General features: G+C 50.6%; 7 protein-coding genes and 1 long non-coding RNA gene across 12 annotated transcripts; 7 read left to right on the top strand and 1 right to left on the bottom strand.

Annotated features, from left to right (window-relative positions):
* Window positions 1-272: 272 nt before the first annotated feature.
* LOC133357153 (glutaminase liver isoform, mitochondrial-like) lies at window positions 273-25,891 on the top strand. 2 transcript variants are annotated; one of them, XM_061574962.1, is made up of 19 exons: window positions 273-639; window positions 2,820-3,168; window positions 4,282-4,322; window positions 5,778-5,844; window positions 7,080-7,192; window positions 7,823-7,961; window positions 8,341-8,399; window positions 10,135-10,298; window positions 11,555-11,613; window positions 13,178-13,222; window positions 15,797-15,855; window positions 16,743-16,803; window positions 18,220-18,270; window positions 18,355-18,537; window positions 19,738-19,869; window positions 20,507-20,593; window positions 21,699-21,760; window positions 23,298-23,438; window positions 23,948-25,891. In XM_061574962.1, the coding sequence occupies exons 1-19, from the start codon at window positions 608-610 to the stop codon at window positions 24,045-24,047; spliced, it is 1,944 nt and encodes a 647-aa protein (XP_061430946.1). In that variant the 5' UTR covers window positions 273-607; the 3' UTR covers window positions 24,048-25,891. The 2 variants fall into 2 exon arrangements, with proteins under 2 accessions (XP_061430946.1, XP_061430947.1); XM_061574963.1 differs by lacking the exon at window positions 13,178-13,222 and having other exon boundaries at window positions 23,948-24,093.
* A 3,136-nt stretch (window positions 25,892-29,027) lies between these two features.
* LOC133357154 (DNA dC->dU-editing enzyme APOBEC-3G-like) lies at window positions 29,028-34,722 on the top strand. The gene is made up of 3 exons (XM_061574964.1): window positions 29,028-31,211; window positions 32,037-32,061; window positions 33,512-34,722. The coding sequence occupies exons 1-3, from the start codon at window positions 30,552-30,554 to the stop codon at window positions 33,721-33,723; spliced, it is 897 nt and encodes a 298-aa protein (XP_061430948.1). The 5' UTR covers window positions 29,028-30,551; the 3' UTR covers window positions 33,724-34,722.
* A 5,970-nt stretch (window positions 34,723-40,692) lies between these two features.
* On the top strand, window positions 40,693-67,505 carry LOC133357348 (high affinity choline transporter 1-like). Of its 4 annotated transcripts, none has more exons than XM_061575256.1 (10): window positions 40,693-41,073; window positions 41,717-41,826; window positions 42,054-42,352; window positions 44,271-44,384; window positions 51,168-51,323; window positions 53,540-53,688; window positions 55,911-56,054; window positions 57,199-57,352; window positions 58,953-59,170; window positions 60,042-67,505. In XM_061575256.1, the coding sequence occupies exons 3-10, from the start codon at window positions 42,169-42,171 to the stop codon at window positions 60,468-60,470; spliced, it is 1,548 nt and encodes a 515-aa protein (XP_061431240.1). In that variant the 5' UTR covers window positions 40,693-41,073; window positions 41,717-41,826; window positions 42,054-42,168; the 3' UTR covers window positions 60,471-67,505. The 4 variants fall into 4 exon arrangements, with proteins under 4 accessions (XP_061431240.1, XP_061431242.1, XP_061431239.1 ...); XM_061575255.1 differs by having other exon boundaries at window positions 40,694-41,073; window positions 41,735-41,826; window positions 59,895-67,505; XM_061575254.1 differs by having other exon boundaries at window positions 40,694-41,073; window positions 59,895-67,505.
* Window positions 67,506-70,027: 2,522 nt separating this feature from the next.
* Window positions 70,028-99,240, top strand: LOC133357195 (hephaestin-like). Its single transcript, XM_061575025.1, has 19 exons — window positions 70,028-70,238; window positions 79,284-79,528; window positions 81,146-81,358; window positions 82,098-82,277; window positions 83,654-83,911; window positions 84,073-84,241; window positions 85,604-85,743; window positions 86,560-86,700; window positions 87,398-87,609; window positions 88,153-88,303; window positions 89,337-89,549; window positions 90,745-90,958; window positions 91,558-91,697; window positions 92,220-92,348; window positions 92,960-93,066; window positions 93,443-93,665; window positions 94,381-94,520; window positions 95,043-95,205; window positions 96,399-99,240. The coding sequence occupies exons 1-19, from the start codon at window positions 70,078-70,080 to the stop codon at window positions 96,482-96,484; spliced, it is 3,285 nt and encodes a 1,094-aa protein (XP_061431009.1). The 5' UTR covers window positions 70,028-70,077; the 3' UTR covers window positions 96,485-99,240.
* A 2,266-nt stretch (window positions 99,241-101,506) lies between these two features.
* Window positions 101,507-112,418, top strand: LOC133357180 (high-affinity choline transporter 1-like). Its single transcript, XM_061574999.1, has 8 exons — window positions 101,507-101,739; window positions 102,412-102,525; window positions 105,154-105,309; window positions 106,438-106,586; window positions 107,574-107,717; window positions 108,354-108,507; window positions 109,120-109,337; window positions 110,553-112,418. Exons 1-8 carry the CDS (start codon window positions 101,556-101,558, stop codon window positions 111,108-111,110), a joined length of 1,677 nt encoding a protein of 558 aa, XP_061430983.1. The 5' UTR covers window positions 101,507-101,555; the 3' UTR covers window positions 111,111-112,418.
* A 1,998-nt stretch (window positions 112,419-114,416) lies between these two features.
* On the bottom strand, window positions 114,417-117,337 carry LOC133357197 (uncharacterized). Its single transcript, XR_009756941.1, has 2 exons — window positions 117,009-117,337; window positions 114,417-116,861 (listed from the first exon to the last, which is right to left on the bottom strand). It is a non-coding gene; the product is annotated as an uncharacterized LOC133357197 (long non-coding RNA).
* Window positions 117,338-148,548: 31,211 nt separating this feature from the next.
* Window positions 148,549-225,821, top strand: LOC133357346 (FERM, ARHGEF and pleckstrin domain-containing protein 1-like). Its single transcript, XM_061575252.1, is given in 29 exon segments — window positions 148,549-148,825; window positions 157,961-158,209; window positions 202,429-202,533; window positions 203,440-203,482; window positions 204,134-204,212; window positions 205,192-205,289; window positions 205,924-206,038; window positions 206,686-206,836; window positions 208,193-208,288; window positions 208,725-208,888; window positions 209,357-209,428; window positions 211,893-211,974; window positions 213,339-213,528; window positions 214,083-214,228; window positions 214,843-214,932; window positions 215,551-215,684; window positions 216,336-216,417; window positions 216,613-216,723; window positions 216,953-216,982; window positions 216,984-217,080; window positions 218,075-218,205; window positions 218,695-218,763; window positions 219,182-219,271; window positions 219,496-219,578; window positions 219,799-219,917; window positions 220,053-220,219; window positions 221,229-221,336; window positions 221,564-221,715; window positions 222,483-225,821. Coding segments are annotated over 28 exon segments (3,048 nt in total). The 5' UTR covers window positions 148,549-148,825; window positions 157,961-158,047; the 3' UTR covers window positions 222,565-225,821.
* Window positions 225,822-241,709: 15,888 nt separating this feature from the next.
* BOK (BCL2 family apoptosis regulator BOK) lies at window positions 241,710-266,316 on the top strand. The gene is given in 6 exon segments (XM_061574992.1): window positions 241,710-241,797; window positions 241,800-241,878; window positions 254,131-254,438; window positions 260,895-261,023; window positions 261,720-261,883; window positions 263,331-266,316. Coding segments are annotated over 6 exon segments (894 nt in total). The 3' UTR covers window positions 263,457-266,316.
* The last annotated feature ends 2,122 nt before the right edge of the window (window positions 266,317-268,438 follow it).

The raw sequence follows: 268,438 nt of genomic DNA, 5'->3' as shown, positions 1-268,438 counted from the left end.
CAACTTCTGCTTTGCTGCTGAGAATGCAACAACAAGATCGGGACGCGTGTCTTTGGCGACGTGGGTGTAGGCAGCAGCCTTTGCTCTCTGGACGTACTGCACTCGCCAGAGCAATGTGGAGTTCGGACTGTCCCGGGGGCTCTGCAGCATCAGCTGCAGCCTGGCCTTGACTGATCCTGACCATGGTTGTTGGGCAGATTTCCCTCTCAGGAGACCCCCAAGCTCCTCCTCAACTTCCAAATCCGGCGCAACCACATTCCAATCGGCACCGCGTGCACTCACCTGGTCACGGGGACGCTCTGGACACACCTGTACACTCACATGTACACACACAGGTGCACTTACCTGTACACTCACCTGTACACTCACTTGTGCACTCACCTGTACACTCACCTGTACACTCACATGTACACTGACCTGTGCACTCACTTGTACACTCACTTGTGCACTCGCATGTACACTGACCTGTGCACACACAGGTGCACTTACCTGTACGCTCACCAAGAACTCGTATGTATAGAGGCACTCGCCTGTGCACGTGTACGGGGTCACCTGTACTTCACGGGCGTGCGAGCACACAGACACCTGAACCCGGACTACGAGCGTGATGGCGGCACCGTCATTGGAGGAAACTTACAGGTAAGTCCAACAGAGACAAAGACCGCAGGCTGTTGGGGCAAGTGCTGTCAGCCAGCACCCATGGAGGCTGATGGACGAGGGGGTGGGTGGCCAGGACTACGTCTTGCCAGTGCTACCGCACTAAGTTTAAGGCTGAGTCGACCTACGGGAGGGCCAGGACCGAGCGGGAATTGGACTAGGAATGCCGGTCTCGTACCGCTGCACCACCGCTCCCCACACGGACATAAAGATAAAGATCCCCCGGATAGACTTAACTGGATCTTGGGGAAAGTGTTGTTAGCGAGCACCTATGTAAGCCGGCACGGCAACACAAGGCGGTGTGCGGCCAACACCTTTTGTCTCCCTCGTGGCGATGTTTACACACCGGACCAGGTACTCATTTGAGGCTGAGTCGACACACGCACACAGGTACACGCGTGCATGCACCATAGACCGAAGATATCATTAACCCCGAGCGGATTTCAGAGATTCGCCACAATAGCAACACGTATGCGATATTGGGACTGATTTTTTTTGTACGTGCCTATTATATCCATAATAATACTTTTGTAGAGGGGAGAAATGCGCGGTGCGTACAGTGAAGTGGTGCAACTGGGGTCGAACAGAGAAGTGCGTGTTTCAGCACGAGGTTTTCACAGACAACCCGCCAATAATTAAGGGGAGAAGCGGTGTGTAGCCGAGGTCGAACAGGTGCTGCGCTGTGACCGGTGGTTGACGCCTAGGAGACGGGAGACGGGGGGTGATGATAAGAGATTAATGGGACAATTAGATGCTCGGGATGAGCCGGGTGATATAAGCGGGAGTGGGTGGGAGGGTCGGGAGTTGTTGCCGGTGACGAAGAGTGAAGACATCTCGCCGCTGCCGCTCCAGCCGTCAACGGGACCTCAACCCTCACGCCGTCGCCGGGCGGGTGTTGGCTGATCCCCCCGCCCGGGGCAGACGGGTGAGCGGGTCTGAGGAAGCGTAGGTGAGGGCAGCGGTGCAGATGCGAAGACGCTGTGTGCAGAGTTGCTGAGTGCGAAGTTGCTGTGTGCGGAGTCGCTGAGTGCGGAGTCGCTGAGTGCGGAGTCGCTGAGTGCGAAGTTGCTGTGTGCGGAGTCGCTGAGTGCGAAGTTGCTGTGTGCGGAGTCGCTGAGTGCGGAGTCGCTGAGAGCAGAGCTGCTGAGTGCGGAGTCGCTGAGTGCGAAGTTGCTGTGTGCGGAGTCGCTGAGTGCGGAGTCGCTGAGTGCGAAGTTGCTGTGTGTGGAGTCGCTGAGTGCGGAGTCGCTGAGAGCGGAGCTGCTGAGTGCGGAGTCGCTGAGTGCAGGATAAGTGAGGTGCAGAATAGATAGGAGCGGGGAGAAGTTGAGTGTACGTGACCATACAGATAGTTTTAGGTGCGCCTAAAACTGGTGCAAGAATAGGTGAATAAAGTGTAAGCAGGTGACTTGGTACAGCGTGTCGGTGTGAGTAATTTTTGAAGACACTACATTTGGTGCCAGAAGTGCCAACGAACCTTCGCCGTCATGTCCAAATCGGCGATGAAACGGAAGAACCCACCTGTGACGACGACGACGAGCGAGACCTCGTCCCTCCAACAGCTGTGGTAGCCGGAGCTCCGAGCGCCCGCTCCGACAACGTGCTGCGGTCGGCTCCAGAATATGTGGCGGGTCCAACCCAGCCGCCTCCTAACATGTTTCCCTTTTGCATATTCATTGATGTCTAAAATAAACCTTCTAAGAAAATATGATAATTAAATGGGGGTCCCAAGACATCTGGACCACCCCCGTACATTAATTTTGTCCTGTCATTGCTGATGGCCTTCCCCACACCCATGTCAGTCATGGAGGTATTTATCTATCATACTGAGATCCACATTGTCACCAGGGTCATGTGGTCAGTGTCTGTGTTGGAGTGAAGTGTCCACGCAGTTGCTTGGATAAAGCAAGAAAGCGTCCACCCACCTACTTACCCATCCACCCACCCACTCACCCATCCACCCACTCATTCACCCACTCACCCACCCACTGACCCACACACGCATCCACCCACTCACCCACCCATCCACCCACCCACTCACCCACACACGCATCCACCCATTCACCCACCCACCCATCCACCCACACGCATCCACCCACCCATCCACCCACCCACTCACCCACCCATCCACCCACTCACCCACCCACCCCACCCACCCCCAGATTTGAGCGTTCCCCGTCGGGCCGCCAGAAGTGGCGGCGTCTCTACGGGGGCCTCTTGGGCGAGAAGCTGCTGGAGCCGCGAGGCCCCGCGGCCGCCCGCAGGGACGACGGATCGCCCGACGGCGGCGAGGACGCCGACGACGGCGGCTGTGAAGATGCGGCGGACGCCGAGGAAGAGGTGCTGCCCTCGCCGCGTCGGCCCGACCGGCGCGGCGCCGCCGCGCGCCGGGACTGGTGGCGACTACCCCCGCTGCGACCGGTCGTGGGAGCGGACGCGGACGGGCAGAGTTCGGGGGACGCCAGGCCCGAGGCGGTGGGCGACGGCTGTGGTGGTGGCGACGCGCCCCAGGTTCGGTTGTTCAGTTTCATTTGGGAGTACGCCGTGAGCCAAGGAGCTCTTCTTGAGTCGGTGTTCCACCGACAGCAACCAACACCGCCGCTTCTGCGGCAAACGGAACAAGTCGCAGTAAAATAAATGAATAATAAGCAATGACAGATAAGAGAAAAAAAAAAATTGGCAGCAAATCATAATCGAAATGTAAAACTTTTTTTTTAAAGAAAATGTCAGTTAAATATAGATTCTAATTTTAACACGTAGTAGGCTTTCGCGACCAATATCATCCATAATCGAGTTTTTGTGGGTTAGATTGCGTAAATATATAAATGTGTCGTTAAAACCCCCCACCACCCGACACAGCCAACTAGTAAGGTTTGTCACGTAAACAGAACGTGCCAATTCGTCACTAGTACAGCAACACCGGTGTGTTGGAGAGCCAAGCCACAACATCTACAATCTGAGTACGACGTTTCGCCAGTAATTACAACCAGCTTCATCAGACGACAGCCAGATTTGTGGAGAAATCATCCTCCTGTTTCGTTCCTAAAATAGAGGCGTATTTGTGATGACGTCACTTGTGAGTACCTCTTGAGCGATGTGGGGGGGGGGGGGGGTTAATGAATGAATATAAATGGCAACTGATATCCATTGCCGTTTTGGTTATTTAAATGGTAATGAATGCCAGCCCATTGTTCTTGTATCTCATGTCCATTGTGTCTACTAAGATAGCCGGAGCTAATCTTGATTTGAAGCTTTCGTGACTGCAGGAATCCATACTCTTTGGTTCTTTCGGTAAAGTCACGTAGGTATTTTATACCTATTGTTCAACGGCAATCCTATTGACGTATGCTGACCGGTATAGGCATGCATTTATACAATGTATTATTTCATCATAGTATTCGCTTCCAAGCAGCACTAAGCCTGTAGCTATCCATTATAGATGATCATCAAATACCACGCCGTATCTCAAAACAATAAAACCCTACTGATTTGAACGTGCCGTAGTGAATGCTAACGCAGACACGGCGTCAAACACGATGGGCGACCCGGTATCGTGCGGTGTCGTGCGGTGTGGTGCAAAAATCTCCGTGTCTTGCAATCGGCATTGTGTCCGTCTCCTTTCAGGCGGGGACGAAGGGCGAGCGCGCACACATCATGGCCAGCAGGTGCGAGCATCTCGCACGGGATCACTCATTTGGGCTCGCACCCCCCCACCCCCAAACCGGGACACTCCATCTAAAGAGGGAAAAGAAGATGATTATTGTTGTTATTGTTATCTCGCAACGAGCCGACGAGGGGACGACTCCGCATGCACGTGCACTGTGACCTTTGAGCCGTGCATTATTCACGCGACTGACCACAAACTAGCTGAGAGGCGGGTTAGACTTTGCAGACCTTCTCACAAGGCGGGCAGCCGCACTCTACAAAGGTCAAAGATCACAGAGCACGGACGATCCGGGGGTGGTGGGCGGGGGGGCACACGGGGGCAGGCGGCGGTGACCTCTTGCAGGGGTCACGTTTAGACAGTCCCAGCAGAAGCTCGTTGTGGTCGCCTCCCTTGCTTGATACGTTCACGATTGATTTGCTTATTCATTCTTTAGTGGAGAGGAGCGAGAGAGGTTCTTCAGCGCCCAAGACGTGACCGTCGTTCCTCGGGTCTTCCCCGTGAAGCAGCGACTGTGCTCAGACATATCCAGACATTCAGGCATATCCAGACATTCAGGCATATTCAGACATTCAGGCATATCCAGACATTCAGGCACATCCAGACATTCAGGCACATCCAGACATTGAGGCACATCCAGACATTCAGACATATCCAGACATTCAGGCATATCCAGACATTCAGGCACGTCCAGACATTCAGGCAAATCCAGACATTCAGGTATATCCAGACATTCAGACACGTCCAGACATTCAGGCATGTCCAGACATTCAGACACGTCCAGACATTCAGGCATATGAAGATGAGATCCAGGCATATCCATACACCCAGGCACGTCCAGACGTTCAGACCAATGGCAGCGCTGGACGATGTTGCGGAGGGAAGGAAGGCGTGGGGTGCGAAGCGGTGGGAGCTGGGGGTGACTGCCGCAGACGTTGAGTTGGAAGAAGATCGGCGGTGTCCTGCGTGGAGGAGCTGTAGCCAACGGGGGGGGGGGGGGGGGGTGATAGGAGGCGAGGAGGTGGTGACGAGGCCGAGGCCCTAACGGCGCCAGCCGGAATCCCTGCCACAGATTTATTTTGGCGACCTTTTAAAAAAAAATCTCACTCGGCCCCCCCCCCTCTCTCTCCCTCCCTCGGCTACAGCGTCACCGCGCCGAGTGACAGCGCGTTTAACTCTTTAAAACGTTATATTTACGTAGATATGTTGGGGATAAAACGTATATCTTGTTTAATACTAAGATTACCGAATATCAATTGGCTCCTATCAACCTGTCCATGTTAGCGTGCTGTGACTGATGCATTTGTTTTGCCTCCCCACTCCAAAGTGAGCCAAGTCGGCTGATGATGGCTCCGACAATCGCCCCCCGCTCTTGCCGCCTGCGTGCGCTGCCGATGAATTGGATGTCAGGCGCGTCGCTAATCCCGCGTGGCGCTCTTGCCCTGCGTGCGCTCAGCGCCACCGATCGCCTCTTCGACGGATTCGCCGTGGACGGGAGGGTGCACGTGGCCGAGTTCGTCAAGGTCCGTCGACGGCGAAAACTCCACGGCGCATTTTTGTTGCGCTGCCATCGGTTGGTCACAACTTGCCAACCGGTCCGAACCTCACCGCATCGAGAGAGACGAAGGACTGCCCCGGGCCAACATTTCAAAAAGTGCCTTCACGGAGACCACCGGCGCGGAGACATTGCTTCCACAAAGAAGCGACAGATTTGTTGGAACGGGGGGGGGGGGGGGGCTGAGACGATGTTGGGGGGGAGTTTTCTTAAGTGGCCGAGGCACGCGAGGCGGGCCCCACCTCTATTTGTGCGCGCGCCGTGCGTTGCCGATTGCCATGCGGCGGAGATTCATCTGCCGTGGGGGGCGACGTGGTGAAGGGTGAAGGTCGGGAGGTGTCACGTGATTCGTTTCGTGACAGCTCCCTCCCCGTTCTCCAACACGGAGTCACGCACGCTGCTTTGGGAGCATTTCCGAATGGGTTTGCTCCGGGTTCTATTTTTTTAAATCTATTTTATTTCTATATCTATTTTTTTAAACTCCACTCATACATACTCTTTGGTTCTTTCGGTAAAGTCACGTAGAAGAAGAAAAATAATAATAGATCACGACGTTTCGATCGCCACACTAGCGATCGTCCTCAGGTGTGGCGAACGAAACGTCGTGATCTTTAATTTCTTCTTCTACGTGACTTTACCGAAATAACCAATGAGTATGGATTACTGCAGTCACGAAAGCTTCAAATCAAGATTCCACTCATACAATGTAACCGCTAATGGTCAAAGCAACGCAATGCTGAGTGAGATAACACATTCCTGCGGAGGGAGCTGGTAGGAACGTTGGGTTACTCGGTCAATGGCCAGAGTCAACGGCGGCGTAGTGTATTCCGCAAATATGGCCGACTGTGAGGGTGGGCACAAGCCGGCGTGAGTAGGTTAAACGTTGCGTTTTATAAGGGCACCACGGGGTGACCAGCCCCTCCCCACTCCTCCCACCCCCACCCAGCCCCTCCCCACCCTCCCCTCTCCACCTAGCCCCACCCTTCCCATTTTTTGATGCACGACGGACGGACACAATAATCCCTTGTGGGCTGATGTAATCAGGAGGTTCCTACCAGTTATATCTTCAAATTATTCCAAGGCAGATTAGAACATCGCTCCGCACCCCCCACCCCCCTACAGAAAAAGAACTTGCCACGACTCAGCGAGGCTCGTCTGAGTTCATGAGCGTTCCAATAATCATACTAAATATAATGTGTGCAGGCCGTGTGTGACGCGGGCTTGCTCAAGTCCGACCCACGCTTGAGGCCGGGGCTGGAGGCGCTGGCACGTGACACAGACCCGGCGGGCACCGTGACTCGGGAGCACTTCTCAAGGTCAGTGTCGTCATCATCGTCATCATCATCACAACAAGCACAGACAACATCATCGTCGTCATCATCATCAAACAAACCATAGATATCATCAAAACAACCACAGACATCACCGTCGTCATCATCGTCATCATCATCAAAACAAGCACAGACAACATCATCGTCGTCATCATCATCAAAACAAGCACAGACAACATCATCGTCGTCATCATCATCAAACAAACCATAGATATCATCAAAACAACCACAGACATCACCGTCGTCATCATCGTCATCATCATCAAAACAAGCACAGACAACATCATCGTCATCATCATCAAACAAACCATAGATATCATCAAAACAACCACAGACATCGTCATCATCGTCATCATCATCATCAAAACAACCAGAGATATCATCAAAACAAGCACAGACTTAATTTTCATCAACGGTGTGGCACTTGTGTGGTTTGTAACAGGTGTGTGTGTGTGTGTGACATGTGCGTGGCATGTGACAGGGATCTGTGTGTGTGACATGTGACATGTGTGTGTGACATGTGCTTGGCATGTGACAGGTGTGTGTGATGTGACAGGGATGTGTGTGTGTGACATGTGACATGTGTGTGTGTGACATGTGCGTGGCATGTGGCAGGTGTGTGGGCTTGCAGGCTCGGCTGCTGCTCCGGGCCCTGCAGGGCTGTCTGGCCATCCCGAGATTCCGATCCTTCGCATCGACGCTCGAACGCATCTTCCTGCAGTGCCGACGCGAGACCCACGAGCAGAGCGACCAGGTACGCTGACACCCCCCGGCACACACAGCGAGGGAGATCTCCGGTACACACAACGAGGAAGACCCCCGTGTCGCCTTGACAGGCTGTTGTTAGCGAGCACCTACGAAAGCCGACACGGCGCAGGGATCAGAGCGGTGCGGGCATCATGTACTCATTTAAGGCTGAGTCAACCTAGGAGAGGCCCAAGACCGCTTCGGATATTCGTCACCGATGTTGGGCCACGAGCGGGAATCGAACTCTGGTTGCCAGATTGTGCAACGCAGTCCGCTAACCGCAGCACAAGCGCTACCCTAGGACCGTGCACACGCATTAGGCGTGGGTACGCACGCACACGGTGGCATTGACACGAGTCGCTCAACCCCTGTGGGTGTTGTTGCAGGGCGCGGCCGAGGCGGTGACAGGCTGGGGTCTGGCCGTCTGCACCGTGGACGGACAGAGGTGAGCGGGCACGTGTTCGTCTCGTTCAGGAGCATAAATCACCGTCACGCGAACTCCGGTGCAGCAGCAGCGGCAGCGGCTTTCGGCTGCCCCATCGGACACAGACGGTGGTCAACGCATCGCGTGGCGCTTTCAGATGCACTTATGCGGCCGTCTGGAACGCTCTTCTTTCCGATATTAGGAAGCCCTTGGGGCTGTGCGCTTTAAAATTTAGATTGAAAACTAATTTCTTTAGAACTGCTTCTTGTGTTTAGTTTGTTGTCCTTCCCCCGCACCTCCGATGAACACGGTTGGCTATGCACGGTGCGAAAGAAGTTCAACGTACATACAACATGTACATATGATCCAGCGCGCGGGAGGCGAGGGTTGGTGGACCACACACACGCACACATTCGTGAAGCTCGCTCGCCTTCGCCAACGCCCGTCGAACCGGTGTGGCGAAGTATGATCAAGTGACCCCCACGACCAGCACTGCGTGTCGAGGCCGTGATTCAAACCCGAACGGCGACAATGTTCTTCGGTCGCGTGGAGCTGATTTGAGACGAGGCTAAGACGATAACCGCGATGCTGCCCGCGGTGGGTCGGTGGGTGGGTAGGGTGGGTGGTTAGGGTGGGTGGTTAGAGTGGGGTGGGGTGGGTAGGGTGGGCGGTTAGGGTGGGTGGTTAGAGTGGGGTGGGTAGGGTGGGCGGTTAGGGTGGGTAGGTGGTTAGGGTGGGTAGGGTAGGTAGGGTGGGTGGTTTGGGTGGGTAGGTGGTTAAGGTGGGTGGGGTGGGGTGGTTAGGGTGGGTGGGTGGGGTGGGTAGGGTGGGTAGGGTGGGGTGGGTGGGTGGTTAGGGTGGTTTGGTAGTTAGGGTGGTTAGGGTGGGTGGGTGGCTGAGTGGTTAGGGTGGATGGTTAGGATGGGGTGGTTAGGGTGGGTTTTTGGATTTGGAGAGTTTGGCAACAGAAGCTGAATGGTTCAGTGAGTTCGAGGCGCGTGTGGGGGGACACTTCGCACGCGTCTCTGCTTCTGCCGAGCAAACGGAATCGTGACGGTGCCTCACCCGAGCCCTCTTCTCTTCCCTCTCTGACGCCGCAACTTCTGCTGCCTCTGCCGCACCGCTGCTGTTCCTGCTGTCTCTGCCGCTCCGCTGCTGTTCCTGCTGCCTCTGCCGCACCGCTGCTGTTCCTGCTGCCTCTGCCGCACCGCTGCTGTTCCTGCTGCCTCTGCCGCACCGCTGCTGTTCCTGCTGCCTCTGCCGCACCGCTGCTGTTCCTGCTGCCTCTGCCGCACCGCTGCTGTTCCTGCTGCCTCTGCCGCACCGCTGCTGTTCCTGCTGTCTCTGCCGCTCCGCTGCTGTTCCTGCTGCCTCTGCCGCACCGCTGCTGTTCCTGCTGCCTCTGCCGCACGGCTGCTGTTCCTGCTGTCTCTGCCGCTCCGCTACTGTTCCTGCTGCCTCTGCCGCACCGCTGCTGTTCCTGCTGCCTCTGCCGCACCGCTGCTGTTCCTGCTGCCTCTGCCGCTCCGCTGCTGTTCCTGCTGCCTCTGCCGCACCGCTGCTGTTCCTGCTGTCTCTGCCGCTCCGCTGCTGTTCCTGCTGCCTCTGCCGCACCGCTGCTGTTCCTGCTGCCTCTGCCGCTCCGCTGCTGTTCCTGCTGCCTCTGCCGCACCGCTGCTGTTCCTGCTGTCTCTGCCGCTCCGCTGCTGTTCCTGCTGCCTCTGCCGCACCGCTGCTGTTCCTGCTGTCACCGAAGGCTTTCGCTGGGCACGAGCACCCTGCCGTTCCGGCTGGGCCACGTCTCGCGCCTGCTGAGCCACGCGCTCGCGAGCCACGCGCTGGGAGCCGCCCGGCTGCACGCCCGGCTCGAGGCGGCCGGACACGCGGGAGCCGGCGGGGACCCCGAGTCCGAGGCACGCGGTACGACCCCCACCGGCCCCCCCACCGCCCCCCCACTGCATCCTTCGCTCGCCCCCCCATCGTGCACGCCGCGAAGTCGGACTCCGCCCGTTACCGTCGGCGTGAGGATAGCGCGTTGCCCCCCACACAGTGCCGGATGATGATCGTAGTAGCGTCGGTAGCTGCACGTGTAGTAGCTACAACACGTGTAGTAGCTACAACACGTGTAGTAGCTACAACACGTGTAGTAGGTGCACGTGTAGTAGCTACAACACGTGTAGTAGCTACAACACGTGTAGTAGCTACAACACGTGTAGTAGCTACAACACGTGTAGTAGCTGCACGTGTAGCAGCTGCACGTGTAGCAGCTGCACGTGTAGCAGCTACACGTGTAGCTGCGGGCCCCGCACTTTCAAGGGCCCCGCGCTAAATGCTTTCAAGCTCTCAATTCCGGTTCGGTGATTCTGCACTTGCTCTATTACTATAGTACTATACCGCCTTTAACTTTTACGAACCACCGGGTGTTTAAGGTTAGCGATTTGTCGTATTATCTGGCTGTATAGCGAATGAAAAAATACAATTACATTACTATGAAAGTTACAAATTTGTGTTTTAATATTTTTGTGGCGGGGTTTTTTTATCGGGTGCTCCGGTTTCACCCCCCGCGTGTAAAAAAGAAACTCACTCCATAGTTGGCGGGCAGGAGTGAGAACTCGTCTCTTGCCTTGCGTTTGTTGCCCTTCCCCCGTCGCCTCCGATTTGGCACGGTCGGCTACGTTCGGTGCCGAAGAAGTTCAGCAGCAACAACAAACACGCAGAGCAACTTCATATATAGAGGACCGCAGAGCTTTGTGGGGAAGGAGGGTGGGGATTTGGCGCCGGCTCACTGCCTGGCTGCTGTCGTTTTGCTCGTTTGTAGTTCCTCCTCATGCCTCTCGAGTCGAAACTATTATTATATTTGTGTGCGTGGTGTTGTGTGTGTGGTTAACACGCTGCACTACGAACCCGGCGACCCGAGTTCCACTCTCGCTCACGGCCATTACCGGTGACGATTATCTGAACCGGTCCTGGGCCTCCCCTAGGTCGGCTCAGCCTCAAATGAGTACCTGGTGCGGTGTGTAAAAACATCGCCACTGGGGGAGACAAAGGCGGTCGGGCGTGGTGCTGGCCACCCACCCACTCGTGTGCCGTGTCGACCTTCATAGATGCTCGCTAACAGCACTTGCCCCAATAGTTTGTTAAGGCTACGCGGGCGATGTTTGTGTTTTTGTGTGCAGGATGCTCCCTTAGCCCTTTGTCGGATTCCGGGAGTCTGCTGGTGGCTGCATTGCTGCAGGTAAACTGGTTGTGTGAAATGGCCATCGTGGTTTATCATTCGGATGAACATTATTCGTATGATTATCATGCCCATATCTTCTGCACCGTCTTCGTTCATTGAGCACCGACCTTTACCTGATCAGCTCCGTCGTCAGCTCAGCACAACACAATCGTTCAGTATATAAGTAATAAAACATTTTTTTAAACATGCTTTTATGAAATGTACTAGTAATGGCAGAACTCCACGACTCCATGAAGTGGCCGCATATCTTTTTTATTTTTCATGATAAAATATAATATTGTCATCAGTATAGCATAAGTATACCAAGTTTGCAGTCGATACCACATTGGGAAGTGGGTTAAAATTGAGTTACAAGATTTGAGGATACAACAACGACAACAACAACAGAGTGAGTTAAATGAAAGCGTGTAAAAAATGTGCATCTTCATCGGCATCGGCGGTGTGTTCGGCACGTCCATGAGTTCTTGAGGACAAGGATCTATTTTAGAAGTACCACTGTCCGAAACCTCACCTATTTATTCCCTTTTAAAGGCCACACGCTGCTTTATTATTGACCAATGTGTCGTCTTAATCGACCGGCCGTTACCTGCCCGCTACCCTCAGCCAAAGCCGGCGATCCTTAGCGTAACATTTTAAACGACTCGATAAACTATTATTTTATTTTCACCAGGTTAAGGCTCGCTGAGTTGTATAGCTTTTTTTGCATAAGCGACCTGGCCACAAATGATGGCCCAACGAAGTGGCTTATCATGTCGACATTTTATTGCAGCCAAATACTTTAAACGCATGGTGTTGTTCATTCTAAATGTGGAGGGAAATACCGGAAGACCAGGCAGACAAATCCACGCGACCACGGGGAGAGAGACACGCAAACTCCAAATATAGAGCAGCAGGCGTCAGGGTCAGGATCGGAACCCACGACCTCCTGTATACCAGGCGAGGTAATTAACATCTCCTAGCCACCGTGATGATGATGATAATGATAGAGAGACACGCAAACTCCAAATATACAGTAGCAGGCGTCAGGGTCAGGATTGAACTCACGACCTCCTGTATACCAGGCGAGGTAGTTAACATCTCCTAGCCACCTTGATGATGATAATGAGAGAGAGACACACAAACTCCAAATATACAGCAGCAGGCGTCAGGGTCAGGATCGGAACCCACGACCTCCTGTATACCAGGCGAGGTAGTTAACATCTCCTAACTACCGTGATGAAGATGATAATGAGAGAGAGACACGCAAACTCCAAATATACAGCAGCAGGCGTCAGGGTCAGGATCGGAACCCACGACCTCCTGTATACCAGGCGAGGTAGTTAACATCTCCTAGCCACCTTGATGATGATAATGAGAGAGAGACACGCAAACTCCAAATATACAGCAGCAGGCGTCAGGGTCAGGATCGGAACCCACGACCTCCTGTACACCAGGCGAGGTAGTTAACATCTCCTAGCCACCGCGGTGGCCGGGTTGATGTGGCGACAACGCCTGCTGCTGCTGCTGCGGTCGGTGAGAACCGCATCACGAGTGGTGCTTCTCTCCTTCCCGATCGTTTCAGGCGGCGCTGAGGGAGCAGTCGCCCGGGAGAGACGCGCTGCAGCTGGTGAGGTCGCTCGCCGGACCGCGTGGCGTGGCGAGGAACAGTGCCGGATTATCCGAGTAGCACAAGTAGCTACTCCATGTGTAGTAGCTACACGTGTAGCAGCTACATATGTAGTAGCTACATATGCCACGGGCCCCGCACTTTCAAGGGCCCCGGGCTAAATGCTTTCAAGCTATCAATTCCGGTTCAGTGATTCTGCACTTGCTCTATTACTATAGTACTATACCGCCTTTAACTTTTACGAACGACCGGGTGTTTAAGGTTAGTGATTTGTCGTATTATCTGGCTGTATAGCAAGTGAAAAAAATACAATTACTTTACTGTGCAAGTTAAAAATTTGTGTGTTTTAATATTTACGTGTTTTTTTTATTTAGGGCCCCTTTATAACATCGTGCTACAGGCCCCACACTAGCTTCATCCGGCACTGGCGAGGAGTGCTTGGTAGTAATATAAAGCAAAGACAAAGATCCTCCCACCCCCGTGTAGCCTTAACAGACTGTAGGGGCAAGTGCTGTTAGCGAGTAGCACCTATGAAGGCCGGCACGGCAAACGAGGGGGTGGGTGGCCAGCACCACACCCGGCTGCCTTTGTCTCCCCCAGCGGCGATATTTACCAAGTACTCATTTGAGGCGGAGTCGACTTAGGGGAGTTCCAGGACCGGTTAAGATAATCATCACTGGTGTTGGCCGTGAGCGGGAATGGAACCTGGGGAGCCAGGTTCGAAGCGAAGCACGCTAACCACGACACTACCGCTCCCCATATTAAAACACGCACAAACACAATTTCAGTTTTTTTCAGTTTCATTTATTTGGTATAGCCATGTGAGCCATTCGGCTCTTGAATCGGGTGCAACCGCAACAAACAAAAACATGAACAAGAAAACATCTTAAAGTGACTATGCGCAAACAGAAAAATCCAGGAAAAAACTGCAAAGTCTTCCAGTAACAAAAACACCTTACACCAACGCTGTGCAAAAATCCCAGTGGGATGCAAGTTAAACAACAACCACAAGACAACTTAGATTAAAGCCATCATTCTAACTCCGTACTACAACAAACAAACATGGCCAAACCAAAAAACTTTTCGAAATCACCAAAATAAAGCCATAAGCAATGTAACAGTGATCATAGGAACTGTGACCGAAATTTCACAATAAACGACAAACAACATGTACCACCAAACCCTGTAGCCATAGCTGGCTGCATGAGTCACTCCACAACAACAACACACTCGCTGTGAAATGAATGCGAAATAAGGGAAGCTCCTAAAGAACTCTTACACCAGCATTTGTGTCTGATTGCTGTGTTATAGACAAATGTGTGCCCGTTGCATACACACAGGCCTTCACGACCAATTGTCCATGATTCATAGTTTATTTTGGCTTGCATCCTCGCGTTGGTATGTTGTACATTAATTTAACCATAACCCTCCCTGTCGTAATTTAGTTTGGCGAAGAAAAAAAATAAGAAAAACAAAACATAAACGGTGCATTTGCCCACGTCGTTGTGACAGCTTGAATTGATCGGCTCCGTCGGGTGGTGGAGGGCAACAGCTACAACGACGATGTGACCCAAAATCAGCGAATCGTGAATGGAGGTTCATAATAAAGGTTTTTTCGTGAGAATTATTTTATTATGTTTTATTTTATTCTTTTTATTGTTTCCATTCTACGTGACTTTACCGAAAGAACCAAGAAGATGAATCCCTGCAGTCACGAAAGCTTTAAATCGAAATATAAATGTGTCGTAACTCACCGCTCCGTAGCCGGGCACCAAGCGCAGTTCCACCGCCTGCACACCCGGCAGGCCAACACCGCCACCGCCTTGGGGCGAGGGGTCGGTAGCCGCTGCGGGCGGAGAATCAATCACCCAAAGGCAGAGGTCGCAAACGGGTTTTGATTCCTTACCCGTACCCGGCCGCACCAGGGTCGCAAACGGGTACCCGTACCCGGCCGTACCCGTACCCTACCCGTACCCGGCCGTGTACTGGTAGGGTACGGGTATCGGGTACCTGATTGCGACCTCTGGGATGAAGCCATGTTGCAGGCTAGGGTGGGTTGATTCTAGGAACTTGAATTGTGAGAAGAGACAAGACGTTGGGAAATGAGTGACAAACGGATACTCACCAGTGACTCACGGTCTACCCGTACCCGTACCCGGCCGCACCAGGGTCGCAAACGGGTACCCGTACCCGTACCCGGCCGGGTACGGGTAGCCGGGTATCGGGTAGGGTATCAGGTACCCGGTTGCGACCTCTGCCCAAAGGGTGTTCGGCTTCCGTCCGCTTAAAAACAAAAGCCTAAGCAAAGGGAGCGCTCCGTGACGCCACTTATCAAGCACCGCCGTCTCGTATCCACGTCGCATTGCGACTCGGGCAATGTTGAGTTCGTTGAATTGTTCGACCGAATTCGATCACGAAAAAAAAAACTATTTTGGCTGCCCTTGTTATTTTGGTTGCCGGCTCCACGCTGGCCTGATGGATCGACTCATCATCTTAGCCTGCACCCAAGTTCAAGTTCATCCCCTGCCTGTCTGCCTTGCCTGCCTGTCTGTCTGCTCGCTCCTGTCACGGCAGGTGTTGGAGGCGTACGGTCAGCTGGCCGGGCCAGAGGGTGCAACACAGACCCCACGCAGGTGAGGCCACGGCGTGGCGAGTGGCGGAACCTTCCCCTCCCCTCCCTCGAGTCGGTGAGCCAGAATATACTTCGGTAACCCGCGCACACCACATCCATTCATTCCTCTCCACGCTGGCTGTAGCTACTGCTGGTCACGCAACCCGCCCCCTGCTCATTCCTCCAGTTTCCTCCTCCCGTCGCTAAATATGATGCGCGCAAATGTAACGTCACTCGGTCAAAACATCCCAGTGCTGAAAGGCGATCTGTAAATTGCTGAATTGGGTTTACATACAGAAGCAGGAGCAGCGTCAACATTACCCTCACACCCCCACTGTGAAAACATGGCAGGATCCTCCTGAAAGAGAGTCTTGAGACTCGTTGAAGCTTTCCTGGGTAAACAAGCAGCAGCAGTAATAATGATGAGTCAATCTACGTAAGGTGCCAATAGCCTGTTGCCTACTCTCACGTTGAACTTCTTTCGCACCGTACGTAGCCAACCGTGCTGATCGGAGGTGCGGGGGAAAGACAACAAACTAAACACAAGAAGCAGTTCTAAAGAAATCAGTTTTCAAATTAGATTTAAACGGGGTGGTGTGTGTGTGTGCGTTTATCACAGCTTGTGGGGAGCAGTAGTGTAGCGGTTAGCACGCTGCGCTACGAACCTGGCGACGGCCAATACCAGTGACGATTATCTGGGCCTCCCCTACGTCGACTCAGCCTCAAATGAGTACCTGGTGTCGTGTGTAAAACATCATCACTGGGGAGGCAAAGGCGACCGGGCGTGGTGTTGGCCACCCACCCCCTCGTGTGCCGTATCGGTCTTCATAGGTGCTAATCATTAACAGCACTTGCCCCAACAGTCTGTTAAGGCTATCGGGGGATCTTTGTACTTTTTTTTATCATCAGCTCACCAGGACCCATTCCCAACAGACTGCAGGCAGTGAAATACCTCATGAAGGACCGCCAGGTACACACGCCTGCCCTACCTACACGCACGCTCACACAGACACTCAATGTCACACTCGTGTCGCGACGCAGTCGCATACAATCACACATTCACATGTCTTGAGATTGTAAATAATCACAGTCTCGCGTTCACTCGGTCACATATTCGCACAATCGCACATTCACATGCCTTGAGATTGTAAATAATCACAGTCTCGCGTTCACTCGGTCACATATTCGCACAATCGCACATTCACATGCCTTGAGATTTAAATAATCACAGTCTCGCGTTTACTCGGTCACATATTCGCACAATCACACATTCACATGCCTTGAGATTTAAATTATCACAGTTTCGCGTTCACTCAGTCACATATTTGGACAATCACACTTTGACACAATCGCACGTTCACAGATACTCAGTCGCACAACTGCAGAGTCAAATGATCACCCAATCACTTGTTCACTCAGGCACAAATTAACGCAACCAATCGTAAGTACACACAGCTATACGGTCAGGCAAATCGCCTTCACTCAAACAACACGATGACGCATTCACACAATCAACAAATGTGTATTGGCATTATCACTCAGCGTGTGTCGTGTGTGCCTGCTGTGGTTGTTGTTGTTGTGTGGCTGTTGTGTTGTGGGGCATTGCGGTTGTGGCTCAGCCCGTGTCGTCTCTGTTTGTCTCTCTCTCTGTGTGGACGGCACCCTCGTGGTGTTCACCTTCTGAAGCGCTCGCTCGTCACCGTGGCGTGCGCGATGACCACAACCACCACCACCACGTGGCTTTTCTTTTGTGTTGTGCGCGGTGCTTTTAGCGCCACAGCGCGTCGATTTGTAGCGTTTATTTTCATTTATTTGCTGGTGACTTTGTGTGTTTCATATCGAAATCTCCTCCAGTGCTTTTGCTGCTGGCGGCAATAAAAGTTAATTCTAGATTTCAAGCTTTCGTGACTGCAAGGATTCATACTTTTGGTTTTTCGGTAAAGTCACGTAGCTTAAAAAATAAAACAAATAAATCAAATCACGACGTTTCGGAGGCAACATAAGCTTCCGTCTTCAGGTGAAACCGTCACAGCAAAATTGCTGTATTCACTTGATACAGCAATTTTTATTCACTTGATACAGCAATTTTGCTGTGACGGTTTCACCTGAAGACGGAAGCTTGTGTTGCCTCCGAAGCGTCGTGATTTAATTTATTTGTTTTCTTTTTTAACCTACGTGACTTTACCGAAAAAACCAAAGAGTATGGCAATAAAAGTTGTTTAAAAGTCAAAAGTCTCTCTCTCTGTGTCTCTCTCTCTGTCTGTCTCTGTGTCTCTCTGTGTCTCTCTCTCTCTCTCTGTCTCTCTCTTTCTGTCTCTGTGTCTCTCTGTGTCTCACTCTCTCTGTCTGTCTCTCTGTCTCTGTCTCTCTCTGTCTCTGTGCTCAGTGCTTCCCGGAGAGGACGGACGCCGACTCGGCGCTGGAGCTCCTCGTGCAGGTAACGCCAACGCCCTGTCCGCGCACGTGCGCCCCAACAGTCTACGGAGGCTCCACGGGGGAATTCTGTGTCTTCTGTGCGAAGCTGTCGGGCGTGCAGGTGACGTGCGAGTGGTGTGCGGGCGTGGCGGGCTGCCTGGCGGCGGGCGGCGTTCCCCCCGCGGTGGCGGGAGAGGAGAGGGCACTGGCGGCAGACGCGGTGCGCTCCGCGCTCTGCTGCGCTCACGCGGACGGGCTCGGCGGTCTGTCCGCAGATGCACATCACAAGGCGAGAGAGATACAGGGAGCGAGCGAGCGGGCATTGACCGCTCGCAAATTTTTTTTTTTACAAGGTCATGCCCACTGAGCTCTACAGCTCTTTTTTCAGAAGCTACCTGGCCACAAACGATAGCCTAACGAAGTGGCATATATTTCGATTTAAAGCTTTCGTGACTGCAGGGATTCATCTTCTTGGTTCTTTCGGTAAAGTCACGTAGAATGGAAATAATAAAATAATAAACATAAAACATAATAAAATCATTCTCACAATTATTTTATTATGTTTTATTTTTATTCTTTTGGAAATAATAAAATAATAAAAATTAAACATAATAAAATAATTATCCCAATTATTTAATTCTGTTAAATTTTTATTATTTTATTATTTCCATTCTACGTGACTTTACTGAAAGAACCAAGAAGTGGCTTATCACGTGAAATGTTTATAACAGCCAAATACTCGAAAGGCGTGTTTTGTAAATGTGTATGGAAAAACCGGAGGACCCGGAGAAAAATCCACGCGACCACGGGGAGAACACGCACATTCCAAATATACAGCAGCAGGCATCAAGGACGGGATCGAACCCACGACCTCCTGTATACCAGGCGAGGAAGTTAACATTTCGCCACCGTGGCACCCGCAAACGTTCACGCCCCGAAAAAATAAACCATGCGTCCTTAATCTCTGAAGCACGCGCGCACGCCGTTCACATCCGGAAGAACGACTGCGAGAAAGGGAATCGCGCAGCCCTGCGATGGCTTGATCGCGTCACCGCTGGCATTAGAAGGAGCTCTAGAAGAGCCCCGCTCGTCTTGAATGAGGTGGAATCGCCCACACTTTACCCCATCACACGCGACTCGATGAGCGGCTGCGGTGCACCCATTTACACCCGGAGGAAGGGGGTGGGGGCAGGAGAAAGGAGGTGTGAAGGGAACCTGCACAGACTGTTGACGAATAACGCATGGAACCTCCACAGGCGGGCGGTGCGCGAGTGTTCGAACAGATCTGTTGTAAGACGGGGATATAAAAAGACTCAAGCGACTTAAAGAGTCCAGAACATTCTGGGGAAGAGAGCGGTTCTGCGGACGATGAGGAAGAGGGAGTATGGAGGGAGGAGGTTGGAGGAGGAGGAGGAGGATGGAGGGAGGAGGATGGAGGAGGAGGATGGAGGCGATCTTGTGACTGTGGGTCTCTGTGCTCGTTTCGAAGGTGGGCCACCCCGTGGTGTCCTCGCGCACAGGAGCGCTGATCGTGATCGTGCCGCGCGTGCTGGGCCTGGCGTTCTGGTCGCCGCGCCTCGACGACGCGGACCTCCCACGCGGAGGCCTGCGGCTGTTGGAGGTGAGCGGAGGCCGCCGGCTCACGCTCGCACGTTGAGCTTCTGTCGCACCGAACGTAGCCAACCGTGCTAATCGGAGGCGTGTGGGAAGGACAACAAACTGAACACCAAAGCAGTTCTTAAATGTACGACACGAACTTGGTCAGACCATTTCGATTTAAAGCTTTCGTGACTGCAGGGATTCATCTTCTTGGTTCTTTCGGTAAAGTCACGTAGAATGGAAATAATAAAATAATAAAAATAAAACATAATAAAATAATTCTCACGACGTTTCGGCCACAACGCAAGCACCCGTCCTCAGGCAGGTGAAGACCAGGTCTGTCGGGGAGACAGCGTCTGAATGACCATTAAGTGGCGTCATCCAAAAATCAATTCTAGCTCATAATGGCTGGGAAAACATGCCGTGTGTTAGGCTAGTTAGTTAAAGTTTTATTTTAATCCGGTGAGGGCCCACGGATCCCATCGGAGGTCTGAGTTTGCCAGTTGGATTCCATTTGTGCCTTCGGTCGGGCAAACGATGGGGTGACGCGGGGGGGGGGGGGCTGTAGCGTATGCACGGCGAGTTGGAGGCTGTGGTTGGCTGTGGTTGATCGGGTCCGCTCTGCGGTGGTGACGGCATGCGGTGCGGTCTGCGCGCAGGAGTTCGTGCAAACGTTCGCGCTGCACCCATACGACAGCGCGCCCCGTCGGCCCAGACCTCTGTCGTCTTGGTCTCACGAATCGGAGGTATCCCTGGACGCGCGCGTGAGCATTGCATTCACAGTGAATGTATGAATGTACGTTGCACTTATTTCGCACCGTACGTAGCCAACCGTGCTAATCGGAGGTGCGGATGGGCTGATCTCGTCCCCTGGTTAAAGTGCAGGAGTCTGACTCACTAAAGACGCGTGGGACTTTGGAAACAAACCGTGGGATGGTGAGCAGATTACCTCACGATTTTGGGCCACCTCGTCCCAACAGAGACCCAATCTGGGTTTAAATCTATTTCGCACCGTACGTAGCCAACCGCAAACTAAAGACAAAAAGCAGTTCTAAAGAAATTCGTTTTCAAATGTGGAAGAGTCCGGCTTACGTGACTAGGCTTGCTGAAGGTCACCTGGGTTCACACTTCTAGGTTTGCCTCAGGCTCATACGAGTGAAGCCAGACCTATGGTGGAGGGACGGCAACCGACGGGAGGGAGTGACCGTGGTGCTGAGCCCGTGCTGACTCTAAACTAAATTAAAACTATGTTTTTTATTTTACCAGATAAGTCCCGCTGAGCTATGTAGCTCTTTTTCAGAAGTGACCTGGCCACAAACGAGAGCTCAGTGAAGCGGCTTATCATCATGTGGAAATTTATAGCGGCCGATTACTCGAAAAGCACATGAGTTCTAAATGTTGAGGGAAAAACCGTAGGACCGGGAGAAACATCGACACGACCACAGGGAGAGAGAAAGAGACATGCAAACTCCAAATATACAGCAGGAGTCAGGGTCAGGCTCGAACCCACGACCTCCTGTATACTAGGTGAGGTAGTTAACATCTCCTAGCCACCGTGGCAACTTGGCACTGACCTGGTACTGACTTGGTGCTCGTTCGGTGCTGACCCAGCGATGACTCGGTGATGACCCGGTGATGATTCGGTGATGACCCGGTGCTGTGTGATTACCCGGTGATGACCTTTTGCTGACCCGGTGATGACCTGTTGCTGACCCGGTGATGACCCAGTGATGACCCAGTGATGACCTGTTGCTGACCCGGTGATGACCTGTTGCTGACCCGGTGATGACCCGGTGATGACGCGGTGCTGTGTGATGACCCGGTGCTCTCTTCGTCTGGCCGTGCCGCCAGGGATACCGGATCATGAACCTGCTGCTGGCCGCCTACCGGGGTGACGTCGCTTCCCTCCGCAGGTGAAGGCGGCTCCCGCACCAGGCGGAAGCTTCGGGCCTGTGCCCTCTCGCCATCAGCGTCTTGTACACAGCACAGACTCTGTTATTCATAATCAACGTTTTTGGGTTTAGATCGCGTTATTTATAAATGTGTCGTAACCCTCCACCACCCGACACGGCCAATCAGTAAAAAAGTGTCACGTTGACAAAAGACAAATAGTTCACTGCTTTAGCCCACCGGTGTGTTGAAGCGTGAAACCATTCTGGCGAATTGCCCGATGATGCTGGTTGATGTAATTACCAGCGAAACGCCGTGGGCTGAGTTTTAAATGTTGTGGTTTCACGCTTCAACACACCGGTGGGCTAAAGCAGTGAACTATTTGTCATTTGTCAACGTGACACTTTTTTACTGATTGGCCGTGTCGGGTGGTGGAGGGTTACGACACATTTATAAATAACGCGATCTAAACCCAAAAACGTTGATTATGGACAGACTCTATTAGTGGTATATTAGTATTGTGTTAGCGTGCACATTACCATCACATTTGCGTTATATGAGCATGATGTTCGTGTGATATATATTGGTAGTATATTAGTATAATGCTCGTGTTATATTCTTTTAATATTACCGTGATATATTCGTATTTTATTGGCATTATCTATTAGCGGAATATTACAAAACATGTTTGCATTATATTAACGTTATATTTGAACATTATATTAGCATAATCGCACTACATTAGCCATATATTGGACTAATATTCGTGTTATATTCACATTTTATTACCATACTATTATTACATTCACCAAATATAAGCGTTGTATGTGCATTATATTATATTACCGTTATAAAGTATTGAACTATAAACTAAACAAATTATTTTTTTAACCAGGTAAGGCCTACTGAGCAATACAGCTCTTGTTCAAAAGCGACCTGGCCACAAACGAGAGCTCACCTTAGTGGCTTATCATGTGAAAATTTATTGCAACCAAATTCTCTAAGCGCACGTTTCCAAATGTGGAGGGAAAAACCGAAGGACCCGGAGAAAAATCCACGCGACCACGGGGAGAATGTGAAAGCTCCAAATATACAGCAGCAGCAGGCGTCAGGGTCGGGATCGAACCCACTAACTCCTGTATACCAGGCGAGGTAGTTAGCATCTCCTAGCCACCGTGATGATGATGATGAGAGAGACACGCAGACTCCAAATATACAGCAGCAGGCGTCAGGGTCTGGATCGAACCCACGACCTCCTGTATACCAGGCGAGGTAGTTAACTTCTCCGAGCCACCATGATGATGATGAGAGAGAGAGAGAGACACGCAGACTCCAAATATACAGCAGCAGGCGTCAGGGTCGGGATCGAACCCACGACCTCCTGTACACCAGGCGAGGTCGTTACATTTTGCCACCGTGGCACCGCTAGGGAGCCACGAGGTTGACAAAGGCAGCCGGGTGTGGTGCTGGCCACCCACCCCCTCGTGTGCCACGGCAGCCTTCGCCCCCCACAGTCTCCCGGGGGCTACGCGGGGAACCTCTCCGCCATCCCTTTCGCAGGATGGTGCTGGCTGGCGTGCACCCTGGCCTGGCCGACTACGACGGCCGCACGGCGCTGCACCTGGCCGCCTCGGAGGGTCACCTGCATGCCGTGCGCTTCCTGCTGGAGACGGCTCGGGCGGACTGCCACGCCCGCGACCGGTAGCTCGCGCTCACGCGACGCTCACACCCGGCCACCCGGCACGCACCGTTCACTCAGACAAAGCCACCCCCCCCCCCACACCACTGCCTATACAAGGCGCCACCACTGAACTTTGCCATGTCCGGGAATCGAACTCAGGTGGGCGGGTTCGTAGCGAAATGCGCTAGCCGCTACGCGACCGCTCGCCGTACATATGGACAAGGGGACAAGCACCATCCCCCCCACCCCTCCTTGTATAGCGGTATGGAGCAAGTGTTTATTCACTCCGTGCGTGATCAACGTGTTTATTCACTCCGTGCGTGATCAACGTGTTTATTCACTCCGTGCGTGATCAACGTGTGTTCATCCAGTGCCATGCTAACCGTGTGTTCACTCTGTGTTCACGCTGTACTGTTTTCACCGAGTGTTCACTGTGTGCTCACCGTGTGCTCACCATTGTGTTCACTGTGTGTTCACTGTATGTTCACCGTGTGTTCACCACTGTGTTCCCTGCTGTCGTTGCGCGCAGCTGGGGCAGCACTCCGCTGCACGAGGCCGTGCGCTACGCCCACGTGGCCGTGGTCGCCCTGCTGTCCGCGCACATGAACCAGGCGACGGTGCTCATGTAGACAGAATGGTGAACAGCTGCACCGACACAGCCAGCCACAATCACCGTTCACACACTAATGCAAAGCCTGCCCCAGCCATCATCCAAATACACAGCCAACGTTCATCATCACCACCAACTTGCCTTATCCATCATCACCATCATCACCATCATAGTAACATCATCTCAGCAATGTTCACCATGATCATCATCATCATCTTCAACCAGATACTTTACTCAAATTGTAAATGTTGTGGATTTACTCTCCAACACACCGGTGGGCTAAAGTAGTAACTAATTGGCTTTTGTTTACGCGACAACTCCCTTACTAATTGGCCGTGTAGGGTGGTGGAGGATTACGACACGGTTTATTATGAATAATATTCGCTGAGAAAGCCATTGCTAATATGCATAATATAGGTTTTTTGGGTTCGATCGGGTAAATATAAATTAAACCCGCCACCACCGCGATGCAGCCACGTAAACAGAACATGCCAATTCGATACTAGTACAGCAACACCGGTTTGTTGGAGATCAAATCCACAACAATCTCACCCAAAAAAAAACACTTGGGTGATATTGGTCGCGAAAGCCTACGTGTTACACTGATTGCCAATATCATCAACACGATCTTCGCTTCTGTCTCCATCTCAAGCAAATCTCTTGGCTCCATCTCCACGGCTGGCATTGCCCTGCCCACTTTAGTCTCCGTGTGCCGCGATTCCACGGGAGCAGAAAGAAGCAACCACGTTGGGTTGAATTTCAGAATCTGTCGAGTTTTAAATCGAACGGGAGGAATGAAGCCGACCCGTGATTGGAGCGCTGGGTCAGTTTGTACGGAGCACAAGCAGACAGCACCGTGTCCACTCCTGTGCACCCTGCACTTATTTATGCCACGTGATAATATATATGAAGACTGACTTCCTAGACAATATTTTCTATAGTAAATGTAAGTGGGGAGGGAATGGTATATTTTTTTACCCGCTGTAATTGTTATGTAATCTTGTTTACATGTTTAAAATATTAAATATATAACAACATAAAATATATGTATGTGTAGAGGTGATACGCGCTGGGATTAGGGATCGTATGCCAGCGCGTAATGATTGGCTGTGTAGGTGGTGACGCGCGCTGACGGTGGAGGATCAGGGGTCAGCGCGGGGTCGTGGGTTAAGGGGTACTGATTGGCTGTGGGCCCGTGACGCGCTGAGAGGGAGTGATCGGATGGCAGCGCGGTGTGATTGGTAGAGGAGTGTTAACACGCGCTGGGAAAACGGATCGTAGAGAGAGTGCGTCGTGATTGGTTCACTAGGGAACGATGCTCACGTCGACGTCCGGATCAGCTCCGTCTCTCGTGAGCAGGGGCTATAAAAGGGGATGCACACAGGCGTAAGGGCAGTATGTAACCAGCGAAGAATGAAGACGGGGATGAAGACCTAGGGCCCTGCGGTACCTAGTCCCGCTGTCCTAACGGGACCGGGACTCTGTGTAACCCAGAGGCGAGTGTAGTGTGTGTAGCCAGAGGCATAGAGTCTACACGAGCCGAATGTATTGTGTGTAGCCAGAGGCATAGGGTCTACACGAGTCAAGTGTATTGTGTGTAGCCAGAGGCATAGGGTCTACACGAGTCAAGTGTATTGTGTGTAGCCAGAGGCATAGGGTCTACACGAGTCAAGTGTATTGTGTGTAGCCAGAGGCATAGGGTCTACACGAGTCAAGTGTATTGGGTGTAGTCAGAACCATAGAGTCTACACGAGTTAAGTGGAGTGTGTAGTCGGAAGAAAGGAGACCACACGTTGTATTGTGAACGTAAAGATTTAATAAAAGTGTGTTACCCGTCAAGAAGTTCCTGCCGTCAATTCCAATACTTCAACTGGCGTCAGAAGTGAAACGGTCTTCCAAGCATGGAGACAAGGAAGACCCGTCGGACCCACGGGATTGACCGCGGGGACAACCTCGACGACTCGGGCCAGCTGGCATCGGGGGGTGAGGACGAGGAATTGCCCACGCTGCAGGATCCGCCGATGGCGCCGGACGAGCGACGGGGGACCGACGCCGTGCTTCGCGAGGCGCACTCCCGCCTGGCGGAGCTGCTGCTCGCCGCCGCGTCCATCCTGGCGGAGATCAGCTCGTCGGGAGGAGCGGGGACGGCGGCGGACGTTCTGCAGGGTCGCCCCGCAGATTCCCGCCAAAACGACTTGGCGATTCCCGCCATTTCATCTGCGCCGACTTTTGGCGGGAACGGCCATCACCACGTGGCAGCGGTTCTCCAAGCGCGCCCGCTTACGTCACCAACGCGCGCTGCGGACCGCCATCAGACACCCGCCACTGGGGCCGCCATCTTACACACCGACGGGGCGGCGGAGAGGAAGCACGAGGAGGAGGACGACTTCATCTTTCAACAGCGCCTTCCCACGTTGTCAGCCTTCAAGGCGGAAGGCGGGGATTGGAGCCAATTTCAGCGCAGGTTTTTGGCGCATCAGGAGATGTCCGCCTGGTCCGACGCTACGGCACTGCGGGCACTGCCTGCCATGCTGGACGACAACGCGCTCGCGGCCTTCACGTCCGCACGTAGGTCGGACCGCTCCACGCTCAAGGATGCGCTGGCTCTCATGGCCAAGGTCTATGGTCCTCCCTCGGCGTGCCGCCATCATTTTTATGCAAGACGGAAGGCGGACACGGAGACTGTGCTCGCCTACCGCACGGCGTTGCTTGCTCTCGCCGACGCCGCGTTCCCTCGTATGGACGAGGAGGGCCAAGATGCGATGGTTTTGGAGCAACTGCTCAAGTTGGCGCAGGACCTGGGGGTCCCCATCAACACGGCCGACGAGACCGATATTTCTTCCTTACGGGTCGCTACGAGCATACAAGCGCACGAGGTCCTTCAACGTAAACAGGGGGTCGTCTGCAACGCTGCCGTGGCCTCAGCTCCGGGCCCGGTAGTCACCGTGCCCCAAGTCGTCAGCCCACGAGAGGAGGCGTTCATCGTGGAACGACCGGGGGACTGGAGGTCGGGGGGCCGTTCGCCTCTGCGAGCGGCCCGCAAGCTGGAGCAACCGAGATCTCCGACGACTGTCATCACGTGCTATAACTGCGGCCTCCGGGGCCACGTGGCCTCCGGTTGCCGCGCCCCACGTCAGCGCGCCATGGGACCTCGGCGGGACGACGAACAAGGCCCCAAGTCATCCCTGCAAACCCCGGCAAGTCGCGGCACCTCACATGCTCGGCCCGCATACTCGACACGTATGGGTCGTCGCGTTGCGGCGGGGGAGAGCCGAGTAGAGTTCGGGGATTCGGTTCGAAGAGGGGGAAGGTTGTCTTGGCCGCACACGAACGCCTCTTGCATTTGGGAGTTAACAAAACGCTTGCCCTGCTTCAGCGTGACTATTATTGGCCGGGAATGGGGGGTGACGTGGTGAATATTCTGAAGGGTTGTGTTGAGTGCGCCAGACGGAAACCACCGCCTGTGGCAGCTAATCCACCGCTGCAATCTATTCAGGTCTCGCGCACTAACGAGCTCGTTGCACTCGATATTCTGGGGCCTTTTCCAGTCACGCCTAGGGGTAATAAGTACCTGTTGGTGGGGGTCGAATATTTTACCCGGTGGCCTATGGCGTGGCCACTCGCCAACCAGTCGTCGGCGGCTGTGACGGACGCCTTTGTCCAGGGCTACGTCCTGGACAAGGGGGCTCCCGAACGCTTGCTGACCGACCAAGGGAAAAATTTTTCGAGTAAATTGCTGCAAGAGGTGTGCGACCTGTTGGGTACTAAGAAGGTGCGTACCTCCCCGTACCACCCGCAGACGGACGGGATGGTTGAGAGGCTCAACAGGACATTGACTTCTATGCTGTGCCAGCAGGTGTGTGAGGCACATGTTGATTGGGACCTGCAGGTTCCTGGGGTCCTCGCCGCGTATAGAATGGCCCCCCATGCAGCTACGGGATTTTCCCCGTTTTATCTGATGTACGGTCGGGAAGCCGACCCGCCCATGGAAACGCAGCTGGGTCTGCCCGCACCACGGACTAATTCGAAATTGGCAGAGCATATTAAATTTAACATTTACAAGCTGACAGAGGCAAGGGAGGCCGCACGGCTTAATTCGCGGGCTCGCCAAATTGCTAACGAGCGGTTGCGTGCACGGAAGGTGTCCGTGCACAACTGGGAACCAGGTGACAGGGCCTGGCTGCATTGCCCTCAGGCACCTTTGGCTACGTCGCCTAAATTGTTGAAGCCATGGCGGGGACCCGTGGAGGTCGTGCGGGTTGCACGCCCCCAGTGCGTTCAGATAAAATGGGGAAAACACATTTTCACACGCAGTTCGCTAGGAAGACGGAGCCCGTTAAACTCTCCGACGCGCTTGCGGGTCGCAGCCACGCGCTGTTGCTCGGCACGGTGTCCAACGTTTCGCCCCACGTGCCGGGACAACCGTGCCGAACGACACGCTGCGGTGCAACCTGAAGTTCCGCCCGAGAGCCCCCGGTATGCACAGCGTTGACGCGACACTGAAAGGCGCAGTCTAAATGACTCCTCTCGGTGTTTTCTGTTCAATAAAAAAAAATAACACACGAATAACAGAAGAATTGTGGATAATATTTTTTTTCGGCCCTCATTTTAGTTTTTTTTTATTAATTTTTTTATTCAGTTTTTATTTATATATTAAAACATTTATTGTTTTATTTTCATTATTTTATTATGTCCCTTCTATGTGACTTTACCGAAAGAACCAAGAATATGAATCCCTGCGGTCACGAAAGCTTTAAATCGAAGTTTTTTAGTTTTTGTTACTGTGCCAGGAGCGTTACTACCACGTGGGTCGACACACACACATGACGTCATCCCGGCTGGAGGCTGGAATCACGTCAGGGCCGGTGCTGGACACGTGACCGGATCCCAGTGGGGGCCGGGGGTCCAGGGGGCCCTCGGGGGGGGGGGGGGGCACGTGGACAGCAGCGGGGGGGGGGGGGGGCTTCGAGAGGGTGCTCGAAGGGAGGCGTGGCCGGGGTGGGGCCGGGCACGCCGAGCCCCATATCAGCGGCCTCCTCAGGAGGTTCGGGGCTGTTCCTGCGAAGAATGAAGACGCCTCGTGAAGATGCCAAGAAGAGAAGGCCTCCAGTGAGCGGACTGCCAGCAGCCACCTGGCTGGGTCACGCTGCAGTAGCTAAGAGACACGTGTGTGTTAGCTCGGGCAGGTCGGTGGTCACCACCCTGTGTGTAGAGTAAGAGTAACTGTTGAGTGACCGTTGTGTTCATTAATAAAATGAGTGTTGCCTCCCAAGAAGTGTGTGCGGCTAAATTGAAACCGTTACACAGGCACTAGGATCTGCCTGTGGAGCCCAAGCGGTCATCGCACAGTTGACAAATAAGCATGGAGTGCTGGCACAACGTGAATGCGATTTGTGGTCGGTGTGCGCGTTTCGCGGGGAGTGGTAGCGCAGTGGATAGCGCACTGCGTTATGAACCCGGCGACCCGAGTTCAATTCCCGCTCACGACCAATATCAGTGGCGATTATTTGATCCGGTCCTGGGCCTCCCCTAGGTCGACTCAGCCTGAAATGAGTACCTGGTGCGGTGTGTAAACATCGCCACTGGGGAGACAAAGGCGGTCGGGCGTTGTGCTGGCCACCCACCCCCTCGTGTACCGTTCCGGCCTTCATAGGTGCTCGCTAACAGCACTTGCCCCTACAGTCTGTTAAGGCTATACGGGGGTCTTTGTACACATCAATCTAATGCAGTGGTTCTTAACTTTTCCTGCAGCCTTGCACCCCTTTGGTTCGCAATCATAAAAAAAAAACTTTACCGAAAGAACCAAGAAGAAGAAAAAAAAATGTCTGTTAGTAAATACATAGGATTCGATTAAACAATGTAGTTGTTCTTACGTGCCCATGCTTAATTTGTTTTTTCGATGACTTACCTTCTAAAAAAATCTGCTTATGTCTTGCACTCCCAGAAAGGGGAATTTCGCACCCCCAGGGGGTGCGTGCACCCCAGGTTAAGAACCACTGATCTAATCAATGTCCAAAACATAAGAGGGAGACTTCCTCAATGGACTGGCCAGCTTGCCAGCTCTGGGGCTTGCCTGCGCACGCCCACGGTCAGTTCCAAGTAGTGACGCAAGGCACCAGAATTTCATCATTGCCGAGAAACGCATTCGCACCGCTCACATGAGCCGTGCCAGCCACTGGGTGACGAAGAAGCCAGCGTGGGCTGGCTGCTTGCGTACATCTGTTGCATGTAGGGACCGTGTTTACCGGGACACTCCCGGTGGTTTTAAATGACCTTTGATACGTGGAAGATCTCGTAACGCGAACGCTCCGTGCGATTGGCGGTGTTATCCCCCCCGCTGGAAGGGTGACGACTGACAGCCCCTATGGATACAACACAGGCAGCTGAGAGTGCTGGAAAGGGGAATGTTTTTACGTATTCATCAAATATTCAGGCAATTGTGATGCGTTTTTACCTTCAAAAGCAATACGTTTGATTGGTTTTGGTAACTTACCGATAAGAAAGGAGGGGAAACAACAACTCGATGGACGTTTCGGCCGGCCGGCCTTCTTCAGAAAACATGTCGGTCTTCCTTTACAAGAAGCTGCCCCTCGACACGTTTCTCTTCGAGTTCGACAACCTCGAGTGGGCGTACGGAAGGAACAGCTGCTACATTTGCTTCAAGCTCAAACCCATCCTCGCCACCAGCACCACCGGCACCACAGAATCCGAGCTCTGGGGCTACGTCACTAACAAGGGGGAGGTCGCCGACGGCATCCCACGCGAGAGCCCGGAGAAGCGCGGCATGCACGCCGAGGAGCTGCTGCTGGACGAGATGACACGCCACGTCCGCGAGCACGGCGGCGTGGGCTTCTGCGTCGAGTGGTTCGCGTCGTGGAGCCCCTGCGACCGCTGCTCGGGGGTGCTGCTCCGATGGCTGCGCGACGTCGGCGGCGGCCGACACCGGCTCCGCGTCTGGTTCTCCCGAATCTACCGCGGAAACGTCGGGCCCGTGCGGGCCGGGCTGCGTCACCTATGCCGCGCGGGGGTGCAGCTCGGCGTGATGGACAGGAGGCGGCACGATAACTGCGTGCACATCCTGGTGGACGCGGCGCAGAGCGAAACAACGCCGCTGTGGCTCGTGCAGTGGCACAGTAACGTCCCCCGCGTCCAACGGGAATTCGACAAGATCATGGACGAGAAGGTGAGAGAGCCAGGATGGTGCTGGTGGTGCTGGCGGCCGTGGATGGCTGATGTGCCATCGAATGCTTCCTTCCCTCAATTACCCGTGAATGATGGGGCAATTGTGGACAGAGTAGAGAAGTTTCCGTACCTGGGCAGTTTGCTTATGACCAGCTCTGGTTTGGCAGCGGAGGTCTCAATCTGAATCAGTTGAGCGGCATTATATTTTCATCAGCTGTGTAACGCCGTTTGGAAGCTGCCTTCTCTATTGCTCCATACGAAGCTCCGGGTCTTCTCGGCCACAGTTATTCCCTCTTTATGTTGCGAAACATGGATCCCTTTAAAGGAACATCTGCACCAGTTTGAAACATGCAGGCTGGCCTACCTATGCTCCATCCTGGGTTTAACCACACTGGTTTGTTTGAGGAGCTCACAGATCCTTGAAAGATCTGGAAACAGTCCCATCAGTTGACTCCAGCAGGCAAGGCTATGTTGGCTGGGTCATGTAGCCTGCATGCCCAGCCACCGCATGCCCATGCAGCTTCTATTTGGCTGGATAAAGGAGGGATAAACGGGCACGGCATGGGCTTCAGAAGAGATTGGGCTGATGTGGTATAGGAGAATTTGGGAGTGTGTGGACTTGCGAAGGATAAGGTACTAGCGGTGTCAAGATTGGACTCTGTGAAGGAGGCTCGTGAAGGACGCTACCAGGCAGTTGGAGGCAACCGCCCTCCATCACCAGCGGACCATCGCCGCTGCATGCGCAGTGTCTCCCCGTGTTTCACTGCAATGCCACTACTGCCCAAGTACATTGCTAACAAAATCATATCTCTTTTTGTCTTTGCAGGACGACAACGGGAGTGATAACTCAGGTAAATGGATGGCCAATGTATACTTTAAATATGCAGTATTTCCATGAGAGGGATAATCCAGTCAATTGGAATGTGAACCCAGTAAACATGCATTGTCGGGCCAAATATTGGTCTGTTGTTGGAATGTTTGCACCAATGTTGGTTCAATATTGGTCCAACATTTCCTGTTGACTAGGGAGAGTCTTTAGTTTGCTTGGAGCAACATATTTAAAAAGTAAAAATGTAAATAGTAAAAATGCCCTTTATTTACCCAATAATTGCCTCACTGATCTCAAGTACTCGTTTTCGGGAGGGCCGTGCATTGGGACGTTTGACCAGTCCCATGAATGAGTGTTAAGTTTGCCCACTGTCGCCTAGCCAGTCCGCCATGAGGCGGAGAAGAAGTGCAGTACAGTAGTTTTATCGTTCCACTTTTGCAAGAACGAGAAATGACATGTGGTTTCACATCAATCCCAACAGACGCGGCACTGTTATCATTGTGTTAAGGAGAGCCGACACAAGGTTGCAGGGGGTTCGTCCTTTAATCCTTTTCTCCCATCCACACCTGTCCCCAGCCGTCCCAATCTCGTTCCTGGCAAAGGCCCCTTCTTCCCGTCCGTTCTCCCCTTGTATCTACTCGATTACCCCTCCCACTAACCCTCCTATTGGTGGGAATTCTTCCCTTGACACCCATACAATTGTATTCACCATGAAGCGATTAGCATTCAATGTGAGAGTATTACTTTTAACTTACATCCGTTTATACAGTTACGTTTGACTTTTCATTTGTAAACTTAAAACTGTGTTTGTCACCATTATTAAACACTGCCAGTTCATAGCACGTAAAATCGAAGGGTTATCACGTGACGATCTTGTTTGGTGGTGGAGGGTTAATGACAAGAATGTTGTCATGAAACTGCTCACCACGTGGTTTAGCCCCAAACAAGTAAGGCTTCATAGGAACTTGGGAAAATAGGCGATGGGAGGTAAATCCAAGGGCAGTGTAGAATTCAAAAGTCGAGGAGTGCGAGGGGAAGGAGCTGAAACAGTTCCAATTTTTAGAGATCTCATTGCCAAATGTATTCACCACTAGCGTGAGAGAGGATGATGATCGAACACAATACAGGTTTTTGGGTTAGATCGCGTAAGTATAAATGTGCCGTAACCCCACACCACCCGACACAGCCAATTAGTAAGGGATTTGTCGCGTAAACAAAACGCCAATGAGTATTGTAAATTGTAAATGTTGTGGATTTACTCTCCAGCACACCGGTGGGCTGGAATAGTAACTAATTAGCGTTTTGTTTACGTGACGAATCTTTTACTAATTGGCTGTATCGGGTGGTGGAGGGTTACGACACAACATTTATACTCATGCGATCTAACCCAAAAAACTTTATTCTGAATAATATTTGTCGCTAAAGCCTACGCGTTAAACTGATGATCGAACGCGTGTTTCCGCTCCCCCCAGACCCCGGGAAGCTGTCGGAGACCACCAGCGGCGGGCACGAGAGTTGGCATGACGATGATTGGCACCTGCCGCTTGAGGATCTGACGGGGGTCGTGGAGTGCACGCCCAGCAAGCAAGGACCTCCCGAAGCCACGGCCGCCCCCACGCTGCCCAGGAAACGACAACAAGAAGACCCCATGGATGCCTTGACGGCCAAGAGGGCCCTCTTTTAAATTTTGTACCTCGTCATGCATATACTTGATCAGGTGCGGCACCGCTACATTTGCTAAACGTATGTATGGCATCGTTTTTAATGTTGTGTATGTAAAAAGAAACCAAGTCCAATTGTTCATAATCAAGGTTTTTGGGTCAGATCGCGTTATTTATAAATGTGTCGTAACCCTCCACCACCCGACACGGCCAAACAGTAAAAAATGTGTCACGTTTTTCAAAGGACAAAATAATTCACTTCTTTAGCCCACTGGTGTGTTGAAGAGAGAATCAACAGCATTTTAAAATTTGAGTACGACGTTTCGCTGATAATTACAATCAGCTTCATCGGGCAAAAATGGTGAAGCTCTCCTATATTATGAATAATATTGGTCGCGAAAGCCTACGTGTTAAAAAGTCCAATTGTGTTATAAATGATGCTGTCGAAGTTCGTGTCGGGCGATGAAGAATTTACGTTGAGAGATACGCCGCTCGCGGTGTATCGTATTCACCGAATGGCCCCTGAAAGATGCCGTCACAGGACTACTTTTGAGGTCGCTGCAATAGACAGTTTATTGTGTTATTCACCCTTTTTATATGCACGGGAAAGATTGCTGGTCGCGTGTCTATCGGACCAACATTTTAAATCTTAGAAATAATCTAACCCATTTAAGAGATAAGAGATTGGGCTGATGTGGTACAGGAGGATTTTTTTTGGGAAGTCATTAGTTACTGGGTTAAGACCATCAACTTTCCATGCTTGAGAACCTGGTTTAATCACAGATAGCTTGCCCGGTTTCTCATCCGGGAGAAGCAATCGAATCGGCAACCTTTGGCTTGCAACGTCCAGCCTGCTAACCATTGCACCACGACAGAGGCTGCTCTGATACGCGTTTCATGTGTCCTTGTTCACCAGTTGCCAATGCAATTTTTGGTAAATTTTCTAAAAACACAGCAGCAATGAATGCATTTCATGCCTCGGATGTTAATGGACTCACATAATTAAACTGACGAGTGACTGGGCCATGCTTTTTCTCCCAAAAAGTAGAGCTGGCGATATGAGAACTAAGCACAGAGGAGCCAGTTTCGGTGTGGGATGATGTCAATGGCTATTATTGCTCAGGTTGTTTGATTGACCTCTGCAGTATTTTCGATGGAGCTGAATATGACGCGTAACCTGCATATTTTAGTTACATTCCTCTCCAGAAATTATGTTTAATTTTATTCGTTAGTCTTTCACGACCAATGTGCTTTAAGCGAGAGCTGAGCTTGCTTAACACCTGGTGATAATGGACGTAGTCTCCAGGTGAAATGTAACAAAAAAATGTAAACATTTTGCTCGCCTAATTCTAGATTTGAAGCTTTCGTGACTGCAAGGATTCATACTCTTAGGTTTTTTCGGTAAAGTCACGTAGGTAAAAAATAATAATAAAATGAAATAATAATAAATGAAAATAACTCAATTAAATCACGACGTTTCGGAGGCAACACAAGTCTCCGTCTTCAGGTGGGACCGTCACAGCCAAATTTAGTGTATCAAGTGAAGAGAAATCCAGGAGACAAAATCTTAATACTGGTTCAGGGGAGGGGGGAGGAGCTTTTCTAAATGTGGCAGTCAGGGACTGGGCGGGGCTAGAAGGGAAGGTACAGCTGATACACCTCGGCAAGCTTATCTAAATTTTGCTCGCCTTTTCAACATCCGTCCTCCGGTTTGTTGATGAGCCACATCAGTTGGCATATTTGCGCATGACGTGACAACTTTGGTATGGCTCTGTCGGGTGGTGGAGGGTTGTGGGCCGTCCATAAATGACGTCACGCACCTAGACATTTGTGACGATGTGTGACGAGGGTGGGGGGGGGGTGATAATGTGACGTCACATCAAAATGCGCAACTTTAAATAAATATAGAATTGTTATAACAACACTAATTTTGATTCATTTTGATTATTAACTATTTGATTATTTAAATTTACTAAGGTCACCTTTTATTTATTCCATGAAGGAGCATTTTGCTTCTCCATGGGAGAATGGAGAAGCATAAATTTAGATTTCTTTTTTAATGATTGTTACTAAACATTTTGATTCTAATGATTCTACAAGGGCTTTTCATTCTGTGGAACTAATACAGTATATGATTGCTATAATTGTACTCTCTATTTGGCTTCGTTCTGCTACGAAGTTTCAAGTAGTTTTTTAATAGTTATAATTACTTTTAATATTTTATAATCACAGTATAGGATAATTTCAATATAATATTATGAACATCTGCAGTTTTAGTTAGACGTTGAATATTTTCAAGTTAATTTTATGCTAAATTTAAGCTTTCCAACGCCTCCTTTTTAATGTGTTTTCTCCGACAGAGTTCAGCACCACATTAAATACGCACTACAATGACAATAGTTTAAAGCGATTTGAAGCATGTTTTTTTTGGGGGGGGGCAGAGCTTTGTGACGTCATATTTGAGGGGGGTCTGACTTTGTGACGCCATGTGTCGATGGAGGGGGGGGGGTAAAAAATCCTCCAAAATCGCATGACGTCATTTATGGACGGCCCCTTATCGTAAAAAATCAAATGACATTGTACCTGCACTATGATCTAACATATTTTTTGCTATTACGAATTATATTCCGTGTATGTTTAAAACTTTTAAGTGCAAATTCACATTCTTGGCATTGCAAAAGCCACGCTGTTTCATGCGTTTCAAAATATGTTGAACCTATCTACGTGACTTTACCGAAAGACCCAAAGAATATTTCAAAATATGTTGAACTTGTTTGGCAACGTACGTAGCCAACCGTGCGAATCGACGGCACGGATGGGCTGATCTTGTGTCCGACCCGACTGAATGGACACGTCAAGGGTCACAACTAAAACACGTGTGGGATATTGCAAACGAGCCATGGGATTTCGATTTAAAGCTTTCGTGACTGCAGGGATTCATCTTCTTGGTTCTTTCGGTAAAGTCACGTAGAAGGGAAGTAATACAATGATAAAAATAAAACATAATAAAACAATTCTCACGACGTTTCGGCCACAACGCAAGCAGCTGTCCTCAGGTGAAAACCAGGTCTGTCGAGGCGACAGCGTCTAAATGAAACAGCACACGTGCTTGGATCACATATATATAAGCTGGGTTGGAAGGGGGGAAAAGGGCGCCTTGCGTTGTGGCCGAAACGTCGTGAGAATTGTTTTATTATGTTTAATTTTTATTATTTCCCTTCTACGTGACTTTACCGAAAGAACCAAGAAGAAGAGCCATGGGATGGTGAGCAGATTTCCTCATGAGTGTGGGCCCTCTCGTCCCAACAGAGACCCCATGTAACTCCACCTTGGTTCAAATCTCTGTACACGTGCAATGCAATTTTCAATGAACGTCTATTATGCTGCCTATAGCCCATTGGACGTCATGATTTTATGCGGATTTTAAAGACTATATGCTTATTTTAGCACAATTATATATTTCCCGGTACGAAAATAATACATTGCAAATGAAAACTGTATGTATATACAGATACATAATGTATTGATTGCAGTATTGCACTGATTGCACTCTGAATTGTATTGCTGTGTTATAATCCAAATATATATTTAATAAATTTTACAATATGTGTCTCACTGCGTTGCATTCAACCGAATGCTGTAGCTTATATCTTCATAATCACCGTCAGGCATGGCCAATCCACTGCTGGATGAATGGCTCCCACTAACTATTGTGGTTGCCACTTGCAATGAAATACACAGACTCCTCTACGTATGAACGAGTTAGGTTCCAGAGGTGTGTTCGTAAGTCGATTTGTTTCGTAAGTACAACTTTATTTCCGTCGATTTCAAGCACGTTGTACGGCGTTCACACTAAACCCGGCGGAATGGCTTTAAAAGTTGTATCATCTCCTGTAGATGCCACTGGTTCTTCACGTTCTGCAGATGTAGATGCCACTGGTTCTTCACGTTCTGCAGATGTAGATGCCACTGGTTCTTCACGTTCTGTAGATGTAGATGCAACTGGTTCTTCACGTTCTGCAGATGTAGATGCCACTGGTTCTTCACGTTCTGCAGATGTAGATGCCACTGGTTCTTCACGTTCTGCAGATGTAGATGCCACTGGTTCTTCACGTTCTGCAGATGTAGATGCCACTGGTTCTTCACGTTCTGCAGATGTAGATGCCACTGGTTCTTCACGTTCTGCAGATGTAGATGCCACTGGTTCTTCACGTTCTGTAGATGTAGATGCCACTGGTTCTTCACGTTCTGCAGATGTAGATGCCACTGGTTCTTCACGTTCTGTAGATGTAGATGCCACTGGTTCTTCATGTTGTGCAGATGTAGATGCCACCACCGCCATCTATTGGCCGGCGGTTGAACTTACGACTCTCGGTCCGAACAGGCAACTCGACATACGGACAGGTTTGTTCGTATCTCTGAAAGTTCGTAAGTTGAAAGTTCGTAAGTAAAGGAGTCCTGGGTAAGCTGGACCCTGCAACCTACAGCTGACTTGATTTCATCGCTCCATCTCCTCTGGGTACGTATTTTATAGATCTTGACTTAAAGCTTATTAAAGCTTGTATTTATATTCTTCTTTCTTTCGGTAAAGTCACGTAGAAGGGAAGTAATCAAATAAAATAAAAAATAATAAAATGTATTGTTTTATATTTGTATTATTTTATTATTTCCCTTCTACGTGACTTTACCGAAATAACCAGAGTAAAGCTAAAAATATTTTTTATTATTATTTTTCTATCTACGTGACTTTACCGAAAGACCCAAATAGTACTTTATAGATGTCCACGCGAGAGAAAAAAAAACGAATTTATTGGGTTCTGGATGGTCCTAGATTTAAAAAGAAATGAATTAAATATTTAAATGGATAATATTACCTACAACGGATAGGCACCGCTCGCCCCTCTGAGCCACGCGATTGGTTGAACGGCAGCAGGCGACGTGTTTCCATTGGCTAGCACGTCGGCGTCGCTTATGTGTGGTGGGAAATATAATAAAGGGGAGGCACTACAGCTGACCAGCGTCCCGATTCAATTGCGGACGACTGCGCATGCGCAAGAGTTAACATAATTTATTCAAAAGAGAGAGCGTGCGATAACTGTATTAAAATCGTTAAAAAACGAAGCCTTTCACTTGATATAAAATATCTAAATGAACGTACATATTGTTTAATGAATGTAAAAATGTATTCCCTTTTCTTATATTTAACGCGCGGTGAAAGTCTCCCCATAGCGTATAGGTACCACCGAGTTCGTTACTATATAAACGCGGGGGGGGGGGGGTGCGCTCACGATACAGTGAGTACGAGGCGACTTCAAGGTTGCCGGGTTGAGAAGTCCCCAGTGACTGACAGTGACCTCGGTTGCAACTCCCCTCAAGATGCCTGCTATTGTTTTACATCAACTCTGTTGTTATACAATGGTAATTGCGTAAGTCCGATTTAAAAATAAATTGCTTAATTCATTTACATGCAGTGGCGCGCTTACCGTTCTCTAAAATTTGCACACTAACCCTGTGTGTGTTTTTTTATTGTTTATGTTGTAACTTGCTGAGCCGCACACCACTGGACGTCTGAGCTAAAGAGCTTTGCAGCTCATCGGATTCCTGCCCACCGCCCCCCCCCCCCGGTATGAGAAGTGTAACTTTTCAAACGATTTAATGAAGGCGTTTATGCGTACGTTTCTATATTTTTGGCTTTAAATAAGCTATCGGTCCACGTGGACATTCTAAGCCTATTTCGTCTAAAAATATTCAAGAAAATTACATTTATATCGTGGGCCCCGTGGCGTTATCGGCGTTTTCGCACCAAATACTGTCGTGTATCGGGGGTCCAGATGTCTTGTGACCCCCATTTAATTCTATAAAACAAATTTGTTTTAAAGTAAACTTTTTTTGATTAATATGCAAAGGGAGGGAGACATGTTAGGGGTTAATTGGGGAGGTCACAAGACATATAGACCGCTCCTGTACAGTAGTAACTCAATCTCTGTGGCATCTCTGATGAAGACGCCTCCATTGTCGATTTAACGACCTCGCCCAACGAGTCGCACTTTCTCGCTGGTGCCCGCACCGCACGTGGTGGTGGGGGGGTGGTGTTGTTGGTGGGGGGGTTGGTGGTGGTGGTGGGGGGTTGGTGGGGGGGTGGTGTTGGTGGTGGGGGGGTTGGTGGTGGTGGTGGGGGGTTGGTGGGGGGGTGGTGTTGGTGGTGGGGTGGGGGGTTGGTGGTGGGGGGGTTGGTGGTGGGTGGTTGGGGGGTGGTGGGTTGGTGGTGGGGGGGTTGGTGTTGGTGGTGGGGGGGGGTGGGGGGGTTGGTGGTGGGTGGGGGGGGTTGGTGGTGGGGTGGTTGGTGTTGGTGGTGGGGGGGTGGGGTGAGGGGTTGGTGGTGGGGGGGTTGGTGTTGGTGGTGGGGGGGTTGGTGGTGGGTGGTTGGGGGGTGGTGGGTTGGTGGTGGGTGGGGGGGTTGGTGGTGGGTGGGGGGGGGGTTGGTGGTGGGTGGGGGTTGGTGGTGGGTGGGGGGGGGTTAGTGGTGGGGGGTTGGTGGTGGGTGGGGGGGGGTTGGTGGTGGGGGGGGGGGTTGGTGGGGGGCGGGGTGGGGGGGTTGGTGGTGGGGGGGCGGGGTGGGGGGGTTGGTGGTGGGGGGCGGGGTGGGGGGTTGGTGGTGGGGGGCGGGGTGGGGGGTTGGTGGGGGGCGGGGTGGGGGGGCGGGGTGGGGGGTTGGTGGTGGGTGGTTGGGGGGTGGTGGGGGGGTTGGTGTTGGTGGTGGGGGGCGGGGTGGGGGGTTGGTGGTGGGGGGGTTGGTGTTGGTGGTGGGGGGCGGGGTGGGGGGTTGGTGGTGGGGGGGTTGGTGTTGTTGGTGGGGGGGCGGGGGTGGGGGGGCGGGGTGGGGGGTTGGTGGTGGGCGGGGTGGGGGGTTGGTGGTGGGCGGGGTGGGGGGTTGGTGGTGGGCGGGGTGGGGGGTTGGTGGTGGGCGGGGTGGGAACCTCCCGCGCTCGATTTCCTGTCCATGTTGCACCGCGGGCGCGTTGTGCCGTGACCCTCTCACCCCCCGTGTGCTGCGGCGTTTTCGAGCGATCCACGACTGAGACGTCCGCCCACCAGGGAGAGGGGGGAGGGGGGCAGGTAAGAGGAGGAAGAAGAGGACGAAGAGTGGGACAAGTGAGGAGCCGCATGCCAGGGCGGCGTTCTCTTTGTGTGCCAGTGTCGTCTTCGTCGTGGTTCGGGCAGCGAGGGAGGGAGGGAGGCAGGGAGTCAGTCTCGTGTCCCGTCCTGCGTGGTCCTCATTCATCGGCGGCGATTGGCCCCCAAGGCGAAGCGAGAGAGAGAAGCGAGTTCCGAAACAACCACCTCCCCCCCACTTCCATTCCTCCTGTCTAGAGGTGAGTGACTGACTAGCGGTGAGGAGTGCCATGACAATGAGACGTGTTTGACAAGAAGTTGATTCTAGTACGCGAGTGTTTCACAAGAGGGAGTGATTGACAACATGAGCATAGTGACAAGAGGGAGTGTTTTGACAGCTTAAGAGTGTCTGACAGGTGAGTGAGACGAAGGGAAAGTGACACGAGTGTTTGACACGAGTGTTTGACACGAGTGTTTGACACGAGTGTTTGACACGCGTGTTTGACACGAGTGTTTGACACGAGTGTTTGACACGAGTGTTTGACACGAGTGTTTGACACGAGTGTTTGACAGGACACGAGTGTTTTGCAGGAGCGTGTTATCGAATCGGCGTGGCCGTCAGGAGAGTGTTTTATAGGAGAGTGTTTCAGAGGAGGATATGCAGTATCAGGAGGACAAAACAGTGTTTGACAGCACGAGTGTTTGACGGTGCAGTACTCTTTGGCAGGCGGAGAGTGTTTCAGAGGGGGTGAGTGTTTTACAGCATAAGAGTGTGTGGCAGGACCAATACACCCCCCGTATAGCCCATTAAGGTTATACGGGGGCTGTATTAGTATGGCAGGAGATGGGTTTTTGAGAGGAGGAGGGAGAGTGTTTATGGAAAGTGTCTGGAGTGTTTGACAGGAGAGTTCCGTTTGACAGGACCGAGGATTTGACAAAGAGGATAGTGTTACAGAAGAAGCGACAGTCTTGACAGAAGAGAAGAATAGTACCAAGGGAGAGAGCCTTTGGAGGTGAGTATGACAGAAGAGTCACACACTGAGAATGTTTAATTCAATATAGCAGCGAGTGCCATTGTAAGCCTTGTTATAAATAGCATTTCAAAATTCTACTGTGATGAATAATGTTGTTTTGGATCGCCTACAAGATTTCCATTGCACACAGCACTGGTTGTTATACAATGTCCCCGCTTTTTGCTCTGTGCAAATCCCTTGAAACCCTCCCCTTCCCATGTAAAAAGTTCCTGCCGCTTTGGCCGGGTTCCCATTTGAAGGAGAGCTCGCTGCAGCTCACAGCGGTCCTTGCACCGCCACCGACTGAACCGACCGTCGTGCAGGAGACCTGGACGGGAGGAGATGGCGCTGAACGTGGCTGGTGTGGTGGCCGTCCTCGTCTTCTACATCATCATCCTGGTCACGGGCGTCTGGGCCGCTCGCCGGTCCAGAGCCACCGAGAGGGGTTGCCAGGCCGGGCAGAGCGAGATGGCCATGGTGGGAGACCGCAAGATGAGCGTCATCGTCGGTGTCTTCACCGCCACCGGTACGCTACCTCAAGACGGCCCCACCGGGAGGACGGGGGCCATCCGGGTAGGGTTGCCACCTTGTACTGGTTTTCTCAGGATTCGCCTCCGATTTCGTGTTGCTGTTCTGGGAAACCTGTAAACCTTCCCTGGACATCATGGGACCTGCTTTGCCAGTACCAAAATATACTAATAGGGTTTTTCCCCTTTTTTTCCTGGCAACAAAACTGATACCTTTTGCAAGGAATCATGCTTACATTAACCACAATACTTGCAGTCAAATGCAAACAAAAAACAATACTCTGATCATTTATGCATTGTCCTTGAAACCGATTGGTCCACACCAGAGACAGCTTTCTTTAGAGCCTGGTCTCATATGGTGTTCGACCAGATGACGCCAAAAGGCGCACAGTTCAAAGACAACGCACTATCAGAGTAATGAGAGCTTGGGGTGAGCAGCTACATCATGGGACCGCCTTTGCCAGTACCAAAATGTACTAATAGTAAGCATGATTCCTTGCAAAAGGTGTCAGTTTTGTTGCCAGGAAAAAAAGGGGAAAAACCCTATTAGTATACTTCCCTGGACAGTGAACGTCTCGGGTCTCGTCAGTTGCGTAATATTCCACCACTCAAAGAACGGGGTTTCTGTATGGGATAGAGTGTTGCTAGATTGCACCCGTGGGATTTCTGGTTCCCTTACACATTTAAACGCCACGGTGGTGAGATGTTAACGACCTCGCCTGGTATACAGGAGGTCGTGGGTTGGATCCCAAACCTGATGCCGGTATATTTGGAGTTGCGTGTTCTCCCCGTGGTCGCATGGATTTCTCTCCGACTCCTCCAGTTTGTCCCTCCACATTTAGAATAAAAATGCATTTGGAGTATTTGGCTGCTATTCATTTCCACATCATAAGCTTACTTCGTCGAACGATCATTTGTGGCCAGGTCACTTCTGAAACAGTGCTATATAGCTCAGTCGGCCTTACCTGGTAAAATTAAAAGTTTAGTTTAGAAAACATCTTCATATAAAGAGGACCACAGAACTTGAGCAATTGTTTGTAGCGCCGACTCACCGCCTGGTTCCTCAGTGATTGTGAGAGATGCAATTTGAATGAAGGACAGCTATAGCTCTTCCCAAATATGAACTAGCCTCAATCCTGTCATTGTATAGTCAAATCTGTTATCTGGGGGAATAAATGTATAGCCCCCCCCACCCCTTCAGATGGGGGAAATTCCCTGCCATCAAATTGAACCCTGCTTATGACAACGCACTGACTCGTTGTTCCTCTATTGTGAGATATTCTTCCCACGATGTGTCCGGGTTATCTTGTACATCAGACGTGACAACTCTAGATCAGGGCGGCAGGCCAGGGTACACAGCTGTGTGTGAGGGAGAGATGTTAACTACCTCACCTGGTATATAGGAGATCGTGGGTTTGATCCCAACCCTGACGATGCCTGCTGTATATTTGGAGTTTGTATGTTCTCCCCGTGGTCATGTGGATTTTTATCCGGGTCCTCCGGTTTCCCCTCCACGTTTAGAATCGACGTGCGTTTAGAGTATTTGGCTGCTATAATTTTCTACAGTGATAAGCCACTTCAGTGGGCTATCATTTGTGATTGCCAGGTCGCTTCTGAAAAAAGAGCTACAAAGTTCAGTGGAAGTTTACCTGGTCAAAAAAAAAAGTTTTAATTGTAGTTTTAGTTTATAAACACAGAGCACCCTTACAATGTGTCGATCAAATTGCGGTGAATATTCTCTCGGGGTGCGTTCCCTCCTTTGGCTTCCAGTCCATCATTAGTCTCGACCACTGACCATCATCCCTGACTATAACGTGTCCTGCCCTAGCGCAATAAATGAAACGTACCTTAAAGTACAGCAGCCTAGCTTAAAAGAAAACCTAATGCGGCCTTCCCTGTGTGTGTGCGTGCGTGCAGCGACGTGGGTGGGAGGCTCGTACATTAACGGCACGGCGGAGGTGGTGTACACGCCTGGACTTGGACTGGCCTGGAACCAGTTCCCCCTGGGCTGCTCCCTCAGCCTCTTCTTCGGTAAGGGGTGGAATGGCGGGGGGGAGCAGCGGTGTTTTGCAACAGCGAGCTCCGCATTGAGGCACTCATTGCGTGGCGAACGGGGCCTATCAGACAAAGACGGCGGTCACCGCATCGCGTGGCGCTTTCAGATGCACTCCTGTGGCCGTCTGGAACGCTCTTCCTTCCGATATTAGGAAGCCGCGAGAGCTATGCACTTTTAAATCATCATCTAGATTGAAAACTCGTTTCTTTAGAACTGCTTTTTGTGTTTTGTTGTCCTTCTCCCGTACCTCCGATTAGCACGGTTGGCTATGTATGGTGCGAAAGAAGTTCTACATACATACAGAGCAACTTGTGACGATGTAGCAGTGTCGTAGGTTTTATACCAGCATCAGTGTCGGCCTCTTGTCAGAATCCGAAGAATATTTTCTTTATTTAATGTGTTCTCCCTTGCATCTGAATGTCCTTATTAAGTTCAGTTTGTACACATTACAAATTGAATAATGAATGAACGCGATCGGCTGGTGCAGTGGGACCGACGACACAATCCGTAGCAGCAGCTCTTATGAGAGATTGAGAGTTGCGATCCCACTCCCGACAGACATAAGATCCGTTTTTTTTCTTTTAACATTCAGGATCGTACTACAATTGTAGCCTGGCGGACTTGCCACAATTCTTAACAGAACTTTCTGTGTTCTATCCCCCGGGTAACTGATATGTATCCCTGGCTATTGTAGCACGTGGATTGGTGGCGAGCGATGGCTTTTTTTACTTTGGGCAGTCATTGGTCGTCGGGGCTGAGAGACAGTCAATTCAATGCGCTTGACCTGGTTTAACCACGTGCGGCTGAAACGTGGATTCAAACCCAGATTCTCTGCGGCGGTGCTCATTGGTCATTTGAGAAGGGTGACGCTTGCTATGTGTTAATGGTTCTCCCTTATCCAGTGTGTCATTGAAAGCCAGTGGCTAGGTGCCACTACTGTAATGTACACACAACTGAACTGTGCAAAGTATAGGGCCTATAAGAAAACAAGGGCGTTTCTCCAGTTCAATCATTAACCATGAGGTGTATGAATTTGCGGTCACTAAGTGCTTAATCGTGTTTCAACAACGGACCTACCAATGCGTTATAGAATGGAAAAATAAAGAAACGTCCTACGTTCGTCACGTAACCAACCACTGCCCATCATTGTACGTACCAAGGCCGTGATTATAATATATATTAGGGGGGGACCCCCAATATTCAAATATGCTTAAAATGCCCCCCCCCCCCCAATATATTGCTATAAAATAGATTTCTGTTTATATGATTGTGGTTATGGTTGTACTTTATTAATCCAGAATCTCTGCCATTACATACAATGAAACAAGAAAAGGTAAAAAAGAAAAAACAGAGCAATGTAATACAATACACTATTATACATTATTGTAACAAAAAATTATAAAAAGTCCATCCTATGTGTTAGTGAACTTTTTAATATTTTAGGCAGGAATTGGTAGGAAATTAATTTTCAAATTTAGATTTTTTTTCTGGGGGGGGGGGGGGGACCCCAGACCCCCTGGAAGATTTGGTCCCCCCCAATGTTGACTCCATGGCTATGGGCTTGGTACATACACTCGCAGAGGAGGTTCGGACACTGTACACCAAATGCCTCCTGACGTAATCGAATAGTTTACCAGATTCAACACGCAGTTTACATTGTTTTGTCAGTTGCTTTTCAAAACGGTGTACAAAGAAAGAAGTGAAAAAGAGCATTTCTGGGTGTGTGGTTAGTCCTGATCATATTCCGATGGATTGTGGTGATATTTTTAGTCGCGATTCGATTCCAGAATCGATCCTGTTTTTATGCCCTTGCAGTTACTGCATAATTCTACAGAGGCTGCAGGGTTTACATAAACAAATTACGCACGACGTATATTAATTGTAAATCATCGACTCCCTTGGTTGGGTGGGGGTAAAATGGTTCTATCGGCATCATGCCATGAGACAGAATACACTGTGTAACAAAAAAAAATTCCTGGGTAAGAAGTGTTATTTTCTAATAGCTTATGCCTCAAAAGTACAGAAAATGGCTATTATTCCCCACAAACTTTGCTTTTGTTAGCAGGACAGTGATATTTTGAAATGTACCTATTTTCAATGAGAAAACGTGGTGTGCATTTGTGTCTTTCGTTCACAGAAAGTCCTGGTCACAAAAGCAAAGTTTGTGGGTGAATAATATCCATTTTCTATACTTTTTAGGCATGCGCAATAAAAAAATAACACTTAGTACCCAGGAACAAAAATTGTGGTACATAGTGTTATCCATTCTGAACTCACAGACAAGTGTGTGTATCTCTCTCTGTTTTAGAGAATGGCTCAAAGAAGGGTGATATCATCTTCAGATAACCTTCAAAGTAAATTTTCATGTAATCCACACAACTCGAGGGAACATTTTTCTAAAAGCCTTGCCACAGATATTTGTCACTTGGCAGGGCATATATACTGTACGCATATTCTCTGGGCTGTAATTCGAACAACATTTGATCTGATGGATGTCATTTACACATTCCTGCGGAGGGAACTGTAGGAACGTTGGATTGCTCGGTCAATGGCCAGGGTCAACGGCGGCGTGGTGTATTCCTCAAATATGCCCGACTGTGAGGGCGGGCACAAGCCGGCGTGAGTAGGTTAAACGTTGAGTTTTATAAGGGCACCACGGGGTGACCAGTCCCTCCCCACCCAGCCCCACCCTCCCCACCCCCTACCCAGCCCCACCCCTCCCACCCCCCACCCAGCCCCACCCTCCCTACCCAGCCCCTCCCCACCCAGCCCCTCCCCACCCTCCCAACCCAGCCCCTCCACACCCAGCCCCTCCCTCCCCACCCAGCCCCTCCCTGCAGGACGGACGGACACAATAATCCCCTGTGGGCTGGTGTAACCAGGAGGTTCCTACCAGTATCATTTATGTGAAGTAAAATGCTGCCTAGACCATTAACTCGCTGTACTTGACATCCCCGTTCAATCACGGGTGGCTGATGCCTAGGTTCAACGTACACGTTTTCAGCACTGCCCCCCCCACCCCCCCGGTCACCTACAGAAAAGAATCAGTTCTGAAACGTCACAAATGCTTTGGCAGATGAATCGACGCTCGCCCAACAATCATCGATCATTTTAACGCGTCGTTGTTGCGTGCCTTCTCAGTGGCCCGCGGTGGCTCGCAGTGGCTCGCAGTGCCGATAACGAGCTGAAGAGAAACGTGATGGTGATCGTGTGGGTGGCTCGAATCTCGTCCTTAAGAGGCGATTGTCCCACGGGTCACCTCGGCCTTAGCTTTTCCGCTTACACAATACAACTGTAAATCCTCTGCTGATAAAGTTTAACTTTGGCCTATGTACCTTAAGCTGTAGAACTCCAAATCGAAGCTGTGATTACCCTGAGCCTAAAGCTGCTGTGTGTGTGTGTGAGCATGTGCGTGTAGATGTGTTCAATTTCCAGCCTTGCAAAAATTGGGGGGGGGGGGGCTATCATACGCCCCCTCCCTACCTCCCTCCACTTGATTTAAAGCTTTCGTGACTGCAGGGATTCATCTTCTTGGTTCTTTCAGTAAAGTCACGTAGAAGGGAAATAATAAAATAATAAGAATTAAACATAATAAAATTATTCTCACGACGTTTCGGCCACAACGCAAGCAGCCGTCCTCAGGTGAAGAACAGGTCTGTCGGAAAGACAGCGTCTGAATGCTGTCTTTCGCTGTCTTTCCGACAGACCTGTTCTTCACCTGAGGACGGCTGCTTGCGTTGTGGCCGAAACGTCGTGAGAATTATTTTATTTATTTGTATTATTTATTATTTCCCTTCTGCGTGACTTTACCGAAAGAACCAAGAAGATGAATCACTGCAGTCACAAAAGCTTTAAATCGAAATTTATCCTGCATACCAGGCGAGGCAGTTAACATCTCCTAGCCACCGTGGCGCCCCTGGTCGTGCAAAAGCCGCAGGCAATAACATCTCTAACTCCGTTTCTCTTGGATCTCGGTGTAATTCCAAGATATTCCCCCTTGGACGTTGCTCTGCCGAGCACATTATAAACACACTGTAGGAATTCTAGATTTGAAGTTTTCGTGACTGCATCAAGTGAAGGGAGCTTTGTCTCTTAGAGCTCTCTTCACTTGATGCAGCAATTTTGCTGTGACGGTTCCTCCTGAAGACGGAAGCTCGTGTTGCCTCCGAAACGTCGTGATTTAATTTATTTTCCATTTTTTACCTATTGTGACTTTACCGAAAAAACTGTAGGAGCACATACACACACTGTAGCAACACATTATAAACACACTGTCGGAGTGGGGTTGTAGGGTTCGGTTAAGACTGGATGACATCATACTTGGCAATCTTAGTAAAAAAAATATGTTGTGAGAACCACTTATAACATGTCCAAACATGGACATTTCTCCCACGTAATTGACAGGCATGCCAGCCTGATGTCACGCATATGTGAATGAAAATTGGCATCCAAAGAGGATGCCATCATTTATGCTCCATTTCCTCTAAGACTCAATGCACTTTCCTTGCTGTTCATTTCGATCTAACACAAGTTATCGTTCTTGCGTTGTCTAGGTCACCCATGCAAAATTATTTGCCAATTGGCTGTTCTTCGGCTTAAATGTGTCTTTTAATCCTGGAACACTTGTAAATCTACATACGTGCACGACATTCTTTTGTCATTCCACTGCTGGATGAGGGACCTGTACTCACTCGTCTTGCGGGAGTTTATTTGACCATACTTCACCACGTCGGTCAAGGACACTAACAAGCCCCTCACGGTCTTCCCCGCTACGTGGGTGAAACACAAGGAATGTCGAATACGGTCACGGAACTGCCAAGTCATAACAGCAACATTGGGAATAACCCTTAAATGCTGACGAAGAGGCCTACTGAAGCTCGCTCTTTATCGCGCGTGTTTGCTCAGGAAAGCCGTGCTGTCTTACCTACTTTTGTTTGGAGGGTCCTGCTAAGTTTTCGCTAGCAGTGGGGAGGGGGGGGGGTGCGTGGATGATCCATTGCCGTTTTGCCATTTAAGTAGCATTCTGTAAGTGATTTATCAGCATTGGTATGTTTTGGCCAGACATCAGTTTTACAATGTACGTGGTAATTAAAAAAAAAAGTGGATTAAAGAGTACTGGCAAACCCTGTCTCGAGACCACGTGTGGGCAGGGGGGTTGGGGGGCCTTTTCTGAATTAAGCAACAATGATTAATTTATTTGGAAAATAGTTTGACGATTGATGAGTGTGCTGGTTAATGAGTGTGTAGACGTTCTGAAGAGGGGCTGGTGGTGGGGGGAGGGAGACACTGGGCAGAAAGCCCAGAAAAATGTGGGGCAAAGGGCCTTGCAATCAATGGACCGAGAAAATGTTGGCCACTGACATCGTGGGTGGGGCGGGTGCCGAGTTAACAAGAATCACAGGGGCAGTCGGTACAGTAAAAAAAAATGTGGACTCCACCTGTTCCATCGGCGTGGGATAGAGTGTTTCCCCCTCACCCTCGTGGGTTTCCTCCCGCATTTAAGCACTCCTTAATCGCCCGGTAATGCCTTAGTATATAGAGCAGCGCAGAGCTTTGGCAATTGTTGGCACCAGGCTCGCTGCTTGGCTGTTGCCTTTCCTTTCTCGTCTGTGGCTCCTCCTCAATCCGTATTCCTCTCGAGTTTTTGAGAGTGAGCAAAGATTGTGCTGCACGTTACAAGTTGAAATGATTTTAAATAAAAATAGACGATACATTATATGCCTTCACCGCGAATCTACGTTGATAAACGGTAAATATGTTGTTTTTTGCGTCAATTTATGTCTTGCATTATCTGTGTTTTTGTTTTTCAGTGCCACACCTCTCCGCATTATTACCCTAGATAATTGAGCGTCGTCCGTTTTCATTTTAAGAACTTGCGTGAAGAAATTAGAGGCTTGACTTGCGTGCAAGGGGTTTGCAGACAATTAAAAGCGTTGATGGGCTGACATTTGCCGACGGGGTGGAAGCTCTTAGAGGAGGTTATGACAAAGTTACGTATCATGGATTTAAAAACATATTTATAAACATAACAGGTGGCCACGCGGCTGAGGGTTCAGGACACTGAGCTCGATTACAGCTCTTGGCTGATTGTGTTTATTTTTTTTGTTTGGCGACGAATATCTAGACTGGGTCGTGGGCCTCCCCTCGGTCGACTCAGCCTTAAATGAGTACCTGCTGGAGTGCGTAAACATCACCAGTGGGGAGACAAAGGCAGCCAGGCATGGTGCTGACCATGCATCCCCTCGTGCGCCGTCAATCTCAAGATTTGTAGCACCCCATATTCAGCAAAAAGCTGAGGCAGTAGCGCTGACAGCGCTGTTTTTAGTCCGGTCTTAACCACACTGATTGTCACGGCTGACTGTACTTCAGATGGCAGACAGTTCCAGACCATGGGGCTGTAAATGAAACGCTCCGTTCTGCCGAGTGGATTTTACACACAGCAGAAAGCTGTAGGTCCATAGCAGACGCGCGTAGGTTTCGTGACGGGACATACGGGTGGATAGCATTGCTCAGGTTGACCTTCATAGGTGCTCACTAACAGCACTCGCCCCAACAGTGTTCCCATTTCCCAAAATACTATCTCTTCCCTCCCCTGGACTCTCCACTCGGCCCTTGCCATCGAAAAATGACTATTTTTGTTACCCTTTTTTAAACCGCGTGGAAAGTGCCTTGAGCTAAGGCGCTCTGCAAATACGAAATAATAAACGAGGTTTAAAAGCTACACGGTGGGACCTTTCGTCTTTGTGTCGCACGCTCAGGTGCCCTGTTCTTCGCCAAGCCCATGCGCATGGGCCGCTACGTCACGATGCTCGACCCCTTCCAGATACGCTACGGCAAGTGGCTGGGGTCGCTCTTCTACATCCCGACGGCCTTTGGGGACCTCTTCTGGGCCACCGCCGTCCTCACCGCCCTTGGTAAACGCCCGCGCCGTGTCGCACCAGTGGACGTATTCGTGCTATTTTTGCCCACCGGGACACCCGAGGTGAGCCATGCCGGGACTGTGCCGAGCCAATCGGGTGCGGCTCAAAGAGCCACCAGGTTTTTTTTTTCTTCCCCTTCCCACTGCGCAACCCGAGCAGAGACTTTGTATGAGGTAGCAGGACATTGCCCCCCATGAGACTGCTGGAGGTCGCACAGGGCTTACGCGTATCGTCACCGCACACTCTGCCACGTTGTTCACACGTGGTATAGCGTGGGGTGATGGTTACACGTGGGCGGCAGCTGCCCCCAGGAGTCTTGTGCGTGCAACTGTTCGTGTGCCAATGTGAGAAGGTGACACGGCCCAGCGGTAGTTGCGTTTGCCCCTCTTGTTTGCGGAGGTTCGCGGTTCGAGGCCGCGGCTGCCTTCGTTAATACTGATGGGGTGTATTGACCCGAAATGTACGCGGCGTCGCAGTGGACTTTCCAGATCTCGTGATGTTATCCAAAAGAGGTCGGGCCACGCGGCGATGGCGTCTTGGTCCAATTGTGCCAAATGGGATAAAAATGACCCCGCAAGTCACTTAATGGAAAGAGACAAAGGGCTATTGTTGCCCCCTACTGCAAAAAAAACCCAACAGGATCCAACTGAAAATACAGTAGTTTTAAGACGCAGTGCGGCTTTCCTGGATAAATAAATGTAATAAGAAGAATAATAAAGATTTAATTGAAACACATTCTTAGATAAACATTTGTATGAGAGCCCCATGGTGTATATGGTGAATGGTGCGGTCTCTGTCTTTCACTCGTTCTTGCTGTCCGCTTTCTCTCTCCTTTGAAGAAGGGCCATTTCCTGAAACGTCGCCTATCACAGGATATAATAGTTCCTTTTTTAGGGCAGTGGTATTCATAAATGGGTTGGGATTGTTGTTGTTTGTGTTGTTTTGTGATTAATACTTCCGGTAATTCGGTTTCCTGAGCATTAGAAAAGAACATCCACATGTCATGTGAGAACACTTATTGAACAGCCAAAGATAATTACATTTATGTACCATCCACAACACAGGTTTTTTTGGGTTGGATCGCGTAAATATATAAATGTGTCGTTAAACCCGCCACCACCCGACACAGCCAACTAGTTAGGGTTGTCACGTAAACAAAACGTGCCAATTCGTCACTAGTACAGCACCACCGGTGTGTTGGAGAGCCAAGCCACAACATTTACAATCTGAGTACCGTGTGATGTTTCGCCAGTAATTACAACCAGCTTCATCAGGCGGTAGCCAGATTTGTGGAGAAACCCTCCTGTTTCGGTCCTTAAATAGAGGGGTAGATGTTGATGTATTTACCATGATTGCTTTTGGTAAATTATTATTTTATTGCTGACAATGTTTATTAACGTATTACCTAAGTTATATTGCATTGTGTAATGTTTAGCGTGCTGCACTCTGACCCCGGTGACCTGTGTTTAATCATCGGGCCACAGTTAACGTCAGCGGCTAGCGATAACTGAACTGATCCTCGGAACCCCCCCCCCCCTTGCCCCCACCCACACTGATCAGCGTGGGGAAGTACGGTCAAACGACCCCCATGGCAACATGACATGGGAAGGCTGTCATGGTCCCAATTAGCCTTTTTTAAAATGACTCGCAAATAACTAATTTGTCAAAGCTATGTAACAACACCGCCCCCGACTTCAAAAACTACTTAAGACTATAATCATTTGGGAAACATAGCGTCTTCCTTCTTAATAGCCTTTGTCAAAAGAGTATTGTCAAACAAGTCCCTTGACCGACACGGCAGTGGACTGACAAAGCAATTTTAAATGAATCGTTTTATTTTCTTAAACTTGCTCGACAGCATATCATCGTTTTTCTCTGGCGGAGCCAGAAACGCCTTCCGACTTCTCCGCATATCCCAAAGGTGGCAGCGGCACTTGGTAAATGGCCGTGTCAGTCAGGCAGCGTGACATCGACACTCTGTGCGATGCGGACGTGTGTTATGGATTTTATAGATGCACTGATAGGCAGGCTTACGGCAGGCTTGTGTGGAGTGAATTACAGTCGAAGAACGTTAATAGGTCATCTTTATTTGAGAGTTACTGGAAACTGATATATCGTGATAATATCCATCGCGTGAAGATTAATATCGTATCACGGAAATTGATGTCTCGGCGACCCGAGTGAAAACGCTTCCGAGGCCTACATTGCAGGCTCAACCATCAGCGTCATACTGGACATCGACAGGTCCATCGCGGTCATCGTGTCAGCCTTCATCACCATCATCTACACGCTCCTGGGCGGTCTCTACTCTGTCGCCTACACGGACATCATCCAGCTTGTCTTCATGGTCGTGGGCCTGGTAGGTCACAGGTCTCAGCCAATCGCTGTTTTTGTTCACTCTCAATGTGATTATCCCTTCCAACTAAATTGAAACCTTCAATACATTACCTCTGCCAGCCGGCCTTTCGTATATATATATATGTTGAACTTTTTTGCACTGTACGTAGCCAACCATGCTAATTGGAGGTGCGGGGGAAGGACAACAAACTAAACACAGAAATCTGTTCTAAAGAAATGAGTTTTCAATTTAGATGATTTAAAAGTGCAATAAACACTTTTATGCACTTTTAAACAATTCATAACATGCGCATATTTCTCTAATCGAACGCAATGTTCGATCAAAAACTCGGAGGCGCAGAGCCAGAGTTCGGAGTCCCTCGTACAATGACCTGAACAGGTGAGAGCCTAAATGTGGGAGCCTGAACGGGTGAGAGCCTGAATGGGCGAGATCTTGAATGGGTGAGAGCCTGAAAGGGTGAGATCTTGAACGGGTGAGAGCCTGAAGCAGTTGAGAGCCTGAAAAGATGGCAGGCTGAATGGGTGATAGCCTGAACGGGTGTGAACCTGAACGGATGGGAACCTGAATGGATGGGAACCTGGACGGGTGAAAACCTGAACGGGCGACTGCCTGAATCAGCTGAGAGCCTGAAAATGCGAGTGCCTGAACGGGTGAGAGCCTGAACAAGTGAGAGCTTCAACAGGTGATCGCCTGATCAGGTGGGAGCCTGAGCCTTGAGCTTCTGCTTGAAGGCTGCTGTTCATTTCACCACAGGGAACTCGGGGTTGAGTTGCATTTCACGTGGATGGGAAACCCATAAATTAAACAGTCAAGAGGATATCTCTAATCTAAATAGCTTAAATGAATTAAAATTGTTCTGAATGTTAACAAGCTTAGTAAGGAATGTCTTTATACAATGGGTTTGGATTTTAATGAGCACTGCAGATTAACATTCCGCACAGAGCTCGTTAAATTTACAGCCCCCTGTGGTTGAAAGTGTACTAAATGTACTTTAAAAATGACAAATTATGGCCTTGTTTCTGTTTATTCGACTACTCTGTTGTTTTATGTTTAGATTTTTGTTATGTTTGCATGGAGTGTAATGTCATAATATTTCCAGGCCTTTGTTAGTCCACTGCTGAATGCATGCCGCTTATCGCCGTGTCGTTGTCGGGGTCGATTGACCATACTTCACCACACCGGTCAATATGGGTCGGTGAAGGGTGTGTCCAGAACCATTTTGGATATCGCTTTCCCCTGATGTTACCGTTAGCCGGGGAATTAACTCGGGTAGCCGGGCACATAATAGCACTGCGCGCTAACTGCTTGCGCCATTGTTCCACCCTTAAGTTTTTACAGTGATAAAATACATGAATTAACTTGACCGATGAATACGATGAATGCAACAAACACGTGCACAGTGCAGGTGAGGGTTAATGTCAGCAATTGAACCTTATGGCGGCACCCCGGGGTACCACAGCACCCCGGGTCTCGCATAATGTCCGTGATGCAGTCATTTTTAGTCTGTTGATGGTCGGCGATGCGGCAATCGACTCATCTCGACGAGCTGTACACGATGCACTGTTCTAAGTAGAATTTTTCGATAACGGATTTTGTTATTCCGATGTTTGTCGTTTCGACATCGCGGCGTGGCACTGATTTCGGATTGATTGGTACCCCAGTCGCGGAGTTAAGTTACACCCCTGAACAAAATAGTGTCCCAGAAATAAAATATTTAACTGCCTCGGCCAGTTTGTATTATTTGGTATCCCGGGGTACCGCCATGAGGATCAATTGCTCCGCAGTGCTCCTCCGTAGCTTAGGAGAGGGGAGATGAATGGGGGTCAAGAGTGGTGCCGCTCACACCAAACACTCGTGAGCCGAGTGGGCCCCAATCGGTGCTCGCTCATAGAACCTGCCTCCAGTAGCCTCTACAACTCTTAAGGGGATCTTTGTCCCATGTGACACGTGACAATCTCGTTGCTTTCGACATCACAAACTATTTAAAAAAAAAAAAGACTAAACTTTTTTTTATTTTACGATGTAAGTCCCATTGAGCGACGTAGCTCTATTTCAGAAGCGACCTGGCAACACATGATAGCTCAAGGAAGTGGCTCATCACGTGGACATTTATCGCAGCCATATTCTCTAAACCTTGAGATGATAACTAAAATGATGATGGTGATGATCATCGAGTGTAGTTCCGTGTCGCCTGTCTGAAGTCTTGCCTTCCCCTCCGGCAGGTGGTGTGCGTGCCGTTTGCCATGATGAACCCGGCGGTGAAGAACATTGGCACCACGCTGACGGAAACCGTCTACCAGGAGCCCTGGCGGGGCCGCCTGGAGACCAGGGACATCACGCGCTGGATCGACAACATGCTCTACATGGTGAGGAGCGCTCTTCAGCGGGAGCCCGCGTGCGTTGCCGACGCCACCCGGGAGGAGTCGCGTGTTGACCGAATAACCTTCTGACGACCTCGGACAACTCGCTCAGATTTCACCACCTCGTTACTCACAAAGTGCTTGCCGCAAATGAACCACAATACAGTAAAACCTTGGATTGCGAGCATAATTCGTTCCGGAAACGTGTTTCTAATCCAAAGCACTCGTATATCAAAGCACTCGTATATCAGTTGTGATCACGTGACGCGCGGCAGACAAAGCGTACGTACTACTCGTATTGCAAGACCTTGCTCGTTTATCAAATTAATATTTGTTTAAAAAATTTGCTCGTCTTGCAAAACACTCGCAGACCAAGTTACTCGCAATCCAAGGTTTTACTGTACCTCGCTGATCTCGTCAAGGAGCGATAAACCATCATCGCGCGAAGTCCGGTCACCCTCGCAGCAGCGGCTTTTTGGCTGGCCATCCAACAAAAACTGACACTGCATCGCGCGCTGCGGCCGTCTGGAACGCTCTTCCTTCCCGATATTAGGAAGTCACTGGAGATATGCACTTTAACATCATCTAGATAAAAACTCATTTATTGAAAACTGCTTTTTGTGTTTAATTTGTTATTCTTTGCCCGAATCTCTTATTAGCACGAAAGAAGTTTAACACGCATACGTACAGAACAACTCGTGACAATGTAGCAGTGTCTTAGGTTTCGGACCGGCATCAGTATCGGACTCTTGTTAGAATCCGAAGAATATTCTCTTTAATTTATTCTCCCATGCATCTGAATGTCCTTATTAAGTTCAGTTTGTACGCATTGCAAATTTACGGTGCTAAAGAAGTTCAACAAAGTATACATCGTAATAGGTTTTTACCCTTTTATCTGGCAACAAAACTGACACCTTTATACAAGGGATCATGTTTGCATTAACCACAACACTTGCAGGTCAAAATGCAAGCAAAAAGACAACTCTGATAATGTATGCACTGTCCTTGAAATTGATTGGTCCACACCAGAGATGGCTTTCCTTAGAGCCAAGTCTCATACGGTGTTCGACCAGATGACGCCAAAAGGCGCCTTTTTTGAGACAACAGTCCACTTTAGTTGAGGAGACCGGTGGGTTTGTGCTTCCTGCAGACGCTGGGCAACATCCCGTGGCAGGGCTACTTCCAGAGGGTGCTCGCCGCAGAGTCGGGCACGCACGCCCAGGTCATCTCCTTCATGTCGGCGTTCAACACCCTCTTGCTCGCCATCCCCTCCGTCCTCATCGGCGCGGTGGCCGTGAGCACCGGTGATCAACCCTTTCCCGTTCCGATGGCGTACGCGTACGTCGCTAGATTGAAATAACTTCATCGGTACCGAGGCTCCCACAAGGCCATACGGCAGGGCGCGTGGCACAGTTTTGTGCCAGCTATCATAGCGTGCGGTCGTGTCGCTGCGGTTCTCTGCTGTGAGGACAGTGTCATTAAAAACAACTGCGCTATGCCTCCATAAACAAATTTAACGTTGAGCCGCTTGCGCGTTCCGAGATTCAGCGGCGAATGGGAGCCACCCTCAACTTACAGTCGTCTCGGAACGGGAGAGGGTGAAGGAGCATAAACCATCACGCGAACTCCGGTCATCCTTGCAGCGGCTTTTGGCTTGCGCTCGAACACAGACGGTTACCGCATCGCGCGCTTTCAGATGCGCTTCTGCGGCCGTCCTGAACGCTCTTCCTTCCGATATTAGGAAGCCACTGGAGCGATGAACTATTAAATCGTCCAGATTGAAAACGAATTTCTTTAGAACAGTTTTTTGTGTTTAGTCTGTTGTCCTTCCCCCGGCACCTCCGATTAGCACGGTTGGCTACGTACGGTGCGGAATAATTTAAACATACGTCCATACATTAGTTTGCATTTTCAGCCCTTTGTCAATCCATTGCTGCATTCATCAAATAACATCGTAGTTGCACATTGAGCTAGGAGCCATATCTAATGCATAGGATCCTCGCCTATGAACATCTGGCAGTTCACCAGCATTGGCTCGAGCAAGCCTCACTGCTGATGAGGCAATGAGTGTTGAAACCAATCGCAAGTTTGGTTGTGTTGAAATAACGCCGCTGAACTAATGCCCTCCCAGAATGCCGTGTGGCTGCTGTGGTGTTGAGGGACATACGTGCGATGGAAGCGTCATTTCTGCTTATTTTGTTAGCAATAAAATCAAATCGTATATACAATTGGTATTACGTAAGCCTAAGCCTAAATCATGAAGAAAGTCACCGCCTCCCAAATGATTGCAGTCTTCAGTAGTTTCACAGTAGCGGGCGATGTTGTGGCTTTGGCGAATTTGTTAGTCATTTTAAAATTTGGCAAATTTGGGCCTTGTCAGCCTCCCCGTGCCATTGTGCCATGGGATTGTTTGACCATACTGCCCCAATCTTGATTTGAAGCTTTCGTGACTGCAGGAATCCATACTCTTTGGTTCTTTCGGTAAAGTCACGTAGGTAGAAATAAATTAAAATAAAATAAAACAAATCACGATGCTTCGATCGCAACACAAGCGGTCGTCATCAGGCAAAGGAGTCGGCCTCTAAAGGCAAACCGTTTATAAAGGTTTGGGGATGGGTGTAGTCCAAGTGTATCAACAGCTGTTGATACACTTGACTATACTGCCCCACTCTGGTGAGTCGGTGTGGGTTGCGGTATTTTCGGTTTCTCCTGCAACGCGGTCGTTTTTTGCCAATTTCTATTTGCTCGATTCCTGCACTTCATTTTATTCTGAGACTTTCATCTTGGTCTCTCAAGTTCTCACCTCGTTAAACAAAATCAATTTGAAACTTGAACATGATGACGATGCTCGCCTTCCTGCATAAACGGCTGTGACCGATCCCACGTGCCGCCTGTCGCACGCAGACTGGAACATGACGACCTACGGCCTCCCCTCGCCGCACGAGCGGGGCGAGGAGGGCATGATCTTGCCCATCGTGCTGCAGCACATTTGCCCAAACTACATCGCCATCATTGGCATCGGGGCGCTGGCCGCCGCGGTGATGTCGTCCGCGGACTCGGCGCTCCTGTCGGCTGGCTCGCTGTTCACGCGCAACGTCTACACGCAGATCATCCGCCCCCAGGTGCTGCGGTTAACCAAAGTATCGCCTTCATTCCTGTTTTATTCGGGTCTTGCTGTCAGCGTCGTGAGTTGAAGTGTCCGGGGTCCGGTCGGATTTCCCGCACCTCCGATCAGCGTTGTTGGCTACGTACGGTGCAGAAGAAGTTCAACATGCATGTCTCGTAGAGAAGTGCGTATCAGAGTTCCGTTATCTTTGTTTTGTCCCATGCCATCCCTTGCTCGCTAACCACCGGTCACCGCCTTAACGTGGGAAGTCACCCTAATGAACCTCAAAGAGTCTCTATGTTTATCTTAAGTCGTCACAACTGTCCCAAGACAATTTACCAAGTGTGACACATCCTGAACCGGTACAGGATCTTTAATCATTTAATTACTGTTACGTTATTGGGACAGCGCCCTCCCGCCCCTCCAACTCCTCTAAAACTCATTTTTGGAAATAAGGGATGCGTCTAATCGCGTACGTTTCCACAGCCAGTTCCAGGATTTCACGGACTTCATTCAAAAGCTTTAAGTCAAGATTGGACTTTATTCAAGTTCGCGATTTCCACGATCATCGTGACCGCTCTGCCAATCCCACAGCCTTACTCATCGTCACTCGCTCTTCCGCCGCGGCTCGGACTAGAACTCGGCGTCACCGTATTTCTGAGCGCAGCGCCGCAACCGCAAACAGCAGCTCCCTGACGCGCGCCCTAACGCCGGAACGAATGTCGTTCATCCCTCGCCAGGCTTCGGACCGGGAGTCCATGTGGGTGCTGAGGTCAACGGTGCTCATCACCGGATCCGTGGCCACGGTCCTGGCCCTGCAGACGCAGTCGACCTACAGCCTCTGGCTGTGGTGCGGAGAGCTCACCTACATCGTCCTCTTCCCGCAGCTGTGCCTCGTGCTCTTCCTCAGCGCGTCCAACGGCTACGGGCTCATCGTCGCGTTCTTCTCGGGCCTCCTCTTCAGGCTGACGGGCGGCGAGCCGCTGCTCAGCTTGCCGGCGCTCATCCGCTACCCCGGCTACCACGAGGTGGACGGCCTGGTCCACCAGGCCCTTCCCATGAAGACCATTGCCATGTTGATCTCGCTGACGGTGAACGTCGCCGTGTCCTTCTTGACGAGGCACCTGTTCGTGTCCGGAACGCTGCCCGGCTGCTGGGATTTTTTGAAAGAGTTCACCGGCCCCCCGGCGCAGCCGCGGCCCACCGAGGTTTTCGTGCCCGACGGTGACAAAGAGCAGTTGGAAATGACGTTGGTGGCCGATGAGAAAGGGCAGCTCGGCGGTGAAGCGGATATCAGGCAGACGTGCGCGGGATGACGGCGCTTGGGAAAGCGGCAAGGAATTTTGTAAATAATGTGACGTGCACGATGACCAAATTTTTACACATCTATTTATACTGATCTTTCCTGGGCACCTTACTTTGCGTGGTGTCTGTGTGCTGGTGAGACGTGGGGCCGCACTGGGGCGCAGTGAATTTTACCCAGTAGCAATAATTGACATTTCCACATTCTACATTTCTCTCTCTCTTGTGGCAAGGACTGTACTCTATTCAAGTAATCATTTGAGCAAAACTGGGGCACCGCACACTCAGATTTCGCCGATCAGAATTACTCTGTGCCATAACCGTTGGGCCAAGAGCCCAAAAACCCCCGAGCTCGGCATGTTTGGGGCGAGACGTGTTTGAGTCGTTCGTTTTCCACGGGTGATTAAAGTGGCACGGTTATTGTCTTCAGGAGGACTTTGTTTACCTTCCTTATGCGGAGAAACCAGTGCTCACATACGAGAGAGGCCTTGGAGATTCATGTTTGTCAGCAGTGTGAGAGGCAAAGGTGCACGCCCCGCGATTGCTTACACACGCCACTAGAGGGAGCGTTGAGAGAGCCTCTACAGCAGAGGTCGCAACCGGGTACCCGATACCCGGCTACCCGTACCCGGCCGGGTACGGGTACCCATTTGCGACCCTGGTGCGGCCGGGTACGGGTAAGGAATCAAAACCCGTTTGCGACCTTTGCTCTACAGCGGGTATTTTAGCCTACTCTTCCATCAGTTGAACACGTAGCAGGCTTTCGCAACCAATATTATTCATGAGAAAGGTTTTTTGGGTTAGATCGCGTTATTTATAAATGTGTTGCAACCCTCCACCACCCGACACGGCCAATCAATTAAAAACGTGTCACGTTGACAATAGACAAATAGTTCAATACTTTAGCCCACCGGTGTGTTGAAGAGTGGATTCACAACATTTACAATCTGAGTAGTACGACGTTTTGCATGAAATTACATCCAGCATATTCGGGCGATTTGCCAGGATAGTGAAGCCATCCACGTTCTTCCGGCCTTAAATAGTGCAGGATGACGTCATCATTGTTGAACCCCATCAGGATTCGAGATCAGAGGCGGGGGTCTATGCAATTATGTAATAGATCAGTAATCAGCCACTTAGCATGTGACTCACCTGTAAGGAGTTGCAATATGTGTTGTGTAATACTTAATAATACGCTGCGCTGAGTCTGTCGCTATCACAGCGGTTGAAATTATTTGAATTCTTCTGAATTTCAATTGATTCTCTAACTAGTCTTGGCCAGTAATAATTCGTTCTGCATAACACTTCAACGTGATCAAAATCAATTGAATGTCCTTGTTGGCAAGCATGCTCTGCCACTGTTGACAGCTGTGATTGAGATAATTTAATGTTCCTTTGGTGTTCTTTTAGTCTTATGCTAATGTTAAGTCCCGTCTGTCAAATATAACACTTGCCGCATAAGCAATTGATCCGATATACACCTTCTGTTGATCACTTTGGTAATTCATCTTTAGTACAAGACACTAGTTTTTGAATTTCGTGTACCGTACCAAATCTCACTTTAATGTTTTGCTTTTACAAAGCACGGGCTAATTTGTCAGTAACTCCCGAGATATATGGTATTTTAATTGTTTTGATAATATGATCACTTTCAGCAGTATTGTTCGATCTTGATTTGGCATTCAGTGCTCTGTTAATTTGAGCATTATTGTAGCCGTCCAGTCTTAGTGCTTCTTTAACTTGTTTAATATCTTTCCATAAACTTTCACCATCTGACACTGCCTTTGCCCAATGTATGGCTTTGTTTTGCACATTGAGATGATTTATAAATTAATTAAGTCTATCTTTGAAACAAGAGCACTAGCCTCAAGTACATTAAAACTATATTTTTGGTTTAGATATCTCGATGACACTTGGGTTGTCTGGCCACATGGTAAAGATACACTTAATGCATTTTTAAATAATCTCAATGTGCAAAACCCAGCCGATCAGTTCACCATGGAAATGGAGGTGACCAACATACTCCCCTTCCTGGATATTTTGCTTGGACGCGGTCAAAATGTCAAAATAACACACAACGTTTACCGAAAGGGAATGCACACGGATGCCTATCTGAATGCAGATTCGCATCATCACCCAGCACAGAAATCTTCTCTCATCAAGACGCTCATCGTAAATGTAAATTGTAAATGTTGTGAATCCACTCTTCAACACACCGGTGGGCTAAAGTAGTGAACTATTTGTCTTGGAGAGTGCAGTTGTCAACTGAACGGTAAGTGCAATCGCTGCTCGAACGAGTTTACCAGTGGCTGGCACGCCGGCTTATTCACTTCCGTTTACAATCATCCGTACGATTTTATCGAGTCCAAAACTTCGTATAATATGCAGTTTAAAATGGGGAAGTATTATCGAGGTTGTTTATTTCATTTAGCTTTTTTTCTGTAGTGGGGCCAGGGCCCACGATCCCCTAGTAACAGCGTTCACTTTTTTTCTTAAATCTTCTTTTGTTCTTGTGCGTTTCAGTTGCGTTATCGGCGCCAAGTCACGAGACGTAGACATTTCTGTTTTATACAGCTAAGGCCGAGTTGCTCGGTGATGGGAGGATGCTACTTGAAGAGGACATGACAGAACTACTTCTGAATCACGTCTGGGGGGGGAACACATTTTCTATGCCTTTGCATCGAGTGCCCATTGCTTGTTAATCAAAGCGATGTTCTTCGCTATCGCAGCTAGAATCTAGCGATCTTAAGTCAAAACCACCACTTTATTATCTCGTTTGTGGAGTTGTCGGTGACCAATGCTGAAACGTCACATCACTACACTTGAGAGCCCGGTTATAATCACGGGTGGCCAAGACCTGGGATTTGAACCCCCACTTACTTTATCCAACGTAAACCGAGTCGCCGTGGGGTCATGACGAACCAGCTCGGTTCGGCTTCGGGCACACCAGATTTGTTTTTCCACTACAGAACCTGAGCCGTGCCGTTGATGTCGCACGCGAGGCATATGCAGACAGCCCCCATGTTGTGGAAGGACCCGACTTATGGAAATCCGACCTCACGTAAATGCTCCTGTAAATGTTGTAAAAAAAAAATTAATATGCGGATTTTGTGTGTGTTAGTTATGTAAGTGCATGTCGTGCAGTGCGGTGAGGTTGTGGATGAATACCACGGAGCGAGGTGTAAGGCAGGCTTGGATCAAGGTTCAGTAAATGGAATTTTTTGTTGCGTTACGTAATGCTTTTCCTTTTGTAGCATTACGTAGTTGTTTGTTTTCTATGCTTAGAACTATATTTTCCCCATGTGTCTATTGCTTGTTTTCTTCATTTTAAGTTTATTTCATGAGTTATTCACTGTATATACTTTATTTAACACAATTACCCTTCAATTTCTCATTGTCTCAGCCAACAGCGATCAGTCAGAGAAGTCTAGGCCTAGCCTAATGCACAGTAAACAAACATTCGGAAGTGACCGCTTTCTATTAACAATTCATATAAAAATGTTTTGTGGTATTCATAAACAACTAGATACCGTATATGTTCCATTAGTTTAATTGCGGGTAGTGTTAGGGTAGATATTCGTTGAAATGAAAGAATCACAGGAAGTGCAGAGCGTATGTACAGCGATACAATATAGGTAGTGATAGAAAACGGACGATAGCGTGATGCGTTACTGAAAGAAAACAAACTATAAATCGGCTAGGGGAGGCACAACTACTTCCGGCCATGATATTTTATCGTTGATTTTGGGGGGAATTGTTCAGTTTCCGACGTACGGAAAATTCGGGTTACGGATCGTTCTCGGGAACCTAACCCTTCCATAACCCGGGGACTGCCTGTATAGAGACGCACGTCAATGACGCGGTGAGACACCGTGCCCAAGCGGTGTGCTGGCTCACCGCACACACAATGTACTTTGCAGGGGCGCCACAGTGGCGAGATGTTATCGCCTTCCCCCGCTATGCAGGTGGACGTGGGTTCAAACCCAACCATGGCGCCTGTATATTTGGAGTTTGCGTGTCTCTCTCCCCTTGGTCACGTGGATTTTTCTTCGGTTTTCCCTCCACATTTAGAATCAACATCACGCGTTTAGGGTGTTTGGCCGCTATACATTTCCATGTGATAAGCCACTTCGCTGAGCTATCATTTGTGGCCAGGTCGTTTCTGAAAAAGAGCTAAAGCTCAGTGGGCCTTACCTGGTAAAATACAAAGTTTGTTTCGTTTGATGACCATTATCCTCGCCTCTGGCTTTGTTTGGTCCCGAGCCTGCTTCAGATGTCTTGTAAGGCCAGCGTATATCCCAGTTTGGTTCCAGCTCACCATGGCAAATAGCCAGTGGAAAAAACCACCCGTACCGTGGGGGCCTGGCGCTGGCCTCAGCTTCGGTGTGCCAGTGGACAGACGGGTGTTGGCAATGCCCTAATTCCTGGGCCACCCGGTCAGCTGGTTCAAAGCGAAATTGTAATGAAAACACGCCTGGCAAACTCTGCTATTCACTAAAAATACAGCAAAAACTAACCGTGCGTGCCAGTTGCGGCAGGTGCCAATGTTTCATCGAGACCGAGGTTCTAATTTCGGGGTATAACCAGAATGATGCAACGTTTTTTTTGCCAACAAGTGCCATTGAAAGGAGTACTGAAACCCAAGATTCTTGAAGTGATTACACCACATCCACAATCGGCCAAGGGTGCCTGTCAGCTGCACACTTTGTTGGAACTTCATGACAGCAATCTGACAATTCCAGTCAAACATTACAAGTTCATTTGTTGAGCAATTGTAACCCGCTGTTATATAAACAACACTTCAAAACCTGTTGAGATTTTGGACGGTGCTCCCCCCCCTCCACCACCACCGCACCCCCTTGGCATGCCAACTATTATACTGCACAATAAGTTATACGGTGACACCGCTCTGTTTGCAGTGATGCACAAAGAATAATTCAAACAACTCACTCATTCGCCAAGCCTTGAAAGGAAAACTGTATACTGTAGGCGACGTTTCGGGGAAATGTCCCTTGTACTGTGAAGCAGGTTACTCTGGAAGCACGTGCCTTGAAACAGTGGAGCGTTCCTCTCAACACACATTGGTGTATTCGCCTTTCAAGCTCATCATCATCAGCCATTGTCTATCTACTGCCGGACGAAGGTTTTCGTCGCATGATCACACGATACGTACAGAAGAGAGAACTCTTCTTGTCCACGGTCCTGTTCCCAGTGGCTTCTATTATCCACGGGAGCTCTCCGGTAAAACGAAACAAAAGATGCCTGTTATCCGCCACCCTATTGAACCTTTTTACCCGAGGTTAAGTGGAGCAGATTCGTTCTAAATTGACAACTAATTTCTTGAGAACTGCTTCTTGTGTCGAGTTTGTTGTCCTTCCACCGTACCTCCGATCAGCACGGTTGACTACGTACGGTGCGAAAGAAGTTCAACAGATGTATCCTCCACTTTCCTTGATCCCCCACATTCCTGGTAGGTTCCCCTGTACACGGTGTGGAAGTAACTTAGGGGGCGCCGCGGTGGCTAGTAGATGTTAAATACCTCGCCTGGTTATGCAGGAAGTCGTGGGTTCGGTCCTGACCCTGACGCCTGTATATACATGGAGTTTGCACGCTCTGCCCGTGGTCACGTGGCTTTATCTCTGGGTCCTGTACACATTCAGAAACACGCGTTTAGAGTATTTGGCTGCTCTACGTTTCCGTGTGATAAGCCACTTCGTTGAGCTATTATTTGTGGGCAGGTCGCTATATAGCTCAGTGGGCCTTACCTGGTAAAATAAAACATTTTAGTTTAATGTAGAAAAAGCAGTGTGAGTGTTGCTCATGTTCATCGTATAGGAGGAACTCTAATTATTGCAGCTGACCACAATACGCAACACAATTGCATGCGGTCGACTGCACCAGCCACCCACGCTGCATGCCACGGCCTGTGAATGATAATCGTGGCGTGTTGTGATTACATGGGAACGCAGATTTTGTCCCGAGTGATGGGCTTGTAATGAGAGGGGCACACAGGGTGTGACGAAATCCACTGACCTACCCAGGCCATACCCAACGCCGCTGTGGAATCCACGCATGTGATGCCCACTAATTGACGGAATATAGCGACGCAATCCCAATGACCAAATTAGCCAGAATGTTCCATGGCAGATCTCGGCACATCCTGGACGCTCAGCAGGCGTCTGGCGTTATGTGGTGGGCAGCATGGGGCGGTGCAGCGACATCTGTTGTTGTCCGCTGTGTACTCGACTCGTGTGTGGGTTTTCCCCCATCTCCTTTGTAATTTGCTTTGTTGAATTCGCATAAATGTGAACATTTCGGGTCCCTCATATCCGAGGAACTTCGGGTTTCAATTCGAACCTACGGTTAGAATGAGTAAGATCTAAACTACTATAAGATGCGAATCGGTGTTTTTTTTTCAAAATCAACGTATTAACATGTTACAAAAGAGTCCCCTAGCGCTATACATTCATAGGAGAAGAGTGTTAAGCAAACGTGTCAACCCCTTATCAGTGCCATACCTTACTACAGACAAATTCAGACCTTATTGGTCACCCTGTGCCCCTAATACATCTCAACGTTCATCCTACAAAGTCCCATCACAAGGGAGAGACACAAACAGAGACAAAAACAATGATCTCTGCTTGTCTTCGTCCTTCCTCTGCTTGCGTGAATTGACCTTTACAAACTAAACCGAGTGTCTCTTCGTCCTTTCTCTGCTTGCGTGAATTGACCTTTACAAACTAAACCGAGTGTCTCTCTACCACGTTTCACGGCAACGCTCATCGCTGTCAAGACGAGTTCAGAGTCGCGTGGGAAAATTTGGGTGAAGTGTTTCTGTGTTGTAAATCGATCCACGGTGGCCTTATACAGACGTCATAAACGCGTGTCGCAAATCAAAACTGTCGTAATGTTTCCGAAATTTTAAAATCGGCATTTTTTAAACTGACTTTTAAAACATACATTAAAATTAACACTTACTTGAAGTGATGTTTCACAAATGTTATACGCACAAAAATGTACTTAAATAAAAAACAAATCCGGACAGACAACAGTAAGATACTCACATTTGTTCTGTTTTCGTATAAAATGATGAATGATGATGATAAGACGAGATGGAACAGCATATCGTGTACATATCATTTGGCGAATCGTGAAGTGTCCATTCCTACACATACAATTCTACTACGCGCGTGTCACCCGAGTAAAACATGGCAAGTTGGGCAAACGTTGACCAGACTTTGGCATGTTTACTGGGATCAGTATAACAATCAATTTAATCGTTGAAGCTATGCATCGATTACAATCCCTACTGATTGGGGTCGTGGGGTTCAGTTAACCAGTGCTGATAGCTACATTTGGCATCGCAATCAGGACAAATTGAGAACCGCTGTTAAATTGCGTTGAATAAATGTATTTTATTTGTTACACGTGCGATGGTGGCGGTGATGATGATGATGATCCCGTTCAGCAAGTTGCCCAACTGTTTGTCACGGGATAATTCGCGATGCTGCGTGAGCACAGCAGCAAGGACAAGACAAAAAAGCAACAACAACAAAAATCACGATTTAAAGCTTTCGTGACTGCAGGGATTCATCTTCCTGGTTCTTTCGGTAAAGTCACGTAGAAGGAAATAATAAAATAATAAAAATAAAACATTAAAAAAGTATATATAATGTTAAAAATGTTTTCTTTTATTATTTCCCTTCTACGTGACTTTACCGAAAGAACCAAGAAGAAAAAAACAAAAACCACATCAAGGAATATTACACAACTAGCAGACGAGGTGTAGAACGCTCGTAAACGGAGCGCACGGCAATTTCAAAGCGTGGTAAAGCATTCTCTCACTTCCTCGTGTGTGTTTGGGGTTGTGCCGCGGGCGTTGTCCGGCTCCCAAGATTCTCCGTTCAGTTCCACCGAAGAAGCTCCCTGTTCGTGGACGTCGTGTGTCTCCGAACGGCACGCGTAGCGGTCACAACCGGGAAAACTAATCGGAGAGCACATTCACTCACCGCTTTGGCTGCCTTACAGTCTGACTCGGCACTTTATTTATTATTCTGATGAATCGGCTGGCGTTAAATATATGAAACCTGCTGGGTCGAGGGCTTGGCACGGAACATGTTTTTTTTTGCGCGCTGGTTTTTGATCAACAGAACGTCTTGGGCTCGGCCACCACTCGGCCTCGTCGTCACAGGCATCGGGCCAAGGTGACCGCTGCCACGTGGGGCAGAGCACGTAGACTTCAGCTGGCCCACGCTGTGCCATCACAGGGTCCTCTCTGTATTGGCAGTGGACGGAGGCGCGCGCCATGAGTCACGGATTTCAAAAGAGATTCCACCAGAAGTGCGAACCACTGCTGGCGCCGTGCGTGGGACTAGACCACTCCTCCCCGCAAAACAGTTTTGGACGTATTCTTGGTTCTTTCGGTAAAGTCACATAGAAGGGAAACGATTAAATAATGAAAATAAAACATAATAAAATTCTCACAACGTTTCGGCCTGAGGACGGCTGCTTGTGTTGTGGCCGAAACGTCGTGAGAAATTTATTTTGTTTTATTTTCATTATTTTATTACTTCCCTTCTACGTGACTTTACCGAAAGAACCAATAATATGAATCCCTGCAGTCACGAAAGCTTTAAATCGAAAAGTTTTTTCACGTGGCTAAGAGACAACCACAGCACACACCCAGACACGTGGCGAACACACCAACACATTCACACGGAACACATGCACACGCTTAGCAAACACCATCAACTAACTCACTTGCCAACCTGCACTTGATTTAGGAAGTCACCGACCTACACCAAACCATCCACGCAATCACGCAATCAGTCATTTATCAACATCAACCCAAACGTTAATCCACACCAATTCATCCATCCGCCCACTCACCGACTCAAACACTCATCCACTTATTCGCTTATTTTCTTACTCACCCACCCATAGCTCCACTCATTCACTCACCCACCCACACCTCCGATTCGCACGCTTGGCTGACAGTAGGGTGCGAAAGAAGTTCTGCATACATGCGTACGCCCACTACTCTCTGCCTGGATGTGTTGGCTCGCAATGCCACCGTTCACGAGACGCGGGCTGCGTTCATTCTGAACGGCGTCCGTCACGCACACGTGGGAGGAGAAGCGCCGTCAACCTCTCTCGCTGGAGGAGTGGGGGAGGAGGAGGGGGAGGAGGAGGGGAGGGAAGAACTACGGCTGACCCCGGGTATCGCAATCAAGCGGGGGCGAGGTTTACTACCTCTCGCTGGGGTTACCTCACCATCACCCTCCCAATCATCACCACCACCATCACCCTCCTCCCAATCGTCACCACAACGTCCATTACCACCACCAACGCTCCCCCCCAATCATCACCACCACTCTTCTCCCATCATCATCACCACCACCCTTCCACCATCACCACCACCCTTCCCCATCATCACCACCACCCTTCCCCCATTATCACCACCATCAACTCTCCCCCCCAATCATCATCACCATCACCACCACAGGCGTAGTAACAAGAAGACAACAGCAGAAGCGGGATCAAGCGCAGCGCAGCACGAAGAGCAGCAGGAGCAGCACGAAGAGGAGCACGAGGAGCAGCAGCAGCAGCAGGAGGGTCGCGATGCCGCTGTGCGCGCGGGCCGCTGTGATGGTGGTGGCGGCTCTGGCCGCGCTGCTGGTGGGACGAGTTCGCGCCCGGGACCGGGAGTTCCACGTTGCTGTGCGGGAGGTGGACTGGGATTACGCGCCCGGCGGTGGCAGCGGCGTGTCGCCGGAGCAAGGGTAAGCCGGGCTCCAATTCGTTCAGCAATTCATGTGTTACCGTGTGTCTTTATGAATGACTCATCCTTTTTATTTCTAAAGTCGGGTATTTATCATTCGTGAACGCAATCATGTACAGTCAATTAGCATTCACCAATGAACACGTTCAAACATTTATAAACCATAATATAGGGGTTTTTTGGGGGTTCGATCGCGTAAATATAAATGCGTCGTTAAATCCGCCACCACCCGACACGGCCAATTAGTTGGGGTCGTCGCGTAAACAAAACGTGCCAATTCGTTACTCGTACAGCACGCCGGTTGTGTGTTCGAGTGCAAATCCACAACATTTACAATCTGAGTACCCCTATCATCCCCCGCCGCCCCACCCCGCCAGCCATTCATTCACATAAATGGAATGTGCCATCTATTCATATTTTTTGGGAGATCTGCAATCCATTGATTCGTATTGACGTGGCGTGCCATCCATCCATTCATATTGAAGAGATGCGCCACAGGTCCATTCACTTAACTGCCCTGCCTCCCACAACCTCGCTTCAGCACTAAAGGGCATCCGGTTCGTGCACTTCTTTAGAAAAGTGTGACGCACATAGAAATGCAAAAATATAAAAACGTTGCGAATGTTCATGCAAATCTTCTCGTGCGGTGATTGACGTGAGCCGAGAGGGCGGATTTAATTCGCCTCGTGCAGCGTGATACACACACACACACAGGCACGATTGTGCATTCATGCCCTGAGCATTGCATTTCATTCGCCGTGTATTCTGGCAACTCGCTTCACGTGACATTTAGCCCGCACTGGTTGTTGTTGTGGAGGTGGAATTTGCCTGGCAGGAATTAGTTTCGTGGGTTTTTATTTTATTTTGAAACCAAAGACTTAAATAAATGGGCGTAACGTGGTTGGCATGGGGACCTTGAATCTCATCTTGAGAGTTCGTAAAGTATACGTCTTGGTGGCACACCGGTGCATCATAACAAACCGGCCCTCCATAAAAAAACAGTCTGACGATATTCTTAGGTTTTTTCGGTAAAGTCACGTAGGTAAAAAATTAAAATTAATAAAAGTAAAATAAAAAAAATCACGACGTTTCGGAGGCAACACAAGCTTCCCTCTTCAGTCTGACGATGTCGCCGTTGCCCATGAGAGAGCTGCCGACTCCTCCATCGGAAGTTGCACTTCGTTTCAGCAGCTGCGTTCCCGTTCGAACACGTGGTGGCAACACGACCAGTCGCCGATCTCTTGATCCCGCCGTCCGCCAGGAAATTATCGTGGAAGAAATGAATCGAGGAACCAACCGTCCGACCCAGGCCCAGGGCACGAGGAGTCAAATCTCGCTGCCTTTTGGAACACGGAGCCAAGCCGATCGTTGTCAGGCCTGGGTGCTGCTATACGGCAACAGGCTGTGAAGCTTCTTCGTAATCGGCCGCTGAACACATTCCTGCGGAGGGAGCTGGTAGGAACGTTGGGTTGCTCGGTCAATGGCCAGGGTCAACGGCGGCGTGGTGTATTCTGCAAATATGCCCGACTGTGAGGGTGGGCACAAGCCGGCGTGAGTAGGTTAAACGTTGAGTTTTATAAGGGCACCACGGGGTGACCAGCCACTCCCCTCCCACGCCCCACCCAGCCCCACCCTCCCCACCCAGCCCCTCCCTGCACGACGGACGGACACAATAATCCCCTGTGGGCTGGTGTAACCAGGAGGTTCCTATCAGTATCAACGTTCTTCTTCCAACCACTTCGACATCACGAGAATCGATCTTGACCGCACCACCCTGCAAGATTTTATGACTGGGGGTTGCGAATCTAGGGGAAAATAAAATAAGAATAGGTTTTATTTTCCGTACTTTGATACTGGTCAAAAGGTCCCACGATATAGCTATTTACCCGAGCTACACATTTTCTGATTTCTACATTCACTTTGTAATCTGCACCTTTTTGGCGTTATTTGGTCTGACGCTGTTGAGACAAGGCCCTATCGAAAGCTGTCTCTGGTGTAGGCCAATCGGTTTCGAAACAATGCACGTGCGGTTAATGCACATGTGATGCCTTGCAAAAGGTTTTTATTTGGTGTTTGAACATCCTACCACCTCCTGTTTTATTGCCAGAAAGGGATAGACACCCATTCTTATAAATGATGAGTTGTATTTTTATTATTATTATACCACGTGGGAGGTGGAAACCCGAGCACGTGAAGAGGATTTGGCGGGGTGTTCGATCCCCATACAGATGGAAACGGATGGCGATTAGTCCACAGGGCATGGCACCTCAACGCCCACAGGATGAGGGGAGTTTCACGGCAACTGTGCGGTGAGCCACCAACCCTGGCTGCTGCCACCACCACCACCACCTCCACCACCACCACCACCTCCACCACGACCACAATGCTCGACTGGAGGCAGCCGCGTGCGTAGCCGCCACCGCCCGCCACCAAAAGTGAGGCGATTAAAGAACGCGTTCTTAAAATCAACGAGTGATGATTCATATAAATATTGATAATTACATTTCATACAGCGTCGTTCGTACGATTCCATCTCAAAACGCCTTACAATAATCGCACGGTGACGTCGTAGATGACATCATTGCATCGCTGGAGATGAGGGGTTTGTTTGACTGAACAATAATTATATGCCCAATGGTTAAACAGGAGCGCTTTGTGTGTGTTTTTTGCGTTTAAACAATGGGATTATTGTATCTATTGTGCGACTCGGTAATTTATTTATGTAAATTTTGGTAAATTTCCCCAAACTTTTTGTCTCGCCCCGAATGTGTCGTCACGGGAACAAAGTGTGATCCGTGTTAGAGAACGGTCCACGGAAGCTGATATCACAGAGCCACGTGCTGAGATCTGCTCCACACGTAGAGGGGGTTGCCCTTTTCCCCACCACCACGGGGAGCAACACGCAAACTCCAAATATACAGCAGCAGCAGGCGTCAGGATCGAACCCGCGACCTCCTGTATACCAGGCGAGGTAGTTCACATCTCCTAGCCACCGTGATGATAATGATGAGAGGCACGCCAAATCCAAATATCCAACAGGCGTCATGGTCAGGATCGAACCCGCGAGCTTCTCTATAACCAGGCGAGGTAGTTCACATCTCCTAGCCACCGTGATGATGATAATGATGAGAGAGAGACGCGCAAACTACAAATATACAGCAGCAGGCGTCAGGGTCAGGATTGAACCCGCGACCTCCTGTATACCAGGCGAGGGAGTTAACATCTCCTAGCCACCGCGGCGCCCCCTACGTTACTTCCACACCGTGTACAGGGGAACCTACCGGGAATGTGGCGGATCAAGGAAAGTGACACGGGTCACCGGATCCTATTATCCCGCGGAGTATACGACTGTTGAACTTCTTTCGCACCGTACATAGCCAGCCGTGCTGATCGGAGGTGCGGTGGAAGGACCACAAACTAGACACCAAAAAGCAGTTTTCAAGTATTTAGTTGTCAAATTAGAATGAATCTGCTCCGCTTATCCGCGGGTAAAAAGTTTCGGATAATAGGTATAGGGCAGCTGATAACGGGCTTTTTTTTCCATGCACGCGCGGGTTTCCCCCATGTGTTCTCCTTGTTTCCCTCCCGCGTGTGAATAAACGCTCATCGCGTTGGCCGAAGACGCCTCCGATGTCGAGGGGGGCACAACGGAGAGCTTGTGAACAATGGTTGACAATCACCGGCTGTGTGGTTTTATTTGTTCCTCGGCGATGGCGAGATGGAATTTGCATGAGCGGCAATGCTTGAGTAACACTAGGCCACGACGCTGGCTAAAGAGGGGGGGGGGTGGGAGAGCGACAACCGTGGAGGGAAATGTGTTGGGGCCCTATTGTTGTTCTGGAGCTATTGAAAGGAACATGATGATGATGATGCAAATTAGGCCATTGCATACCGCACATGGTTGGTAATCACGGAAATCTGTATCATGGTGAGGGTGGTGGGGGGGTCATAGAATCTGGAGTTGAGAAACATTGCCCTGTAATAATAGTTTCAAGTTGCAAGCTGATTTAATTTCACCTGGCGCATGAACCCCCCGACACCAGAATTGAGTCTCGTTCGCAAGCGTGACCTGGGTCGCCAGAAAAAAAACGTAGGAAGCAGAAAACGGCGTAAAATAAAACAAATAGACATCTGAGCAAAAAAAACGTGCATCACAAACGTGAAAGAATGTTAGTTAATTCATAACTCCCGGCTGACACGTCAGCTGGGGCAGATTTATTTCTTTGTTATACTGATCAAAGTACAACTACAAAGATACAGAAACAATAAACAGATATAAGGTGATACTTAAAAAAATAGTAACAATTTTGAGAATGTTCAACGATTTGCAAAAATACCAGAGCCTCCGGGCTCTGCAGACCACCTGGAGAAGATTCCAGGCACGTGTTGGCAATGATGGCGAACAAGTGGAGACTTTTTGAAGCTATTAACATTACATTTGTTATCATGTTATAGTGTATTATCCGTTCTTTTTCCATTAAAAACGATAGTCCCGTATGAGTGTTAAAACATTTTAAAGCATCCTGGAAATGTGTAAAGGGACGAGGATGTACGCAGTGCCGGATTAAGCTAGTGCGGGGCCTGTAGCACGATGTTATAAAGGGGCCCTAAATAAAAAAGAAAAACACGGAAATATTCAAACACAAATTTTTAACTTGCACAGTAAAGTAATTGCATTTTTTCATTCGCTATACAGCCAGATAATACGGCAAATCGCTAACTTAAAGCACCCAGTCGTTCACAAAAGTCGAAGGCGGTATAGTACTATAGTAATAGAGCAAGTGCAGAATCACTGAACCGGAATTGAGAGCTTGAAAGCATTTAGCGCGGGGCCCTTGAAAGTGCAGGGCCCGTTCTGTAGCTACTTGTGCTACTGGGATAATCGGGCACTGGGTGTACGTCCTAACACGAGGGCAGTGGACGAGCTGATGGTCCAGAATAACGACTAAGTAGCAGCCGGGGAATGCAACGAGTCTCTGAGTACGCCCGCCGTGGAGATGGAACGCGATGAGATCGACTCGTGTGTAGGTGCGTGGTTAATGATTCCACCATGGGCATGCGAGAGATGGAGAACGGCTTGAAGGGCAGCATCCGACAGCGGATTGATTGTGACCTAACTTATATGTGCTTTGAACTTCTTTCGCACCGTACGTAGCCAACCGCGCTAATCGGAGGTGCGGTGGAAGGACGGCAAACTAAACGCACACGGCAGTTCTGCAAAAAAAAAAAAACCGAGTCGAAAAGCGCATAGCTCCAGTGGCTTCCCAATATCGGAAGGAAGAGCGTTCCAGACGGCCGCAGAAGCGCATCTGAAAGCGCCGCGCTATGCGGTGAGCGTTTTGTGTTCGATGGTTAGCCGAAAGATGACGATTAATGTTAATGGCTGTGGCTAATGTCTCAACGTGTTTTTCGTGTTTGTGGTCTCTCTCTGGTAGCCGTGATGTCACGAATAACAGCACCTGGTCATGATCGGGATGCGAGGGACTTTGTCAGATCTTGGAAGCCAAGCAGCCTGATCAGAATGAGGGCACTTCTTGGGATTGCCAGGCGATGCGAGCTTGGGGTGTTCGGTAGTTATGAAATGACAGTACGGCACAGGATTTGTGAATTATGCATTCCTAATGGTGGTGGAAATTCCACATACCTATGCTGGGGACCTGACTCTTGTCACGACTCAAATGGTGACCATTCGCTGAGTGCGGGAACGTGATTGTACAGGACATCTAAGTCAGCATGGCCACCAGGTGGCAGAGCATCGCCACGTGGTGGTAGTTTGACACACGAGGGCGATACAGGATTTCCATTTAATTATGATGATCATCATGTTGTTAGTACACTAGGAAACCGTAATTTTTCATGCTCTTCTCACGATCATCCTGTACTCGGGGCACCAAAATCAACCTGCTTTTTTATGCAATGATAAAATAACAAGAGCATATGTTTTGCAATAGTTTTTTTTTACATTCTCAAGTATGTAAAGAATATTCATTTGAATGAATGACATGCTTCAAGAAGCACGCCTTGAAAAGTTATAGTAGTTGTAAATGAGCCGACGAGGTCGGGGTTACATGCCAAAGTTCCTGGGTTCGAATCCTGGTTCCGTCCGCCTGTGATCAGAGCGAGTCCTCGAGTGTAGCGAACGGCGTTTGTGATCTCGGCCCAGTCGTCGCTGATTGCACACGCACACACACAAACTACATCCTGTCATTTTAAAAATTTGGTTTTCGCAAAAGTTTCTTCAATTCCAGCTCTGGTAATTATTAATTAACCATCCTCCTAGCAGACCTTCTAGGCATAGTGCGTATGCCCCCTACCGAATGAAATATATAAAGGCAACTTAATGGATCACATTTCGATTTAAAGCTTTCGTGACTGCAGGGATTCATCTTCTTCTACGTGACTTTACCGAAAGAACCAAGAAGATTAATGGATCACATTTTGACGTCCTATGAGCGACGTCTCTTCCACAGTTCGCTGACAAACAGCCGTGGGGGGGGGGGGAGCAGACTGATCGCCAACATTTCCCGATAGATTCCTCCGCTCCGAGGCACTATGCCGACACTACAGTCCGAGTAGCTTGGGGTTGGTCGGGTGTTGTGTACACGGCAAGTCCTCGTTCACCGCCGCAGTCGCGTTGCTGAACACTGCCGCGTTGAGCGACAACACAATCTCCTCCACAAACAATGTCACGATAAAGTTTGGTCAGGCACGAGGTACGACGGTGGGACAATAACCGAGGGCACGCCACTGCATCGCTGCGTCACTCCGTGCGCTGCGTCACTCCGTGCGCTGTGTCGTACCGCTCGGCCGTGCAGCTCTGCAAATTCGTTTGTCGTCGAGTGCTCAGGAACCACGTCACAACGGGGAACTGTGCCGCGTCTATCGCTGAAACTCGTGCACGGTGTGAACGCCACGCGTAAAGCGAGGACCTGCCCTACAAGCGAGCAAAGTGACGGCAAACGCATTCGCAAACGGGTGCATGGCCACACGCACCGAGTTTTGGGCGTACCGCATTTTTAGTACCTTTATACGCGACCAGGGCACATTCTCTGGCAAGTTATCAATTGGGACTGAGAGCTTTAATTCACGCATTTTTGATGATGCAGACACACGAGCATAGGTTGTGTAATGGGAATTAAAATTTCAAATAAAGTATTTGCCGTCTGGCCAGAGGCGGATATTTCATAATTTTTTCGCGGTGTGTCACGCACGACTTTGTAATATGAAAAGTACCACTCTGCGAGCCTCTGCAAGAGCGTGGGTGCTTTTAATTATACGATGCAGAGGCTGCGGTTATGGGTCGATATGATAGGCATTGCATTATGAAAGATGGAATTGTGTACGTTCATTCAGGAGACCTGTGGCGCGTGAGAATTATGCAAGTCCTCCAGCCTTGGTTACGCTTTAAACCCGTGATACTGAACACCTTTTTAACACGTGGTAGGCTTTCGCGACCAATATCATCCGTAATAGAGTTATTTTTGGGTTGGATCGCATAAATATATAAATGTGTCGTTGAACCCGCTACCACCCGGCACAGCCAACTAGTAAGGGTTGTCACGTAAACATAACGTGGCCAATTCGTCACGAGTACAGCACGAACCGGTGTGTTGGAGAGCCAAGCCAACAACATTTACAATTCGAGTACGACGTTTCGCCAGTAATTACAACTAGCTTCATCAGGCGACGCGATCCAACCCAACCCCCCCCCCCCCCCCCCCCCCCATATTATGGATGATATTGGTCGCGAAATCTTACCACGTGTTAAACCGTTCACCCATGCTTCTTCTCTCGAGCCTTCTTTGTCGCACTCAACATCGAGGCATGCAGTTCGCCCCGCAGGGTGTGTGATCACACTTCAGCCCAGGTGGTACTTGCCTCGTGATTAGTTGGCTCTGCACAAGCCGCCGAAACTTATCATTGCAAGCAAGAAACCGTTTCCTACCCGCGCACCGCGTTTGTTTTATTTCCATCGAAGATACAGCAGTCGTACGTCCAGCCAGGTTGCCGTAGCGAGCACCTATTAAGGCCAGTGGTGCATGTGGCCAGCCAGCAACCACGTCCATCCGTGTCGGCCACGATCACCCACACTGCTCCATGAAGGGTTCCTCCAATTTTCCCTCCGAAGCAAGACTGTATGTTGGGCAGTCCTCGGGCTACGAACGTAATTCGTTCCTGATAACCGTTCGTAAGTCGGAACACAACAATTCACTCCGTTTAAATGTCCACACGGGTCAGTGTTGTGACATGTGTTTCGGTTCAACGAAAATGGAAGCATTGTTAAACTCACAATGAAGATGAAATAGTATACACTTACATGTAATACTGTAAAAAAAGATACAGCATAGAAAATAAAACATAAAATAAAGTAACAAAATTAAAAATATATATTTTATTTTCACTTACCTGGAGCCCTGATTCTGGATTGTAGTCGAAAGTTGGCAATGAGTCACCACAATTGCACACACACGGGGCACACTAAGACACACACACACACCCCAACGATCAAGACACACACACACACCCCAACGATCCCCCATGTAGCCTGAGCAGGCTGTTGGGGCAAGTGCTCTGAATGAGCAGCGCCTATGAAGGCCAGCACGGCACACGAAATTCAAGAAACCTATTATAAGATAGATAAGTGGGCGTCACGGTGGCAGTGTTAGCTCCCTCACCTGGTATACAGGAGGTCGTGGGTTTGATCCGGACCTCCTGTATATGTGGAGTTTGCGTGTCTCTCCCTGTGTCGCGTGGATTTTTTCCAGTTCCTCCGGTCTTTCCCCTCCATATTTAGGATCAACATCACAAGTGTATACTGTTTGGCTGCGATAAATTTCCACATTATGATACGTCACTTTGTTGTGCAATCATTTGTGGCCAGATCGCTTTTGTGGGCCCTTGCCTGGTTAAAGTAGCACGCCGTTTTAGTCATAACTTGAAACTGTGTTGCTTTCATTTGCATTTCACCGCCCCAAAAGTATCCTAAACTTGCCACGATAACTCTCCATCTCTCTCTCTCGCTCTCGTTTGGCCACATCCCCCGCAGGCACGCTCACATGTACCTGTCCCAGGGCCCGGCGCGGATCGGCAGCGTTTACCGCAAGGCGGTGTTCCGCGAGTACACAGACTCCTCCTTCTCGCTCGAGTCTCCCCGGCCGGCCTGGCTGGGCCTCCTGGGGCCCGTGCTCCGAGCCGAGGTGGGCGATGTGCTGCGTGTGAACCTGCGCAACTTGGCGAGCCGCCCCTACGGCCTGCACCCCCACGGCGTCTTCTACGACAAGCGCTCTGAAGGCACGGCGCTCTTCACGCGGGAGGGAGGGGGGGGGGTGCCGTTCTGTTGTGGTGGTGGCGGCTAGGGTGTTCACTCTCAACTGACAATAGGATCATTCGGAGAGAGAAATGTATTAATTACTTAGAAAATCAGCCCGGCTCTTTAAAAAATTATGTCTTATACTATCGAAAGTGCACACGTTTTTACCATGCTTGGTACAAGATAAATGAAACTATAAACTAAAGAGATTTTAATTTTGCCAGGTACGGCCCACCGAGCTGTTAACTTCTTCTTTAAAAGCGGCCTTGGTGTCACAAACGATAGCCCGGCGAATTGGCTTATCAAGGCAGCCAAATACTCGACACGCGTGTCTCTAGTCGAGGGCGGTGGGTTTAGTTGGGGAGGCCATTCGATCATGGGGGTCCATTTTACATCACGCCGCGAGGGCACGGTGTCTCACCGCGTCATTGACGTGCGGCTCTAAACAGGCAGTCCCCGGGTTATGGAAGGGTTAGGTTCCCGAGAACGATCCGAAACCCGAATTTTCCGTACGTCGGAAACTGAACAATTTTCCCCCAAAATCAACAAAATCCCATAGCCGGAAATCTCTGTGCCTCCCCTAGCCGATTTCTCGTTTGTTTTCTCCAAGTACCATATCGCGCTGTATATACGCTCTGAACTTCGTATAATTATTTCATTTCAACGAATATCTACCATAACACTACCCACAATTAAACTAATGGAACATGTACTGTATCCAGTTGTTTATGAATACCACGAAATTTTTTACATGAGTTAATAGAAAGCAGTCACTTCCGAATGTTTGTTTACCGTGCATTAGGCTATGCCTCGGCTTCTCTGATCGCTGTTGGCTGAGACCATGAGCAATTGAAGGGTAATTGTATGAAATAAAGTACATACAGTAAAAAACTCATGAAATAAACTTAAAATGAAGAAAACAAGCAATAGACACACGGAGAAAATATAGTTCTAAGCATAGAGAAAAAAATTACGTAACGCTACAAAAGGAAAAACGTTATGTAACACTACAAAATATTCCATTTACTGAATTTGAATTCTATTGAAGCTCGGGCGTGGTGAAGCTGGTGTTTTGGTGGAGCGAGGGGCAAGGCCCCGGGCCGCCTTACGCGGCATTCATCTGCAACCTCGCCACGCTGCAGTACTTGCGCTTGTGTAACTAACGTGAAAATGTCTACATATTGACGTTTTTTTTACATAATTTACGGGAGCATTTCTGCAAGGTCGGATTTTCCACAAGTCGGGTCTTCCGCAACCCGGGGACTTGCTGTATTTCCCTCGCACTAGAACCCGTGCCAGCCGCGCTCTGCTACCAGTTGACAGGGTTGCCACCCGTCCTGGTTTTTAGAGCATTGTTGATTTCTTAAGATGGTTGTCGTTGGGGAAAATCTTCCCAGAACATTATACACCGCACATTACAAGTCCCTGTCTTTGTCATCAACTCTTCTGCTTCTCCTTCTCCTCCTCCTTCCTCCCCTCCTGGCTGATGGCTTGTGTCTGCGTGTACGGTGTGGCGTGGCGTGCCTTGTGTGGCCGTGCGGTGCGGTTGCTGGGGGTGGGTGGGGGGTTCTGCCCGTGCCGGCGGTCGTGTGTCGCAGGAGCGAGGTACCCGGACGGAACGTCGGGCGACGACAAGCTGGACGACGCGGTGCCCCCCGGCGGGAGGCACACCTATGTGTGGGATGTGCGCGAGGAGTTTGGGCCCACGGCCGACGACCCGGCGTGCCTCACGTGGGCCTACCACTCCCACGTGGATGCCTCGCGCGACATCGCCTCCGGCCTTGTCGGCGCTCTGCTCACGTGCAAGAGAGGTAAATGCCCCGGCCCACAGTGCAGACAACGGGGGGAGTTCACGAGAGCACCCTGGCTGGCACCCGAGTTTCGTGCACACCAGTTTCCTCCCGCGTTGGGAGCCAGAGCGCTGGTAAATTAGAAAATGGGTCCTGAGATTTAGTGAGGCTTTCCTGACAAAAAAGAAAAAGAACCGCCATTTTAATGTAATTTGGGATTGTCGGCAGCAATCGGTTCTCTTTTAAAATAATGTAATGTATGATCTGTTCAACTAGTAACGCTCGCAGTATTCCGCTATCTCCTTGTAAAGAGAGTGAAGGATCCGCAGCCCCGAGCAGGAACCACGGACAAACGTGAAGGCAGCCAAGCGGTGAGCCTGTGCCAACGATTGCCAAAGCTTTGTGCTCCTCCATGTATTAAGGCGTTATCGGGCAATAAATGAGTGCTTACATGTGGGAGGATACCCATGTGTGCGAGGGGGAAACACTCTATCCCATACAGACGAAACAGGTGGGGTCCACATTTTTTGCTGTACTGCCTTCTGGCTGGCAAACCAGAGTATGGGCACCTCGATGCCCACGGGATGGAAGTTTCGCAACATGTGTGTGGTGATCGACCAACCCTCGCTACCACCGCCTCCGCTCCCACCACCGCCACCGCCACCACCTCCACCACGACCAGAGTTAACGCTCTCAACCTGAGTTGGCGAGCGTTCACAACTCTAATCCTTTACGTTTGGTTGGCGTGCGCGCGGTGCAGGCATCCTTGACCCCGTGACCTCCAAGCGGCGAGACGTGGACCAGGAGTTCGTGGTCATGTTTGCCATCGTGAACGAGAACCTCAGCTGGTACCTCGGGAAGAACATCCAGAGGTTCTGTGGGAGCCCTGACAGTGTGGATACAGAGGACGAGGGCTTCGTGGAGAGCAACCAGATGCACGGTACATCGTCACAGCTTCACCAAGCTAATTCGGCGGTCGGCTGCCCTGGGATATCAACGTTGTTGTCGTTGTTTCTAACAAAACCCCACGAAGTCTTAGCCCGCTTTCAGCGAGTAAGTGGGCTAGTGTAGGTTTGTGCGGTTGTTGGTGTAAGCGGCTCTACGTTTGCGTTTTTGGGATGTTGCCGCGCGCCGTTCAGCACGGCATCCGGCTGAACTCTGTTCCCAAAAGAAGCTCCCGGTGGCGCGTGGAGCGAAACGTCGGACATTGACCCTGCTATTTCCACGATGGCTAAATTTATCTCGCGCGCAGCTTGCCATGTTGTTTTATACGGGGTTTAAAAAATATTACAAAAAATAATATCTATAATAATGTCGTTATATAAAAAAATCCTTTTAGTTCAATAGCTGCAGTGCGTGACAAAAAAAATCGTTTCGTAATTCAAAACGGTTTTTTGGCCAAAGAACATCAATCACTTGTCAGGTATTTTGTTCACGTTCTTTGTAAAATTAATGATCGAGTCGCCTCCGGGGGGGAGTGTCTGTCTCTCCCGTTCAACCTCCGTCGCTCGAGCACGGCTGCTAACGCGGGGAATTTATTTTCACATTTCACAATCGTGTTAGCCGAGCACGGCGCCCGGAGGCCAAGCGGCCAGCAACATACGGCACAGTTGAGGGTAAAGTGGATAACAAAAAAGGTGTTTTTTGTCGTAATGAATAGCTTGCGACGAGGGACGGTGGGAGGTAATTCCAGAGATGAGCAGTGCGAGGCAAAAACCAGGGAGAGAAGTGCTGTGACCTGCAGTGTCATGGGTGGGTGGGGTTGGCGGGGGGGCGGAGTGTGGTGGTTGAACGCAGTGTGGATGCCATGAAGTTGTCGGCCTGGTAGAGCGGTCTACCAGGCCGACCCGTGGAGTGAAGCTCACGGCAACGGTAGCCATGGCAACTAGCGATGGCAGAGCGACGAGGAGGTGACGGACTGCCCGTGGGCTAATTTGCCGCTCGTTGCAGAATGTCGCGATTGTAGCGCGGTGCGTGGCCGCCCTCATTTTAACAGCGTGGGTGAATTGCCGTAGAAAACCCCACGCTAAAGGTCCCGCCCGCGTGTGCCGGCATCCGTGGCCCCAAATTTGCCGACGCGCATTTATAAACCAACACTAAATAATTGTGAGCATCCTTTGTGGAGAATGCACAAGCGGGAGGCGGCGTGGATATCTCCCTCGAGCATCCGTCCCTCCCACGTACGAACCAAAACAGAATGGCCCCGCGCCAAGCCGACATCCGGAGGCCTTCATCCAGCCATGGATCGATCCGTGGAGCCGCCCGGCCGATGCTGATCGCCGTCGTGCTGTTTGCCCGTCCTCCCCCCTTCCGCAGCCATCAACGGCCTCGTGTTCGGACACCTGCCGGGCCTGGAGATGTGCGTGGGCGAGCGCGTGGCGTGGCACCTGCTGGCCATCGGCGGGGAGAAGGACCTGCACACGGCGAGGTTCCACGGCCAGACGCTCTCGCTGACCGGCGGCGTGCGCGTCGACACCGTGGGCCTCTTTGCCGCCTCCTTCGCGTCCGGGGATGCCGTGCCGACGGAGGTCGGCGCGTGGCTGCTGACGTGCGGCGTCAATCACCACGTGCACGGTGAAAACTGCCGCTCGCGCCGCTGCCCCCGTACCCTCGCGGCGCACGACCGAATGTCCGGTCGCCGTTTTGCGCAGCGCGAGTGGCGTAGTGGTGGTGCGCGGAACCCCGCGGACGACGCCGACAGCGGCAGCAGCGTGGTCCCTGTGCGTGCCTTGCAGCCGGGATGCAGGCGCTGTACACCGTGAGGGACTGCGGGAGGGCGGCGCCCGCGCCGGCCTCGGGCGGCGAGACACGCCGGTACTTCGTCGCGGCGGAGGAGAGCGTGTGGGACTACGGCCCCAGCGGCGTCGACGCCTTCACCGGGAAACGCCTCGACGACCCCGAAACGTGAGCGTGACGGCGGCCTCGTCGCGGACGCAGCGAACGCGCGGCTCCGGAGCGCTGGCACCCAGCTCGCTTGCTCGCAAGCGTGGGAACTGTGGCGTTTGTGCTCAACCCGGAGCTCTCGCGACGAACTCCGTCGTCGTCTTGGCAACGTTGCCAATGGCTGCGACGCCTCGCGAGTGTGAGGCCTCCACCACGAGGCTTAATCATCTCAATGTACGCACGCGTGCGTGTGCTTGGCCTCAACGTGCACGTAGCCTGGCACAGGCGCTGTGGTGACGTCACCGCCACTTCGTGGTGAATGGCGGTTGTTGTTGAGTTTGAGTCTGTCCCGTCACCTCCTGCCGGCGAGCCTTCGACAATTTACGTGGCCTCAAAGTGCGCACCTAGCCTGGCATAAGCACTTTGTGGTGATGTCACCATGACTTCGCGGGTAACGAAGGTCGATGTTGTGCTACGTGTGCGTGCAAAAAGAAAAAATCTCCCTGTATAGCCTTAACAGACTGTGGGGGCAAGTGCTGTTACCAAGTGGCACCTACAAAGGCTGGCACGGCACATGAGTAGGTGACCAACACCACGCCCGACCGTCTTTGTCTCCCCCCTTTGGCGATGTTTACTACACACCGCACCAGGTATCTGCATTTGAGGTCGAGTCGACCACAGGGAGGCCCAAGACCGGTTTGGATAATCTTCACCGGTGTCGGTTTCGTAGCACAGCGGCACTAACCGGTGCGTGTGTGCGTGTGTGCGTGTGTGTGTGTGTGCGTGCGTGCGTGTGTGTGTGCGTGCGTGCGTGTGTGTGCGCGTGTGCGGGCGTGTGTGTGTGCGGGCGTGTGCGGGCGTGTGTGTGTGCGCGCGTGTGCGGGCGTGTGCGTGTGCGCGCGTGTGTGTGTGCGCGCGTGTGCGGGCGTGTGTGTGTGCGCGCGTGTGCGGGCGTGTGTGTGTGCGCGCGTGTGCGGGCGTGTGTGTGTGCGCGCGTGTGCGGGCGTGTGTGTGTGCGGGCGTGTGTGTGTGCGCGCGTGTGCGGGCGTGTGTGTGTGCGCGCGTGTGCGGGCGTGTGTGTGTGCGCGCGTGTGCGGGCGTGTGTGTGTGCGCGCGTGTGCGGGCGTGTGTGTGTGCGCGCGTGTGCGGGCGTGTGTGTGTGCGCGCGTGTGCGGGCGTGTGTGTGTGCGCGCGTGTGCGGGCGTGTGTGTGTGCGCGCGTGTGCGGGCGGGCGTGTGTGTGTGCGCGCGTGTGCGGGCGTGTGTGTGTGTGTGCGCGCGTGTGCGGGCGTGTGTGTGTGTGTGCGCGCGTGTGCGGGCGTGTGTGTGTGCGGGCGTGTGCGTGTGCGCGCGTGTGCGTGTGTGCGTGCGTGTGTGTGCGCAGCGAGTCTGCCACGTTCTTTGAGCGGGGGCCGACGCGGCTGGGCGGCAGGTACAAGAAGGCGCGCTTCGTGGGCTACACGGACGCCAGCTTCGCGCAGAAGACTGTGCGGCAGGCCGGGAAGCAGCACCTGGGCCTCTTGGGTGAGACTCCGGGACCTCGGCGGGGGCCACAAGGGGGTGGAACGACGCGGGCGAAGGCGGCAACCCTGGCTCCTGGAGACCCTTGTTTGTGTGTCTGTGTGTGTCTGTATGGGGAGCGGTAGTGTCGCGGTTAGCGCTACGCTGCGCTACGCTGCGCTATGAACTCGGCGACCCGGCTTCGATTCCCGCTCGCGGCCAACACCGGTGACGGTTATCAGAACCGGTCCTGGGCCTCCCCTAGTTCGACTCGGCCTCAAATGAGCACCTGGTGCGGTGTGTAGTAAACATCGCCACTGGGGAGACAAAGGTGGTCGGGCGCGGTGCTGGCCGCCCACCCCCTTGTGTACCGTTCCGACCTTGATAGGTGCTCGCTAACAGCACTTGCCCCTACAGTCTGTTAAGGCTATACGGGGGATCTTTGTCTTTGTATGGGTGTAGTGGTTGTGGTGTAAGTACGTATTGTGAACTTCTTTCGCATCGTGCGTAGCCAGCCGTGCTAATTGGAGGTGTAATGAGCGGTGGTCAGCATGACTCGGTGACGCGACTTCGATTCGCGTCCGTGACCAATAATATCAGGTAGTGCATATTTTAACTGGTCCTGGGCTTCCCCTAGGTTGACTTGGCATACAAATTGTATTACAAGGTGCACTGCGTGAACATCGTCGCTAGGGAGACAAAGGCAGCCGGGCATAGTTGCTTCCATCCAGCCCCTGGTGTGCCGTGCCAGCCTTCAACGCTGCTCGCTAACAGCACTCGCCCCAACAGCCAGTTGAAAGCTACACGGCGGAATCGTCGTCTTTGCGCGTGCACCCACAGGTCCCGTACTGCGAGCCCAGGTGGGCGACACGGTGGTGGTGACGTTTGTGAACCGGGCGACACGGCCCTACAGCATCCAGCCGCACGGCCTGCTCGTCACCAAGGACAATGAGGGCATCGCCTACACAGACGGCCGCTCCGGTGAGGCCTTATCCTCCTTCCTCCTCACCACAGCTGCTTCCACCGCATCCCCACCCCAGCAGGAAGGAGCTCCCTCGACCTGCCGCAACATTTACAACGCGATAAAATCTAACCGGGAGAAACTGCCATTTCGGGGTGTCCCCGAGACTCGACAATAAAAATCGGCATTTCGAGACGTCTTGTTAGGTCACGAGCAAATCGTAAATGCGTGTGTTAATATTACTATCATTACAAAGGTGCGCAGCCCTGCAATCGCTTGCCTGCCGCCACTGCTGGATGAGCAATCCCGGGACTTAACGACGGAATGGCGGCCAAGAAAGAGGGAATAACCACCACAGGACGAATTGGCGCCACTGAGGTTACCTACAGCGCGCTGTAAGCTGGCAGCCGTCACGCTGACGAGACCGGCGATCAACAGGGAACGGCGATCGTCGTTGCCCGCTGTTACAGGGACTCGATACGAACAAACCTGTCCGTATGTCGAGATGCCTGTTCGGACCGAGGGTCGTAAGTTCAACCGCCGCGCAATAGATGGCGGTGCTGGCATCTAAATCTGCAGGAGATGAAGAACCAGTGGCATCTGCAGGAGATGATATAACTTTTAAAGGCATTCCCCGTGTTTAGTGTACACGCTGTACAACGTGTTTGTAATCGACAGGAGTAAAGATGGACTAACTAATTATATATATTATTTTAGAGGCGCAGCGCCGGGCGTCGCACGTCCCCCCGGGCGGCAACTTCACGTACACGTGGGCGGTGCCGCGGAGCGCCGGTCCCGCGGCCTCCGACCCCGACTGCCTCGCCTGGATGTACTTCTCGGCCGTCGACTCGATCCGCGACACCAACGCGGGGCTGCTCGGGCCGCTGCTCGTGTGCCGCCCCGAGGCGCTGGAACCCTCGGGAAAGCAGGTAAAGGCGAGCGGCCCTTGCTCGTTGAATCTTGACTTAAAGCTTTGCGTGACTGCAGGAATTCATATTCTTTTGGTACGTAGATGGTTCAAATAAAATAACATCTACGTGACTTTACCGAAAAACCCAAAGATTATTACGAACCCCTGCTGGTTGTTCGGGCGCCGCCGCCACTGGCGGTCTGAAGTGCCTTCTTCGCCACTTGATCAAGCTCCAGAAAGCGCGCTCCGAGAAGGTTTTTATTTGGGACCTATTGTTTCGCGCCTGCCAGACCTCTCGGATGTGGTGGGGGAGTTCCCCCACTTTGCGCCCGCCACACAACACCCGGACAGTCGACTTTGCTGTGTGGGGTATGCCCATTGGTGTCCTGCTCGGTGGACAGAGGCTTGCGATGATTTGAGAAACATTCGCGCCATTGTTTCAACTGGCAAGCAAGAGGGCTGCCGAATTCGGCAAAATGTAAATGAATGAAGCGCACGGTAACCTTGCATCAGATCGCGACCCTGGATGGCGACGTCGCTGCTATTTATTTGCCCTCTGCAGAAAGCGTTTGACGAGGAGTTTTTCCTCCTCTACACCGTGTTCGACGAGAACGAAAGCTGGTACCTGGACAATAACATCGAGCGCTTCGCTGGGAACGCCAGCGCCGTGGACAAGGAGGACGCCGGCTTCCAAGAGTCCAACAAGATGCACGGTAGCTGGGGGGACCCCCCCCCCCCCTCCTGCTCATGACCCCCCCCTTCCCCCCCACTCCTGGCCCCCTTCCCTTTCCACTCCTGACCCCCTTCTACCCCCCCCACTCCTGACCCCCTTCCCCACTCACTCCTGACCCCCTTCCCCCAACCCACTCCTGACCCCCTTCTCCCTCCCCCCCACTCCTGACCCCCTTCTCCCTCCCCCCCACTCCTGACCCCCTTCTCCCTCCCCCCCACTCCTGACCCCCTTCTCCCTCCCCCCCACTCCTGACCCCCTTCTCCCTCCCCCCCACTCCTGACCCCCTTCTCCCTCCCCCCCACTCCTGACCCCCTTCTCCCTCCCCCCCACTCCTGACCCCCTTCCCCCCCCCCCACTCCTGACCCCCTTCTCCCTCCCCCCCACTCCTGACCCCCTTCCCCCCCCCCACTACTGCTGACCGCCCCAGTGCGTCAGAGACGTCTCCTCTTCCCCCTCCCTCTTCCCAACTCGCCCAGTGGCCGTAATGTGGCCTAGCTCGCGTCCCCGAGGCCCCTCACGATTCGCCACCCTCCTCCTCCCTCCCTCGTCGGCACGATTTAAAACGCGAATTCAATTAAGAACAAAACTTATCGTAGCGAATGGTAGCACCCCTCGTGGCAGCAGGGGTCACGCGAGCCAATGATGTTCAACGGTCTCCCTCCACGTGCCACATGTCCTTTGTCAAAGACGTTGGTGATGATTGCCTCCTCAAGAACTTTCCATCGAGCACTCCCAGTTGCGTCCACTTGTTCAATGCTTCAGTACAGTACTTGACGCAGTCTTAGTAATGTTACTTTTGTACCTCCTATCTTTAATACGTTGAAAATGATAACGTTTCAGCATCTCGATGAAAGATTGATGTAAATATTGTTGTGGATGCTTTTTCTGCTGCCGCTACTGCTGCTAATACTTCTGCTGCTGTGGCTGCTGCTGCTACTGCTGCTGCTGCTCCTGTTACCTTTGCTGCTGCTACTGCCGTGGCTGCTGCCGTACTGTGCCGTCTCCGCGTGAAGCGATCAACGGCTTCATGTACGGGAACCAGCCGGGTCTGTCGGCGTGCCAGGGCGGCCGCGTGTCCTGGAGCTTCCTGGGCGTGGGCAGCGAGGTGGACATGCACGGCGCCTTTGTGCTGGGCAACACGCTGCTGGCGGGCGGGCGGCGCATCGGATCGCTCGGCCTCTTCCCGCACGTCGCCCGCACGGCGAGCATGGTGGCACGCGTCGCCGGTCAGAGCCGCACGCATCACGCGCGCGCTCTCGCAAACGTCCCGAAGATGGGGGTCGCGCAGATGGTGCTTCTCCGCGCGCGCGCGCGCGCGCGCGCGCCTTCAAACTTTGTCACGGATTCCGAACGCGTCCCACGACTGGCCCCGTCGCAACCCGCAAATGTTTCCGCAACGCATCCAACCAAATGTCCCAAACGCATCCCACCCGATGTCCCCATGGCATCCCACCAAGTGTCCCCCGCTTGCTTATTACTTTCAATATGTTATTGGCAGGGAGCAACACCAGTTGTTTTTTTTCGTACAAGAATCAATAAAATACTAATGCATACAACAAATATAAACGTTTAACACGTGCAAAAATATTTCCCCAGGCTGTGGTAATGCATTTTTTCCAATAACATGCAGGATGAAAGGAACGCGGGATGGGGATTTGTATCTAATGCGGCGATTTTGTCTCCGCAAGCCAACGGCAGAAATATTTTTACGTCCTTAAGACCGCGGCGTGATCGCTTGACCCGACTCCCAAGCAAACAAAATAAATAAGCCGACAATGCACCTCCTTCCCATATTTGTCTCTCCACATACATTTTTTAAAATCACTTCCACACCACCCATTGGCTGCACGGTGGTGGCGAAATGTTATATCTCTAACCTGGGATGCAGGAGGTCGTGGGTTAGACCCCAATCCCGTCGCCTGTAATATTTGGAGTTTGCATGCCTCCGTAATTTAGAATCTACATGCTGTTAAAGGGTATTTGGCTGCGATACATTTACACGTGATAAACCACTTGGCTGAGCCATCATTTATGGGCCAGGTCGCTTCTGAAAAAGTGCTGTATAGCTCAGTGGGGCCTCCTTACCTGGTAAAAAAAAAAAATAGTTTGGTTAAGTTTGAGCAGCAGCACTGGTTTCACCATAAGCACACTCTGGGCCAGTTTCCATTTCTGCCTTACGGGTGGGTAACAAGTCCTGATCTGGCCCGTTGACTGTTCGAGTCAAGCACGTGGAGCGAAATGTCGTAACCGTGCCCGACGATGCCGCGGTACAACCCGAGAACACACCGAGGGCTGTGTACAGCAGCACGACCGTCACATCCGACGCAGCCCTTGCCGCTCGTTCCCATCGCCATCCACCACAGCCAGTGAAGGGAATTGTCGTTGTTGCGTGTGGCTTTATTTGTTTGTGGGAGCGCGCAGGCAAGTTCGAGGTGGGATGCCAGACCGCCGATCACTACCTGGCCGGCATGAAACAGTTTTACTCGGTGTTCCGATGCTCGCGGCCAGGCACCGCACACCCTGGCGGTGCGCGGCGCCAGCGGGTTTACTACCTGGCAGCCCGCGAGGTCGACTGGGACTACTTTCCAGACGACACCTGGGAGAAAGAGCGACACGGGGACAACCCCGAGGCCAGGTGAGGTCTTCGCTGTCGAGCGAGGCGGGCGGGCACTTCCAGGCAGCCGTGTTTCGTCGGTGGATTAATTATTCGCGGCGAATTTCTGAACGGGTTTAGAATTCTTCGGTGTTTTGCCCCGTGAAATGATTGTTGCCGCGTCGCCCGATTTTGTCGAGTGGCGAGCGAGGCGGATTTTAGTCGATGCGCTTCAGTATTCTTGCATGCGTCGATTTGAAAATCTCCGGGCCACGTATTTTAAGTCGTTGATGCTTGGCGAAAGTGTGTCGACACAGTTTTAAATTTATTTTAATTTTCTTTAACCTACGTGACTTTACCGAAAAAACCATAGAGTATGAATCTTTGCAGTCATGAAAACTTCAAGTCTAGAACGTTTAGAGTCTTTAGCTGTTATAAATGTCCACGCGATAAGCCACTTCGTTGAGCAATCATTTGTTATAGCCAGGTCGGTTCTGAAAAATGGCTATATAGCCTTACCTGGTAAGTTTAGTTTCGTTAGTTTATATATACAAAACTATTTATATATAAATCATAATAGATGTTGACCCCTCCTGACTTGTATCCGTGGCACCCGCATTTCCCCGCGGCGTTGCTCACAGCGACGCCGCCAAGTTCACTGCACGCGGGGACGAGCGGATCGGCTCCGTGTACAAGAAGGCCGTGTACCTGGAGTACGAGGACGCGACCTTCACCAAGCTCCGCGCGAGACGCCCCGACGAGGAGCACCTCGGCATCCTCGGTTCCCCTCCGCTCCCAACTCGGCACCGCGTCGCGCACAGCACCAGTGGCAATTTTTTATTTTTTACACTACCAGATTGTTTTTTTGTTTAAACTGCCAGATACGGCCTACAGAGCTCGATTTAGCACGGTTGGCCACGTACGGCGTGACAGAAGTTCAACGTACATATGTACGTATGAAGTTGAGCTATCATTTGTAATCAAAATATATTGCAGTACTTGCTCCATATTAATTGATTTAATATTAATTTATTACGTCAAGGGATGATGATGAATATGATGGGTGGCAGTGCAGTGGTAACATTTGTAACTCGCAGCAAGAAGGGGCCCGGATACGATTTCCTGACTCCGGGCCACCTTTTCTACGCAGAGTTTATATTCTCTCCCGGCTGCGTCTGCGTGGGTTTCCCCCGGCCCTACTCGGTAAAATAAAAAGTTAATAGTTTAGGTGATGGAGCGACAAAGTGTCCCTGCACTGACATTGACACCCCGCCGCCCCGGTGCTGTGCCCCGTCCACCGCAGGGCCCGTGCTGCGGGCCGAGGTCGGGGACGAGCTCATCGTGGTTTTCCGGAACGGGGCGAGTCGCCCGTACAGCGTGCACGCCCACGGGGTGGACGCGGCGGGGAACGACACAACCGCCACCGATCCCGGTGAGTGTGGACCGTGAGAGGTGGGAGGGGGGGGGGGTTCACCAGTTATCGTGAAGCAAGTTGGAAGACTTTCATTCAGACGCTGTCTTCTCGACAAACCTGTTCTTCACCTAGGACGGCTGCTTGCGTAGTGGCCGAAACGTCGTGAGAATTATTTTATGATGTTTTATTTTTATTATTTTATTATTTCCATTCTACGTGACTTTACCGAAAGAACCAAGAAGATGGTTGGAAGACCTTAACACCTTCCCACCCTCCCACTTGAGAACCCAGAATATTGGTATTTTGTTGATATTTTTCGATTATTAATGTTTGGCCCTAATTCGGTACGCAGGCTTTCACGTGCTACACGGCGGGGACGCACATCATACACGGCACGCGCACGGTTCAAGAGACGCACGCGCTACGCGGGACACGCACGCAACACGAGGCATACGCGAAGCATAAGAAACACGTGGGACACATCGATTGCCACTGTAGTTGTGCTGGGAGGCGCCGCATGCTGCAGGACAAGATGCAGGCAGCAGCACAGCAGGGGGAGTAAGGAGACGAAAGCGCCGCGCGGGCCGTTTTGTCAAGGTCGCGTGTTGGGCCCCCCACCCTCCCCGCAGGAAAGACCCACACCTACCGCTGGGAGGTCACGGAGGCCTCTGGGCCTGGACCGAGTGACCCCAACTGTGTCACGTGGACCTACTACTCCAGAGTGGACCCCGTGAAGGTGAGCGCCGGGGGGAATCCTGCTGATTTGCACACGCCCGGGGCTCTGGTGCCCGCGGTGGCGGACGCGGGGGTGGCATTTGTGGCCCGTGGCTTAACCTCGTGCGGTCCCCAGCCACACACGTGGTCCCCGCACGTTCCCAGCGGGGTTCCGTTTAGCGGCGAGGGGGACACCCTCCATAGCAGACGTCGAGCGCCGTCGTTGCGGGGAGGGGGACTAGTCGAGGGGGGCCACGCGATCTCTCCGAGCAAACGACGAGGAGCGATGCAGCACCTCGCCGTCCCGCGCGGGTGCCTGTGACGGTGCCCGTGACGGCGCCTGTGACGGTGCCCGTGATGGTGCCCGTGACTGTGCATGTGCTTCGCGTCTCTGCCAGGATGTCTACAGCGGGCTGTTCGGGCCGCTCGTGGTCTGCGAGGCGGGCGTGCTGGGCACGGAGGGCCGCAGGGCGGACGTCGACCGCGAGTTTGCGCTCCTCTTCCTCATCTTCGACGAGAACCTCTCGTGGTACCTGCAGGACAACGTGCGCGCGTTCTGCGTTCACCCCGAGCGGGTCGACACCTCCGACGAGGGCTTCAAGGAGAGCAACCGCATGCACGGTGGGGGGACGCACGGGGGAGCAGCGTCGAGTGCCATCGGGCAAAGCTCCGCACGGATGGGTCCAAGAATCTGATGTCTTGTAGTGCTTTTTTTTTGCTCCTTGCAACTTTTAAACGAAGTATTGAGGCTTCGTTGTGTAATGTCTCGGCACTCGTTCAACAAAAGTGTCTCTGTGCTTAAGTGATGAGACTTGGCATTGCCTATATTCTTATCCAAGTACATGTTGTTATCTGTTACACTTTTCACGAGTGCTGCTCGTTGCTGGCTCCTTGGCGCTTCGGAAACTCAGCGACTGAGTAAAGAAAACTGTTTTGAAAATGTCTCATTCCTATGGCAGAGAGAGCAGTCTCTCCATTTGCCAAGAGCAGCTGACTTCCCACAAAGTGGTACCTAATTTTATCGACCTCTCTGATGCACGACGATGGGTTGGGTTGTCGACTGTTGACCCCCGAGCCGTTACTGAATACCTCCGATTAGCCGATTAGCACGGTTGGCTACGTACAATGCAAACGAAGTTCAACATACATGTATGCACGTTGAACTTCTTTCGCACTGTACATACATACATGTTGAAAATATTTCGCACCGTACGTAGCCAACCGCACTAATCGCAAGGTTGCGGGGATAAGGATAGCATTAGGATGATTAGAATCACACCATTACGCATGAGCGGGAGCTAGCGAACTCCACTAAACACACCGATGCCTTTGGCAGCGATCAACGGGTGGCTGTACGGAAACGCGCGCGGCCTCCGCATGTGCCGAGGGGAGAAGGTGGCCTGGTACCTCCTGGGCATGGGCAACGAGGTTGACATCCACACGGTGCACTTCCACGGGGAGACCTTCCTCTACAAGGTGAGAGACGACGCCGGGCATCTTCACGGGGATGGGAGGGGGGTCACACGTGGGGAGCGTCGGTAGCAGCATCTTCATCTTCGTCATCATCATCCTAACACCTGGGTTGGTTTGCGCAGCTGAGATAATGATTCGTAATAGATTTTTTTTTTGGGGGTTGGGCCACGTAATAGCATAATCGTCATAATAATCTGGCCGGATATGCATCGTAAGAGCGTCCGCCACCAACCGACCCGTCACCAAACCGACACGCCACCGATTTATAAATTGTTTTGTAAATAGTTGTTTTATAAATAGTTTCATAAATAATTCTGGCTCGCTGGTTAAGTTGAAGAGGCAACTTTTTCCAACCAAAGTTTAGCGACCTGTACCAATAAAGAGATTACAGTCGCTCATGCGTCAATGCGTCCATGCTTTCAACCTCTTAGTTGGGGTAAGCGCTAATATGCGAAACAAAAAGTGAATGAAAACGGGAGCGGAGAGGCAGTGACCTGTGTGTGTGTGTGGGCTGCCGTCGCGCAGAAGCGCCACGATCACCGGGGAGATGTTCACGAACTCTTCCCCGGCACCTCCGACTCCGTCGAGATGAGGCCCCGAAATTTAGGCACGTGGCTCCTGCATTGTCACCTGACGGAGCACATCTACGCCGGCATGGAGACCACCTACCACATCCTCGAGGGCAAAGGTGAGACCGATGACATTCTCCATCACAGACACAGGTGATAACATTCTCCATCGCAGACACAGGACCAGATGGATGTGCTCCATAATGACACACTCGTCAACAACACGTTATCGTTGTTGCAATGAACAGGGCACCATAGCTTAGATGGACTGCTCTTGCCAATAACATCGGGTAACCCCGGCAGTATTTGTTGAACCAGTCTGATTCTGTTGATAAGACCCATGAAGTCAAAACCGATCCAGATTTTGTTGCTGGATAATATTGGTACTGGAAACCCAATGAAGTCTATTTAAAATATAGGGAGATACTTTTGTTTATCCACTATATGAGCGGTAGGTTAGATCGACTGCGTCCTTAAGCCAATGTGTAAACCCGTAACAGATACTTTCATTCTTGATTTGAAGCTTTTTTGACTGCAAGAATCCATACTCTTTGTTTTTTTCCGTAAAGTCATGTAGGTAGAAAAATTATAGATCACGACGTTTCGATCACAACACAAGCAATCGTCATCAGGTGGGACAATCACAGCAAGAAAAAATTAACGCCTACTTGAGCAGGTTTTTCTTGGTGTGGTTGTCCCACCTGACGACGATTGCTTGTGTTGCGATCGAAACGTCGGGATCTATTATTTTTCTACCTACGTGACTTTACTGAAAGAACCAAATGCTTTCATGTTTGAACGATCAATTTCCACCACAACAAAGAATATACCAACCACCACAAACATTTGCTATCTGTAGCAAGTATTCATTTTGCCAGCAACCCTTGCGTGTGTGGTCATAGTATAGGCTCTCCAAATACAACACACATTGTCTGCATGTGTCCTCATTTGGGGATTTGAAGACCCAGGACACATTTTCTCAGGCTCTGCGTTGTTTGTGAAAGGGGACATTTAATTGAAATCGCCAGAGATGTGCCCGGATCTTCGTATCTTCCCAACGGTCGGGGTGGTCCCAAAACTCTAAGCTAATCTAACATCAATAAGCAAAACAAATAAAAAACAAATGGATGCATGTTGTCGTATATAAATGAAATACCAACGTTTGGGAGATGCCCCCCCCCCCCTCTGTCTCGCATACATTCGGTCGTAAATAAAGCCCTGTGTATGTACCGTGGGCTAGCTTGCCCCGGTGTGTGTGCGTGTGCGTAATCGATGTCGCAGCTAAAGCCTGCGTCTCTCTTCTCTTCAACAGCCGGAGGGGCGCTGCGTCCTGTGACCGCAGTTGGCATGACCATCCTAGCTCTGCTGATGGCCCTGGCGGTGGTGGCTGACGTTTAGGCTGCCGCCCTTTTTTCGACCGCTCGACGCGCTGAATTTGTGAATAGCGAAGCGCGAACACTGTTGCGTCATCTTCTTGGTTCTTTCGGTAAAGTCACGTAGAAGGGAAAAAATAAAATAATAAAAATAAAACATAATAAAATAATTCTCACGACGTTTCGGCCACAACGCAAGCAGCTGTCCTCGGGTGAAGCAACAGGTCTGTCGGGAAGACAGCGTCTTAATGAAACACCCCAGGCTTGGAGCGTATATCGTGAGAATTATTTTATTATGTTTTATTTTTATTATTTTATTATTTCCCTTCTACGTGACTTTACCGAAAGAACCAAGAAGATGAATCCCTGCAGTCACGAAAGCTTTAAATCGAAACTGCTGCGTCGGTTTCCACGCGATGTGTGTCCAGGGTTGTTGGCCGCGTGTTCACGGCGCGATGTTAACGGGGACCGGCAGCGAGCCGTCAAACGCGATGTCGTCGAGAGAGGGGAGAGAGTGAGTGAGCCGCTCGGTTCAGTTTCCTGAAGAAGCTCATTTTGTATCGGGGCTAAACGTTGGACATCGTCCTAGAAGAAACACGCGGTACAACTGTAAAATACATCGGAGAATGAAGCACAACAACTGTATTATTTTTGACTTGTTACACACGCTAAGAGTAGAATATCATGGATTGCGGTTTTAATGAAATATATATTTTTTATAAATATCTGGGCATTTAGTCTTAATTTCTACCTGGTTTTTACACTTCCCGTGTGTTTTAATCTTACCACGTAAATTATATCCACTGATCTGCCCCCCTATGCTCTTGACGTAACGAACCCAGCATGGCAAATGCACGGATCTCCAATTTAGCCAAATGCTTCTTCGTTGGTCAATGCTGTTAGCGAGCACCCGTCATGGCCAGAATAACACACGGAACGGGTGTGTTATGGGCCAACTCCACACCTGTGTGCATTCGTCTTTGCAGTGCTGAAGTTTACTCACCGCATCGGGTACTCGTTTTATGGCCGAGTCAACCTAGGGGATACCAAGGACGGGTTTGCACACGACTCTGTGCCTCCTGGCCTTGATTGAGAAGCTGATGTGGTCATGTGACTGAAGTGGGAGAGGGGAAGGCCGCCAGGCGTGGTGCTGTGCACGTCAGCCTTAATAGGTGCTCGCTAAGAGCTCTCGCAGCCTTAACGTCGTTGGCGAGATGTGAACTACCTCGCCTGGTATGGAGGAGGTTGTGGGTTCGATCCCGACCCGAGCACCCTGCATATTTGGAGTTTGCGTGTTCTTCCCGTGGTCGTGTGGATTTTTCCTTCGGGTCCTCCGGTTTTTCCTCTCCACATTTAGAATCAACATCGCGCGTTTAGAGTATTTGACTGCTGTTCATTTCTACCTGATGAGCCACTTCGTTTTGAGCTGTCATTTGTGACAGCCATGTCGCTTCTAAAAAAATAGCTGAATAGCTCAGTGGGCCTTACCTGGTAAAATAAAAAAACTGTTTAGTTTATATTTTACCCAGCGTGCTAAAAACGTGTGCACTTTCGACAGTGTAAAACATGTTTTAGTTTAGTGTTTTTAACAGCTGGCTGATTTATTTAAGTAATAAATTAACCCTTTTTTTATTCTCCTAATTATCCTCTTCGTCAGTTGAGAGTGGATGGGCCCGGGATGGACAGAGACATTGTTACCCCAACTCCCACCCCACACAACACACCCCCAGATCTACCCCTAGAATGTTGCTTGCTGCTTCCCCCACACCACCAATAACCACACGGACCCCAGTCAGGGTGGGTAGGGAGCATCCCCCTGACCCACACCGATGCTTTGTGCGAGTGCCGGAGAGTTCCCCTCCCCCCTGGGCGTGTTTTTGTATCCCCCTTCCCAGAGACCACTGGCGTGTTGTTAGTGAGCTACGCGCGCGCTTGCCTCGATTTCAAATAAAAAAATCTGTACATTAAAAAATAAATCTATAAAAAATTAATTACTTGACCAATTATAATCGGTTAATTTACAATTGCTTGAAGAAGACTGCAAACGTTGGGCGGGACAACAAAAAAGTGTCGCTTCTCTTCTCATGTGTGCCGCTGGACGGGAGGTGATGGCCAAGGCTTGGCAGCATTACGAAACACCGAGTCACGATTGCCATGGTAAATTGGACTCCCGTGGCAAACTTAATTTCCATGGTAAACTTGACTCTTCATCACGGTTATCTAGTTTCCCATGGCAGCCCAGTTTACTCTGACACAATCCTAAACTATGGCCACTCTGCCACATTTCATCTTGCAACCCAGCAGCAATCGAACCTCGTGGCGGGACTCGAATAAACGGAAGTCAAAATCGTAGTTAATTAATTTATTTTTGGCGACTCCGTCCCACCGCGCACACAAACGCCGCGACCCGCCTGGCGCGGATCGTTTTGTTGCCGTGTCGTGTCCAAGCGTAGCGGCGAGGACGAATGCGCAGAAGAAACACAACTTTTAAACTTTGGTTAGTGCTTCGTGTCGAGTCCTCCTCTTACATCATCTGTCGTCTGAAATGGAGCCAGCAAAAGTGCGTGCGTGTGGGGTGGGGGTTGGGTCGCGTAGCCCGCATTCCCAGCCACCGCAAGCTCAAGCAACTTCTGTTTGGCCGCATAGAGGGGGCTGCTAAACGGGCACGACACGGGCTGGAGAAGAGATGGAGCTGATGCGGTACGGGAGGATGTGGAGCCGAGTGGACTTGCCGATGACCGGTACCAGCGGTGTCAAGATCGGCCTCTGTGGAGGAGGCTCGTGAAGGACGCTGCTACTGGGCAGTTGGAGGAAATCGCTCTCCAACAACAACGGAGGGCAGAGGAGCGACGCTCACAACAACGAGCGGAGCGCCCGGCGGATAAAATGCAGCAAGTTGACAGTAGGGGGTACAGCTGGTGCATCTACCGGTCATCTCGGTTAGGCAACCCATGGCACCACCTGGGTCTGTCCCGTGACCTCCTGTCGGCAGCGACCCCTCGATGCTTCACGTGGCCTCAAAGTGCACCTAGCCTGGCACGGGCGCCGTGGAGACGTCACCGTCACTTCGTGGCGAATGGCGGGGGGTGTTGGTGTTATTCAATTATTATTGTTGTTTGTGTGCCGGTGCCGACCTTCATGGGTGCTCGCTTACACCACTTGCCCCAAAGGCTATAGAGGGGGGGGGAACTTTGTCTTTGGTTGAGGGAAGAGGAGGAACATGACATCGTTAATCACATTGCCATTCCCGCCAGCTTACGAAATGTTGGCATTTCACATGTCTCAGACGTCTTGAGCCAAACCCTCGTGTTTGCTTGTCTATGTATTGACTGCAATGTGATCTGGGGTTAAAAGCCCCCCCCCCCCCCCCCATTGCTCCTTAGCCACCTCCCTGTCGCGGATGTTACTTCGGGATAAACAGCCTGCGATGATTTAAGTGACGTCACGCACCGGGGGGGGGGGGGTCAGACATTTGTGACGATGTGTGACGAGGGGGGGGGGGGGTGAGAAATGTGACGTCACATCAAAAAGCGCAACTTTAAATAAATATAGACAACACGTTCTACTTAAGTAAATTGACTTTTTAATAAATGTGTTCTCCTACAACATCAGAGTGCAGCGCCACATTGAATACGCACTACAATGGCAACAGTTTAAAGCGATTTGAAGCATGTTTTATTTGCAAAATGGAAATATGGATTTGGGGGGTGGGGGGGGCACAGCTTTGTGACGTCATATTTTAGGGGGGGGGGGGTCTGACTTTTTGTGACGCCGTGTGACGAGGGGGGGGGGGGTCAAAACACGTCCAAAATCGCGTTACGTCATTTATGGACGGCCCCTTACACAACTGCCTGTCGACTGATGAATATTCATGAGTGACGTGAGTTCAGTTCGCTTATTTTAACCGAATATCGAGGCGTTAAACCGCATTTGTGAGCAGCAAGCCCGACAAGGAGCTACAACTTTAACCGTAAGTGAACTTTTTCGGTTTTTTTCGGTGCCTGCAGTTTCTGGCTTTTACTTGATGCAATCATTGTTATTTTTGTTTCATCGGATAGCTATGCGTTGATTAAAAGAGGCGTTTCAGCTTCATGCTATTGCTTCACCGAGTTATTTTACATTGTCCACAATGACGCGCAAATATTGCTCTTGTTACGTATCGTCATATCGTCTTGCGTTCCACACGCGACTCGTGTCCGATTAGCGCGGCTGGCTACGTACGGTGCGAAAGAAGTTCAACACGCACGGTGGAATTTCTCCCTCATTCGAGGAAAGCCTGACTCTGCCCACGAGGTCAATGAATGGTGAAACCCGGTCCACGGCTTTGCGTGCACCGGCCCGATGCGGCTGATGAGATGCACCACCTGAAGTCCGTGCTGCTATCGTGGGTTGTGTCATTGAACCTCTTCGCCGATCTTACGTCTTGCTTAGAAGCTACTGAGGTCCCAGCCGCTATTGATGAATTTGCCGCGCGGTGTCGACGCCGGATGAAGCGAGTGCGGGGCCTGTAGTTTGATGTTATAAAGGGGCCCTAAAAAAAAATAAAAAACACGTAAATTTTAAAACACACACATTTTTAACTTGCATAGTAAAGTAATTGTATTTTTTTTATCTGCTATACAGCTGGATAATACGACAAAATCGTTAACCTTAAACACCCAGTCGTTCGTGGTCGTGCACCGCAGTTAGATGCGTCCCTGATGAAAAGTTCCGCGTTAACAGAAAAACAATTTTTCCCCGTGAACAGGGAACTCAACGAGGGTTAACGTTTGGCGAGATACGATGTAGCGCGTGCGAGGGTACGCCGCCTCGTTACTCTGTCAAACCACGTGCCGTGTCGCACCGCTTACCCGCACAGCAGCTCAAGAACGTTGTTCGACCACGTTGTAACGCGGAAGAGGCGCGTTATAGCGAACACGCGTTCGCTATAACGCGTGAACGACGTGTGAACGACGACGCGCGTTCGCTATAACGCGCCTCTTCCGCGTTACGACGCTAAGCGAGGACTTGCCGTATCTGTCTGGTCCGACGTGTCTTCCAGCGTCCGCGTGAAGGTGAACCGGGTCACGGCGCGGGACACGAGATCGCGCACAGCGATGGCCGTTAACGTCGGTGGCCTGGTGGTCCTTGTCGTCTTCTACGCGGCCATCCTGGCCACGGGCATCTGGGCCTCGCGCAAGTCCAAGAGGATCGAGAAGAAGTCCGGCGGCTCGCGCAGCGAGGTGGCCATGGTGGGCGACCGCAAGATGAGTGCCCTCCTGGGGGTGTTCACGGCCACAGGTGAGCCGCGCCGGTGATGTGCAGTGTATGTTGCAGTGCATCGTGTAGTGCAGGCCTGTCCAAAGTCCGGCCCGCGGGCCAATCACGGCCCGCGGGCCCGCAGCTTCGGTCTTATAATGTGTTATTTATGGCTCGCCAGCTCTGTCAGAATAAATACATCATAAGACTCATGGAAATTTAAGATATTCTATACAGTTTGTTCAATGTTATCTGACTGAATGAAAGGCATAATTGCGTTTTTAGAGTTGTTCCCGTCTGCCTGAGTGGCTTATATTTGGTTACATTGTCATTTGAAAAATGAAGGTAATTGTGACAATGAAAATTGTTTTATCACAGTGTGTATTTCCACGTAACTTTTGTGGTTAAAACAATGTCAAAAGGAACTATTGGCCCCCGGGCATCTTCACTTTATCAAATGTGGCCCTCTTTGCAAAAAGGTTGGACACCCCTGGTGTAGTGCATCGTGTAGTGTATATAGCATCTGAAAGTGCGCGATGCGGTGACCTTCTTTGTTCGATGTCCAGCCAAAAGCCGCCGCTGCTGCTGCTGCCGCGAGAATGACCGCGTGATGATGGCTTAAGCTCCTTGACGAGTACTCGCTAACAGCACTTGCCCCAACAGTCTGTTTAAATCCACACGGGGGGGGGGGGGATCTTTGTCTTCGCTGTGCAGCGACGTGGGTGGGAGGCGCGTACATTAACGGCACGGCGGAGGTGGTGTACACGCCGGGGCTTGGACTGGCCTGGAACCAGTTCCCTTTCGGCGCTGCCATCAGCCTCTGCGTGGGTAAGGTGATTTTTATTTTTATTCGCAACGAGCACCCTGCAGTGGACGTGCCCCAGCGTTCCATCAACGTTGGGCCACGTGACCAGTCTGTGGTCGCGTGGGTGGTGGCATGTGTGGGTACTCCCTGGCCCCGTTTAAAGATTTTCTGACCTGCGTGGAAGATTCGGTCAAAAACTCGCCACTCGGGGGGAGCTGCAGTGGTCCCCTCGATTTGAGAGGCACTTCTGACAACAGTGGCACGAGCAGGCAATTGCAGGGCAGTACCACTGATTTGTTTTTTAGCTCTAACAAGTCTTCAATTGATTCCTGATGCCCGCAGACCCCGCAGGGTCGAGCCCACTGGAGTGAAATCCTCCCACAACGCCGCTGGCAGCGTATGGTGCGAGAGAAGTTCAACAGAGTATGCCTTTTCAATCTGCGGTGGCGTCTGGGCACGCCCCACGTGTTGAAAAAACAATTGGGTGTCAGACGTTCACGAGACATTTTGGCACTGTCAACCTACGGAACTGACAATCCATTTCGTAAAGTGGCAAACAAAATGTATATATATAAAACTTACATTTTAAGTTAAAATAAGCAACATTTATTTAAAAATGATAAAATCTAAGCTTGTGGCGATGGGATGTAGAGCAGTTCGTATGTTTGCTTGTTCTGTATGCTGCTTGATTTTTAACAAATGTTTAATTGATGCGACTGGTAATGAAACTCTAGACGATACTTGAAAATCAAACGCAAAAAGCAAAAACTAATTGTGAATGAAGGGATGGATATGCTTCACTCTCCCCCGGGCGAGTTAATTATTTCTGTTTTTAGTTTTTTTTTTCCATTGTGGTCAATGTAGCAGGTTCGAGTTATAATATACACCGTTTTTATGATTATTATTACAGATGAATCAAAGCAATAATCTAATCGATTATTGCAATCGTCAACAGTCGCAGCGCTGCCCACCTGCCAATTGCAATTTAAATCGCGTGCGTGTCTGCCTCGAACCATTTACAACGACAAAGTGGGGTGTGCGTGTTCAGACCCCCCCCCAACCTAATCTCAATTCAAAGTCAATTTGATCACATCTTTTCCACACATAGCAAACTCATGCTATGACATTTTTTTGCGGCCGGCTGTAAGTTTTCAATGACAACCGGCTGGAAACAAAAACGCACCAGATTGAAGTTTTGTTGCCAGACAAAAAGGGGAAAAATCTATTGTCTTAAACCAGATTAAATTCGTGTTTGTTTTGCCCCCAGACAGAGAGGTTGTTGGCTTAACGTACGGGGCGATGTCGTCCCCTTGTTCACGAGCGGGCGAAGCAGCAGAGAGGCAGTCTGATGTGGGGGAGGGGGGGGGGGTCCTCTTTTATGTGTGAGGCCTTTTGGCGTCATCTGGTCCAACACCAATGGAGACTAGGCTCTAAGAAAAGCTGTCTCGGGTGTGGACCAATCAACTTCAAGGACAGTGCATATCATTATCATCATTAGAGTTGTTTCTTTTTGTTTGCATTTTGACTGCTTGTGTTGTGGTTATTGCAAACATGATGCTTTGTGTAAAGGTGTCAGTTTTTGTACCAGTTGAAAGGTTAAAAACCTATTACTAAAATAGATTCCTTTTACCCCTAAAAACCTCCCTCGGGCGCTCGGTGCTGATTTATTTTGTGTTTTTTTTTTATTCTCGTTATATATTAATATATTCATTATTTTCTTTACATTTTTGACTTAAAGCTTTCGTGACTGCAGGAATTCATATTCTTTGGGTCTTTCGGTAAAGCCACGGAGATAGAAGACGATTGCTCGTGTTGCGATCGAAACGTCGTGTCTTTGATTTTAGTTCTTTTTTTCTATCTACATGGCTTCACCGAAAGACCCAAAGAAAATGTACTTTTTAGTTTGTCGTCCGTTCACCCCCTGTCCACCCGCCCACCCGCCCGCACCGCTGATTAGCAAGGATGGCTACGTACGGTGCAAAAGAAGTTCAAGATAGGCAGCCAAAAGCCGCTGCTGCTGCGAGGATGATTGGAGGTGTCGCGTGATGACGATTCATTCTCCTTGACGCTAACAGCTCCTCGCTAAAGGTGCTAACAGAACTCGCTAACAGCTCTTGCCCCAGCAGTCTGGTAAAGGCTACACGGGAGGTCTTTGTCTTTGTTGTGCAGCGACGTCGGTGGCATGCGCGTACATTAACGGCGGTGTACGAAGACAAAGATCCCTCGTATAGCCTCTGACAGGCTGCTGGGGCAAGTGCTTTCAGCGAGTAGCACCTATGGGGGGGGGGGGTGGGTGTCCCAACAACCACGCCCCGCCGCCTTTGTCTCCCTCGTGGCGATGTCTACACATCACACCTAGGTGTACTCATTTGGGGCTGAGACGACCTAGGGGAGGTCTCAGCACCGGTTCATGAGAATCGTCACTGGTGTTGGCCGTGAGCGCGAATCGAACCGGGGGGGGGGGGGGGGGGTCGCCGGATTCGTAGCGCAGCGGTGCGCGCTAACCGCTCCACCACCGCCACTGTTGAACACGCTGCTGACATGCGGACAGCTCGTCCGATGGTGCAATTTCGCTCCTAATCTCATTCCACGTTTGCCCGCGGTGTCACCCGCCCGTCCGTCCGTCCGCTCGTGCGCCTGCCACGCCCCAGCCGCGCTCTTCTTCGTCAAGCCCATGCGCTCTCGCCGCTACGTCACGATGCTGGACCCCTTCCAGATGCGCTACGGCAGGTGGCTGGGCGCGCTCTTCTACCTCCCCGCCACCTTCGGTGACCTCTTCTGGGCGGCCGCCGTCCTCGCCGCGCTCGGTAAGACGCCCGCGCCGCCACTCTCGCGGTGTCGTCGAGAAATGTGAAGAAGATGAAAGAAAGAAATGTCGTTAAAACATCACGAATTCAAAAGTTCAAAGATGTTTCCTGTTCACGTTCGGAAGTCCACTGGAGCTGTGCGATTTTTAATCTAAATTGAAGACTAATTTCTATAATACAAGTTTTTTTGTGGCGAGAGCGCGTACAAACCCCCCCCCCCCTGTATTATTTACTTCTATAATTTACTCTTCTAATGAGCCAATAATGTCTGTGTATCTTTAGCGTGACATCAATCCACGTCAACCAGCCCCCCTCATTAATAATCATGAGCAGGTGACGTCACTCCACATTGGGGTCGAGGTTCCTTCTCCCCCCTCCTCGGCGCCAACTCACAACCCTCACGACAAAGGCAGAACCCTCACGTCACGTGATCTCCGTCACGCTGTTGAGACATAAAGTAAAAAGGACGTCGAGATGAACGAGGGATTATAACCTTTAAATGAAATAAGTCTGTGTCACCGCGCCCTTACAAACTGCACACGAATTGATGCAATGAATGTCACGTCGCGGTCTGCTTTCTGCTTGCAAGTTTCAGGTTTACCGCAATACACCCGTCCTTGGACGGGCCAGATGCTAGTGGATGATATTGGTCGCGAAAGCCTATGTGCTCAACGGAAAACGAATTTCTTTAGAAGGGCTTGTTCTTGTGTTTAGTTTTGTTGTCCTAAAGGGGTGAGTCCATCCGTAGGGACGAGTCTATCCATAGGGGTGAGTCGATGGGTTGAGCCAAACCCCGACAAGGTGTTGAACTCGCAAACTTCCACCACATATCTGGTTGCAGTAAAAGCTGCGGCCTGTTCACGCCGCTGTTGGCAACTGGGCCTCCGATACCTGCGACTGGTCTTCGTAGGTGCTCGCTAACAGCACTTGCCCTTAAAATCTGTGAAGGCTGCACAGGGGGGCAGGTGGGGGGGGGGGACTTTGTCTTAAGATTGACCGAAGCGTGATGCAGTTTTTCGCATTGTGCGACCGTCAGACCGAGGTGCGATGAAATTTCGACAGCGAAGTTCAGCGCTTGTGATCTGCGGAGTCTAAGGGACGCAACGACTGGCACACGTGTCTCGTCAGGCTCCACCATCAGCGTCATCGTGGACATCAACAGGACCGTGGCGGTCATCGTCTCGGCCCTCATCACCATCGCTTACACCCTCCTGGGGGGCCTCTACTCCGTGGCCTACACCGACGTCGTCCAGCTCGTCTTCATCGTCGTTGGGCTGGTGGGAGGACGCAGCTCTTGACCACGTGTTCACAGGGGGGGGGGGGGGGGGGTGGAAGTTGTGTGCCCACGTGAGATGTTGAGCTGACTTGGCTTAAGTTAACCGCTTCTCATGATCTGCCTGTTGCCGAGTCCTGATGCGTGTTCCTTGAGCTCACTGCCCTGCCAACGCTACCCCCCCCCGCCACTGCCTTCATGCCACCTTTGTTTAAATTAAACATCACCCTGTTCACACTTTACAACTGAGGGTTGAAAACTACATGTCACCGATAATCCCCGAGACTTTTAATGTTTAATGTTTCGGGAAGATGTAAAGATTTCCTAGGACAGATACCTTATAAAAACGTTCCTGAGAAATCCAGGACAGGTGACAACACTTGCGTTGGGCCTTGCTAAGCCCGACACCCCTGGTGCCTCTCCATCTGTCCTAGGCCTTGCCAATCCTTGGCACCGTTATGTTGCCATCTGTTTCGTCACCACCTGTCTCGTCACCACCTCTCTCTGTGACTTCGTCTTGCTGCCTGCTTAGTGCTTCGACAGCTCTGGGGCTCGTCAGCCTGTCACCTTTAAGCCGATCCCCGGCTCAATCCACTTGATGCCTGGCCTTGCCTTTCTGATGCTAACCAATTGATCCCGTGACATTTCGTCACGTCCAGGAATATATTGCCGTTCCGTCACTTTTAATCCGCAGTAAACATTTTTTTGAGAGATTGTAATGCGCGCGGTTTTTGTTCACTCTCAGCGAGAGGGAGGGAGAACGATTTCAGAGGCGCGGGAATCCACAGACAAGCGGGGGGAGGCTTCCAGAAATGGCGCCGACACTTTCCCAAGCTCTGTGGTTCTACATGAGGATGCTTGGCCATCTTAAAAAAAAAATTGTGTGCATAAGCCGGCTTAGTTTGTTGCATCGGGGGCAGTTACCCAACCGCAGGTCGGGTCGTCCTTCACACTTGCATTTTGGCGGCGCGCGTTCCATCCCCTCCGGCAGGTGGTGTGCGTGCCGTTTGCCATGATGAACCCGGCGGTGAAGAACATTGGCACCACGCTGACAGAAACCGTCTACCAGGAGCCCTGGCAGGGCCGCCTGGAGACCAGGGACATCACGCGCTGGATCGACAACATGCTCTACATGGTGAGGAGCGCTCTTCAGCGGGAGCCCGCGCGCTGTTGCCGACGCCACCCGGGGGGGCAGTCATACGGTGTTGGCCTAACGACCTGTTGACCTCAGTTTACTCTGGTCAAATACATTTCTTGCCCTGCCTGATTCTGCTACAATGGCGCCTGAATATGCTTTTGGGGAAAGTGCTGTTAGCGAGCACCTATGAAGGCTGGCACGGCACATGAGGGGGTGGGTGGCCAACACTGCGCCCAGCCGCCTTTGTCTCCCCAGTAGCGATATTTACACACCATACCAGGTACTCATTTGAGACTGAGTCGACCTAGGGGAAGCCCAGAACCAGTTAAGATTATAATCGTCGCCCTGAGCTGGAATTGAACTCTGGCCGCCGGGTTCGTAGTGCAGCGCGCTAACCACGACGCCACCGCTCTCTCCCTTTTAACAAATAAAAATGTATTTATTCAGGCCACACGCATAGAGACGGGGTGTTGTTATTGATGAACGTGTTGTGTTTTTAATGTAAAAAAGCCCCCCCCCCTCGTTCGTGCTCGTCAGCCCTTCCCGACCGTCGCGCGTGGCCGGTGATGCGCGTCGAGCGAGGCGGACCTGTGCACGCTGTGCCCCGCGCGCTGACGGCCGTGCTTGTTGCAGATCCTCGGCAATATCCCGTGGCAGGCGTACTTCCAGCGGATACTCGCGACAGGCTCCGTGAAGCAGGCGCAGGTCATCTCGCTCGCCTCCGCCTTCATCACCTTCATCCTCGCCGTCCCGCCAGTCCTCATCGGAGCGGTCGCGGTGAGCACCGGTAATTACTCGTCGGGGGGGGGGGCGGGGAAAGGGTTCGGCGAGCGGGACTTGGTAGGCAGTGGCGCGTTTGCCGATTGTTGCGGGGATTTTGTGGCGTCGCGGTGGCGACAGGTTAATTGCCTCGCCTGGTACGTGGGAGGTCGTGGGTTTTTATCCCGTCGCCCGACGCCTGTACGTTTGGAGTTTGAATCCAGGGAGTCAGGAATATAATCCGAGGAGTCAGGATGCGACGCTCAATAGGTGTTATTTTTTTATAACTTATTTGGTCGTTACAATTGCATTTTTTACCACTGCACCACCCAAGATAACTAGAAAACGATGGCTTTGATTAGCCTGACAGTTAGCTGGATCCATCAGGCTTGTAACAGCTCGGTCCATCAGGCTTGTAACAATTCACTGCCTCCTGGCAAATTCGATGTATTGTCAGATAAAAATCTGGGTAACCATTCGTTTCCAGAATAAAAATTTCACACGAAAATCATACATTCTTGCGTGCACAATTCGGCGCAAGCATCGAATCGCCGCGTGTCCGCGATCCGTAAAGAGTGAGGTGCTCTCCCGTAGCCTGTGCCGGCTGTGACCGATCCCACGTGCCCCCTGTCGCGCGCAGACTGGAACATGACGACCTACGGCCTCCCCTCGCCGCACGAGAGGGGCGAGGAGGGCATGATCGTGCCCATCGTGCTGCAGCACATTTGCCCAAACTACATCGCCATCATTGGCATCGGGGCGCTGGCCGCCGCGGTGATGTCGTCCGCGGACTCGGCGCTCCTGTCGGCTGGCTCGCTGTTCACGCGCAACGTCTACACGCAGATCATCCGCCCCCAGGTGCTGCGGTTTAAAATAAAATGAACAAAAATTGTGCCTCAATTCCCAATATTTGTGTGCATTCGGCGTAGTGTCCGTGAGTTGATGGGTCTATTTGTAACTCTCCTAGAGCAGTGTATTATGTCACGTGCTAGGGAAACAGCTCACAGAAGGCAGGGAAAACGGAGCTGAGTCTGAGATCCGCGACCTCTGGTCTAGGATGATGTCTCAAGTGACATCTTTGTTCCCCCAGCGTGTTAGGAAAGGGTAGAGTAAATCATTCCAAGTAACTACTTTTGAGATTCCTTGGACAATGGTGACCTACAGGCTTGGTAGTAAAGTGAATATTTTGAAAATTCTCAGAACTTGGAATATATCCAACCTAAGTGAAAACATCAAATGTAACTTTCTTTTTTAAAGAGAATCTATGGAAATTGGGTTGAAAGTCATCAACTCATTACATTGTAATAGGAGAGCTCGGTTCAATCAAGGTTGGCTACTAAAATTTTTATCGTAAGGTATCTCAATGATGCCGGCTCAATGCTCTGAATCCCGAGCCTCCCACACACTGTCCCTTCTCGTGGTGTTCGTGGGCTTAACATCTCACTAACTTCGATTTAATGCTTTCGTGACTGCAGGGATTCATCTTCTTGGTTCTTTCGGTAAAGTCACGTAGAAGGGAAAGTAATAAAATAATAAACATAAAAAACACAGTAATAAAATAATTATTTGATTATGTTTTATTTTTCTTATTTTATTATTTCCCTTCTACGTGACTTTACCGAAAGAACCAAGAAGATGAATCTCACTAAACGTGAACTGGTAGCCGCTGCCATATCGAAGAGATATGGTGGATGTGGTGTGCCGGGCACTGTAAATGTTTTTCGGGGTCGCAGAGCCGGACTGACTCGGTTGAAATGAACCCCCGTTACTGGTACTCTTCATTTATAGGGGTGGAGAATTTCATTCCCCTTCTCTTTCAATTGACTGTTGCAATTTTAGGATCACCGATTTTCTTCAAGAATGTCGTATGTGCACGTAACCGTGTACATACGTGCAATTGTACATTATTTCCACCTGCCGCACGTTGGAAAAATCGTCGAAATGGACGACCCGGTGCAACGTAAGTGCAGCGCAACGACCATCGCACGGCGGCGGCGGCGGCCACTCATCTTGTTTGCGCGTGCACACACACACACGTCGAAATGAACAGCGCGACTGTGCGTTGCCCGGCAGGCTTCGGACCGCGAGTCCATGTGGGCGCTGAGGGGCGCGGTGCTCGCCGTCGGCTCGCTGGCCACGATCCTGGCCCTCGAGACGAGCTCCACCTTCACCCTGTGGTTCTGGAGCGGAGACTTCACCTACATCATCATCTTCCCGCAGTTCTGCTGCGTGCTCTTCTTCGGGGCGTCCAACGGCTACGGGCTCATCGTCGGGCTGGTCACGGGACTCTTCTTCAGGGTCACGGGCGGAGAGCCACTCATCAAAATGCCGGCGCTCATCCGCTACCCCGGCTACTACGAGGTGGACGGCCTGGTCCACCAGGCCCTTCCCATGAAGACCTTCTGCATGCTGCTCTCGCTGACGGCTAACGTCGCCGTGTGTTTCGCCACGAGGCGCTTGTTCGCGTCCGGGACGCTGCCAGGAAGTTGGGATTTTTTGAAGGAGTTCAGCGCTCCGGACTCGGATTCGGCCCCTTCTCGGCCGGAGCCCGCCGAGGTTGTCGCGCCCGCCGATGACGCAGAAAACACCGAGCTGCCTCTCGTGTCTTGTGAGAAACAATCGGCTCAGTGACGGACGTCGAGCAAGGCTAAGCAGACGTCTAAATCGCCACGGGGAGCACGACAGAGTTCTGCTGCGTCGCCATGAACACTCGCACTAAACGCATGAGACCAATATATTTTCTTTTAAGTCCTGTGCCTTATTTGACATTGTATAGCGCTATATAATGCGTCATCTTACGTTGATATTTTAGGGACTGCACACTGCTGGTTTGAAGGAAGATGTTATGTGGTTCGTCAATGTAAATCGTCACCGGGAAGGCATGTTTAATCATAAAACAATTAGCAATGCACACAAATCGGTGTGCAGCTATCATAGTTTGCATGTTGGACTTGCAATCCCGCGGTGGCCAGTTCAATGCAACTCGGACACCTATATCTTGACTATGTCATGTGTATGCTGTGCGTGTTACGTCGGTCGGCGCTTGTGTATTTTATGCGTCTTATTATGAGACAGTGGTTGGGAATGTAACGTTGTTAAAATTCAGTTGATCATCGATTATTCAGCTTCCAACATCCGGCACAACCACCCCAAAGGCTGTGACAAGTCCGGCGATTGGCACCATGGCGTGACAAATATTATATACAGTACATTATACACTACATAGAGCTCAAACACTGAAAATACTGCACGTGTATAAGATTTCCATGACTAATAGCTCCAGTGATTAAAACATCAATTAGACAGTGCGCCCCGGTGAAAAGTGCGTTGTGTATTCCGTTGTGTTCGCATCAGTCCGGCGATCGTCAAACGCATCACCCATAATAGAGTCTATTATGGATGATATTGGTCGCGAAAGCCGACGTGTTTCAACGCATCACGTTGTGGAAACAAGAGCGTTGGTGGTAGTACATTGCCCCATACAGGGGTCTCGAGATTGGAGCGGTAAGTACGGTACGGTAACTTTTAACAGCAGGATATTTATTTTTTTGTCTACTTTTATGTTTATGCCAATTTCATATCGTAAACTAATTAAAAGCACAAAAATATATAAACACCTAGAAACGTAATTTCATGTAAGAATGTGCTAAAGAGAAGCTATTTTAAATAATGATGCGATTACCGTATATCCGGCATTTTTGAAAATCCGGTGTCCCCTTACCCTCTGAAGCCGCCAGATAATCGATGATCTGATGAACCTCGACTCGAAGTGTCTTGTTGCTCGAGTGCTTCGTTTTATCTATGAACTTTGAACGTGATGATTTCTTACACTGCAATTGATACAAAATAAAAAAAACAATTCCCTCGACAACTGCGAGACGAATGAATTAAAACACGTCATTTATAAGACCTGTTTACACAACACTGCACGAATGCCTTTTTTTTTTACAATAAACTTGCACGGGCACATCCGAGACACTTGTTTTGATGGTATGGGCCTGGCTCCATACCCAGTACGTTCTCACTCTCACTGCACCGGCAAGCACCAATCCAACAAACACTGATTTCTCTGACCCGTGGCACTTTAAAATGCGTGTTTGAGACGACAAATTGATTACCAGTATTTAATATAAATGCCAGAGCCCTGACAGCAAATTAAAAAGGCGCGGTGGAAGACGTGCGGGTAGGCGTGGCTTGCACAAAGAGGTGATTGAGATCTATCTTGTCTTAGAAGACTCTTCTGGATAATTTTTGGCAAGCCACATCCATGTTTGCCTTACTTTGTCCTCTTGAAACTGCGTCTAATGTTTTATAAACCCCTTCATATGATTATAGGAATAAAGGTGTATGATAATATTAGAATTGTTATGGATATGCCTAGCTTCTTCCTCTCGTGGTAACAATTCCAACTCCAAGCCAGTCTAGCGGCATTCTGGGAAATACTAAGTGAGATATTAAGCTCCGTGTCGGGAAGAATGCTGATTTACCACGATGGCGACCACGAAAGATGGAATATGAAGACAGGTTTGAACCCTGACAGGTACGATTGATTATTTGGTGGTCCTGCTCTGCATTGGCAGTGGTGCAGAAGGACAAACAACAACGCAACTCAACACGTTCAACACTGTGGCATTAAATGGAAGTTATTGATCACATCCAGGCAGTTGGAACGAGTGCTGTTCGCAAACACCGACGAAGGACAACACGGGACACGAGCCACGGGTGGTCAGCACCACCCCTCCGGCCGCCTTTGTCTCCCCGATGTTGATAAAAATATTTTTGACCCTTTCTGGCAATTAAACAGGTCGGTTTAACACGTAGGCTTTGGCGAATTGCCCGATGATGCTGGATGCAATTACCAGCGAAACGTTGTACTCAAAAATTGTAAATGTTGTGGTTTCACGCTTCAACACACCGGTGGGCTAAAGCAGTGAACTATTTGTCTTTTGTCAACGTGACACTTTTTTGCTGATTGGCCGTGTCGGGTGGTGGAGGGTTACGACACATTTATAAATAACGCGATCTAACCCAAAAACGTTGATTATGAATGAAACAGGTGTCAAGATGTTCAAACACCAGGGCGCCAGCTATTCCATGAAGCGCTAAGCCGTCCTAGGCAAGGCGCCCGGGAGCGGTGAAGATATTCGTCACACAAACCACTCAACCACACCACTTGATATGCATCGAGAACCACCATTCGCCACGAAGTGGTGGGGACATCACCACGGCGCTTGTGCCAGGTTATATGCACTTTAAGGCCACGTGAAGTGTCGAACGCCCACTCGCAGGTCACGGGACAGACCCAGGTGCCAAGCCTGACCGAGATGAGTGGCCCGATGCACCATCTGTGCCCCCTACTGTGCCAACTTGCTGTGTTTTATCTACCCGGCGCTCCGCTCGTTGTGAGCGTCGCTCCTTTGCCCCTCGTTCTTTCTGTAGGGCGACTGCCTCCAGCTGCCCAGTCGCAGCGTCCTTCACGAGCCTCATACACAGAGGCCGATCTTGACACCGCTGGTACCCAGTGCCGGATTATCCTAGTAGCAACAGTAGCTACATATGTACATATATAGTAGTACATATGTAATAGCTACTACATATGTAGCTACTATATATGTAGTAGCTACGTATGTAGCTACTACATATAATGTAGCAACTACATATGTAGCATCCAACTCCTCTGAGTGAGCAGCAATCACCAGATCATCGGCATACATAATAACATGGTTGACCAATAGGGAGCATCGATCAGCCTCCAATTATATCTGGACTGGATGGAAATTCCTCCGGTACAGCCATGGGACGTTTCTCGAACCACGTGATCAAAGATTGTGTTCAATGATGTGGGAGCCAGAGGACATCCCCTGTAGGTGCCAGAGGACATCCCTATGCATAGGTGGACACACACGTGAACGTACACGAATAATCAGACAGTGCGGGTGTTGCAAGACAAACGTTATATTTTGGCGAGAATTGAAAACCCATTACAGTATACCATTACATATAACAGAATTACAATGCGATCAACAACTTGTAGGTTATCGTGCGAGTACAATGCATGCTGCAGTGTAATTACCGTGGCATTCACATTAAAGTCAAACACCATTGGATCCTTGCGTTTAAAACCCAGTACCGTACTGTGAGTGGATCAGATAACGTGAATCATCGTTCGAGTGGTGATACAAGTACCAGGTTCGCCATGTATTGTCTCCGAGGGTTACTTAATGACAACAATAAACTGCCCCCTAAAATTCAAAGATGTCCTCCACAAAAGATGGTGGCCATCTTGGAGATATGGCAGCCGTCTATTTTAATATGTAAAAAAAAATCTTTAATATTCAGAGATGCACGATTGTAAATATCTCCAGCAAGTTTCAGTATTACAATTTAAACGATTCCTGAAAAGAAATTCACATTTCTGCCCCACTACGTCGTTGTGACCTCTTGTAAAATGACATTTATGTTGGAAGGAAAAAAAAAACCGGTGAAGGCGCAGGCATGCAATGGCTGGCTCTGAAGAGGTAGAGAGTTGTGTGTGTGTATGTGTGTGTGTGGGTGTGTTCGACCTGCCCATCGACTGACGTTGACATTGCTGCATGGACAGAGGCAGGAGTGGAGTTTAAACAAAACAAAAAACATGGTCCATCAACTGCCACGCCGCGAGATCGAACAGGACCGGCAACCTTTGGGATTTCAAGTCGAGTGTGCTGACCATTACACCACGGCACCATGCCCCACACCTTCACGTAATTAGTTTGGCTAAACTTAATTAGTTTGGCTACAATCATTTGTCCTGATTAATTTAAGGGCAGGAAAAGCGCACATGCTCTATAGCTCCGTTACCCATGACAGCTGATGAGTCTGTACGTCACAGTGCTGTTGTGTTCACGTGTACTTACTTCCCTGCACTCCTGCGTGTGTGTTCGCCGTAGTCTATTCCAAAAGAAGCTCCCAGCAGCACGAGGCGCGAAACGTCGAACATCGTGTGCGAGAACGCGATGGGAGACCTTGCTCATCTCTGCGTTCACGAGCCTCTTGAGTGTTTCCTCTTCACAGGCTCGTGAAGCAGCACGATGGCAGTGTTTAATATATACAAGGATTATAAACGCAATCGTCAATAACGCTGTGGCCTTAAAAGGAACAAAACGATGGCCGACGTTTCGGGCAATGGCCCTTCTTCGTAATGATATCTTACATCAGATATTGCGATACGTTTCCTTTTAAGGCCACAGTGTTGTTGACGAAGGTGTTCACATTTGTTGTTGTTGTTATTGTTGTGCTTGTGTACAACTGCCAAACGCAGCAGCAGCCGCAGCAGCATCCCCACATTGTTTAGGGTTTTCAATTTGAGGGCACACCCGTGAACGCAGCTTGCTCCAGCACTCAGTACAGACGACGACACAGGCAGTGTCCCGACTCATCGCAAGATAATGGCACCTATGGGTCTGAACCCTGAACCCTTTTCTATTTGTTATGAAGAACACATGACAAAGAATTGCGGAATATAAGCTATTGATTATAGTGCTCGAATTTGTATGTACATAAGATAAGATTCATGCCATTGGATTACTTTTGTTAGGACGGAATCTACACAGATGTGACGATGTGAGACATCGTTAGATAGCGTCTTTGTGGGACACGCGTATGAGATGGGTGTCGTATAAACCAGTGGTTCTTAACTTGGGATGCCCCTTCTGGGGGTGCGAGACATGCCAGTAATTTTTTTTAACGTTAAAACATCGAAACATAAATTAGCACGGGCACGTAAGAACAACTACTTTTGTTTCATCAAACCCATGCGTTTATTAACGTTGTACGTTTTGTGAACGGTTGAGAACCCAAGGTGGTGCAGTGAATGTCAAGAACCACTGGTGTACACCGTAGGCGCCACGAGGTGCTAAGATGGGCAGATGTCTGGTGGCCGAGACTCGCGACGGAGTGGCAGGCAAAGGAGGGGGACGCTGCCCGAGCGACGAGGTCGTCTCGTGGCTGTGTGCGAGTTGGATCGTGGCGCCGCAGGACTACTGTGAACAAAGACGGAGGCTTGGGGAGGCTTTCGTCCGGCAGTGGATCGACCGTGGCTGATGACGGCGACACTGCACTGCACTATTCATTGGCTAGGCCTAAAGTCACTGTGTAGGGTTTCTTGGCTGTGCTGTCTCCGGTGTGTTTTTGGGTTGTACCGCGCGTTGTGTGGCATGATGTCCGACGTTTCGCTCCACGCTTTAGTTTCTCCAAGAAGCTATTGGCACGTGGCGCGAAACGTCGGGAATTGTGTCGAGCAACACGCGGCACAGGCAGAAAACACACCGGAGCGCTCCGTCTAAACATCAAGTATGGGATTAATCTTGACTTAAAGCTTTCGTGACTGCAGGGATAATTATTCTATGGGTCTTTCGGTAAAGCCACGTAGATAGAAAAATGAGAAAAAATGTCACGACGTTTAGATCACAACACAAGCGATCGAAACGTCGTGATATGTTTTTATTATTTTTATATCTACGTGGCTTTACCGAACGACCCATAGAATACGTATGAGATGGTTTGAAGGATGAGGAGGTGGGGAGTTGGTGTTGTGTCTCGTGTGAGCCGGTTTTTTCCTCTCCTAACCCTGCATCACCATCATCACCGTCGTCATCAGACTCAGGAGGGGCAGCACGATCGTGGGGAACACGTGGCCCTGTGCGGTCACTCCGCCGTTGCAGAGGTCTTCATCGCAGCATACTTGGTAAAAAGCAGTAGCATTTTCGCATTTTGCAATGCAACCCTTCTTCCAGACAGCGATGTCAACTATATCCATTCAGGAAACGACAGAAACATTCAAACGTGGTGAAGTGCTACACATTAAGCACCGACCATACTCAATTATTTAAAACTTCATTTGGACAAGTAATGAATTCCAACCTCTCAGGGAGCACCGCGTCGCCCTGGGGCGGTGCCACGGCCGAGCGTTCGCCGCTTGTTACAGTGGCTCGCGGTTCAGGGAATACGGCGGCCCTGTTTAATACCATGGGCATATTCAACTACGGGCATGAGTAACCACAACATACATGCCGATTGCGTCACAGTGGCGGCGTACAATATCCAGCGACGTTATTTTAAAGAGAGTATGCCACGTGTGTTGGCGCCACGGTCCAAATATTTTATCTTTCTTTTTTTATCTCTCAAATGACCGTATCTAATTGGATAAAGCCACACACTACATCACCCACGACTGTGAAACTACTGCAGACGACACTCATCTGTGACACATAGCACCTTCCTTGGCGATAGCTTTGAGCTATAAGAATGCTACCAAAAACAAATGTACGAATCGTATAATTTGATTGCAGAATAGTCTGTGGAAGCGGATATTGCAGAGCCACTTCTGACATCCCTTAACAAGTGTCGCCTTATTCACATTCGGGCGACTGCACTTTCCCATTTTCTCCGAAATGCCGAAAGGCAGTCAAACTGACGGGATGAACCCCAGGGCTGGCTTCTGAATCCTTCTTCAGAAGCTTCCGAATGAGGAGCGAAACGTCGGATGTCATGCCGCACAACATGCGGTTCATAACCCGAAAACGCATCGTAGATTGAAAGATTAACGTGCCCTGGGTTTATGTGGAACAGCATCTGTTCTAAAATGAAGTGAGGATTGAAGACAGAACCCCAGGGCCATGACAATCAGTTGGAGAAGTCGCGGGGACATGAGGGTGCACTGGGGCTCATTCACTTCACTTACCGACGGAGGAATATAGAGAGTAGCAGCTCTCATTTTTTTGACAAACCACTTCATCTTTTGAGTCCGTAAAACATGACACAGGATTTCCACATTCGTAGCACTTCAGAGCCTGGCCTGGAAATCAACAATAAAACAAAAGTCAAAGTCATCACGCTGCTTTCCTGATCGAATGAGCACTGAATCTCCTCTCCCGTTCACAGTCCTCAGGCAGTGGTGGAAATTCTTTATTCCTATGACGGGGGCAAGTGTATCCATAGGACAGCCATTGTTGACTTGCCTATGATGGTGTACTTGTTCTCTCGACCCCCGGGGGGTGATGGGGCGAGTCATCCCCTAAGCAGGATCTTAAGAAGGTGACCCCTTCAACCGCTGAACCACCTGATCAGATCCACATAAAGTTACCCAAACGCTTGTGTTGTGCTGAACGCAATATCAGGCGTGCCGTTTTGTGAGAACATTAAACGCTTTTGCTCGTGTGTCCGACTGGGCTGATGTTGGCCTTGTTTAGAAAGCATCATCACATCGTGGTGTAGCTTCTACATTGCCCTCGGTGTGAGTCCTATCACATTGGCTGAGTCCCGAAACGTTCGCTCATGTAAGTTAAAAAGGACATCAAGCACAACTTGGCGTATGCAACTCTCTGGATACTGAGGTTTAGGCGGATATGTGGAAAAATTGGAAACGTGAATAATGATAGACAATGGCAGTTACACCATAAAGACGACGTTTGGTGTGGGTGATTAATAGGTGAGGGTGAATATAGAACTTTATAATCTACTCGTTTATTAAGCCTGTCTTTGCCAGGCAAAATTTTCCAATAAATATAATAATTAACCTGCTATGATTTTTTTTATATACGATCAGACACTAATAACTACTCCAAAAAATATATATTTTTCCACAAATACATAAAAAATTGTTGACGACTTGATTCAACTTGGTATATTTAAAGACGTACCCATCGGAAACCGCTCAATTGAAAGATTCAGTTCTTTTTAATTAGAAATAACAAAAATGTATTAACTTAATACTCTATGAGCGGAAGCTTATATCTTTAACCGTTTTCAAAGTATTCAGATTTGAACATCATTTAATGAGTATTTTTATTCGTTCAACACCCCTTGAATCCGAAATATCTAAAAATCAATAAAAGATAGAACAATGGTTATCGCTTTCATTGTATTTGACGTTTAACGCTCTCTCAAAAGAAAACAACCTGCAATATTATATTTTGAACGGTTTCTGAATGACACCGAGCCACAAACATGTTTATAGGGCACTTAAAATCGATATTTAAGGGCCTTAAAATGAAAAATCTGGGATTCTCGGATTTCCCTTGTTGTTTGTGTCCTTAAAGCTACCTATGTACCCAATTTCAGCGTTCTACCTCGTCGGGAAGTACCCTAGAGGTTTTTGAGACATACAGATGAAGGTCTTTATATAGATTTTAATGTCTGCACATGGGCAGTGTTCTCCACGTGTTGCAGAGTCTCACAGTTCGAGGCCAAACGTCCGCCCTGATCAATACTGCGGTGTGCATATTGACCGTAATAAAATACTTTGTGCCATCTGCTTCGCAGAGGACGTTAAACATAATTTGCAAGAAGTTGGCCACTGTGCTGACGTCAGGTTTCAAATTTGCCAAATCTAAAACATTACCTGCAAATTGTGCAATTGGGGTTATACATTACTCTGGCTACCTACGATGCGAAAGAAGTTCAACATATATGCAACATACAGAGGTCACTTTGGCAATTGAGACTACACGGATATCGTGAATTCTCACCCGGTTAAAGCAAACATAAACTTAACTGAAACCCCTCTTTATGTCTCGCGTCAGTGCCCGGCCGACTCACCCTGGCTGACGAGCATCGACAATCCGCAGATAGCCAGAAGCAGCATCAGCGGTGAGCGCAGAGCGGCCATGGTGTGAGGAGGCGGCGGCGGTGGCAGCGGGCGGCAGAGAAGATTCACGCACGAGGAGGTGAGAGACGACGACGCTTCGTGGTGACCGAAGAGATGTGTGGAGCCCAGCGCTATGGCCCTTAGATTTATAGGGCCCACTCGAATGGCATTTGCATTTGCATCTAAGGAAATGTATTTTGCTATCAGTTGCAAGGAAGTTGACCTTCGTAAGGTCGCGAGTGCGAGTTACATATTGATAATTGTAAATCCTGTCACGGGTTATTGCTTCCTTATGGACATGTTTTGAGGTTCAGGACTAATAGGCACGTAACACTCAAACAATGAGTTACTGAGAATAAGATGGCATAGCCCATAAACAACGGAGAGTCTATGAGCCAAGGCCAGATATTTCACACGTTGGTGCGACATTTAGGTCTTGAAAGTTCGTGGCTTTTTATTGGCTCACTCGAGGTCCTCATTTCATCGGTTTATGGTCCTTAAAATGGGCATTTTTTACGGGCATTTGGCTTGACTGACCACACCTGCATTCAAATTAGCGACATCCGTTTCACGTCGACGAGGGCACGCGCGTTGTGGTTAAGGTGACATGAAGGCACGAAGCACGTGGGCCACCGCGAGAAGGCTGCGATTTCCCACCCACGTCTTGGAAGCGACGCAGGCTGCAGCCATGATGCACGTAAGTCGGTAACCAGAATAACAAGAGGTGACATTTCAACTCCAATTCTGTAAAACAAAACAAAAACCCTCAATATTTCAAGAGCCACAATGCACTGCGTGGTGAATACGAGACGGTGGTGGTCCTTTAGGGAATAACAGCCACGAGGCCGTCCTTTAAAGGACCGCCGACCCCTGACCGTGCACAAGACAGCTTGTTGTTGTTGTTGTTATTCAGGCTTTGGGGCTGCACGTGGTACTTAAATAAAGAAAATCGATTGTGTGGCACAGGACTTCTATGTCCACCTGCCTGTCCTCCCCACGTACACCAGCCCGCACTCATCAGTGCAGTGAACTGTGGCCATATAACCCCTCCCCCCTCTCCTACGATCCCCACGGCCCAGGGAGGTTTTTTCATGCAGAAGTGGAACGGTATAATGGATGTCGCATTACGTGTAGTTTACATTCGGAAATAAAGCAATGACAAAACATTTGAAAATGATGACATTTGGACAGGAGGAAGTGCTGTAAGTTCGGCAGATGTGGTGTGTGTGATCGGATAATGAAACGAGGTGGTAAGAGCGTATAAATGTTACACTTCAATGAATAAAACAGGGTCACGCATCACGTGATCTCCGTGTGCGGTGTGTGAGTGTGAGGTTTACTGCGCCGAGCAAATGTGTAGGTTGCGATGCCAATCGAGCTTTGGTGCCTATTAATTGGACCTTGTTGTGTTATGCGAATCGCAGCGATCCAGGAGATCGCTCAGTATATTGGTGCATCACGTGGCTGAGAAGGGACAGCGATGGCTATGGGGATGACCTTCACCCAGCAGTGGATTGATCATAGCTTTTGCTGATTATTGTTCATATTATTATTGTATTTTTTAAGATAGAACAGAGCAACGTGGCTTTATTTTTTATGTTATTGATAGCACCCCCCTCAATGTAGTATGCATGGCATTGTGATGTCACGCTTACATAATGCATCGCATTGGCACCTGCGTAAGGCATCGATCGTGATGGCTGACATTCACAAACTCATCTCAGAGTGGAACAAGGTGGACGTCCAGAATAGAAACCGATGTTTACATCCTACCTGCCTATGTCAGCTGTTATCTCCGACTCTCTGCGTGTCTTTCTCTCTTTCTCTGTGCATCTCTTTCCGATCTCTTCTCCAGTGATCCGGGTGCTGCTGCGGGGTCCACTTTCTGCCTCGCCTCCTTCCCCCTCCCACTTCTCTCTCCCCCCTACTGCCGAGGCCGACTATATAACCTCAACCTCATGCCACGGCAGATCTCTCGCCTACTTCAGCAGTTTTTTTCTTGCTGTGGTTGTCCCACCTGATGACGATTGCTTGTGTTGCGATAGCAACGTCGTGATCTATTATTTTTCTACCTACGTGACTTTACCGAAAGAACCAAAGAGTATGGATTCCTGCAGTCACGAAAGCTTCAAATCAAGATTGGAATTTAGCTCCTGAAAATATTGCCAGACGCGAGGGCAAAACGTCGCATTACTAGATTGCGTAAGGGACTGTCTAATTCATGCGCAGCGTTGTGGGATGCAATTGCATGAGTGACACTCAGTAAAATGAAATTATCATTATAAATGCTTCCGTCAATCGGAACGTAGGCATAATGCCACGAGCTCATTCACAAGCGTCCGTACACTACAGATGGGCAGGTTGTGTGGAGATCAGGTGGGGGGCGGACACGGGATCACGCACGGGAAAGAGGTGGAGAGGCGGGAAAGAGGATGAGAAGGTTTACAAAGATGTAAACCTTCGAGGAGGAAAACGCTGGGAGTCATCTCCGAGTGTTGGTGCCGTGTGTCGCCTGCCCGTCCGGGTGCTGTGGACTCACACGACGTTGCATGCCGGGCTCGCACCACGCACAAACGCACGCGCAAATGAAATGTGGAATTTAGAACGCAACTTGTTTTTCAGTGCGATATTTAACCGGCGCTCGATCGCTTTAAAAACAACAACAAATGTGACACTTTCGTGACTGCAGGGATTCATCTTCTTTGTTTTTTCGGTAAAGTCACGTAGAAGGGAAAAAAAAAATATTTTAAATAATACATTATTATTTTATTATTTCCCTTCTACGTGACTTTACCGAAAGAACCAAGAAGATAAATGTGACACTTACATAGGCACGTGCGCACCACGACATTCGCAGTACAATGACGTACGCACATGTAGAGCCTCAGCAGTTCTGCTAGCAGCTGATGTGATCATTGATCACAGCTGCGGCATTTACACGGAAGATAATCGAACGCTTCCTTATCACTACCAGTTTGTTCTTTATTGCAAAGTACAACCTCCAAAAGTAATTGTCACAGTTCTGTGCGAAAACATTTACGTGGCGCGACAGCGAAGACAAAGGCAAAGATCACCCGTATAGCCTTCTACTGTTTGGGCAAGTGCTGTTAGCGAGCACCTATGAAGGCTGGTACGGAACACGAGGGGGTCGGTGGCCAGCACCACGCCCGGCCGCCTTTGTCTCCGGAGTGGCGACGTTTACACATCGCACCACCAGGTACTCATTTGAGGCTAAGGGGCCGTCCATAAATGACGTCACGCACCTGGGGGGGGGGGGGGTTCAGACATTTGTGACGAGGGGGGGGTGAGAAATGTGACGTCACATCAAATGTAGACAACACGTTCTACTTAATTAAATATACTTTTTAAAAATGTTTTCTCCTACAACATCAGAGTGCAGCGCCACATTAAATACGCACTACGATGACAATAGTTTAAAGCGATTTGAAGTATGTTTCATATTTTTTTTTGGTGGGGGGGCAGAGCTTTGTGACGTCATATTTTAGGGGGGGTCTGACGTTTTGTGACGCCGTGTGACGAGGGGGGGGGGGTCAAAAATCGTCCAAAATCGCGTGACGCCATTTATGGACGGCACCTAAGTCGACCTAGAGGAGGTGCAAGGACGGGTTCAGATAATCGTGACCGGTGTTGGCCTTGATCGCGAATCGAGCCCGCAAGGTGCTTGTCACAAGGTAACCGCAATACCTCGATGATCTCGTCAAGGAGCATGCACCACCATCACGCGAACTCCGCTCATCCTCGCAGCAGCAGTAGCAGCAGTGGCTGTTGGCTCACCATCGGACAAAGGCGGTCACCGCATCGCGTGACGCTTTCAGATGCTCTTCTGCGGCCGTCTGGAACGCTCTTCCTTCCGATATTAGGAAGCCACTGAAGCTACGCACTTTTAAATCACCTACATTGTAAACTCTTTTTTTCAGAAACTGCTTTTTCATGTTTAATGTGTTGTCCTTTTACCGCAGCTTCGATTAGCACCGTTTTCTTAGGTTTTTTTCGGTAAAGTCACGTAGGTAAAAAATTTAAATTAATAAAAGTAAAATAAAAATAAATGATTTTTTATTTTTTTTATTTTATTTTTATTAATTTAAAAATTTTACCTACGTGACTTTACCGAAAAAACCTAAGAATATGAATCCTTGCAGTCACGAAAGCTTCAAATCTAGAATTAGCACCGTTTGGTTACGTACGGTGCCGCAATAAGTGAAACAAACATATACATAACTCTGGTCGCCGGGTTTGCAGTACAGCGCACGTAGCCACTACGCCACCACTCCCCACAACAGCCACTCCACATGGCACATGCAGGACCGCCCAGAGGTTCCTGGGGGGACTTTGGGGCAGAATGTCACGTGGGGTTATCGTTAGTGGCACAAAAAGGGGGGCCCTGTTGTGGGCTCCTCTTGTGTGTGGTGACCACGGCAACACCCCTCCCCCCATCCCCCACCCTTTGCCCGCTCCTATTAGAGCAGCCCTGCCCATATAACTTGCCCATATATAACCCAGGTGACTCAACCAGCTTGGTGAGAACAGGGGTACAAGCCACGAAAGGATCGTGTTGCATTGACAATAATGTCACTTATTTATCCAGGAAAGAAGCCTATGTCAGTCTCGACACACATTTATTTTTGCACGAAATAAAGCCGACGGTTATTCCGAGTTACGTTTTGTATTAAAATTTGCGTCGTATTGTTATCAATGCTGCCGAAGTAATTCACTTCCAGAAGGCCATGCGGTTGATGGGTCATGTAAAAAAAAACATTATATTTGTTCATGTCGAGAGACGGATGTCTGAAGCATATCTTGTGTATTAATCATATTCTCCACAACGACGCTAATGATTATTGAGTTGTATGTGATTTAATATTTCACCAAACTAGGACCCATAGCTTAAAGAGACACGCCTTGCCTTTCACACGTCACAGTTCAACAGCATCGGTTTAACGCGTCGGCTGTCACGACCAATTTCATCCATAAAAGATGGGTTTCGGTGAGCTCGCGTGAATATAAATGCATCGTTAAACCCGCCGCAACAACCCGACACAACCGATTCGTAACACTTTGTCACGTACGCAGAACGTGCCAATTCGTCACTAGTACAGCAAGCCGGTGTGTTGTAGAGCCATAACGTTTACAATCTGAGTATAACGTTTGGCCAGTATTCAACTTTCGTGACTGCAGGAATTCATATTCTTTGGATCTTTCGGTAAAGTCACGTAGATATAAAATAAAGTGAATACAAATTAAGTAAACAAAAACCCACGACGTTTCGATCGCAACACAAGCGGTCGTCATCAGGAAAAAGGGCGGCCGGGTGTGTTGCGATCAAAACGTCGTGGTTTTCATTTGTATAACTTTTTTTCTTTTTATTCACTTTCTTTTGTATTATTATGTTACTTCTATCACCGTGACTTTACCGAAAGAACCAAAGAATACAACCAGCATCATCAGGCGGACGGCCAAATCTGGCCAGATTGTAAATTTCGATTTAAAGCTTTCGTGAATGCAGGGATTCATCTTCCTGGTTCTTAAAGTCACGTAGAATGGAAATAATAAAATAATAAAAATAAAAATTCAGACTCTGTCTTTTCGACAGACCTGTTCTTCACCTGAGGACGGCTGCTTGCGTTGTGGCCGAAACGTCGTGAGAATTATTTTATTATGTTTTATTTTTATTATTTTATTATTTCCATTCTACGTGACTTTACCGAAAGAACCAGGACAGATTGTAAATGTTGTGGATTTGCTCTCCAAAACACCGGCGTGCTGTACTCGTAACGAATTGGCACGTTCTGTTGACGTGACAACCCTTACTAATTGACTGCGTCGCGTGTTTGTGAGTTTAACGACACATTTATATTTACACGATTTAACCCCCCCAAAAAAACCCTTCATTATGGAGCATCGGTTGAGTCAAGTGTAATTCTGCCGATGAGACATTGTGGGAAAACTGAGTCAACGCTGCTGAAACTATTTACGAGTTTTTTAATGGAGGGAAACGTTGTTTTATCTCTTGGGGCGTTTGGTTAATTCCATTAATTGGTGTTTGGTATGTGGAAGTACGCGGAGGAGGCTCGCATGCGCATCAGCTCTGCAAGGTATGATGGATTGAACCAATTGCTGTACGGTGGATGAATGGTTATCTTGGCCAATCTTGATTTGAAGCTTTCGTGACTGCACGTAGATTTATTATTTTCATTTTGTTTTATTTTTCTACCTACGTTACTTTACCGAAAGAACCAAAGAGTTTGGTTATCTTGACCCTCGAGCACCTCGTCACCCCAGGCACGGCTTGCATCGTCTGCTTTTGTTCACCCTCGAAGTGTCCATAAGGTGGCGCATGAGTACAGCACGCTTAGAAGAATCTACTCTTTTCTGCACCGTAAATTTCCTTTGTGTTTTATGAATGGGGGGAGGGGGGGTGCTACGTTTCGCCAATTACGCTGTGAACCTGGCAACCTGAGTTAACAGCCACAGGTAAGGACTGCTCCTAAAGGCTCCCAACACCACCCTCTTTCGCCAACTCAACGTAGCCCACAATACAAATACAGTTTTAAGTTAATCGTTTTTCTTCTATTAATTTGGCATATTCCAGCTCTGGCGCCATCGTCCATTTACATTGTTATTTGTAAGTGTTACGCTTTTTGACGTTTCAGGTAATGCCCCGCCTTCTGGGCGGAGATATATATATATATCAGATGGCAGATTTATATATTTACGCGATTTAAACAAAAAAAAAACTTTATTATGGATGATATTGGTCGCGAAAGCCATCACGTGTTAAACTGGCAGGGGGCGTCTGTGTGCAAACCTGTAATCCAGTCCCAAGCCCGAAGGCCAGGGTTGGTGGATTCCACCGTTGTCACTCACAAAGCTGTTTCAAAGTGTTTGACCAGTAGATGGCAGTAGAGAAAACCGGTCCCTAACCTGTTATCTATCCCAGCACTGAAACAAACAAAAAACACCTTAACACAATCGTCAATAACACTGTGACCTTAATTAAAAAAAGCATATCACAGAGAGTGTAGAGTGGATGAGAGTTTCGGACAGCACTTTATTATACGCCATGGTGGCTGATCATTGAATTGTTAAAAAATATACATGCCGTGATTGATTGCATTGCACACAATCCACTTAATGACGCTTTTCTTCGGTTTCAATTCTCATTTCAATACAAGTTGAGCTTGGTGATGATCGTCCCGTCTCAATTCCCATTGCAACCGAATGACCCCACTCCTCCCCTAATCGCATTTGCGCCAAAGCAATAAACGGGATCGAGTAATCCCATCGGTTGGCAGTTCGCAGTGTATATGTGAACCGTCCCAACTTTTTTTTTTTACGATTGCCTAAAATCTGCACGACTTATTGGTGGTTCGGCCGCGGTCCGGTTTATTTTTGTTGCTTTATTTTAAATCTCGCGTGACAAGCGGCCCCCAACGCAGTAGAGGGCACCAACGGGAATAACTTGTCTCGTGAGGTTCTTGAGGCTTTCACGAGGATGTGCACTTACGCGATTGAAAAATCGTGTCGGTAAAAATGTAAACCCAACGACGAGAAGAGTTTCAAATAAGCAAAACAATCTCACGTAAGTTAATTCTAGATTTGAAGCTTTCGTGACTGCAATAATTCATACTCTTAGGTTTTTTCGGTAAAGTCACGTAGGTAAATAATGAATAATAAAAATAAATAATACAAAATAATAGAAATAAAATTACGAATCACGACGTTTCGGAGACAACACGAGCCTCCGTCTTCAGGTCGAACCGTCATAGCGCAATTGCTGTTTTTTTTATTTCTATTCTAATTTTCATATCAGTATTATTTATTTATTTATTATTTATTTACTTTTTACCTACGTGACTTTACCGAAAAAACCTAATCACGTAAATTAAGTTTTAGTGTTGTGCGGTCACGAACGGCGTTTGTCGGTCGTAAATATGAGAAATGACTGGAGTGGACTTTTTCGACGGTCAAAAAATCGAATAACGTTGGATAACTTTTTTGTTTTAGAAGCCGAAACGGCTGTTTATCCTGAACAGCTGATGCCGCGTGCCGTGATGAGCGCATTGTTGTCACTATAACTTGCCGATTACAGCCAGTGCAGTTTATTTGTACTCGGTACACATTCGCTGCATCCTAAATCCATTTGTTCAACACCATTTTAAGGTTGAACACGTAGGCTTTCGCGACCAATATTATTCATAATAAAGGGTTTTGGGTTAGATCTCGTTATTTACAAATGTGTCGCAACCCTCCACCAATAATCTACAACTGATTACTAATCATAACAATTCACCGATTAATAATCTATTATATAATTACAATACCCCCTCTCTCCACCTCTGATCTTTGCACCTGATTGGGTTAAATGATGACGTCACCCTGCTGCTGCTCTATTTAAGACCGGGAGCAGGTGGAGGGCTTCACCATTCTGGCAAATCGCCCGATGAAGCTGGTTGATGTAATTACCAGCAAAACGTCGTACAACTCAAAAATTGTAAATGTTGTGGATCCACTCTTCAACACACCGGTGGGCTAAAGTAGTGAACTATTTTGTCTTTTGTCAACGTGACACATATTTTACTGATTGGCCGTGTCGGGTGGTGGAGGTTTGCGACACATTTATAAACAACGCGATCTAACTAAAAAACCTTTATTATGACCATTTTAGGGGATGCTAATTTGTATTATCGTGTTCTCGGGTACAATACCGTGGTTTTTGTTGTGTTTTTTTGTTGTTTTTGTTGTCGTTGAAATAATTGCATTTACTGCCATGTACATTTTCACTTGCCCTTTCAATTTCCCAAACGTTTAATTTGAATGCAATTCATTATAAACGGTTGTAATTAATGAAACTCGTCCAATAAAAAAATAATGATAATTGCCAACGCAATAATTGCTGACCGGGCTCAGACCAGCAACTCATTCCTGTGCCAGAGTAGGTGCACTTTGAGAGCACGTGCAGCATCAAAGACTTCTTGGCAGAATATCACTGCATAAGACTCAGTTGTTGCGAGTTAACTTACCGATGTGACTGGCAGATGCACCCACCTGCGCTCTCTGCTGTGCCAGCCAGCTGGGTTAAGCCGCCCAGGGGGCCAGGTTGCTATGCGTCATTCCAACTGAGTAATTTGCAGGTGATATTTCACCCTTTGTATGTTTGGCCAATGTTAGTTACATTGGATGTTTTTTTATTTTACCCGAGAACCCAGCTGGAAACCCCATGCGGAACAGGGGAGAATATACAATTCCACACAGATTGGTGCCCGAGTCGGGAATCTAATCGAGACCCGTCTTGTTGTGAGGTGCAAGTGTTACCACTACCCAACGCTGCCGCTCAAAATAAACTGTTGGGGCAAGTCAGAATCAGGATATTAATTCATACTGGAGGAATCCGATGCGCTATAAAGCTCTTTGTCACACATGTCCAAGTGCTTTAAGCGAGCCAGTTCTAAGCACAAGAGAATTGTGTGGTTAACATCGTGTCCAGCCGCCTTTGTCTCCCCAGTACTGTACTGACGGTTACATGTCGCACCAGATATTCATGTGTTGCTGAGTTTGCCCTTGACTGGTACAGATGCGAGCCACTGATGTTCGTGATGTTGATTATTCGTTTGCAATTTTAAATCAATGGGAACGAAGAGAATATTTTGCTTCAGGAATAATAACAAAAAATCAGGTCCCTAGTTTTATAGCGCAGTGTGCTAACCACAACGCCACCATTCCATTCTAAATTTGAAGTTTTCGTGACGGCAAGGATCCATACTCTTTGGTTCTTTCAGGTAAAGTCACGTAGGTGAAAAAAAAAATTAAAATAACTCGATTAAATCACGAGGTTTCGGAAGCAACACACAAGCCTTCTTGCTGTGGCTGTCCTACCTGATGACGGAGGCTTGTGTTGCTTCCGAAACGTCGTGATTTAATTTAGTTATTTTTCGATTTTAAAGCTTTCGTGACTGCAGGGATTCATCTTCTTGGTTCTTTCGGTAAAGTCACGTAGAATGGAAATAATAAAATAATAAAAATAAAACATAATAAAATAATTCCCGATGACGTTTCGGCCACAACGCAAGCAGACCAGGTCTGTCTCCCCGACAGACCTGGTTTTCACCTGCGGACGGCTGCTTGCGTTGTGGCCGAAACGTCGTGAGAATTATTTTATTATGTTTTCTTTTTATTATTTTATTACTTCTCTTCTACGTGACTTTACCGAAAGAAGCAAGAAGATCTAGTAATTTTATTTATTTATTATTTTTTTCACCTACGCCACCATTCCACCCGTGTCTTTATATACACTCCCAGTACCCGCAGCACACTGATAAAGATAGAGGGAGGGGGGGTTACGATATGCCACCCAACGGAGTGTCAGATAACGCCTTAATAGAGTTGAACTAAACACCGAACGCCCAAGACCGGGGCTTTATCTGCCGCAGCCCGCGTGTTTATTATGAATCGCGAGATTCCACACACAGCCCTTGCATTTACAAAACAAATGCCAGGCAGTCAAAACAGGCGGGTCGTGACGCGTTTATAGCAGCCGTGTCACACATCTTTTTTTACGAATTCTATTTTTTTCTCTCCCGAAATTGAAGAGCGTTTTATTTCAGAATCAGAATCTTTATTTATACTTGCAGGAGGAATCCGATGAGCTATAAAGCTTTTTTTTCCGTCACAGATGTCCAGTTGGGGCGGCTAAGAACGTCACAACAACAAACGGTACAAAAACAAGAGCAGATGGCAACTTCATCTCCCAACCGCCTCAATCAGAATTTTTATTTAAAATCATTGCTTTGGCAGTACAACTTTTGCGATCAAAGTGAAAGGTAAATGCGTTGGTGATGAGGGAATCAACACTTTTTTTTATTTCACGCATTTGTTTGCGACTTACTGAGCCAATAATGTCTGTGTGTCCCGCGCGTGACGTCACTCCACGTCGGTCAGCCCCCCTCATTAATAATCATGAGCAGGTGACGTTTTCCACATGGACCCCCCCCCCCTCATGAATAATCATGAGCGGGTGACGTCACTTCGCATGTAGCACCCCCCCCCCCTCATTAATAATCATGAGCAGGTGACGTCACTCCACATAGAACAGCCCCCCTCATTAATAATCATGAACAGGTGATGTCCTCCAAATGGACACCCCCTATTCATAATAATTAGCGGGTGACGTCACTCCACACGGGGGGGGGGGGCGAGGCGCCTCCTCCCCCCTCCTCGGCGTCAACTCACAACCCTCACTACAAAGGCAGAACCCTCACGTCATCACGTGATCTCCGTAGCGCTGTTGAGACATCGAAGTAAAAAGGACGTCTTGATGAACGAGGGTTTATAACCTTTACATGAAATATGTCTGTGTCACCGCGGCCCTACAAATTGCACACCAATTGATGCAATGAATATATCACGGCGCGCTCTGCTTTTCGCTTGCAAGTTTCAGATTTACTGCAATTCACCCGTCCTTGGACGGGCAAAAGGCTCGTTCGCTAGATTTACCCAACGCGTGCATAACAACAACGACAATCGCCACTAAGTGTCGGTGACGTCACCACGGCGCTTGTGCCATGCTACGTGCACTTTGAGGCCACGTGAAGTGTCGAACGCCCGCTGGCAGGAGGTCACGGGACAGACCCAGGTGCTGTGGGTTGACTGACTGAGATGAGTGGCCGATGCACCATCTGTGCCACCGACTGTGCCAACTTGCTGTGCTTTAGCCACCAGTGGCGCTCCGCTCGTTGCTGTGAACGTCGCTTGTCTGCCCTCCGTCGCTGCTGGAGGGCGACTGCCTACAACTGCCCAGCAGCAGCAGCGTCCTTCACGAGCCTCCTCCACAGATTTACGCGCGTGGCACGCACATATTAATCACCGGCATCACTCCATCGCGCCACGGCGAATCTAATTTGTGTTTCATTCAAATTCCGAGCCCCTTGAGCCATTTGATGCCCTAAGCTTTTGCTTCGCGTGCAACATGCCTATCGCCACCCCAACTGTTCATCAGATAAGAACCCATGGTGACGTGATCATGTCTCGGCCTGGGTAAAAAATAATTATAAACTGTTCGGTGAAAAGCGGTGCAGAGCAATGCAGGAGTGAGTGATGTCCAGAACACGAAAGCTCGGCCGAAATAGATTCAATTACGCAATAAACCTGTTTCATTAAATCTTGTTGGGGTTTTTTTTTTCTTCTAAACTCTGCGAGTCGTTACTTCTCTAATCACTTTCACGCCCTCGCTGAAGTACTGTGCAACGCGCCCCCGCTGCAATACAATCTCCCTGCATTATTGAAACGGCAGTCAAGCAAGCGAAAGGCTCCATTCATCCCTTCCACGGACAGCGTTTAACATTGCAGCCCGATCTTGTGGGGACCTACAGTGACCTAACGCCCAAGCACGCCGGAGTCCCCAGCCCATCCACTCTGCACACCCAGGCGCGAGGAATCTTAAACTTCAATGAATGCACTGTACCCAGCCAGTGGATGTTGAGAGCATTAGGATGCACGCCGGCTGGGTTTGCATCCAGAGGTGCGTGTTCCACTGCCGCTTTGATGGCTGCCAAAGATGTACTTAACCGTGAACATTTAATGTTGTCAGCAAAGCAGTCTGACCATTGACTCGCGCGTATTTCTGGGAAAGGCTTACTTTGGAAGGAGTTCTGAGAAAGGGCCTGCTCGTGTCACGTGGCAAATCATTGAAACACCGTGTGTTTTTTTTCCAGCCAATTCGAGTTTTCTGCTGTTGAACCCGAGTTGTCTACTGTTGAACCCGAGTTCCAGGAGACTTCGGGTCGACTGTCCCACGTGGTTGCATCTAGAAACGCTGCGCTGTACACTTTATTTGCACGCAAAAGTATAAATCAATTATTTTGAACCCATAATTGATCAAATTTGATGTGCTGAATAAAAAAGTGGGCGGTTTCCTTTCGATATATTTAAATGTCTTTATGCAAGACACCCACTAGTGCATTATTGTCTGGATAATTCTAACATATTTGAAATGGTGCCATAAAAAAAATGAAGTAAAACAACACAAAGAGGCCCAGGATCGGCGGGACCTGGATCGGTTCTTTAATTAAAATCTTGAATTGTCACTCGCAGACGACGACGACGAGTCTGAGTACAAAGTCACCTCGGTAGGCTTCATAAATCCGATGATATTAAGCGTCGAAGATTTGAAAGAATATAACCAGACAAGAGGGCGAGTTCAATACAAGTGTGTGAATCATAAGAAAGGCGTTCCTCTTATAACACTGAGGAGCACGCGGGTAGAAGAAGATGACTTCGAAGCTGAAATGAGACCCTAGGAACAATAGACACCTTCGCAGGCACAGGAGAGGAAAGTAAGTTGCGTCTGGATTAGAACGGTGGGGGGGGGGGGGCACACAGCACGGGTGGCTGGGGATGGGGGGCAGGGTAGATTTCCAGACCTCCAATCGAGCAGAACTTCACTCTTGCCTGCTTGGAGGGCAGAGCAGCTTGGAGGGGAGTTCGGGGAGATGATGGCGATGCAGGGTGCTTGGAAGCTGTTATTTCAAGACACCTCTTGCGCGTAAAAGCATCATCTGGGCTGGGCAACAGCCTCCTGATTGTCTGCCCCGCAGTCACGTGATTGGATTCCTCGCATTCCCGCCTGAGCTGCAGACCGCACGCATGTGTTGTCGACTGGGATGGATTGAAGTGACAGCTGTCCGTCTGCCATAGGCTGCGCCTGGCGTGCGTGTCTCTGGCGCGTGCCAGCTGGTCTGCATCGGTTGCACGGGTTTTTTTTGCTGCCTTCATATGGAATAGGGAAACATGCGTTGCGCTGCAAATGCAGGCAATGTGCATCCCAGTGTTCCCAAAACCAAAGGCGAAGGCAGTCTCGGGGGATCAATAATGTTTAGTAAATGAGATTCTCAAACACTGACAGTAACATAATGTGTCAGGCTTATTTTATAATCCCATGTTTACGAAATAATCATAATGTTTATGCACGACTATATTTAAAACAGCGGAGTAATTATAACAGTTATATTAAATAACAACTGTGCGTACTGTGAACAATCCTGTCCACGTCTCTCTTGGCTGCCCGTCGTTAATGTGGACGACGGAGAGACGCAATGCAGTGTGGGTCGTGGTTCAAACAACGTGGCCCCATCGCGACCCTCTCGGTTCGGGGTGAACTCGACATTAAATAAGTGACGTGGTGACAGGGGGCGGTCACAACGTATCCCGTTCGCAGCTGGTTTGTTGCAGAGGTCCGGCGTTAACGAATGCAGCGGCCGCCCTGGTTAATACCGCGTTGTATTCGCCGTGTGAGTACTGCGCGTTGTCTGCTGCACTGCGGACGTTCAGATTTTCCATGACGACATTCGCAAGAACAGTACATTGTGTGACGGCGTCATGGGGCGGTGGGGGGGGGGGTCAAAATGTTTTCCAAATATGAAAAATTAACCCCCGCAAATCACTCCAATTGGAATTCGCAGAGGAGCCCCATTCTGCGGATACTTGGCGGAACCCTCCTGAAAAAAGAGTCTAGAGACCGAGTATGCATGCAGTGTGTACGGTATGTTGAACTTCTTTCACACCGTGCGTAGCCAAGCGTGCTAATCGAAGGGGCGGATTTTCTTCGTAAACAAGCAGAATAATAATACTTTTCTGGTGCGCGTCACACCAAAGTCTCAGTGCTTTGCAAGCCTTAATAGGTGCTCGCTAACACCGTACTAGCTGCAACGGTCGATACGTCTAAACAGGGGTTTTGCCCGCTTCAATAGTAGGAATCAAATAATTAAGAAGGAAAGTCCAAATGAGTGATCGATACTGGATGTTAATGGTACTGCAAGTTTGTTGAGTATCATTAATGAGCATGTGGGAAGAAACTGGAATTACTCTGGAAAGCCGCACACTTCGAGGAGGAGTGACTGCCACAGAGGTCGCAAACGGGTTTTGATTCCTTACCTGTACCCGTAACTGGCCGCACCAGGGTCGCAATCGGGTACCCGTACCCGTACCCTACCCATGTTGCAGGCGCGGGTGGGTTGATTCTAGGAACTTGAATTGTGAGAAGAGACAAGACGTTGGGAAATGAGTGACAAACGGTGACTCACCAGTGACTCACGGTCTACCCGTACCCGGCCGCACCAGGGTCGCAAACGGGTACCCGTACCCGTACACGGCCGGATACGGGTAGGCGGGTATCGGGTAGGGTACGGGTATCGGGTACCCGGTTGCGACCTCTGTACTGCCATCACCCGACCACTTAGGAGCCCTCTGCCTAGAATACCTTGCAAGACCCGGTGGTGGCCATCGATCCGACTACTAAACAGGATCGACCCAGTATCGGCACATCCGAGCTCTGATCGATATTGGGCCAATTTGTCTCGCTATTCAGGCTGCCATGATCACAATCTCCATTCGGTGCTGTTGCGCGCTTGATGCCTGCGTCTTTAATCTCGACTTCTCGGGATATACTGCCGCTGTTGCAGTCGCTGGATGAAGGCCCTCCCGTGGCCACCCAACTTTCGCTAACAGTCATCCGATGCAACAACCCAATCCATCTCATTAGCTCCCTGCCCGAGAACTCTCATATCTAGATTTGAAGCTTTCGTGACTGCAAGGATTCCTACCCTTTGGTTTTTCGGTAAAGTCACGTAGAAGGGAAATAATAAAATAATTAAAATGAAACATAATAAAATACAATTCTCACGACGTTTCGGCCACTGTCTTTCCGACAGCCCTGTTCTTCACCTAAGGACGGCTGCTTGCGTTGTGGCCGAAACGTCGTGATTTAATTTAGTTGTTTTCATTTATTTTTTTACCTACGTGACTTTACCGAAAAACCAAAGGCTCTTATATCAGTCGCTGCATCCCGGCGGTGTGGCTTGCCGCACACCCCGCCACACTCAGCAGCAATGTGCCCTGCCCATGCACCGCCGCTTACTTTGCTTAAAGGTGGACGATGATATCACCGGTTGTTGGTTCCGTGCACCACGCACGGTACAGACATCGTATTGAGCGTTGAGTAACTGCACCCTGCCCAAGCCCGCTTGCTTTTTATTCACGTAGGATTTCGCGACCAATAGTATTCATAATCAACGTTTTTGGGTTAGATCGCGTATTTATACATTGTAAATGTTGTGGTTTCACGCTTCAACACACCGGTGGGCTAAATCAGTGAACTATTTGTCTTTTGTCAACGTGACACTTATTTTTTGCTGATTGGCCGTGTCGGGTGGTGGAGGGTTACGACACACATTTATAAATAACGCGATCTAACCCAAAAACGTTGATTATATGCTTTTTATTATTTTACACGCTTTTATTTAACTCACTATGTATGTTGTTGTTGTCGTTATTGTCGTTGTTGTATCCTCAAATCTTGTAACTCAATTTTAATCCACTTCCCAATGTGGTATTTACTGCAATCTTGGTATACTTATGTCATACTGATGACAATACTATATTCTATCATACAAAATAAAATATATATTTAAACATTATTTTTTTACATGTTATGTATCGGCTTGGGTCTAATTGTCCACGATCTCTTATGTTATGGCAAGCGTCGGGGCCACTTCCTGGAGTCGTGGAGTTCTTCCATTACTCCAGTACATTCATGTCGATCTACTGCTGGATGGCTGCTATGAATCTCTACGCGATGTGCTACTTCGTTGAGCTATCGTTTATGGCCAGGTAGGTTCTGCAAAAAGCGTATTTTTTAAAAAGTTTTTTTGAATATTACTTATTTTGTATGTTTGCATCAATGCGATGCCCCTTAATTTCGCGCGCTGGAGCCTCCAACCGCAATGTCGATCTGTCGTCGCATCGCCGGTGCGTGCGAGATGCAAGAGGCCGTGTTGGGGAGCACCGGTGTGCGTCTAATCGGGTATTTTATCGGACTTCAGCTGCTGACGAGCGCACTTTTTCAACCTTCTGCGCAACAGCAGCAGCACCTGGGTAACCATTCACACCGACACGCGAAGTCACGCGTTCTAAATTGACACCAGCCATTATCACGGGGATTTAAAATGTAATTACGGATTCGTGGAAGCCACAGATGTCGTTCGTAATGATGCTTTCATTGCAATTCCACCTTTCAGTCTACGTAAAGCACACGGCTTGGCATTTCTAGGGCGTCTCGTTTCGTGAACGGGGTTATGAACGCCTGTCACACCTCGTTCTATTTTAATCCGCACACGGTGATGTTACTGCTGCCGTGCAGCTAAACTATGAACTAGACCAGGGGTCGGCAACCAAAATAACAAGAAGAGCCATTTCTTTCCAATTCGGTACAAAATTCAGTATTTCAAGAGCCGCAATGCATATGAGTACATACTGTACATACGTACATATCGTCAAGAAGCAGCCCGTAAAGAGCCGCATGCGGCTCCGGAGCCGTAGGTTGCCGACCCCTGAACTAGACTATCTTTTGTTATTTTACCAGGCAAGGCCCACTGAGCTGTATAGCTCCTTTTCAGAAACGACCTGATCACAAATGATATCGCCAACGAAGTGGCTTATCGTGTGGGAATGTAACGCACCCACATACTCTAACGCGTGATGTTGATTCTAAATGTTGAAGGAAAAACTGGAGGACCCAGAGAAAAATCCGCGCTACCACGGGGAGAACATGCAAACTCCAAATATACAGCAGCAGGCGTCGGGGTCGGAATCGAACTCACGACCTCCTGTATACCAGGCGAGGTAGTTAATATCTCCTAACCACCGTGATGATGATGAGAAAGAGACACCGCAAACTCCAAATATACAGCAGCAGGCGTCGGGGTCTGGATCTAAACCACGACCTCCTGTATACCGAGCGAGGTGGTTAACATCTCCTAGCCATCGTGATGATGATGAGAAAGAGACACCGCAAACTCCAAATATACAGCAGCAGGCGTCGGGGTCGGGATCGAAACCACGACCTCCTGCATACCGGGCGAGGTAGTTAACATCTCCTAGCCACCGTGATGATGATGAGAAAGAGACACCGCAAACTCCAAATATACAGCAGCAGGCGTCGGGGTCTGGATCTAAACCACGACCTCCTGTATACCGAGCGAGGTGGTTAACATCTCCTAGCCACCGTGATGATGATGAGAAAGAGACACCGCAAACTCCAAATATACAGCAGCAGGCGTCGGGGTCGGGATCGAACCTACGACCTCCTGCATACCGGGCGAGATAGTTAACATCTCCTAGCCACCGTGGTGATGATGAGAGAGAGACACCGCAAACTCCAAATTTCCAGCAGGCGTCGGGATCGAAACCACGACCTCCTGCATACCGGGCGAGGTAGTCAACATCTCATAGCCACCGTGATGATGATGAGAGAGAGACACTGCAAACTCCAAATATACAGCAGCAGGCGTCGGGGTCGGGATCGAAACCACGACCTCCTGCATACCGGGCGAGGTAGTTAACATCTCCTAGCCACCGTGATGATGCCCGTCGCCCTTTCGGGTTCGTGCCGCTCGTCGCCCGGCACGACGTCAGACATTTCTCTCCGCGTGCCGGGAGTTTCTCGAAATGAAATCCCGAAGGAAAGGTCCGCAGCACGTGGGGCGAAACGTCGGACACCGTGACGAGCAGCACGCGGTTTAAATATGAAAGCGTTTCGGGTTTAATGTGCATCGAAGTCGTATGTTAAACACCAAGGTTGCATAGCCACTTGTAACGAATCATTTATTCACCCAGGAAAGCATCACCGAGTCTCAAGACTCCTGCCGAAATGCATTTGGATGTTTCACCAATTCCGTGAATGGGATGTTTGACACATACAGTATAGGAAGAAACCGGAGCACCTGGGGAAGTGCAATGCTGAAATCTCCAGAGATACGTAATACATCCATTGCTATACACCCATCTTCTGGCTACTTCACAGCCCGAGCCTACAACTGGCAGTCTCTCATCCACGTAAATAACCAGGCTCACGTCTCCTTAGCGTCTGATGAGATAATCCGCATTCAGTCTTCTTTGCTCATAGAAATCCTCAACTGTTTCTCAAAGCTTTTATATTGGAGGTTTCTGCTTCGGATATTTTGGCCAATTCCTTATTAAGTATGTTATTACGTGGATTGGAAACAGGAGTGTTCCAAGAAAACTCCTACATAAGAGGGGGTAGCAGGCACATAAATAATTTGCACAGTGTAGACTAGAAGCATACTTGCTGTCCTGCACTTGACCGGACAGACACGCAGCCCTGCACAAATGTAAAATGCGCATCCCATCCTAGGATCCCAATGCACAATGCACGAAAAGCAGGAAACAAAAACAGAAACAGGGCAACCGACCAAACTAAAGAGGGGAGGCCACTTTAAAGAGATGGGGTTTCAAAGCAGACGTAAATATATCTACCTACTCCGATTGCCCTGATTTCAAGTGGCGAGGCGTTCCATAGCTTGGGTGCTACGCTAACAAAAGCGGCGATCACCAAAAGAGCGAAACCTGTAGACCTGGGAGTGCTGAGCACTTGGAGATCAGCAGATCTTAAGGACCTTGATGGAATATATAAATGTATTAGTTCCTGCAAGTAATGTGGGGTGAACCCTTTTAAAGCCTCATAGGTTAATAGCGGTATCTTAAAATCCACTCGGAATTGACCGGTAGCCAATGAAGAGATAAGAGGACCTGGTGTAACGTGCTCACGGAATGGTGTACGTGGTTTAAGCACTCTAGCAGCTGCATTCTGAACAAGCTGAAGTCTGCCCAGTACTGTGCTCGGTATCCACACCAAGAACGCGTTTCAGTGGTCGAGTGTGTTGGGCCCAAAACGTCGTGATTTATTTAATTTAGTTGTTTTCATTTATTTTATTTTTTACCTACGTGACTTAACCGAAAAAAACAAAGAGTATGAATCCTTGCAGTCACGAAAGCTTCAAATCTAGAATTAATGGACCAGTCTCTCCAAGTCAGCAGGTGACAGGAAGCGATACATTCTGGCAAATATTTCTTAGGTGGAAAAGGACATTTTTACCCACCTTAGATATAAGTTCCTGAGTTTGACTGGTCAAACTGAACACCGAGGTTTCTGACCTCCCGTGTGAGACTGACATCGTGACCAGATGCAGAGGGGCCGATGAATGTGGCTTCGGTTTTGTCGGCATTTATTAGCAAAAAAGTTGCGGCGCAACCATGAATTCACTACTGTTAGTGACGCAGACAGAGCGTCTCATGCGCTTGATCTCTGGAGCAGTGACATCGCCTGAGAGGTCGTGCGTTTTTCCACTTTGTTGCAGAGCGTTGTCTTGTTGGTGCTCAGAGGTCACCCTGGTTATAACGGCCAAAATTGGAAAATAATTACCTGCCGGGTCTGTCTGCACACCACATCCAGTATACCCCACCCGCTCTGGCTGTGGCTCATCACTAGCAACGTGGCACACCTACTGCAGTCTACTAGCGAATCAGGAAGAATATTCATTGATAAATTATTCCACGCGTTCGTGGATTGGAGTTTTGCAAACCTCACTTGAGTGCAATTGTTCAGCGTGTTTGTTCAAGCTTATTTGGATTGTCTGTATGCTTATACAGACGTAGATTCCCTTGGGGCCCCTCTCGAAAACGAGATTGCATTATCTATCTTTGAGTAAAGATATCTGATCATTAACTTTCGTGAGTGCTTTGGACACAGAAGTGCCTGCCACAGAGGATGCAACTGGGATCAGCTCACTCAGCACAAACACTCCCACACTAACCACGCCGACCAACGTGGTGAAGTATGGCCAAACGACACTCACAACTCACAGTGCATGAGCAGTGGATTGACCAAAGTAAATACGAGTACAATATGAGTCAAAGTCGAAGTGAGTTTTGGCTCAAATGAGCATTGAGGCAGTGCTCACTTCCTGTCTTCAACACCGAGCACGTGGTGGAAATTACACATTGCTATGGCGGGGGCCGAGTCTATCCATAGTACATCCACTGTTGACTTCCCCACAGAGTAGTGCTCATTACGAAGCCAGGAGAAACAGCCCGGCCCCCAACAGACGCGTGCGAACGCGATGCACTGCCCTCGTGCACACGTGGACGTGGGTTTCACGCCGACGCATCGGCGGCAGCAGAGCGGGGAGGACGTGCAACTCGGGGTGATGACAGAAGGTGAAGATTGAGTGGTGGCTATCCGGCCACCCCGTGTAGGAGGGAGTTTTTTTTGCAGCTGTACTTGGGCAGCAAAAGGAGACAAAGACCAGAGCAGCGGCGGTGGTGGTGGTGGTGCACTGCCTGCAATCGAGACCTTTTGCGAAGGGCCGTTGCCCGAAACGTCGGCTGCGACATCTGTTTTTTCCCCCCTCTCTAGGGGAATGCTATTCACGAATGTGGTGAGCATTTGTTATTTGTGCACCACTGCCAATGCGGTATTGGAAAATACAAGTTTATTTTTGGAGATGGTTGTGGTGGATCGTGACATTTCCAAGATGCGATACTTCAACGATGTAGCCAGGAGATGAAAATGCAGAAAGCGGAATGCTGGCCTGTCCGAGCAGTTGCTCCCTTTTCCAAAGACAAAGATATCCCGTATAGCCTTGAACAGACTGTTCGGGCAAGTGCTGTCAGCGAGCACCTATGAAGTCCGGCACAGAAAACGAGGGGCGGGTGGCCAGCACCGCGCCCACTGCTGATATTCACACATCGCACAAAGTTATCATTTAAGGCTGAGTCGACCGAGAGGAGGCCAAGGGCTGATTCGGATATTTGCTGCTGTTATTGGTCGTGAGCGGTGAGCTCGGGTCGCTAGGATCGTAGTGCTGTGTGCTAGCCACTGCACTACTGCTCCCCACTCTGGTTTGGTCACACATGCAAACACTCATTTAATACATTCCAATGCAGGAGCCTCCTGTAAAGGGGTTCGTGACCAAGTGAGGCTGTGATGAATAAATAACATTCAGTAAGGCGATTGGCCACACTCTCTCGTGCAAGTCCCTCCTGTGAACGTCTAGAGACAGCGAGGCTTTGCTTTATGAATAAATGAACATTTCATCTCCGTGAAGTAAATGGCATTCACAAAACTGGCCAAACATTCCAACGTGGGACCCTTATGAAAAAAAGAGTCTTGTGACTCTGCGATGCTTCACTTGGTTAATTCATCACATATCCTGGATAAATGAATTGCATTGAGGCATTTTAATATCTGAATACTGGACCCTTCTGGGAACAAAGGCCTTGAGTGAGACTTTCCTGCATTATCAGCGGACTACTGTGTAGGTTGTCACGCTTGTGCTGTCGAAAGCTCTCCGCTGTGTGTTTCGGATTCATATCCGACGTTTCGCCCCACCATCCCGAAAGTTCTTCATTCAATTTCATTCAGATTCTCGTTCAAGTTTGTGAATAAGCTCCCAACACGACCTGCAGCAAAACGTTGGATATCGCACCAAAATCCGTGGCGCAGCACACCCCAAAGACGCACTGCAACGCATCGGAGCCAAAGGAGACGACTTGATCACCAAATTACATTTCAGCCGTGTCATGCAGCTGCTTTGCTTGGGCTCGTATAAATAATGCAACAGCTGCCCCAGTTATAAGAGGGCATTGCAGACAGACACATTTGGGGCCATGTATTGTACCAGTGTCAAGCCGGTGACACGAGGAGCATTCTCCAGTGCTCGTTTCACAACTGCCAGGCGTCGCGAAAATCCGGCACTAAGAGACGGGGGCTGGGGCCTTATCCGAGCAGCTTCCGTGAAGACGGCAAGGGCTCCGCTTTGCCCTGACCCTGCCTGCGACGGTGGAAAGTGTGGCCTCTTCCCTCGAACACGATTACTGGAAAATTGAAGCATATGCATGAATTGCGTAATAATTTCGTTGGCAGGACGGAGGCCGATGGGTAGCTGTCGGGGCAAAACACGCTTGCGTTGTGTGCAAATTGGCCATTTTGCTCTGGTTAGTGCCTCCACGTTTTTGGAAAACGCTTTAACATAAACTCGCCCACCTTTCAATAGGGGAAGTCGCAAATCACAGGACAACGTGATACAACAGTCGCGTTCACGTTGGGTCATCTCTATCAGAGCTGTGGAGCGCCACCCCCACCCACCACCCCCATCCACCACCCCCATCCACCACCTCCACCCCCTTCCCCCCACCCTCACTACCTCCCCCCACCACCTCCGTTACGGAGGGATGGACGGACGTAGCTCGTGCGTCAACTCTTTCGAGCAGAGTCCGAGATGCGGCTCAAGGCAACCGCGATGATGATGCGTGGGCCCCAGACGATGCAGGCACCCAGCTTGAACCTCACTCGCTTCGTACTGTGCGTCGACGCAGAGGGGGAGTGGACGGGGAGAGAGTGGGGAGGGGGAGCAAGCAATCGTCGTACCCGTTTCACAAAGCCCACACCCCCCCCCACACACACATTCCTTCTCATCTCGTAGTTAAATGAGAACAAATGTGTTTCTGTGAGTCCCACGTGCATCACCCCCCACGGCCCATCCACCACTCTCTTTGTCTCCACCCCCTCCCCAGCTACCCACTTACTGACCGACCGCGAGGCAACAGGAAAGAATAAAAAAGTGCTCTCAAGCAAGGCCCAATGAAAGGCAAACTTCAGGCCAATCGGATGGCTGGACTCCCCCCAGGGGTCACCGGGTGAGGGGAAGGATGGGGGGGAAGGGGTGGAGGTGGGGTGGAGGGGCAGGAGGGGTGGGAGATGCAAGAAGCAGAGAGGGAAGGGGGAGAGGCAGGGAGATTTTGGCAGGGGAACGGCAGGAAGGTGAAGGTAGGACATGGGTGAGACCGGGAAGTGGATTTATTTGTGTAACCCGCGGGAGGTTTTAGGGTTCACAGAGATCCGTGGTTTTACAAGAGTCATTGGGCGGCACAGATTCCTGCTGTCACACAAGATGCGTACACTACTAAGTTGACAATTCTCAATGAGTGCCATTTATTTGAATAAACGTTGGTTTGGAATATTGATAACGTGGATAAAATTAATGTCCTTTCGAAGAAAAACTAGCTGAGAGAAACTCATGATTCTTCGTAACGGTGTGTGATATTTCTCAGTTGTTACATTGGATGTGAAACACGTGAATAGTGGATTTTATAGTAGCCTCCTGATTGTAAATGTGATGGGATGGAATCCGTCAAATGTCGCTTATTTTAACATAAAATTAATTTACGGGATCCTGAATGCATTGACTTTGATCGGCCTAATATCAAGGAACATTATTACATTTGCATCCCGCTCTTGAGCAGACATTTTTTGCGTTAAATTTGAATGAAAAAAAAATTCACGTAGTTTTTTTTTTACGTCCTAGAATAGAATTGTTCGAAACCGTAGTAAAACAGTGAACTTCCTGGCATCCAAAGTTTTGGTCCAGACAGAGGACGGAAGGGAGATGCGGGAAGGTGAAGACAGGGCAGTGGACACGCGATGGAGGTGAAAGATGAGGGCAGAGGGATATAGATTTAAGAGTGGTTGAGGGGCAGGGAGGTGATAGAGAGATGGAGGGAGATGCTGGGAGGAGTGGGGCTGAATCGTGGAGGTCTATGGAGGGAGAGGAGAGAGACTTGTAGAGAGGGGAGAAGCAGGGAGAAGCGATACTGGTGGGAGATGTAAAGCTCGTCTGTGAAGGCAGGTGAGGGCAGAGGAATGAGCTGATGTCTAATGAGCAAGGCGCCTCTTGGTTTTCATTGGAGTGGGGATTTCTGCCTCCCGTATCCCTCGGCGCCTCGGCTCGATTCCCTTTGGCTCAGGACCTCGCAATGTTCATAGGTACGGTGCCAAGGTTTCTATGGGCCATGTTTAATACACGCGATGCTATACATAGCACATCTGATGCATAAGCGTGCAGGGGTTCTAAAGTGTGTGTGTATGTATATATAGCCGAAGTCGAGGGTTGTGTTTACAATGGAAGCGGTGGTGGGTGGGCAGGGTTCGGGGTGAAGGGGGGGGAGGAGGGGCTGAGGGCGTACAGCAGCAGCAGTGCGGATATGCGAGTTTCTTTGCTGGAAAGGGCCCTATCCCGAAACGTTACAGCGTTATTGATGACGAATGTGTGGGGGAGCGATGGCCTAGTGGTTATTTCGCGGTTGTGCTGGCGAACCCGGCACCATGAGTTCGATTCCCGGCCTTATTTGAGTACCTGTTGCGGTATTTGAATAATCGCCTCTGGGGAGGCAAAGGTGGCCGGGGGTGGTGCTCGCCACACCAACTCGATTTCTGGCGCCGCGATGTCTGCCACCTGGTTATGATGTTGCTCGCCAACATCACTTGCCCCTCCAGCCTGCGTAGGCTACACGGAGGATCTTTGTCATTGCGGTGTAGGGTTAGTAGCGTGAGCTCAAAGGGAGGAGGGGCGAGGGTGACTAGCAACGAGTGGGGAGAGGCACAGGGAGAGTGTGGAGGGACACGGGGAGTGTATGTGTGTGTCACACGGGGGAGTGTGTGTGTGGCACACGGGGAGTGTGTGTGTGTCACACGGGGGAGTGTGTGTGTGTCACACGGGGAGTGTGTGTGTGTGTCACACGGGGTGTGTGCGTGTGTGTGGCACACGGGGTGTGTGCGTGTGTGTCACACGGGGAGTGTGTGTGACACACGGGGAGTGAGTGTGTGTGTGTGTCACACGGAGTGTGTGTGTGTGTACCTGAGTGGTTGTCACCCATTCCAGGGGGAGGGGTGTGTGTAGACTGCAGATAGGGGACGTGTTGTCTCTGAGTGTGTGTTTGTGTTTATACTGTGGCCTGGTGCTGGCCACCCACCCCCTCGTGTGCAATGCCGGCCTTCATAGGTGCTCGCTAACAGCACTTACCCAAACAGTCTGTCAAAGCTACACGGGGATCTTTGTCTTTGTGTACTGTAGTGTGTGCCTAGCAACTATGAAGGCTGTGTAGTAAACATCGTCACTGGGGAGACAAAGGCGGCCGGGCGTGGTTGCGTGCCGTTCCGGCCTTCGTAGGCGCTACTCGTTAACAGCACTTTCCCCTACAATCTGTTTCGACTCTGTGCGTGTGGGATTCTCGGTTGTTGCGTAACGGTGTTGGACTGACGCCCCCCCCCACCTCGCCATTCAAGAGCAATTACCCTGTGTGTGCTTCGTCGTTCCCCCCGAGCACATTCCAAATGTTTAATCCTGCACAGGGTCCATGCCGAAGCCACGAGTTGAAGCCCGCTGGTTCGGCTTTGGTGGTGCGTGCGCGCGCGCGCGTGTGTGTCAATATGCCAGTGGCACGCGGGCCGTGGCGTGTCTCGACTGCAGATGGGAGGGCTGATGGATTAGAGATGAATTGTGTGTGAGTGTAAATGGTGAGTCGATGTGTCGACCAGCAGAGGGGAGGACTAGTGTGGAGAGGGTGTGTGTGTGTGTGTAGGCTGTGTGTGTATGTAGGGTGGGCTAGTGTGGAGAGCGTGTGTGTAGGGTTCAGTGCCGGATTAAGCTCGTCGCATATGTTATACAGGGGTCCTAAATTAAATAAATTTAACTAGCATAGAAAGTAATTGTATTTTTTAATTTGCTATACAGCCAGATAATACGACAAATCGCTAACCTGAAACACCCGGTCGTTCGTAAAAGTTGAAGGCGGTATACTATAGTAATAGAGCAAGTGCAGAATCACTTAACCGGAATCGATAGCTTGAAAGCATTTAGCGCGGGGCCCTTGAAAGTGCGGGGCCCGTAGCTATTACATGTGTAACTACTGCATGTGTAGCTACTACATGTGAAGTGTGTGTGTAGGTTGTAGAATTGTGTCATGTAAGACACAATACAAAGACACCGTAGTTATATTGAGTAGGGTGTGTGTGTGTAGGTTGTAGAATTGTGTCATGCAAGAACACTGCAATATGGAAGCGTTGGTATTATAGAGGTGTGTGTGGATATAGGGGTGTGTATGTAGGGTTCTATGGGTAGTGGGTGTGTGTAAAGAGGTGTGAGGAGCGGTGGCGCAGTGGTTAGCGCTACGGTGACCCTGAGTTCGAGTCACTCTCACGACCGGTGCCGAATGTTTGAAATGGAACTGTGCCTCCCCGAGGTAGACTCAGCCGTAATTGGGTCAGCCGGTTCGTCGTCTAAACTCCAGTACCGGGCGTGGTGTCGTCCACCCAACCCATGGTGAACCGTGCCGACCTTCATAGGTGTTCGCTATTAGCACCGTCTGTTAAAGGGGCTATATGGGGATCTTTGTGTGTGGAGTTAAGAGTTAACGCTGCAGTTGTGTGCTTGACATTAAGGTGATAGGTGTGTGTGTGTAGCGGTAGGGCTAATGTGTACTGTATGTGTAGAGGGTGTGTGTGTATGTAGGGAGGGCTAGTGTGTACAGGGTGTGTGTGTAGGCTAGGCGTATGTAGGGAGGGCGAGTGTATAGGGGTGTGTGTGTGTAGTCTGTGTGTATGTAGGGAGGGCTCGTGTGTAGAGGGTGTGTGTGTAGTCTGTGTGTATGTAGGGAGGGCTAGTGTGTAGAGGGTGTGTGTAGTCTGTGTGTATGTAGGGAGGGCTAGTGTGTAGAGGGTGTGTGTGTGTAGTCTGTGTGTATGTAGGGAGGGCTAGTGTGTAGAGGGTGTGTGTGTGTAGTCTGTGTGTATGTAGGGGGGGCTAGTGTGTAGAGGGTGTGTGTGTAGTCTGTGTGTATGTAGGGAGGGCTAGTGTGTAGAGGGTGTGTGTGTAGTCTGTGTGTATGTAGGGAGGGCTAGTGTGTAGAGGGTGTGTGTGTAGTCTGTGTGTATGTAGAGAGGGTGTGTGTGTGTAGTCTGTGTGTATGTAGGGAGGGAGGGCTAGTGTGTAGAGGGTGTGTGTGTCGGCTGTGTGTATGTAGGGGGGGCTAGTGTGTAGAGGGTGTGTGTGTAGTCTGTGTGTATGTAGGGAGGGCTAGTGTGTAGAGGGGGTGTGTGTAGTCTGTGTGTATGTAGAGAGGGTGTGTGTGTGTAGTCTGTGTGTATGTAGGGAGGGAGGGCTAGTGTGTAGAGGGTGTGTGTGTCGGCTGTGTGTATGTAGGGGGGGCTAGTGTGTAGAGGGTGTGTGTGTAGTCTGTGTGTATGTAGGGAGGGCGAGTGTGTAGAGGGTGTGTGTAGTCTGTGTGTATGTATGTAGGGAGAGCTAGTGTGTAGAGGGTGTGTGTGTAGTTTGTGTGTATGTAGGGGGGGCTAGTGTGTAGAGGGTGTGTGTGTAGTTTGTGTGTATGCAGGGGGGGCTAGTGTGTAGAGGCTGTGTGTGTGTAGTCTGTGTGTATGTATGTATGTAGGGGAGGCTAGTGTGTAGAGGGTGTGTGTAGTCTGTATGTAGGTAGGGGGGGCTAGTGTGTAGAGGGAGTGTGTGTGTAGTCTGTGTGTATGTATGTAGGGGGGGCTAGTGTGTAGAGGGTGTGTGTGTGTAGTCTGTGTGTATGTAGGGAGGGAGGGATAGTGTGTAGAGGGTGTGTGTAGTCTGTGTGTATGTAGGTAGGGGGGGCTAGTGTGTAGAGGGTGTGTGTGTGTAGTCTGTGTGTATGTATGTAGGGGGGGGCTAGTGTGTAGAGGGTGTGTGTCGCGCTGCGCTGGAGGAATGTTTCGCTCCGCGTGGGGTCTACGCTGCTGCGCGTAGCCACTCTCAGACGCTCTCGGCGCAGGCACCGTCGCTCCTGCGACCACAGCGGCAAGACACCGTTTGGGGGGGTGGGGGGACAGGAGGAGACACGAGGAGATAGACCCACGGAGACCCGAGGAGACACGAGGAGATAGACCCACGGAGACGCAAGGAGACAGGACAACGACGGAGACAGGCGGACAGAGGCGAGAGGCAGAAGGAGAGGCGAGCACTGCGCTTCCGTGCAGGTGATGATGGCGGGACTCGCTCGGCCCCGTCTCCGCGTGTCTCCGTCTCCCCACGTCGGTGTCTCTGCGTACGTCGTGTCTCGATGTCTCGCGCGCGTGTGTAGATTGCAGCCCTGCGTGTGTGTCCGTGTGACGGTGTCTCTCTCCGCCTCGGTGTCTCTGTCTCACGGTGTCTGCCTCTGTGCTTCTGTCTCAGCCTTTCGCGACCGCTGTCTGTCTGTCTCTCTCTGTCTGTCTCTCTCTGTCGCTGTGTCTGTGTGCTGTGTCTCCGTGTGTGTGTCTCCGTGTGCCTGCATCTGCCCTTCCGTGTCTCCATTTCCGTGTCTCTGTGGTGGTGTGTTCGTCTCGCCGAGTTTGTGTCTCCGCATCGCTGCGTTAATCCCACTCCCGTCCGCCCCTCTGTGTGTGTGTACATCTGACTGTGTCTCTCTGTGTGTCTCTCTCTGTGTGTGTCTCTCTGTGTGTGTACATCTGACTGTGTCTCTCTGTGTGTGTCTCTCTGTGTGTGTCTCTCTGTGTGTGTTTCTGTGTGTGTGTCTCTCTGTGTCTCTCTGTGTGTGTCTGTGTGTGTGTACATCTGACTGTGTGTGTGTGTACATCTGACTGTGTCTCTCTGTGTGTGTGTCTCTGTGTCGTGTCTGTGTGTGTGTACATCTGACTGTGTCTCTGTGTGTGTGTACATCTGACTGTCTCTCTGTGTGTCTCTCTGTGTGTGTACATCTGACTGTCTCTCTCTGTGTGTGTACATCTGACTGTGTCTCTCTGTGTGTCTCTCTCTGTGTGTCTCTCTCTGTGTGTATCTGTGTGTGTGTATATCTGACTGTGTCTCTATCTCACAGTCGCTGTCTCGCCCTGTCCGAACAATCGCCGTTGCCTCTGCGCACCCTGGCGCATCACCTCTGTCCCCCCTCCACACGTGTCTCTCTCCATCTTGGTTACATCTGTAGCAGAATGCGTTCTCAACCCATGTCTCTCGCTATACGTCAGCTTCTACACATGCCTTTGTCTCTCTCTGAATGTTGGAAGGTGTCCATGCAACCGGCGTTGTATCGCCATCATAGCCGTCGTCTCTCTCTCTGTGTTTCTCAGCCTGTCTCTCTGTCTCCATTTGAATGTCTGTCCCTCTGCGATGTGCAACAGCGTTAGACGGAGTGTGTATCAGGTATTCCGGATGACTTGGCCTCATCACATATCGAATGAGGCGTCAGCCTGGACATTTCTTTGGATGGATGGCCACGATGCAACAACAGGTCGCTGCTATAGGATGCGGTGGTTGATAAAACATTTCTGTTGTTGTACTATACATCTATGTCCCTCTCATGTCGCCCAACTCGCATTGACCAGCGTGGTGAAGTATGGTCCAATACAAATGGGCAAAGCGGCTGTTACCAGCACACAAAGTGTCGATCACGCACGTGTTGTGCGTACGAGTCCTGCCCATTGCTGCTGGTGGTGGCACGCGCACAATGTACTACGATCTCTCTACTAACCTGAGTTCGACTCATTTCTGTAACGTCTACCACCATCACCTGTCACATTCTGTGAAGCTGACGGTGATCCTAAGCATGCTCTAGGATGCGGGGTTTCGTCGGATTTATTTGGAACCTCTACGGTGCAGGGTGTGTAAACATCGCCTCTAGGGAGACAAAGGCGGACCCGACAGTCTGTTACGGTGAATACCGGGGGAGTTTTTTTTGGTCTTTTGTTTGCCCAAACAGTCCGGCATCTTTACATAGCCATCATAATTTACAGCCATTTGCCAACTCCCCTGTTGGATGAAATCTCTGTACGGGTAATGCGTTCATACACAATTTTAGTGTGTATGTGTGTGTGTGCGCGCACGTGTGTGGATGTGTGTGCACATATGCAGTTGTTATGTGTACCTAGTATGCGTTTTATGCGTGTGTGCGTATTCGTGTTTGTGTGTGTGTGTGCACGCCCCGGTAGAATCGGTATGATTCAAGCTCGCTATCGATTGTATGCATAGATTGATGGTTATCGAATGCTTTGCATGTTAAGTACAAATGTGCATTCATTTAATTGCGTGTGTGTTAAAATGATTTCCCTTGTGCGATGTGTAAATGTCGTAACTGGGGGATACAAAGGCGGTCGGGCGGGGGCGCTGGCCCACCCCGTGCCGTTTTTCGGTCTTCGGAGGTGCGCCGCTCACAGCACTTGCCCCAATAATCTGAGCAGGCTATACGGGGGATCTTTGTATCTCGGTATCTGTGGACATAATGGTTGGTGTGTGCGTGTTCACGCCACTCCAGCTGACACCAATGGGATCTAATTAAGCCATTTAAACAATATTGCTGTTTGTGTGTTAGTGGTGTGTGTGGTGTGTGTATGGTGGTGGTATGGCAGTGGTGTGTGTATGGTAGTGGTGTATGCTGTTGTGTGTGTATGGTAGTGGTGTGTGTGGGTATGGTAGTGGTGTGTGTGGGTATGGTAGTGGTGTGTGTGGGTATGGTAGTGGAGTGTGTGTGTATGGTAGTTGGGTGTGTGTGTGGTGTGTGTGGTGTGTGTATGGTAGTGGCGTGTGTGTGTATGGTGTGTGTGTGTATGGTAGTGGTGTGTGTATGGTATGTGTGTGTGTGTGGTAGTGGTGTGTGTGTGTGGTAGTGGTGTGTGTGTGTGGTGTGTGTATGGTAGTGGTGTGTGTATGGTGTGTATGGTATGTGTGTGTGTGTATGGTGTGTGTGTATATGGTGTGTGTGTGTATGGTAGTGGTATGTGTGTATGGTGTGTGTGTGGTAGTGGTGTGTATGGTAGTGGTGTGTATGGTAGTGGTGTGTGTATGGTGTGTGTGTGTATGGTGTGTGTGGTAGTGGTGTGTGTATTATGTGTATGGTGTGTGTGTGGTAGTAGTGTGTGTGTATGGTGTGTGTATGGTGTGTGTGTGTGTGGTAGTGGTGTGTGTGTGGTGTGTACGTGGTAGTGGTGTGGTGTGTATGTGGTAGTGGTGTGTGTGTATGTGGTAGTGGTGTGTGTGTGTGGTAGTGGTGTGTGGTAGTGGTGAGTGTGTGTATGGTGTTTGTGCATGGTGTGTGTATATGGTGTGTGTGTATGGTAGTGGTGTGTATGGTGTGTGTGTATGGTGTGTGTGTGGTAGTGGTGTGTGTGTTGGGGAGCGGTGGAGCAGCGGTAAGCTCGACGATTATCTGAACCCGTCCTGGGCCTGCCAGGACCGGTCGAGTTTCTAGTTTAGTTTCAAACGAGTACCTGGTGCCGTGTGTAAACATCGCCACTAGGGAGACAAAGGCGGCCGGGCGTGGTATTGACCTCTCGAGCGCCATGCCGGCCTTCATAGGTGTTCGCTTAACAGCACTTGCCCCAGCAGTCTGTTAAGGCTCCAGGAGGGATCTTTGTATTCACTGAACACGTGTCGCTTCATCTCTTCATCTCCACCTGGTCTGCCTTGACCCCATTTGGGACGTGAGATCACTGGGTGTCAACTTGGTGTGCTCACATCATCAACAAAGGAAGGATTGCAAGCGTGGCCTGTCTCTCAAGTGCAGGACATACATCACCCCCTGTGTGTGAGTGTGAATATGAAGAGTGCTAGAGGGTTTAGGCACAATGCCATATTTCGAAGACAAATATCACCCACCGTTTGTCTTCCCGCACAGAGAGTTGGAGCAAATGCTGTTCGCGAACACCTTAGAAGGGCTGCTGGCACAGCGCTAATGTTTTGCACACCGCAGTCAGGTGTTCATTTAAGGCCGAGTCTACGTAGGGGAGGCCCCGCCACCGGTTCAGATATCGCAATGCCACTGCCGTTAGCCGTGACCGGGAATTGAACCCACGTCGCCGGGTTCAAAGCGCAAAATCACCAGGCCACTACACAACAACTTACGTAGCACTTTCAATATGATACAAAGAACAACCCCCACCACCACCACCGTACAAAGTAGCCTTGACAGAATGTCGGGCAAGGGCTGTTAGCGAGCACGTATGGAGGCGGACCACGGCACAGACAACAACACGCTCTGCTGTGCGAGGTTGTCACACACAGAACGCGCATTCATGAGATGAATGTAGGTCAAGCCTGCCCCTGATTATTAAAGAGATGCTACCATTCTAGCGCCGAAGGATGTTCGCAGTGGGTGTGATGATAAGCACCACCGGGGCTTGCAATCCAGAGGTCGGCGGTTTCGATTTCCCGGCGTGGCAGTTGAAGCAATGGGCAGGTTGCTTAAAATCTCCCTGCCCTTGCACACATCCACCCAGCCGTGGAAATAGGTGCGCATCACAATCAGCCGATAGGCGGGTGGAATACGTGGTGGGCTAAAGCCGTGGACGTTTCCGACCTTTTCTGACCATCGTGGAAGAGTAGGCCAAAGAACACCCTCTGGGGAGGGTCTCCCCGGAGCTCCCTCTAGTGGGGGGCGCCTTCCGCCAGCGGTGGCGCGAGCGAGCAATTGCGGGGCTGCTCCTTTACCTATTATCGTCCAAGCAAAGCCTCGAGTCGTCATCCTGTGTGCGTTGCTGTATCCTGTGCACATATTAATTAATTAATCACAGGAGTGTACAGCACTTGGGTTTACTGTAATGATATTTTATTTATCGGGGGGTGTCTGCGATTTTACTCCTCGTATCCGCGGATGAAAAGAAATCGCGGACAATTGGAGTAATTCGCCACGCGGCGACTCAACTTTATTCGCGAACAATCGTATTCGGAAGCCGCTTCACTTCGCGCAATGGATACAATGGAGGATAACCGCGGGTAACGAAGGACGAATTGGTGGGGCTGCCGGTAAAGGGAGTTTTTGCAGACCCTACAGCTGCTACGGATCATACAAGCCGGGAGTCCTGTAATAGGGCCCCATCGCATTGTGCCCATACACAGAAGGCACATGGATAGTTTACCAGACATATACACGTGGAGCCAACGGGGTTGGCAGCAGTGCCGCACAATGAACTGTTGTGCTGCACTTCTATGAACCCCAGTGATGTATCCTCCCCCGCTTTCACCCAGCCACCCTGACCAGCGTGGCGAAGTATGCTCAGACAGCTCCTGCGACCCACGCAATGTGCAGAGGGCCCTCATCCAGCAGTGGATTGACAATAGGGCTGTACTTGCACACATACATACCACATAGGTATTCACCGTGTACTTCAAAGACAAACTCCCCCGTATAGCCTGTAACAGACTGTTGGGGTAAGTGCTGTTAGTGAGCACCTACCAAGGCCGGCACGGCACACGAGGGGGTGGGTCGCCAACACCTCGCCCGGCCATCTTTGTCTCACCAGTGGTGATGTTTATACCAGGTACTATACGAATTTGAGGTTGAGTCGAACTAGAGGAGGCCGAGGACCGGTTCAGATAATCGTTAATGGTGTTGGCCGTGAGCGGGAATCGAGTTTTGGTCGCCGGGTTCGTAGCGCACCACGCTAACCGCTACACTCTCGCTCCCCGTGGTGTGTGATGCACCGTGTACATCACATCCCACACACCTGTACAACATGAGGCCCATGCTATGCCTGTCGCATATCACACATACCACACCTATATTCACCACGAAGGCCACACGCAAACGCCACTTAGGCGGGCGGTGGTGGTGGCTATGCGTGCCTGTAAATACAGCCACCGTGGAGGCAGCGAGGGTTTGTGGATTGCAGCAATGTAGGGACAGATTTCGATTTAAAGCTTTCGTGACTGCAGGGATTCATCTTCTTGGTTCTTTCGGTAAAGTCACGTAGAATGGAAATAATAAAATAATAAAATAAAACATAAGATAATTCTCACGGCGTTTCGGCCGTCCTCAGACGCTGTCTCCCCGACAGACCTGGTCTCCACCTGAGGACGGCTGCTTGCGTTGTGGCCGAAACGTCGTGAGAATGATCTTATTATGTTTTATTTCATTATTTTATTATTTCCATTCTACGTGACTTTCCCGAAAGAACCAAGAAAATGTAGGGACAATTCCTTGTCGTGGGTGTAGAGGAGGTTGCCATACCCTGGCTCGCCAGGAGAAGGCTGTACAGCAAAGTGCAGACTAATCTCATCTGTCCCTTCTGTTCGGGAATATGGCGTTGCCCCCTCTCGCACGTGTCGGGTTTCGACTTGCATGAGATTTTACTTTTCAGCGAATGGGGGGGGGGGGGGGGGGCTTCTGTCTGGCCGAAGAGAGAGAGGGGACAGAGAGTCGGCATTGTGAAGTGACAATTCATGGCGAGTCACTGCGTCAACTCTACTCGCTCTCACGGGGGTCATGCGATACTAACGATGTGGCATTCGTCCAGATCTTTGACCCCTCCGCTCATTGTTTCTGATGCCCTGTGTGCTTGGCGGATTAGCTCGCTTCGATTCGCCCTTCGCAAAGGTGGCTCAGCGGGTAGACCGCGGGGGGATATATGCAGCGACGCGACTCGTTCGACCCGTTCTCCCAGCTGGCTGCGCGGACACTTGAGATGTCCAACAGCACAACAACACCACCTCTCTCTCTTTCACGCGTGTGCGAGTGCGCGCGTACAGCCGGCACGTGTGTAGTTCGCGAGACTGTACGTTGAGCGGGGAGCGCCGCTGTCGTGGTGAGTGCGCTGCGCTACGCACCGGCCGCTCACCCGAGTTCGATTCCCGCTCACGGGCCCAACACCGGTGACAATTATCCGAACCGCTCCTGGAACTCCACAAGGTCGACAGCCTCAAATGAGTACCTGGTGTGGCGTGTGAAGATTGCCACGAGGGAGACAAAGGTGGTCGGGCGTGGTGAGGGCCACCCACTCCCATGTGTGCTGCCCCGGCCTTCATAAGTGCTGCTCACTAACAGCACTTTCCCCAACAGTCCGTTAAGCCGATGTGGGGGGGGGGGGGGGGGGGGGGGGGTTTGTGGGGAGTGACAGTGGGGCCGTCCATAAATGACGTCACGCGATTTTGGACGATTTTTGACCCCCCCCCGCTCGTCACACGGCGTCACAAAAAGTCAGATCCCCCCCTCAAATATGACGTCACAAAGCTCTGCCCCCCCCCCCAAAAACCATATTTCTATTTTGAAAATTAAAAATGCTTCAAATGGCTGTAAACTATTGTCATTGTAGTGCGTATTTAATGTGGCGCTGCACTCTGATGTTGTAGGAGAAAACATGTATTAAAAAGTCTATTTAATTAAGTAGAACGTGTTGTCTATTTAAAGTTGCGCATTTTGATGTGACGTCACATTTCTCAACCCCCCCCTCGTCACAGATCGTCACAAATTTGTGACCCCCCTCATCCCCCTAGGTGCGTGACGTCATTTATGGACGGCCCCAGTGTTGTGGTTCGTGCACTTTGCTACGAACCCGCCGACCCGAGTTCCAATATCAGCGATGGATATCTGGCCTTCCCCTAGGCCGACTCAGCCTTAAAATGAGGACCTGGCAGGGGGTGTAAATATCAGTACTGGGGAGACAAAGGCGGCCAGGAGTGGTGCTGAACACCCATGCTGTTGGGTGCAGTGATGGCCTTCAGAGGTGCTCACGAACAGCCCCAACAGTCTAAGTAGGTTATAAAGGGATCTTTGTATAATAGGGCCTGTCACAGTATTGAACACATGGAGTAACAGGAGTAATTTCAGAAGAAGAAGAGGAAAAACATCAAGAGGCTGACATTACTTCTATGTATCACCTGCCATGCGAGTATTTCAATGCCGTGTTCTAAATGCGTGGTAGCACAGTGGTTACCACACCCTGCTATGAACCCAGAGACGTATCCCGGCCATTGGTAACATCGTCCGTGCCGAGCGACTTAAGAACCGGTCGGTGTCCACGACCTGTTTTCTTTTCACCATCTCGCATTGACCGGCGTGGTGAAGTATGGTCAAATAACCCCAGTAGCGGATTAACAAGAGGCGGGAAAATATCGTTATTTATATTTATTAATTATTGGAATTTTTGCCCAACGATGCTGGAGTTCATCAATGCTTCGGAAAGGTAAAGGCGCAGATCCTGCAATCGCTTGCTTGCACCACTGCTGATGGAAGGGCATCCACTACATGGAGCTCTAGAGAAGCCGCTCGAGAAGGTTTAAAAAACGAAACGAATCTGACCAGAAGTCTTGGAAGAGCCGGGAGTGCCGCACACTTTACCGCACCACGTTGTGATCCGCCAATCGAGTGTGGTATTGCTGCTGGGTGATCAGAGAGGCGGAGGAGATTTGGGAACTCGTTTGAACTGCCACACCGGGGAGATTGAACGGACGAGCTCTGCACTGTGAGCCCAGTGCGCTGCTGACCATTACAACCGAAGTGCTACATGAGAAGGTTTCTTAAAAGACACGAGTGGTAATTCGACTTTGCTGTTCTCGTTATAGTTCGACGGTCAAATCACGCGCGCGTTGTCGCAGACGTTTCGGGCCTGCGCCCGGCGGACATCAATCGAGACGTGACACCAGTCCTGCGTCGTTGTTTATTTCTCAATTCCCCCCCCCAACCACCTTCTCCGTGTGGCGTTCGCGAACTGTACGTTTGGTGTGAGCCGGCCTGGCAAGCAGCTCTGTCTCAAAGTTGCGACCCGCTCCGCGTTCGCCACTGACCCGGCCCTCCCGTGCCACGAGAGGCGGTCGCGCAACTCTGTGAGGAGCGCGACCCCGTGAGGATCGGTGGAGCTCGTCTTCTGCCGAGCGCGGCCCTCTTGTCCACTCCGTCGCTGGATGAGGGTGTCCCCCACTCCATCCCGGTCTCGTGAGGGCGACGGGGTTCGTTGAACGTATTTCGCCATGCCGGTTAGCGCCGGTTGGTTAAGGCGGGGAGCGCCCAGACGTCAGAGGTCATGTGGTCACGCGTGTGTTTTAAACAAGCGGTTTCCAAACAGCTGCTTGCAACAAGTGTCCCTTCGTACGTGGCTGGGTCCATTCGCACGTCTAGACGAGTGTCGGGGTGACAGACCGACCAACTCTCGGACCGACCCTCCGACAACCCCTCGCGCTAACTGACCGACTGTCCGACTGACCCTCGGGCCAAGCGACCAACCATTGGACAAAACAACGGACCTTCCGACCGACCGACCGACCGTTGGGACCGTCCCTCTGACCAATCCATCGGACAGACCAACCCGACCCTCGGACCGACACCACGCGCTTCCGAAGAGTGCACAGCTGAGAGGGCTACTCGACGAGCACGACGTTTATGCCGCCTCCCCCCTCCCCCTCCCGTGCAGGCGAAGCAGCGGTCGGGTGGGGGCGGTGCCGGCGGCGGCGCCGGCGTGCGGCGCCGTGACCGCTTGCGGGACGCCCGGCGCGAGGCCATGGGCGACGTTCGGGACGGGGCCCCCGGGGCAGACGGCGCGGGCAGCGAGCCGGCGAGGGCGACCCCGAGCCCGCGTGCGACGACGGCGAAGCCTCGCGGCAAACTCCTGCCCCTCAAGGTGGTCTTCCTCGACGACTCCGAGAAGACGTTCGAGGTGTCGGTGAGTGATGCCGCGGTTGACCCCCTTGTGCCGCCCCCCCCCTCCGCACCTCTTCCCACCACCCCTTCTGCTGGGGCCGTCCATGATCGAGGGCCGCATCGATCGGTCCGCCAGAAACGAAGCGCGACGGGGGAGCTCCCTGGTTGTGACGCCGCCGACGCCGCGTGTTTTTCGCGAACGACGTCCCGATGTTTCGCTCCTGCTTGCTGGGAGCTTCTTCAGGAACGGCGCGGTGCTGCGAGCGGCTTTTTTGCGCGGCTCTCTCGTTTGCCATTGCGTCGTCGGCGGGGCCTGCGCCGGCTTTTGCCGCGCGCCTTGCAGAAGCGACGGTCTGTTTTGCCGCGAGTTGAACCGTCGGTTTGTTTAAAATTCTCAGCGTTGGATCGTTTTTTTGCAACTTGCGTGAAACACTGCCAGTGTGCATGTCATTTAAAAAGGAAAAGCTCTCTTTTAAGATTTCCGATGCGTGGTACATTCCAACAATAAACAGACTGCCTGGCGGGCGTCGCTACAGGTCATGCGGCGTCATTATTTACAGAGCTAATTTTGGAGATTTTTACTGGGTTGGCTGAACTTTTCTTAAAATAAACACTCGAGGAGTGGGGAAAGAGGGAGGGAGGGAGGCCGGGGATGTTGATGTCTTCTGTCGGCGTCATTGGCGACCAGGCCGAGCCCTTTCCTGGTTTCATCACAAATGTTTAAAAAGACCCCGGATTTAAGGGTTCATCGCAGTGATGGCTCAGTGCGCGGTCCTCAGTCAACCGGTCGCACTGGGCCTGACTTGAAAATTGAGCATTTGCGTTGGACTGATTCGAGACGCATGCAGCTTGCAACTCATTGCAACTGTGAGTTTCGGGTAACGTCACAGGAGATTGGAGTGGCTTGCAACTCATTGCAGCTGTGCAAACTCACAAAAATGTATAGCAAGGACGTTCGTTTGTGAAGACCGCTCCAGTCGACAGAGAAATCACCACCCATTGCGTTTCTTTTTTTTCCCCATCTTATTTTATACGAGGGGATGATCTTGTAAAACCAAACCCCCAAGTCTCTCCGTTTTTAATATCTTTCGACATTTGCTCGAGCGTGGGCCCAGCTTCAAAGCCACGAGTGACAGCCGTGGATGGTAGCCGAGTGGTTAACGTCGAGCGCATTGCATTGTGTCAACAACATTTTACGCGAATGTATTTAAAAGGAAAGATTTAAGATTACTGAGAGATTTTGTCTGCAGCTCAGCCGCTGTACGAGTTTAACTGTTCACGGGTTGTCCACTCCGTCTCTCTCCGGCGTCTCCCGTCTGTGTGCTACGGTCATTGCCCAAAACATGTGACCTGTTTTTATTTGTTTACTTTTAAGGCCTTAACGTTAGTGAGGGATTTGTTGAGTTAATTGTGCACCACTGTCAAGGCTGCAGCAGCAGCAGCGTCGCCCAAATGATTTCTTCTAAAATTCGGGTCAGACACGATCCGTACGGGTGCGTACGCGTCGTGGCGGCGAAGGGGTTTCCCGTGCCGAGCGCTATGAACCACCCGGCAACCTGGGTTCAATTCTGGGTCACAGATGAAGTCAGTGTGTGAGTGATATCAGAACCTGTCCTGGGCCTCTCATCGTATGGACAGCCTTGAACGAGTAAAGTTCCTGGTGCGCTGTGCCACACATCGTAAACATCAGCACTGCACAGAGAGAGAGGGAGAGATGGCCCAGCGCTGTGCTGTCCACACCTCCTTGTGATCCGCACTGGCCTTAATAGGCGCTCGCCAGTAGCACTTTGCCTAACGGCCTGTGAGGCTGTGCAGAAGAACATCGTTGTTGTCTTTGTGCACTTGACGGGAATTTAAGGATGTTGGCGTGAGGAGTCTGCAAGGTTTGGCGTCAGGCGCTCGTGTGTGTGTATAGAGCTAGTGTGTGTGTGGTGCGAGTGTGTGTGTATAGAGCTAGTGTGTGTGTGTGGTGTGAGTGTGTGTGTGTGGTGCGAGTGTGTGTGTGGTGCATGTGTGTGTATAGAGCTAGTGTGTGTGTGGTGTTTGTGTGTGATGTTTGTGTGTGTGTGTGGTGCGAGTGGGTGTGGTGCTTGTGTGTGAGTGTGTTGCGAGTGTGCGGTGGGTGCTAAGTGAGTGAGCGTGGTGGCGTGTATGTGGTGCTTGTGAGTGTGTGTGGTGTGTGTGATGTTTGTGTGTGAGTGTGGTGCTTGTGCTTGTGTGTGTGTGGTGCGAGTGTGTGTGTGGTGTGTGTGGTGTGGTGTGTGTGTGGTGCTTGTGTGTGAGTGTGGTGCGAGTGTGCGGTGGGTGCTAAGTGAGTGAGCGGCGGGAGTGAAGGGCGGTGACTGTCAGTCCGTGCGCGAGCCTGGCAGGCCCGGCCCGGCTTGGTGCGGAGTCGCCGTTCTTCTCCCTGCAGCTCCACTGCTGCCCGTGGTTGCGTGAAGCTCCGGCAGGGGTCTGTGCTGCCAACCCGGGTAGAGGCCGGGGGTCTGCGTCTCTCCCCCCCCGCCCGGCCTCTTGGCGAAGTCGCTGCGCGGTGCGGCCTCATGACGAGTGCCCGAGAAGGAGATTGCCGCTGCCGTACTTGGTGCGCGCTTTCGGACGTTGGCAATAATTGCGAACACGGTTTGCGTGCAGGCCAAAGAGTGTTTGAGTTTTTTTTTACTGATCTCAATTTACCTACGAGTGTGTGTGTGTGAGTGTGGTGCGAGTGTGTGTGTGCCGTTGGGAGTGGTTAGCGTATTGCACCGCGAACCCGGCGACCCGGGTTCGATTCCCGCTCACGGCCAACACCGGTGACGATGATCTGAACCGGTCCTGGGCCTCCCCTAGGTCGACTCGGCCTCAAATGAGTACCTGGTGGCGGTGTGTAAACATCGCCACTGGGGAGACAAAGGCGGCCGGGCGTGGTGCTGGCCACCCACACTCCTCGTGTGCCGTGCCGGCCTTCATAGGTGCTCGCTAACAGCACTTGCCCCTACAGTCTGTTGAGGGAATCTTTGTATTTGTCTTTGGGATTAAAGCCACGGATTGCAGCAATGGCTGGCGGCTGGCTGGTGTTTCTAGCTTAAGCGTTCACGTACGAGTTGAGAGTGTGCGTGGAGAGTAGTGGTGGAGTGTTTTTCTTCCCGCGGATAAAGTCATTGGCAAACGATACCATAACCACAACCTGTGTTACGGGAGTAGCAGTAGTCGTAGGAGTGAGGCTGGGCGGTGTGCTTGGGAGTTTTTTGGTGGACGCGTGGTTTCGCTCGCCCAGTAAACATGCAAACGTTGGGGCAGCGTTAGTGGATGTTGCGCAAACGTTGACCTCGACGTTGACACCAAACGTTGGCATCGACTTTGCATGATCACCAGGAGGTGGTCGAGTCGTGGCGCGTCGGTGTTGGTGGTCACGAGTGTTGAGCCTTCACCACCGTCCACACCGAGATGCACGTTGAGCGAATGAAGCCGCTCGAGGCTTTCAGTGACCTCGTGAACGTAGAGATGCTCGCGTGCGTCTTGACCCGCACGGAGGGAAGCTCTGAACCTCCGCCTTCTCTGGGGATGAATCTTTGTTCATCTGAGCCCCATTACCGTCGCTGCAAATGATTTTTCCCTCTGCCTAGATGGCCGCTGGACGACCGTGCCGCACTCCTGCAAACACTCCGATTGCGTAACGCGCCACGCACGCCAGTACAATTAAATTTGGTGTTTGTGAAGAATGTGACCGTTTGAACGCAATTGAATCTCCGTGTTCTCGCGAACACGCCGGGGGTGGAGGGAGAGGAGCGCGCGCCAACATTGAGGGGGCATTGAACACAACGACGAGAGAGATTTTTCAATTTTAACGCGTTTACTTTGGAGACGCGGTCGTCCATGAAACATTGCACGCCTACACAAACAAAACACAGGTTCCACGTGTAGCCTTAACAGATTATTGGGGCAAGTGCTGTTAGCGAGCACCAATGAAGGCCGGCATGGCACACGAGGGGGTGGGTGTCCAGCACCACGCCCGTCCGCCTTTGTCTCCCCATTGGCAATGTTTTTACGCACCACGCCAGGTACTCATTTGAGGCTGAGTCGACCTAGGATAGACCCAGTACCGGTTCAGATAATTGTCACTGGTGTTTGCTGTGAGCGGTAATTGAACACGGGTTGCCGAGTTTGTAGCGCAGGGCGTTAACCGCTACACTACCGCTCCCCACAAACAACACACACCACACGCTGTCACACAGCACAAGCAGAAACACAACGACAATAACACCCACACCATTCGTCACCAAGTGTTGGTTATGTCACCATCCCACTTGTGCCAGGTTGGACCCACTTTCAGGCCAAGTGCTGAGGGCTCGCTGGAACAAGGTCACTGGACCCGAGCAACAGTTATTGGATAACTGAGATGACTGGTGGATGATTCATGAACACACACACACACACTTACATATACAGTACACTCGGTAAGTAAAGACAAAGTAAGTGAGTGCCTATTCAGGCCAATAGAGCTGACCTAACGGATAACCAACACATCCATCAAAAACACGGTGTGGTCTTAAAAAAGAAAATAAATCGAGAGGTCAGGGAGATGGAGTGGATAAGATTTGGAGACCATGGGGCCTGATGAGAATTAAATGGAAATGCTTTTTTTCTGATGAAGTTTTTTTTTAATTGGCATACAAATAGTTACCCAATAGTAGCTGTTGAATACCAGACGGACACCAGAAAAAATCCACGAATCAAAAAGTACGACCACTAAATAAACTGATAAAAAAAAGTTTAATTAGAAAAATATTGCTGGTGCATTGCATTGTGGGAAGGCGTGCTCTCGTGAGCACAAGGCACAAATCCGCTCGGCAGTGCAAAACAAAAGAGGCAAGATTCCAAACAAATAATTCGAGAACATTACTTTGGATGTATACTCGGGTGACGGGCGGGGCAGGTCAGGCATCAGTCACTACCAACTGCTTAGAATTAAGTTCCAGGTGACGGGGATCATAGCCCAGCGCAAACACTACCTCATCAACAGCTCCGTACAAACACTCGCGTACAAAAATAAACGCTCGCTCGCACGCACGCACTCTCGCGCACTGTGGTGCACTTTGTCACGGCGGCAGTGCGTAAGCTAACCCCGTGGCTGGACTTCCGCAAGCATCGCGATGGTTTCGACACACGAGCAGGAATGTGGGGCCAGCAGTTAGAACGCCCCACACCCGGTGGGGCATTTGGCGTCAGGGTTATGAGGTGGGTGGGGCAGGAGGGTGGCAAGGGGGGCGTGCGGTGGCCAGTGGTTATGTTAGCTAGCCCATTGGGCATCCTGATTTATCTGAATGTATCTTTATCGTTGTGGGGAGGGGGGGGGGGACTATTGCAATTTGTAAAAGCATTGGCGCTGTGATTTTAATTATCTCCGTACGTTTGTTAGGATTAGCGCTGATGTTTAATGCACTTTTATTATTCATGCATCTGCTGTGGTGGCAGGGGGTGGGGGGTGGGTGACTGGTGACCCTTGATCTACTTGGGGCCCTGAGCTTGTGCTTAGTTTGCTTCTGCCGAGAGCCGCCAATGGGGGAAGAGCAGGGGGTTGGAGGGGAAGGGGGGGCGGGTGGAGGCTTCGGAAGCTTGTGTTGCCTCCGAAACGTCGTGATTTTTATTTTATTTTTATTTTACTTTTATTTTACTTTTATTAATTTAAAAATTTTACCTACGTGACTTTACCGAAAAAACCTAAGATTAGGAAAATGGGAAATTAAATATCTCTTTTGGAAAAAATGATACGAGCCTCGACATAACGATATTTTACAAAGGTTTACCGCACGGCGCGCCACAGCACTGCCACGTATCGCGGCCGGCCGGCCCGTAACGCACGCCACCGCTGGCACCCGACTCGCTGCGGGGGGTTTCCCACATCACCTGAGACAAAGGTCGCCCGCTGTCTCGAGTCTTGACCACGTGGGCGATTGCCTCCTCCCCGGCAGGGGCGCCTCTCACCTGATAACAGGATCCTCAGGGCGGTCACATCCCTCTCGCCCGTCGTGGTGGCGTGGCGGTCCCCGTCGACAGATCCCAAGCGGCACCCAAAGTAACTCCCTGACGTTATCCCCGTCGGCTTGGCCCAGCGGCAAGGTGCCGGGGGAAATGTGATGGTACGGTCGCCGCCACTCTCTGGGATACTCATTCTGAACCGTGAAAAGGATGTGGGGTAGTCGAATTGAGCGCTTCCGGAATAACCTATCCACAGACACACGCGGACAATAGGATGGATTTTGCTAACATTCTCGGATGACTCCTTTCGTCCATGAACAAAAAAACGCAGATAGCACGAAGAATACGTCTGCGGATAATTGCAAAACTTGTCAATAACAACACCAGGTGGCCTTGAATTTTTTTTTTACGTAAAATAGGTGACGTTTTGGGCAATGACCCTTTTTCATGACGTTACTTTCAGGCATGGCCCATACATATTTTCTGAAAAGTCATTGAGGAGGGCGACTGTTCCCAAACTTCGCCGATTACATCTTTTTACTTTGAAGGCCACGCACCGTTATTGACGACGTTTTGAGTTGTTGTTGATCGTGCCAACGCAGCAACGTCACCAAAGAGTGGTACAGATAGATACCCTGGGTTGTTTGTGGATCGATTGCTGCCGCGGTTAACCCTTTCCCGTTCTGAGACGTCTGCATGTTGCAGAATGGGTGGGTGGTGCCCTGTTTCACCGCTGAACCTCGGAACGCGCGAGCGGTTCGGCGTTTATTTTATTTTGAGAGGCGTAGCAGCAGCGCCGTCGTTTTTAAAGACATCGTACTCGCCGCAGAGAACCGTAGCAACACGACCGCGCCAAACTGTGCCACACCCCTTCCAGCATAGCTTTGTGGAAACCTCGGTACCAATACGGTTGATAGCATTTTTTCTTCCGGTCAATAGGAGTTGCCGCCGCTTGAAGTGTGGCCACGGATGACAGGAGTTGAGGTGTGTCTTTGAGCTCCGACCGACTGTTGATGTCGCTCATGTGAGATGCACTTACATCACTCCGCACCGACCCTCTGGGCTATCACGTTGTCATCCCGACCGACTGTTGGCTCGAATCGCCTGAGTTCACACGCAGGTCACCGCGCTGGAGTGGAGCAATGCAACGGAATTTTGTTACCTGGCTTGATAATGATAATGGGTCACATGTGCGCGTGCGCGTGTGCGTTGGATGGGGAGCGGTGGCGCAGCGGTTAGCGGCACTGCGCTTCTGACCCGGCGAGTCGAGTTAGATTTCCCACTTCACGTCCTGAGCCTCTCCCAGGCACTGAAATGAGTACCTGATGCGGTGGGTAAACATCACCACTGGGGAGACAAAGGCAGCCGCGCGTGGTATTGGTCATCCACTCCCCCCTACGTGTGCCGTGCCGGCCTTCACAGGTGCTCGCTAACAGCGCTCGCCCAAATCTGAATGAAGGTTTCGAGTTCAATTCCTGGTTGGGGGTTGACTCAGCCCATCATCCCTCCGAGGTGGATCCAGTTGGCACCGCTTTGTGGCGAAGGCCGTAGCGGTTGTCCCGCGGGGAGGCCCGACCTCCGCCACGTGAACGTGGAATTTCCACCGCCGCCTCCGGGCTGTCATCAGGAGCCGAGCACCGTCTCAACGCTCCTTTGAGCAGGAAACCATCATGTCGATACTTGTACGTTACAGTCAAAACAAATAATGAATTCTCGATTTGGCTCCAGATTTCGAGGGAGCGGGAGAGAGAGCGTGAGAGAGTGAGCCGGAGAGAATGAGCCAAAGAGAGCCCTCGTCGGTACAGTGGATTGTGACGCTGTGCGGATTGTGAGCCCCACCAGTGAATGCTGATTGCTGGGGGTGGGGATGGCGGCGAGCCGGGGAGATGAGGGGGATGGGCGGTCACGCTGCCTCCCAGTGCCCCCCCACTCCGCGCCCCCGTCCTTAAGAGACTCCGAGCTCGTGGAGGCTGCTTATGCTGCCAGAGAGGGTGAAGCCTAATGGAGCTGGGTAGATCTTGCCGACTGTCCTGGTTTTCCCGAAAGTAATTGGAAGTGGTGGCCATCCCCTGTCAACACCCCCCCCCCCCGCCCGAGCCGGTGCTGGAAATTCCACATCCCTATGGTGGGGTGTGAGTCTATCCACAGGTCAACCGACTGTTGACTTCCCCCCACAGATCGGTATTGAGTTTGTCCGGAGGGTGGCATGATGAGCCGAGTCAACCACCTCCCGGATCTGGATGTGAACTCTGTGAACCTTCAGATTGAGAGCCGCTCGCTCGAGCCGCCCGGCCGGACGTCCTCCGTCCGATCGATGCGGCTGCTGTCGCGCGAAATCTTCGTGGGGCATTAATGAGTCCCCGCTCTTTTTTGTTTGTTAATTGGTTTGGTAATAATATGAACGACGGCACACCGCTCGACGACAAACGCATCCGCCGCGTGTGGTTCTTCCCCGTCACGCCGGAATCGTGAAACATTCCTCTTCTCCCCGCGGTATGTCGTGGTTTCTTTGACCCTCAGAGGTGGCACCCCCCCCCCTCACCCCCCCCCCCCCCCCCACCACCTCGCTGTGGCCTTCGCTGGGTTTGTGGCGAAGTGGGGAGATTTGTTGATCCCTTTGCTCGCTCGCCGTACCCCGCTGTGCACTCCTTCACTACTTTCCTTCCTTCTTTCTCTCCTCCTCTCTCTCCTCCTCTCTCTTCTCTCCCTCTCTAGCTCTCTCCTCCTCTCCCTCCTCTGCTTCTCCTCTCGTGCTGCACTCCAACAGCAAGGCGCTTCTCTTGCTCCGCTCGTCGGCACTAGACGCGGTCACCCATCGCCCCGTCCTGCTTCTGCTCGTCTGCGTTTTTGCTTCGTTGAAAACATGAATAAGAAGGGAAGGGAGCGAGAGCTAATCGACGTATTAGAAGCAAAATTAGAAACAAACATTGCCAATGAGAGGTCAAAGGTCGTCACAGGCAAAAAATCAAACAAGACGGGTAATGTGGAATTGCATTTGCCTTACTTTCGTGTGTGTGTGTTTAGTTTGTTGTCCTTCCCCCGCACCTCCGATTAGCACGGTTGGCTACGTACGGTGCGAAAGAAGTTCGACATGCATACGTTTATCTCATTGCGCCAAGCGGAATAGACACGTCCCGCTGTTCCTGTGCGGCGTCGTTATGGGGTGCAGTTGAATTTTTAGACTCTATACAAAATCCACGTTATGTTGTGAATTTTTAGACGCTGCACAAAATCCACATTGTGTTGTGAATTTTTAGACGCTGCACAAAATCCACGTTGTGAATTTTTAGACGCTATACAAAATCCACATTGTGTTATTAATTTTTAGACACTACACAAAATCCACATTATGTTGTGAATTTTTTGACGCTATACAAAATCCACATTGTGTTGTGAATTTTTAGACGCGATACAAAATCCACATTGTGTTGTGAATTTTTTGACGCTATACAAAATCCACATTGTGTTGTGAATCCCAAGGCAGAGCCCTCCTGAAAAGAGAGACCTTGAGACTCGATGGTTTTTTCCTAGGTACATAAAGGACGTTATTGTTGCAGAGTCGCTCGTGTAGCCCTGACAGTCTGTATGGAGCGCACATCTTTGTTGATTCGTATACGGCTCAGCCGGCTAGTGCAGCCTTGAGCTCGCCAATTTGTCGATTCACTGCTGGATGAGCGCCTCGCCCTACGCCGTGCGCGTCAGTGGCGACGTTCACTACACTCCGCACCGGGTACTCATTTGAGGCTGAGTCGACCTAGGGGAGGCCCCGGGACCGGTTCAGATGCATCGTCACCGGCGTTGGTGGCCGTGAGCGGAAATTCGAACTCGGGTCGCCGGGTTGGTGGCGCAGGGCGATAACCGCCGCACCGCCGACTGGCGGGCCGCTGCGATTGTTATTCGAGATTCGTGCGGCGCCACCGATCTCCGTAACCACGCTCGCTGTCGCCCCGCGTGAGATCGCGGGGGGAGTGAACGTCGCGGCGATTTCCGCCCGTGGATCGTCCAGCTGTTCAGATCCACCCCCCTGTTTAATGTCGTCTCTGGGTGTCATTGCCAGGCCCCCGACATTCGTCCCACCACGCCTGACACACACGCGGCTCGCGCACGGACCGTGAATCGGTGCTCATTTGCGGGAAATTGCGTTCAGGCTCGCGGCCGAGTCTCGCTCGCTCGGCAGAGAACGATCCCCGAGCGGTCCGTGTTGTTGCGCCGCTCGGCTTTGTCATCTCGTCGAGGAGTCTCACAATGTTGGAAATCACTCCGCGGTGGTCCGTGGGGCATGAGGTGGAATTAAAATGTGTTCGTTCGTTCGTTCGCTTCTCAATCAGCTTGTCCTGGTGAAGCGGCAGCGTGTTGAGTAGTGGTGGTCCACACCTCCCTTTCCCTGGTGACGGACTCTAGCTCTACACTACTATACACGACTACACTATCCACAACACTATACACAGACTCTAGCACTACATTGCTATACACTACTACTGTACACTATACACTACTACACTATACACTACTACACTACTATACACTACTACACTATACACTACACTATACACTACACTATACACTACACAATACAATACACAATAGAATATACTATACACGACTATACACTACTACATTATACACTACTACACACTACTATACACTACATTACTATACACTACACTACACACTACACTATACACTACTATACACTATACACTATACTATACACTACTATACACTATACACTACACTATACACTACTATACACTATACACTACACTATACACTACTATACACTACACTATACACTACTCTATACACTACTACACTACACTATACACTACTATACACTACTACACTATACACTACACTATACACTACTATACACTACACTATACACTGCTATACACAGACTCTGGGGAATTCCCAGGCGTTCCCAGGCCAGCTGAGCGGCATCATCCCGCCCGCACGTGTCCTTGGCCGGCCCCGGGGTCTATTTTCTGCCGTGTTTTACAATTTTGTTCCAATTTTGTTCGCATTGCCGTGGCATTAGAGATGAAAAAGTTTCCCATGCGGAACTCTTGCAGAGTGGCGCTTCACACAGTGTTGGAGGACCGGCCCGCGGAAGCAGATAGCGCAGAACTGCTTCTGAGATTCCTTCTTCAAGTGACCTTTTGTAGCCACATGAAAAGCCTTGTTATGGTGATGTCCTTTGTATGGCAGTTCGAATTTTTTTCAATAGCTGGAATTTTTTGCAAAGTGAAGTGAAAAATATTCATTTAATGTGTATTTTCAACGTTCACTCTGAGACCTTTAACTCACTACACATTCTACACCGCTTTACACGGGGGCGGCTGAAATGCAAAATGGAACACCAGGATCTTCGCGGTGCCAGCTCAGCTGTGACCCCCTGAAATTTGGTAAAATAACTCCTGTGACCCATACGCTCTTTTTACTATTTTTATTTTATTTTACCAGGTAAGGCCCACTGAGCTATTCAGCTCTTTTTTCAGAAGCGACCTGGCCACACGTTTATAGCTCAACAGAGTGGCTTATCATGTGGAAATGCATAGCAGCCAAATACTCTTAAACGCGTGACGTTGATCCTAAACGTGGAGGGAAAAACCGGAGGACCGGGAGAAAAATACACACGACCACCGTGGGGGAGAACACGCAAACTCCACATAAACAAGGCGTCAGGGTCGGGATCGGACCCACGACCTCCTGTATACCAGGTGAGGTAGTTAACATCTCCTAGCCACCGTGATGATGATGAGAGAGAGAGAGACACGCAAACTCCAAATATACAGCAGCAGGTGTCAGGGTCGGGATCGAACCCACGACCTCCTGCACACCAGGCGAGGTAGTTAACATCTCGCCACCGTGGCGCCCCTAACGCTTTGGCGGGGACCTCGTCAAGGAGTTGATTGAGAAACTCGGGATTCCTCGTGGGGCTCATGTCACTCCCGTGTTGGGAGCGTAATCCGCGGTGCACTTGGAATGTTGCGCAAGGTTTGACCGTTGGCGTTGGAGCCATGAACAAGGACCACCTTCAGCGGGTGGCCATACTGGGTGGCCAATTGGGCCGTGAATCATTCACCGTTTTGTTGATGTTTATTTTTTGTTGACCAGGGTTGGTTACCCCGCCTCATCCTGCCGCACCTTTTGGGCGGTGAACGGGTCTACAGAGCGTTGGTTCATACGTCCACCGATGACCGCACAAACACCGAGACTGTTTGGTACAAAGCTGGCCGTGGGCACAGCCGCTGGGAGGCGTTGGCGTAAGCGCCACGTTCCGGTATTGCCGAGAGCCAGTCCATATTGCGATACTGCATTGGCGGCGGGGCACAAGCACGAACAACAAAAACCTAGAATCACAAGATGAAAAAGGGCCATTGCCCAAAACGTCGGGGCAGTGACAGTTTTGGGAGGCCCTCTTTCTCAACCAAATTCCTGCTTTTTTCCGTTTCACCACCAGCACCCATGCCCAATGATGCCAAACGCTCCACTGTTATCCACCCACGTCATCTCATTTATATATACGAGTGCGGTTTTCTCCGAGTGCTGCGGGCTTCATCCCACATGTAAACACTCATCACCTTACTCTACAGAAGGACCACAGAGCTTGGGTTCGGTTGGGATTCGGCAACGGCTCTCCAACCGTGGCCGCAGCCCGTCTCGCTCGTCCGTGGTTTCTTCCTCGCCATCCCCGAGTCGTTCTCTCTCCTCGAGAGCGAGCGAATGGCGTGCGGCGGTGGCGATGCGGTCGAGGTTGAAGCCGTCGCGATGATTTGGGGCCAAGTCCGCGATTGAGCCGTCTCTACAACGATCCTTCGCCGGCGCAGCGAGTCCGGGGCTCCTCCGCCAGACACCCACGGGGGCGCGCCTCCGGTGGTGTCGTCGGCGCCACCGCCACCAGCAGCGCCGTGATGCGACACCGTGACGCTTGTGCCCCCCCCCCCCTGCTCCCCCGTAAATCGATCACTTTCATCGTGAACTCTTAAAGCCGCGGCTGCCGCAACCTCGCTTTCTCCGTTATCGATTCCGTAGCGGCTCGAGCATTCGCCATTCAACCCTCGGCGAGATGAATTGCCAGGTGTTGTAAATACACAAGTTTCACGTTTTCAAGTTTCATTTATTATGAGCCATGTGGCTCTTGAGTCGGGTGCAACCGCAACGAACAGAATATGAACAGAGAACATCTTAAAGCGACGACGCGCAACAGAAACATCCTGGATAAACCGGCAAATCTTCCAGAAAAAACAACCCACCGTATTACAACGCTGTGTGCAAAAATCCCAGTGTGATGCAAGTCAAACAATAACAACCATAAGACAAGTTAGATTAAAGTTATCAGGCCAACTCCGCACTTCTGCAAGAAACATGGCTTAACCATACGTATTCGAAATCACCAAGCTATAAAAACAATGTAACAACAGTAATCATAAGAACTGTGATTCAAATTTAACAATAAGCGATATACACGTTGCGTTCTCTCCCTTTCCAGTAATAATAATCATCACAGAAGCGGCGGCGGCAGCAGCAGTGACACCTGCGGCAGTGCCGGCACGGGCGCTGCTAAGTGGTTGGTGACGTAGATAAAGGGGATTTGTTCACTCTCTAAACATAAATAAGGTTAACTGCTGTCGGCCTGGGGGCTTCCTTTGAGATTGATGCCTCCCAGTTGCATTTGTTTTTATCACACAGCGTGCTCCTTGGACGAGCGTCAACGTAACCAAGCATCGCCGGCAACGTGTGGCTTCGCAGGGCGACTCGCTATGGGCAATTTGCGAGTTCATCCCATCATCTCCTCCTGGGTTGATAAAACGAGTAACCGCTTTGTAGGAAAGTCAAGTGGTTGCCCGATATGTATAAACTCTGCCCCATCAGAGGAATGTGGAATTTCCACCACTGGACTAGGGCTGTAAACGGAAGATGAGCACCGCCTCAATGCTCGTTCGAGCGGGAAATATGCGTGAGTGAGAGAGAGTATAACCACCCGACTTTGCCATAAATAGCAACTCTGCGCTCGCTCCACAATGCCCAGGGATCGTCGGCAGGCGATATATAAATACATCCGTCGTGTTATTCCGCCGCCAGTTGTTTACGAGAGCCGTTGGAAAAGCCTCTGTTTTTTTTTATTTGGGTGAATTGCATCGCCGCGCCTGCTGTGATTAAGTCGGCCGGGCACTCGGAGCAACAGAAACTCGTGCTGCATCGATCTGTTGTCATCCAGCCGGCTGGGAGAGGAGAGTTTGAGGACCTTTTGCAAAAAAAACGCACGGGATGACTCGTGGGTGCAAATACGTCGAGTGTAAATTCTCGCGACGCATCGGTCGAATTGCGCATGCGGAGATTATTCACGTGCACTTGATGCAAATGTGTCATTTAATATGCAACGTTCAGAGTGAATGGTGCATAGGAAATGGACACTACAGACAACACAGAGAAGAGAGTACAAATAAACGAATCTTTTTTTATTTTTTAAAAACTGTTTTATTTGACCAGGTAAGGCCCACTGAGCTATATAGCTATTTTTCAGAAGTGACCTGGCCACAAATGATAGCTCAACGAAGTGGCTTATCATGCAGAAATTCATAGTCGCAGCCAACTAATCCAAATGCATGTTTCCAAGTGTGGAACGACAAACCGGATGACCCAGAGAAAAATCCATGCAAACTCAAAATATACAGCAGGCGTCAGGGTCATGATCGAAACCACGACCTCCTGTATACTGGCGAGGGAGATAACATCTCGCCACCGTGAGGCCACAAACGAGATGGTACGAACTGGACGTGAACGATACATCGATTATTCGATTCAAATTGATTCTTATGCTTGAGATGCATGCACGGATATATGCCATGTAATCAAAATAATAATTACTCATGATTTACCCTGGAAAGCAGCACTTAGTCTGCAGACTATTTTTTAAGAGGGTCCTGCTTATTTTGGGATGATTGACCAATTACCAGTCACATTTATTTTTAGCTATGGTTGGAAACTGGAGCACTTGGACACATGCAGAACAGGGGAGCGAGGACACACAAACTCCATGCAGAAAGACACCTGAGCCGGGAATTAAATCCAGGATCTTGTAGGCATCAATTATTCACGATTTATGCAAAATATAATCAAGTGATATAATACTATTACATTTAGGCCATTGGTGTGAACTGAGGCAGGACAAACCAGAAAATACCAGTACACACACGACGTTACGGACCAATACAAGAAAACAATTGATTCTTGACTTGAATCGCGATCCCAAATCACAACAGTTTGTTGAGTTTGGCGGTGACATTCTGGTCCGGCGGTAGCGCGTTAGCCACTTCTTTCGCAGGGGATTGCAGTTTGAATCCATCTGCCTGCCCTGGTGAATACTGCGCGTGCATGAACTACTGCGCTCTGGTGAATGCTGCGCCTTGGTGCACCCTGAACACCGCGTTCGTGCTGCCCTCGTGATCCCTGAATACTGCGCGTGCGTTAAACCGTAACGCAACGACGACGCGCCGCCTGCTTCGCAGCGGACGTTGAAGATGTCATGATGTCATTCACAAGCGTTAGGGCCCATCGTGTGAGCGGCATCGCGCGCCCAAATTTGTGAAATTTGAAAATGACACCACATTTAGGGTCATCCCTCCCCCCCGCTTCTCCCCCCCCTCTCTCCCCGCCCCATGCCCAAGATTTTCCTCATTAAGTCGGGTAGACCTCCCCCTCCACTCCCCACATCTGCAGAACATGACAAACCAGTGGCATCTACATCTACAGGAGATTATACGACTTTTAATGACCATTCCCCGTGTTTAATCTACACACCTTACAACGTGTTTGGAATCGACAGGAGTAAAGTTCGACTTACAAACTCGTTCATAAGTACAGTAATTCCTGCGTTCGGTGTTAAATTAGTCCTAATAATAGGAAACAGTCTTGCACAAATGAGGACAGTTCAGACAGTACAGATGAAACGGTGCAACGCGAGACACTTCAAACAAGACGAGAAAATAATTAATTGTTGAGTCGAATTGTGATCCCCCAGACTGTGACAATTGATTGAATCCTAGCCAGGGATCGCGGGGTGTGGATCGATACCCGTTTTATCATCACCGCAGTCTGTGGCAGTTAGCGGGGCTCCCATTCCACTCTCACGTCCCAGCAAGTGCCGTTGATGGAAGTGGCAGGTCGTGGAAAAATAAAGACAAAGGATAAAAATGTCACGTCTTTAAACAAAACTAATCCTGCTCACAGACAGAGCGGAAACGCGCATCTTCTTCAAATGTATATTTGTGTATGTTTGTCAAGTAAGCTTCAGATAGGATCCAGTGAAACCTCGTTTTCAGCGTAAAGAAGCTGACGCACGCTTTTTGTGTTTAGTTTTGTAGTTCTTACCGCCGCATTAGAACGGTTGGCTACGTACGGTGCGAAAAAAGTTCAACGTGCGTACGTTTGGGATTCCGTGGCATCGCACGCGGGCAGTCGCCGTGACGACGGAGGCAGCGCTGGGTTGCCCGGCGACGTCTTCGAGAGCACCGCTCGGCATTGAGTGCAGTCTGTACCGCAGGTCGCCGCGTGCGGTGGGGTAAAGCGTGGCTACTTCCCACCCCTTCGATTGGCCAGCGTGGAAGAGGAGGCCAAAGTCACCCCTGGGAGAGGTTCTGTAGAACGCCTTCCTCTGGAGGCCCCTTCTGGCAGCAGTCGCATGAGCAATCAATCGCAGGGCCTGCACCTTTGCTTGTATATATGTGTATTTTCATTACCTAAATTGAATTATCTCCCCGACTCCTTGACGCTCGTGGCGCGACACCGCTGCGCCGGGGCACGTTGAGTTGAAGCGCCGTCTGATTTAGTTGAGCCTCGTCGCGTTGGCAGTGCCGCGGCCGCTCCCCAGGGGCATCGACCATCGACCCGCGCTCGCTCCGTGGCCAGGGAGGGGGGGAGGCCGTCGCGTGGCCTCGTTTGGCTGTCACGCCTCGGAAGGGGGGTGGAGGACGTGGGGACGTGGGGGTGGACATTCGCACCGTTGTGTTTCTGGGCAGCCGGCCGATTTAATTTATCCGCGTGGGCCAGGCGGGCGCTCCTGTCGCTCGATCCCCCGCTATGCAGGGAGGAGGAGGAGGTGGTTGGTGGTGGGGTGATCGTGAGCGAGGCCCTGAGGGTGATCCCCCCTCACCGCCCCCCCCCCACCGACGGGCGGTCAATTTGAGCTTCAAGATTGCAGCGTGCAGACGATGAGACTCGAAGTCTCCGCAGGCTCGCTGGGTTCAAACCCCAGGGGTCAAGTGTTCCCATGTGCGGCGCGCGTTCAATGCTCGCCGTGCCGGCACCGACAGCTGCGTGGGGAAGACCCGCTCCTTGTTGGCTCCTCGAATCTGCGGCAATTGGTGTGGGGGGGGAGGTGCGGTGAGCGGTGGGGATGGGAGGCGTCGTACAGAGAGAAACTTCTCTACCGATCACGCAGAGGGGGAAGGGGGGGTGGTGTTGATGATGCCCAGTGCAGCGCAAATCGAGCAACGGACAGAGGAGGCCCGAAAACACCAGCGTCCACACGGCGCACCGGCTCGGTACGCCCGTCGGTTGGAGCGGACCGCGTGGTCGTTAAAATAACGTGGGCCGACCAGTGCCGGATGAAGCTAGTGCGGGGCCTGTAGCACATGTTATGAAGGGGCCCTAGATAAAAAAAACCCGCATAAATTAAAACACAGATGTTTAACTTGCATGGTAAAGTAATTGTATTTTTTCATTGGCTATACAGCCAGATAATACGACAAATCGCTCACCTTAAACACCCAGTCGTTCGTAAAAGTTGAAGGCGGTATAGTACTATAGTAATAGAGCAAGTGCAGAATCACTGAACCGGAATTGATAGCTTGAAAGCATTTAGCGCGGGGCCCTTTAAAGTGCGGGGCCCGTAGCATTTGTAGCTACTTGTGCTACTGGGATAATCCGGCACTGAGGCCGACTCGTATTTGACCGGGGTGGCGGGAGGGAAGGCTGACCGCATCCCCCGGTGCTGGGGATGTTTGTGGCAGCGCTTGGGTTTTGAGGTTCCGAGTTTCTGGCGTCAGCGGCCGGATGGCAGCAGCGCGTTCGTGGCTTTGGTTTTCGCGGCTTTGTCGTTGCGGGAAGGTTTGCGGTCCCAGGCCAGCGGCAGGCCTCGGCGAATACCGCGGCGTGTGCGCGTCGAACGTACAATACGGCGCGTCTCAATTCACAGTGGGACGTTAAAAGATCCCGTGACGTTGTTTTAAAGAGTCGACCATTGTGTGCCAATGTTACGGTTCACATTTTTTTTATTCACAAATTACGCGGTTGGTAAAGCCACGTGGAACTACCGCAGACCGTGCTCGGTCTGCGGTGCACTGCGAGCGCCTTCGTGACGCCCACGCGCAATCAGAATGGCACAAATTCCAAATGTGTATTCATCATTCTTGATTTGAAGCTTTCGTGACTGCAGGAATCCATACTCGTTGGTTCTTTCGGTAAGGTCACGTAGGTAGAAAAATAAAATAAAATAAATCCCTGACGTTTCGATAGCAACACAAGCCATCGTCTTCTGAAGACGATGGCATGTGTTGCTATCGAAAGAGCCAAAGAGTATGTATTCATCATTGTTGATTTCAAGCCCTGGCAGCTTGCAAAGGGCTCCGGAAGCGTTCAGCCCCCTCCATTTAGCCCTGCAGACATGCCTGGGCAAGTGCTGCTGATCGCGATCACCTTTTCGAGGCTGGCGTGGTGCGTGACTTGGGCGTGGAGTTGTGTGGCAGGGTCCCCGCAAGAAGAGACATCCAACCGAAACCCAGTAACCTTGAAAGCGACACGGGGGATTCATTGAAACTGGCAGTCCTACTTGCTGTACTGCGTTCCACCGGCCACACCTCGGCCCTGCAGCTCGGCGACTGGCGCACACACACACACGTGATCGTATCTGCGAGATGTATGCGTGCACGTTGAACTTCTTTCGCACCGTACGTAGCCAACCGCACTAATCGCAGGTGCGGGGGAAGGAGAGCGGACTAAACGCAGCAAATCGTTCTCAAGGAATGAGTTTTAAATCTCGATTATTTAGAAGTGCATTGCTCCAGTGGCTTCCGAAGAGCGTTCCATATGGCCGCAGAACCGCATCTGAGATCTACCAACCCAGCGCTGCAACATTCTTGGTGACGGTCCCAAGGTGGTGATGAGACCCACACGTGTCACACTCGTGCCTGACTAAAACAACGCACAACACATTGTACATCACGCAACGACACCATCCGCAGTTCCCGAAGAAGTGCATGGGCGGTCCTCCTGGTCTTCGGGCAGACCATCGTCGAACTTGACGCCGCTCTGCCCCGAGGTGCCGCCCGCCCGCCGCACGCGGCCCGATGATTGAGCCGTCACGAGCGAAGTCCCCCTGCTGCGTCGGGTCGCTTCTCGCGTTGGTCGCTGCAGTGGCTCCCGAGTGGCTGCCCATCGCCACGGTCGCTCGCACGGTCACACTCACACACACACGGTCACTCACACACACACGGTTACTCGCTTGGTCACACTCACACATACACGGTCACTCACACACACACACACGGTCACTCACACACACTCACTCACACACATGGTCACTCACACTCACATGGTCACTCACACGCTCACACACGCGCACACACTCACACAGAACTCACACACGCACACTCACACGCTCACACACGCACACTCACACGCTCACACACATATACTCACACACGCTCACACACTCACACACACGGTCACACACACACACTGTCACTCACGCGCACAGTCACACGCACACACGGTCGCTCACACGTGGCGGCTATTCCCGGTTTATTTATTTATCTCACCCCGCTGCGCCACGCATCTGCTTCGAGTTACGGGAACTTTCGACTGCGTCCCCTCACCCACGAATCCACCAGCCTCTTCCATACGCGCCCCCTGTCCGCCCCCCCCCCTCAGGCTCACTTCACCTCCTCGCCTACCATCATTTGTCCTCTCCCCCCCCATCTTCGCCCCTCGTCTGACCAAAGCATCCCAAAATCATCGGCCCTCCCTCCCCATCTACCAATCGCACGCCACGGCTCAGCTGATCGGCCACGGGTCATTAGGTCAAACTCCCAAAAGGTTCAGCAAGGTCGTCACGCAAACTCACTCGTGTGTGTGTTATCAAGAGACCGTAAGAATCCATTTACTGTTAAGGGCACCCATGCGTGCGTTCTGAGTTCATAGGCATGTGTTTTTAGATGTGGCTTGCGCGTGTTGGCTTGAATCCACGTGTCACTCTTTGGATGGGTGATGGAGATGGGTGAGTGATTGAGTGAGTTGGGTGGGCGATTGGATACGTGAGTGAGGAAGCGGGTGAGCTGATCGGTGGGTGAGTGTGTAGGCGAGTGCGCGGGTGAGTGGATTGATACGTGAGTGGTTGAGCGAGTGGGTGGGTGGATGAGTGAGTGAGCGGGTGGGTGGATGAGTGAGCGGGTGGGTGGATGAGTGAGTGGGTGGGTGGATGAGTGAGTGAGCGGGTGGGTGGATGAGTGAGCGGGTGGGTGGATGAGTGAGCGGGTGGGTGGATGAGTGAGCGGGTGGGTGGATGAGTGAGCGGGTGGGTGGATGAGTGAGCAGGGTGGGTGGATGAGTGAGCAGGTGGGTGGATGAGTGAGCAGGTGGGCGGATGAGTGAGCGGGTGGGCAGATTGATACGTGAGTGGGTGAGCGAGTGAGCGGGTGGGTGGATGAGTGAGCGGGTGGGTGGATGGATACTTGAGTGAGTGGATGAGTGAGCGGGGTGAGTGAGCGGCCGAGTGAATTGTTGAGTGAGTGGGTGATTGGCTGAGCTGCGATCCCATCCCTCCCGGGATCTCCCGCTCCGCGCCACGTTCCCATTCTCGTCTCTCGCCTCCTTCACGGCAGCTGAGCGCGCGGCCCCCGTGCGACACCCCCACCACGTGGGGGCCCGGCACTTGTGGGGGGGCAGGGGGGCAGCTGGGGCAGGGGGGGGCAGCTGCTCGCTAAGCGCCTTGCCGCCTCCTTGTCCATGAAATCCCCTGGGGGCGAGGGGGTGGTGGCAGGGGGTGGGTGGCAGGGGGTGGCAGGGGGTGGGTGGGGTGGGACACCCACTCGCCGTTGCGCTTGCCCGACCGTGTGCTCGCACACCGCACGCGCTGATCGCAGCGGGCACCGCTCGGCCGCTCGCTGCGGGGCCGACATGGACGCGTCTTGGAGGAGCGGGCTGCGGCCAGAGACGTGTTCGCACGACGGCGATGAGCCACTTTCGTCGAGCTGTCAATTGCGATGGGGCCGGGTCGCTAACTGGCAAAAGAGCTGCCGCGTAGCGCAGCGGGGCCTTTGCCTGGTCGCAATTAAATAGTCGAAACGCGCTTGGGTGACGTTGAGTCGGTCACTCACTCTCACGCACACAACAGGACTACGATATCCCCTGTTTTGGCCCAAGGAGGCTGCCGGGGCGAGTGCGGTTAGCGAGCGCCTGTTGCGACAGGCATATCTCACCATGGGGGGGGGGGGGGTGGGGTGAGAACCACGCCCGGCCGCCTTTGTCTCTCCAGTGCATGGAATATATAAACAAGTTTCTGTTTTACCAAGGTACAAAACCTTGCTTGCCCATCGCACCAGATATTTATTTAAGGTTGAGTCGACCTAGGTGAGGCCCACGACCGGTTTAGGTAGTTGTTGCCTGCCAGCGGGAATCAAACCCGGGTCGCCGAGTTCATGGCGCGTTGCGTGAACCACTGCAGCAACAAAAAGACAAAGACCCCCCTTATAGCCTCGACAGATTGCTGAGGCAAGTGCTGTGAGTGAACAGCGATCTCGCGTGACGGCTCATCACAATGATGTGGTTTTAACCCCCCTCGCTTCCCCCTCCACTTGAAAAGAAAATCTACAGCGATGTCCAAAAAGTGCATCTCAACCCCGGTGCAGTAGTCCTCGTTTTCTACTCGGCTGCAACGGGCGGGCATCAGAACCAGTGCCGGATTATCCCAGTAGCACAAGTAGCTACATATGTAGCTGCCCGTAGCTACTACATATGTGTAGCTGCTATATATGTGTAGCTGCTACACATATGTAGGAGCTACGGGCCCCGCACTTTCAAGGGCCCCGCGCTAAATGCTTTCAAGTTCTCAATTCCGAATCAGTGATTCTACACTTGCTCTATTAATATAGTACTATACCGCCTTCAATTTTTGTGATCGACTGAGTGTTTAAGGTTAGCGATTTTTCGTATTATCTGGCTCTATAGTAAATGAAAAATATAATTAATTTACTATGTAAGTTAAAACATTTGTGTTTTAATATTTACGTGTTTTATTTTATTTAGGGCCCCTTTATCACATTTGCTACAGGCTCCGTACTAGCTTCATCCCGGCACTGATCAGCACAACATCGATTGTTGATCAGTGCGCGCACACACACACACGGCGCAGACTAATGGGTGCGACTGCTGCATGTGCTTCTAATCGAATCAGTGTGCGCGCTGATTGAAGGAGCCGGGCTTTGGAATTGAATATATTCCGGTTGTAATTAATTGAAATTCAATCTGGCTACGTTTGGTGAATAACCTAAATCAACTCCGGAATGCGACCTATCTCGTCATGTGCGTTCACCTGCCGGTGTGGCGGATACGTGTGGGGATGTGGGCTCCGTTGTTAGCAGAGCGCACTGCAGGAGTTGTATGGTACTGTGCTCCAATGTCTATGCTACCCACCGTCACCAAGCCGTGGTAAGATATAGGGTCGCAATACTTATTCTCTCTCGCACTGCTCCGCTTTGGAATTCCCTCCTGACGTTGTCTCTTCTACCCTCCCCTCCGCCAAATTCGTATCATAATGGCATTGCTCATTTTAAGAAAATGTATTTCATCTATGACACCTTCAAGAGTGCTGTTTGTTGCTGGACACTTGGTCTTTGAGGCTTTCGGGCCCTGTACTCGGCATTCACGATGTGATAAAATAAATAGGCAATAGACCAAATAACGTCCACACACGGCATGGAATCTCTCGATGATCCAGAAGTGAGTTTGACAAAACAGGGGCTGTGCGTTTAGCCGCGCACTGGATGGGAGTGTTACTGGTGGTGGTGGGGCCAGTTCGCGTCGTGATATTCACGAGTTGTCATTTGCCTCTCTCGCCGGTCACCGCATTGAAAACAAACGGTTGGAGCAAAATAAGAATATTTAAAAATACTTTTTTAAAACACGCTTTAATTAAATGTACCGTACTAGTAATGGCAGAACTCCACGACTCCAGGAAGTGGCCCCGAAGCTTGCCATAACGTAAGGGACCGTGGCCAATTAAAGCAAACGTGAGTTGAGCGTGGACAATAAGACCCAAGCCGAAACATAACATATAAAAATATTGTTTGAATTTTTTAAATGATAGAATATAGTATTGTCATCAGTATGACACAAGTATACCAAGTTTGCAGTCGATACCACATTGGGAAGTGGGTTAAAATTGAGTTACAAGATTTGAGGATACAACGACAACAACAGACAGTGAGTTCATAGAAAGCGTGGAATAACAACAAGAGAGTGAGTTAAATAACAGCGTGTAAAACAAAGGTAAGTGGGCGCTTGGTTGTGACCGCACGTTCAGAGATGCCGACTGATGAATGGAGCACGGCTCTGTGTGTGTCCAGGCCTTTCTCGCGAAATGAGACGACACACAGTCGCCAGTCTCTCGGGCTCTCACCTGATGAACCAGAAATAAACCCGACACTTTGCGATGAATTGTACCGATAGGTTTTTTTTCTTTTAAAGCGAGAAACGAAGGGTGGCTGTAGCCACAGCGATTCGATGAATGATCGCCAAAAATCCAAACATCGCCGCCCCCTTCCATTTCACACCAGCCTCCCGTCGCGGCAGCTGAAACGACGGGGCGCGTTCATGAAATCGGTGATTTCTTGGCAAAAAAAATCCGCCGGAAACGGTTACGCCATTCCTGAACCGGTACATCGATTCTGAAAACGGTTGACGGCTTTGACAAGCAGAACGCTGTCGTTCACAACACCCCCCCCCCCCCGAGAGAACGGAGCATGGTTCTGTTGACTCCATCCCTCAGCGCGCTGTGCACGTGGTGGATGGATAGTCGGGGGTGATGGTGGGTTGTCTTCTCTTCCCCCGACCGCGGGCGTTCGAATGCAAGCAGCGGCGATGACTCACGCGACAGAGAGAGAGAGAGCTTTGTGTGGCACCACCACCATCACATCCCGTCTTGCCAGCACCGAGCCTTGGGGCAACCCGACACTCATCACCTCACCTCGAAAACATCGCGCGGGTGGCTTTTAGGAGCGGAGCGAGGCCCCTTGTGTAATGGCAAGTAAACAAAAGGCAGTTTCTTCACGAACACTGTTGTCTATTGAGATATTGACACTGTGTGTGTGTGTATAGTAGGCTGCTGTTTTGGGTAATGCTGCTTGGACAGATCAAGAGAGAGAAAAGGTGCGAGAGAGATTGCTGAATGACTTTGGGAGTTTGCACTTTGTATTGTGGGAAAAACTGCCAATGTTTGAAAAGGTGGTTGACAGATGAAAAACAGTGGATTGACACGGGAGGCATTTTCTACGAGTGGGGACATCGGGGACCATTCGCCCTCCCCTCTAGTGGCTGTAGGGGAGACATGAATCGATTACGTATAACCTACAGTACGGTACATGATTGTAAAACATCGGTTCATCCACATGTCAGTCGATGCGCGAATTGGAAGCTTTAGCAGCGATATTAATCGATAACCGTCGGCAATTCAAACAAAACCTTGGGGTTTGATACTCATCGACGTTCCACCCCCACTACTGCGTTCATCGCATTATAAGACGCTCTGGAAAATAAGACCTAACCCAAATTTGTGCCCAGTATCAAAGTAGCTACACAAAGCCGGTTGCACCCACACAGACACACGTACACACGTACACTCGTACACACACACGCACACTCGTACACACGCACACGTACACACACACTACACTCGTACACACAACTTTAGAATGCAGAGGAAACGAGTACGTCTCACAAATGCGGAGAAGACGAAAATTAAAACGTCTCGCGTGCCACCGGATGCCCAAGCAGTCACTTGAATTATTTTCCTTTCATATTGATACGCGCGGCCTTAATCTGCCTTGGAATTTGGTGAGTGTTCACTTGCATAGCAGATTAGTTGCGAGCGGAGAGCCTGGTGCACGCCAGGCACGCCGACTTTTATGGGGCGCCCGGGGGGGGGGGGGGGTGGAAACGCATTAAAGGAGCGGCGGAGTTTTAAATATTGCACGGTCGTTCACGCAGCGCCGCACCGGCGAGCTGAGCTGAGCGCCGCTCCTGAGATCCGCGCACGCGTGCACACGTGATGACACGCACACGTGATGGCACGCACGCATATGAGCACACACGCGGACACACGAGGGCACGCACGCGCACACACACACGAGGGAACGCATATGAGGGCACGCATATGAGCACACACGCAGACACACGAGGGCACGCATATGAGCACACACACACAGGAAGGCACGTGCACACACACACACGAGGGCACGCACGCATATGAGCACACACGCGGACACACGAGGGCACGAACAACACCCGAGTGCGCGCGTGCGCATGCACGGACGGCGGCGACGTCTGCCGTGAAGGCCGTGTGGACACGCGGCGCGCCCGTGTGGACACGCGGCGCGCCCGTGTGGTAACGCGGCGCGCCCGTGTGGTAACGCGGCGCGCCCGTGTGGTACACGTGGCGCGCCCGCGTGGTACACGTGGCGCGCCCGCGTGCCGCGCCACGTTACCGACGCAGATTGCGCTGAGAAGCCGTGGGCGCCGTGAGCCGTGCGCGAGACGCCGGTGATCGTTTGTCCGGTGCACGGCTCACGAGCGCGGCTCCCAGTTGTCGCGTTAAGTTCGCCGCCACGGTGTTGATGATGATGATGGTGGTCATCACGCTGGGTTCCATTCCGCTCGGTCCAAGCCAGCGGTAGGAATGGGTGCAGCCACAGTCGAGAGAGGATCCGCGGTAGGTTGCGTGTGATGGGGTAAAGTGTCGCGTATGGGCCCCCCCCCCGACCCACCTCTTCCAACAATTTTTGGTCACTGTGGAAGAGAAGACCAAAGACGTGCGGTCCTCCGGCGGGTTCGCTGAGTGGAGGCCGTTCCATCGGCAGTGCCGCGAGCCAGACATTTCAGGGCCACCGCCACCGCAGGTCACTTCCCAAACCTTTTGTCAGGAAGCAAAAGGTGAGTGGCGATTATCGCGACATGGCGATATTCTGCGACTCGGGATGATACGATACGAATCGAGACGATACGATTTCTCCGCGTTCATGCCGCCCGCACACTGGCCGCTTGGTTCAATCTTAACAAGTTCGCAAACAGACTAGTGATACTGTTTGTACCTGTATCGCCAAATTGCAAAACAATCACGAGCAATGGCTATTAAAACAACGCCACACCGTGGGGATTATCATTCCTTGTCATATTTCTCAAATATACTTTATTTACTGGAGAGAAAAAAATATATTGTACGAAATCACAACCAGCGTAATTCAAGCTCTGCTCAAGAAATTAACCCATTTCACTCGGTGCAAACGAGCCTGCTTGCAAAATAGTTTTGGAGTAATTTAATGGCATGGCAATTATATGATGGAATTATTTTCCGTCGGTTCGTACAATTAGTAAATTTTCTCTGGCATTAACTCTACAGAATATGCGATATGAGCGTTATAGATTGTAGTGTCGCAAAGGTTTGACTATTCACGGTAGGCTAATGTTGGGTGAACCGCATGCAGTTCAACATCAGAATCTTTATTGATGCTGGAGGAATCCGATGAGCTGTGAAGCTCTTTTTCACAGGTGTCCAGTCGTCGGGCCAGAACTTTACAATTTAAAACAATACACAAAGACACGATAGGAGCGTCAAGTATAGGAAAGGTAAAATCGCCTAATAAAATACACATATAATACCGAACTATTTAAAAAAAAATCGTATCAGGTAAATAAGGCCCACCGAGCCATTAGCTGCTTTTTCAGCGAAGTTGCTTGTCATGTGGACATTTATAGCAGCAAAATAATCAACATTTAAATTGAAATCGAACTCGTTTTTGTGTTCAGTTCCTTCTCCTTCGTCGTTGGCTACGTACGGTGCAAAAGAAGTTCAACATGCACACAGATAACACTGGTCAACAAAAAAAACATTTTTTTCTGGCCTGGACTTTTGCAGCTGTTTTAGACTAATTTCAGGGTGCCGATTCCAAATCTGATCTCAGATTTGCTCTATCACATCTCATGTTATGCTATCGGCATACCCCATTTTCATTGATTTTACCCAAAATTAACTCTGTCACTAATGATTGCAAGTTGTTGCGAGTCAGTGACTGCTTTAGTGTTAAAATATGGTGCTGTATTTTTAGGATAGTGTGTTTATAATATCATTTTATGTAGATATCCACATCTATTTAACATTTTTCTTCTGCAGTTTTTATTGAAAATGCAATATTTGATATCTCAAAAACCTGATGTGATAGACAAAAACTGATGCCAGATCTGGAATCAGCACCCCAAAATTACCGTAAAACCGTTGGAATACCTTATGCCAGAAAAAGTGTGTTGACCAGTGTTATCTAAACGCAGGACAGCCGTGTGGGTGAGACGGTTTAATAATTATCAGCATTGATGGCCGGTGATTGGTTGCGATTGGCAGGTGAGGTTAGTTGTAATCAGGTGAATCTATTTAGCAGTTGGTAAAAATATACTTTCCTTAATGATATTAAAGTGTATTGTGTTCGTTATCAATGTCAAGTTTTCACATTACTGTGATTGTGGTTAAGCGTTAATTCGTTCATCATCAGCACGTCGCGAAAATTGATGTTGCATCCTATTGTGAAAAATGATATCGTGGAGATCCTTACACAAAAACAAAGTAAATAGCAACAAAAATAGCGACCTGAAGCGATGCATCCCGACAGCAGGGCGGCGAGGTGGCGTGTCGTTGACAGAAAACAGCCTTCAGCGTCTGACAGACAAAACGGTTTCTCATTTATAAATAGACACATCTCTGTCTCGCAGACAAGATTTATTAAGTTGTCGTTCAGTCATCTTAAGGAAGAATTTCCTTAAAAAGAGTAAATGCTATTCAGTGAGGGTTTTCTGGGTAAAGATTTAGAAATTCAAAAGTATTACCCACAATATGCTGCAATTGACAGACATGGACACAGTCACCACACAAAGACCAGACTGTAGGGGCAAGCGATGTTAGCGAGCACCTATGAAGGCCAGCACGGCACACCCCTTGTGGCCAGCACCACACCGGCCGCCTTTGTCTCTCCAGTGCTTATGATTTACATGCTGCACCAGGTATTCATTTGAGGCTGAGTCGACCTTTAGGAGAGGCCCAGGACTGGTTCAGATAATTATAATCATCACTTGGTGTTGGCCGTGAGCAGGAATGGAACTCGAGCTGCTCCACTTCAACCACCCCCTGACACTAAGGCAGACGTCCACACGGACACCAACAACCGCCAATCGCCCTTTGGCAGGAGGTCACGGGACAGACTCGGGTGCCATGGGTTGACTGACTGAGATGACTGGGCACAAAACATCCCCGTACCTCCTCGGAGGTGCCGGACGGTAACACCGTTGGTGGATGTGATCACTGCCATGGAGGGAAGGCCAACTCCAAAATCGGCGATGCCCCTCCATGGAGCTTGTAGTCACCGCAGCGGACCAAATGGGGGCTCTGGACGGTTGCGAGAAGCAGCTGGTAACCCCTCCACCTTCAATTCGACTGAACTACGTGCAAAATATCGAATGACACTGACACCACGCCGCCTCGCCCACACCGAGACCTTGGCCGTCTCCGTCACGGCGCCTGCCGGTCGGCCGTCAGATCGGCCGTTGACGCCGGCCCAGCCCCGCAGGAGGCCTCCTCCTGCAACGCGGCGGGGACGTGGCGGCGGACACTCCGGTTGGCACAAAGGGGCCTTTTACGTCTTTGGCGTTTGACGATGACGGTGATAAGAGAAAAATAAATTTTACAAATTCGGCGACGTTCCAGCCGATGGCCCTTTTATCGAAGGGTTCTAATCAATCTGAACCCGACATTCTATCACTTAGGTGAAAAAAGAAAATAAATAAAAGAGGAAGCTATTTTGAGAGTCTGTGCCCTGCGGTGACTCCTGCAGCGATGACAAACACGTTTACAACGCCCGCGGGATTTATGGCCAGTTTTGTTGTTGAACTGACGGACGGCAAGAGGAGCTTTCCCCCATTAGCGAGCGTGGCGGAGCGACCGTGGCACGCGAAGAATGCGTCCGTCCAGTCCGTCTGTCCGTCTCGCTGATGAGCACGGAGCTGTAAACGAGCGAATGCTCAAGCAGCGAGCTCGTGTCTCCTGACGCTCCCACGGGCAGACGGCGGTGGCCCTGACGGGATGAGTGGATGGTGCTGCAAGGAAGTGAACATTTGGGAAGCCGTAAAATTTGTTTTTGTCTCAATCGATGGCCATTCACTCCAACAGCGCATTAAAGTGACCGCCATTCACCCTGGTTTAGATTTTGGCAGTGAAGGTCCACAATGCAGGTGGCCGTGAGGAGGAGGCCAAGAGGTGCATTGCTTCAGCGGGGAAAGGTGTTTGCTTTGGAAGGTGAGAGAGAGAGATCGTCTGCCCGAGTGTGAAACCAAACAGCTCGTAGGGAAGTTGCTCGCCGGCGTCTCGAGACGGATGCTGGTAATTTCGTGGCAAGAGAGGAGACGCAATGCAAGACGTCCAGAAGGGAACATTGCATGCGGAGTGTTTGTGAGACATGATTCGGCAAGAAATGGTCTTGTGTTGAGCCGGTCGTGTGCGCCACAGTGTTGAGATGTATTTTCTTGGATCTTTAGGTAAAGTCACGTAGCAGGGAAATAATACAATAATAAAAATAAAACAATAAAATTCTCACGACGTTTCGGGCGCAACACAAGCGTCCATCATCAGGTGGGAAAGCATGGTCTGCTGCTGAGACAGACTGTTTTAAAAGGTTTGAAATGGGTGTAACTCAAGGGTTATAAAGAAGTGGCTGGGGCAAGTGATGTTAATGTGAGAAATTAGCATGTAACTGTAAGATTGGAGAGTGGCCTCCTAAACGAGGGCAAGGAAGTGGCTATGTTAATGTGAGGAATTAGCATGATGTTAATGTGAGAAATTAGCATGTAAAAGTAAGCTAGGAGAAAGAAAAGAGTTGAGATGTTGACTACCTCGCCTGGTATACAGGAGGTCGTGGGTTCGATCCCGACCCTGACGCCTTGTATATGTGGAGTTTGCATGTTCTGTGCTTGGTAGGGTGGATTTTTCTCTGCGTTCCTCGGTTATTCCCTCCACACTTAGAATCAACGTGCGTTTAGATTATGCAGCCGTTTAAAATTTCCACGTGATAAGCCACTTCGTTGAGTGATCATTTGTGGCCAAGGTTGCTTCTGAAAACGAGCTTTTTAGCTCAGTTACCCTTACCTGGTAAAATACAAAATAGCTTATGGGTCACGGGGGTCATTTATCCAAATTTCAAGGGTTCACAGCTGAGCTTGGCACCAAGCTCAGCTGTGGTGTTCCATTTTGTGTTTCAGCTGCCCCCGTTTAAAGCGGCGTATAATGTGTAGTGAGTCAATGGTCTCAGAGTGGTCACTGCGCGAACAATACATGTTACATTAGATGGGGTGAGGAGGGGGGAGAGGGGTGAGTGGGGTGAGGAGAGGGGTGAGGAGGGGGGAGAGGGGTGAGTGGGGTGAGGAGAGGGGTGAGGAGAGGTGAGTGGTGAGGAGAGGGGTGAGGAGGGGGGAGAGGGGTGAGTGGGGTGAGGAGAGGGGTGAGGAGGGGGGAGAGGGGTGAGGGGTGAGGAAAGGGGTGAGGAGAGGGGTGAGAGGGGTGAGAGGGGTGAGGAGAGGGGTGAGGAGAGGTGAGTGGTGAGGAGAGGGGTGAGGAGAGGGGTGAGGCGCTTGGTGAGGAGAGGGGTGAGGAGTGGGGTGAGGAGAGGGGTGAGTGATGAGGAGAGGGGTGAGTGGTGAGGAGAGGGGTGAGTGGTGAGGTGAGGGGTGAGTGGTGAGGAGAGGGGTGAGTGGTGAGGAGAGGGGTGAGTGGTGAGGAGAGAGGTGAGGGGTGAGAGGGGTGAGGAGAGGGGTGAGGGGTGAGGAGAGGGGTGAGGAGAGGGGTGAGTGTTGAGGAGAGGGGTGAGTGGTGAGGAGAGGGGTGAGTGGTGAGGTGAGGGGTGAGTGGTGAGGAGAGGGGTGAGGAGAGTGGTGAGGAGTGGGGTGAGTGGTGAGGAGAGGGGTGAGTGGTGAGGAGAGGGGTGAGTGGTAAGGAGAGGGGTGAGTGGTGAGTAGAGAAGGGTGAGTGGTGAGGAGAGAGGGGTGAGTGGTGAGGAGAGGGGTGAGTGGTGAGTAGAGGGGTGAGGAGAGGGGTGAGTGGTGAGGAGAGGAGTGAGTAGGGTTGGGTCTCTCTCACTGGATTTCATCCCGGACGTTGTGAAAGCTCTTGGGTGACGTGGGGATCAGCCAGCGTGCCAAAGGCTCAAAGATCCACACAGAGGGCCCCACTGTGTCAGTGGCAGCAGCAGCAGCAGCTTAACCACAACCCAGGGGGAGCTGCGACACGCGGACCTTTTGGTGGTGGGGTGGGACCCGCCCCGGGTGTTGAGTGGCCACGACTTCACGCTCTGCGCACTCTCAACGCTTCACAATCCCCGTCGACACGCGCGTGACCGCGTGCGCGCGCACGCCCCGTTCGGGAGCAGCCCCCAGGTAGTGAGACCCACAGTGCGAGGTGCTGCGAGATTGCCTGAAGGCACGAGCGGGCGCGCGAGTCATTTCACTGTCGTCATCTGTGAGATACGGGGCGCTGTGGCGTGATAAGAACGAGTCCATGAAATGGGGAGACACACATGAAGCAAATCTAGCCAATGGGTCGCGATGCCGCAAACTTTAACCAACCCATGGAATTTGTCGAGATTGCAGCGCGTTCAGGGTGATTTTGGCCAAAACATCGATTCTCACGCGAATTCGATGCACGCATCGCGAGCCCGTGCACGAGTGTTCATCCATTCCCCCACGTTTCGTTCCACCTCCACGAACGGTTCGACTCCGTGCCGATGCACCAAACTCTGTGCGCGTGAGTTGTGGGGGGGGGGGGGGGGTGCAGATGCCCAGTGGCCAGTGCAGTGTTGCTTGCTGGCCGTGATGACACCCATAGCAAATCATTCCAGCAACTGCTGGGACAGAGTGTAGTGCGGTGTAGTTGTGTGTCTGCTGTGCGTAGTTGTGTGTGTAGTTGTGTGTAGTGCTGTGTAGTTGTTGTCTGTGGTGTGTAGGGCTGTGTAGTTGTGTGTCTGCTGTGTGTAGTTGTCGTAGTTGTGTGTGGTGTGTCTAGTGCGGTGTAATTGTTTGTGCTGTGTGGTGCGTGTTGTGGTATGTGCAGTGCAGTGTAGTTGTGTCTGCTGTGTGCTGGTGTAGTGCTGTGTAGTTGTGTGTGTGGTGTGTAGAACTGTGTGGTGGTGTGTCGTGCCCAGCCGTGCATTCTATTCTGTAGTGTCGCTGTGTACTCTGTCGTACAGCATATTGTCTTGTGTTGTGTGGTGGTGATGGTGTTGTGTGATTGTATTCTATATGCTGCAGTAGTATTTGTGGTTGTGTATTTGGTGGTGGTAGTGGTGGTGTAGTTTGTGCGGTGCAGTGTTATGTGGTTACATTTGATTCCAATCAAATAAGTAGGTAAAGCCTCACTGGGGTCTAAAGACTTTTAAAAAGAGTGTCCTGCAGGAGAATATTTTGACCGTTTAGCGTGTTTGGGGGGTGAAACCGACGTTCCTTGAGACAGCATGCCGTGCATACGGGGTGATAACATTCAAAGCTCTGCACAGATGGATTCAAGAATCCACTCGCGCGCTGTCAGCATGCTGGCCACCCAGCTGACCCAGTCTACATCACGTGGTTGTCTCAGGCAGTTTTTCCTTCCGAGTACAAATCCAGGCTCAGACGAAAAACTCGTTGAAGTTGGGGTAATTCATCTCACAAGGTGGCAATGAACTGGAATTCACCCGGAGAAGGGAGAGAGAAAAAAGAGAGACATTTAAAGAAAGGTCAGCGGCCTTCTTGCTGTACCGTCACCTGCGCCCCCCCTCCATCCACTTCCAAAGCAATCGATTTTAATGGCATTCATTTATATGCGTTGCAGTCCTCCGAGCATTCCGGTTTCCTCCCCGCAAGGAACTGGCCGATGCTGAAAAAGTCCCGAGGCCTTCGCGAATATTCTCATCGCAGTGAAGTCTTTACTAATTAATGTGACGAGCTGGCTGAAAGTGGCGGAGGGGGGGGGGTCAATGGAGCGAGTCCCACCACCACCATCCGTTCTCTGCGTTACGATTCGAACAGCAGACGGCTCGGAGGCGCGCGGTCGACGATCTCCCACCCCGGCCGTGCATCGAGGCAGACGGATTTCTCTTCGCGGCAATAGTTGATGAGCCAGACAGCACGGCGTTGCGCGTGTTTGGGAACGTGCGCGGGGGGGGGGGGGGGGGTGACGGGTTGCGATCGCGTGCAAAATTCCTCCCGCTCGTGTTTTTATTTTATTTTTATTATTTTAATGTTTTTCTTTGGTCATCGGCGGTGCAGTCGCAGCGGCCAACCTTGCCGGCCCGGACACCTTGCCGGCCCGCCCGCCCGGCCCACGCCCGACCCGGATTCGCTCTGCGAAACCCCGAGCCCGTCGGCTCTCTGAAGCTACGCTGTTTTGAGGCCTGGTTTTATTCTCGTGTGAGAGGCTGCCCCGGGGCTTGCCAGGTGTTGTAGGCGTGATGCTGCGAAGCGGCCAGGGGACATCGCCCCACCGCCGTGCGCGCGGTGACTTTCCACTTGTCCTGGGGAAGCTCTTTAAGTCTTCCCGGGTCATTAACAGTCCCGGTTATTGTCGGTTGCGTAATGCTACGCGTTACAACACCACTCAAGGCAATGCTCATGTGCGTGTGGTTCTCCTCTCTTCCGATCCTGTGAGGTATTCTTCTGCCGTATGTGTGCATGTTGAACTTCTTGGCACCATCGTACGTAGCCGTGCTCATCGGAGGTGCGGGGGAAGGACGACAAACTATGGGTCTCCGTGTGAGTCTGTGTCTCTGTGTGAGTCTATGGGTCTCTGTGTGAGTCTCTGTGTGAGTCTATGGGTCTCTGTGTGAGTCTATGGGTCTCTGTGTGAGTCTATGGGTCTCTGTGTGAGTCTATGGGTCTCTGTGTGAGTCTATGGGTCTTCGTGTGAGTCTGTGTCTCTGTGTGAGTATATGGGTCTCTGTGTGAGTCTATGGGTCTCTGTGTGAGTCTATGGGTCTCTGCGAGTCTGTGGGTCTCTGTGTGAGTCTATGGGTCTCTGTGTGAGTCTATGGGTCTCTGTGTGAGTCTATGGGTCTCTGTGTGAGTCTGTGGGCTTCTGTGTGAGTCTATGGGTCTCTGTGAATCTATAGGTCACTGTGTGAGTCTATGGGTCACTGCGTGAGTCTGTGGGTCTCTGTGTGAGTCGATGTATGTTGAACTCCTTTCACACCGCACGTAGCCAATCACGCCAATTGAAGGTGCGGGGGAAGGACAACAAACAAAATACAAAAAACAGTAAATTTATATTTTATTTTCATTCTAGATTTAAAAGCCCACGATATGTCCCGGTTTTTGGCACTCGGAGGTGGCAACGCGAGCTCTTCGCTGTGCTTGCTCCGCCGTGTGCTGGCAGCGCTGTGCGGCTCCTCTGCCCGGCCGGGGATGTGGGTTCTGCTGCACTCGCTGTTTGCCGTGCGTGTTCCCTGCTGTTCTCATTTGTCCCTGCTGTGTCAGGTTTTTTTTGCTGTGCTGCCCATGCCTTGGTGGTTCAGCTCCTGCGATGACCTCTGTATGTCTGCTCCGTGATACAGTGTCTCCTTGATAGAGAATCTCCCTGGTAGAGAATCTGCCTGGTACAGCATCTCCTTGATAGCGAATCTCCGTAGTACAGAATCGCCCCAGTACAGCATCTCCCTGATACAGAATCACTGTGGGCATCCAGACACCCACGACACCCAGTGGCTGTGCCCCTGCTATATAGGGAACCCTTGTTTTATGTTGACGTGCGTGTGTGCTTGTGTGTGTGCGCTCTCGCGCGCATTTGTGAGTCTCCTCGACATCTGCATTCCTTATCCCTGCGGTGACGCAAAGGAGAGATTTGCATTTAGACGACTGCCACAGGTGACCCAGTGGGCTTCTGACACTGAAACAACCTTTCCCTTTGGGGAACGTTTGCTCTTGATGTTATGTATGTATGCGCGCGTGCGTGTGTGCATACATACATAACATCATTCATCTCAGTCAGTCGACCCGTGGCACCTGGGTCTGACCCGTGACCTCCTGCCAGCGGGCGTTCGACACTTCACGTGGCCTCCACGTGGCCTCAACGTGCACATAGCCTGGCACAAGCGTCGTGGTGATATCACCGCCACTTAGTGGCGAATGGCGGTTGTTGTTGCGTGCGTGCGTGCGCACACACGCGCCTAGTCACACCGCCACACACGCGTTTAAAATCCGGTTACATGTGCGGTAATAGAATTATACAATTCTGCCGCTTCGCACGGCCGTTGTGCGGGCGTAGGATAATCAAAAAAACAAGGTGGGTTGGGGGCGCTGGTGTGGCCCAGTCTGTGCGCGACAGAGCCAGACTCGTTCGGTGGCCCTGGCACAGCGTGGCTTCACGTGATTAGGTCGGCTGCGCCAGCACGGCGGCACTTTTGGTTTAGCGGCTCGCGAGGTCATGATGAGGGCCATGAGTTGCCCAATTGGTCTGGAAAAGCCGATATAGTTTTGAGGACTGCAAAATATTTCTAGTTTTAATCCACACCGGAGGTGAACTTTTTGTGTCCCCTGCAAAGAGTGTTCTTGGCATGTCAATCAAACAGACATTTTCACAGCTGCAATTTATTCATAATATAGGTTTTTGGGTCAGATCGCGTTAATTATAAATGTGTCGTAACCCTCCACCACCCGACACGGCCAAACAGTAAAAAAATGTCTCACGTTTTTCAAAGGACATATTTATAAATAACGCGATCTGACCCAAAAACCTATATTATGAATAATATTGGTCGCGAAAGCCTACGTGGTAAACTGAGCTGCAATTTAGCCAGATTTTAAGTGATATATGCATTATATTTCTAAGTTTACTAGGTTTGTTTTCTCTTTCATTCTTAGCTGATGATGATTGCTTGTGTTGCAATCGAAACGTCGTACTCTATTATTTAATTTATTTTCTTTCTACGTGACTTTACCGAAAGAACCAAATAGTAATTCCTGCAGTCACGAAAGCTCCAAATCAAGTTTGAAAAATCTAATTTTAATATCACGGTTTTTTTTCTTCTGGTCTCGGACCCATCAACTCGCTACACTTGAGGGCCTAGTTCGGTGGTACAAAGTGGCTGCAACCTGGGTTCAATCCCAGGTTCTCAGCGGTGCCAGTTCAGGGCCCTGTCCCGAACCAACGGGGGCCGCCTGCGATGAAGTGTTTATCAGCGTGACCTCCTGGAGTGCAGAGGCTCCGTCGGTAGGCGTGAGCAGAATCCTCCTCCTCCAGCCGCCTGCCGAGCAAACGTTTTGTCGCGAGGAAATGGCTAAACACGCAAAGTGGCGGCACCGTAAAATAAAACGTGGCCTAAAAGGACTCGGCCAGCATAAGTCTGTATGTGTCAATACTGAGTAAGAAGGAATATAATCAGAACTCCATTCTCCCTGTCCTAGCTGGCGCCGTCTCACGGGAATCGACGGAGTCGAACGCGACGCGGCGCGTTCGACTGCACCATCTCTGCCCTCCCGGCTCAAATCCTCGTTTGTGTTTTACGCATTCTTAGTTTAGTTTTTCCTTTCCGTCTCACGCGGGGCGCCCCTCGCTTCTTCCCGTGTTGCCGTGGCCCTCAGGTCTACGAAGCCGAGTGCTCGGCATTCCCCGAGTGAGTACGAGCCTCCGCAGAGACGCTGCTCCGTCGTGCGGCTGGAAGGGCCTTGCGTCGGTACCTGGCACGGTCGGTGTGTGTGTGTGTGTGTGAACACGTAACGCATTGGGGGAGACGGAGTTGGCCAGCCTTGGTGCGGCTGGCTGCAAGGTTCCGCTCGTTCGCCGTGCCGGCCTTCGTAGAGTTTTGTTACTGACCCGCCCTGACTGGACATCTGTGACAAAGAGCTTCATAGCTCATCGGATTCCTCCTCCTGCAGTCCAAATAAAGATTCCGATTCTGAGGTGTTACTCGCTCGCAGCGCTTGCGGCAATGCGTTCGTAGCTGCCCACGGAACCTTTGCTGTTGTTTCCTATTCCAGATGCCGGATGATGTGATGTCGGTTCACGCTGTGTGTTTGTGCCCGAGATGTGGACGGGCAGGTTGCGAGGTGTGGCTTTTAGACGACGGGGCTGTGAGCGTGCGTGTCTGTTAAGCCATTTGTTTGACACTCCGTCGGGGTTTGTGGCGGGCAGGGGCAGTGTGTGCAGTAGGCGTGTCTGTGCGGTCTTCGCAGGGAGAGGCGGTGCAGTGGTTAGCGCGCTGCGCTATGAAACTGTTTAGGATATTTGTGACCGATGTCGGATGCGAGCGGGAATTGAATTCGGGTCGCCGGGGTCGTAGTGCAAGCTTACGAACCACGACACGACAGCCTCTACATCCCACACACACAGATCAGACCCCATCGTTCATGCATCGTCACTGCCAACCCACATCTTTAGTTTATCTCAGCAACACTGTACGCACTCCTGCTGAAATGACTTATTATGTAACGACTACACATCTGCCTTGTAATCTAAAGATCGTGGAACATGACACCACGGATTGCTTCTGGAAGCGTGCTGCCTGGTTGCGCAATCCTATATCCAGGCCAAATCTTCATACCTGCGACGGTGAATCTAGGATGGTGATGATGGATGGAGTTGAATCTCGGCAGACAAACAATGTTGACGATGGTATCGTGTCAAGCTAACGTGTACGTGGCGCGTATTCGTGTATTTGGCACGCGCGGTATCCACCGTCGTCGCACACAGCCCGCCGAGCGCAGCGCGCAGCATCCCACCAGCGACCCGAGCCTTGCAGCCAAAGCTGCACGCGGCAGCGCGGGAACACGCCGTCGGCTGCAACAACGCCGTCCCCTTCCCCCGCCTAATGACGCTCCCGAGACTTTGAGGCGACCTCGCGCGGAATGCCGCCCTGCAGTGGAGGTGACGGCGTGGGGCGGTGCGCAGTCCGGCACGCTTCGCCGCGCGGGGAGAATCTCCCCGCCCGCGTCCCACCGCCACCACCGCCGTCACCGCCGCAGCGCCGGCGTCGGCACGAGCATCGCGGAATGCGCCCCGATGACAGACCCCCCCACCCAGAGGGGGGAATCATCACGCTGGGCGGTCCCCGTCGCTGGGACGGCTCTAGTGACGGCCGCCGCGCCAAGTGCCGTGCGATGCACCGGACGGTCCGAGTGGCGAAAGAGTTTACGTCGTTGGTCAATGCGACAACCGCTCGTTGTTGTTGTTGTCGTTGTTTAGTTTGTTGTGCTTCCCCCGCACCTCCGATGAGCATGGTGCAAAAGAAGCTCGACATTCAAACGTAGAGCGCGCGGTCCGCACGAAACCCAACTCGCGTTGGGTTTCGTGCGGACCGATCGTCGGCAGGTGACGTCGTGTGCGGGGCGGCTCGCTGGCTCACGAGGCGGCTCGCTGGCTCACGAGGCTCCTGAGCCGCGTGAAATGACGCACACTGCAAGGTCACACGGTGTGACGGCGGCTGAGTTTCCACGCGCGCGTTGTTGGTCCGGGCCACGTGGGTGTGACGGGACACGCCGTTGGCAGTGCTGGCGGTGCGGGCTTTACGGTGACGACTTGAAGGGCATTATCTCTTTATTATCTCTTCAGCGGAACTATCAAAAGTGCCAAGCTGTGCAAATGCTACGAACCGATCCCTATCAAAATAAACACTTTTATATAGCCACGCATCCATTGTTATTTTAAATGTAATTTTTTTTATTTACACCCCCCCGCCTGCAATGCCTGGATAGGTATGCACGTGCTGTGTTCATGCCGCAATCTCTGGATTACGAGATGCTCCAGAAAGTAGGACTGCACGCCAAACTTGGACGCGGCGCCAATGAAGTTGGACAGGTTTGGGCTTTCTCACGCGCCCACCGAAGTGGCAAGACGCCTTCCCCCCGACTCTCGCTTTGCCGAATGGGCTCGGCACGCAGGCGGTCGATCAGCAGCAGGCGGCCTGCGGTGGTGTGGGGTTAAAGTGTGGGTACGCCCACCTCCTCTGAGAAGTCTCGCAAGCGTGGAAGAGTTGGCCAGAAATACCCACGGGGCTGGGGACTCTCTTTAGTGTGGAGCGAGCGGGGCATTGCACGGCCGCACCGTTGCCATTCTCCCGCGGTGTGTCGTTGCGTTTCGGCTTTCTTGCCGCGTCTCTCCGCGCAAGGCGGTTTCATTAAGCCACAGGTCACTCCGCTGCTTTGGTTCCGTGAACAGATTACGTTTGGGGGGGGGGGGGCGGGCGGCTTATTAAAGTTCGTATATTTTCTCTGTGTCTGCCGCTCTCTGCGAGATTATGTTTGGGAAGGAAGTGTGAGGATCAGATAAGCGAGCCCCCCCCTCTCCCCTCTCTCTTTAATTCAGACTTCTCCCGTGGTGTTCCCTGCCAGGCGTCGTGCAGGATACGGTCGTGCGGAGAGCAGCTAATTTTCATGGCCCTGCGGAGCCGTTTGAAGTTCTCTCATACGTTGGACGGAGCCCAAGTGACCAGGCCATTTGATCTCCCCCTGCCCACGGATGGGATGGGACCCAAACCCTGCTGTGTTTTGATCTCTCGCCCCCTCCTCTCGCAGCTCTCTCTAGCCACGCTTTACTCTCTCACACCTCCCACTCCTTGGCTCGGTTTGCTCACTCAACTCCCCCACAGGCAGTTCTCACCTTCCCCCGCTCTCTCCCTGCTCTCTTCCGATCTCTGGATGCCTCCACTGGCATCTCGCTGATAAATCCACGCTCTTCTCACACTTGCCACTCTCTCCTACTTTCTCTCTCTCTCTCTCTGACCCCTACTTTTGAAAAACTGCCTCCAACCACATCGGCCAATTTTCTCTGTCCATGAATCGCAGGTGTTACAGGGCCTGTGACCTCTAACTCCCTCTGGACATCTGTCAAAAAGCGACGTAAAGTTAATCGGATTCCTCCAGTTTAAACAAATATTCTGATTCTTCACATTCACCACCACGCGCCACCACTCACCACCACTCACTAACATTCATCACACTCACCACCACTCACCACACTCACCACCATTCACCACCATTCACCACACTCACCACCACTCACTACCAATCACTACCACTCACCATACTCACTACCACAACTCGCCATCATTCATCACACTCACCACCATACACCACACTCACTACCACTCACTAACATTCACCACCGCTCGCCACCACTCACCACCATTCACCACGACTCACTAATATTCACCACACTCACCACCACTCACTACCACTCACCACCACTCACCACCACTCACTAACATTCATCACACTCACCACCACTCATCACACTCACCACCACTCATCACACTCACCACCATACACCACACTCACTACCACTCACTAACATTCACCACCGCTCACCACCACTCACCACCATTCACCACGACTCGCTACCATTCACCACACTCACCACCGCTCGCCACTACACACGCGCTCGCACTTGTAGGCTCACCCACTTCCAACTGCGTGAGCGCCGTGGTGGTGGCAGCGTCCGGGGGGGGGGGGGGGGGGGGGGGAGTCTTGTGTGGCGGAGGTTTCGTGTGCGAGTCTCGCTCCGTGCTCTCAACGTGGTCGCCTCACCCTGCCCCCTCTCAGCTCCCCCCCCCCTTAGATCACCCCCCCCTCATTTGTCCTCTGTCTCAGTCAGCTCGTTTTGAAGTCCCTCCTCTGAAGCGCGCTTTCATGAACGATTTAATAAATAGACACAAAAATTGAAAGAAAAAAACCCACCGACGCGCACACAAAGCGGGTCCGTGTGGGGATCGCAGCGTTCGCGAGATCGAGCTCGGACCTCGAGATGAAAATCCCCGCCTCCTTTGTTCTCAAAGTGCTCCCGGGTCAGAGACTTCCGTGGAGACGGACGGAGACGCAGACAGAGAGAGATCTTTGTGATCCGCGATTATCTCAGAATCAAAGGTCCCCCCCCCCCGCTCCGATTTGAAACGCTCGGTTCTTCACTCGCACGCGCGCCTGGCTTGCCTCTCACTCCAGCCGCTTCCTCCCGCAAGTTTAAACGCTCATTTGTTGGCTGATGATAACATCTGAATTTACTTTCACCCCTCTTCGTATTACGCGGCTTTCACTCATTGACCCCCCATTCATTCAATTCATTCATCAGCATTTACTGCCATCAATTTCACTTTCACCGAATTCACGTATCATCACAGGTTCCTCCCCCACCCCCCATCGCTTCCTCTCTCCACCATTGCATCCATGTTGTGCCGTAGTGAATTCTGTGCAACGCGTCTTGCTTAAGGAGCTCTGCAAATTCCTTCAAGGTCCCAAGAGAGGCTCAGGAAAGCGTGGCACTTGGTGGCCATCCATTGATAGCTTGCGTACGGGGGAGTGGGTTGAAGCCTCAATAATTTGTCTACATTGGCCTTCAAATGAGTGAGATAGTCCGGCGGCGGACTATCTGTTTGCTTAAACGCGTTAATGTTATTATTAATCCTTGATCGTTTCTGCGTGGATTAAATATCGGCCGTGGGGTGGGAGGAGCGAGATGCGTTATGTGCCTCGCGTGGTGGATTTGCCACCACCACCGCACCGCACGTAAATCGCCGGCGGCCGCTTCACTAATTTGTGGAGCTCAATTTTAACGCCGCTTCTCCAGGGAGCGACGGAGAGCCTCGCAGCAATCGTTAAGCGCCGATTAACAAAAAAAACCCACCTTGACTGCAAGGTCTGTGTTACGCTCTCCGTGGAAGCGCTCGGCACTCCAAGTAGCCAAACGAACGCAGACTTGGGTACAGATTGTCCTCCGTGCCCAGGGCTTGATGATTTCCCACCGATTGTGTTTGTTGTTGGTCGCTGGAAGACCGCGGCTCGTAACCAGAGCCAGAGCGAGGGGCAACGGTGGATGCGGTGTGGGGAATATATTTTTTGTCGTATGGTTTGCTGACCCAGATAGACTCGGTTCAATCACCATCTGACTTGACCGCGAAGTGGATTTGTCGAGTTTCTCGTGACGATGATTAAACGGAATGTCTCCGTGGCAAGGCATCATGGGTAGACCCACAATGCTTTGCACGCCCTCTGCTGGTTTGCATGCGCACAGCAACATCTGCCGTGGACAACAACATCAACACGTTCCGACAGATTATCCCGTCGTGTCGTCTGCCGTGCGCGTATTTCATCTTATTTCGACAAATTTGAAAGAAAAACGAAATACTCGCAAATTGTTCCTTTGGAATATACGCAGCAATCATCGGCCCCTTCTGAGAAAACTTGGCAGGACCCTCCCGAAAAGAGTCGCGAGACTCGGCGAGGTAATGCCTGGGTTTGCAATATTACTGACATTTCTCTATTGTTGGATCTGCTCCAATAGTTTGCCGTTGATGGGGTTCCATCACCTCTTTTTAATGCGTCGCGTTTCCTGCGACGACACGACAGCACACGCGGTCGCATTTCGACGCCGTGTAAATGGAAATTGTTTATTGTTCGGTCATTGTAACTTGGGCTTCTGCGCTGCCCGTCCCGGGTCAGGGTTGCCGTGGGTGGTGCCGATCGAGTCCGCCGGGGGTCAGGGCCTCCCTGCGGCAGGGCGCGGCCGCCGCCACGGTGGGCGCGGTTTGATTTTGCGGACCGTGGGTGGCCGAGGGGTTTCCTGCTATGGCCTCCCGACAGCTCTCCCGCACAGCGGCAAGCGGGTGCCATGACGGGCGCATGGGGCAGTGAATGGGTCCACCATTTGGTAGGGCAGTGAATGGGTCCACCACTTGGTAGAGCAGTGAATGGGTCCACCACTTGGTAGGGCAGTGAATGGGTCCACCGCTTGGGAGGGCAGTGAATGGGTCCACCATCTGGGAGGGGAGTTGTGCTGAGTGTGGTTAACAGATTTACCACCTTGGAAGGTGGTTTTGCCGAGTCTAAGCTGTGCTTGGTGGTTGTGAGTGAAGGGTGGTTATGTCAGTGTGTGCGTGGCTGTGCGCAAGCATCTGTTTGCCCATAGGCATTGGTGTGGGCGCCGTGGGTCTGCATAACTCCAAGCCGGACTGATGGAAGCGGGAGGCTGCCGATATTTATACCCCTCCGCTGTAGGGTTTCAAAATCAGCAGGCGGCAGAGTAGGCCAAACACCCTTTCTAGAGCTTCTTCTAGTCGAGGCCCTTCCGCCAGCGGTATCGTGAGCGAGCAATCGCAGGGCTGCACCTTTACCTTTTTTTCGCGTTTAAATCGGTTGCGTTGGCAAGTTTCCATTGGCAGACACACACGTGCGTGTGTGTGCGTTTATGAGAGCTCATGGGAGCTATGTGATTCATGCATTTTTCTCTGAAAGGTTTATTTTTAATGGGAAATTGCTCCTCGGGCATGGAAAGATTGCCGCAATCCAATTTGCCTCCCATTTAATTGGAGGTGGTGGTTGGGGGGTGATGGAACGGTGGCGCAGTGGTTAGCGCACTGGCTGCGCTATGAACCCCGGCAACCTGCGTTTGATTCCCTCTCCACGGCTGACGTCGGTGGCGAGCGATATCCAAAGCGGTCCACTTCTCTGACTCGCGCTGGCCAGAGGGGCTGCCAACTACATTGTCGTCCGGCTCTCCGTCACGTGTTGGGGTTGCGCCGTGTGTTGTCCGGCACGGTGATTTGGGCATCGCGAGAGATATATCCGTCGCCAGAGTTCTCCGCAGGGACGACCGTGAAACTCTACGCAGCAGACTTTGGCGTTGTTGCTCTGCGCAAGTTGTTCGGGGCCTGTGGAGTGCTTTGCCTGGTTTCGCAGGAATAATGATGAAGGAATGATGAAGGCAATTTTTGAGTGTGGCTCTCACGGCTGAGTCCGGCATGTGTGTGCCCCAGTGAACCGGTTCTGGGCCTTCCCTAGGTCGACTCAGCCTCAAATGAATACCTGTGTGGTGTATAAACATCGCCACTGGGGAGACAAAGGCGGCCGGGCGTGGTGCTGGCCACCCACCCCCTCGTGCGCCGTATTGCCTTTCATAGGCGCTCGCTGACAGCACTTGCCCCAACAGTCTGTTAAGGCTATACGGAGGATCTTTGTCTTTGTGCCCCACAGCGCAAAGCCAACGGCCAGGCCCTGCTCAACGCGACGTACAGCCACCTCAACCTCTCCGAGTGCGACTACTTCAGCCTCGAGTTTGTCGACCGCACCGGCAGCCTAGTGAGTACGCTCGAACGGGCTCGGATTCGTACGCGCACGGGCTGCGATGTCAGGCGCACATGGGTTAATGTACACACACGCATTGGCTACGATATACACACACGTCGGCTAGAGGGCACACGTAGGATAGGGAACACGTGGGCTGGAGGGCACACACATGGGCTACGAGATACACACTTTGCCGTTCCGCCGCCTTCTCCTGGCAAGCCGGAGCGTGGCACCTCCTCGACGCCACCGGACGGGAGTTTAGCAACATCCATGCAATCTACCGACTCTCGCTTCCCTCCGCGGGGCTTGGATTCCAGGCAGCCACGTGCGTAGCCACGACCTGCCGCCTAAATGTGCACAAAGACACGCACGTGCATTGCACGTGCACACGGATACGGGTGCAAACAGATGGGTTGGAGGGGGACGGGGGTTTGTTTTTGCTTATTGGCGCAGCGTGTTAGGATGCGGTGGCATTCGGCGGCTACGTGAACCACCCGAGCGATCCGCTGGCCCTCGGCGGTTTCACGGTAGAGCCGTGACCGGTGGCGGCGGCTCGTCAACGGTGGCCTCGCGATCGCTCGCCGGCGGAGAGACTTGCCGTCCGTTCCCGGCACACGGGAACGGACGTCATTTATGGACGGCCCCTTACCTGGAAAAATAAATAAGTTAAAAAGTTTAAAATAGTTTAAACCTCCGCCCGTCAACTAGACATCGATGTGATAATAGAAGGAACTCGTGCGTATAGCGGATCGCGTGGGGGTGACGCGGGGTGGGGAAGCGACGTGGACGGCGGCGTCTGATGAAACCGCTTCAATCGCCGGGGCGCGTGTGGGCGCTTCCCCGCCCCCAGCGCCCCCCCCCCCCCAACTTCGGATGAATTCCTCTGTTTCTATCTGCCCCCCTCCCGCTTCTCCGCAGGTCTGGCTCGACCCGCTGAAGACGGTCGTGAAGCAAGTCAAGAGTGAGTGTGGGCATCCGCCCGGTTCTGCCGGGCTGGTCGCTATCCCCGTGACGCATCTCCGGCACTCCGTTGTTGGTCTTCGGCCGCGGTTTAAAAATCGGTTCAGAGCGGAGGTCCTCATCCCCCGCGAATCGGGGGGGGGGGGCGAGTAAAAAGCCTTTTCGGTCGCGAACACTCGTGCCACGCAGCAAGAAGGGCCTGGGCTCAATTCCCGACCCAGATGCCTTTTTGCGTGGAGTTTGTATGTTCTTCCTGCATTTTGTGCAGTTTCCCGTCAATAGCTTAAAAAAAAACACTGTGACCGGTATCGTCCAAACATCCCAGTGATCAGAATGAGAATCTTTATTTTCATACTGAAGGAATCAAACGAGCTGATAGAGCTCTTGTTCACAGATGTCCAGCGCTGAAAATACTGTACCTGCAAATTACTCAGTGGGGATCGGGCGCAATGGCAACGTCGCCCCCTGCTGCGGAAAACTTGGCAGGAACCTCCTGAAAAAGAGTTGAGCCTCAACGAGGCTTTCATGCGTAAACAAACAGTAACAATAACAATACGGATTTTACTCGCACAACATCATCTCATTTAAATCCGGAGCAATGCAGCGCCGGTGCTGACGCTGCCGCTTGCGCCTCCTCTCTCGTTGTTCCCAGAGCCCAAGAACACCACCTTCAAGTTCGCCGTGAAGTTCTTCCCTCCGGAGCCCGGCCAGCTGCACGAAGAGCTCACCAAGTGAGTGTGCACATCTCACTACCAGGGTCACCGCGGTCGCCAGATGACCAGCCAACCAGGCCAATTAGGTCACCAGCCAACAAGGCCATCGAACCACAAGACTACCACAGGCTACCTGGCCACCAGGTCACCAAGCTTCCAGACAAACCAGATTACCAGGTCACCAGACAACCAGGTTACCACGATACCAGATGCGGCCGAGTATTTCAGGGGGCTGATGCTATTTCAGAGTGCTCGGCCATTGTCAGAGAGTACATATTCTCCGTGAATATTTGGTCCTGAATATTTGTTAATTTGTCTCCACGAGTCCAGTGACCCAAGGGAAAAGACCTCGGACCAGACGATGGGCCGAGTCATTCCCCAGCCAGGATGTGAACTCACAACCTTCCGATTGTGAGCTGCTCACTCTACCGCTGCGTCACCTGGGCGGTTTTAATATTGGTCTGGAAATACAAATTTATGCTGATGGACCAAACCATGGTTTTGTTTGCATGTGGAGCCACAGAGCCAAGGTCTGCTTACATTTGCATTTGCCCACATATACAAGTTTTTTCTGAAACGCAGCGATTTCTTATCTCCTGGCGAAGCAAAGACTGGAGTGGATTTGCTCGCGAGAGGAGCGGGAGCGCCACGTCGCGCGTCCCCCCGACCGCTTAATTCCCGGCCGCGAGCGGTAACGACGATCGGCCACGTTAAGCGCTCGGGATGAGTTCCCCCGTGAGAGGGATTTATTGAGAGGGATAGGATTTAGAAAGCCCCTTCCCTGCGCGTCTCGGGGGGAGCTCACGATGAAAGCGGCCGTGCCGGGCGGAGCGTCTCGGACACCGGCCAACGTCCCTCCTCGCGGTGCGTCCTGACCAGGCCCGCTCCACTTTTCTCGATGGTCCATACGATGCCTCGAATAACTTGCGTACGCTCCCAAATCCACGTGTTCGTCTTCCCGTCTCTCGCTCACGAAGTGTCGCCTGGGCATCCGCAGGTACCTCTTCACCCTCCAGATCCGCCGGGACCTGCTAACCGAGCAGCTGGTGTGCAGCGACAACGCAGCTGCTGCCATCGCCTCCTACTTCCTGCAGGGTGAGAGGCACAGCTGTGCTCGTGCACGGGGAGGGGGACACTCTGTAAAGGAGACATTGCTATTGTATTTTCTGGATGTTTTAGTGTTTTGTGCACTTGTAATGACTTCTCTTGAGATGGCACTTTATTGAAGACACTTTCACTTGACATCAGGCGGAGATCCCCACCTCAACAGCTCCGGGTTTCCCGCGCATCTCCCTTATAAATCAACACGAGGCCACGCCCCCCCTTCTCGATCATTCTCGCTGACGGGACGCTCGCTCCACCGTCCTCTTCCACCACCTGACCACGCTCCCTTCTCGATTATTCCCGTAGCCACCAGTCCCTTCGCACTCACAACTGACTCCCCTGTCATTACCTCCCGTAGCCACTAGTCCCTTCACACTCACAACCGACTCCCCAGTCATTACCTCCCGTGGCCACTAGTCCCTTCACACCGCATGCAGGCTCTGTCATGACACACGTTCGTGTTGCCTGGTAGGGTGCCTGCGATGTAGTGTAGTGGCCGTATGTGTGTCTATGTTGCGGATATATGTGGCTGCGTGCAGTTGTGTGCGCTCGTGTGCGGTTGAACGCAGTTGCTTGTAGTCGCGCCGTGCTGAGCGCCACCGCCGCTTGTGCCCGTGTCCCCCAGCTGAAGTGGGCGACTGCGATGAGTCCGTGGGGCGGCAGCACCTGGAGCAGAACAAGTTCCTCCCCACCCAGGAGACCTTGGCTCCCAGAATCCTGCAGCTTCACAGGGACCACTCGTGAGCATCGCACACACAACCGGCACACTCGGCCTGGCCATGTCTCTATCCATCTCTATCCACCAGACTAGGCTGCTGTAGCCTGTGTCTCTATGCACCAGGCTAGGCTGCTGTAGTCCGTGTCTCTATGCACCAGGCTAGGCTGCTGTAGCCTGTGTCTCTATCCATCTCTATCCACCAGGCTAGGCTGCTGTAGCCCGTGTCTCTATGCACCAGGCTAGGCTGCTGTAGCCCGTGTCTCTATCCATCTCTATCCACCAGGCTAGGCTGCTGTAGCCTGTCTCTATCCACCAGGCTAGGCTGCTGTAGCCCATGTCTCTATCCATCTCTATTCATCAGGCTAGGCTGCTGTAGCCCGTGTCTCTATGCACCAGGCTAGGTTGCTGTAGCCCGTGTCTCTATCCATCTCTATTCATCAGGCTAGGCTGCTGTAGCCCGTGTCTATATCCATCTCTATGCACCGGGCAAAGCTGCCGTTAGCCTGTGTCTCTCCCTGGAGCTCGTGTGCATGAGCAAGTTGTGGCATCGATGGCATTGGCCATGATGAGTCCGCTGGAGCCTGTCTCTCTCCCTAGGGCCACTCCTCCGTGCCCCCTGCGTCTCTGTGCCCCAGTAGCCCCACTTTGTCCGCCGCGTGTGCCTGCCAGCAGGGGCCAGTCGCCGGCGGAGGCCGACTCTCAGCTGCTGGAGATCGCGCGCCGCCTCGACACGTACGGCGTGCGGCTGCACCCGGCCGTGGACAAGGAGGGCTCGAGCATCAACCTCGCGGTCACCCACTCTGGCGTCTCCGTCTTCCAGGTGAACCACCGCCGCCACCACTGCCGCCAGGGCCCGCATAGCAGCACTACGCGGATTTAGACGGACGGAGGACGAGTGTCCCGCGTAACGACCTCTCCGCTTCTTTCGCCCGTTACCGTCACCCTATCAAGGAAATCCCCGAGCCTTGAGACCCGTTTTCATTCGCCGGTGTCGGCGTCCGATGACAATTTTCCATTCCCTATTCTGGGCACGGGGGGGGGGGGGGGGGGGGGGAGCCGTGCGGTGCAGGGAATGCTTTTTATTTTTTAGAGATGGGCACCGAGTCCCTGCCACCTGTATCCCTCGGACTCTCTACTCAGCATTCACTTCTGTTCTGCACCGCGAATATCCTACATTTTTATTTTCATTGTCAGGTGGATTTTTTTTGCCAAGTGAAGGTAAAAACCAGTTTTGTCTTGGGTGCAGTCACTGGTGCGACTGGGCTGAGGAGAGACTCATTTGCCTGCAGTATTTGCCGGCAGTACATTTCAACGTGATAAGCCACTTCGTTGAGCGATCATTTGTGGGCAGGTCGCTTCTGAAAAAGAAGCGAATAGCTCAGTGAGCTTTACCGGGTAAAATAAAAATTGTTTAATTTATTTATGTATAGTGCAACTTTCTGATCCGCCTCTACTGGACATCAGATTTCTCCAGGATAAATACATGTTTTGACACTTCAGAACCCGGATGAAACCCAGAATTCAAACTCAGGATCTCAGTAACGTCTGTTCAGCGTCTCTGTGACACGGCACGAGTTCCCTGAGCCACCAGACCGTCTCGCGATCTCAGTGTTTAGACGTTTGGCAAGCGCCCGTTAATTTCCATCTGATTATGCATGCACGCATTGGGTAAAATGTTTGCAAAGCAGCGTATAATTACGTCTCAAAATAACTCTGTCCACATCCTTGCCCCCTTAGCGCCCCTCCCTCCCTCCCTCCCTCCCCTCCCTCGTTGTCCCTGCTGGTCCGCACCACAAATGGTACAGATTGTACTGATCCGGCGGCTAAACAGCCCCAGTATTTGGAAGATTACGAGTTCAGATACCGGCCAGGAGGTCGACTCAGCCCATCATCCTTTCTGCGGTGCATAAAATACGTACTACCGCTTTGTGGGAGTCAGCGTCGTTGCCGACGGCGGCATCGTCCTTTCTCGTTATCCGTCGTCTCTCAGCCTTCGCGTCCACCCACCTACTATCCTGTAAACCGATTCCATTGACGGCGTATCGATATTCATCGTCGCGCCTTTCAAGAACGCAACTCCCGTTGGCCCTGGAGTTGCTGAAACGGTGAATTTGCGCGCTCATGCGTACGTCTGTCGTTGGTGTGCGTGCGCACGTCTCTCGGCCCGCATGTGCAGAGCGCCACCAGGATCAACGCCTTCAACTGGGGCAAGATCCGCAAGCTGAGCTTCAAGAGGAAACGCTTCCTCATCAAGTTCCATCCGGACTGCGAGGTCAGGCACCACCCCAACCCGCCGCGCCACCCCCACCTGCCACGCCCCCCACCCGTCACGCCCCCCCCATCACCCCCCCCCCCCATCACCCCCCCCTCAACCCATCACGGCCACGGATGCAAACGGCACTCGCCGGGAGACCTGGGACTAACGCTAATCCACTGCTGGATGAGGGCCCCTGTTCATGGGTGCTCGCTCACAGCACTTGCCAAAGCAGCCTGTGTGGGCTACACTTTGGGGGGACCTTTGCCTGTGTATGCGTGCACACTCGTGTCTCTGTTCCCATGTGTCACGTTACCTGGTGTGTGCTGCATCCCAGTTTTCGTCTCTGTGTCTCCCTGTGTATCTCCCCGTGTGTCCCCCCGCGCGTCTCTGTGTCTCCCCGCATATCTCCCCGTGTGTCCCCCCGTGTATCTCCATCCCCACGCGCATGCAGGGTAAGTACCGCGACACGCTCGAGTTCATCATGAAGAGCCGCGACGCCTCCAAGCTCTTCTGGAAGAACAGCGTGGAGTACCACGCGTTCTTCCGCCTCCTCGAGCAGCCCCCGCTCAAGCCCAAGCCCGTCCTCTTCAGTCGCGGCTCCTCCTTCCGCTACAGGCAAGTCCGGGGCACCTGTGCCGGTCGCGTCTCGTTCGTCGTCACGTTGCCACGTCGTCGTGCCCGTGCCGCGCCGATGAGCTGCGAGACAGCGAACTGGTTCCGACTGCCTTTGCGGGGGTCACCCGCGGGTAACCCGGCCCTTACGCGGAAATCTAGCCAGGGGCGCCCATGTGGTGTGGCCTCTTTAGTGAAACTTCATGGGGGGGAAGTGGCTTAGAATTTGGGCAATCAATTCTTTATTTCTATAGCACCATTTTCGTGCAAAGGACGCCATTCAAAATGAGATGCTACGATATGCATCTCAGCGGGCGGTCAGACCAGGCGATTCGAATGTTTACGTATATTTATTGTAAAAATCTACCTGTGAATGTTTTTTTATTGAAACCATTGTGTCCCATCTATGACATGGAAAGCTGCGTTGCGGCGAATGTGAACGCGCGGTGTTCCCACCCTGTCTGTGTTCAGCGGGAGGACCCAGCGGCAGCTGGAGGACACCGTGAGGAGCAGCGTCAGCAAGGGCAGCATCGCATTCGAGAGGTGAGGGTCCTCCCAGCACGGTGCGAGTGTGAGTTTCACCCAGCACGGAGCGAGTGTGAGTTTCACCCAGCGGGGAGCGAGTGTGAGTTTCACCCAGCACGGAGCGAGTGTGAGTTTCACCCAGCACGGAGCGAGTGTGAGTTTCACCCAGCGGGGAGCGAGTGTGAGTTTCACCCAGCGCGGAGCGAGTGTGAGTTTCACCCAGCACGGAGCGAGTGTGAGTTTCACCCAGCGGGGAGCGAGTGTGAGTTTCACCCAGCGGGGAGCGAGTGTGAGTTTCACCCAGCACGGAGCGAGTGTGAGTTTCACCCAGCACGGAGCGAGTGTGAGTTTCACCCAGCACGGAGCGAGTGTGAGTTTCACCCAGCGCGGAGCGAGTGTGAGTTTCACCCAGCGGGGAGCGAGTGTGAGTTTCACCCAGCGGGGACCGAGTGTGAGTTTCACCCAGCGGGGAGCGAGTGTGAGTTTCACCCAGCGGGGAGCGAGTGTGAGTTTCACCCAGCGCGGAGCGAGTGTGAGTTTCACCCAGCGGGGAGCGAGTGTGAGTTTCACCCAGCGGAGAGCGAGTGTGAGTTTCGAGTGTGAGTTTCACCCAGCGGGGAGCGAGTGTGAGTTTCACCCAGCACGGAGCGAGTGTGAGTTTCACCCAGTACGGAGCGAGTGTGAGTTTCACCCAGCACGGAGCGAGTGTGAGTTTCACCCAGCGCGGAGCGAGTGTGAGTTTCACCCAGCGGGGAGCGAGTGTGAGTTTCACCCAGCGGGGACCGAGTGTGAGTTTCACCCAGCGGGGACCGAGTGTGAGTTTCACCCAGCGGAGAGCGAGTGTGAGTTTCACCCAGCGGGGAGCGAGTGTGAGTTTCATCCAGCGGGGACCGAGTGTGAGTTTCACCCAGCGGGGACCGAGTGTGAGTTTCACCCAGCGGAGAGCGAGTGTGAGTTTCACCCAGCGGGGAGCGAGTGTGAGTTTCACCCAGCGGGGACTATTCGGGTGGTCTTGAAGTTTTGACTCTTGACGTGTCCCTACCTTATTCTTCGTTTTTTTCGGTAAAGTCACGTAGGTATAAAAATAAAATAAAATAAATCACGACGTTTCGGGCGCAACACAAGCGTCCGTCATCAGGTGTCCCTACCTGTGGAACTTTGGTTTTTTACATTAAGGAATGTGTTGGTATATTCATAATGCCACGTTGTTTACGTGATAAACCTTACTGGCTGTGTCGGGTGGTGGAGGGTCACGACACATTTATACTAACGCCATCTAACCCAAAAAACTTTATGAATATTGGTCGCCAAAGCCTACGTATTAAAGGTTTCTGTCTGCTGTAGTAGTAAAAATGGGGTACGTGGCTTGTGTGTGTGCCTCAAATGAGTACCTGGTGCGGTGTGTAAACATCGCCACTCGGAAGACAAAGGCGTCCGGGCGTGGCGCTGGCCACCCACCCCATCGTGTGCCGTGCCGGCCTTCACAGGTGCTGCCTAACAGCACTTGCCCCAACAGGCTGTTAAGGCTACACGGGGGATCTCTGTCTTCGTGTGCATGTTTGTGGCACTCTACGAGCCCTCGTCTCTCATCTTCTTCGCCCGCACGCCGCCGCGGCTGCGCGCCAGATATCCCGGCTCAGGGGCCCGGCTTCTCTACATGAACCATTCGGCAGAGTTCCTCGCCGAGACAGTATTTTGACCCCTGTGGAATTCCGACCCCCGCGGTTTGATATCTATTTAGTATTTGAACTCCTAAGGGTCCAAATGCTATGGGGTCAAACATTATCTCACACCGCCACGAGGAGCCATTGCCTCGTGTCGTCAGATTTTCCTGGATTCGCCGCTTGAGCCGGTGTCACATGAAATCTATATATTGGTAAATGTATTAATTAATTATCACCCATGCACCGACTAAAAAAATCCTATTTTCTAAAATCTATCTTTGCCCACCAGGAGGCAGTGGGGACCCACGTGGTTGACTTAGAAATGTGCCCGTTGTGATATTGATAGTTTGTTTTGAAAGGATAAAATTCTGGATTTCTAGGGCCCTTCGATGCCTCAGAAAATCAAAGCGCCTTGCATCCAATCTCTTCTCAACCATACTAATGCCATGCTGTAGTCTAGCTTAGGGACTCCCCAGAGGCAGCTGTCCCTGTGTGGCACAAGTTGAATGTAGCACCGGCTTGAATGAGTCTGTCAGTAGGCGGCAATGTTTCTGTGCGTTTTTTCCCCAATACAAAAATGTGTAAGTCATCTATCAAATTTGGCAAATTTGGACCGCGAGGCCACATTTTAACTGCTGTGCGTCCCGTGCTGTGTGCCAACAGACGTTTCCCGCGTTTGGTACCTTCTGTGTTGTGTGCCGATCGTGCTTTGTATTCCTTGCCGGCGTCTATGCCGAGCTGTCTGCTCACCTGTGGGTAGCGTTGTTCCCATTGCCCTGGCCGCCATGTGCTCACCATCGCCCGCTTCCCGTCCACAGGAGGAGCAGTCGCCCCCGCGCCTCCCCGAGAAGCCCAGGACTCAAGGCTGCCTCCCAGCTGACCAAGACACCCAGCACGCAGGTTTGTCTAGGCCTCACGCTGCTCTGTCTAGGCCACACGCAGGTCTGTCTAGGCCTCACGCTGGTCTGTCTAGGCCACACGCTGGTCTGTCTAGGTGACACGCAGGTCTGTCTAGGCCACACGCTGGTCTGTCTAGGCCACACGCTGGTCTGTCTAGGCCTCACGCTGGTCTGTCTAGGCCTCACGCTGGTCTGTCTAGGCCACACGCTGGTCTGTCTAGGTGACACGCAGGTCTGTCTAGGCCTCACGCTGGTCTGTCTAGGCCTCACGCTGGTCTGTCTAGGCCTCACGCTGGTCTGTCTAGGTGACACGCAGGTCTGTCTAGGCCACACGCTGGTCTGTCTAGGCCACACGCTGGTCTGTCTAGGTGACACGCAGGTCTGTCTAGGCCACACGCTGGTCTGTCTAGGCCACACGCTGGTCTGTCTAGGCCTCACGCTGGTCTGTCTAGGTGACACGCAGGTCTGTCTAGGCCACACGCTGGTCTGTCTAGGTGACACGCAGGTCTGTCTAGGTGACACGCTGGTCTGTCTAGGTGACACGCAGGTCTGTCTAGGTGACACGCAGGTCTGTCTAGGCGACACGCTGGTCTGTCTAGGTGACACGCAGGTCTGTCTAGGCCACACGCTGGTCTGTCTAGGCGACACGCTGGTCTGTCTAGGCCACACGCTGGTCTGTCTAGGTGACACGCAGGTCTGTCTAGGCCACACGCTGGTCTGTCTAGGTGACACGCAGGTCTGTCTAGGCCACATGCTGGTCTGTCTAGACGACACGCTGGTCTGTCTAGGCCACACACAGGTCTGTCTAGGTGACACGCTGGTCTGTCTAGGCGACACGCTGGTCTATCTAGGCCACACGCTGGTCTGTCTAGGTGACACTCTGGTCTGTCTAGGCGACACGCAGGTACGGTTAGGCTCGTGTCTCTCAACTCCTTATTGGTCACATGATACCCTGGACGCTCTTGCAAATGAGATTAACCAGGTAAGATGTTTTAGTAAATAACAAATTGTGACGAATCCACAGTCCCGCTTTTTCTAGCCACCAATATTTCCTCTTCATATGCATATGAACCCACCGCACACACCCGATGGTTGCTAATCACAGAAAGTTGTGCTGCGGGGACGTCTGTGCAAACCCCAAGCGCGGGCGGTGCCAGCCGCACACACGCACGCACCAGGTGTCGTGTTTGGTCATTTGGTGAGCCCCGGGGGTGGGGGGGGAGACGCCGTGAGATCGACGATCGTGGCAGTGCCGAGCACTGCCACGATCGTGAGATCGACGATCGTGGCAGTGCCGAGCTGGCGTGTGTGTACGCGTGTGGTGAGCTGGAGTGCGTGTATGTGCGCGTACTCGCGTGTGCGTAGCTGCAGGGTGGCGGTGCCGCCGCTCGGCTTGGCGAGGAGGAGGAGGTGCTCGCGTGCGCGTCCTGGGCCGTCGTCGCAAGCGAGGTGGACGGCGCGAGGCCGGATACCTCGGGGGGCTCCACGCCGCACGCACAGCGCGCCGCCGAGCCGTCCGGAGAGCACCAGGGGCTTGCGCAGCAGCACGCGGCCGGTACGCAGGGCCCGCCGACAGATACTCGCTCACCTGTACACACGGGAGCCTCACCGAGTCTCAAGACTCTTTTTGAGGAGGGTCCTGCCAAGTTTTGTCAGAGTAATTAGCAGGTCACCTTTCAGCATTGCGATGACGCTTGACCAATATAACCAGTTACGTGGTCTGACAATGCCCTATGCTGGCTATGACGGTGTGCCTGTCTGTATCAGCCCTGACCACGTGCCCTTGCGGGATAAGACTCCGCAGAGAGCTGCAATAGGGACATTGCATCAAACTTAACTCTTGAAACGAATTTATGTATTTTACCAGGTGAGGCTCACTGAGCTACGTAGCTCTTTTTCAGAAGCGACTTGGCCATCACAGACGACAGCTCGACCAAGTGGCTTGATCACCTGGACCTTTACAGCAGCCAAAAACTCTTAAGCGCGCGTTTGTAAATGACGGCGCCCCCATCCTGTCCACGTCAGTACCAGCCGTGACAGAATGCACCCGTGGCAGCCGTGAGGCTTGGCTGTATTCGGCTAACGCCCGTACGTGCCATGTGTCTGCAGCTCGGGAGGTGGGGGTCCCGCAGCCGGCGAAGGGGCCGGTGAGGTCGCCGGGGGGGGGCACGTTCCCTCCGGAGCTGTCGTCTCCGCTGCTGAGCCCGGACTCGGTGACGAGCAAGAACGAGGAGGATGAGGATGCGACGAGGAAGGTGGAGGGAGCACCCAGCACCGCTCACTCGACCACTCGCACACACACACTCGTTCAGTTAAACACTCACCCATGCACCCACAACAACCGTTATTCACCACCAAGTGGCGATGACGTCACCACGGCGCTTGTGCCAGGCTATGTGCACGTTGAGGCCACGTGAAGTGTCAAATTCCCGCTGGCAGGAGGTCACGGGGCAGACCCAGGTGCCACGGGTCGACTGACTGAGATGTTTGGCCGATGCACCAACTGTGCCCCGTGCCCCCCCTACTGTGCCAACTTGCACCTACACCACATACATACAAACTCATTCAGTTTAACACTCACTCAGGCACGCGCTCACTCGTTCAGTTAAAACACTCGCACGGACACTCACTCACACACTCGCTTACATACACTCATTCACAAAGACACTCCGTTGATTCTGTAAAACATGCACACAGACAAACGCTCATTACTCTAAACACTAACAGACACCGACTGCCTAGCTCAGGTAAGCACGCACACAAAAACGGATGCACACATGCACGCACGCATTTACCCACGCGGACACTCGCTCTCTCACTCGTGCGTTGTATTGATCCACACGTGGTGATGGCGGTGGTGTTGTCACAGCGGTACCCGGCGGACAAGGCGTACTTTGTGGCCAAGGAGGTTTGCACCACGGAGCGCACGCACCTCAAGGACCTGGAGGTGGTGACGGTGGTGGGTATCGCGCGCGCATCACCATCCCACACCCCCACAACTCGGCGCGTCGCAAGCCCTGTCGCTGAACCCGGTTTCTCGAGCCGCGCAACGAGTTTACGGCCTCCGCCCGGTCACCGATGACTGCACTTTAATTTGGCTAAATTCCAGTTCTGTAGAATTTTAAACATCCGTTTGAATAACAATGCTCTTAATGTGTAGCTGTGTTCGCCTTGAGCATAATACCTGTGGGTTTGTGTCTGTAAATCATCATGTATACCAGTGTCTCTTTCGCATACCTGCGTATGTTAAGCACCTGCTAACTCGCATACCTGCATTATGGGCGCTACGAATACCTGTGTCCCAGGTATTGGGAGTGTTGTTGCCAATGTACAAGACTTGATTCAGGCAAGTCTGACTGCTGATGAGACACCGTGTGTCGAAACCGGTCCAAAGATTGCTCGTCTCGAATCAACGCGGCTGACATTATGCACTCCCATAAGGCAGTGCGGCTGATGGGTTGTGCGAGAAATTTATTTTTTGTATGTGGAGAGACGGACACGTGGACGAGAGACGTACGTTGCGTCCGCTTATTTATTTTACGTGCGCTAAGCGTGCGTTGTGTGCCGCGCGTGACAGTGGTTCCGCAGTTTCCTGGGCAAGGACGGCCTGGTCATGGAGAGAGTCCCCTCCATGCTCTTCGCCAACATGGACCCCCTCTACGAGTTCCACCGCGGCTTCCTCAAGGAGGTGGAGCAGAGGCTCACGCTCTGGTGAGTCCAACGGCCACCCGGTGATGCCGCTGAACCCGTGACCCGGGTTCGATTCCCTGGCCGCGATACCACAAATGGGCCTGTTTTAGGGGGGCTATTGTTGGCATTCTTCATGGGGCAACACCGTTCGTTCCAAGGCATCTTGTGTGGCAGTGGCATAGAGCAACAAGAGTGTTGCTTTAGAACACCAAAGGGAAATGTCGCTGAGAATATTACCGGTGGAGATGGCTGGCTATGATTGTATTGAACACGTACAGCCCTGTGTAACGAACCCAATGGGAACCTGAGTTCAGTGCCCCACGGCGGCGAACATCATTGGTAAGTGGTATCAGAATTGATATCGGGTCTCCTCTAGCCTTAATTGACCCAGGTTCAGTTCCTGCTCAAGATCAATAACGGTAGCGAATATTTGACCGATCCTGGCCCTTCCCTAGGTTGACTAAACTTGAAGTGAGTACCCGGTGCACTGTGTAAACATCAGCACTGGGGACATGACCAAAGCAGCTGGGCGTAGTTCAGGCCACACCACCCCATCAGTTGCCGTGCCGGCATTCATAGGTGCTCGCGAAAAGCATTTGCCCGAAGAGTTTGCTGAAAAGGCGACACGGGGGATCTTTGTAAATTTTGTGTGGATCTCTGCGTTGGATGCAGGGAGGGCCGGTCGAATGCTCACCTCAAGGGCGACCACCAGCGGATCGGAGACATCATGCTGAAGAACATGAATCTGCTCAAGGTCAGTCTGGGATTTTTCTTCCAGCAAAATACAATCGTGTATGCAGTGAAACGCCTCTTGCCCGTGCCTCTGATATCCTATACCGTGCCATCGATCCGTGGAAAATCCTAATCGTGCTACCTGTGCCTGCATCTCCCCCTGTGACCCCCCCCTACCCCCCGTGTCTCCATGCCTGCCCCCTCGGTGGCGGTGCAGCAGTGCATGGGGCAACTGCGGCAGCACGAGGCGGTGCTGGCCGAGCTGCAGGTGGAGCTCGCCACCTCCGAGCCGCTCGCCGAGTCCTGCCGCGCGTTCGAGCTGCAGAGGGTAACCCCGATATCCGCTACGTAACACGACACGCGGAAATCCCGATATCCGCTACGCAAGACGGGTGGCATCGCCAGACTCGTTAACAAAACGCAGACCTCGACTCAAAAGAGGATAACCTCACCCAGACCCTAACACAGCAGCAGGGTGACCCGATGTCACCGTGGCTCAACGCAAGCAGCCTCGCCCGGCGGGCGCTCCTAACGGCGCTCCTAACGTGTCCCGGCAGGTGTGCTACCTGCCGCTGGCCGCCTTCCTGCCTGCGGCCCCTGCAGCGGCCCCTGCACTACCGCCTGGTGCTGGAGCGGCTGTGCAAGCACTACTCGCCGGCGCACCCTGACTTCAAGGACTGCCGCGGTGAGCGAACGGGGTCGAGGGAGTGTTTGCTCGTGGGCTTAAGCGTACAATTTAAACGTAATCGCGGTCAATAATAATAAGTCACGATTTCAACTGCTCCGCTGCCGCCAACACCACCAGCACCACCACGCTGTATTTGCCCCTCGCTGTCGACGAGAGAGGCCGAAGCGGAGGCGCGAGGAGGATCCGCAGGCGAGAGGGGAAGGCGGCAGCAGCCAGCCGGGCAGTGAGCTGGCAATTTTGCAAGCTCTGCGGTCCTCTATATATCACGGTGTCTCTATACATTACGGTGTTATCGGCAAATTAACGAGTGCTTTTACTCATTGTTGAGCATAGGCCCAAAACAACAAGTGGCCAGTGACGGAGACCGCACGATTGACGGTGTACTCGGTAACAGTTATCGCATTGGGAGGGAATTCCAGAGTCGTAGCTTATGGAGGAGAGTGAGGGCTCGCGCAAGAAATTGTAGGCCTGCACCTTTATGTGTGAGGGGTGCTGCCGTAGCGATCCGCGCCATGCTACACAAGCTGATAACCTGGGTTCAAATCCCGGCCATGGGTCATACCAGTGGTAAGGGGGATCTAAAGTGGTTCTGGGCCTCCGCTAGGTCAGCTAAGCCTTAGATGGGTCACTCTCCTTGGAAGAGGGGATTCCAAAGTGGAGCGGTGCACGTACGTATGTTGAACTTATTTTGCACCGTGCGTAGCCGACTGTGCGAATCGTAGGTGCGAGTGTGAGGCAAGCGAGGTGTGGCCTGCTGTGCGGTGGTGGTTTCACGGTGCGGACGATACAAAACGGTCCGTCTGGATTCCTCTTCAGCACTCGAAGAGGAATCTGAGTGAATTTCACAGGAACGGTAACCATGGCAGTAGCGAGAGAGCAGTGTCGGGAGGCGACTGCCCACCAGTGAGCGTGTGACATGGAGTGAGTGCGCCGGCCGTGCGGGCGTCTTACGCGTGGGCCACTTGGGGAATCTTGGTCTCCGTGCGAGCAGCGGCCTTGGCGGAGGTGAACGAGGTGACGAATCAGCTGCACGCGAGCCTCATCCGCCTGGAGAACCTGCAGAAGCTGAGCGAGCTGCAGCGCGACCTCGTGGGGCTCGACAACCTCGCGTCGCCCGACCGGGTGGGCCTGGGCACACAGGGACACACGGTCATGCAGAGACGTGGGGATCTGGGTGCATGGGGCATGGGGACATGGGGATGTGGGCACACTAGGATCTAGGGACACGGGTCACAGGGAGTTTAGGGACATGGGGATCTGAGGACACTGGCACTTACGAGAACATGGGGACTTGGAATCATGGGGACACAGAGATATAGACACACGCAGAGACATGGAGACACGTGGGAATGACGCTTTGGGAAACGGCTACCACCATGTGCTACGAAGAAGGCCCATTGCCCGATAACATCGCCTCTCAAGATATTTTTCCTGCCAAGGCCACGGAGTTATTGACGCAACGTGTTGAGTTTTGACCGTAGCACCTCCACCAAGTCGCTGACTGTGGCGTTGGTGTACCCCGTGCGAGGCGCCTCAAGGCGGGGCGGCTGTGCCATGGGCGCCCTATTCATGGGAGTCTTCTTGCTTTTGTGCGAACCGCCAAACGTGCAGGAGTTTGTCCGCGAGGGCTGCCTCAACAAGCTCACGAGGAAGGGCCTGCAGCAGAGGATGTTCTTCCTGGTGAGCAGTCACTCCTCTCCCCTGTCACTCAACACCCCCCTTACATTCTCTGTCCAAATCAGCTCAAGCCTCCCGCAAGTCACGCGATGTGTCTGTGTCGCCACCCCTACTCTGAATCCCTCCCCCATCGCCTGCCCCGTGAAAACGGACGCTGCTCCATGTAGCTCACTTCTGCTTGCTCATTCCTTTCTCTCTTCTCCCTTCCCCTCTCATCATCATCTTCATCACGTTCTCATCATCTCTGACATCTTCTTAGCCCGGTCATTCCTTCTCCCCTTCCTACTCCACTTCCTGCCTGGCGCTCCTTCGTTCTTCCTGCTGCTCATCTTGAGACGTGGCCTCATTGACGTTTGACCGTAACGAGAGGCGCCTTCCCAAGCCCTCGACGATGACCGTGTCACCCCCCGTGACTCCGCAGTTCTCGGACCTCCTCATCTACACGAGCAGGGCGCCCACCTGCACCAACCAGTTCAAGGTTCACGGGCGGCTGCCTCTCATCGCCATGAAGGTGCGGCCCCAAACCCCCCCCCCAACCCCCCCCCCCCAACACCCCCACTGGTGACACAGCATCCTCCTCGTGCGCGCTCGATGGAGCCACAGGGGGTCATGTGGGTTAGGGCTTGGGACAGGGCTAAGGGGGAAACGTTAGAGCACGTGGTGTGTGTTTAGGGGACAACACGTGCACTCTCGGTGTGAGCTGTGTCTGATACTTGTGCTGCGTGTGCTGCACAGGTGAGGGAGAGCGAGCAGGAGTTTGGCGTTCCGTACTGCTTCACCATCTCCACACCGCACAAGAGCATTGTCGTGGCAGCCAGGTGAGTGCCTTGCTCACCACTCACCGTGTGCTACCTTGCCTTGCTGTGGCTTTCCTAATCTGTATACCACGTTGCCTTTCGAAACTGTAATTGTCATTCAGAGCCAATGACACAATTGCAATTGGCCCCATGTCTGCGACGGTTTATTCCACGGTGTTGTTTGTTTGTTGTTATTGTTCGTCGTTGATGCGCTGATGCGGGGTTCGTGGTGTCCTCCCAGCTCCCGTGTGGAGTTGGACAAGTGGATGGAGGACATCGCCCTGGCCATCGAGCTCATGAAGAAGTCCAACACTCACCCCAGCTCCCCGCTCGAGAACGGGTTCAGCGACAAGTTCAACCGTGAGTGTCCCAGCGCAGCGGCTCGCCATCCCAGCTAGCTCGCCACGCTAACAGTCTGTCAAAGGCTATGCGAGGATCTTTGTGTATACGTATGTGTAAGTATCTATCTGTATCTGTGTCTGTGTGTATGTGCAGGTTCGTCGGATGAGCTGTCGCTGGAGCCGGAGTCGGAGGAGGATCTGAATCCGCCTCCGGGCTCGCCGGACCGTCAGGCTGCGGGGCACCGCGCGAACACGACGATGCAGGTCTGCTGGCACCGTAACACCAGCATCTCCATGCTGGACCTGAACCGCGCCGTCGAGGTGAGACCGCAGTGTCCGTCTTAACCCGCGGTGCACGCAGCTCACGGCGAGTCTCGCCACCCGTCCACACTCATGCCAGCCTCTAGTCCACACCGCCACAACCCGTGCCGTTACTCCACCCCCACCGTCACAGCCCGTACCATTACTCCACCCACACTGCCACCGCCCATACCGGTTGTACCCCACTCACACCACCACTTGTACCCGTACCACCCAACCTCAATTCACAACACTTGCATCCTCATGCGTGCCCACGGTCTGCGACCCACGATAGCCACATTGCGCCACCACCTACGCAAGCATCCTATCCAGGGCTGCGCGCCAAGATTCTTGAGCCAAGGCCACGTTGAAAATCCCTGAGGGGTCCTGGTACGAGCTCAGAAAGGATCACGTGGAAACGAGCGGACGCGGCGACACCTTCTTGGTCACGTAGTTTGTTTTGTTTGCTTGGTGATGACTCTCAATCGGCGTCACTGCCGCCTCTTACCACTAGCAGGGGGCGTTTCCCCGCAGCCGTCGGAGCTGTTAGCGGTGGGGGGGGGGGGGGGTGGCGGGGGAGCGTTTGTCGCCCGAGACCTTGAGCGAGCGCAGTCGTTATCACCATCATCCAAGGCCGGCGAGAAGGCAGGGTGGCCTGATCCTCCAGCCGTGAGCGTAGCGCTCCTGAGGCACGTATGCCAACTCCAGATGATAATAATAATAATATTTGGTACGTGCAATCCTATGTCACTTGGGGCTGCCAAACTTTCACGAATACGCCGGGAATCTCTTACCGGAATTGGCATCGATCTCCCGGTGACGATTGAAAGCAATCCGGGAGATTTTTAACGGTGGGGTATTTGTAACGTGGGATACAGACTCGCAGCAAATCATTTGCGTCGTAGTCGTGAAAGTTAAAAGACCGACTCCTCTGCTTAAGGAGCGGCGGCGCGTCTGCGGGCTGTCGCTGCGAGTGAGATGCACGCCGGTCGCTCGCGAATGAGCGGTGTGGACGCCTGTTCGTTTGCAGAACCAGCTGTCGGGGTACCTGCTGCGCAAGTTCAAGAACAGCAGCGGCTGGCAGAAGCTGTGGGTCGTCTTCACCAACTTCTGCCTCTTCTTCTACAAAACCCACCAGGTTGTGTGTTTAATCTCGACAGTTCTACTGAGATGTTGTAGGGTCGTGAGTAAAAGCTGGAAATTTTTTGAAACTGAAGACGTATAACTTCCACACGTTTTTTGTTGTAATGTTCATCTTGTAAAACAAAACTAAAACCTAATTCTGTCGTGTCGATGATGACGGCGATGATGGCGATGATGATGACGGCGTTGTTGATGACGGCGATGGTGTTGCCACGTCTGTAGGATGACTTCCCTCTGGCCAGCCTGCCCCTGCTGGGCTATTCCATCACAGTCCCGACGGAGGCTGACGCCATTCAGAAGGACTACGTGTTCAAGCTGCAGTTCAAGTCCCACATCTACTTCTTCCGTGCCGAGAGCGAGTACACCTTCGACCGGTGTGTGTGTGTAGAGTATGTATTGTGGTATAGTGTATATTGTGGCGCTGGAGCAGCGGATTATCGTGCTGTGCTATGAACCCGGCCGCCCGAGTTCAATTCCCGCTCACGGCCAACACCGGTGACGATGATCTGAACCGGTCCTGGGCCTTCTCGAGGCTGACTCGGCCTCAAACGGGTACCTGGTGCGGTGTGTAAACATTGCCACTGGGGAGACAAAGGCGGCCAGGCGTGGTGCTGGCCACCCACCCCTTCGTATGCAGTGCCACAAAGCCTTCATAGGTGCTCCTACGCTCGCCAGTTCACCGTAACCGGTGTCTATTTTATCCTCCAGTCACTTCCTCGTCAGTTTCAGTGATAAATCATCATCTCGATGCGATTGCCTTGTGCAGCAACTTGAGTTGTTTTTACGGTGAGCTAAGTAATCGCCGCCAAGGTGCAGCCCCGCAATGGTTCGCTCACGCCACCGCTGGCGGAAGGGCCTCCACTCGAGGGAGCTCAAAAGATCCCACCCTAGAGGGTACAATGGCCTACTCTTCCACACTGGCCGAGCATCTTTAAAGAGGGGAGTGCCCACGCTCTACCACGCCACACCACAAACTGCGGCGAACCGATTAGTTGTTTAAGTTGCCATCAAGGGAGATCAAAATCAACTGGGGGACCTCTGGATTCCAAGCCCGGTGTGCTGTTACACCTCCACCCAATCCCTTTGCATTGGTATTTAGACGCTTTACCAATTCACGTCGTCGTCGCTGTTGTTGCCGCAGGTGGATGGAGGTGATCCGCAGTGCCACCAGCTCAGCGGGACGGACGCGTCTGCTCAGCCGCAAGGATTCACGCCCCGTGTAGCGTGGGGGGCAGCATCACAGGGAGCCTGGGTGCCACCAGCACCTGTAGGCCCCGAGGCCCATCGCCTGCCATGAATAGCACGGGCACCACCACCACAACGAACGGCCTTGATCACACTACCACGTACAGCCTAGGTGCCACCAGCACGTACAGGCTGAGACCCACCACCACCACCACGTACAGCCTTGTTCCCACCACCACAATCAGACTAGGTTCCACCATCACCCTGTAGAGCCTGGGTTCGACCACCACAAATGGGCTGCTATGCACCACAATGTACAGACTGGGTCCCACCACCCACAGCTTGGGGTCCCACCACAATTGAGCCATCACTGTGTCTGCAGCGGAAGAACGAGGGGCCTGCGTCCTCACACTGCCGATTCCCAGATGCCCAGATGCGGCTGCATCGGGCACCTTGTGGCTCCAGTTCAGGTCGGTCGCGATGAGCTTCGGGCTCAGGATTTTGTAATTGCAGGTGGCACGCCGGGCAGGGTGATTAATCGGCTGTGGTCATACCAGTTTTCCCCGGAGGCTGCGTGGAGTTTTCTTGGTTGGGAAAACCTGAAGCGGAGCTCACCGATACCGGAACTGGGGCCGCATCACGCCGCCGTGCCACTACGAGAGACGAGTTCAAAAAAAGTGCATAACAGTATGTGCCTCTGTGCAAAAAGTCACTCGAGAACGTTGTTTTGTAATCTTCTTTTTTGTCTTTTTGATGATTTGTACGATTTCTATTTTGGTGCCCGTAGTATTGGGGGGGGGGCACTGGTAAAGGTAGTGTTAGTTGCGTAGACCGGTAACGCCTTGTACAGTGGTCGTTACCGTTAGATGCGTAAGGGTTAATCAAAAAATGCCTACGACGCGCATTTTTAAACTCGCTCCACTTATCGATAACAAGGAATAACGTTCCTTTGGCGACACTGCGAGAGTGAAATTTGTTTCCGATTTACTTTATTTACTTTGGTGTTTTGTATGCTGCTGTGAAGGAGTTGGGGGGAGGGTGATTTCCGGTAGCGTTTTTTTTCCCTGCCGGTGCACGCTTGTGACATCCAGGAGCGTGGCAGCATGGGCCCTGACGCGGCTTCCTTAGCTTCACAAAGCGAGGAGCAACCGTAAGAGTTAATTCGTTTATGTTTCGTTGAGTTTCGCCGGGGTGAAAATGGGCGCAAGCTGTTAAAAAGACGGCGCGATGAGACTTTTTAAATGTGATCACTGAGCCAGCACCCTTGAGACCCTGAATTTAACTCATAGGCCTTCGTGACCAATGTTTTGATTCGTAATTGATTTATTCCCGCAGCTATATGACCCATAAATCAATGATGTACTGTCAAAATCCGAGTGGCCACGTGCGATTAGTTTCATCTTCTCAACCCCGGGCGTGATCGATTACACTAACACGTTATTTTAAATTCTCATTCAGAAAATTTGGTTTCCAATGAATATGGCCAACCCCAACTTTGAGGGCTAAAACAGACATTGGACGACTGACACATTGCGTGACAGAGCGCGCCGTCCAGCGTCGTCGGGCGAGGGAGACCTCGAACTGAAGCGACCTTGGAGAGTTTCTCCTCGGTTCCCTCCACGACGCTGAGGCTCGGTCGACAGTAGGAGAGCCACTGCAGTAATCGTCCGTCTGGCCATGCTACCACGGTAGTGCTAACGGGGGAATGTGTCTCTCCTCACCATGTCCGACGTTTCGCTGCCCGTTGCTGGGAGCTTCTGCTGGACGAGAGTGGGGACAAAAACCTCGGCAGGGGGGCAGGGATATCATTGGTGGGCGATAAAATCCGACGGAGAGTTCACTACGGGGATGGGGCCGGGCGCGATCGCTCGCTTGTGCGACGCGAGGCGATCCGAGTCTTGCGTGCCGCCGAGACGGAGTGCGTGCGGCGACGGCAGCATGGACATCGACGCCAGCCAGTGCCTCGCCAACCGTAAACTACTGAATGTCTGCGAGGAAGTATTCTGCAACGACGCGCATTTTGAATCGCTCCTTTTTGCAGTAACAGTATTAATGCGCGTGTGCAACGATGGTGCACGGGGTCAGCCGACATCCCGACTCGCCCAGTCTGTGCGCCACACCACGGCCGCCTGGGTCACGTGGTTTGTTGGGGGCTGCCCAACGCTGCGTCAAGTAAGTAAATCGACTTTTGGGGGGAGGGGTGGGGATGGAACCCCCACGTCGCCAACCAAACGTGCCAGGCGCATCGACAGCGCGGAAGTGCTTGGCCAAGTAAAGGCTCGGTGAGTCTCGAGACAAATGTTTCTGGAGGTGCCTTGCTTCGAGGGATGTCTGACCAAGTTCCCCGAACGAGGGAGGCTCGTGGGAGGGAAAATCAGAGATAGCGGAGGTAGACCCACAATGGTGCAGCGAGATGGGTTCACGAAGCCCCCCCCCCCCCCCCCCATACCAACATCTCCTGGCCACCTCGTAGACCAGTGGCTTTGGGAATCTCACTCGCATGTCGCAACGTGATCCATCAACCCTCGCTTGCTTCCAAAGCACCGGATTACAGACCTGTTCCTCGCCCCTTCATCCAGCGAAAAAACACCTTAAGAGAATCGAATCGAATCACGATTATAATTTGGACTCTGGCAAACTGTAGATTCTAATCCTAATCAAACCGCGACTCCCCCCTGCAGTAATTTTTCATGATTTATTGACCGCATTCTAAATAAACACCTGATCCTCGCTGATCAGCGCATGGCCCGATATCTATCCAATATTGATTACATCTCGTTCGTATTGAACATTCTCGGTTTGTTTTACCCGTTCTTGTCTCTCGGTACCCGGATGGAGCTGTTACACGGAATAACCGCCGGTTTTTTTTGTAACATTTTAGCGAATCAGCTTTTACACAGCTTTTAAGTAGCACGTAAGGTTTATTGTGTTTGTTTTTGAGTCGTGGAAGTCTGTGTGCGCACCTGTGTGTGTGTGTGCGCGCGCGCCTACACTTTAGCCGAAAGTAAAATTTTGCAAATTCCACACACTTAGGATTATATTCGTAACCCACCAAAGAGTTTGGGTGTAGATACCTCACAAAACAATCAAACGCATCATTTGTACCGATCTTGTATGGGAGAACTTAACACTGTTAGCAAGGTTAGACGCAAGTGGTGGGAAGAAATCTGTATTTTCAGTCGGCGTTTTCGTGTTTTATTTTATAAGAAGTAGTTACGCAACGGTACATGAAGGCAACAGCTCCTGTTTATATGAACGGCTTTGCTTTACATTACAATAAAGAGTTGAGACGGAGGCTGCTCCGTGCGGTTTGCATCCAACGCGGGGACACGAGACCACGCACGCCCATCACCTCGATGGGAACACCCTGAGGATGGGAACACCCTGGTGAGGATGGGGGGGGGACACGGGGTACGGTAGCAGCAGCAGCAGCAGCAACAACAGCGACGTGGGAGGAAAATCCCCCCTTTACCGCTCCCCCCCCCCCCCTTTCTGGGAAGACACGGGAAGAGCCGGAGAAGATAAGATTGTGAACACCGACTCTCAAGTCGTGGGGAATGTTTTGGTTGAGGTTTAGGATTGCAGCCAGGGTTTGGGTTTGGTGTTAACGAGTTTGACGATGGGGTGGGTGTTGCATTCAGGTTATGATGTCACAGAATAACGCGGAATTTGTGAGTTTCAGCTGTGCTGGGGCATAGCGACCTGTGTCTCGCACAAGGTCGCACGGACAAGGGAATTCATCGGGGACACGGAATCCTTGAGAGATCCTCAATGAAGTCACGGCAGCCCGTGGCACCGCTGTTGTTGTGGTAAATGGGCAGCTTTGGTAGTTACACCTCTTCTATCACCGTTGTTCAATGCAGGCCCAGAGGCCCGACACCACAACGTGGCCAGCTGATAGCGCTGTCAGCATGACTTTGTGACACAATCCACCCTCATCTCTTCAGAGCAGCGCAGCTCTCGCATCCGACAAAATAAACTGCGACACTGCATTGGCACATGCTGTAGAAACTGAAGATATGGCGCATCCCCATCTCTCATAGCAAAGCGATGAAGAAGTTAACTATTATACATGTTCCTTTTCGGCCAGTGTTATTGAGGAATAGGAGTTTGTTGGCCTTTGTGTTAGAGAATGACCCATTGAAGCAGACACTGCAGAGCTGACCTCTGACATATCGTCACCTGACGTCTGGTCCGCACAGCAGGGGGCAACACTTTCTCACCTGCTAGGCCACTGAGAGATACTCTTTGGCACATGGCTGTGAAACTGATGCGTTCTTTTTGAAGCTGGAATTTAGTCAAATTAAGTGCAGGGCCAAATTTAATAGAATTTAATTTTTTTTGTCATTTAGCGACTGAACAGAGACCAACTCACTGCACTTGAGAATGCAGTTTCATCCCAGTCGGCTGCCTAAATGAGAACCACGGTTTCTCAGATGTGCGTGCCGACCGCTCCGACACCCTGCCACCTTTGATGAGTAATCTACCTGACGGCGATAGAAGACCAACTGACACACAATCGGTGTGACCTATTCACTTCCGATAACGAAGATTCTCGCTTCAAATCGCTTTGGGAGACTCTCTGGGATGATGAGGTGCTTTAGGATTGAGCTGTTCATTGGCCAGGGGATGCCAGTACAGCAATGGATTCTAAAGTGTATCTGCGGAGCCTTCAGCGTTATCCCCTTGTTTGTATGACTGTGGTCATCCACAACAGACCACAACATTACGATGCAATGCCCGATCCACATATATACGAAAGGAGACATCACAGCGATACACTCCGCTGCTTCCGACCCGGTTATCTGGCTTGACCGCCTGAATGTGAAATTGCAGTTGTTACTCTGCATGAGTAAAAAAAAAACTGTTTGGAATGTGCCAAACATTCCAATGCAGGACCATCCTGAAAAATAATCTTGATACCCAGTATATAATAAATAAAAGGCATTAATTATATGAATGCTGACGGAGCTGAGCAGCGTATTACTCTGCCCAGGAATTAACTGTCCATCCTTCGTAGGACACTTCAAAATTTTCCTGAAAACGAATGAATAAATAACTCCGCTCGTATAACTCCGTGAAGAATTTGAATAAGCCGAGTTATTTATTCCGGTCTCTCAACGTGAACTCATTGTATGACAGTTCGCCCCCAGGGGCTGATGGTGAGCTCTGAATGCAAGATATCATCAGGGACCGTAGGAAGTTGTGTACAATTATGTAATTACGGTTTTAATTTGGTCAGATAGCCAACTGCTTCTCAAGGAATTTGTTGCAGCAGCGTGCGGTTTTTAGATTTTGGGACAATTCTCTTTTTTTAGTGGTTTTATTTTTCGGTATACCGTGGAAGGAAAGCAAAGCGCCTTCATAAAAAACACCACCCGCACGCACGCACGTGTGGGTTATTACGCTCAAACCTGTGTTATGTTTACGAGCGACAGAACGGATCCCGGTAAGTGCCACCTTGCTACCCTGCAGGTAAGGTGTCTCGTGAATTATGGCCCCATCTCAACATGACCCACCAACCCTGGCTACAAGTTGCTGCATTCAAGTTGCGCATCAGTCCCAGTCCATCTGTTGCTGCGTTGAAGCTGAGCACTGAGAGTCGCATGAGAGAGGAGAGGGAAGCAGAGGTGAGTCCCGAGCGGATACTGAAGAAGCCGAGTGCGACATTGAAATCCATCCAGAATTATATTGGGAGGGAGCCAGTGTAGGGCTCCGAGTCTTGGGGCTCCAGGCGGGAAGTCTGGCAGCAGGATTTGTTATTTGGCAATGAAGGCCTGAAACGTGGTTAATTTGATTTTAATTTCAGACCACAGTGTCGTTGTTGATGAACGAATGTGTTGAGTTTTTGTTGTTGTTCATTGTGCTTGTATGCCTCGGCCAACACAGCACCATCACCAAATGAATGTAATTATGATGAAAGGGCCATTGACTGAAACGTTATCTATTATATTACATTTCCTCTTTTGGGCAGTGTTGAGTATTATTGACAAACTTGTTCGTCAAATCACACGACATTTCTTTCATACCCTGCCCAAATTCTCATCATGGCATCACCCACCGTTCGTGCCACTCGCCATGCCACGTTCAACTTGGCACGGGGAATTAAACTTAACAAAAAATATCAACGCACGTTCGTGGATGGCTCTTCCCCCGGTAGGGTAGGGGCGTGCAGAGAGGAAGCCCGGCATGCCTTAATAAAGTAAAGTAGGAAACACAAAGGACTCTGTGCTTGTCCGAGATGAGAATGTAAGAGAGTTCACCGAGATGAGAATATATATTCTTGTTTTTTTCGGTAAAGTCACGTGGAAGGGAAACAATACAATTCTCACGACGTTTAGATTGCAACACAAGAACATTTTCTTGTTGTGGTTTTCACACCTGATGATGATGATTGCTTGTGTTGCAATCGAAACGTCGTGAGAATTGTATTGTTTTATATTTTATTATTTTATTGTTTCCCTTCTACGTGACTTTACCGAAAGAACCAAGAATATGAATCCCTGCAGTCACGAAAGCTTTAAATCGAGATGAGAATGTTAGAGAGTTAACCGAGGCGTAGAGGTTTAACCGAGGCGGTGAAGATCAAGAATGCGCAAGGCTCCGTGTGCTGCGTGCTTCTCTCTCGTGTTGGCCTTATAAGGCGGTGGGAGAGGCTGGGTTCCTCACGCCCCCGGTACTCCACTACGCTCTCATTAGCGACGATGAGCTCAGTTTTCTTTGGAATCCGGCCTCTATGGATGTCTTGTAATTAGCCTCCTAAGGATGGCATGTCCCTGCAGGCAGCATGCTCTACACGGACGGCATTTTTATAAAGACGACATGTTTTTTTTTCTTACAGACAGACATCATGGTTTTACATACACCATGCTCCGGCAGCGTGTGACAACAGGCAGCATGTTACTACAGGCAGCATGTTACTACAGGCAGGGTGTTCCCTTGATATCATGCTCTTACAAGAAGTTTTGCAGACAACATTCTCCTACAGACATAATATTTATACTCTTTGGTTCTTTCGGTAAAGTCACGTAGATATAAAATAAATTAAATCACGACGTTTCAATTGCAACACAAGCATCATCATCAGGTGTGACAACCACAGCAAGAAAAAAAAATTCTTACCGAAAGAACCAAAGAGTATGGATCCCTGCAGTCACGAAAACTTCAAATCTAGACATAATGTTCCTTGAGACAGCATGCTGCTACAAACAGCATGTCCATACAGGCAGCATGTCCATACAGGCAGCATGCCCCTACATATTACAATGTTCACCTCGATAGCATGCTGCTACCAGATACTCCTGTATATTGCAAATCCTACAGACAGTACTCTCATACCAATGGCACTCTCCTTCAAAAAGAACACTCCTGTCGTGTGCGTCTATCACACAAATGTGAACATTTCTGAGAATTTGCAACGATACCACAAGAAATTTGTTGCCTCCTGGCTCTGGAGACCACCTGGAGAAGATTCCAGGAATGTGTTCACAATGATGGCGAACAAGTGGAGACTCCTTGACTTTTTGAAGCTATTAGCATCCATTTGTTATCATGTTACAGTGTATCATTATTATCCGTTCTTTTTCCATTAAAAACGATAGTCCCACGTAAGTGTTAACATTGTTTTGAAGCACCCTGTATACAAGACACTCTTACAGCACATTCCTCAACAGCAGTGTGCTCCAACAGACCGCAAGCTCTTACAGATAGCAGGAGTCTAAAGACAGCATGCGCCTAAAGCGTCTTACACAGACAGCACGCTCGTGTGCAGCATGCTGCTACGGTGACATCCTGCGCAATGGTGATTCGGCACATTCCTACAGCAAGTGTGTGTTTTTGTTGACACCGTACAGGATAGCTTAACTGCATGTCCCCTCCTGATAGATGACACCGATAGAAAAATTGGCTGAGCGTGCCAATAGCCCCCTGGGTATCGGCACGCGGTGTCCAAGGACACGGGGAGGAGGAGAGCCGTCCCTAGGGCACGGCGAATCGGGGGCGACCGCCCCGGGCCCCGCGCTTTGGGGGGCCCCGCGCGCGCTACGACATCACGGTGTCAGATGCAATACTTTCAGATGAGGCGTCTGGTTCACCACCAAACATTGTGCGCTGATCGTACACGTTGTACATCGTTGTCTTCGCGGGGGCCCACACGGTGTGGTTTACCCCGGGCCTCTGGGCAGAGGGGTCGATGCCCCCCGTGTTTGTTCACCTCTCCTGCCTCCCGCGTTTGCCAACCGCGCCAATTTAAGGGTTTCCCCTCCCCCAAGGCTGTGGCAATGCATCCGTGATGGACACGATGTACGAATCACTTCCACCGACGACTGAATGTGCTCTACGCCTTGATGATTTCATAAAACTTTTGCACAAAAACGAAATCCCCAGGAGCCCTAATTAACATTGTTTATCATTTAATGCACGATGTTTCAACTCCCCCCCCCCCCCACACTGCTGTTGCTGGCCATGATGGGGGAGTTGTGCTTATTTTCTTAATTTTATTTATTTGATCACGGTTGCTAAACAACGGCTGGTAGGCCCAAAATGTCAAGCGGCCAGCAACAATGAGCACTTTTAAAGTTGTAATAGGTATATAAAGTTTGAATTCGTCTCTTGAATTGAGCAAAGCTGTAAGAACTTGGGGAAAGGAGACGATGGGAGGGAATTCCCAAGTGGAACAGCGAAAAGGGAAAAATGCAGACAGACAAGTGTTGTTGTGACCTGCAGTGTGGCGAGTGGGTGAGTGAATAAGTGAGTGGGTGGGTGAGTGCATGTGTTGTGACCAGCTCCGGTTTGACAGCAGAGGTCTCACTCCCAATCCGTCGAGCGGCATTATCTTTTAATCGGTTGCGTAACCAAGTGCGGAAGCTACCTGGTCTGTCGCTCCGCACGAAGCTTCGGGTCTTCTCGGTCACGGTCATGCCCTTCCTTCTCTATGCTTGTGAAACGTGGGCCCCTCTAATGGAACATCTGCGCCAGTTAGAAACATTCAGTCTGGCATTCCTATGATCCATCCTGGCTTTAACCAGGCTGGATTGTGCGAGTAGTTCACAAATCCTTGAAATATTTGGACACATTCCCATCAGTGAGCTCCTCTGGCAGGCAAGGCTGCGTTGGCTGGGTCATGTAACTCGCATGCCCAGCCACCGCATGCCCAAGCAGCTTCTGTTTGGCCAGATATCGGGGGCTAAACGGGCACGACATGGGGTGGAGAAGAGATGGACTGATGCGGTACGGTAGGATGTGAAGCTGAAAGGACTTTCCGACGACTGGTACCAGCGGTGTCAATATCGGCCTCTGTGGACGAGGCTGGTGAAGAACGCTACTGGACAGTTGGAGGCAGTCGCCCTCCAGTAACAATGGACGGCAGAGGAGCGACGCTCACAACAACGAGCAGAGCGCCGGGCGGCTAACATTCAGCAAGTTCGCAAAGTAGGGGGTACAGCTGGTGTATCTACCGGTCATCTCAGTCAGCCAACCCATGGCACTTGGGTCTGTCCCGAGTCCTTCTGTCAGCGAGCCCTCAACACATCACGTGGCCTCGAATTGCACCTGGCCTGGCACAGGCACCGTGGTGACGTCACCGTCACTTAGTGGCGAATGGCGCGGGTATTGATTGACCTGCGGTGTGGTCGTTGAACACAGTGTGGATGAGACGAAAGAGTCGTCTGGTAGACCGAGCCTTCAATGTAGGTGGACGAAGCATTGAGTTATGGGAACACTAACCATGACAGGAGCGACAGAAGAGTGAGAAGGAGACGACTGACCACCGATGAGTAGAGGTCGCAAATGGGTTTTGATTCCTTACCCGTACCCGGCCGCACCAGGGTCGCAAATGGGTACCCGTACCCTTCCCGAAATGAGTGACAAACGGTTACTCACCAGTGACTCACGGCCTACCCGTACCCGGCCACACCACGGTCGCAAACGGGTACCTGTACCCGTACCCGGCCGGGTACGGGTAGCCGGGTATCGGGTACCCGGTTGCGACCTCTGCCGATGAGCGAGTCACTGGAGCGAAGTGACAGGCGCTGGATCACTAATCATCCTGTCTGCTTTACATTTAATCGTATCAAGTGCAGTGAGATAAGAACTGGTAGCTTCTCCCCTGATATTACAACAGGATTCCAAGTTTGGCAGAATTTGCGCTTTGCCTAGCAGCAGCAGCAATAATAATCATCAGAGTTAAGGCTTTGGCACGGAAAAGAAAACCAAACTTTTGACCGATGTGCCCACAAACTCAGCCCCGGGGGGGTCTGTCTTATATTTGGCTCTAAAATTAGAAAAACAGCGGCTTGCAGGGACGGCTCACGCAATATTATGAACAAGCAGCGATTTACCCAGGAAAGCCTCGCCGGGTCGCAAGACTTTTACGGGAAAGGCCTGCCCCGTGTGTTTGGCCAGTTGAGTCTGAGGATCAGTTGACGGTTTCCAGTATAAATAGAGCCCTGCTATTATTATCATTATTACTGTATTATGAATGTCAGAGCAATTTTGTTTCATGTGGTAGGAAACCGGAATGCCGTGACAGACCCCACACATTTGAAGATAATTAAGTAGAATATTTTCTGTTTCTTTAAAAAAAAATTCTCTGTATGGTCTTAATTTTTGAATTCATGCTGCTTTGAGATCGTTTGCATTATGGACCCTTGGAGAGATGATGGTCTGAGTCGACCCCCTTCCAGGATTTGAAATCGTGACCTCTGACTCTGAGCCACGTCCCTTGGCGGAAGCGATCGAGTGGACAGTAAACTAAATATTACATCGAAAACTCCAAATGAGGCTTAATTACTCTATAATGGGACTGTGCTTTTCACGTACATAACAAAACCAGCGTTCTCAGCGAGAACCCAAACTCCATACGAGCGAGAGAACACTCAAAACCCCGTTTGCATAAATAGCCTGACTTCTTCACGAGGCCTCCTTTGCCAGTACCAAAAAACCCAACCTATTATTATTATAGCCCGACTTCTTCTTTCGTACGGCTGCTGATGTCAACGCAGAGCAACAACGACAATTTCACATTTCAGGCGGTCAAGCCCAGACAACCGAGTCAGGAGCATGCGAAGCGTATCCCTACGATGTCTCCTTCGTATTTGTAGATCGGGACATTGCGCCGTTAGACGCTGTACGGTCTTGTCCTGGATGACCAGTCGCACGCTACTGGAGAGTTTTAAATTTTCCAACGTGCGACTGTGGTCATCCAGAACAGACCATAGCCCGACTTACGATACCACACGGCGAGGGCATGTAATGAAAGCCAGACGTGCGCAAACTCACCGCCGTATATCAAGACTTTTTGGTTTTTACTTTGGCTCACTCTCACACTACGCAACCGATCAGGCTGCACAATCTTATCGTGGCACGTTTGCCCAAATAGCGAGCGTGCCTTTGGGCCGGGACCACTTGAGACGCCTCCGAGCACACATTCCTCAGTTTCTGCTCAGAGCTGTGGACAGGTTTGCTGTTGTGATTGTGAGCACACGTGCCAGGCGTGCCAGGCGTGGGTAGTCTTTATTGGGTATTGTGGGCAATGGGGGGGAAAAAAAAAGAGGTCTCTGGTTCACCACCAAACATCGTGCGCTGTGATTGTACATCATTGTCGTCGTCGTGATCATTGTCATCATTGTACATCAGAGTCATCGTCGTCGTCGTCATCATTGCACATCGTCGTCATCATCGTCATCGTCGTCATAATCATCATCGTCATAATCATCGTCGTCATTGTCATCGTCGTCATCATTGTCAATATCATCGTCGGGACGCTGTCGTGATGTAACGCTTGGCATACTGCACTTGCAGTCACTCCAGGGGTCGCCGACTCAATCTCAGGGTGGCATTTGAAGGAGTGGGGCAAGTCACAAATGCGCTTCAGCAGGAGCTTGAAGCTTCAATAATGAGAAGAGAAAACAAATAATCGAAAGTGACATCGATGGGTGATGCCATTGCGGTGTGACCGTTGTGATTTTCAGTACAGACATTCAACAAGCGCACTGACTAAGGGGCATCACCCGAAACATCACCTATTATGTAAGTCCCGTTCGAACATTCATTGTCTGTTCACGAAATTTGTGCACGTCGTAAGTTTGCTATTCATGACTTCGGCTTCCCTGCGACCAACGTTGTGAATCATCGTGGATTTTTTGCGCCAAATCATGCGAGTAACATAGCACACGTGTGTCATGCGCCCTCCTCCACCCGACACAGCCCACTAAATAAAGTTGGCGCGTGAACAAACGCGACAATTTGTTATTGCTTCAGCAGCAGCACCACCGGGTGTACTGGAGAGCAGCCGCCCACGCATGTCGAACAATGTGGCACGACGTTTCGCTGGTAGTTACAACCAGTATCATCAGGCGATTTCCAGATTTGAGAACATCTCCCGCAGTCTTGGACCTTACATAGGTGGCGTGATGTCATGAACAAGCCCTCAAAGATGAGTATAAACCATTATTATTTTACTAACTTTTAAAAAATCATTGTAAGTTATCCCCTTGACGAGCCGATTAATTCACGGCCTTCAAATTAAATTAGTGCCCTAATAATTATCTAGGAAAGCCTCGTTGAGTTTTAAAGTTCCCTTTCATGAGGATCGTGCATTGGAATAGTTGGGCAATTGCGATTGCGTGTGTGTTTGCCATGTGGAGGGGAGATCCAGAGTATCCGGAGGCAACCCACATGCACAAGGAGTGACACTTAGAGATTCCCTGAGACGTACTTGTCTTGCCTCACAGCAGATGGGGAGCGTACGTTCACAGGAAGTTCCTGTTTTTTGATGCTAATGTTGGTCACGTGACCAGGAAGTGACGATGTTAGATTTCCACTGTACCACGCGTGCGTCAGCCATTACACAGATAAGTCAAGATGGCGGCACGCATCGCATCTCAGTGAGACCACAGCCGCACTTGTCCATTGTGGGAGCTTAAGAAGCATTATCTGTAAGTTGTTTATATTCCTATAATATTGGAAATGCTGTTGTAATGTTGGAATGACCGTTATAGCAACGTAAATGCCTTTATGGTGCCATTAAGTTGTTGTAGTAAATACGAGGCCTAGTTAGTAACGAAGCCTGTGACTTTCCTTATTGTGGATGTTACTTGTGATTTAGTAGGTCGAGTCAGACTTGTGCCTATGTTGCGATCCTGAGAGTGATGACGAAGTATCTCATCCACAGTTTAGTGTTAAGTGTAATGCTGTACATTTGGGGTGCAGTGGGATGAATACACTGTGCCTGTATGCAACGCACCAGCTTGTGCCTTTGTCTAGTTGTTCAGGGGTAATGTGGGGGCCTGGTCCTTCCAGGATCTATTGTTATCTGAGACAATGTTCTGATGCTGTGGTGTTCATTGTGTGGGTGTTTCCGAATTATAACAGATGCTGTATCTGTGTTTTCTCACCAGTTTTACCTGTTACAATCAATAAATGACGATCGGAGTTGGACTGTCATCCTGGCTTCGAGGGTTTATTGAACACATGGTTGTCTACTCGACTAGCGGTGCAACGCAGCGCACAGCGAAGCAGAGATAGTACTCAATAATCCATTATTTTACCGCTCCCCTCCTGGCCACCTCACAGCTCTAGCCCACAACACCAGGTATTCCCAGGTATTCCCAGGCAGTCTCCCATACAAGTGTAGTGACATAGAATCGGTCACGTAGCAGCATAGCGCTGGCTGCTGGCAGGGAAGGGGATCTGTAGCTCACAGCAGCCCTGACTGACAGCAGGCCACGTGATAGACCAGAGGGGGATCGAGGGGAAGGGGCACGCCGAGAACCCGCGAGTCGGTTCCAGAAGGGGGCATGGCCGGGGGCGGAGCCAGGCCACGCTGACGGTATAAGAGGGGCCCCGGGAGGGGAGCTCGGGGCTGTCGTGTGGAGTGGGGGCCCCGGGAGGGGAGCTCGGGGCTGTCGTGTGGAGTGGGGGCCCCGGGAGGGGAGCTCGGGGCTGTCGTGTGGAGTGGGGGCCCCGGGAGGGGAGCTCGGGGCTGTCGTGTGGAGTGGGGGCCCCGGGAGGGGAGCTCGGGGCTGTCGTGTGGAGTGGGGTCACCGTCGTGCTGCTGCTGGAGTTTTCACCGTCTCGGCGTCGCCGGTCAGACAGTCTACCGGCTGTACTGACTGGGAGCCGTAGTTACCGAGTGTTACTGTCAGGCCGTGTTAATAAACAGAGTGCCTCCCCTGCTCTTAGTGTCTCTGAGTCAGTCACTACACATGCTAACACTAGTTAGTACTTGGCAGGAAACCTGCCTGGAAATACCAGTCGTACCTGGAGAAATCCTACAAATTACAGAATTGTAACGATTCACTCTCCTGACATGCAATCAATTGTTGAGTTTCATGTCTATGATTTAATTCATGTTTTTTTATTTATTTACGTTGTAAATATAGCGGCCCTCCGTGGCTAACACGTGTGGATTGTGAACTTGAAACGATCCACCGATTACTGGGAAATGAGTCAATACAAATCATCCCACGAAATAATAGATCAACCAATTGGCTAAGTTATTCTTTCATTATGTCATGAACCAGTTCCTTAATAATTATTTGGCACGACCTTACATATCTCGTCTTGTTTGTCCATGGCTCAGACTGGCAGTCCTGCAATTTCCACTTTTGGGCTCAGGCTGAGTTTGAATTTGGGGGGGGGGGGGGTCGGTCGGGGCGTTAAAAGTCTGGAACTGGCAGAGCAATTTGCCATGCACAGAAGCGTGGAGCAGCAACATGATCCCGTGACTTGCTGCCTGACACACACAGTCAACTTCACATCATTATGCAACAGGAATGACGCCAACAAAGAAATATGGAATTCCAAAGGCAATCGTGCAAAGCCAAGCGCAAGAAGCCTTGTTAGGTGCTATAACGTTTTTTTTTATTCGCTTACCTTTCCTATACTTTGCACTCCTATCGTGTTTGTATTGTTTGTTGTTGGAACTTTCTGACCCCGTGCCCCTTGAGTCCCGTTTAATCCTCCACAGGCCTTACATGTTTTACATAGAGACAGCTTAAAATGTGCTGCTGTTCATCACTTGCATTTTAACTTTCACATTTGGTATCGTTGGTCAATGTTACAATTCCACGGTGTTCTGGTTTCCGCACTCCCTGTCCTCACACACTGTGTGTACGTGCACAGCCCTTTTGCCGCCAGTCCACTGCTGGACGAGTGCCTCCCAGCAGCCTGCCATCCGTGGGGGGTTATTTGACCATACTTCACCACACTGGTCAGTAGGGGCTGAAGGCAGCGAGCAAAGGTGGAGCATTGTAGTACAGCAACAATGCATTTGCTGCACCGCCCTACAATGTAGCTCTGCAGCAACCTATAGCACCTGCTGGTGGTCACCCATGCAAGCACTATCCATGTTCAACCCCTGCTTAGCTTTAGAGATCCGATGGAGATTGGGTGCATTTTGGGTGCTTTGGTCATAGGCTTTCTTATACTTTAACAAGCATGAACATGCATTATTGGGTTGTCTGGTGCTGCTCATGGTCAGATTTAACCGTACACCCTATCACACCTATGACACATCAATGGACTTTTAAATAATCCACGTAGACACCCGAATGAGCGTAAGGGAAAGGAGTACAATGCCACTGCAGAACAAAAATAAAAGTAGTTCCAGCAAAGCGGTTAGCATCGGGCGGCAGGGTAGCGCAGTGGTCACACACCTGTGACTCGAAGCGTGCCTTTCTTTACGCGTGGAGTTTGTATGTTCTCCCTCTGCTCTCTATGGGTTCTTTGGTTTTCCTAATATTGACCAAAACATCCAAACTGTGAAGTTACAATCCCTGCAAATTACTCAATTGAAAGTGCCCGCAGCGACATCACCCCACCACCACCCGTCCTACCGAGAAAAACTCGGCAGGACCCTCCTAAAAAAAGTCTTGAGACTCAGCGAGGCTTTCCTGGCAAACACGCGCAAAAAAGAAAAAATGTGTTGGCAAGTAAAATGCCAAATGTATTCAAACCGTAAAACTTCGTTGCCATGTTAATCTCCAAAGTTAAACTTTATCACTGGCAGCGTAATGTACATTCTCGGTTTTATTGTCTTATGAGGACAGCGTTTGGCTGTGTCAGCATTCTGCGTTGTTTTCTTTCTTTTTACTTTTGTGGGTTAACTCCTGAACCGGACCGCCTAGGGTTTGTCCTGTGGGGGTCAAACGAGACGGTTAAATAATCTAATCGTGGCAATTCAAATTGCTGCGAGGGTTGATGGGGGAGTGAATCATTACTCATCTCATCTTCTCTGTAACGCTGTTACCCGTGACTGATATCGTCCACGAAAACTCATTCTTAAATCGACAATTATCCACTATTTTCCCCCGTCCATCTTTGTGGAGAAATTTCCTATTCTCCGCAAATGTTTTTTTTCACAACAGGTGTCACGTAGGAAAGTAATCCTATCATCCACAATGTTCCACCCATGGATAAATCAGCAAGAGTAAATTTGCGGACAAGATGATCCCTGATGTCCGTCCCGCACGTCACCGCGGATAAGACTGGGTTCTTCCGGATAAAATAAATACAACAATCATTCGGTGCTGGTTGCTTCGAGAAGGAGTTGGTGAGACCTTGGCATTGCTGAACTTTTGTATCAAATTTATCGAGGTGGGTGGGTTCTCGCTTCACATATTTGGCCCACCTCATCCGAGCGCCTAATCAGGATAGAGCCACTCCCCACCCCCCCCCCCGTGACTTGACCTCTTGCATTCCAAAGTACAACTGCTTCGGAATGCAAGGAACACGACTAACGCCAGCGTCATATCGATAACACCTCTAATCGAGATATAATAATAATAAAAATGCACTTTATAACGCCCACAATATTCCACAGACATATATGACCACGACTCCGAGGTGCGTAGCTGAGAGCTCAGCGTCGCTTGGAATCCAGGCGTAAGACTTGGGTGGGGCTTTTAAGCGTCTCCTTATAGATGGATTAATGGTAGGGGGCTTGTGCTTTACAGGTGGTTTAAATGTTTGTGGTTGGGAGACGTAAATAGTTGAGTGACTCAGCAGATGAGACGGTAAGTTTGTACAGTGCCAGGAGGTGGCGGTGCATTGAGACGCTCCAAATAGATTAGATTTTTTACGTTGGTATGTCCCATCTAACAATTGTAAAAAATCAAAATAAATGATGATGTAATAACGTGCCTATCGACCACACTCTTGCTCGAATTGTAACAATTTCTACAGGTGATGCTTAACTTAAAAAATAAATCTTAATCAATCAGAAAAAAAAATCTCCAAGGTCTGCTGGGGTGTTTTTTTAAACAGGAGCCCCCACAAGAATGTAAACATGAAACAATTTACGAGATGAAGGAATGCGCTTCAACGCCCATCTGCTGATTTACTATCTCAAAAAGCAGATAAAAGCTGTATAACAACCGCCACAATAATAATAGAAGGAACATATACTGTGGTTAAAGCAGACATTCCTAACAGAGGGAATTCTCGCCAGAGGGGCACAGAGATGGGAGGACATGGAAAGGCGACCAGTCTCAATGCCATTCAAGAAACGCGTTCAATTCTCATTTGTGATATGATCGTTGGCACTCTTGATTTGCCGGCTTCTTTGTGTTGGAGGTCTTTGGGCCTGCGGTCAAAAACTACAAAAAAAGTTGGGAATATCAAGACATTCCAGTTTCCTCCCACACAGTTTTTTTTTACGTTCACAGCCCCTGGACACCAACTCCTCTCTCTCTCTACCAGCATGGTTGGGGGGAGGAGAGGTATTTTCTGGAACTCAGCCCTGGTACAGCTTCAGCTGAACTGTAGCCCTGCCATATGAGTTATCGTGAGCCACCGCAAACCCTGAGGAAATGTCGCAGCAGTCGGTGGCCTCTATTCAGTCAACAACTGAGCAGCTCTGTAACTGCCTCCGTTTACACTGAATGTGTTGCAGAGGTCTGCATGCGTGTTTGCTAATTGGCCTTTTGGTGTTTCACACAACCACGTAATTTGCCGTGGGCCCCTGCTTAAGTGAGTACTTGTGAGCACATTAGGTTGTCCCGAAACAACCCCGGGTTACGATTGCAGCTCAACAGGCCTCTCTTTCATCGCCGAACTCCAGGATCCGCTCACATGTCAAGCCACTTAATTAAGCTGAATACACATCTGTTAACTGATTTAAACTGTAATCTTGATGTGATATTTTTGAATTTTACATGGAAAACACGCACACACGCACCTACGACAAATCCCCGTTTAGCCTTGTAGATCCGAAAAGCAAATGCCGTGGAATGAGAACCTATTAAGGCCAAGAATACCCACTTACATGCATTCCATTACTGTATCGTGTGTAGGGGAAGTTTCCAGCTGGCTGAAAGTAGTTTCCAGATCTCTCGCAGCACATTCATGGATTCTTGAGCACTGCAAAGTGGATTTTCTCTGGGCACTCCAATTTCCTCCCAGACAAAGTTCTGGAATTGGCCGAACATCCAAATGTAGCAGGAGCCTACTTCAGGGGTGTTGAGATTCAGTGAGACTTTCTCAGGCAAATACGGTCAACGGCATTCGTATTGTGTCTATGTGTTATGTCTACCTATCCCGTGTCTCCCCCTCTGTCCTTCCCACCCACGTCAGTCTGGTTTCATGTCTATGTCCCTCTGGTCTCTATCTCCCAGCATCTGTCCCACCGTGTCACCTCCCTGCATATTCATCTCCGTGATCTAAATCCCAGGTTATTTTGTCCCCATGTCTCGATTCCATGTCCGTGTCCCACTTATCGTTTCCCGATGTCTCTCCCGTGGCTGTACCGTCTTGCACAACAACAAAAAACCCAACTCTCCTGCATCCACTTTCATCTCCCGTCCGCATTAGCCCGGGTTAATATCTGCGTCAGTGTCTCCTGGGCGACTCTCTTGTCCTGACGTCGTCTCAGTGTCATCAGCTTGCCCTGAAGCAAACTCAAAATTACGTGGAGAACATAAACACAAATAGATCATTATCTATCTTGTCTGATTATAATCTGACACGATTTACCCTCCGTATAATCCGTCTCTCTCCGAATTACACGAATAAAAGTATCCCTTACCCAACCCATCTCCCCTTAGTGATCTGCCTCCTTCCCTCCATGAAATGAGTGATGGAGATGATTGATGAGAGTGGGATGCTTCTCTCTCTCTCCGCACCACCGTGACTCGAGGCACATCAAGACGGAGGCGCCAGTGGACGGCCTCCTCATGAATAAGTGATGAGGAAGATGACGACGGAGCCTGGGGGGGGTGGTGGTGGTGGTGGAGGGGGCTTGAATGAGGGCTGGGATGACACCCACACACCGTCAGTGGAACTCCTCCAGAGTCGCGAGAAGTGAGCGCAGAGGGAAGGAGGCGGCACGGGGACCACGGGCCGAGTACACACGCGTGAGTAGAGTACACACGTGTAACTACAGAGCACACACACGTGTGATAGAGTACACACGTGTGAGTGCTCTGTAACTACAGACTACACACGAGTACCCTGCCAGGGAGCGTGAGTACTGAGGATGTGTGTAGTGTGTGTGCGTAGTGTATGTGCGTAGTGTGTGTGTGTTGTGTGTGTAGTGTGTGTAGTGTGTGTGTGGTGTGTGTAGTGTGTGTGTGGTGTGTGTAGTCTGTGTGTAGTGTGTGTGCGTAGCTTATGTGCGTAGTGTGTGTGTAGTGTGTGTGTATTGTGTGTAGTGTGTGTATAATGTGTGTAGTGTGTGTAGCGTGTGTGTGTAGTGTGTATGTGTAGTGTGTGTTGGGTGTGTGTAGTGTGAATGCAGTGTGTGTGTAGTGTGTGTGGTGTGTGTGTAGTGTGTGTGTGTAGTTTGTGTGGTGTGTGTAGTGTGTGTGTGTGTAGTGTTTGTGTAGTGTGTGTGTGTAGTGTGTGTGTAGTGTGTGTGTGTGGTGTGTGTGTGTAGTGTGTGTGTAGTGGTGTGTAGTGTGTGTGTGTAGTGTGTGGTGTGTGTGTGTGGTGTGTGTGTAGTGTGTGTGCTGATGCAAAAGGTTGTGTAATAGAGTAATAGTGAGTTAAGCTGTACACACGTTCACCGTGTAAGCAGGATTGAATGCAGTGTGGTAACTATGAGCGTGTTGAGTGTGGTGTACTATCGACTGTATGACACTCATGTATCGCAAACAGTGACATTGGATGCAACTCAAGCAATTGAGTGTCGTGTCCAGGATTTAGAAACGTGTGTACTGCACTGCGTGATACATTGGGTGTATAATACATTGGCTGTGTACTGCATTGTCTGTGTACTGCATTGTCTGTGTACTGCATTGGATGTGTACTGCATTGGATGTCTACTACATTGGATGTCTACTACATTGGATGTCTACTACATTGGATGTGTACTGCATTGGATGTCTACTGCATTGGATGTCTACTGCATTGGATGTCTACTGCATTGGATGTCTACTGCATTGTCTGTGTACTGCATTGTCTGTGTACTGCATTGTCTGTGTACTGCATTGTCTGTCTACTGCATTGGATGTCTACTGCATTGGATGTCTACTGCATTGGATGTCTACTACATTGGGTGTCTACTACATTGGGTGTGTACTGCATTGGGTGTGCACTACAGTATTGTGAGTGTTGAGCAGGGATGGGCCTGGAGAGTTCTTGGATGAGTGACCACCGACTCCCACTCCCCCAAACGACCGGACACATTCGTCAATAACTCTGGCCTTAAAAGGAAAGATAATAGATCATAGGCGGCGTTTCAGGCAATTGACTTACTTCTTCAGCGCAGGCACCACGTTGTCTTAGTGGGCTATGCAAGGCTGTGTGTGTATATATATGGTGATTTAGCAGTGGGCAATGCAGCAAAAATCCATTGTTGTATTACACATCTATGGCCCCACGTCCGTCTATACAAGCCCGCGTTGGCCGGCATGGCGAAGTATGGTCGTATGAACCCCTTACGGCCCTATACTTGGGTGGAGGAGGCCCTCATCCAGCAGTGGATTGATGAATGGGCTGCATGGTGTGTGAAGGATGGGGCGTTAAGTGTGCTGTGATTGAGTGGTGTGTGTGGAATATGGATCACTCGGCGATTTCGATGGAGTCCGTCACAGTCTGCCTCGAGCACTTTGTCTGCATTGAATATGTATTGGGTACAGTATCGTTTACAAAGTTGTACGTGTATGGGTGAGTTATTGTACTGTTTAAAGTATTTTTACAAAATGTAACCAGGAAAACCTCTTGTCATTGTCATTATCCAGTGGCATGCGAGAGGAAAACAGGAGTACGCAGAGAAAACCCATGCAATGCGAGGACGTAAAGCCTCAGAAGCTCTGCACAGATGGATTCAATAATCCAATTCTAAGCTGCTATGTCTTGGCCAACTTTGCAGGCCGAGCCATCCAAACACGTAGCCCTTCCCAGGCAGCCTCCAGTCCACGCTACGTGCTGTAACTAGACCTGGCTCAAGCCAGATTAGCTTCTGAGTTATGACAAGAATCGGGAAAATTCATGGCGAATTGGTCATACGGAGTGGGTGTGTGTGCCCCAAGTTGAGTGTGTGTAGCGAGCAGTTGGTGTAACGTGGTTAGTATAGGGTGTGTACTTGGTGGATTGTGTTTGATGTAATGCAGAAAGTATTGGGTGTGGTAGCATAGGGGAGGGTCTGGACTTGTTGCTGCTGCAGTGTCACCTACGATACTGTAGTGCCAATGTTTACATCAGTTACACTCATGCACAGTGCAGCTGGTGGCTGTTGATGGCATAGGGTAACCATCATTGCTATTCCTACAGTACTACCGATTGTTTCCTTATTGCAGTGATTTACCTATTATCCGCTCTTTCTATTGACCGCAATCAATTATATATCTCATTGCAGCCTCTAACTCTTACACAACTCTAACTCTGGCCTCTCAATGTCATATTAAGGGCAATTGGCTGAAATATCACCTATTATATATTTTCGTGTCAAGGCCACCGTCTCCCTGTCAAGGCCACCGTCTCTCCGTCAAGGCCACCGTCTCTGTCAAGGCCACCGTCTCTCTGTCAAGGCCACCGTCTCTCTGTCAAGGCCACCGTCTCTCTGTCAAGGCCACCGTCTCTCTGTCAAGGCCACCGTCTCTCTGTCAAGGCCACCGTCTCTCTGTCAAGGCCACCGTCTCACTGTCAAGGCCACCGTCTCTCTGTCAAGGCCACCGTCTCTCTGTCAAGGCCACCGTCTCTCTGTCAAGGCCACCGTCTCTCTGTCAAGGCCACCGTCTCTCTGTCAAGGCCACCGTCTCTCTGTCAAGGCCACCGTCTCTCTGTCAAGGCCACCGTCTCTCTGTCAAGGCCACCGTCTCTCTGTCAAGGCCACCGTCTCTCTGTCAAGGCCACCGTCTCTCTGTCAAGGCCACCGTCTCTCTGTCAAGGCCACCGTCTCTTTGTCAAGGCCACCGTCTCACTGTCAAGGCCACCGTCTCTCTGTCAAGGCCACCGTCTCTCTGTCAAGGCCACCGTCTCTGTCAAGGCCACCGTCTCTCTGTCAAGGCCACCGTCTCTCTGTCAAGGCCACCGTCTCTCTGTCAAGGCCACCGTCTCTCTGTCAAGGCCACCGTCTCTGTCAAGGCCACCGTCTCTCTGTCAAGGCCACCGTCTCTCTGTCAAGGCCACCGTCTCTCTGTCAAGGCCACCGTCTCTCTGTCAAGGCCACCGTCTCTCTGTCAAGGCCACTGTCGCACTGTCCAGGCCACTTTCTCACCACCTCCTACCTTTGCTTATTTGCAGACGAAACAGCCATATAAAGCTGACAAATCTATTTCTGATATCCGAATGCAATGAGTCACCGGGATGTGTTGGCAAATTAACCCTATTGTGTTCATTTAACCACACTTTGTGTAGATACAAGGAATATATTGTGCGGACAATAGAATCATCCCTGTGCGCCCACCACATCAGGGTAAACGAGATGGAGGATTTTCATTGAAATCAAAGTGGATGGTTATTGAACGTGTTAGTTTTGGGTTGGGTGGTGCTGTGACGGCACTTCTATTACAATCAGGACGCGAGTTAAAATCTCAGTCAAGGCTCAATAATCATATTGCATGCTGGGTTGATAAAATGAGTACCATTTTATTAATTGACGGTCGAAGCCGCGAGTGGTATTCACACACAATGTCTTTGCGTGATCCACCAACCTCACATCCAAAACCCCGAATGACTGCCATGTGCCTTTTATCTAAATCACCTTTAGTGTGTCCGATCCCATCAGATCATGGCAGCTGAACAGGATTGCGCCTGGATAAGTGCTTGGGTGGGGTGACCACTGTGCATGTTACGTGCCACTTCGGCTCCGGGACTATTGTGTAGGTAGCAGAGGGCACGAAAGCTACATTTCTATTGTACTATACTCCAGTATTATGTTCCCCCATCGAAGCTCCTTGCCTGCATCAGGCCGCACGGACCAGCGTGAAGTAATATAACCCCCACGACCCACATGGCATGAAGATGGACGGCCCTGCTCCAGCAGTGCACTGATAAAAGGGCTGTACATGCCACGCGTGCACGCCAGCTACGTGGTCTATGTTTCGACACTGTGTGTCAGTGTCCGGGTAGGGGCTGCTGGCGAGTGCTTGAGATGGCTCCATCAGCTCTTGTACGCGAGTGCTCTTCTCATTGGAAGCATTTCTGAGTCTTCCCTTCTGCAAGGGGCGGCTGACAAGTCACTGGGCATACGGCAGATGGTCCTGGATAATTTTACTTCTCTGTACGGACACTGATTTTTAAAGCCTCTTGACATTTGCTTAGCAACTGGGAATTGAAATACGCGCTCGGCTGTGTTGTATTTGTGTGATTTGCAGTACTGTATACAGTATTAGGGAAACGCTACCAGCTGTTTTTGGTGCAGTCAATACAGTGCAACGTCGCATATCCAACCCTCTGGGGACTGAGGTGCAGTTTAGGTTAGATATGTGAAAAGTTTGAATTGAAAATGAGTCACAAACTGCTATGTACATTGGACGTTCCTTGACAATATGAAGGGCGTAAGCAAATGCGCGCAATGTCAAGAACACATTGCTGCGTGTGAAGAGGTCACATCTGTGAACATTTGTAGAAATGGAACCCATGCCATGCACCATGCTGGGTGTGGGTGGTTTTCATTGGCCAGGTATATTGTGGTCATGTGATGCCCAGATATGCGGGGTTCAGTAATGTTGGTTTTGTTGATTTGGGTTTTTTTAAGATTGGACTTACAAAATTTTAATTTCTACATTGGAGAAAAAGTGCCTGTGACATTTTAGTTAACAGCAAATAACTTTGTCTAGACACCTGTCCCATGGCATGCGGAGTTAGGAAGATGTGCATCCACGGTATATGGTACACCCACTCCAGTGGCATTTGTACAACATTTGGCCCCCAGCATGACAAATGCAGAGAGTATGAGCACATCACGCCCTTGTTAAACATTTACATTGGCATCCATTACAGTTCGCAGATGTTAGAGGTTTGCACTGATAACGCACACAACGCTCGGAATTGTTTAGCTCGTCCATGTGTTCACAGATCAATGACTTCCCATGCATATTATCAGGACAATAAAAAAGGCACAAGTATAGCTAGGTTTGTCTTGCTGAGTAACAAGATACTTTCTTTTGTTTTCAGAGACATCCTGCATTGGCATGTTCATCCAAATTCATGACAAAGAGTTAATTTTCATCAGGGAGAAAAATGTAGTGCTGGGGAAAAAAAGCACACAATGCTCAAAATCAATACAGGTTATAGGTCGGTGTTCCATTTTCCGTCGACCGGCAACTTAATCGCCGTGTAGGTTGGGAGAATAGCACCGACTGATCTCTGCTTGGTCCACATAGACTGCCTCCGAAGCAATGGATTGCTCGGGTACGTCACCGTGCCTGGGACATCATGGAATGGCAGTCTGAAGTTGGTGGTTCCAAAAACATGGACCCTTGAATTGGCCTGGGGTGCATTCGAGCAGGGTTAGAATGGCCCCTGCCATTATAATGTGGAATGTTCACCATTAGCTCACGGCTGCCGATCAAAGTGAGACCCACCTAACGCTCAGTTGAACGCGGCTTAATACTTTGCCAGTCAAAAATAGGTCGTCTTTTTTTATCCCCAATTCTTAGACAATTGTGAAATTGGCGTCGTGTCCCGAGATGAAGGTTCAATTGGTAAATGTCGCAGAGCAGTGCGCCACTCCCCGTCTATTAGAGAATGACCTTCAAAAGATGACATTGGTGAACGACAGTACATCTGAGATTACTTCAAGTGACCAATTTTTCCACAATAGGGGTGCTGCGCCTTCCCACTTTGCTCTGTGACAGGGATGTCCATCGATGATCAAACTGAAAAAAAATTGTCCGATTCTCACAGCTAGAATTCGTGCCACGTTAAGCGAGAGACCCACGTGAGAAGGATTATAGCTTTGCTGAAACCAATTGGCATGTTTTTTTATATATATAACAGATATGGTGGGAGGTATTTTGGAATGAATAAAGTTTGAGATAAATTAACAGTGCTGGAATGAGAATGGTGAATGAGGAGTGTGCTGTGGGCATCTGTGTTTGACTTTCCTGGGCCTGCTGCCCGCAAGAGCCTTGTAAATCTTTCATGGGACCAACTCTGGCGATCGTGAGACAAAACAAAACCTATTTTGCTTTCCTGTCACTTTTTATTTGCGGCAGTTGAGAACGAAAGAGGTACTTCAAAGGGTAAAAGCTTTTTAGCCTCGGTGTTGTAGACAGAATAGATCTGTACAGCTAAACTTGTCTTATTTTTGTAAATGTCATTACCATCTTCACATATACAGTTCGACAAACGTCAGTTCTTGTTCGCGCGATTTCACTCGTGCATTGTGAAGAATCTTCGAGTCCATGCATCGGCTACTCCGCTGACAAATAGGCAGTAGGTAGCGATTGATGAGTTTTCTCTGCATGCTGCGCTGCCTTGACTTGGGTGAAAAAGCTCGACAGCCTTGAAGAGGTGCTCTGCAGCGTAGCGCTTCCCTGTACCGGTCACCTACTTGGCGAGAAGCGAGACATCGCGTGCACGAAGTTTGCCGCTTTCAACAACGTGCACCGACCAGCATTGTACAGCGCGGCATTGACGAGTTGTTAACTACCTCGCCTGGTATACAAGAGATCGTGGGTTCAATCCCGATGCTGACGCGTGTATATTTGGAGTGTGCATGTTCTCCCGCGGTCGCGTAGATTTTTTTTCTCCGGGTTTTCTAGTTTTACCATACACATTGAGAATCAAACGTGCGTCTGCAGTATTTGGCCGCTATACATTTTAACACAATAAGCCACTTCGTTGCGCTATCATTTGTGGCCAGGTCGCTTCTGAAAAAGAGCGATATAGCTCAGTGGGCCTTACCTGGTAGAAACAAAAACTTTAGTTTAGTTTAGTTTTTGTTTCGTTACAGTTTCAAGTAAACCTAAGCCAGAGCCCAAAGTCACCCAGCAGTGCTGGACCCACCAAACAATGAACTGCAGCAGTTGTTTTGAAACTGGCCGCACCTTGATGGCAGATGGCTATCGCTCGGACGTAGCACAGAAGAACAAAAGAGCGCACACGTTAGTCGACTTTATTTGCCAACTAAAATAAGAGATTATGAAATTACCGCAGATGACGATCAGGCACAGCGCTGGTGCTGGTTTCGTACTCGAGAGCGCGTTGTGCACGGCGCTTTAAAAGTGTACTTGACAAATGTACAGTATTGTCCAAGGCCTGAGTGAAGGGAGATTTGGGGCTGCGTGGGTGTGGAACCACACAAGTCATGGGAATTCGCAGTGAAAGGGAGAACTCCCATGTGGATGTGTGTGCATGATGACATTATTTATTTTAGCATTATGTACTCAATGTTAACCCAAGAGAAGTTTGATATTCACCGGATGTGTTTTTACGCACGGTTGGTTTCTGCAGTACACGCGTCAGAACGCGTCTCTCGTGATCGGGACATCCGTGCCGCTGTTTAGATGAGCCGGTGGTGGCCCTGGCCCATTGGGGGACCCAACAAAAAAAAAAATATTGCCTCCACCCTTTTTCAATTTAGAAACTCCTCGTGTCAGATATAGAGATACAGAAATGATTATAGATAATATAGAGATGTTAGAGATATCGTGAGATGAAATGAATGTCTACATATTGAGAAGAGATACAAACGAGATGGAGGGAGTGAAATGATAGTGAGGTAGACAAGAGACAGAATAAAATGTTATTTAAATTAATCCTAATTATTTTACTCTTTGGTTCTTTTGGTAAAGTCACGTAGTTAGAAATAAAATAAAACAAATCACGACGTTTCGATCGTCATCGATGACGACCGCCTGTGTTGCGATCGAAACGTCGTGATTTGTTTTATTTTATTTTTCTACCTACGTGACTTTACCGAAAGAACTAAAGAGTATGGATTCCTGCAGTCACGAAAGCTTCAAATCAAGACCTAATTATTTTATTTATCCTTGCCAACTACGGCTGCTTGGGGCATAAAGCTTTTGCTTAGCGTGCTGATAACAATCACCACTACTGAGAGGAAGCATCCCTAAGGCCAGGAAAGGGGGCTGCTTCAGGGTAAAAATTACATCATTTTAATCTCATTTGCAATGGTTTTGATTTTGATCTTTCCTGTCTGTTCTATCAGCCTTGAGTTACACTGGAATATTATCTGTTTAGCTCATGAATAATACATTCTCACATGCACATTTATGGTCGTACTTTGAGCTTAAGAATCTATTTTAGTCACTTAGTCTATGAGAGCGACCCTCTAGCTGAAATGATGGGTCTCCGTTTACAAGAAGAAATGATCGTGGCTATTGTTCTGCGCGGTGGTTAGGAGTCAACGAACCCGGATAGGATGCAATGCTTGGCAATGAAGAGGCTCTAGAAAAAACCCAATGGTGGGGGGGAGGTGATGCCCAAATGTAAAGCCTTTTAAATAGGGCCCTACGTCAGTGCAATATGTACACGCAGGGGTAAACAGTCTAGATGAATAGGATTTAGATGGAATGACGCAGTAATACTTGCGAATGAGAGTAACCCACAGCGGATATTAATTTGTCCCCATCAGTGCTGATGAGCTGATGATGCTATGGTGAAGCTCTTATTAGTGCCAGGCTCGCTGCAAATGAGGCTCCCGACCTGATGGTTCACATGCTCCCACACAGTTGAGTGAGCCGCTCTTAAAATAAATAAGCCTTTGGAAGCACCGTGTCAAAAACTGGCTGTGCCAAGTTTAGGGCAGATCAGGCTTAGTGATATTAGGGTAGGGTTGAGCAATAAGAGAAAAGCCAGAGTCTCAAGGCTTTTTCAGTAAGGTCCTCCATTAGCATGATTGACCAGTTTCAAAGGTCCGCAAGTATAGATTCAAGAATCCATTGCCTTACTGCCAGCCATATAGCTACTTTGCAACATTCCTGCATGTTTAAATCCTTTGTCGAGCTCGTATATCCTGATATCTTGAATGTATATTTAGTCAGATCTCGGAATGCTAATTAAATATATTTGCACCTGGCTGAGTCCATGGATAGAAATATGTTAGGAAATAACCAGGTGTCTAAGGTTTGGGAAGTTGTGTGACATAATAAGAATTCTATGTATATAGCACTTTTCACCAATGATCTAAACGCACTGTACAGGACACAGCAGCAGACACTCAGCATAAAAATAATTATATTATAATCCATTTACCAAATGAACTAAAAGTTTAATAAGCGAAAGTGTATAAATATATTTGAAGACACATTTTTAAAATGCCCACAGACTCAGAGATCCTTGATATCTTGTGAAAGAGCATTTCATAGCCTGGGGGCTACGCGGGGAAAAAGCTCGGTTACCCATCGACCGAAACCTCGACCTGGGAATGCAGAGTAGATCTCCAGTCCAGTGGAGGATTAAATCCGTCTGTACAGACGTTTTGAGAATTATTACCTTGTTGCGGTGGGCGGGTGTTTTCTGGGAATTCCGCTCTCCCGCCACTTGCCAAACACTATTGAATGAAATCGGCCAAACATCTGAAATGCAGGACCCCCTTCCGATTTCCTGGATTTAAAAAAGAGCATTCTTATTCTGCGTCTTGCATGAACGTGTGTCACCGATGGTGCATCTTGAATAAATATGTGCTTCCTGTGTGCGCCGCATGGATATGTTTTGTGACACTTGCTGTTTACATTACCAGGGGATCCATAGCCCTTCCCAGTACCGTTACACAATGCTTGGTGACCAGTGACTAAACGCGTACAGTAGCAGCATCCTGGGTCATCTGTGCGACCCTCTTCCAACTGCCTGTATATAGAGTTTAGTTGGAAAATCAGGACGGCTTCGGTTTATATACTTAAAGTCATAGGACTATACTCGGTTGTGTTTTTAATGTCTCGCATTGAAAATAAGGCAACCATCCGTGGACGGGCTGTGTGCGCGTGAGTGCACTACCCATGTGCACAGTAGTTAGCACGCTGCGCCACGAACCTGGCGACCCGAGTTCGATTTGCGATCACGGCCACCAACACCGGTAAACGATTACCTGAACCGGTCCTGGGCCTCCTCTAGGTCGACCTAGCCTTAAATGAGTACCTGGTGCGATGTGTAAACGTCAGCACTGGGAAGACAAAGGTGGATGGGCACAGTGCTGTCCACACCCACCACCTCGTGTGTGTTTTGCCGGGTGTCATAGGTGCCCGCTAAGAGCACTTGCCTCAACAGTCTGTTAAGGCTACAAGGGGGATATTTGTCTTTGTTGCAGTACAGCATGTGGTAAGTGAGCCCCTGCATTGACAGCACTTGTTCTGAAAGTCTATGTATCTCAATGGGTCGTCTTTGTTCTTGTCCATAGGATATATGTACAGGGAGTGGTGGCGGAGTGGCTCAAACAATGCTCCACCTTCTCATGTTCCGCCAAAACTTGACCATCCGGGTTTGATTTCTAAGGTCAATAATGATATTTGCCATCTGAACGTGGCTTTGGGCTCCCTTATTGCTCGCTCAGCCTAATGCTGTATCTACATTTACGATGATGTGGTCAGCTTCGCCAGCGAGGAGACACGAGGCGTCCAGATGTATACGAGATGACCATACCACCCCCCGAACTCGTTGCACTCCGTGGGCCTGATTCTGCTGCTCGCTTTGAGCACTTGCACTGGCAAATCTGCAATTCTAAACAGAAGGAGTTTAGCCTTTCTGTGCGTGGGCGTGTGTATGTACTTCGGAAGTTTATTTACACAGAACGTTTCTTTGGCTCTGAATTCAGGGGGAGGAATGATAAGCACCGTCCTTAAGTGTGAGAGGCCCCATTTGGGTGCCAGCACTCAATGTTGAATTGCCAAGCTTGAACTCGAGCTGTGTGCAACTTTGAGTAGCCGGCTGACTTAATCATTTAATCGGCAAGCAAAACAGACGGGGTGTGGCGGTTAGGGGCGTGCGTTTCCCCGGGAGCGTTGGAGGAAGTCCCATCACCCGAGTCCACTCGGCAAAATCCAAAATTTTCGATTTAAAGCTTTCGTGACTGCAGGGATTCATCTTCTTGGTTCTTTCGGTAAAGTCACGTAGAAGGGAAATAATAAAATAATAAAACATAATAAAATACAATTCTCACAACGTTTCGGCCACAACGCAAGCAGCCGTCCTCAGGTGAAGAACAGGTCTGTCGGAAAGACATAGGTTGTAAGGGGAAAAGATTAGGGTTTCCTTAAGTTGAAGAGGAAGAGGTAAGAGCCAATTGAAATTCATCTCTGTTGGCGAGACAGACCTGGGAAGTGCTGAGTGTTGTGTAATGTCTTATGGCAAATTTTCGTATTGTCTCTGGGCAGTTTGGCCCTGGGAGACAATTCCAGCAATGCATAAGGATCTATAAGGCAGCAATCAATCAACAATACTGTCTGATTGGGTAGTAATTACCAGATAATTTTCCAAGTGTGGATCAGCAAAGCACGTCACGTGCATGTTCATAGTGTGTACGATATTGACAAGTGGCTTTATTGTGGAAGCCGTTAAATGTTTCATCGCGTAGGAATAATGGTTTATGTAAATGTTATGTATGAATAGACCAGTGTCTAATTAGGTCTCCATCAGATTTGTTCTGATGGAAAGAGAAATAAAATAACGGCAATGAGTTGAGGGATTCTATTTTGAAATGATTGTATACGGCGTGTTTAGATATAATTCTCCCCAGTTCTTCCCATTAAATATTTAGATTTTTTGTAGCTCAGAGGTGGCTCCCCGAAGCCACGTGGCTGTATGTTGAATGAATCCCAGCAATCTTTGCATTTGGAGATGACTTCACCATTCTTGTGCATATTCTCCAGACTTGTGGTGGCCACCAACTGAACACAGCCGAGATTGTGGCATTTTATTTTGTTATTCGGGTGGCAGAATGATATAAAGGCAACTCTATACCTTCAGTATGCCCGAGCCGATTTGCGCTGCGGAGAATTACGTTTGCAACATTTTCAATACCTTGTGCGATACGGCTGTTTTTATTCAAAATGTTTTTTGGTTTTGCTTTTGTAATTTTGGTGACCCAGGTAAGTCATGCAAATGAGACTCCTACACCCTCATCTTTCGAGTTCTCACCTGGATGAACAAAATCAACTTTAACCACCAGATGTGCCGATTATAAAACTTAAGCGCCGCATTTCGCAGCCGCTTTACACTTCCCGACATCTGAGCAGAGCGTCTGTGCGGCAAACTGGCAGGTGGCGGCGGGGGGGGTGGGCTCCTGCCCGCTTCGCGGCTGCGCTCCGTCGCGGCCGCCCGGAGAGCCCAATGAGCGAGCGAGCCATGGACCTGCTGCGCCAGTCGTCTCTGCGGCTGTCGGTAGAGGTCCTGGACGCGCTGGAGCGCGGCCCCGGCGAGAAGCAGCTCGTGACGCAGGCCAAGGCCCTCTGCCGCGACTACATCAACTGGCGGCTGCTGCGCGCGGGCCTGGGCTGGGGCAAGGCCGAGTCGTCGGCACACTCCTGCAGCAAGTTCACCGAGGTGTCCAACACCGTGCTGCTGCTCGGTGAGACGATTGTCGCTCGCACGCGCGCGCGCCACACCCTTACGCTGCTGTGTTACACTCCGGTGCCACGGGCCACGTGTCGCAACGCCTGCGTTAGTGATCAGCACCACCCTGTGCTGGGATCCCGTTAAGATGGAAGGAAAATATCATTTCACAATGATAATTGCAACTTGTAACACGCCGCGTGGTATTTGTTCGCCCTTGAAGAGAGAGAACGACTCGGAAGCGTGAGGAGGAACCAGAGGAGCGGAAAGGCAGAAGCCAGGCAGTGAGCCGGCACGTATATCAACTGCCCAAGCTCTGCGGTCCTTTTTATATCAAGATGTTCTCTCTCATTGTATGTTGGACTTCTTTCGCACCGTACGTAGCCAACTATGCTAATTGGAGGTGAGGGGGAAGAACTAAACACAAAAGAGCAGTTCCAAAGAAATACATTTTCAATTTGTAAGTTACCGAGGCTCTGCATATCTAACTTTGACGGACTGCGGTGTACAATTGTGTATCAGCAAATTGATGTAACTTCATGTCATCCAATGAGATGATATTGGCGATTGGCGAGACATATGTTGGAAATAGGAAGGATCCAAGGACGGACCCGTGTGGTACGACAACTAGGCATGGCATAAGCTATGATTGTTAGGTCACCCAGCTTGATGAACTGTTATCGACCATGTAGGTATCACTCAATCCACCCAAGTGCCGTACCCAATACACAGAACCTTGACCTTAGCCGCCCGGTCAGTATCTCATGGTCGATGGTGTCGAAGGTGGCCGAGAGATCGAGACTAACCAACGCTGCGGCGCACCGGCCATCCATGATCTTGCAGAGGTCATCGGTGATCTTTCGTAGAGCCATCTCAGTGCTGTGGAACTTCCGGTATGACGACCGCACTGAATTGATTCTGCCCGTCACAGCGACATGGGGAAGTAACCGCTTCAGACACAGGCACTCTGTGACCTTTAAAATCGGGTGGTAAAGTTTGCGGTGTCACTACGGTTCAAGCCAAACTTTTCTCAGGAGCGGTGTTACTTGCGCCATTTTAAACCAGTCTCGGAAACAGCCCTCGCCGAACAAAATATTTGCCACGTGGACAATGAGCGGCGCAACCACGTTCGAGCATGGTTTGAGAACATGTGCTTATAAATCACAGGTCTCGCTGCGTGTATTGTGAGCATAAGAAATCGATGATCGGATGTATCATAAATCCCTGGTAAAATCACACACCCATAACAATACCCCAAAGGCAATTCAATCTTGGCTCCGATGTGGATCAAATATTTCACCGACGGCTCTTCCGGATTCATTTGCCAACTTTGGTGTGCACTTTGCACCCAGGTTTCACGTCTGCCGCTTTTACAGCCAGGTGTAATAAATACGCTGGGTTTGTTTGGGTTTATGGCCTGGGGAATTATTACCCACGGGCGTTCAAGGTTGAATGAGGCCTTCTGTTGATTATATTAGACTGCTCACGTCCTCACTGTGGTCACGTTAGGATTGCCACCTGTTCTGTATTCTCAGGACCATCCTCTGTCTCAAGCAGCTCTTGTCCTGGGACATTAAAAGTCCTGGTTTTTGTCACTTGCGTAATAATAATGATACACCACTCAAGGCAATGCTTTTAGATGAAGTGGCAACTCTATGACGTGTGTTGTGCGTTAAGATTAATTCAACCAGAATCCCAGCATGTTTTGTTACGTCAAGATGACGTAACCATTTCGTGTGCGTATTATACACATGGCCTCATCAGAATCTATATTTAGACTGGAAGAATCTGATGAGCTACGAAGCTCTTTTTCACAGACGTCCAGCATGGGTGGATTAGCAAAATACAATAACAACACAAAAAAACGATCGGTGCGTAAAGAAGAGGTTAGCAGGTCACAGAAATAAAAAAACTAATACATTATATAAATACAATTGCATAAGTAAATACATGCATGATGGTTAAGAGCTCAAAATGAGCCAAGATTACGGAACATTTCAATGCAGGCAACAGAAGGGCAAGAAAGCAAAACTGCAGGACCGGTTTTTGACTCCCACGTGGGCGAGACGATGTCACATTAACACGCGGCACCTCGCGGCACCTCCCACTGGCGCCTCCAGCATCCACTGGAGTGGCGCCACGGTTATCGTCCTAAGCTCCAACCTCTGCGCTCTCATCGCAGTTTTTTTTAAACAATTATTTGACATTGTAGTTTCTTTGTAAAACATTTTTTTTTTACAATAAATGTCAACATGCAAACACAAACTCCCTTCACTTTAATGTGTTGTTTTAGGTTTCTTGTATTGATAGTGAAAAAAAGATTTTTAACAGCGCGGTCAGGCATTTGTTTCTATCCGCTGTTTAAACTCTCCCAAGAGTGTATATTCGTTGGGTTGAGGCCAGGGTATAATTCCACCAACCCCAGCATTGCAATGAATTGTTACAATTCGGGACCGTAATTTGACTCAAGAATTGATTCTTGATTTTGCGGTCTTGTTTGCAATTATTTATGTGGCCCGTCTCCTCTGTACAGTTCCGATCCCTCCATTACCTTAAATCTAACGTGAATGTGCAACGTGTGCAACGTGTGCAACATTTGCGTGCACCACGAGTAATGGAGCCTGACGTGCATGATCTGATGCATTGAGGGCGTTATGTGGAGGGTAGGGGGGAGAAGTAGGCAGAAGCGAGTCCATGGAGGATCTTGAAGACAGTGAGAGTGGTTTGGAATCCCGTGGAGGGATTTTGAGGAGGAACGGCAGGGTGATTCCATCTCATTTAAGAGTGCCTGGATAATTTGGAATTTTGAGGTGCGAAGGGATTTGATGAGTCGAGGCTTGGGGAGGGCGAGACGAGAGAGTCACTACTGATGTCACTACACATGCACGAACGTCGCCACGGCCTGTGCGGAATTGGTCGGTGGCCGACAATGATTCACACGCCCAGCGATTGAATCAAATGTCGGGATTCAGGCTCACAATCCGATTCAATAAAGTCAACTGTTGTCCCGTCTCGTTTCATCATCTCGTTCGAAGTGTTTCTCGCTCGTTTTGTCAGCTGCGTAAGCCCACGCATGGATTATTAACAGATGAATTGCAAAGCATTGTCATGATTACAAGAATCGATTTAAAAAAATATATTTTGTTGGAAAAAAAATCGATGCATCGCTATACGCTTAATGAGTAGGTCATCACGTGCTCGGGGCTCTCCTTTGCCTCACTCTGTTTTTTTCTGAAATGTCAGTGCCGGTCGGGTGAGTCCGGTTGGTCGCGATGGTTGGTCGTGACTTGCATGAATTCCGTTGTTTCATGGCACAAACGAGAGGAATTTGACCTGTGATCTTGCAGTGTTGTCTCCCCCCCCCCCCCCCCAACCTCGCTGCGGCATCTCACTGCGCAGTTCAGCTCTTATCTTGAAAATACGTTTGAGATGTGTCCGCGTATACTGTACTCGTTCAACAGGCTTGTTGCGTGCAACTAAAGCAGGAACTACTACCAGCCTCAAACTTCATCATCTTGGCCCAGCGCGTTTCACCTGTGGTCTTACTCCATTCTATAGCAGTGCAGCTCTCATCAGGGAAAAAAAATCAGACTTCCCTACTGTGTACACAGTTCATCCCTTTAAAGGCACTGGTCAAAAGTCAACTTGATTTTCTGCTCGAATGAATATTGAGGTCGTGCTCATCTCCTGTTTACAACAAGTAAAGGGAAATCAAGTGGTGACAATGTATCGACCCCGGAGGTACGATAGGCGTAGTCAACCCCCCCTGATCGAGAGCTGCACGCTCTCCTCTGCTGAGCCACTTTCAAAGGCATCGGTAGCCAATCACATTCTGTGTCCCACTGACTAAGCCCCACAGCCTATAACCTGTGGTCTCACGGTGGTCGTCCATCCAAGCACTGCCCAGACTCGACTCTCTTTAGACTGAGAGCTGGCGAGATCGGGCACATTCTGGGCGCTTTGGTCATAAACACGCAACCTTTTTGGAATCGCACGTAAATTTAATATGCAATCAACACTCAGCCACCCAGTTCGCCATCAGTTGTAGCCCGACCTGTAGCAATAAAACCATGTGGCCTGCAGTTCTCACTGGATAAACTGAACTGAACGGCTGCCGAGACAGACCCCGCAGCCAAAAATCCGCCCACTCCTCCCAGACATCGTTCAGTCGCGTGGCTTGTGTAAAAGGCAAGCGGGCAGCCACTTAGACTCAACAGCTCTGTCTCGAGCAGCAGCAGCTGACAAAAGCCATGTGGCGTACCATACAACAAGCAGCCGCCAGCAAGAGACCAGAGGAATTAGAAATGAAGGCTGCCAGGATGCAAACATTGCAAAGCTGGAGAGGGCTGCCTAGCTGCAGTACTATGCTTTACACCACAGCTACACGGTACAGCCGTAACCATGCATTCGTTCAGAATTTACATTTAATTCGTTGATGCAGGACGGGATTGGAAGCTACATTTTGGAATCGGACTGGGGTAGCATGTTTTTTTTGCGCATGTATAGTTAAGATATCTGTCGTCGTGGATAATTTGGAGTTTTGAAGTTACTTGGTTGCATCTTCTTGGTTCTTTCGGTAAAGTCACGTGACTTTACCGAAAGAACCAAGAAGATGAATCCCTGCAGTCACGAAAGCTTTAAATCGAAATTTACTTGGTTGCCTTTTTGTGTGCGAAAACGCTCGTCGTTTGAAAGCGAGGAGCAAATAGTATTTCTTTTAACAACAGGTAAGATTCAGCATATCTTATTGCCAAATATTATTTCCATCATCTCTCATGTTTAGTTCATCTGTATGTTATCAGATAAACAGATGCCTATTTCTGTTGTCTGACCCTTCTCCACAGCCAGGCTCCTGTAGCACAGCCCCAGGGACTTGGCTCCATAGACAGACAAAAGTCTCGGACCTGGCTCCATCACTGAGATCCTGGGGATTGCCTAGAACAGGGGTCGGCAACCTACGGCTCCGGAGCCGCATGCGGCTCTTTACGGGCTGCTTCTTGACGATATGTACGTATGTACAGTATGTACTCAGATGCATTGCGGCTCTTGAAATACTGAATTTTGTACCGAATTGGAAAGAAATGGCTCTTTTTGTTATTTTGGTTGCCGACCCCTGGCCTAGAACGTGCCATCACGGCAGAGTGATTGTGTCAGCCCACACTGCACAATGACCACTGTTTGTGCATACCAATAATAATATCGTGAGGAGTGCAACTGCGCTGGGTTTTTTGTACGTTCTGCTGCTGTACAGCTTTCCGATGCATTTTCGGGTTGTGCCGCGTGTTATTCGGCACTATGTCCGATGTTTCTCTGCACGTGCTGGGGGCGTCTTTTACCCCCCCCCCCCCCCACCACCTTGTTTTTTGCTTTGTTTTTGTTCCATACAAACCTTGCGGAGGTTTCAAGGTCCACGCCAGCAAGTGGCGGATTAGATGACGTTGAGTTTTAACTGTTGCCATGTCGTAGACGACGCTGACCGGGTGATGAAGATCGCTGTTTTTCTACCCTTCTGTGTACGCATCTCTTGGCGCAGATTGGGCAAGCACGGATCGATTTAAAATGATACAAGTATATTCTCATGCTTCACGACGCATGCATGGAACCGTGCGTGTAAGAATCAATTATTCACTATTCATGCAAATCATGTGGAAATGATGTTCTCTAGTTACCTTCAGGCCGATGGAATGTATAACACGTCAAATGTGATGGAACATGCGCACTCGATAAGACGAAACAGATGATATTCGAATCGCATTTTGAGTTTGAATTGCGACGATTTATCGAATCTCGTGGGGGGGGGGGGGCGATTTGTTACATACCTAACGCATACGAGATGTACGCTGGTAACGCCATATTGTTCATTGTTGTTGTGGATGAGAGGAAGTATTCCGGCTCACTAGTGATCGCTTGTTCAGGATATTGTGAATACGAGGAAGTCACCCGGCTCATTACACACACTTCCTATTATCCAGAATATTACGAGTGAAGTTCTACATTGCACATTTTGTGATGGGGTCGAGTGTGTGGGTGCGTGTGGGTGCGTGTGTCCATGGTGCATTGGTTGGACCACTGCACTACGATCCCAACGACCCAAGTTGTATTCCTGCTCACATCGGTGATAAATATCTAGACCGGTCCTGGGCCTTCTCTAGGTCGACTCAGGCTTAAATGAGTACCTGGTACAGTGTGTAAACATCAACATTGGGGGGGATAAAAGGCAGCCAGGTGTGATGCTGGCTACTTCATCCTCTTGCTTGCTGTGCCGGACTTCCAAGGCTGTTGTCGCGAACAGTAGTGTAGGCTATGCGGTGGATCTTTGTCTTTTGAGTGATTGTGGTGTTGGTTGTTTAGTTGTGCATGCATTGAGGTGTTGTTGGATTAGCATGTCAGTGTCTGCGCGCGCACGTGTGTGTATTGCGATGGCGTTTATTGATCCTTCGGGTTTGTGTGTACTCTGCGTGCTGTGTGCCAGGTGACGAGCTGGAATACATGTACCCGAGCCTCTACCGCAACGTGGACAAGCACCTGGGCCTCTCGGTGGCGTCTGAGGCAGCCGTGACGGAGGCTCTGCAGGCCGTGGCTCACGTCTTGTTCGGCACAGGTGCCAGCCCCTACCCGGCTTCCCGGCTGCTCCTCACCCCGAGTCACTCCCCATGCTCCCCGACAACTCCACTGGAGCCGCTCCAGAATGCGTCATCATGTGGCCCTCGAATGACGATCCTACGGATACTGGGGAAAACGGACTGGCTCTGTTCATGAACCATGCTTGTAGTCTGTGCCCGGAATCTATCGCTTGAATAACTGGTCCGAATCAGCAGCCACTGGGCCACATGGCTCGATTGCAGTGGGGGTGGGTAGCTCCATTTCCCAAGTGAGCTGCATTCTTTACCTGGGCTGGTCTGAGGTCATGGGAGTCATAGGGGGGACACGTGGTAGGCGAGTGGCATCTGTCACCAAGTCGAACCTTAGAGCTGCGTGTTTGTCAAAAAAAAAAACACTGCGGACATTGTCAAAAATAACTTATTTTGGATTCGGATACCATAACCTAAGTAACGCATGAAGTTACACGTCGTTAAATATTTCTGTATTTTGATCACTTCCCTCTGGCCACTTTGCAATTCCCCCTGCTCAAGAAGTGTGTAACACTCTCATCTATTGTAACTTGCTGTTCGTTGCTGGCCGCTTGACATAGTGGCCATTTGGGCACTGCTCAACAACTTCGTGCATCCTCGCCCATCTCCGTGCGTTCCCTTACGACCCCCGCGTGGTGATCCCCCCACCCCACACCGTGGCGCAGGCATCACGTGGGCAAAGGTGGTGTCGCTGCTCGCCGTGTCGGCGGGCCTGGCCGTGGACTGCGTGACGCAGGGCCAGCCGGCTACGGTCCACGCGCTCGTCGACTGCGTGGGCGACGTCTTCAGCGCGACGCTCGTGCCCTGGATCCGCGCCCGCGGGGGATGGGTGCGTCCCGCCTGACCACCCCCCCCACCACCACGCACCCCCACCCACGAGACTCCACACACTTCAGTTGAATTTTTTTTCTTTTCCGGTTTTTCCCCCCATGGTGGGATTCTCAGTGATTTTCTACTCATCTCCCGTTTACAGTTTTGTTGTCTTTCCTCGCACCTCCGATTAGCATGATTGGCCATGTACGGTGCGAAAGAGTTTCAACATTGTGATGAGCGAGTGGTGGAAATTCTGCATTCCTATGGCGTGTGGGGGGGCAGTCTATTCATAGGAGAGCCACTGTTAACAATGTGGTACTCGATTTATCGACCCTGCAGAGATGGGCCGAGTCAACCAGATGGGCCAAATCAACCCCAAATCTGGATTTGAATTTGCAACCTTTTGATGGCGAGCTGCTCGCTCTGCTGTTAAGCCACCTGGCCTGTTTACGTATCCTTATATGATCTGTGTGTCACAGTTGGTAATATAGACTCATTATAAACGTTTTTCCTTCAAGCATGCTGCTACATCGCTCCCATTATGAATTTCATTTTTACAAACCCACTCTCTCGGCCTCGTTATTTCACCATTTTTAATTCAAACAGAACTGAAAAGTGCACAGATTACAAGCCCATGTTGACCAAACAGAACCATTATTAATGGTGAGCCATGTACAATCCCACCATCATCTTTGACCTGGTTCAGGAAACACTTATCCAAGAGGCTAATTACAATGAGAGGTGGTCCGAGTAACGTGGCGTTAGGTCACCAGTGCTATGAGTAATGATTAAAATTGAGAAACAGATAAATTCCAATAATTGAACGGGGTGGAACTAGCTTTAAGACATGTATATGTATTAATGCCACTGAAATGTTATCAAAAATCGTGTCCTACGGACTAAATTGCTCCTGCCGCAGAATATGGAATGTCTTGACTCAGGCTCTGGATTGTAAGCAGCAGATGAACAATGTGCCAAGCTCATTTAATTCAGCAGGAACAATTTGTTTAAGTGACACTCACAACCCACAAAGGAATGATAGTGCTCGCGTCAGCATTCTCTCAGGCCTTATGGGGGTTATTTGTGCGCGACCCATGTGCGTTGGGTGTTCCTGCTGTTACTTGGCAGTAATGATTATTGCTGCGGGATGTGGTGTGCATGGATGCAGTTTGTGTAGTGCACACAAATGGTGTGCACATACTTTCTACATGTGGTGATATGTGCATAAAGTGTGAACACGTGTGGTGTGTGTGGCACGAGTGTTCAGTGTGTGTGCATTGTGTGCAGTTTGTATTGTGTGCTTTCAGTGTGTACGTGTCCATAGTGTGCGCACGTATGGTGTATGTTTAGGCTATATGTGGGATATTTGTCTTTGGTGTCTGTATTGCATGTATTGTGTACTTATGTGCTGACTGCATGTGCTTGTGTGTGTGTGCTGTGTCTGTTGCATGTGGCATGCACAGGCAGATATGGTGAACACCATGACCTGCCGGCGCAGCTCGCCTGCTTACTACTGGCTCCTGGCCACCGTTGGCGCTGCCGTGGGCATCCTGGGTCCACTGCTCGTGCCGCGTCGTACTGGCAAATGACGACCGACCCCACCACCCCCCGCCTATCGCCCCTCCGGCTTCACCCAGAGGAAGGATGGGGTTGTATACAGCTTCACTTAATTTAAAAACAGACAATGGTTGCAGGGTTTTTTTTTTGGTGTTTTTGTTTTCAACGACCGAGCATCGCCTACTCAAGGCTCTCCGGAAGGAGACGTTTAAATTATGCAGACCCGAGACTGGCGACATGCAAACAAGAGACCTCCCTAATCGCCTTCCTCCCGCTGTGCCTACGCGCCAAGATTAACCCACGATGGACGCAGGGCTACATGCCCGGGGACCCGGTGCCTCGTGAGCGATTGCTGAACCATCAAATGAGATCGAACAAGGTGTGTGTGGATTCCATGGGGTGTTCAGAGTGGAAGGTTCATCGTCAAGGGCCTGACGTAGTCCACCACAAGAGGCCATGACGTGGAGGATTCACCGTGAAGAGCCAGGTTTGGAGGGCCCAGACGGGGAGGGATGAGCTTAGAAGGCCATGCCAAGGAGGATGCTTCCTATTGGGGTCCGAGTGTTGAAGCACTAGGTTTGGGGAGCAGGGCATCAACGTTCTAGCTTGCAGAGCATTATGTGGAGGAATCCTTGTGAAGGCATGAAGATGCCACCTTGAGAAGCATTGCGTGAAGGTCCCAACGTAGATGCTGGATCTACTGTGGAGTGCTCTACGTGGAGAGCAAGGCTGCTGACTCGGTCATCCTAATGGGTGACCTTTACAAGACATTTGGCAATGGCAGGAATGGAAAATATAATTTGAAATACTGTAAAATGTGATGATAAAACAGTGTTTAACATACTGTATACGTATGTACACACATACACAGGAATTGATTATAACGCCTCTAGTAGGGCTGCAAAATCATGAAATACAACACGCACTTGTCAAAAAATATAGATTTTTATGCACATGATTTGATGTGTATATCATGGGCTTAAGAATTTATATAAATTAACATTTGTGTAGTACCTCCCATGAGAGCTTCCACAATGGTGTTATGGTTGGCACACTAGATTTGTAATCCAGAGGTTGGTGTGTTTGATTCAAGTTTCTAGCGCAGTAGTGGAAAAAAATGGGGCAAGTTTCTTAAATCCTCCCCACTTCACCACCGCCTCTGTCTACCCAGCAGTATGATTGGTTACAGCCCAGTTAGTCTATGATCGGCAGGTCACGAGTGGTGAGGTAAAGCGTGGGTACACCCAACTCTTACAACCCATCTGGTCAGTGTGGTATAGTACACCAAATATATTCTCGGGCTTCTACTCTTTCTGCCGTATGACGGGAAAAGCTGACCATGGGATGTCTAATTTGGCGATCCACTTCGGTGGCTTCTTGAGCTGCCAATTGGAGAAATTAAATGGCTCCAACAACAAGTCCTCAGTGGGCAGTTGATGCGCTATGATCCCATGGTCTGGTGTCACATCCCTCGCCTTCCACTTGTGAAGCTGGTGACCACTGCCTCATTGCCCCTCCGCGTCCCATTGTGCGGATTCGGTTGAGTGCCGTCCACTGTCTGAGGTCGAAGCCAGGAACCTCCGCTGTTGGGGTTAGTGATGAGGCATCTGTTCTTTACGTTGTATCCCGCGATTCCATTCATCCGGATAGCTCGGTGCCAGCTGCGTGGATACCCTCTGCTGTTTCCCAGAACGGATGGTGTGATCATAGGCACGTTCACTGTGGGGTTGTTCAGGACTTTGTTGATCGGAGGTCATAGTTTGGTTTTTATTTTTTTCCACGGATGGTCGGACAATGTGGAACAGCACTGGGAGCCACTCAGTTGGAGTGGACTTAAGCGTCCCTGACAACGTTCTTCTAATAGTGGAGGCAGCAGTATGAGCAAGAAATTGCAGGGCTGCACCTTTACCTTTAACCACCCATAGCACATTTATTTCGACCTATGCAGACACATACTGCTTATTTCTGAATGCAGATGGATGTCCTTTCAAACAAGGTAATTAAAACATGTCGACATGCATTCACCTACAAGTTTACAGGTGCACATGATTTACACCTGGATGTAGTTTTTAAGTGTATGTAGCTTTTACATACATGTGTTAATTGCATGGTGTTACAGGTGCGCAGGTGTACATAAAAAAACAGGAAGTGTACGCGTTACAGGTGTGTGGGTGTACAAAGTTGTGGTAGCTATGTGTACATGCGTAACAGTTGTGCAAAAGTATGTGTACAGGGTAATTGTATAAAGGTGTATAGGTATCTGTGTACACATGTACAGGTGAAGATGGGAGGTGGTCCTAAGATGGCAGAAAAGCAATGCATTTTTAAATATATCCTTATGGGGTTTTGTTGGTCTTCACGGGATACTCCAGTTTCCTTCCACATGCCCAACACTCATTAAATGGTCATCAAGAATCATGTTGCCGGCATGAAGACAACTTAAATTATGACCGTGTACATTTTCCTAAAACCGAAAAATCTTTCAACTCAGACATTTGTGTATCCTGAACTTATCCCTCCAAACATTCCAATGCAGGGCCCTCTCCTTTCAAACATATTCTCAAGACTCCTCGAGGCTTACACACGTGGAACAAGGGGGGGGGGGGGCATTCTCATTTAGGTATATGTGCATGAACAGGGGGCATTATTATTATTGTTGTGTGTGCAAGAGCACACAGGTGGAGATGTAAAAGCTGTACTGTACGTGCGTCAAGGCATTTGTGTTCCAACTGCTCGTGCAGCACGTGTGCAGGTATCGGCCACGATGCTCTGAGGGGTCATGTCCCCCGGGCTACTGGACGATGGTATGCCACAGGTTCCGATGCTGACGAAGGATGTGAATGTGTGTAAGCCAAAACAAATAAAAGTCATGGGCCTTGAGAAAAACCATAATGCATGAGTTGTGGTCACTTTTGTTTTTTTCAAGTATAATCGTAATGGTCATGAGCTTACAATTACATAAATTAGGAATTCCTAAGCACATTCCTCTCAGCTGTTGTGTGAGCATCTTCACAACATGTTGGTTTCACGTTGAGCACGGTTACAAGCCACTGCCTGTGTGTATAGTTGTCCTCATTTGAAACTTATTGTAGCCTGCGCAGGGAGGCTGCGTTGTACAATTGCTTGGCATGTGAGTTAATTGGTTAGCAGTTGTCATTGTCTATTCATGGTGTGTCAAAAGGTTGGTCATTTAATTTCATCGGGCACCTTATCAAAACAGCATACCTTCAAGAACCTCAACAAAGACACACACCCCCAATAGAAACCTTAAAAGACTTTTGGGACAAGTGCCGTTAGTGCGCACCTATGAAGGCCGGCATGGCACACGAGGGGGTGGGTGTCCAGCACCACGCCCGGGTCACCTTTGTCTCCCGAGTGGCAATGTATAAGTGTCTGAGGCTGAGTCGACCTAGGGAAGGCACAGGACCGGTTCAGTCAATGATCACTAGTGTTGCTAGTGCGCAGGAATCGAACTCGGGTCGCCGAGTTCGTAGCGCAGCGCGCTACCCGCTGCGCCACGGCTCGCCCACAAGAACCTCGCACAGCAGTAATACATGCCACCCGCCGTCATGATTAATGCTGTTGAAAAACCAACGCTTTTAACATTGACGGTTCGCAGAGGGGACCGGCTGACGTGATCATTTGTGCAGCATTCCAGAGTTTGGGAGCAACGGCCGTGTAATTCATCGCGATGCCAGGTGTGAGGTTTTGCAGACCGATGTTTGAGAGAGAAGATGATCCTTTGGCTAGAATGCCTGATCAAAGCTGCAATCACTGTACAGCTTGGGTACCTTGGATCCAGCCTGTACTACAACATCAAATGTCAGTACCCTAGACAATTTATTCTCTGGTTCAAAGTCGCTTCTACGCGTATGCAGGGTTTGCATACACGCGTAAATTACACGGTGTTACAGATGTACATGAGAAAGCCGGTGTACAAGCTACACGTGTATAGCTATACAAGGTCATGTTAGGCAGACCACCAGCTCTCATGAGAGCTGAGCTTTGGTTAAAACACCTGATGATGCTGGTTGGTACATGCTGGCGGTGGTACATGCAATGCACACCTTTGCACGTTGTAAAAGAGATAACATGATCGCTGGGCAAGGCCATAGGGTGACCTGGACAGATGGAGTTTGGAAGTTGCGGTAATCAGATGAGGGAGACTGTTTATTTTGATGAAGCTGTGATGGAATGCACCGATGCCCAAGCTGGTTTATGTTCTCGCGAGTGCCCTGTGCTTCATGCCGTAAACACCCAAGGGGCGTGATTGATGTACATTTTCCACCGTGTACGCCGATCTTGCTTTTCATAGCTCGTCTGTAAATATTGAACCCGCAATGTGTGCGTCTGTGTGTGTGAGTGGTGGCACACTGGGGAGCGGTACTGTAGTGGTTAGCGTGCTGCCCTATGAACTCGGCGACCGGGGTTCGATTCCCGCTCACGGGCAACACCAGTGATGATTATCTGAATCGGTCCTGGGCCTCTCCTAGGTCGAGTCAGCCTCAAATGAGTACCTGGTGTGGTGTGTAACCATCGCCACAAGGGAGACAAAGGCGGTCGGGTGTGGTGCTGGCCACCCACCCTTTCTTGTGCCGTGCTGGCCTTCATAGGTGCTCGCTAACGGCACTGGCTCCAACAGTCTGTGAAGAGCTATAGGCGGGATATGTTTTTGAGTGACCAACAAAAAAAATCAATGACCATGACGTGTAGAGCTATGGGCTCCACTTGGCTGTGTGAAATCACGAATGAAGAATGTGAAATGCAGGATTTTGAGGCCATTTGAAGGGAACAGTTGTGTTCCTTCCAGAGAAAGGTCACCCTTGGGTAAGGTAGGCCATGTAACATTAGGACTGCCAATTCCTCCCTTACCTCCCATATGGGGGCAGTCACCACACATTGGGATGATATTGTCATAATAATGGCAATTATTTACTCAGGTATGCCTCACTGAGACACATTCTTAAGCAGCAGCCTGGCCTGCATTGGGACGTTTTACCAATTCCACAAACGA

Source organism: Lethenteron reissneri, chromosome 57 (genome assembly GCF_015708825.2).
Source record: "Lethenteron reissneri isolate LAM-NWPU_2019-01 chromosome 57, ASM1570882v1, whole genome shotgun sequence".
Lineage (NCBI taxonomy): Eukaryota > Metazoa > Chordata > Hyperoartia > Petromyzontiformes > Petromyzontidae > Lethenteron > Lethenteron reissneri.
Note: the sequence above shows the minus strand (reverse complement) of the source record. Positions and strands in the feature narration are given on the sequence as shown.

Excerpts from the sequence above, each read along its gene's own strand:
- LOC133357348 (XM_061575255.1), top strand. The coding sequence starts at position 42,169 with ATGGCGCTGAACGTGGCTGGTGTGGTGGCCGTCCTCGTCTTCTACATC. Across the intron at positions 44,385-51,167 it reads CTCCCTCAGCCTCTTCTTCG|GTGCCCTGTTCTTCGCCAAG; the intron begins GTAAGGGGTGGA and ends TCGCACGCTCAG. Across the intron at positions 53,689-55,910 it reads TCTTCATGGTCGTGGGCCTG|GTGGTGTGCGTGCCGTTTGC; the intron begins GTAGGTCACAGG and ends CCCCTCCGGCAG.
- LOC133357154 (XM_061574964.1), top strand. The coding sequence starts at position 30,552 with ATGGACGTTTCGGCCGGCCGGCCTTCTTCAGAAAACATGTCGGTCTTC. Across the intron at positions 31,212-32,036 it reads ACAAGATCATGGACGAGAAG|GACGACAACGGGAGTGATAA; the intron begins GTGAGAGAGCCA and ends TTGTCTTTGCAG. Across the intron at positions 32,062-33,511 it reads CAACGGGAGTGATAACTCAG|ACCCCGGGAAGCTGTCGGAG; the intron begins GTAAATGGATGG and ends CGCTCCCCCCAG.
- LOC133357180 (XM_061574999.1), top strand. The coding sequence starts at position 101,556 with ATGGCCGTTAACGTCGGTGGCCTGGTGGTCCTTGTCGTCTTCTACGCG. Across the intron at positions 101,740-102,411 it reads GGGGGTGTTCACGGCCACAG|CGACGTGGGTGGGAGGCGCG; the intron begins GTGAGCCGCGCC and ends TTCGCTGTGCAG. Across the intron at positions 105,310-106,437 it reads CGCCGTCCTCGCCGCGCTCG|GCTCCACCATCAGCGTCATC; the intron begins GTAAGACGCCCG and ends GTGTCTCGTCAG.
- LOC133357195 (XM_061575025.1), top strand. The coding sequence starts at position 70,078 with ATGCCGCTGTGCGCGCGGGCCGCTGTGATGGTGGTGGCGGCTCTGGCC. Across the intron at positions 81,359-82,097 it reads TCTGCTCACGTGCAAGAGAG|GCATCCTTGACCCCGTGACC; the intron begins GTAAATGCCCCG and ends CGCGCGGTGCAG. Across the intron at positions 94,521-95,042 it reads GGGAGACCTTCCTCTACAAG|AAGCGCCACGATCACCGGGG; the intron begins GTGAGAGACGAC and ends GCCGTCGCGCAG.
- LOC133357153 (XM_061574962.1), top strand. The coding sequence starts at position 608 with ATGGCGGCACCGTCATTGGAGGAAACTTACAG. Across the intron at positions 4,323-5,777 it reads GCACACATCATGGCCAGCAG|CGCCACCGATCGCCTCTTCG; the intron begins GTGCGAGCATCT and ends GCGTGCGCTCAG. Across the intron at positions 7,193-7,822 it reads ACTCGGGAGCACTTCTCAAG|GTGTGTGGGCTTGCAGGCTC; the intron begins GTCAGTGTCGTC and ends GGCATGTGGCAG.